Raw genomic sequence first — 267814 nt, forward strand, 5'->3', positions numbered from 1 at the left:
TCACCTAAAATAGTCTGAATTGTATTTTCTTCATTTGAATTTTGTATTTTTAAAAGAGAAACTATATGTGTTTTAATTTATTCTTGGAACGTTTCTTGCTTCCTTTCTAGTGATGTTTATACCCCCCAAGCAGTTCCCCTCGTAAAAGTTGGCATTTCGGTGATCTAATAACTAATAGGTTGTGTTTTCTTCTGAGGCACCCACCCAGACAGAAATGAAGAGTAAACGTTCAAGGCAAAGGATGAAAAGGGCAGATTTTGTTGGACGCAGTCATCCCTATTTTAAGAGTTTTTTAGCATAGCGGTGGGGGCTCCTCAGGTACGAACACACACTTGACAAGACGTTGGTGTGACAGGGCACGTTTGCTGAGGTCCTCGGCCATCAAAGTAGTTTCAAGAAAGTGACATTGCCAGCAATTAGGCAGATCGTCTTCCGGCAAATGCCACTGTCAGGGAGCCCTCGGAGGGAGACGGGGTCACGGGAGACGGGGTCACGGGAGACGGTGTGTGCTGTCTGCTGAGGAGGCTGGTGATTGAGACGCGGGGGGCCTGGGGGTGGAACATGAGGACTCTGACTGCGCTTGAACAGGACAGGCTGGCTGTGCAATCTTCCAGTTCAAAGTCCAAGGCTGCAGGCTGGCCCTCCCCACACGGCCAGGCTCCACCTTCTCACCCGCTTACGTTTATCTTGCTTCTAATCTCGCTTGCTTAACTTTTGATGCCTCCTTCGCAACTTGACACGTTCAAGATTTTTTTAAAATATACACATTGTAGGCACTATTGGCCCATGGACCTCTTTCACAAAGGAACTTAAGCTCCAAATAAAAGGCAGGAGTGCCCAGGCTCCCTGGCCTCTTTGCAAAGAGGAGAACCTTGTATACTTCCCTGTGATTCTAACCTGAAGGGGAGGGGAGGGTGGGTACCGTCGCTCAGCAAAACTGAGCTCTGTGTTCACTATTGACTTTAAAGGCACCAAAGCTGAAAATCCTTCTCTAAATATTTCTGGGCTGAAAGAACAGCGGCGTCGCCAAACCAAACCTCGTTCTTTTCCTTGTTCTTTTCCTTCTCCTGAACGCCTGACGTCTTCCTGTGGCTTTTTTTCTAACCCCTGACCAAACCCGTCCTTGGAACACAGGTGTTCCTATTTACCCTTCTCAACCCGCTTCCTGGAACCCTTCTGGGAAAAGACAAATATTTAGAAAACGGCCAAGCAAATAAGGATCTCCTTTGATTTCCATGAGCGTGGGTGGAAAACTTGTGCCCAAAACTCTGCCCCAGGCAGCAGTAGCCCTTTTTATTAACTTTTTATTCCTCCCTCTACTCAGCCATCCTTTCAGCGAACATTTTTATCACGTGCTGTTACCTGTGAACAGGGCATGGTCTCTGCATTCCTGACGCTCTTGTCTGTGTCCCCCTGAAACGTGAGTTCTAATCGCGGAGATGGCTGGGAACGCGTAGAGTGGGGTGCTGGTTTGCTGACTGTGTCCGGTCACCTCTGCTTATGTGAGGCTGTGAGAACATCCTCTCCAGGAGGAGCAGACCTCAGGGAGGCCCGCTGGTGACAGGCGGTTCACGCCCACCAGCTTGTGAGGTCTCTCAGTAAGCCTCTGGGGTGATGGGGGCTGGCAGGTCCTGTTTCCTCCGAGGACACTGGACTGATGGGGGCTACGTCACCGTGCAAGATTGCTTGGGTAGGGATCGGACCCCTTGTCTAGGCTTACCTTGTGACAGCATCTCCACTGTTTGGGAAAAACAACAGCAACACCGTCTCTAGGTTTGGCATCTGTGACCCCACCTTCTCTGGTGTTTCCCTCTGGTTCCTTTCTGGCCTGGGGGGCTGCTCCAAGCTCCTTGGGGGCTTGCCCTTGGCCTTCAGCTCAGTTTGCATGTTTTACTAGGTGAACGACTGCAATGCACGCACTCCAAGAGCGCACGGCGGAAAGGTGGGCTTACTGCCCCTTAATGTTTCTAAATTTGCCAAACGTGTAAACAAGGGCATCGTTGTGTTTTGCAGAATTTCCAGGCAGAATAGACTCTAACCCACGCTCTAGGCTCCGGACATCACATGCACAGGGTTCCAGCATTAGTACACGCTGGAAACGCCCACGTTCCAAGAAAAAGGACATCGGCTTTTGCAGTAAAAGGCCTAAGTGAATGTGACGTCAGGGGAGAGGAGTCTTCGGCCAGGCATGGGCGGCATGGCCAGCGGAGGACGTGACCATCAGAGGCCCACGTCCGAGGTCACAGAGAGCTTCCCGCACCTCCAGCAAAGGGTCGTCGTGCTATGGCCCACATTCTCTTTCGGGTTTAGCTACGTAAGTGTTTGGTCTCCCTTCCTTCAGGGAAGGGCCTGGGTTTTTGTTTTGTTTTGTAACATATTTCTATAAACTCTGCGGTAGCCAGGATCATGTTGTATATTTTCAGTGACTTGTCTGACCACCCAGTCCTCTCTTTTGGAAAATACCCCCTAGATCCTCACCAGCCACCCCTTTGGGCACTTTGCGGGGTTTCTCGGATAGCAGGGCGCCCAGGATCCTGCCAGGCAGCCCTGGGGTAGAGGTGGCCTCTCACGTCGGATGGTGGGAAGTACCCCAGCTCCCTGACAGCCAGCCTCAGACGGGCTGGATCTGGTGTACCGGGTGCGTTCTGGTGTTTCTCCCTGACGACTGGCCCCAGGGACCCCTCAGCTCCCAGGACTTGTCTCCAGCCCCCGAGGGTCCCTCCTTCACTTAGGCCAACATGGTGATGGGCTGGCCGAAAGACGGGCATTTTTCATGAGAAACCGCCTTCTCCCTCGCTGGGCTGGCAGCTACCTTTCCAGGGAGGCAGGGGGCCACTCCCTCTCCAGGGCCAGGTACGGGGGGACTTTGTACCAGACTAGAGGGACAGGCAGAAAGGGTCGACCTCCGGTGTCCCCAGGGCTGCCACGGTTCCCAGTCCTCCTTTTCTGTCTGTTTTCATGGAAGACTGCGGGGTAGGGGCGGGAGGGAGCACGGAGGCTGGCCTCTGCTGTGGGGCTGCAGGTACAACGCAGGATGCCCAGGTTGTTCTGAATTTTAGATAAATAGCAAAAGCACTTTAGCATGAGTGCAGCCCCAGCACCACCTGCATTCTTGTTTGCCAAGCCTGGCAACCCTATGTGAGCACCCTAAGCTTCCTGCACCTCTCATCAAGGGGACCACTCCCCTCGCACAGCTTCCAGCAGTGACCCCGCCCCTCCCCAGAGTCTGGGGGCCTGCAGTCAGCCTGGCTCAGCTCCATCTGCACCTTAAACAGATCTGAGAGCAGCCCAGGCTGGCTGGTTTTCCCTGGGGGGTGATTTCAGCGCTGTTTCACTGGTATGGGTTTGTGAAAGTCCTGCGGGCTCCACTGGGAAGCCGTTTAAACCAGTGCTTCTTGAATGTGAATTGTGTGTGAGTCACCTGGGGACCTGGGCACCCAGCTACTGAGTCAGAGGCCTCTGGTGGGGCCTGCGGATCTGCGTCTCTGACAGGCTCCCAGGGGACACCCACCAGCCGCTTAGAAATGGAGATAAGATGTGGTCAGACCTGGTTGTAAGGAATGGCCGGGCTCAGTTTTGTCTCGTGGTCCCGGGAGGCTGGAGTCCCTTCAGACTGTGGGTTGAAAGCCGGTTCATAGGTTGTGAGCCATTTAAATTCCTGGATACTGTTTTTTTAATGGCAATCCAACATTTAATTAGAAGGGGAGGCAATTTTCACAAATAAATATCGTATGTGAATAATTTTTTTGTCCAAAATAAAGGATTTGTTACGTGCATTCATTAGATGCCCTCTTCCAAGCCACATGATTCATTGGCACTCACGAGTTAGCTAAACTGCCTAAAGTGTGGATAATAAAATAAATCACGCGTTTCAGAAAAAAGCGAGAGGCTGTGCTGCCCTTGTCATCTCGTCATTTCCATAATCCTCACTGACTCGGACTGTTGGCTCACACACCTGTCGACTGCCTGATCTCAGAGTCAAGGGCTGGCCTTGCACCCTGGTCTCACCCTAATTAGTCAGCGGAGAGAGACTCGGGGGGACCACACCTTGGGAGGGGAGAGGGGCCTGAGAGTCAGCCTGGGGAACGCCCAGGATCCCTGCCCGGCCTCGAGAGGCGCCGGGAGCCCCCAGGGAAGCAGCAAGGAGTGTCTTGATGTGCGGGCAACTCTCCCACACCCTCACCTCCGAAGCTATGTGGGCGCCTCTGTGGACGCCAAAGGCCCAGAAGCCCTGAACTCTGGCCGAGCCAGCCTGTTCTCCCGTCCTGGAGGCTGTCAGAGGGTGAGGAGGTGTGTACTTGCCTGGACTGTGGGTGAATCTCAGTGGACTGTGGCTGCCTCAGCAGCAGTGGGCCCAGCATCCGTAGCACAGGAGTCCTCATGGAAAGTGGTGGTTGACACAGGACCCCTGTGTCTCCCAGTGAGGCCTTGACCGTCCCGGTGCCTGGAAACTCCCGGACAGATGGCCCTTGGTTCTGAGTCTGAAGCCATCACAGCACGGCCTTAGGGTCTCCCCAGAGTGGCCCCTTGAAGATGTCCCTCCCAGGGCCCTCCCATGCCAGCCTTGCTCTTTCCTCCTTCAAACATGATGGAGACCAGGGAGACCTCGGGGTCCCGGTGTCAGGGGACACCCAGGCAGGTGTCTCTCTCCACAGCTCACTCACAGCTTCCAAACAGCGACCCGAGGCTGAGACCCTGCCTCCGTGATGACAGGTTTGGCAAGAGCAACCCTCTGTGCGTGACGATGAGAGAGCCGTCAGGCTAGAAGCCATTCTGACAATGAAGGAGAGCTCCCATCTGCCCTTCCATTTGGGTTGTTTAAAGGCAAGAAGCTTAAACTCCGTCTTTTGTTAAAGCAGACGAGAAGCAGCAGCCTTTCTTCTCTTTCTTCTTCCTGAACAAGCAGGGACTAAGGTGAAACTCGTGTTGTGAACTCGCCTCCCTCGAGACCTGCTCGTGCGGAGAGCAGCGTGCATCGGTGTGTTTCTGCTCGTCGCCGCCTGCGTGGGGATCACACACTCGGCGTGCTCACGGGCCCCGCTCTGCAGAGGCTCTGCTTGTTCGTTTTTAAACTTTTTACTTGGGGTAGAGTTGATTTACAGCGTTGTGTGTTTCTGCTGCATGGCCACGCGGGTCGGGTCAGCCAGACACACACGAGCATCCACTCTCCTCTAGACTCCGTTCCCACGCAGGTCCTGACATACAGAGGCCCCCGTGCTCTGCAGCGTCGCCTCCGACCCTGACTTGTGGGATGGCAAAACCCAAGAAATTAATGCTGAAGGAACAAGTGTGAGGGAAACGCCTGGCTGTGCAGCAGTGCTGTGGACGGCACCGCCCAGCTCCTGTCCGCAGCTTCCCTGTGAACGGTGCCATCTCAACATCCTTGGCTTCTCAGCGGCCACGTCACAGCAGGGGGAGGGGCAACAGCAGGACCACGCTGTCCCCGTGTCAGTGACCCCCTCCGGCTGGTACCCCGGACTCAGCCCCTTCCCTGGGCCCAGGTCCAGAACCTCCCTCCGGGTGCTCTGAGGCTGGTCGAGCTGGTTTCTCTGCTCCGGCTCCTCATAGCCCCCTCTTTTGCTGTAGGACAGTTTCGCCCACGTCTGGTTAATCCGGGTATTTGGGGAACTAGTTCCTGCAGCCAGGCAGCGCTGCGGCTTTCCCCTCTACACACCTTGGAATGGGCCTAAAGGCCCGGCCCGTCCTGCGCTTTCTCTCCCTCTTGTCCTCATCGCCGAGCTCCTGCTGTTGCAGGTCCCGCATTAGGTGCTAGAGAATCACAGACAAGACACGGTTCTGGCCTCAGAGGACCCCTGGGTACCGGGAACGCCACGGACGGTGGTCCCCAGTCAGCCCTCGGCCCAGCACGAGCCTGCGCCCCGCCCTTTAGCCGAGCTTGTGCGGGCGGGGCCTCACAGGGGAGGGCATCCCTGTGCTTTGTTAACGGGTGGCCCAGCAGCGGGCAGCTGCACTGGGAGGGACGCTGCTGGCGGCAAGCTGAGATTAACCTGCTCATCCCAGGAGAGCAGCCTGGAGCCTGGGCACCAGGGATTCAGGGTGCCCCCAAGGAAAGGCCGGAGGAGGCCTGGGAATGCGCCCCTTCTGCGTCTGACCCCCGAGGCCCCGCAGCCACACTGCTGCCGGACTGGGGGCCAGTGGACCTAGGGAGCTGCCCGGCAGCGCTCCGAGGAGGGACCTGGGGTCCAGGGCCAGGCTGGGTGGACAGGCCGACTGAAGGTGTCAAGAACGTTCAGGGAGCTTCCGGCTTTGCCTTCTTTCTCCTCTCTCTTATTTCCCTGTAACATCTCTTCACCCTCATTTTAATTTTATATCAAACTAATTCCCTCCCTCAAAAAAATCCACTTTTTTGTGGATAGGAAATATTTTATGCTTAATTTTTTCCAAGATATGTTTCCTGAGTGTAAATCTTCTTTCCTTTCCCCTTTGCAGCTTCCAGCAAGTTCTTTCTCCTCCCCTCCGGTTCTTCCACAAGAACAAGACAGGGCCTCAACCCTCTTCCCCTAAAACCTGGGACTCTTCCCCCCGAAATTTCCTCACCCAGGAAACGGCGGGCCCCCAGCGCTCCCTGCCCTCCTCCTCCGCAGAGGCTAGCCCCCACTTTGATGTCTGCTTCCTCTCCGGCCCCAGGGATGGAGCAGAGCCTAGAGCGCCTTGGGTGAGGCGGTGGCCTCTCAGGCTGATGGGTCTTCGGCCCCCCCGGCTCTTGGAGGATGACCGGCAGATGCGGCCTGCGGTGCCCGCCCCGCCCTCCTCGTCCCCCACGCTTTGACCGGGCTAAACAGGGCACTACAGGCATCACTGAAGAAGAAAAGCCGAGAGCTGCGGTGGGAGGGGCTGCCCTCTCCCTGCTTAGCAGGAAGACGGTGCCAGGGCCGGCTCAGGGTGGGGCCGACTGTGGTCTCTTCGAGGTTCTTTCCTCAAGTGCTGCCCCCTTACTCTGGCCCGTGCCTGCTCCCCCACCCCCCGCAGCTCGTCCTGGTGTGAGGATCCCCACGTGGAGACTAAGGACGGGTTTCCCGCATTTCGGGAGCTCCAGGGGTGACCGTAAGTGAGGACCAGAAAGCTCCAAGCGGGAGAGGCCGCAGTACTTTTTAAAAGTGTGTCTGTCATGACTTAACGCCAGAGGATGCGGGGTGGTGCGGGAACTGGTCGGGTGTGGAGGGGACAGATGAAAGCGGAAAGGAGGCGCGGGCCGCAGCCAGGAGGGAAGACGTCTGGGCTGGGAGCCCGCTGACCACGCACGTGCTCGCGTGGTGCGTGAGCGCCTGGCTTGCGAGAGGCTGCCCCACGGAGCGAGTCTCCGGCTGGAAGTGGCTGAATAAGCGCCCTGATGTGCTTGACGGCAGTGTCTCTGCTTTCATCCTGAAATGATTCACTGACAGCTTACTGACTCAGCCCTGGCCGGTCCTCTCCTGGAGGTCAGGCCCCAGGGTGAGTGACTGTGTGGACGCCACCGCGATGGGACCTGCCAATGAACAGAAGAGCCAGAGGACCGGCTTCCTTCCACCACCGTGGGCCGCGCTCCTGGCTGGTGCGGAAGTCAGGCGTTGGCGCTCTGCCTCCCCGAGGCTCCCCAAGGACGGGGCAGAAGGCGGGGCCAGCACGGCACTCCCCTCGCTTGGGCCAGCGGCCAGCGCCTGCTGTCCACGGACTCTGAAGACCCCTCGCTCCAGGCTCACCCTTCCAGGGATGAGAGCATCTGCTAACGACCAGACTGTGAAGCGGTCCCTGGTTCTTTCTTAAAACCAGATACATGTCCCTAATCAAGGAAGATAGTGAACCCATGAATGTCAAGTGCTTCTGAAATGGAGTTTTGCAGATTGCTGCCTCTCTCTACAAAAGAAGTTACACGTACGTTATAGAAACATCAGAAAATATAGGTGAGCAAATGAGCCTTGTCCAACAGCTATAGTTTAAATTATCTAGAGAAGGTTGCTGAACTCTTGGAGAGTTCGTCCTACGTCTGTCCACAGGCACCTAAGCATATACACAGGGGTCTCGTGTGCAAACAAATATTCGAATGCTTTGCGTGTGCTTCCCGTGCCTGCAGACGTGTACGTGCTCTGTGTCTTGTACATAAGCATATAAACAACCGCCTCATGTGTCTTCCACATGTGTGCAAACATGTATGTACCTCTGGCGGTTCTTTCACACGCTTGCAGGTGCACACGTACATTATGCCTGTCTTTCCCATGTACACAAACATACATGTGCATCACATGTGACTTTTACAGACACAAGCAAGGCATGTAATGTGTTTTTAAGTATGTACACAAGCACATATGAACACCTCTCGTGTGAGCCTTTGTGTGTGCATCTGTTATTTTTCAAACCAGATGATGCACGGCCGGCCTCCTGTGACCTGGCGTTTTCAGCTCTTTGCTTCTCACTTCTGGAGGGTTGCACGTCTTTCCAGGCCGATAGGCCCCCGTCTGCTGCTGCATCATCCACAATTGCTGTCTAGTTTAATACTGGGCTGTGCGGGTGATTAGCGGTCTATCTAATTGCTCCTGGTGCTAGACATTCAGGTCGCTCTCTGCACTGTTTCAGGGCAGCGTCCTCAGGTTTGCTGAAGTCTCTTCCAGAATTAATTGCTCATTTTGCCAGCCGCTCAGGGAAGAGTCAGCTGTCATTTCTGTGGCATGTTTTGGCCCCAGAGTCTCTTGTGGGCAGCTCTGTCCACCCTCCTGTCTCTGCGGGGACGGGGGTTGCACCCAGGGGGAGGGGCACCTGGACCCCCCCCTGCCTCCCCTGCCCCACCAGCAACTCAGACCCCTCAGTTTAGCCCACGTTTCCTGGCCTTTGTCCCACAGTTTGCACATGGTCAGTTCTCAAGTAAAGTGTCGAATGGAAAGACGTTTCTACAGATGGAGCCTGGGAGAAAACCCGGTGGCTACCACCCCCTTATCTGTGTTAGAGGCACTGCAGACCCGGGGTCAAGACGCACAAGACTTAAGACCTTGTAACTTAGCTCCTCAGGTCTTTGCCCCTTTGGATGGAGGTTAGGATGGCATCTAATAAAGCACGAAGGAAATTAACCACAAGCCCTTCCCCACGGGGTTGTGAAGACCGTCAGCACCACCGTCAAAGGCCCAGGGCCAGTGTCCCCTCAGCGTCAGCTCTCATTACCCTTATGGGCTATGGTTTCCTGAATAAAGTAAATGAGAGTTTTAATTAAGTGCTAAGCTCTTAATGGGTGCCAAGTTGAATTGAATTAAGTAATTTCTCAGTTAGTATAACACAGAGATAAGCTCCAATACCTTGGCCACCTGATGCGAAGAACTGACTCATTGGAAAAGACCCTGATGCTGGGAAAGATTGAAGGCAGGAGGAGAAGGGGGCAGCAGAGGATGAGATGGTTGGATGGCATCACTGACTCAATGGACATGAGTCTGAGCAAGCTCCAGGAGACACTGAAGGACAGGGAGGCCTGGCGCGCTGCCGTCCATGGCGCCGCAGAGTCGGACACGACTGAGCGACGGAACTGAACTGAACTGGTAAGAAAGAGAAAAAAAGAACAAGAATTTCTTACTAATACAGTTTCCTGAGCCTCCGCAGGGCCTGTGCGTCCAAGATCACTGGCCTGGGTGTCTGGCGAGCGAGTCTGAGAAATCTTCCAAGGGCCCGGGCTGTGACGGTGACTCAGGCCTCGCTGACCACGCTCTGTGCCGTGTGTGAGGGGCTCGGACTGGGACTGTGTGGCCTGTATGTGTGACTCTGATTTCCAAGTGGAGAAATGCACCGTGGGGAACCGTTTAAAACCGCTGACTGGGTATTGTGGGACGGACTGTACCCAGCCAGGAGCCAGCCCCAGGTCACTCTAGGAAACTGAGAAGGATCCCGCCGAGTCTGCTCAAAGCCACCACCCTTCTCCTCCGGCTGCTGCTCCGCCTCCCCATCCGTGTCTGAGCAAGAATGTCCTCTGCCATGGGGCTCCACACTCCAGAAGTACCTCAGGAGATGTTTAAATGCATGTTCCCCGGGCCCCCCTGGCCCCCAGGGATCAGAAGTTTCCTGCTGCCTGGGGGCTTCTGACTTAGCTTTTCATGGAGCGCACAGGGACAGGGCATTTCCATGGGAGCCACACAGGTTCTCCATGCGAGACGGGATGCCTCCTATTCCTTGATTCCAGTCTTTAATCACTGAGCTACACCCTCTCCTTAAACCCCACTAATTATATGACGTGAGAACACATCCGAGCTGGGGAAGCCCACGTTTCAATAAAACCGCCCGTCCCAGCTCTGAAAACCCAACCACCGGCTTCCCTCACTCCCTCTGTTCATCTCAGAGATTTCAGAGCTCCGAGAGATATGCAATTATTTTATTTAAGGCTTCAGACTACTCCTGCTGCCAAAATGTTTTGAAACTCACAAATTGCTGTCTGAGCTCTCAGTGGTGGTGTTGTACTAGATTTCCTGACAATAAAAATAAGGCTTTTCATTTTCATCATCTATAGTAAGTGCAGCTAATATTAAGCATAATAAAAAGGTACTTCATTCTCTCAGAAAGAAAACTTACTCAGGGAAGGTATTGAAAAATCAAAGAACAATGTTTTTCATCATTCGTGTTTACTATCAATTGCATTTTTCAGCCTGTGACACGTTGCTAGTTGTAAGTTCATTTTATTTCCCGTGACTTACCTTGAGCAATTTTTATCAGTTTTTTCTAATTAGCATAATGAAACTGATTGTTTGTTTTGAGTTATTCATCTCATTGAACGAAGTGGCATGTAATCACCTTGCTGCCTTGTGTCAAAAAGGTTACCAGAACACCAGCTGCTCTGGGGGCTATGCCTCACCTGCACACAAGTTCTAACACCCATGCAGACATGTGTACGCACGTGCACAGACTCAGAACAAGGCAGTGCTAACCCGAACCTTCCCGGATGACCCTTCAGCGTGAGGCCCAGAGCTTTGGGCGTCAGGTCAATGCTTTGCAGAGGACAGAGGGCAGTGGGCTGGAGAATGTCCCAAAGGAAGAAATGAAGCCTGGGACCCACAGGGTCTCAGAGCAGGCTCAGGGTACCCCGCCAGCCCCAGCCGCCACAGGCAGGACCCAGCTCGCCTGGCTCAATGGTGGAGCTGACTTTATAAGTCAAGGATGTCAAAGAAATGCATGAATAAAAATCCAATATCCTCACAACTTTCCAGGACTGTGTCTCCAGGCAGTGATTAAACTTGGAATTGAAAATCAAAAGAGAAGGCACTTCCATTACTGTCAAACCTGCGTTCTGAATCTCTTTGATGTGAACCGCGTGCATTTCCTGTCTCATTCATCACCGTGATGTTTCCTAAGAACTTTGCGTGCCACGCAGCCGAAGACAAGATTCTAACAGGACGTGAGGCACCCTCTGGCCTTTTCCCATCAACCGCAGGAATTTCTTAAAGCACATCTTTCAAGTCAGGCCCAGCGGAGAGCCAAGCTCCGAGCATCTGTTTTCCCACCTGTGATGACATTAAGGCCCATGGTGATTGGAGCTTGACAGAATAGCGCCTGGTGTCCATGCCCGTGGGTAGGCGCACCCCCAGGCCACAGGCGTGTGAAGCCCCCCTTCTCCTTTATGTGACCACACAGGCATCTGTGGGCCCGGCCAAGAGGGGTGAACAAAGCAGGACATGGAAAGGGGTGCAGTCTCCAGCCACACGGGAAAGAGAGAGCTCCATGAACCTTGGTGCCCAGCCTCAAGGTCCCACCCCTGTGTCCCCATCCCCAGGTCACGGCGGTGCGGGCAGCTGTCCCCGAGGCTGACTTCCTGCGGATGAAGCACCGCGCCCCTGACCGAGCAGGACGCAGGCCCGCAGCATCTGTGTGTGTGTCAACATTGAGCTTAGAGTGAGCCCTCTCATGAAAACAGACTCCATCTTCAGGACAGATCAGATCCCAGGAGCCTGCTCTGCCGCACTGAGGTTCCAGGCGACTGGGCGGCCGGGGCGCCTGCCCCCAGGCGTGTCTGGCGGCTTCTCCTGCTTCTCGCAGGTCTTCCTCCACCTGTGTCTCCGCAGATCGGGGCCTGGTCCCCAGTCCCGCCGGCAGTGAGGAGTGGCTGGGGAGACGGCCCTGGCAGGAACAGCCACCAAGTCTGCAGCAGCCTCTCCTGCCCCCCCCCCCCCCGCTCCGACTTCAGGGAGGCCAGCATTGTCCCCAACACCCCGGCAGCGTGGTCGTAAGTCCCAGGAGGGCGTGGGTCACCTCGGGAAGGCCGTGTTTCTAAACCCATCACGCGTTAGCAGCTCATGTCAGCAGGGCCGCCATGAAGAACTTGTAGATGCTTTGCTGAGCAAGAAGCCTCAGCCCAGCGCTGCTGCTGGAGCTGTTCCCTGTGAGTCAGAGGGGAACCCTCGGGGGCGTCTACCCTCCCACCCATTTCAGAAGATCCCACCAGGGCCCGCCTTCAGGTCTGCGATCCGCACTCTCCATGGAGGGAGGCTGGCCAGACACCCCACCCCAGCCCCGTCACACACTCACTCGCCACCCAGCCCCTCCTCTGCTTCCTCCTTTCACACTTTTTCACCTAAAAAATGTGCTTATTCAACAAAGCCCGCTGCTCTGCGGCCGCCTGGCTCCTGCTGCGGTGGAGTCTGTTTATCCCCTGATGGTCCCGAGGACCCCTAGTCACGCCTGCCCCCGAGGAGATGGCCGTGAGCACTGCGTTCAGACAGAAAGGGAAATGTGATGGGGCTTTTTCCCCCCCAGATTTTAAAAAGATAAAATTCCCAAACAGAAGCACGAGATCGCATCCCATTTTATCCTCTTTTAATGAACCGTTTACTTATTCAGACTCCACATCATGCAGACGCTATTCTGGGCACCAGGGAAAGAAGAGAGCAGTGGTGTGTATGCGGCGGGTGGGCGATGCTGAGGAAAGTGAAAAAGGCAAACGTGTTAGTCTCTCCGTCGTGTCTGACTCTTTGCGGCCCCACCAGGCTCCTCTGTCCGTGGGATTTTCCAGGCAAGAACACTGGAGTGGGTTGCCGTTCCCTTCTCCAGATGATCTTCCCTCCGCCCAGGGATCGAACCCGCGTCTCCTGCACTGGCTGGCAGATTCTCTATTGTCTGAGCCCCCAGGGAAGCCCTGGAGGGCAAATCCAGAAGGCAGACCTCTTCCTGTGACCCGTGAGTCCCAAGCGGCTCTGTTGGGGTCATTCCTATCTGTGCAGAGTTGAGGCCCCTTCCCTGTCTACCGACGCCCTGAAAGCCCTCCCTGGAGTTCTGGAATAGCCCCCTAGCCGGAGTCACCGTGTACCAAGCATTATTTGGTCCATAAAAATAAACTGTCTAGGGGCAGGACACACAACAGACTCTTTGTCGTCTCCGCCTTACAGAAGGCGTCACCATGCAATGAGTGAGAGGACTCTCGTGAAGTCACAGGCTACGGTGGGAACAAGGGAGGGGTTTCTCCCCAGCGACACTTTCCTTTCTCATTTTATGAAAGATAAAAAATTTCATCTTACGAAGAAAAGGCCTGTGTGAAGAAATTAAATTATTTTAATGTGCAGTACTTCTTTGGTATATTAAATATCATTTCTTAAAATGCTTTTAATTCAAGAAATGTGAAAATGAAATGTGAGAGCCCTTGCAAATAAAATTTAGGTGATTAATTCTGACGTTAGCGGAGAAGAATTGCCAGGGAGACGGTGTCATGTAACGCTTTTATCGCAAGAAGGGCAGCAGCTGTGAGTGGAGGCAGGGAAGCTGAGAGAAGAGGTGGAAGACGCTCGGTGGAGGGGGTGGTCTCTGGGCGGAGAGAAAGCAGGCGGGCTAACCAGAGTGAGGGATAGGCTCCGAAGTCCTGCTGGCATCCAAGTGACCCACGGATGAGTCCTGGGTGCGGGAGGCTGCAGGGGACGAGGCTGGATGAGCGGCGAACTGGAGGCCAAGCCGGCCTCCTCTTGCGCGCTGCTGCCCCCAAACCACCCTCCACGCCCAGCCGGACCACCCTGCAAACCCGAATACCAGCCCTACGTCCCTCCTCACGTCGCGTGGCAGGTGACATCCTCACGAGCCAAACGGCCACCCACCCGCTCCAGGCCTCTCTCAGCTCCCTCCCCACCCGTTGGCTCCTCGGACCGCAGCGCCCTGGGTTCTCTAAGGACCACGGCTGTCCCGGGAGTGCCTGGCCCACGGCCTCCCTTCTCCCTGGTGCCCCCTGCTCCCTGTCTGTCCTCCTCCTCCTCAGATTTCAGCTCTGACTCTGCTCCTCCAGACATAACTCCTTCGAGCAGGTCAACCCGCTGCCCTCGCACCTCAGTCATCGCGACCGGGGGTTGAGGTCCATCTCTGGATCGACAGTGAGCCCCCGAGGCGAGGCATATGCCGTCCACCGGCTCCCCATCACCCCCGGCGTCCCGGCAGGACCTGGGTCCCGACAGGTGCCCAGGCTGCGCGGAAGGAAGGCAGGGAGAGGCAGAGGAAGCCCCCCGGGTCCAGCCCACGCCTGCCCCGGGGCAGCAGCCCCACCTTGAGAGGCGGGTGTCACCTCCACGCTGGACTTGGCTCCTGGCGTCCCCCGCCTTGAGAGGCGGGTGTCACCTCTACGATGGACTTGGCTTCTGGCGTCAGAATCCCGAGATTCCACCTCCTGCCCGGTGACCTTGGTCTAGGAGCAGAATTCCTTCCACATTCATCTCACCTTCTGTGAAATGGGATCCCAGGGTCTCCCTCACCCGGCACTCCGTGAGAAGCACTTAGCCACACGGACAAGCAACGTGGGTGTTTACTAAGAATGCGCTATGTGCCAGGAATGATTGTGGATTTTCTAATGTACAGGCCCGTTCAATTCTCACCACAGCAACCCCAGTAAGCACCTGTTAAAGGAATGAACAGGCAGTCCCAAGCTGCTCAGGGGGCCATTCCTAACCCCGTGGGAGCAGCGGGACTGCCCTGGCTGCCCCCCCGCTCCTGCCCGAGGACGAGGCTCGCGCGCGGGTGCCTTTTCTGCTTTTCTTTGTCAGTCCTTCTCCACAAAGTTGACTTGCAACACGCCTTGCCTGACCCAGCATCGTTTGTTGCAACACGCCTTGTCTGACCCAGCATCATTTTAGCCAAATTCTGGCGACAGCTGGTCTTACTAGCTTAGTTTATTATGACATTTCAACTCACCAGCATCAGGCTTATCAAGAAGAGAGTAGGATTTTCTTAAAAAAGAATCTGTGTGGCTTAGACTTATCTTTTAAGCTTGTTCTGGGAGGTAAACACATTTCAAGTGGAAAAAAGGCCACTGTGTGGTCATCTTTCCTAAAACATTAAATGGTAAGACTCCATTTACCAAAAGCGATCCTTGAGTAGGCAACTGTCAGTCATTTCTCATATCAGGTTTTATTAAGCTCTATAATTCAGTGCCATTTTCTCCTGAAGGAAGACTTACATTTTGTGGACTATGATGGATAAGGCAGTGGTTAGGAGACCCAAGCCTCGCCTGGAACTTTTTGGGCAAATTACTTTACTTCCGTTACTCTTGGGCCTGCATCACCGTGAAATATGAAATTAAAGAGTGTGTCCATGTCCCAGCACCGTGTCAGGCATGCGAGAAACACACAGTGAATGGTACTTGTCATTATTTTAACGTCAGCTTTATTTTTCCATAAATTGGAAAACAGTGGGGAAAATGATGGGGAATTTTTTATATCAACTTGACCGTGAAAATACTTTCTTTTCTGGTCTCAGGAATTAAGAACTCGTGGAGAACAAAGAAGTTAGGAGAGGAGTTAACACTTTTCTTCAAATCTATAAATGAACAGATTCTCAGTGGACAGCTGTTGAAGTTAGGTTTACCGTTTTCCCCAAGAAGTTCAGCTCCAGCTTTCTGAGAACACAGAAGGCAAGGGCTCTGTGTCAATCTGCACGGAACGGTGTGGGGTAAAACCGTGAGGGCGGTCGTTCTCCGATGGTGCCTCATCCTTCTGCGGGGTTTTGAACAGAATCCGCGTCTATTACTGGACTCAGGCAGGAAACAGTCAGCTAGAGCCCGTCCAGATCCTCCCCAGACACTTAATTCTATTCTATGTGGGCTCAAGCCTAACTTCATTAATACTAATGAAAACAACTGAAAATCAGGGAAAAAAATCTGCAGCATTTATTATGCTCATTAGGAAATATTTCTGCTTATGCTTTATCCTCAGGAGTATTTTGATTCCAGCTTCTGTTGAGTGCCCAGCATCTCTTTACCATCCACAGAGCTCTGTGGGTACCTTTCACCGAACCACCCCTGTTCCTAATACAGCTGTGAAAAGACACGCATGACTCGGCCCCTCAGAGGAGGGTTATGGGCGCCAGTCTCCGAGGAGGTGACCCTCCCTGAGGCTGCTCCAGGTGTCTGCACGCCCGGGTGGTGCTTCCCACTCTGGGCCTGTGTGACCAACGGTGCAGAAGTGATGGTGAGTCAGAGTCCTAGTTACTAGAGGTGTCGGCTCTCTCACTCTGACTCACGGAAGGGCTACAGGGTAGCCGGTGGAGACCCCCACATCGTCAGGAACGGGGAGGATCTGAGGTCGTCGTGGCTCCCATCACATCCCGGGGGCTGACCTGGGGAGAAGCTTCTCCAGCCCCTGTGGAGCCTTCAGATGATTCAGTCTTGCTGATGGCTTAACGGCAACCTCGCGAGAGACCGTGGGCCAGACTCTTTTCGAAGAGAAAGAACGCTGAGTACTAATAATTCTGTTTCCCCAGGGCTGACCCATGGGTTTCTTTTTGCAAATACATTTTGAAGCATCCTTTTCTGGCCCAGCCTTCACAACACGTAGAGTTATACCATGATTTTAAACAAAAACTATTTACAAACGCGCGCTCAAAAACGTCTGGCCCTCTGCCTGTCCTCAGTGGGGAATGAGAGTGGACACACGGCCACAATGGCGGTTATGAAAACGTTGCTCTTTTACGAAGGGAAAGATTGACTATGGAAAATAAAATGGAGGACACACTGCAAGTCACCCCAAATCATTGAAGCTGTTAACTCTGAGCAACTGAGATTTCTCTTAATTAAAAAGAAAAAAGCCTGCTCAAGGAGGACCACGTGAGCTGCCTTCTCCAGAAATCCAGCTCGAGGCCTAATACTGATGTCCTTCCTCCACTGTGCGTGGCGGCTCAGTTGCTGAGTCACGTCCGGCTCTTCTCGACCCTTTGGACTGGAACCTGCCAGGCTCCTCTGTCCATGGAGCTTTCCAGATAGGAATGCTGGAGCGGGTTGCCATTTCCTCCTCTAGGAGATCTTCCTGACCCAGGGGTCGAACTCACGTCTCCGTGTCCCCTGCATTGCAGACAGATTCTTTACCAGCTGAGCCATCAGGGAGACTCTGGCATCCCCGGAGGCTCATCTAAACACAGAGAAATGTAGGTTTTCAGGAGCCGCCCGCAGCTCAGATGGAGATGGGTGCTGAGAGCATGCGTGTTTTGTCCCCACGGTGGCAAAAGAGCTCTTCCATTGAGACGCGGGGGTGTTGTAAGGACACCTTCTCGGCCTGCCTGGCGGTGTCACCCCACCCCACACGACCGACAGCTCCTAACCTGCCACGGGAAACGGAAAGACCATGTTTGTAACCAAAATGAGGGCAGGCAGGCTCTGGGTGAGGCCCTTCACTTGTACCGTCAGCCCTCAGAATCCGAAGGGATTCCCACGTGTGCCGCAGCAGCCTTGGCAGTGGCCTCAGCAGGTGCGCCGTGTGTGCGCAGTGTGTGCGCCGAGCAGCCGGCCCCTGGGTCACCAGTCTCCTCTGCCCTGGTGACCCGTCCTCCCCACACCTGCCCGTGCAGCTGCTGTCTGACGCTTGGGGAGGTGACGCTAGGGCTTCAGCCACAGAACTCTGTTGACATCCTGGCGTCAGCAGTAAGATCTGGTGAGACCAAAGCCTGCCTCGGCATCACACTGTACAAAGCTATTTCATAAAAAAAAAAAAGCAAAATTTCACATTCGTTCATTTGACAGCTATCTGGTGACCCCCCCACTGTGTGCAAATCCTTGAAAAGCAGAGATAAAATAAACCTGGAGCCCGTCCCAGAAAAATGACGAGTGACGGGAACTTAGATACTAGAAATGAAAACACACCGAGAAGAAGCAGAGGACCCTCTCCGTTACTCAGCCTCGCCCCACCTGGTCTTGGGCCACTCACCCCGACGGGGAGTCTGTGTGTCCAGGCAGCCTTAGTCTCGTCCAGACCCCGCTGCATGACTGTGGGCTGGGGAGAGGCGCCCCCAACCCCACTGTCATTCTTTAAAGAACAGGAGTGTCCACTGGCTTCTTTTTTGGACTTCAGGTTTTGTTTTATAAAACACACGTACGTACACACGTTCACCACTTCTCTGAATAGCAGCCGAATCTGTTAACCTGCTCCATTTGGGGAAAAAGAGGAAAAAAGCCGGGTTCACTGGGGTCTGCGGATCACAGAGCCGGGCTAATGGGGCTGCTCTCACCACTAGAGCAAAAATCGAAGGGTCACCCGTGCTGTTCCCACAGAGGAGGCCTTTAGCTCTCCAGGAGCACCTGGAGCCCAGCAGCCTCCAGCTTCCTTCAAGGCTGGGAAACATCTCTGAATACAATTACCTGCGCTCTGCTGAGCAGGGAAAGGTCATAGATGGACGGACTGTGAATTCAACATCAGCATCTTTTTACTGATGAGGATAAAGCAGACCGTACCTCAGGGGACAGGAGAAGCCTGCAGATTTCAGCATCGGGATATTGTCGCTGTGGTTCTGTGGTTAAGTCGTGTCCAACTCTGTGCGACCCCATGGATTGCAGCCCATCAGGCTCCTCTGTCCAAGGGATTCTCCAGGCAGGAAAGCTGGAGTGGGTTGCCATTCCCTTCTCCAGGGGGCCTTCCCGACCCAGGGGTCAGAGCCGCGTCTTCTGCGCTGGCAGGAGGACTCTCCACCATTGAGGCACCAGGGAAGCCCACCACGGGTGTTAGAGCCCACAGAAATACAGCGGTGAGAGCACAATAAGGGGAGATGGTGACTGCAGCCAGGAAATTAAAAGACGCTTACTCCTTGAAAGGAAAGTTATGACCAGCCTAGACAGCATATTCAAAAGCAGAGACATTACTTTGCCAACAAAGGTCCGTCTAATCAAGGCTATGGTTTTTCCTGTGGTCATGTATGGATGTGAGAGTTGGACTGTGAAGAAAGCTGAGTGCTGAAGAATTGATGCTTTTGAACTGAGGTGTTGGAGAAGACTCTTGAGAGTCCCTTGGACTGTGAGGAGATCCAACCAGTCCATCCTAAAGGAGATCAGTCCTGGGTGTTCACTGGAAGGACTGATGCTAAAGCTGAAACTCCAGTACTTTGGCCACCTCATGCGAAGAGTTGACTCATTGGAAAAGACTCTGATGCTGGGAGGGATTGGGGGCAGGAGGAGAAGGGGACGACAGAGGATGAGATGGCTGGATGGCATCACCGACTCGATGGACATGAGTCTGAGTGAACTCTGGGAGTTGGTGATGGACAGGGAAATCTGGTGTGCTGTGATGCATGGGGTCGCAAAGAGTCGGACACGACTGAGCGACTGAACTGAGCTGAAGAGGAGATGAGCTTTCTCAAGACCCAAGAAAAGGAGATGGGTTTAGAGATTTGCATGTGTCTTCTTCTCTGAGCGAGTCAACACTCATGGCGGGGTCTGTGCAGAACAGGCTCTGGACACACCAGCGGCGATGGAGATGCAGGCTCTGGAGTCCTGCTGGAGCGTGGGGACCCCGACTCCGCTCCTTACCAACTGAGTGACATTTAAAATTATGTGCTTTCTCCGTGACCCACATTCCCCTGTAAAGTGGGCATATCAGTCATGTTATACAATGGTAGTGTTATGAGAAGCAAATGATGCCGTTTCTGGCAAGCACAGTACTGAGTTTTATCAACTATGATGGAAGCAGAGTCCTCCCCATTCTCCCAGGTCCTTCCCCTCTCCTGGGTTATGTTTCCGAAGACGCCACGCCACGTCTCCCCTCCTAAATGCTCTTTTGCCCTCTGACTACAGTGCTAATTATTGCAGAGAACCAAATCGCCCTTTCTAAGCATTGTTTAGAAAAGCTACTCTCACTCCAACTTGGGATGCCAGGAAAACACCTTGGGATGCCGAGGTGCAGCCTTGGCGATAAATCAAGGACTCCCCCCACCCATTGCCCTCCAAGAACCTGAGTGGAGGTGAGAGGGGGAGGGGGCGACCAGGTGTCCTAGACTCGTTGCCGAGAGGGGAGCGGGTTTGCACGCCTTGTACAGCTGTTCCCAGGCAGTAAGAATCTGTCCCAAGTGCCTCCAGAGGATTTGGGGAAGTCAGCTGAAGTGAGCATGGTGACAAAACGTAGGGCAGAAAAGCCACGGCAGGGAAAATTCCGACGCACACAGCTTAGAGACGGGGCCTGGCAGTCCAGCAGGATCGTGTCCTGAGCGACACGGCTCATCTCCAACAGTGTCCGCAGTGCGTCCCAGGAAGTGAGGACTGCAGGTGAGAAAGGCGAAAGCACCTTACTCTGTGTTAGTAATGCCAGCCTGGCCCTGGGTGCTCCCTAGGCAAGCCGGTGCCTTGACTTGATCAACCTGCCTGCCTGCCTGGGCACAACCCCACCTTGACCATGCTAACCTGCACCCGAGACGCAGTGGAACCGCTGAGCTGGCTCTGCTTGGAATGATGGTGCCTATTATCTAATTAGAAACACATTCTTATAAACGTTAGCTTCTGAAGGCCATGTGTCACCAGCGGAATCTGCACTGAGGTTTTCAGCGGCCACTCCTAACTCAAGACCCATGGATTGGAAGAGCCATGTAGATGCAGTTGCCAAGAGCAACCAGGTGAGGCCGGGAGAGGAGCCGGCTGCGGCGCTCGGCCACAGAGAGCAGCTCAGCATTAAGCGCTTTAAAAGAAACTGCAGATGAGGCTTCCCTGGTGGTGCAGTGGTTAAGAATCCACCTACCGATGCAGGAGACGTGGGTTCGATCTCTGGTCCAGGAAGACCCCACATGCTGCGGGGCCACTAAGCCCACGGGCCACAGCTACTGAGCCCGAGATCTAGAGCCCGGAAGCCGAACGACTCAGCCCGGAGCCACAGCTGCTGAAACCTGTGAGCCCTGGAGCCCGTGCTTCGCAACACGAGACGCCACCACGCTGAGAAGCTCGCTCGCCACGGCCGAGAGTAGCCCCGGCTCCCCGCAACTACAGAAAAAGCCTCGCAGCAACAAAGACTCAGCACAGCCAAAAACCAACAAGTAAGTAAAAATTTAAAAAAAGAATGATTAGATACCGCATCTACAAAAAGCAGCTGCAGAGAGAGAAAAGACGCAGTGAGCAAGGAGACTGTTCAAAATACAGGGTGATTGAAGACTCTCCTTTCCTGCCGAGTCATTCGCACCCAACCCGGCACACGATGCCCCGTGCTCTCAGGCCAGTGAGGAGGCTCTGGATTACTCACAGGACTTCTTTCTAATCACCTGGGCTTTCCATCCAGAAGATGCGTGCTGGGACAGCTCTGATCCGAACACCAGCTCTGTCCCAGGCCCGGTCACTCCCTCCTCGTGAGATGGAGAGAAAACCAGCACTCGCATGAACCGAGGATGTAGGCCAGCCCGAATCCTGAGCAAGCTGCCTGCAGGAGGAAGCCCGCATCTCCCGAGACAAAGAGTGCTCCACCACGGGTCCACCACGGGACAGTCTTCATCTGGATGAACAAGTACCTACTGAATGGAACAAAACCCTTATCATCAGTTCGAAGCAGCTGCACTTGGTTTGAAAGTGAAGTCGCTCAGTCGTGTCCGACTCTTTGTGATCCCATGGACAGTAGTTTACGAGGCTTCTCTGTCCATTGGATTTTCCAGGCAAGAGTAATGGAGTGGGTTGCCATTTCCTTCTCCAGGGAATCTTCCTGACCCAGGGATCAAACCCAGGTCTCCTGCACTGCAGGCAGACGCTTTACCCTCTGAGCCACCAGGGAAGCCTGAGTAAATGCTTTTCTTACACGACTAAGCACGGCCTTAGTCTCTCAGTCGTGTCTGTCCGTGGGAGTTCCTGGCAAGAACACTGGAGCTGGTTGCCATTTCCTCCTCCAGGGAATCTTCCCAACCTCGGAATTGAACCCAAGTCTCCTTGTCTCTTGCATTTCAGGCGGACGTTTTACCCGCTGAGGCATCAGGGAAGCCAGCATGGCCAGAGGGTTCATTAAAACATACTTCCTGGATAAAGAGCGGCACACACTCCAAAACCCTCTTCTTCCCAATCGTAAAACATTGAAACAAAGGCAACTGCCCCTCTTCACCATTACATGTAATGTTCACAATTAACGAGTCTTAAACTATTTTTAAAGGAATGAATAAGAGAAGGAGAAATCTGAAGAAAATCCCAGAGTACTTAACAATAACCAGGTGATAAGAAAGGGGAAAGGGAAGTGAATGGATATGCAAATTCTTGGCACTGGGAAGGCAGGCGGTTATGAACAATGTCCAATTCTTCACTTTGATAGAACAGTACAGGATGAAATATGTTTGTAATAATTTCAGAGTAACCACTATTGGGATAACATTTAGATGCAATTTTTCATACTCCTGGAGGAGAAAAGAAGACATAGAATGATCAAACAACAAAGAAGCAGGAAAGGCGAAAGAAAGGAAGTGACAAGAAGTCACAACGAACACAGAGCATAAAATAAGGCAGCAGGAGAAAGGCTGAACGTATCGTCAATCACAGTGCGGAGCGTGCACGGATGGAATGACTCCCCTTGCTACGTCTCACATTTGAGAAGAAAGGAATAGATTAAGTGAAAGAGCAAAAAGTCAGCCAGATGCTACTTTTAAGGTACATCCCTGCAACTAATGATAGAGGGGAAAGGTAGAAATGAAGACTCGAGCAGGAGGAGCTGCGCTGGCGGTCCAGTGGTTAGGACTTCGCCTTCCAGCACAGGGGGTGCAGATCTGATCCTGGTCGTGGAGCCAAGATCCCACCTGCTTCTCCATCAGCAAACAAACAGGACTGAGTGACAGTCTTCCAAGAAAATGCCAACCACGCCAGACGGCCAAAGTCCTTTAAAGTCAAGATATCAAATAAGGCTCAGAGGAATGTTACTGGAGAAAGATATCATCACCAAACAGACTGCAGCAATCATCAACATTTCCACACAGACTACATTGTGTGGAATTACTTGAAGCAAAAAAAAAAAAAAAAAAGGAATTCAAGGTCATTTTCACAAGTTCACAATGAGCCCTAAAAATTTATATTTTTAAATTTAACAAATCCAGTAGAAAAAGAATATGATTAGAGTATTCAAATTACACAATAGGCTTTATTTAACAGATATACTATTTTTGTATAAAACAAAATCTTTTTAAAGTGTCCATGGACTGTTTGCAGAAACTACTAGCGAGTTTCCTGTGACCTACTGGTCAGGACTCCAGGCTGTCGCTGGGGTGGCCTGAGTTCAGTTGCTGGTTGGGGCGCTGAGGGTGACGGGGCGAGAGAAGAAGAGAGATTATAGACTGCGCCATAAAGCAAATCCTGGCAGACTCATATTCTGTCCCCTTTTCCAAAATCCATGCTGACGTCCTAGCACTCAGGACCTCAGAATGTCACTGTGATGGGACACAGAACCTTTAAGAGTTCAAGTTCAATGAGTCGGTCAGGGTGGTTTTTAACCCGTTCTGACTGCTGTCCTTAGAAGAGGAGGTTCGGACGCCAGAAGGGGCTCCAGAGGGACGGGCGTCGGAGGACACAGAGGCCTCGGAGAAACCCGCCCTGTGGCACCTCGACCTTCGACGTCCAGCGCCACGGCAGCATCTGGGGCGGTGTGAGCCTCTCCCCACACCCGCGGGGCTGATGGAAGGTGCGTGTGGTTCACACAACTCTGCCCCCACAGAGAGCCACCCCCGGCCCAGGACCCAGGCGGATGCGCAGAAGTGAGGCCTGACAACAGAGGAAAGCGGTGTGTGTGGAGCTCACAGAGCTGGCCTCTGCTCACTGCGCTCACGGGCCATTTCAGGGGCTTCCCGCGGACAGCTTCTCTGCGTGCGCTTTCAGCCCGACCGGCTGCTTCAGAGCCTGATCTCCACCTCAGCCGCCACTCAACAGGCGGCCAGGGCCTCAAGCTTGGGGCGGACAGACAGATGCACACAAAGGTCCCCCAGAAACAGAAATACACGTCAACACGTGTGTGCACGCGTGGGCATTGTCGGTGCTCCCAGCCCCACAGTGCGGGCCTCCTACCCAGCGGTTCTTCCCCTCCCCCACCCCCAAATTTACAGCCAACAGCTGAAGAAGCAAGGAAAAACTGCCATCGCTAACTGAGTAAGGGGCTTGGTCCTCCTGCTGGCAGCCCTACCGGAGAGCCCACTGGACGGGGTCCACCTCGGGGATGCACAGCGCTGACCCCTGAGGACCACCTGCGAGCTGTTGTCCCCTCCCCAGGCTGCTCACCGACTGCAGGAGTGGAGACACGGAGGGGAGGGGATGAGCGAGGGACCAGAGCCCAGGAGGGAAGCGAGGGCGGTGCTGGACCTGCAGACCCTGCCTACAGGGCAGGACAGCTCAGCCAGGAGCCTGGCCTGCGAGAGGCTCTTCTGATGTTTCTCTTCCCCCTGGGGTTCTCTCCCTGGCACAGAAGAGGCACTTCTGCTCCCCCACCCACGAGGGCCGTGCCCTGAGCTCAGTGGTGAGACGGGTCTGATGTAGGAGGGGAGGGGGACAGGGGGAGAGGGGACCCAGGGGTCAGAGGGCAGGCCTCACTTCTCTTTCTCCATCGTGGCTTCGGCCCAGAGAGGAAAGAGGCCTCGGGTCCAGGCAGGAGCCCAGAGCACGGCGGGCTTTGTTCCTGCTGCCCTCTCGGACTCCGGAAAGCGCTCAGGGCCTAGCTGCCACTGCCAACCCCGGGGAGGCCACATCCGCCCGTGGTACAGCTGGGCACGGCAGAGGTGGCCCTGGGTGGTCCAGTGTCAAAGGGCCATGGACACTGCAAGGCCAGACCCCCCCCCCCCAGGCCAGCCACAGGCTGGTCACAGCTGCGCACGATGACCCCACTGCAGAGCCCAGCTGCACACGATGACCCCACTGCAGAGCCCAGCTGCACAGCTAAGAGCTCCGGGTGCAGAGAGAGCTCTGGGTCTGCAGACCTGGGTGCAGGCGAGGCTCCTCTGCCAGGTGGGCACCAGCGGAAGACCAGACGAGCCCGACCCCATGACAGTATCCCATGAGGGCAGCCACTGGCGGGGTGTGGGACGGCCCTCAGCAGACGACATGGTCTGGGGGTGCCAGGTCAACGCCAGCATCTCTGGTGCCCCTACTTTCCACCCATTAGACAGGCGGGGAGGCAGCCAGGGTCTGGGCGTGTTTGCCCAGAAAAAGAGAATTATCCCAAGAAATTGTTTACATTTTCAGGTCAAAATCTGAATCACAGTGGACATGAATTTACACTTTTTAATTAAAAATATAGCATAATTAAAAATGCTTCCCCTGATAACCAGTGGGCAGGGCTCAGAAGGAAGACCGAATTAGATGTAGATAAAGCCAAGACCCTAATTTTCTCAGCACCGCTGAGTTGCAGGATGACGCCAAGTCCAGTAAGACGCCCAGGCCTTTCCCTCCGGTAAGCAGGCCAGGTCCCAGGGGACAAAGGCCCGAGGGCGTGTGGGCTGAGGGCTATTTTCCTTCCTAATTTGAATACCTTATTCTTTTAAAAAAAGTTTTATTTTATATTGAAGATAGATGGTTAGACAGCATCACCAACTTAACAGACATGAATTTGAGCAAACTCCTCGGAGACAGTGAGGGATGGGGGAGCCTGGCGGCTGTAGTCCACTACAGCCACAGAGAGTGGGCCACAGAAAGTCGGACACGACTTAGCAACTGAAGGACAACATATCCGATTAATGCTGTGATATTTTCAGGTGAGCAGTGAAAGAGCTCAAACATGTGTATGCATATACCCATTCCCCTCCCATCTAGGCTGCCACACAGCATTGAGCAGAGTTCCAGGTGCTGTACATGGTTACTCATTGAGAATGTAGCAATTATACACCATCTACTCTTAAAACAACTGTTCAGATCCGGAGAGCTGTAAAAAGAACTCCTGACGAAGGCTTGGACAGGCGGGTTCACATGTTTCCCTCGTTCCACACTTCCTGAGGACTCATCAGTGTGCCCTTCCACCGGCCTGTGATCACCAACCAAGGTCCAGTTTCCAGCTTTTTTCTCATTGATCAGTTAGACGAGAGACTGAAATTTCCGTTTTCCTTTCTTTATTTTTAAACTTTAATGTCTCCTTACTTTGAAAGTTTAAAAGTTTCTTTGAAAGTTCCTTTTGCACAAGAAACTTCAGTTTTCCATGGCATTTCCTGACATCTATCAGCCGTCTTCACTGGCAGCTGGTAACCACGGAGAAAGCAAGGGAGTATTCCTGGCAGGAGGAGAAGGGGACGACAGAGGATGAGATGGCTGGATGGCATCATCGACTCGATGGACATGAGTCTGAGTGAACTCCAGCAGTTGGTGATGGACAGGGAGGCCTGGCATGCTGCAGTCCGTGGGGTCGCAAAGAGTCGGACACAACTGAGCGACACAACTGAGCTGATTCTTGTGTTGGCGCTTGCCATTTTTTTGCCCCTGGCAATTGTTTATGGGGGAGAAAGCTTATTTAAAAGATATGTGGGGTAAAGAAAGAAAATGAACAAGCGGGCCTCCCAGGCTCCCTGCCGCCCCACCTCCTGTCCTGGGTTTGGGCTGTGAGCCTGTGCCCTGCCCACTCTGGGGCTCCCTGGGAATCATGGAAGTCCAAGTGAGGAGGCATCATGCCCCATCCTGACCTTGGGCTCCTGAGGCCACTTGCTGAGAGGAAGGGAGACTAGCTCCTGCGGGACCTCGCCTTCTGTGCCCTCGCAGTCCTGAGTGCCCATGCCCTGCCAGTGCCAGCCTTGCCACATCCTCGGTGCTGCCCCAGGGCTGGGGCCCTTGGTGCCCCTCAGGCGGGGTCCTGAGGACCCTCTGGAATGGGGGGCTTCCCACGCTTGTCTGGAACCTCATGGGCACCTCTGAGGACCATGGCCTCCCCTGGCCGTTTCAGGCGGGGCTCTGGGATGAGTCCTCCTGTGTCTGAATGCCCGCCGATTCATTCATTCATTCACCTAGCACTCTGAACCCTTCGTTCATCCAGCACAGATTCATAGAATCCCCAAGGCTCCCCTGATGGCTCAGCAGGTAGAGAATCTGCCTGCCAGTACAAGAAACGCAGGTTCAACCCCTGGGTCGGGGAGATCCTCTGAATGAGGGAGTAGGAACCCGCTCCAGGATTCTTGCCTGGGAAACCCGCGGACAGAGGAGCCTGGCGGGCCACAGTCCACGGGGCCGCAGAGTGTCAGACACGACTGAGCACACACACGCACACACACACACACTACACACCAAGGCACCCCTCTGGGTATTGTTCTCTGCTCTCCGTAGATACTGCTCCAACGCCAAGGGTTAGACGTTAGGAAGAAGACGGGACATAGAAAAATACAAAACAACGCATTTCTCGAAGAGGCCAGAGAAGGCTTGTACTGTAAAAACCTGTATACACCCTGTAGAGAGAATGCGCATTCTTCCTGCTCCCACCTTTGAAAAAGGACTGAAAGGAGGGAGGACCAAGACTCCCGGTTAGGATGAGGTCGTCCAGGCCAGCCCCGTGGTCCAGGCAGTGAGGAGTAAGCTCCCAGTGGCGGTGGGGGGGGGGGGCATGGGCGCTCTGGAGCCCTGGGGCACCCAGAGTGGGCATCTCCAGCACAGCCCCAGGTCTGACGCATGTCAGCCTCCACGGTGACAAGGGGCGCTCAGGAGCCTGCCTTTTTACAACAGCTGTAGAAACCTCACTTTGAGAATAAAGAAAAGGTGATTGTCACGACCCCTGAGCTCTAGTCTGGATCTGGTACTGACACCTCAACCAGCTGCCCTGACGCCAGCGTGGCCCCCACCTCGGAGCAGGGGTGATGATAACAGCAGCCTGCGGTGTGGGGCCCCCGCGTGGTAGTCCCAGCCTTCCGCTAGACAGGAGGAGCCCGAGGCACAGAGAGGTGCCTTATCTTGCCGATGGTCCCATGGCTGGGCCAGGCTTCTAACCCAGATGGATTGTGTGCCTCTAAGAAAGAAAAAGGGGCACTCAGTCGCCAGCTTCGGGCACCTCTAAGATGCTCACAGGCCCCAGTGACCTGTGAGGTTGGGTTAATGGTAGAATAAAGGCGCTACTCTGCAAGCCTGAGCAAAGACTTCAGAGCAGTTCTTGAACGCACTTCCCAGATTTGCCCGGCGGGGCCGATTGTGTTGCAGTCATGGGGACCCTGGTGGCTGCCAGTAAGACGCGCACCTTACGAAGAGGGCGGACAGGGCACAATGAGTGTTAACGCACCTCCCATAAGCCAACTGCCTCCATAAGGCCTCCCGCAACGAGGAGGGTTCAGAGCAGTTGGTACAAAGCCTAGTTACTCCAAACTGAAACAAAATGAAGACTGTAAATTTTAGATCACCAAGTATGCTGACTGCTGGTAGAATTGGGGCCTGCCAGGGCAGAAGGTCATAAACCCACCAAGTTCATGGCCACGGAGAGGAACGCAGGGCCGAGAGGGCTGTCTGTGGGGCCTCTGCCAGCCTCCTGTCCCTGCAAACATTGGAGATGAAATGAGTAGACTCTCGATGCTCCTAGCCTGCGGCCGCTCCAGAGCCAGGCTGATGTTCAGGTCATGCCGTGGGAAGAACTGATTCCCAGACTTCAGACTCTAACCTTTCTCAACCGAATCCCTCGAAGACAGAGGCCCTAGTGGGTCGCCGCCAGGAACTGCCCACCGCTAAAGAAAGCAGCCTTGACTGAGGTCACACCACGTCCTGGGGCAGCTGTGTGCCACAGCTGGTCTCGCCAACAGCTCCTGAGGGTCGTGGGCTCCAGAGTCCTCGTGGGAACGAAGCCTCCTGCAGTAACAGACACTCCTCACCACACCCCGCCAGACTCTTCGGACTGTATCTTTGTGACCCCATGGACTGTAGCCCTCCAGGCTCCTCTGTCCATGGGATTTCCCAGGCAAGAATAGTGGAGTGGGTTGCCATTCCCTTCTCTAGGGTATCATCCTTACCCAGGGGTCAAACCCAGGTCTCCTGCACGGCAGGCAGATTCTTTACCGTCTGAGCCACCAGGGATGCTTGTCCAATCTAGCACTTTTCATAAAGACACAAGACAGTTTTGGCAGAAGTCAGAACTTCCATCATCCCTGTGTAACTCGGCTGGTAGCCTTCCACCAGGGACAACTTGTGGACGGCCAGTGACAGAAGCAGCCCAGACAGACGCATCCTTGGAGGACAGCGACCCTGGGACTCAGATATGCTTGCAAGACAAACCACCGTGGTGTTAAGACTTTACAGCAGCCATCCTTCAGTGAATTTCCCTGGCAAAAAAAAAAAAAAATCTCCATTTAGAATTGCCTTTGAAATTTACTTGGAATATTGGCAGTGCTATGAAACCATCACCCTTTAAATACGAATTAATTCACTGATCCAGGTCAGTTCTACAAGTGTGGACTGCACACCCCGCACGTTCAGGGAACGGCCTCGGGGGTGGTGAGGGGGAGGAGGGGGTGGCGAGGGAGTGGGGGGGCGGAGCCAGAGAGACACCTCTGCCTCAGTTACACCTGGTAGACCAGTGGGTGTGGCCGGTGGGTGTGGCCGGTGGGTGTGGCCGGTGGAGGGCGTGGCCAGGAAACGAGGGAGGAGAGGGCTGGAGTTAAAAGCCATAAAGCTGTTTCCTTAGAAAACGCCATATTAAGATGAGAGACATTCAAACCGCATTGTCAAACAGCCTACTCCCTGCCTGAGGGGTCCTGCTCCCCTGGCTTTGGGTGGGTGCACACCATCTTCCATGGGTCGGGAAGATCCTCCGGAGGAGGAAATAGCAACCTACTCCAGGATCCTTGCCTGGGGAATCCCATGGACAGAGGAGCCTGGAGGGCTACAGTCCACAGCGTCACAGAGAGTCAGACACGACTGAGCGCACGCCTGAGCACATAACGCCACAGACAGGCCGTGCAGCCCACAGGGGAACGTGATGGCCCGAGGCCCTTCCCGTCCCAGGAGGGCCGCCTGCTGCCGAGCTGTTGCAACACGCAGTCGCTGGGTGGACGTTGGCCAAGTTTGTGCCTCGTTTTCCCCACGGACGGCCCAAAGAGGAGGAGAACCCGCTTTCTGCTGTGTCATCAGGCCACGTAAGGGTACGATGGAAGGATGTCAGGTGGGGGCTCTGGGCTCAGAGGTTTGCTGTGATGAATAAATCACAGCGAGTATCTACGCCCTGAGGGATGATGGCTGAGCTCCCAGCACTCACCGAATCGCTTTAAAAATATTCCGCCTAGTGAAGGTCATATTTATTTATTTATTTAAGTTAATCTGTTTCTTTTATGTTTTTAAAAATATTGCTGCTAGAAGATTTAAAAGTACAGTTATAGCTGGTTATTTTTATTGGACAGTGCTGGCCTAGATGAGCCCAGTTTTTTAAAACCTTTATTTTGTATTGGGATATACCAGAGTCGGGCATGACCGAGCACGCAAGCATTGCACGCATAGGCGATTAACAACGTTGTGATAGTTTCAGGTAAACAGTGAAGGGACTCAGCCATACATATACATGTATCCACTTTCCCCCAAACTCCCTCCCAGACAGGCTGCCACGAAATATTGAACAGAGTTCCCAGTGCTGTACTGTAGATCAAAGGTCATATTTAGTATGAGCAAAAGATAAAACTCATAGCGAAATGGGGACACATGAAGACAACTTCACTGATCGCTGAAGAAGGCTTTCTTGTGTCTCCTTGCTATTCTTTGGAACTCTGCATTCAGATGCTTATATCTTTCCTTTTCTCCTTTGCTTTTTGCTTCTCTTCTTTTCACAGCTATTCGTAAGGTCTCCCCAGACAGCCATTTTGCTTTTTTGCATTTCTTTTCCGTGGGGACGGTCTTGATCCCTGTCTCCTATACAATGTCACGAACCTCATTCCATAATTCATCAGGCACTCTATCTATCAGATCTAGGCCCTTAAATCTACTTCTGACTTCCACTGTATAATCATAAGGGATCAGCCCTGGGATTTCTTTGGAAGGAATGATGCTGAGGCTGAAACTCCAGTACTTTGGCCACCTCATGCGAAGAGTTGACTCATTGGAAAAGACTCTGATGCTGGGGGGAGGGGGGGGAATTGGGGGCAGGAGGAGAAGGGGATGACAGAGGATGAGATGGCTGGATGGCATTACTGACTTGGTGGACGTGAGTCTGAGTGAACTCTGGGAGGTGGTGATGGACAGGGAGGCCTGGTGTGCTGCGATACATGGGGTTGCAAAGAGTTGGACACGACTGAGCGACTGAACTGAACTGAACTGAAGACAACTTCATCAGCATAAACAAAACAGTTTACACAAGTAGAATAACCCAGTGGCCTCAGAGCCTGCTGTAGACACGGCCCAGTCAGCATGGCAGGCCCTGATGACCAGGGGCACTCGAGGAGGCCGAGCAAGCGGGCTGGCCTGGCTCTGTCTCACAAAGGCTGCTGCATGTGGCGGGACCTATAATCTCGTAACTCCGCTCGCTCTGGCCGCCAGGCGCAAACGCTGCTCCCCTGCCCTCTCCCTGGAGGCAGGCAAGCTGAGACTTTCTGAGTTCCAGTCTTGTTGATCTGTGCAATATTTACCTAAGAAAGGAGCAGACTGACTCTGAGTTACCATCCAGGTTAAGCATTCTGAAAGCTGGTAGCTTCCGCTCACAATCACCTGTCAGCCTCACAGCTAGGTCTCCTTTCATTTCCATCTTACAGATGAGAAAACTATGGCACAGAGAGGTCAGGGGAGCTAAGAGGAGACCACACAGCATGTAAATAGCAGAAAAAGTCAAACCTGTGTCTGTTTGAGTCCAGGGTCTAAATTCTTGGCTATTATGCTGAATACTGGCTATGATGGTTCATCTGATCTGTCAACTTGACTGGGTCACAAGTCGCCCCGGTATCTGGTTAAATGTTATGCTCAGTGTTTCTGTGAAGGTGTCTCCAGAAGAGGCTGGCATCTGAATCCATAAACTGAGTGGAGAAGGTAGTCCTCCCAGCGTGGGTGGGCCTCATCCAAACCTTTGGAGGCCTGAAGACACAAAACGGGGTGGGAAGAGGAGGAAGGGGTGTTCTCTCTCTCTCTGCCTGACTGTTGAGCTGGGACTGGCATCGTCTCCTGTCCTGGGACTTGGAATGGGACTCACAGCACTTATATCTCCCATCCTCAGGCCTTTGAGTTTATAGCACTTCTCCATCTCCATCATCATATGAGCTATTTTCTTCATAATAAATCACTCTATAGATGATAGAACGAAAGAAGGGAGGAAAGAGAAAGGAAGAAAGAAAAGAAAGAGGGAAGGAGGGAGGGAGATAGAGAAAGAAGAGGTATAGAGAAAATAGATACAGGTGTAGATTGTATAAAGATTTAGACATAGAAACAGACGTTGAAGCTGAAACTCCAATACTTTGGCCACCTGATGCGAAGAGCCAACTCATTGGAAAAGACCCTGATGCTGGGAAAGATTGGGGGCAGGAGGAGAAGGGGATGGCAGAGGATGAGATGGTTGGATGGCATCACCCACTCAATGGACATGAGTTTGAGTAAACTCCGGGAGCTGGTGATGGACAGGAAGGCCTAGCGTGCTGCAGTCCATGGGGTCACAAGGAGTTGGACATGACTTAGCAACTGAAAAACAGCAACAACATAGACACTGACAGATAGATGCATAGATCCTACTGGTTCTGTGCCTCCAGAGAGTCCTACTACACTGCCTCTCAAGCAAAATCCTCCTTGGCGTCCTTTTCCTCTTTGCCATGTCCCTAGAAGGATGATGGGATGGAAATCTGAGTAGCAGTGTCTTCATCCACGTACCCCATCAACATCATCACTATTATTACTGCTGTAAGGCCGGACCCTGGGGGCCATGATGGGCCGCCCCTTTCTCTCCCCGGCTGGCGGGGGAGGTCTCTAACGGAAGGAGCCTCCCAGATCCTGGGGACCAATGACAGCACACTTAGCCAGCTAAAGCCGCCCCACCCCAGCCACGCAGAAGGACCTGTCAGCCCGCGACACCTCGGCCTGGCGACCTATCCGAGCCCCTGTCCATCTAGCCTGACCATCCCTCGCAACGAGCGTATAAAAACCACCCCCAACACGGTCCGGGCGCGGACTTCCTCGACCTGCCTCGTTGGGGTCCGGGAACCCGGCCTGGGAGCGCTTCGTCATTACAAAGCCTGTTAGACACTCTTTTGGTGTCCTGGTCTTTTATCTAACAATTTTATTAGCTGCTATTATATCAAACATCAGTTTAACATAAGTTCACTATTAAAATGAGATGGCTTTACAGAATTTTCCTTCCCAATTTTCAATAAAAATAAGAAAAAAAAATTTAAACTGGCAAAAACATAGGATTTTCCAACAGCCACCAAGGAGGAAAGAATACAACTCGAAAAAGTGCATTTAAAAAACCGGAAACCAAGGGCAGGGAAAGATTCCAGGACAGAGTCCAGGGCACAGGCAGTCTTCAAGGCCCAGAAGCCATAAGGGAGGGTCCCCCCAGCTGAGATGGGGGCTGTCTCTCTCCCTGACTGAGTGGGTGGCATCAGTTGTGAGAAAGGGTAACGGAAGGAGGCGGTGGGCGAGGGCTGCTGTCAGACTGCCCGAGGGGAAGGCCCTGAATCCCGGAGCGTTTCCTGCGAGAGGCGGGTGAACCTGCCGCGAGGCGGAGCAGGTCTTGGTTCATGAAACAAAGTCCAGATTGCGCGACACGTAAACCTGATCAGGTCAAGGCCTTCCCTCCGCCGGGGCCATACTCTAAGGCACCAGGAAAACAGACTTTAAGCTGCTTGCAGAGAAAAACAACCCGGTCTCAGGGACGGAAGGAGTCATGTCAAGTTACCTCTTTCATTCAGAGCAGAGTGTTTGGAAGGAGCTCCTTAAGCAGGTGTCAGATGAAACGAAAGGAGTGAGCAGCTAGGCAAGCATCCAGCACAGTGGGGGGCGGCGGAGAGGAGGGCGGGGAGGAAGCTGGGAAGCTGACGGACTGGGGCGGGGGAGGAAGAGAGGGGACGGGAGGGGGCGGGGGGGAGGGAGAGGGAGGGGCGGGGGGGAGGGCGGGGGCGGGGGGGGGAGGGAGGGGGCGGGCGGGGGGAGGGGGAAAGGAGGGGGGAGGGGGGAGGGGGAAGGGAGGGGGGAGGGGGAAGGGAAGGGGGAGGGGGAAGGGAGGGGGAGCGGGCAGAGGAGGGGAGGGCGGGCGGGGGGGAGGGGGGGAGGGGGCGGGTGGGGGAGGGGGAAGGGAGGGGGAAGGGAGGGGGGAGGGGGAGGGGGGAAGGAGGGGGGAGGGAGGGGGAAGGGAGGGGGGAGGGGGAAGGGAGGGGGGAGGGAGGGAGCGGGCAGGGGGAGGGGGAGGGGGAGGGGCCGGGCAGGGGGAGGGGGAGGGGGAGGGAGGGGGCGGGCAGGGGGAGGGGGAGGGGGAGGGAGGGGGCGGGCAGGGGGAGGGGGGAGGGAGGGGGCGGGCAGGGGGAGGGGGGAGGGAGGGGGCGGGCAGGGGGAGGGGGGAGGGAGGGGGCGGGCAGGGGAGGAGACGGGGAGGACCAGACGACGTCAAGAGTCCGAAGATGAGTCGAAATAACCGCTGAGAAAGGGAGCACGTGTGCCCAAAGGCACAGGTAGTGGAAAGTGAGTCTGTTTACAGATAAAGCGCAGGTCGAACATCAACAGGGCCCGCTGTCACCAAGCAGACTGTGGCTGATGTAACGCTGGACGGCGCATGGCTGCACAGGTCGGCCGGGGCTGCTGTAACAAAGCACCCCAAACTGGGGGCAGCAGAGAGGTCTCCTCTCCCAGATCTGGAAGCTGAAGCCCACAGCCGAGGTGATGGCAGGGTGGGCTCCTCCCGGGGCCTCGCAGGGGGAGCTGTCCCAGGCCCTCTCCCGGCTTCCGGGGGTCGCCAGCAGCCCGGGGTGTCTGAAGCTTTAACTGTCCCACCCGAGTCTCAGCCTCTGTGTGTCTGTGTGTCAGAGTGTCCGTCTGTAAGGACAGCAATCCCCGTCACCAGTATGGCCTCATTCTAACCTGATCACGCCTGCGAAGACCCTGGCTCAGGGTCGCAGGGACCACGGCAGGAACATACCTTGGGGGAAACTCCATGCAACCAGCAGCAGAAGCGCAGCAAGGTGAAGAGGAAGCGGGGAGGAAACAGAAGCGGCACGGGAACCCCGACAGCCTCGTCTTCACTCGGAAGAGACAACTGATCTGTTCTCAAGTGGAGACAGGCAGTGTAGACGTGGGTGTGTGTGTGTGTGTGCGTGTGCGCGCACACAGGCGTGTGTAAAATCCCAGCACACTCATTTCTCTGCAGGTCTTCCCAGGTGGCCTAGTGGTAAAGAATCCGTCTGCCAATGCAGGAGGCACGTGTTCAGTGCCCAGGTGGGGAAGATGCCCTGGAGGAGGGCATGGCAGCCCACTCCAGTGTTCTTGCCTGGAGAATCCCATGCACAGAGGAGCCTGGAGGGCTACAGTCCATGGGGTCGAAAAGAGTCGGACAGTACTGAGAGACTAAAGAACAATAACTCATTTTTCTGTAATCTCTTACACTAAGAGGAATAATCGCTTTTGTGATAAAGAGACACTTGTCTCAAGAGTATAAAGTATAAAAATAAAGAGATACTTTATTTTTATCCTTCTATAAAATAAGCAAATGTTCAATGTAAAGATTCCTCTTCTTTTAAAGACCCTAGTGACTACTTACAAGGTTGTTCCTTAAGCAATTCTGATACTAACTTCCTCCCTGACAACCACCAGCACCGTCAGAAGTGTATGAATAAACCAGAGACCTGGTTATATTGAAAGTCCTGGCAGCTAGCAGCATGCCCACTACGTAGCTGCTGCTTAATGTCGGCTAAATTGGATTATTTTGTTTCTAATTGCACAGGGTTGTACCAGATAACATACAACCAAGCCGGAGCTGATAAGCCCTCTGGAATTCTGGTCCACAGGAGGTACATGGTGTCCAGTTTTCAAGGACTACGTCTTTCGTTTCTTTTTCACACCCAGCAGCCTGACTCTGGGAGGTTATTTCCAGACAAGGCTGAGGGGGAGAGGGCACAGCAGTCTGCAGTTGGGCTGGCCGTGTGGAGAATGGGCAGATGAGCCCCTTCTTCTTCTCTGGAGTGTATTTCACGCCCCTTGATCTAAAGTCACATTCTCCAGCTACACAGAGATCCCATCCTTGGACTGCAGAATCTGCCGGTGGAAAGCCTGGGGTGATGCTGCCAGCTCTTGGGGCCCAGCTCCTTCCCTGCACACGAGTTGTACTCTTGGGGCCCAGCCCCGTTCCTGCACACGCGTCGTTGTTCTTGGGGCCCAGCTCCTTCCCTGCACACGAGTTGTACTCTTGGGGCCCAGCCCCGTTCCTGCACACGCGGCATTGCCCTTAGGGCCCAGCCCCTTCCCTGCACAGGCGGCGTTGCTCTTCCAGTCGCAGTGGCTCAGCAGTGAGCGGACGCTGGCACGGACAGACGCCATGGGGCGTGCGGGACGTCCACACTCCATCACCCACAGAGAGTCTGCCATCCTCCGCCCCCCGGCACGGCCCCCTCCAACCTGTGGGACGCCGCACAGAGGACTCGGGTTTAGCCCGGACATGGCCTCTGCCTTCACTAACAGGCCCCTGGGGAGGCAGCGGGGGCTGTATCCATCCAGCCGGAGTGGCTCCCTGCCTCCCTTCGTGCAGTCGGCATTCCAATCACAGACCCGGGGTCTTGCAGGGGCGCCCGCTGTTCAGTCCTGTCCTGACCCGTTGTGGAGCCGGTCAGGGGCAGAAGCCACCCGCTGGGACGTCCGGCTCTGGGACCTTGGGCTCCGGCTGCCCAGCTGGGCTGCTCCTTACTCTGGGCTGCCAAGAGCTGGGGATAATGACCTCGGGGAACTCGGGTCCAGTCCGAGCACCAGCAGGAACCCAGATGGGCCCCATTCCCAGCTGCTCATGGTCTCTGTCACACACACACATGTACACACACACACATACACACACACACGTACACACACACACGTACACACACACACACAGCACAGATGCACGCACACACTCCAGTTGCCTTCCGAGCACAGCACCAGAGCAGTCAGCAACGCTGGACCCCACTTACCGGGACTCTGGCCCAGATGGGCCCCCCGCCCCCACCTCGGGCCCACACCCTTGTGCACACAGCCCCCCCCCCCCACCTCCCTGCTATTCCTTCCGGCTCCCACCTCTTAGCGCCTCTGGGACTGACTGAGGAAAAGCATCCATTTCCCGAGCCCCGTTTCCTTCTGTCCCTGATCCGAGCCTTCCTCTGCACCCACAGGATGTATTTCTGTGTCCTTCCCAGAGCAGCTCTGTCTACGTACAAAATCCCCTGATCCCCTGGCAGGGTTCTGGAGGCTGGGTTCTCAACCACCGAGGACTCCAGCTCCCTGGAGCCCTGGGCCGCGCTCTGTAAGGCCAGGAGTTATCCAGTCCCTGAGGCTGCTGCTGTTTCTTCCAGTTTTACTGTGGCCAGAGGCTGGTGGCCGGCTGGCACCTCACGAGCCCCACCCAAGCAGCATCCGCTGTTGTGAGGATGCCGTGGGGAGGAGCCTGAGGACCATGTTCCAGGAGCCGCGCCAGCATCGAGCTGCAAGAACAGTAACAAGAATTCCCACGTATCCTTTACCCAGTTCTCCATTGTTAATAATGAACACGCTTACTTTATCACTCCCCCCGACATTTATATGCATACTTCTATTTTTCTTGTGTGTGAACAATTTTAGAGTCAGTAGCAGGACATTCTTTTCCCCTAAATATTCCATCGCGTGTTTTGCAAGAACAGGAGTGTTCCCTGACACACTGACAGTACAATGATCAGATCAGGTGATTTGACCTAGAAGCAATACTGTGCTCTAACCCACCATGCGGATTCCATCCTCAGGGGTCCCCTTTTCCGGACCCACACAAGGCAGTGCGGAGCCGCGGGTTGAAGGTCCTCATCATCTCTCTTCATCTGGAGAAGGTGGCCCTCCCTTCTTTGTCCGTAAGGACACTGAGCGTCTTCAGTGCTGTTGATGGAGAGTTGACGACCCTGGCATGGGTGAAGAGGACAGGCCCCTCTCTTGAGGATGCTCTCAGTTTGACTTTGCAGATATGTCATCTCACGGGATGAGATGTGGGATTTGCATTTTGGCGGGAGCAGCGCCTGAGAGATGTGGTCTCTCTGCATCCTCTAGGCTGTCGGTCTGGCCCATCACTGCCAGCAAAGGCTTTCCTCACCTGGCCAGGTAGAGTCTGCCAGCTGTCTTCCTTTGCTTGTTTGTTCTCAGTGACAAAACCCAGGAACAAACTGGTTTCTTTAAAAATCTGGTTTTTTTTGGCCACACCACATGGCTTGGGAACCAGGCAGGGAACCCGTGCCCTTGGCAATGAAAGCAGAGCCCCAGCTCCTAGACTGCCAGGGAAGCCCCAGGTCGCTGCGTGCTAAAGATGGGAGTCATCTATTAATAAGTGCCTAGGTTTATATAATCTCCCCAAATGACCTAAAGAGTTTCCTTCCTTCACAAACAGACAAGCAGATTCACTCAAGATAACAAACAAGTGCAGTCCAGCAAGACTGAAGCAGAAGAGACAAACACGGAGGCATTTGTCTCCCCAGTTCTTAAAACCTTCACAAGGCCTCGGTGATTAATACAAAATATGAATAGACACACGACCCACTGGAACAGCAGAGAAAGTCCAGAAATAGCCCCGTGTGCCCATGGGGCATTAATATATGACAAATGGGGGCAAAACGGGATTTTGTGGTAAACAGCGTAGGGAACAGTGGCTAGTTGTTGGGGGAAGGGAAGCAGGGACCACCCAGAGTCCATCCAGAGAGACCCCATGGCAAAGTTGTCAATGTGAAAGTAAGCCCCGGCAGGTGCTGCCAGAGGGTATGCCCCCCGCGTCCATCACACAGAGTTCGGACCCCTCGCTGCCTCATTCTGGGCTCTGGACTGCTGCCCACGGGGACACCACCCACGGCAGGCTTCTCCCAGCATGGAGCTATGGCCAGATGGGGGCGTGAGGAACATGAGGGCGGGGTGCTCGCTCCTGGTCCCCCCAGACGGGGGCCCCTCTCTGGGGGGCCTGGTCTACACGGCTCCCTCCCTCCAGGCTGCATGACTCCTCCATCCCTGGGGGCCCAGGGTGATGGCCTCTCTGTTGCCGCGGGGCCCCCATCCTCGCCTTGCCCCTGGGCCCCCCTAAAACTTGCCCATGCCCTTGGCATTAGTGCCTTTGTATGTAACCTCTACTTGAGTCCCCTGACTTTGGGTGTGCCCTGTAATTCCTGCTGGGACTCTGAATAGAATAACCTTGGAGTGGAGGGACATGGAGCTATGTCTCAGAATCCAGCAGCCAAAACACAGAGGTGAATAGCTGCAAGCATACGGACTTCCCGGGTGGCCCAGTGGTCAAGGCTTCGCCTTCTAATGCTGAAGGCGCCCGTTAGACCCCCAGTCGGGGAGCTGAGACTCCACGTTCCTCTCAGCCAAAGAGCCAAGAAACAGGAGCAGTATTGTAACAGATTCAATAGGGACTTTGAAAATGGCCCAGAGTTTTAAAAAAACTGCAAATGTGAGCAACAGCCACTTCCATACAGAAAACCAAACCAAAGCACAACACAGAAGGGAAAGCGAAAAGGGCAAAACCCAGGGACGATAATGGCACCTCACGACCCAGAGGAGTGTTTTCCTCCAAAATACACAGAGTGCTCTCGGAGATGAAAGCAAGAAAGACCACAGGACCAACAGAAAATCAGGCCGAGGTCACGGGCGGGTCACGGAACAGGAAACACACATGGCTCAAAACACGTGCAGGCCCGACAGTCAGAGACCGCTGCGGTAACAGCGCAGCAGGGTCCAGGCTCCCATCGGCCAGCTGGCCAGGGGGCGAGCTCTCTGGCGTTGGGGGGCCGGGGTGCCCAGGCTGTTGTCCTTTCTCAGTGGAGGGGCCTGCCTGCCTGTGAGGGGCACGGCCAGCAAGACGTCCAACGGCCTTTCCCCGACTCCGTGACCTGCTCCTAGGTCACCCCTGATGTGGGGGCACTGACCTCTGACCAGGTGGCTCCCTGCAGGATCATCTATGATTCTAAAACACGTGCAAACCAGCAAGTGGCTGAATCCAAGGGCTGGGCTAGGCCACCCGATGACTTACCAGGGCCTGTCTGTGCGGGGGGAAGAGGACGCTCCCTTGGAGCTGAAAGCCAAATATTCCCTGGGCACTTGACTAAGGGGAAACAGAGTAAGTGCGAAAGCGTGGTGCATTTGGTGGGCCAACTCTGGGGTAAGAAGGTAGGAAATAAGAACATGCATGTCATGGGTCCTGAGTTTGCACAGAGAAGGGAGACCGAAGGCACGAGGAAGTTAGGGTGGACGCAGGTGCGGGGTGGAGGCCAGCCCGGGCAGGAAGGAGGTGTCTCAGCGCCGACCTCCCCTACTGCTTCAGTTCATGAACGGGGCGCTTATGAGCAAGGATGGAGAATGAAGGCGACGAGGGTGAAGGGGAGATGGAGAAATCGGCCACGCTGCAGAGTTTGAGAGCACGGTGACTCTTCTCCATGAGGGTGGCAGGGTCGCAGCCTCCAAGGCCAGAGGCGGAGAGCACGGGACTCAGGATAAAAGGGACCTCGGCTTGGATCCTGGCGTTTCTGCCTTCCTGCTGGATGCTGACCTGCCCTCCCTGAGCTCAGCGTGCATGGCTGGGCAACGGGTCTCTCAGCCCCGATGTCACAGGGTCCTGAGGATGCATTATGTCATCAACGTCCTTGCAAAGTGCTGGCTCATAGGAAATACAAGACACTATAGTTTCTATAGCTTTTAGCAGATGTGTCGAGAGGTTAGAATTTAATTGTCCATGTAAACTCTTTTTACCAAAAATTCTCCCTCGAAAATGAAATTATTGTCTTCCGAATATACACTGAGGCGTCTATATTGAGAAGCGTGGCTGAGGGCTCTGTCCTGGCTCCAACATTTAACAAGTGCATCCAGCGCGGAAACGTATACATGAACACCTATAAAACAGGCAGCTGGTGGGAAGTTGCAGTGTGACATTAGGAGCTCAGACAGGCTCGGCTGGTAAAGGATCCGCCTGCAGTGCAGGAGACCCGGGTTGATTCCTGGGTCGGGAAGATCCCCTGGAGGAGGGATAGGCTACCCGCTCCAGGATTCTTAGGCTTCCCTGGTGGCTCAGCTGGTAAAAGAATCCGCCCTCAATGTGGGAGACCTGGGTTCAATCCCTGGGTTGGGAAGATCCCCTGGAGGAGGGACAGGCTACCCACTCCAGTATTCTGGCCTGGAGAATTCCATAGACTCTATAGCCTACGGGGTCGCAAAGCTTCAGATACAACTGAGTGACTTTCACTTCACTTTCATGGTTGATGAAATCAACACAACATTGTAAAGCAATTATCCTCCAATTGAAAATAAAATAATTATTAAAAAAAAAAACACCTGCAAGCGTGTCCAGAAGGCAGGAGGGCGCATATGGTGCTGGGCTCCCCTCCCCGCCTCCCCTCCTGCCCCCCAGGGTCCCCTCTTCACTTCATCCTCTCTCGTTTCTCCTGTCCTTTCCTCCCTCACGTCTGCCTCCCTTCCCCCCCTGCCCCCCGCCTCTGCAGCCACAGATGACCAGGCTCACGAGGCTTCTGTTGCCTGAGAGGTAAATGTGATTATCTCCGTTTCGCTAATGAGAACTTTTAAGTAACTTCCCTAAGGCTTCCCCGGTGGCTCAGATGGTAAGGAATCTGCCTGCAAGGAGGGAAGACCTAGGTTTGATCCCTGGGTCGGGAAGATCCCCTGCAGAAGGGAATGACAACCCACTCCAGTGTTCTTGCCTGGAGAATCCCATGGATGGAGGAGCCTGGCGGGCTGCAGTCCGTGGGGTCGCAGAGTCGGACGTGACTGAGGACCAACACAGACCCTGTAACTCTGACTTGAAGCCGCTGAGGAGTCGTGCCTGACCACAGGGCTTACCGCCTTCTTGGTGAGGCTCGAGGGCCTCCCTTGGGACTAACCCCCCGGCCGGGAGGAAAGAACAAAGAACAGACGGCCAGGTCTTCCCAGGAGACCTCAGTGCGCCTCCGGCAAACCGGGACTCCTGGCTGTCTGCTTTTTATCTTCTCTTTCTCTTCCTTAGGGAGAAAGTGAGTCCCCTGGGTAGACATGAATAAAAATCCAAGCTCCCTGAGGCCAGAGAACAGCATCTGAAGACCCTTTGTTTCCTCTATAGAACCCAGTGAAGATGAGTGATGTGTCGAATGCATCCTGAAGGGACCGTGAGGGACTTCCTTCTCTCCGCGTGGTTCCAAGGTTGTATTTCAACCACCCTGGGCACATGCCCACAGCCTCAGAGGCAGAGGCTACCCCGCTGGCCCCTTTTCTTTTGAAAAACTGGTTTCTTTCTCTCTCTCTCTTTTAAAAATACTTCAAGTATAGTTGATTTACGGTGTTGTGCCAGTCTCTGCTGTACAGCAAAATGACCCCGTTATACACACACATGCATTCTTTTCTTACATTCTTTTCCATTATGGTTTATTTACCACAGGATGTGGAGTTTCAGTGTAACACAGTTGGACCTAGAGGTGTATCCATTCTATGTGTGACACTCTGCACCTGTCAACCCCAAGCTCCCTGTCTCTCTCTCGATCTGCACCCCCCTCCCCCGGCACCTAGGAGTCTGTTCTCTATGCCGATGGGTCTGTTTCAAAGACAGACTTCTTCTGAGGGTGACCTTGGCTTCCTTCATAGAAACCAAGGTATAAGAAACAGTCAACTGGGCTCTGTGGGTTTTCCCTTCAGACTGGGCATCCTTCTAGCGGACCCCAGCTCATCTGCCCACTGGGCATCCTTCTAGCGGACCCCAGCTCATCTGCCCACTGGGCATCCTTCTAGCGGACCCCAGCTCATCTGCCCACTGGGCATCCTTCTAGCGGACCCCAGCTCATCTGCCCACTGGGCATCCTTCTAGCGGACCCCAGCTCATCTGCCCACTGGGCATCCTTCTAGCGGACCCCAGCTCATCTGCCCACTGGGCATCCTTCTAGCGGACCCCAGCTCATCTGCCCACTGGGCATCCTTCTAGCGGACCCCAGCTCATCTGCCCACTGGGCATCCTTCTAGCGGACGCCAGCTCATCGGCCCATTTCTTTCCCAGTTCGATGGTGCGAAGGTGAACGAACTGTTCCTGTTTCTGCAGTGACGCTAGACCTCGGTGAAGAGGACTGCTCACAGCTGGAACAGAAATCTGCAGAGCAGAAGTAAATATTTCCCTGACAGAGACAGTCCTCAGTGGGACTCTCTTTCTGCAATGATGTTTTCTAGCTTAGCGTCCTGGTTTTGCAACATAGTGATTAATACATTAAACCAATTAAGCTCTGAGTAACTGCTCACACTTGTTTGCATATGTTTTTTAGAAGCAAACACACAGAATTAGTCTGAACCAAAGGTGTAATTTATTTGTCTGAAATCTGAGTCACTAAGTTCCCTCAGGGTATCTTTGAACTTGTTCTGTCTCCATGGAGTACTTTTTATTCTCCAGCAAACATGCAGTTTTTTGAGACATTGAAAACAAATTCATGGTTACCAAAGGGGAAAGAGGGGAGGGATAAATTAGAAGTTAGAGATTAACAGATATATACTACTATGTATAAAATAAACCACACTGTCCTGCTGTGTAGTGCAGGGAACTACATTCAGTATCTTGTAATAATCCATCAAGGAGAAGAATCTGTGTGTGTGAGTCACTTAGTCATGTGTGACTTTTTGCAACCCCATGGACTGTAACCCACCAGGCTCCTGTGTCCATGGAATTGTCCAAGCAAGAAAACTGGAGTGGTTGCCATTTCCTTCTCCAGTGGTTCTTCTGAACCCAGGGATTGAACCTGGGTCTCCTGCATTGCAGGCAGGTCCTTTACTCGCTGAGCCCCAGGGAAGCCCATATACGCACATATATTTGCTTACATACGTGTGTATAACTGAATCACTTTGTTGTATACCCGAAACATTGCATATTAAATATATTTCAATAAAAACAAATACATAAATAATTAAAAGATTAAAAAACCATGTGATTTGTTTAGAATCAGGCTCCCCAGCCCAGAAACCAGCCTGTTCTATGTTCTCTGTTTCAGAATTTGATCACATTACTTCAGAAATACTCAGACCACGCGCTCTGTGCCTCTCCGGCTCTGAGTCCGTGTGCAGCAGTGGATATTGCTACCATGGTTATTTATCGCAGAAATTGGAAACAACCACCCTCCCTAGATACTGTCAATACTGGAGGGTTAGCAAGGAGAGAAGCGTTGTTGGTGGCTCAGATGGTAAAGAAGCCACCTGCAAAGCAGGAGACCCAGGTTCAATTCCTGGGTCAGTCAGATCCCCTGCAGAAGGAAAGGGCAACCCACCCCAGTGTTCTTGCCTGGAGAATCCCATGGACAGAGGAGCCTGGAGGGCTGCAGTCCAGGGGGTTGCCAATAGTCAGACACGCCTGAGAGCCTATTACCTATCTGTCTATCTAGAGCTCGGTGCCAGTGGAGACCGTCTCCACACACCTTTCACATCTCTTAAGCTCAACGGCTCTTACAGCACTGCACGGTATTTTACCTACAACTCAAAAGTTTTCCTCCTAAATATTGTACATAGCTTTCAGCCTTGAGAGGAAAGATTTTCAGAGATCTTTACAATTATATTTTCAGAGATTATACAATTATTAGAACCCAGGTGCAAGACTACAATGTTTTCAGGCCAATGACCCTTCTAGAGTATTTGCGAAGCTCTGCGGTATGTGGTCAAGAAGACCACAGAGCCCAAACTGCAAGTCGGCTACGGCGACCCCGGGACAGGGGTGAGCTGACCTCCCTGGGCCTCGGCTTCCGCAGGCGTGACTCGGGGAAGCACCTGGTTGGCCCTCAGGAACTGTGTGTTTGCTTTCCGATGATGTCACGCCTATGGAAGCCCTTTGTGGGGAGTGTGCTGAGGCAGCCCTCCCGCAGTGCCTCCTGCACGGCCCTTGCCTGGTCTCCACGGAGAAGTCTGCGAAGGGACCCGTGGTGGGGCAGGAAGGAAACGAGAGCGCCCGGGAGGCTCACTCCCCAGCTTTCATCCCGTTTCTCCTCTGGGGCCATTTTGCGGGGGGGGGGGGGTCCTGTGTGTCTGAGGGGACCCCGGCCGGCACTGTCCCAGTCACCTTCCGAGCCTGCAGAGGCTGGAAGCCTCCAAACCCCCACTTCCCAGGCCCCTGGGGCTCGCCTCCCTGCGGAGATGCTGTGTATTGATCGCGTTCAAGCTGCTGCCGGCTGGGAGCTGCCGTGTCCATCCTGATGCAGGGACCCGGGGACGTGCCTGAGTCGCCCGGCCTGGGCCTCCTGCCCGCCTCTGCCACCCCACTCCTCCTCCGTCACCCCCTCCCACTGCTGCCGGGGAAGCTTCCCAGGAGCTGCCAGGCCTCTGGCTGGGGGAGCGGCCCTGGATCCCGGGAGGGCAGCCCCTTCGTCGTGCACAGAGCCTTGCCCTGGTCCGGTGAGGAGAGAGGACCGAACAGCAGTTTGGAGCAAGTGAATTTGCTTAAAGCCCCTGCTTCCACCACCAGACACGGTCATTGCTTCTCAAGTCCCAGCCCCGCTGGATATTCTGTCACGGGAAGACTAGACGGTAAAGTTGGTCTGCGTGTGAGATGACAGTGGAAAGAGAAGGGAAACGCTCCTGTCCGCACGCACGCACAGAGACGCACACATCCGAGCGGGGAGGACACAGGCCAGGTTCTCGGCCTCCTGTGAGTCGCCGGGCGGCGACTTCCTTCCGCCCACCGCCCAGTCCAGGCTACCGAGCCCCCAGTCGGAACGTCCACCGTCATCTGGGTGAAACTACCCAAACCTTCCTGCGTGCAGTGGTCTTGGCCCTGAGTCATCCGGCCTTTCCCTGTTTTTCCGGCTGCTGTAGTTTTCCGTCGACCTTCCCATCAGGCAGGGAATGCGCCGAGTTACCCTAGGAGCCCCCGGGTTCCAGACGCAGTCCTGGCTGCCCGATTCGCACGCTCCTCCGGGTTACCAGGGTTCGTCACTCCAGCCAGTGGCCTGACCCCTTTTTCCGCCCAGTGGTTCCGAGGCGTCAAGAGCCCAAGAGAGCCCGGTGACAGGGTCATCTTCCAACTCCATGAGGCCACTGTTTGGCCTGGGGTGGGGAAGGTTGTCCCTGCTAAGATGTCTGAACTGGCGAGTTCGGAGCCGCCGGAGCAAGCAGCAGCTCTGCGAGGGGTTGCTGCTGCTGATGGAGCGGCCCCTGCCCGTTGCCACCCCCGGCCTCCCAGATCCGAGGTCCTGGCACAGGGAGGAAGGGAGGAGGCAGGGAGGAGGCACGATGCAGAGAGGGTGGGAGGGAGGAAAGAATGGAGGCAGGAAGGAAGGAAGGAGGAAAGAAGGAAGGAAGGAAACGGAAACGAAGGAGAGAGAAGAGGAAAAGGAGACACAAGCCCCTGGCGCTAGAGACCACCGGGTTTCCAGAGTTTCGCCGCCTCACCGCGCAGAGCCCCTTCTCTCCCACAAACACAGCCTCCATCCAGGAAGCCTTTTCCAGCAGAGATCTATTGCTCTCGGGCTCACTTTATGTAGAAGCAAGTAATTTAGGAGCACCATAAAAGCTTATTGATTACCAGTGGTCGGCCCCGTGGTAGGTACTTGGCAAGAGGGAGAAGGAAAGATAGAAATAAGCCCCGAGCTTCCTTCTGCAGAAATAGACCAAACATCAACGTGGCATCCTCCCAGCCCAGACCATTTCTTGAGCTCATTAAAATTCAACAGCAGTGACCCGATGTGTCCTGGAGGAGTCGTCCCAGCCTCCCCCAGACCTCTCGTATGCCTCTCCACCTCCGGCAAAGGCCTCCATGGGCTGAGGGGACAAGAAGGCAGTGGTTCTCAGGCCTGGGCACCAGAACCCGCTGGAGGGCCTGTGGGCTCCACCCAGAAGGTCTGGGCCAGCTCCCTGCCGGGCCAGGAGCTGCTCTCTGAGAACCAGTGGTTTTGAGGTGGTAAAGCAGAAAGGTGAAGAACAGGGACTCTGAAAGTCAGACCGCCTGGGTCCAGATCCTGCTCCACCTTCACTGTGGGACCCTGGATGATCACTTACGGGTGCCTCGGTTTTCCCATCTCTAGAATGGGCAACATGGCAGTAGGTGCTTCACAGGGTTATCAAAGGGTTAACAAAATAAAGAGCTGAGCCCAGCACTTCTCAGGCCAAGTGGGAACCAATCCCAGCTGCTAGTTAGACGCTCTCTGTCTGGTGACCCGAGTTACCCCCCGCCCCGAGACCCCTGCTCACAACTCAGTCGCAGCTTCCCCGCCATGAGACAGGAGGACTGGCGAATTGACGCTCAAGGTTCCTTCTCATAGAAGGACGAAGCGACCTCTGCAACTCGCAGGAAGCCCTCTGAGTCTCTGCGGGCTGTGACCACGCCCGGCACGTCTTCTGTTTCAACTTTCCAATGTAGCAAGCGTGTGAGCCCCAGCAGCCTGCTGAGTCGGAGCTGACGGTGTGACCTTGCCCTCCTCCCCACTCCATCAGGGCTGGCCCAGGGGCTGCCCCCCCAACTCACGTGGTCCTTGGGGTGGCCCTGGAGGGCCGTGGCCTTGTCCCAATTTCCAGGCGAGGGAACCAAGCCCAGGAAGGTGACGAAACCTGCCCAAAGTGGGTGAAGACAGTGGGACCTGAGCCCCACACAGAGGTTGCTGTGAGGCACTGGGGGCCCAGTTCGGGGCACGAATAGACAGACCCAGACCAGAGACCCCCAGCCGGAGGGGGTCTGAGGAAGCAGAGGGGCTTCTCCAAGTGAAGGGGCTGCCAAGCTGGGTCCCAGTCTGCCCAACGTGAGCCCCAGGATCACCCACCCCTGCTAGGAAAGGCAGCCTGTCTCTGCCCAAAGCTGCCCAGGCGGGCGAGGCAGCCTGCTACCCCTCCAAGCTCTTCCACCCAGCCCTGGGCCCTTGGGAGAGCCTGCTTACCTGCAGAGGCCCAGCCCACACCACTGCGGGGCCCCTGGGACTCCTGCCCACCCCACAGTGACCGCAACCCCAGGCCAACAGGTTTCTACCATGGCCTCTGGGGCATGGACGCAGCCGTTCACACCACGACCTGACCCCCTATCGTGGGCTGAACTGTGTCCCCCCACCCGTAGATTCCCATGTTGAAGCGCCAACCCAGGAGATTAAATGAGGTCGTTGGGGAGGGACCTAGTCCACCATGATAGGTATCTTTATTTTTTTATTTTTCAATTTATGAAAGTATAATAATACATGTATAAGAGACTTGGAAAATACAGAACAAGGTTACATATAGTTCCACTATATAGTTATTTTCTTAAGTAGACAAATTAAGAGTTTTAGTTGGAATTTCAATATCAAACTCTTAAAAACTGAACGAATAGACAGGAAAGTAGGATACGGTAACCCTGAAAAGCACCATGAACCAATCCAGCATAAGCAGTTAGTCGCTCGCTCGTGTCCAACTCTTCGCGACCCTATGGGCTACAGCCCGCCAGACTCCTCTGTCCATGAGATTTTTCAGGTAAGAATACCGGAGTGGGTTGTCATTTCCTCCTCCAGGGGATCTTCCTGACCCAGGGATCAAATCTGTGTCTTCTGCACTGACAGGCAGATTCTTTATTCAGCGCCCCGGCTCACCACTGAAAAATGCCTTTAAGAGCCCCTGCTGCCATGGGAGGTTGGCCTGATGGCTGCTCGCTGGACCCCAGGCCCCAGCGTCACAGTAAGATGAGTCAGAGCAAGACCACATTATAATTTCATCTGCACAGAAAAACACAAGGTCACTGTGACACCCACAAAAAACTCTTTTTTGGCTAAAATGAGTAACTGCTACTTTGCCAATTACAACTTTATCTTCAGTCTCTCCTTCTTTATTGAGATGCCTGGTCAGAGAAGTGCCCCCACCTTCCGACAGCATCCAATTTCCCATCTAGACCCACGCCAGCTTCCTTAGACCCTCCCCCAAGTCATCCAGCCAAAGCCCGCATCTATAACAGGTGCTTCCCACATCCCCTCCCCAGATACCCACGGTTCCCATGGCAACATTCTCCCTCGAGGCAGTGGGTCACGACTCCACCTGTCCAAGCAGAGGTGGCCGGGGGTCTCCAGCCACAACCCCTGGACAATACTGTCCCCAGCTGCTGTTTGATGGAGCAGACTGCACTAACTGGACATGAGAGCTGGACCATAAAGAAGGCTGAAGACCAAAGAACTGACACTTTAGAACTGTGGTGCTGAGAAGAATCTTGAGAGTCCCTTGGACTGCAAGGAAGTGCAACCAGTCAATCCTAAAGGAAATCAACCCTGAATTCATTGGAAGGACTGATGCTGACGTTGAAGCTCCAATACTTGGCCACCTGATGCAAAGAGCCAACTCGTTGGAAACGACCCTGATGCTGGGAAAGATTGAAAGCAGGAGGAGAAGGGGACGACAGAGAATGTGATGGTTGGATGGCATCACCAACTTGATGGACATGAGTTTGAGCAAGCTCCAGGAGATACTGAAAGACAGGGAAGTCTGGCGTGCTGCAGTCCATGGGGTAACAAAGTTAGACTTGCTCCTTAGCTCCTAACTGCCAGATCTGGGGGACGGATGCCGAGAGGAGGATGAGGTGGGTGTTGAAGACTGAGAAGAGGCTTGGCAGTTTCCAAAGGGGAGAGGAGTTCGCAGATTCCAGTCGGCTGCCTCTGTGGGGGCAACGCAAGCCTCTCCTCCGCCCCCAACAGAACCTTCAGTAACGACTGTGTCATTCGCTGAGCTCTCCAAGTTGAGTTTGGGTCTGGGTTTGGGTCTGGGTTTGGGTCTGGGTTTGCGTCTGGGTTTGGGTCTGGGTTTGGGGCTGGGTTTGCGTCTGGGTTTGGGGCTGGGTTTGGGGCTGGGTTTGAGTCTGGGTTTGGGGCTGGGTTTGGGTCTGGGTTTGGGGCTGGGTTTGAGGCTGAGTGGGTTGGATCTCTAACTGGCTGGAGAGACTGGGCTGTGAGCAGACCCTCAGGAGAGGTGGGCAACTCCGCAGGACTCGCTGACCGTCCTCAGGGGTTCCCTGAGTCCTGGGAGCTCAAGGCAGCGGTTCTCCACCCACTCAGCTGTTAAAACTCCCCAGGGTGCTCGAGAAAGGTCCTCAGGGCCGAGGTGAGTGTCTCCACTTCTGCCTTCGGGAACCCTTCTCTAGGGTCCTGGAACCACATTCCAACAGGTGCGCTTGTGTAAAAAGCGGCTCAACTGTGAGAATCTTAACCATCCGTTTCAATGGTGGGAAAGTATTTGTGAACAGACACATCTTTTGTTTTCTAAATAACAACAGAATGAGGTCACCTGGGGGCTCTGTAAGATTTTACCAGGAAGTGTGTGGGTGGGGCCGAGGGTGGGAACGTTTCTTACCGAGGACAGGGGACTGTTCAAGGTGAACCCCGCCCCACCTCATGACCCCTGGAGCACTCAGGGGGCTCGTAATCGGGACTTCCGCTGAACAAGGCATCTGGAGCCTTCCTTCTGTCCCAGTCCTCTGGGTCCACACCGAGCAGGACGTTCCCAACAGCAGGTGCTTGAGAACCCTCGGGACTGTCCAGCAGGGAAACGATCTGCTGGCTCCCGTGTGACCCCGAGGGCAAGACGCCTGCTGCTAAGCTGCTAAGTCACTTCAGTCATGTCCGACTCTGTGCAACCCCCTAGACAGCAGTCCACCAGGTTCCCCCATCCCTGGGATTCTCCAGGCAAGATGACTGGAGTGGGTTGCCATTTCCTGGGAGCCTGCAAAACCGGAGACCGTCCTTCCTGTGATTCTACAAAGAGCGCTGTTTTTAAATCATAAAGAACTGGAAAAAGCCATCAGTTCAGTCGCTCAGTCGTGTCCGACTCTTTGCGACCCCATGAATCGCAGCACGCGAGACCTCCCTGTCCATCACCAGCTCCTGGAGTTCACTCAAACTCACATCCATCGAGTCGGTGATGACATCCAACCATCTCATCCTCTGTCGTCCCCTTCTCCTCCTGCCCCCAATCCCTCCCAGCATCAGGGCTTTTTCCAATGAGTCAACTCTTCGCATGAGGTGGCCAAAGTACTGGAGTTTCAGCTTTAGCATCAGTCCTTCCAATGAACACCCAGGACAGATCTCCTTACGGATGGACTGGTTGGATCTCCTTGCAGTCCAAGGGACTCTCAAGAGTCTTATCCAACACCACAGTTCAAAAGCATCAATTCTTCAGCACTCAGCTTTCTTCATAGTCCAACTCTCACATCCATACATGACTACTAGAAAAACCATAGCCTTGACTAGATGGACCTTTGCTGGCAAAGTAATGTCTCTGCTTTTGAATATGCTATCTAGGTTGGTCATAACTTTCCTTCCAAGGAGTAAGCATCTTTTAATTTCATGGCTGCAGTCACCATCTGCAGTGATTTTGGAGCCCCCCCCAAATAAAGTCTGACACTGTTTCCACTGTTTCCCCATCTATTTCCCATGAAGTGATGAGACCAGATGCCATGATCTTCGTTTTCTAAATGTTGAGCTTTAAGCCAACTTTTTCACTCTCCTCTTTCACTTTTATCAAGAGGCTTTTTAGTTCCTCTTCACATTCTGCCATAAGGGTGGTGTCATCTGCATATCTGAGGTTATTGATATTTCTCCCGGCAATCTTGATTCCAGCTTGTGTTTCTTGCAGTCCAGCGTTTCTCATGATGTACTCTGCATATAAGTTAAATAAGCAGGGTTGACAGTATGCAGCCTTGACGTGCTCCTTTTCCTATTTGGAACCAGTCTGTTGTTCCATGTCCAGTTCTAACTGTTCCTTCCTACCTGCATGTAGGTTTCTCAAGAGGCAGGTCAGGTGCCCCCGTTAAAGAGGTTGTCTTTCCTCTGCTCAGGTGTAACAGGTGAGCCCCAGGTCCTCGGTACCTTGCTATCCGGAAAGCGAGTCACACACCTTGAGTGTTGTCCCTGTCTGCTGACCACAGTCCCCTCCCCCCACGCAAGCCCCTTCCCCCGTGCAAGCCCTCCCCCATGCGAGCTCCTCCCCCACGCGAGCCCTCCCCACACACAAGCCCCTCCCCCATGCGAGCCCTCCCCCGACGTGCGTCTCTCTCCCCACAGGAGCCCTTGCCTGTGCATCAGGGCCTGTCGGGCACTAGACCAGGCCCCGCACACTGTGACCTCACGGGTGTGAGACACAGCACCAACCCTGGGAGAGCTGGGAGCCTGGTCTGAAGGACTCGCTCTCCCCCAGCACTTGGCACAGACGGGCTCAAGCACGGGGGATGCAAGAGCTTCACGGTGGTGAGGATGCGCAAGTGAGGTTCCCCCCACCAAGGGACACGCCCGTGCCTTTTCAGACTTCCATCCCCCCAGATGGATGCAGCTTTAGTAGGAGGGGATGGGGAGGGTGGGGGCGCCGTGGCAGGCTGGGACATCTTTGACCTTGACCTTCCCTCCGCCCTGGAGACAGGCCGGCCCTGGCAACCCCTGCACAGCTGAGGTCTGAGACAGGATCCAAGTTGCCCTCCTGCAGAGGCCGCTTCTCGGAGGTGGCAGCCCTCCGTGTGGCAGCCCTCCGTGCGGCAGCCCTCTGTCTCACGCCTTTCAGCTCCTTCCCACGCGGTTCTGAGGGGCCCCCAGCCCTGCCCTCAGATGACCTGGGAGCCGCCGCCTCCCGAACGCGGAGGCCTCGCTCCTTTCTGCCTCTGGCAGACACCGCGGGCAGGACTGCACATCCTAAACAGCTTTAAAATAGCACAGCTGGCGTTTTGGAGACTGATTAGCAGCCTGATGTCTGCTCGGCTCAGCTGCCTGGGCTGAGATCTATTCCTGTCGATGGACTGGTGGCAGTGGAGCACCTGCTGGGAGCCCAAGGCAAAAGCAGCGCCACGTGGGGCTCGCGGGGCGCACCTCCTGCCTCCGGGGAGTCTCCAGGAATGCTGAGCGCGGCGCTGGGCTTCCAGCTGTGAGGGGTGCTGAAGGTGCAGCAGCGGGAGGCAGCTGCGGGCGGAGGCGGAGGGGGCACGGAGCGAGGGGTGACTGCAGGAGCAGAAGTGCAGCTGCTGAGGGCCCGGGCAGGGGGCTGTGTGCAGGGACCACCGACAGACGGGGTCAAACGGCGGGCAGGGTCAAGCGCCGAGGGAAGCAGGTGATTCAGAGCTCAGCCTGTTGCAGGCAGAACAGAACCCAGAGCAGAGGCCCCAGCAACGCCAACCGAGAGGAGCTGGGCCGCACGAGGTGTGGGCTGGCCTGGGGTCACAGGATGTGGTCGGGAGAGAAAGGACAATCCCGGGGAAGATGGGCAGGAGGTGGGGACAGGTGGGAAGCAGACAGTGAAGAGTGGGCCTTTGAGACCCCAGGAGGTGAGAGATATGAAAGGTTCAGGGCATGGGATTCACTGGAGAGCTTTCTTCTTTCTTTTCTCTTTTTTTAAAAAGTATTTTTATTATTTTAAAAAAGAATGTGAAATGTACACCATGAAATTTACCATTTTAACCATTTAAGGGACCGGTGCAGAGCATCACATTCACAGGCGCCTCCACAGGGATGTATGACAGTCCCCAGCACCCATCTCCCAAAGCGAGGCTCCATCCCCGTTAAACCCTGACGCCCGTGTTCCCAGGGCCCCATGCTGCTTCCTGCCTCTGTGAACCGGATGGCTCGGGGAACCTCGCCCACGTGGACGCGTGCAGCATTTGTCCTTTTGTATCTGGCTTATGTCACCGGGCACCACGTCCTCAAGGCTCATCCACGATGTGGCCTGTGTCAGAACTGCCTTCCTCTTGTCAGCTAGACCATACTTCATTGTGTATAGGGACCACGTTTGTTTATCGACCATCCATCAACCCCCTCTTGGGTTGCTTCCACCTCTCAGCCACTGTGAAGGATGTTGCTGTGAGCACAAGTGTGCAAATCATTGTTCCAGGCCGTGCTTTTTAATTTCTCTTGCTCCTCTCTCATTTTACATGAAGCAAATCGAGCTGCTCCTTCAAACTTGGCTTAGGCATCGCCTCAGCTAAATATCCAAGTTCAGCACACACAAGTTCCACCTTCCGCTCAACCCTAGAACATAGTCAGGTTAGTGTTTAACCGGGCTTGCTTTCCTCCGGTTCCCAGTGACACGTGCCTCATTTCCACATGAGCACCCACATTCGCAGCACCTTCCCGAACATGCGAAGCTTGTTCCCCCGCTCCATCCGGGCAGCAGGTCCCCTGGCCCGCCGTGTGGGCGGCTGGGATTCCTGGCATGAGCACGGGTCTCGGTCCCCCCACCCTTTCCCCCCTCCTGGCCCTGCCTCCCGGGGAAGCTGGCCAACCACGATGGTCTCAGCACTGGTGCAGGGGGTGGGGAGGGGCGCACAGGACCTCTCCCCAGGCTCCTCCCAAGGGTTAAACCAGCCGCCAGTGTGCAGGCCTCTCGGTGTCCTCACACCTAAGGGTTTCCTGGCCACGGCACTGGCCTGTTGCCTGCTGGTAAGTGTGGGAGGGTGGCATTCTTCTGCTGGAGTGGCAGGCACTTTTAGAACAGAGACATGTGCCCATTCACTTTGGTCGTGTCTGACTCTTTGAAACCCCATGGACTGCAACCCACCAGGCAGAATCCCCTCTGTCCACGGGACTCTCCAGGCAAGAATACTGGGGTGGGTTGCCATTTTCTCCTCCAGGGGATCTTCCCGACCCGGGGAGCGAACCCACATCCCCTGTGTCTCTTGCATTGAGGGTGGATTCGTTACCCGCTGAGCCACCACCAGTGATGGCAAATATTGGGTTCCAAAGGAGTCTCAGCTGCATTTGGTCCCAGTCTGAGAGGGCGATGGTGTCCACCAAGGGCAGAGGGGGCAGGCCAGGCTGAACCCAGACCCCAGGGGCTCCAGAGACGGTCACCAGGCTCTTGTTTTCCAGTTTTCTAGGCTCTGAGTAACGCGACCTCCCCCTCCACTGTGGGGGTCTGTTATCCAGAGACATGGAGCCAAGACATCAGGAGGTGGTAAGGACCGTTTAATGATGAAACCAAACCCCACCACACCGTCAATCCCTAGCATCCGCAGAAACGAGCAGGGACCACCCCCCCACCAGCAAGTGAGCGTTTGATGGGTGAATTCCTGCCCGCACACACGAAAACACCGCAGACCTCAGGCCTCCAGCGTCGTGCCCCGAATCACAAAGCAAACAGCATGGGAGACCGCCACAGCTCAGCCAAGACAAAGGCCACAATAATTAAACCAGTGGCCAGCAGGCTGCCTGTGTCCCCCGAGTCTCACACGCCGTGCTCACACGGCCCGCCTTCGGCACTGAGTCCTCCCCGCGTCGCAGTGACATTAATTCTGTCTCCCTCCCTGGAGGGTGAAGTCCTTGGGGCCCAGGCTCCCTGTTCAGTCTATGCCACCGGAGCCTGGTCTGTCCTCTGCAGACCTGGGAGGTGCGTGTGGTCAAGTCCCCCGGGCGGGAGGTGCCAGCCGCGTCATCCTGCTCTTGTTCCTTCCTCCCGCATCTCATCACCTGCGGGGACCAAAGCAGGCCCCCTTGATTTATTTTGGTCTCTGTGTCTGCAAACGCATATATTAGCTGGCTTGTGAGAAAGAGGTGGCTCTTCCACAGGCTGGAATTAGATGCTGTATTCAACATTTGCACAGTGACTTGGGGGATTAGAAAAATGCCTTGTCCCCAACAGGAACCGTGATGTTTCCCATTTTTTTAGTGTAAAACACGAAGTAAACATAATTCACAGCCGTTTTCAATGTCCTGGTGCATTCCAGAGACCCATTTCAGATAAATGACTCTCCAACGCCCGATGAGTCTGGTTTGATGGGCTATAACATGTTCAGATTGTTTTAAATCCAGGCCCTGCTTTGATATTTGTTTGTGGTCACTGTGGATGGAAAACAAAGACCCCAGGAGCAGAAGCGGGTTCTGCTGAGGGATGAGGGAGAAGCCGGAAGGGAGGGTGTGTCTTCAAAAAACTCACAAGCCAGATACGCTGACGTCTGTAAACCTGAGGTGGTACCGGCTTATATTATTACCTGTACTGAAAGTTTAAAACATTTCAGGTGTCTGTACCCTGCTGTGAGTCCTGGCCACCCTGAGCTACTCAAAGTGGGGTCGGCCAGCAGCTTCTCACAAATGCAGCTTTTCAGGCCCGGCCCGCCCTGGAGATTCAGAATCTGCATTTTAAGGAGCCCCAGATGATTCCTACACACATGAAACTGGCCTCTTCCCTCTTGAGAAGCAACCCTGAGCATCACCTCCCGAACTCCTAAACCCAGAAGCAGTTCAAGGATATTTTAAGATCTCTTTGAGCTCCCATCTGGGTCAGGAGTGCCTCAATGCCCTGCACCCGCTTTCCCCAAAGCATTCCGCGTTATCGCCAGATGCCCCCTGGACCATGAGCTCCCCATCCGGGCCTGCAGCCTCTGGGCGGTTGTCCTAGCACAGTACCTCATGGAACGTGGTGTGAGGGTCAATGGACGCTTTAAGCTCAAACAAGAATCCACGTTTTTAGATACCTGTCAGCCACCATTCACACTGACATTTCATCCAGGGAAGGGATGTACTTGGTTCTGGAGCACACTAATGCGTGGGATGGCTTTCTCACCGTCTTTCATGGTTCTAGACCTAAAATAAACTAATTCACTGTAAAATTATCCACATTTTGTACAGCTGCATGTTTAAAATTTTGTAGCAAAGTGGGATTGTTGATGGGACGTGTCAGTAAATTGACATTAAAAAAATATCCCCACTTCATACAGAATCCGCCTGCCAAGTACAAGAGACACAGGCTCGATCCTTGCCTGGGAGCAGCCCGCATGCCTCGGAGCAGCTACGCGCGTGGACCACAGCCATGGAGCCTGAGCTTAGAGCCTGGAAGCTGCGGCTACACGATCCACGCGCTGCAGCCGCTGAAGCCCACAGCCCTTGAGGCAAGCCCACGGCCCTGGAGGCAGGCCCACGGCCCTGGAGGCAGGCCCACGGCCCTGGAGGCTGTGCGCCACAGCAAGAGGAGCCTCCGCCATGAGCAGCGTGCAGCCCAGAGAGGGCGTGGGCGCACCCACTGCAACCAGAGGAAAGGGCACAGCCACGAAGACCCAGCACAGCCACAACGGAGGAAAAATGAACTTTAAAAATTCGGGAACTTCACCTTTCAAGACGACTTGGCCCCATACAAAAGCCCCAGGAGAGATGAGGACGTCTCCCCCAGATAAAGGAACACGGTGTGTGACTCCAGGGGCACAGACCCCAAGCAAGCAGCCTCCGCCCTAAGTCGGCAAGGCCGTGTATACCGCCCTCACCCAGCGTTGTCCTGGAGTTTCCCACGATCGTTGGACACATCGGTGGACACTGTCTCCACGTGGCACTCGGGGCAGCCACCTTGTCTCTCTTATTATAAAAACAACCCCAGCAACACACTGGAAATCATGACCACCTTGAAAATTCCTATCATCATCGGCTGATTATATGATGTTTCGAAGGGTTTTAAGTTTACGGTAGGACTTCCCTGGTGCCTCAGTGGTAAAGAGTCTGCCTGCAATGCTGGAGACGGTCCAATCTCTGGGTTGGGAAGATCCCCTGGAGAAGGGAACTGCTACCCACTACTGTATTCTGGCCTAGAGAATTCCATGGACAGAGGAGCCTGGCAGGCTACAGTCTATGGGGTCGCAAAGAGTCGGACACGACTGAGCGACTAAACAAGCGTGCATTAATCCCGCCAGTTCTCCGCGAAGGTCGAGGAGGCAGGAATCGGTCACAGGAATCAACTTACTGGGCAGACACCGCCTTGGGGACCAGACAGTATTTTATCAAGTGGATTTCTTTTTTCTCCTTTAAGACAGGAAAGGACCTTGGAGCAGTCAGCAAAGCAGTGGAAATACTTTCCTCTATTCACAAGCACCGTCTAACTAGCACATGGCCTATGCGTACAGACCGAGTAACGAGTAACGCCTGGAGGAACCGAGAACCGGAAGGAGCCATCCGCAGGAAGCCCTGGTGACGTGGGGAGCCCGGATCTCAGGGCTGCCCACTCCAGGTCAGTGTGCATTCGCCCCAAAGAAAAGCCCAATGCCTACCCCTCTTAGCAAGAGTCCCTTTAGGAGAAACACTGGCTTTTAGCAGTCATCTCCCCTGACAATTCAGTCACTGCACCCACGAGAATAACAGTAATAGTTTAGTGGAATAATAATGAACAATAATTCAGTGATAATTGAATGATATTAAATAAGAATGATAGCATTGCATGGAAAGACCCGGACAAACTTTTTGGCCAACCCAGAAGTATGATGGGTATTTGCACTGCTTTTAACTTTGCAAAGCTCTTTCACTTTGCATTGGTCTAGCAATTTAATGATGTTGCCAGAAAGAAAGAAGAACTTCCTCCTCTGTTAAGACCCACGGCCCCCAATGTGTCCACACACCCCTAAAAGCACCCAGAGAAACCATGGAGCCTCAAGGCTGTGAGTGAGTGCTGAGCCTCGGAGGCTCTTCTTGCCTCCGATGTTTGCAAAATGATCCCCCGTAAACAGAAGTCAGCTCCTCCTGGATTAAGTGCTTAGCAAGAGGTTGATTGAAAAAGACTCAGAAATTTTGAAAAAGGCTTAGAAATCTCAAGGAGGGCAGAGTTCATAAGAGAAGCTGGCCTTCCAGAAGAATCATCTTTCTTTGGGGGGCCTCATTTAATTAGGTTCAGGAGATAAAGTGAAGCTTTGGGTGAGTAACATTTTTATTTTGGATTTTAATTTATTTTAAATATTGCATTGATGTTTTTAAAAGAAGCCAACTTCTTCAAAATAATAGAGGGAAAGATGGTGAAAGTTGCTTAATGGCTGGTTAACCAAACTCATTGGCACCATCAGAAGTGTCAAAGGGGATTTGGGAGGTGATGCTTTGCCTGGGTTTATTCACCCCTTCATCCCCATTTATTGAGCCCCTACAAGGTTCAAAAGATGAAGGATATGCAGTCATATCTTCAGAGAGCTTCATGCTTAAGAGAACAACTCAGAAGGAACGTATTTGTTTCCAGAAAGCTAAGGTTGGAGGGACGTGAGGGAAGGAGCCCCATGGACTGTTTGCATGGCTGACCCTGGTCGTCCTCCACAGACATGGTTTCTGGGGCGCCGCACCCAAGGTGTATTAACTGGACTCCAGACCTGAGCTCTCGCTCTGAGCTGGCCTATGATGGACTCTTCCCTTTAGGAGGAAGGATTGGATTTCCCTGGCCCTCAGGTTCTTCTCCTAGAACGCGAGAGGCTGTCAGACAATGAGAGGGTCTGCTTAGCTTCCTCGTGTGTTACCATCGAAAACTGCATTCACCACCGGGAGAGAGAGAAGTTATTGATTTTTTTGTTGCCTTGGAAAAAAACCAGCCACAACGCCCGAGCAAACACACTAACCAGCTCATCCCAGACTGGCCTCCGGGCCCAAGAGAGACAGTCCCTCCTTGCCGGGGGCAGGGGCTGGGTTGGCTGTTTGCAAAGCTTCCAAGAGAGGCCTTAATTAGCAAGTCTGCACTTGGGTTCAAAGCAAAACAGCCTCTCTTGGCTACAGAGAGCTTCAAACGGAGAGCCCTGCGCCAGCGTAGAGGCCACTGAGTCGACATGGAGTCCAGCGCCCACGGGGCCTGGTGCCCAGAGGAGGGATGGGTGCCACCTGATCCGTCTGCCCTCCTGGCCTGGCCGGGTGAGCCGGGAGCTACAGTAGGCCTCTCTCCTGCAGCCTCGATGAAGGTGGTGTGCGTGGATCCTCGCCATGGCGGGACCAGCAGGACCTCACACCCAGAGATCCGATTGGACGGGAACTGACGGGTGCCTGGGCGTGCATTCTTCTTTGAAAGGGAGAAAACTGAAAATCAGAGAAGAGAGACCCCAGAGGAAGCTTTCATCTCACCAGCTGGATTCTCAGGGCGCCCTGGGGCCTGGACACGTTTCCGCCCTCATTATATGGAAATGTGCAGGATGAACGCTCAGCTGAGATCAGAAGGGACCGTGGCGGTTTCGAGCGAGCACAGAACAGACGGGAGCCCAGCCTGTCACTCATTGTCACCGTCGCCAGTGTGAGGCCTCCTCTCCCCACGGCCTCCTGGGCCACAGAAGAAATTCAGGACCCTCAGAGCCTCGCAGGACAAGAAGCCCACCTCCGTAAGCCATACGCAAGGTCCTTTCAAATCCCAGGTCATGCTTCTCAGTTGAATCACTCAACTTGGTTTCAACAGACTTTCAGCTACTGAAAGTCAGGACTCTAAAAAAAAATTTTTGCAACTGAGGAAATTCAAAGAATGTGCTGCAAACTCCAAAGGCGGTTTCAGGAAGCGGGCTGAAAGTTTTGAACCATAGCAGTGCCATCCTCACAGGTCCGTTGTCTTCTGGGAAGAGGAGGGGCTCCTGGGCTCATATTCCGATCACTTAAACACACCTGCTTCTCAGTGGGACCTGACTCATCCAAAGCTTCTGTGCAGCAAAGGGAGCCACAGACAAAGCTAGAGACCACCCATAGAACGGGAGAGATATCTGCTTAGGGTGTGACCTACAAAGGGTTAAATCTCCAAATTTCCCAAACAGCTCATGCCGCTCTATATCAAAAATAAAATAAACAATCAAAAAATGGGCAGAAGACCCAAAGAGGTATTTCTCCAAATAAGACATACAGGTGGCCAAGAGGCGCATGAAAAGTAAGCGCTCAACAACACTAATTTTTGGAGAAATGCAAATCAAAACTACAATGAGGTATCAGCTCATATCAGTCAGAACGGCCATCATCAAGAAGCCCACAAACAAGAAATGGTGGAGAGGGAGTGGAGAAGAGGGAAGCCTCCTACACTCTTGGCGGGAATGGGAACGGGTGCAGCCACCCTGGAGAACAGCAGGAGGTTCTTTAAAAAGCTGAGAACAGAACTATCATAGGACCCAGCAATCCCACTCCTGGGCATGTTACTCTGAGAAAACCAAAATTCAAAAAGACACATGCACCCCAATGTTCATAGAAGTACACCTTACAATCTATCCATAGACAGATGAACAGATAAAATGTAGCACATATTTGCAATGACTATTACTCAGCCATTAAAAAAATGAAATAATGCCATTTTGCAGCAACTTACTCCTTGGAAGGAAAGTTATGACCAACCAGAACCCCGGGAGCTGGTGATGGACAGGGAGGCCTGGTGTGCTGCAGTTCATGGGGTCACAAAGAGCTGGACACGACTGAGTGACTGAACTGAACTGAACGGATACTCTAAAATAAAAATTTCTTAAATAAAATAAAATATCTATTTTTCTATGTAAAAGTCTCGTCTGATTATCATTTAAGTAAAGTCAGACACAGAAAGACAAATATATATATCACCTACACGTGAAATCTAAAAAAATTTATACAAGTGAACTTAATTACAAAACAGAAACAGATTCAGAGACTTAGAACTCACTCACTCACGGTTACCAGTGGGGAAGGATGGGGTTGAAGGTAGACTGGGAGTTGGGATGGGCGTGTATACACTACTACTACATTTAAAATAGATAACCATTAAGGACCTACTGTATAGCACAGGGAACTCTGCTCAATATTCTGTAACTACTTACATGGGAAGAAAATTTGAAAAAGAAGAGATATGCGTATATGTATAATCGAATCACTTTGCTGTACGCCTGAAACTATCACAACATTAATAATCAACTGTACTTTTGGGCTCCAAAATCACTGCAGATGGTGATTTGCAGCCATGAAATTAAAAGATGCTTACTCCTTGGAAGGAAAGTTATGTCCAACCTAGACAGCATATTCAAAAGCAGAGACATTACTTTGCCAACAAAGGTCCATCTAGTCAAGGCTATGGTTTGTCCTGTGGTCATGTATGGATGTGAGAGTTGGACTGTGAAGAAAGCTGAGCGCTGAAGAATTGATGCTTTTGAACTGTGGTGTTGGATAAGACTCTTGAGAGTCCCTTGGACTGCAAGGAGATCCAACCAGTCCATCCTAAAGGAGATCAGTCCTGAGTGTTCATTGGAAGGACTGATGCTAAAGCTGAAACTCCAGTACTTTGGCCACCTCATGGGAAGAGATGACTCATTGGAAAAGACCCTGATGCTGGGAGGGATTGTGGGCAGGAGGAGAAGGGGACGACAGAGGATGAGATGGCTGGATGGCATCACGGACTGGATGGACAAGAGTTTGAGTGAACTCCGGGAGTTGGTGATGGAGAGGGAGGCCTGGTGTGCTGCAATTCATGGGGTCGCAGAGTTGGACACGACTGAATGACTGAACTGAACTGAACGGATACTCTAAAATAAAAATTTCTTAAATAAAATAAAAAATCTATTTTTCTATGTAAAAGTCTCGTCTGATACAAGGCATTAATTAGGGTTGAGTTTTTTTTTTCTTTCTTTAATGATCTACGTGAAAAAGAAGGTAAACACGTAAAATAGAATCCTAGACAATGGAGTCTAGATTCTCGCTTTCCAGATCTATCTGCAGAAAGCGCCCCTTCACACCAGGGTGACCCCGGCTCCCGTGACCACTCAGACCAGTTCAGGCTCCAGCCCAAGAGGGCCAGTCCCTCCGGGGGTGGGGAGGGGCTGAAGTTCCCCTGCGCTTCTCCGTTGCGCCATGTCCGACAGGAAGACAGAGGGGATGACACAGAATTTTAGACTCCAGAGCCTTCTTGGTGGGGAACAGGTCTGAGCCCAACCCAAAGGGCAATCAAATCGGGCAGGTTTCCAAGGAGCCCTCCCTGTCTGGGGCTCTGTGTTGTTCACTGACCAGGGGATGCAGAGGTGAGTCTCCTGACTAGGTAGAGGACTCCGGAGAGCGTACAGGCTCAGTGGTGTCCCCGGGACGGCAGGGGTCACAGAGCTGGCCTCAGGAGCTGGAGGCGGGCGCTTCCCTGTGCGGAAGCACTTGGGTTTCCCAAGGTCTCCAGCCTTGGGGCAGAGAGCCAGGGGCTCCAGGAGTGAGGCTTTCTCGGGGTGAAGGAGCCCCCGACACGACCTTCTGCTGGGAGGACGGGGCGGGCAGAGCCGTGCCACAGGGCAGGCTGGTGTCCTGAGGCCGGCAGGGGACCCGGCTGAGGTCCGTCTGCGTCCTGGGCCGGGTACCACGCAACCTCGGATGGGCTACTCAGCGCCGCCAAAGCTGCCCTCCTCACCTCTGCCGCAGCCGTCACGGGTGTGCAGGCGTTTCAGGGAGTGATGCAGCAGGCAGGTCTGGGGGCCGGAATGGCTCTTGAGACGGTCGGGAGCGTGGCCCGTCCCTGGTTCTACCAGAGACTCGGAGCCATGTGTTTGCGCCAGGAGAGGGCAGGCAGAGGGCAGTGGGGTCAGCTCAGCTGTTAGCTCCTCTCGGTGTCAAATCGGGGCCGGGGAAGCCTGCCCGGGACTGCTCCAGGGCGCGATTGGGTCGGCGGATGGGACACCGGACGGCAGGGTGTGGCGGTCCTTCACTCTTGATGGTGTGGACTCAGCTCTGTAGATAAGATAGACGGCTGTCTGGCCTGCCCCTGGGCAAAGGGGCCACGGGGACTTGGGACGAAGGACAGAGGTCAAGGCCAGAGTGACCGCTACTAGGAAATCTGACCACAGGCAGCAAAGTCCAGCTCCGTGTCTGTCGGGCCTGGCTGCGGAATCACTTTGCGGAGCTAACGGAGTGGAATGTCCTGGGGATTCCAGCCTCTTTGCTCTGTTTGACTGATGTTGGAAGCTGACCCTGGTTGGGGCTCATGAGGAATCCTTTCAGCTCAGTCTGGGTCTCTCGAGGGGCTGGGGCCGGGATGACCACTTCTGACGGCACCTGAACGGCCTTGGATATTGTACAGCTGTTCACCCGCCCGAGTCCCCAGCTCCCATGGTCTCATGTTCCTCACAGCCGCCCTGTGTGGCGGGCAGTCGGTGCTGAGGCAGGTGTGAAGATCATTCCCACTTTACTGATGAGGAAGGCCTTCCCTGGTGGCGCAGTGGTAAGGAATCTGCCTGCCAATGCAGGCAGTCTGTGGGTCGGGAAGATCCCCTGGAGGAGGAAATGGCAACCCACTCCAGTATTCAGGCCTAGGAAATCCCATGGACAGGGGAGCCTGGTGGGCTGCAGTCCATGGGGTCACAAGGATCAGACATGACTTATCAACCAAACAACGACGACAACTCAAGAGAACAACAAGTCTCACAGAGCTATCGGGACCAGTTCAAGGTCACACAGCCGGAGGAAATCAGGAAGTCTGACTCTAGACGCCCTGCTCTCCTCGACGAGATCCTGCTGAGTGTTTGGGGGGCTTGAAATCCTTCTCCTGGACTTGGGCTGTGGTGCCTGGAAGCAGACTCTGGAATGAGGAAGCCGGCGAGGGGGCAGGGGCCTCCTTGTCCCAGGTGAAGGGGCACTGAATTCCAGGGCCTCCTGCTGCCCGGTCCGTGACCTCCCGGAATCCAGTGCTCTGAGAAGTCTCCACTGGGGGCTGATGGGCTGAACGCCCCGTGGAGCTGGCCTCCATTCCCCAGCCCCCTGCCCTGGCCTCCCCACAGCGACAGCTGCTTGTGCCCTTTGGGGTCTGGGCAAAGCAGGGCTGCAGCCAGCAGGCCTGGAAGGTCCTGCATCTTCACCTCAGGGTGACGGCCTCGTGAGCAGCCCTCCCACCCCTGCTTTGGGGAAACGTGGATTTCAGCACCTGAGGGTCACCGCTGTGTAATGGGCAGCAGGTCCTTCTCGTGTATTTGCTGAGTTATCCCGAGAAATGGAGGATTCCCTCCTGACAGCTTGTCACTAATGTCTCATCTGTTTTCTCTCTGAGAGGAAGGGCCCTGGGTGAGGTCAACATAGTACAGTTTGCACGCCGTGTCTAATGAGCACAGAAATGGATGACATCGTTTCTGCTTCAGGAACTGCACCAGGGGACTCCGCTACCCGCCTCCCGCCCCACCAGGCTCGTGGTTCAGACCAGCCTCGGGCCCCTCCCTGCACGAGACCAGGCCAGGACGCAGCATCGCAGCCCAGGCGCCATGGCTCACAAGAGCACGGGGCCCTCCAGCCACCGCGAGAGCTGTGGAAACCGGCCGGGGACGCTGTTGGGACCTTTCGAGAAGAGCTGCTTCCTTCTGTGGGAGCTGCCAGGGTGGGTGAGCAGGGGACCCACCACACGAGCCTGAGAACGAGGGCAGAGAAGACGGCAGCTCCGGGGAGAGAGGCACCAGGCTGCAGCGTGTCGGAAGCCAGCCCACCCCTGCTCTCTTTGGTTACATAAGCTAGGGAAGTCCCTTTATTTTTTTGTATAAGTCAGTTTGCCTTCGGTCTATAGTTTCTGTATGAAAAAAATACCGACATACTCTCAGTATTGGTACCTTCCTGCTGACGTCTTGCTGTGTCAGCCAGTATGAGACGCCGCTATGCTGCCTAAAATAAATCCATCTCCAGATACTGACATGCCAATCACTCGCGTCAGCTCAGACCACCAGCCAGCGGGTTCGGTGCTGTCTCCCCACCGTCCCTTGTGTCTTCAAAGAATACGGGCATTGTCCGCATCGCCTGAGGACGCAAGCTGTTCCACGCCCTCTCAGATGGCGCTCCCCCCCGCCCGGGCCCTGTGCTCACACAGTGGCCGTTGGGACAGTTTTCGTGGGTTGGTGACCGAAAAGTACTGTGTTCATGACGCTGCTCCTAGACCGTTACCCGAGAGAAATGAGAGTGTGTCTACTCAGAGGACATCTGTGTATCTGAGGGACCAGAGCAGCTCTATCCCGAGTGGCCCGTGAGCAGGGGGATGGATAACTCGGTCACGCAACAGACACGAAGGAGTAAGATACCGACGCGCGCAAAGATGCGGGACCTCTCACGGGCGTCCCGCTGAGCGAAGGCAGACGGACACCGGACCGCGGTGTCTGGCTCCACCTACACACCGAGAACAGGAACGAGACGGGCCTCCCACTGTCCAGGGTGGGTTGGAGGGTGCGAACCGTCTGCAAAGAGGCACCGCGGAGCTTTTCCGGGTGACGGACGTGTCTGTACCTTGACGGGGGCGAGGGCTTCACGGGGGTGTACATGCTTGTTTAAATTTAAAACACACACGTATAAAATATACCTCAATAAAGCCACTTTAAATTTATTATTGGCGTGTAAAGTCATTTTCTAATGAGGATTTCCCCAGGATTCTCAAAACTCCTGATGTTTATATTTAACATAGTCTTTTGAAGAGTGCGCCTCCTCCTTCCCACGTGCCTCTGCCCTGTGTCTTTCTGGCCTATGCACGGGTCTCCTCTGCTGCTCACGGAAAACGCTTCGCTTCTGGTCACCGCGTACAGAGGGCTCTCGACCAGCAAGTCTCTGGGACGCCAGCATGGTGTCCTGAAATTTAATCCAGCTCTGACACCGCTGTCCCGGAGTCACATCAAACCCCACAGATCAGACTCAGTCCCACAAGACTGCCCTCCCCGCCCCCACTGCAGCCGCTTGTTACAGCCCAGCATCACCGGTGCTTCTGACCCAACAGCTACGGAGCAGAGGTTGCAATGACCTCCTTCTTGAGTGTGATTCACTTGATAGGCTCACAGAAGGGGTGGAAATGTTTACTTGCCTTTACCTGTTTATTAAAGAGTGCATCACCAGCCCCTCCCCCTCTCTAGCCATCCGGGGAGAGAGGTGCTGCAAATTCCGAGCTTCTCACCCTGGCTTGTATTTTGGCCACTAGCTTGCATCCGGGAGCCTCCCAGATTCACCTCATTAGAACAAGGGATGCTCTTAGTGCTTTCTGTTGGCTTGGTGTTAAGATTTTTTTTCCCTTTCGGATGTGGATCATTTTTAAACTCTTTGTTGAATTTGTTACAATGTTATCTCTGCTTTCTGTTTTGGTCTTTTGGCTACAAACCATGTGAGATTCCCCCACCAGTGATCAAACCCTCACCCCCTGCCTTGGAAGAGAAAGTCCTAACCGCTGGACCACCGGGGAAGGCCCATGCCTAGAGTTCTCATCACCTGGAAACGGCAAGGGATGTGGGAGTTCTGTGCCAGGACCCAGCGACAGAGACTCACACATGTGTTTTTTGTTGAAGTTGTTGTTGTTTAGTCTCTCGGTCGTGTCTGACTCTTTGCGACCCCGTGGACTGTAGCCCAGCAGGCTCCTCCGTCCATGGGATTTCCCAGGCAAGAGCACTGGAGTGGGGTGCCATTTCCTCCTTGAATGTATTTCTTATTATTTCACAACAATGTTATTCTTTACGTGTCGTAGTTAAGTCATCAGATAGACATGCCGTGAGGTCCCTAAACGTTCACGAACGGTGCTTCTGCTCGCACCTCAGGGCCTTCCCGCCTGCTGCTCTTTCCACTGTTCCCCCTTCTCTTTCTGGCAAGACCCTGCCTACCGCCCCAGGCTTCATCCATTCCGAAGATATTTATCGAGTGCCAGGCAGCGTGGCTACTGAGACGTATAACCAGGGCTCTGCTCTGGCCTTCAGAGACGTGCACTAGAAAAATGGAGTTTTCCTCGAATGCCCTTAGATTTACATCCCAGCATTTTCGGGTTAATGAAAAGATTCTGTCAAAGACCCTTAACCTGGAGGCTACAGCTGCTCCATCCCATCACCCAGGAGCGGCTATTTCCGCCACACGTGTATCCCCATCCTCCCCGAAGGCTCTGTTAACGCTAAAGAAATGGAGTCTTTGAGAAGGTTACCAAAGCAGGAGGAAAAAACTCTGCCAAAATGAAGCGAAAACTTGGGACAAGTGCACTTCTGGTTGATGACCAAAACCCGGTACAAGACGGAAATGTAAACAAATGAGACAGGAGAACTTGAACACTGAGTCTGCAGGCCTCTCGGGCTGCCTTGAGGCTCATGCCCCACCCCCCAGCCTTTCAGACGGACCACAGCCTGGACTGCAGCGGGCAGGTCTACTGCTGCTGGGGTCTTTGATATTTTGGAGTAGTTTAAACAATGCTCCTGGAACAGGCTTTTATTAAAATTTATTTTTCGGGCTTCCCTGGTGGCTCAGCGGCAAAGAATCCACCCATCAGTGCAGAGGACCTGGGTTTGATACCTGGTCTGGGAGCAACTAAGCCCGTGCTCCCCAGCTGTTGAGTTTGTGCCCTAGATCCCGGGAGCTGCAACTCCTGAGCCGCACGCTGCAACTGCTGAGGCCGGTGCGCCCTAGTGCCTGCTCTCTGCAGCAAGAGACGCTGCTGCAGTAAGAAGCCCTCGCGACAAAGAGGAGCCCCGCTCGCCGCAACCAGAGCAAAGTCCATGCGGCAGCGGAGACGCAGCCAAAAGAAAGTCAGTAAAATTAAAATCCATTCTCAAGGCTTTATTTTTTCTGCTCTCCCATAAGCTTTGAGTTCTAAAACCAAACCTTTACTTGATTAAAAATATTATCGCACACTGTAAATCAACTATCAGTTCAGTTCAGTCGCTCAGTCGTGTCCGACTCTTTGCGACCCCATGAATCGCAGCACACCAGGCCTCCCTGTCCATCACCATCTCCTGGAGTTCACTCAGACTCACGTCCATCGAGTCCGTGATGCCATCCTGCCATCTCATCCTCGGTCGTCCCCTTCTCCTCCTGCCCCCAATCCCTCCCAGCATCAGAGTCTTTTCCAATGAGTCAACTCTTCGCATGAGGTGGCCAAAGTTCTGGAGCTTCAGCTTTAGCATCATTCCTTCCAAAGAAATCCCAGGGCTGATCTCCTTCAGAATGGACTGGCTGGATCTCCTTGCAGTCCAAGGGACTCTCAAGAGTCTTCTCCAGCACCACAGTTCAAATGCATCAATTCTTCAGCACTCAGCTTTCTTCACATTCCAACTCTCACATCCATACCTGACCACAGGAAAAACCATAGCCTTGACTAGACGGACCTTTGTTGGCAAAGTAATGTCTCTGCTTTTGAATATGCTGTCTAGGTTGGTCATCACTTTTCTTCCAAGGAGTAAGCGTCTTTTCATTTCATGGCTGCAATCACCATCTGCAGTGATTTTGGACCCCAAAATAAAATCTGACACTGTTTCCACTGTTTCCCCATCTATTTCCCATGAAGTGATGGGACCAGATGCCATGATCTTCGTTTTCTGAATGTTGAGCTTTAAGCCAACTTTTTCACTCTCCTCTTTCACTTTCATCAAGAGGCTCTTTAGTTCCTCTTCACTTTCTGCCATAAGGGTGGTGTCATCTGCATACCTGAGGTTATTGATATTTCTCCCGGCAATTTTGGTTCCAGCTTGTGTTTCTTCCAGCCCAGCGTTTCTCATGATGTACTCTGCATATAAGTTAAATAAGCAGGGTGACAATACACAGCCTTGACGTACTCCTTTTCCTATTTGGAACCAGTCTGTTGTTCCATGTCCAGTTCTAACTGTTGCTTCCTGACCTGCATACAGATTTCTCAAGAGGCAGGTTAGGTGGTCTGGTATTCCCATCTCTTTCAGAATTTTCCACAGTTTATTGTGATCCACACAGTCAAAGGACTTGGCATAGTCAAGAAAGCAGAAATAGCTGTTTTTCTGGAACTCTCTTGCTTTTTCCATGATCCAGCGGATGTTGGCAATTTGATCTCTGGTTCCTCTGCCTTTTCTAAAACCAGCTTGAACATCTGGAAGTTCACGGTTCATGTATTGCTGAAGTCTGACATATTTTTTTTTTTAAATTTTAGAATATTTTGACACATAGAGAACAATTCCAAGGATAGTACAGTTTCCATATACCCTACACCTAACGCCCCTGATATAGCATGGTATATGTGTCAGAACGAATGAGCCAATACTGATGCATTTTTAATCACTAAAGTCTCTAGTTTGCTCGGACGGGAGGTCCTTCTCTTCCAGGATCCCATCAGTTGTCACGTGGCGCTTGACCCTCACCTCTCCTTGGCACCTCCGAGCTGTGGTGTCTCTCACACTTCCCTTGCTTGGATGATCCGGGCAGTTGTCTGTTCCGGTCAGGTATTCTGTAGGATCCCTCGGCCGGGATGCGCCTGTACTTCCCTCCTGGTTAGACAGGTTTGGGGTTTGGGGGAGGAAGATTCCAGAGGTAAGGGCCCTTCTCATCACATCAGGTCAGGGTTACATGCTCTCCGGCTGATCTGTCCTTGTTGTTGTTGAAGTGATGATCCTTCCTCTTCAGAAGGAAACGCCGTGGCCAGCCGACACTGGACGAGTGCTGAGTTACGCTCCACCTTCCCGAAGGCCACGTACCTACATGTATTGTCTGCAGTTCTTCACGGGAGAGAGTTCTCTCTCCTCCGTTTCTTTCTTGCTTTATTCAGTCGTTTTCTATATCCTATGAATCTGGGGATAGTTCGGTGATGTGCTCAGGACTCAGTCGTGTCTGACTCTTTTTCGACCCCATGGACTGTAGCCTGCCTGGTTCCTATGTCAGTGAGATTTCCCAGGCAAGAATACTGGAGTGGGTTGCCATTTCCTCCTCCAGGGGATCTTCCCACCCCAGGGATAGAACCTGCGTCTCCTGCGTCTCCTGACTCAGCAGGCAGATTCTTTACCACTGTGCTATCTGGAAAGCTCATAGTTCTTTTATACTTTGGGTTATTAACCAACATGACTTTATTTTGTTGCTCAAATCAGGAGCTTGTCTCTTTGACATGGCTCTGCTGCTGTGTGTGTGACAAGGAACATTCTGACATTCCATTTATTTCTTCTAAATTTTATTGAAGTATAATGGCAACAGTAGAAGCAATGTCAGACTTCATTTTTTTGGGCTCCAAAATCACTGCAGATGGTGACTGCAGCCACGAAATTAAAAGACGCTTACTCCTTGGAAGAAAAGTGATGACCAACCTAGATAGTATATTCAAAAGCAGAGACATTACTTTGCCGACTAAGGTCCGTCTAGTCAAGGCTATGGTTTTTCCTGTGGTCAGGTATGGATGTGAGAGTTGGAATGTGAAGAAGGCTGAGTGCTGAAGAATTGATGCTTTTGAACTGTGGTGTTGGAGAAGACTCTTGAGAGACCCTTGGACTGCAAGGAGATCCAACCAGTCCATTCTGAAGGAGATCAGCCCTGGGATTTCCTTGGAAGGAATGATGCTAAAGCTGAAACTCCAGTACTTTGGCCACCTCATGAGAAGAGTTGACTCATTGGAAAAGACTCTGATGCTGGGAGGGATTTGGGGCAGGAGGAGAAGGGGATGACAGAGGATGAGATGGCAGGATGGCATCATGGACTCTATAGACGCGAGTCTGAGTGAACTCTGGGAGATGGTGATGGACAGGGAGGCCTGGTGTGCTGCGATTCATGGGGTGGCAAAGAGTCGGACACGACTGAGCGACTGAACTGAACTGATAATGGCAATCCACTCCAGTGTTCTTGCTTGGAGAATCCCAGGGATGGTGGAGCCTGGTGGGCTGCCGTCTATGGGGTCACACAGAGTCGGACACAACTGAAGCAACTTAGCATAGTTGATTTAAAATATTGTATTAATTTCTGCTGTAGAGCAAAGTGATTTGTTATACAAATATATACATTCTTTTTCATATTATTAATCACGGGATATTGACTGTAGCTCCCTGTCCTGTCCAGTAGGACCTTGTTGTTTGTTCATCCCATATATGATGGTTTTCATCTGCTCAGCCCACCCTCCCGGTGCTCCCCTCCCTGAGCCCTGCCCACCCCCTTGGTAACCACAAGTCTGTTCTCCGGGTCTGTGAGTCTGTCTTTGTTTTGTAGATATGTTGATTTGTATCACAGATTAGTTTCTACATGTAAGTGATATCACACTTCCTAACCACAGGAAGGCAAACGTGACATCTGTGAGTTTTACCAAACAAAAGCCAGCCCCCAATTCTAGATCAATTTGTTATACTAACTGTTTTTAAACTCAGTAAGAGTTCAAAATTAATTTTTAACCGAGCTTTTAATTGGGCCCTATTAATCAAATTTATAATTGAATTGCTTTTTGCACAGAAGTCTTATCTTCTCTTTGTTACTTCTTTTCACTCTCTTTCATCAGCAACAATGAATTGGCTTGTACTCCTCCAGTTTTTCTCAAGATACTCCCTGAAGGTTTTTTAAAGGATAGATTTTGTGACATTTTTATTACTTCCACAGAACAAAAGTAGCTGTTGCACTTTCATTTATGATAGGTTTTGTAAATGTCAAATTCCTTGTTAGTCAAAAGTTAACATTTCAAAAGTCAAAGGATGATGTAAATAAAGTTCAAATGTACACAGTAGACTTTGAAGTAATTTCATATCACTTTCTCCCATCCTCCAAAAATCAAGATAACCTACCTTTCAAATAGCTATTTGAAAGAAAGAAATCAGACTGTAGTAAAAAAAAAAAAAAAGGACACGTTTTAAAATATATCTACCTGCATTTCAAGTGTAAATAAAAAGCATGAACACACAGGTTCAAAAAAAGAGAAAAGAAAACAATGTGAAATCCATTTGCTATGATTGCTTTGTACATTTTAAGTTTATTAACCCTGATACGAATTCGTTGAAACTAACTCTTCCAGAATTTTGGAGGATTTAAAGTTAGGCTTCTATCAACTTTAGAAGTAAGCTAAATATTTTTTTTCCTCTTGCTATCTCCAAGGAAATAAAATTGTTCAAGTGTATTGCTGATTCGATTGTATCTTTTATTTCATTATTTTCTCAATTTTAATAAAATTACAAACAGACGTTTTTGACATGCTTTCACAGGAAGAGAAATGGAGATCAGTGAGCTCAGGATACTAACATAAATTTAGGGTCACAACCTCAGACGTTCTCTGGGGCCAGACAAGTGGCGTGCACACAAGTGGGCACACACTGTGCCCAGCAGAAACAAGATAAGCTGGAGAACTCCCGTCTGTTCACTGTCTTTCAAGAAAAGAGCATCACAAGGGCCAGGGCCTCTGCCATGTGCTTAAAAAATCTCCTGGTTTTTAAGTTAGTAGTTACTTTTCTGGAAGCATAGTGTGTGGTCTGTGAGCTGCTTTTGACCCACAAATCATCTGCAAACCCTTTGTTATTGTTTCGTTGCTAAGTTGTGTCCAACTCTTTGTGATCCTGTGGGGCTTTCCTGTCCTTCACTATCTCCCGGAGTTACTCAAACTCATGTCCATTGAGTCAGTGATGCCATCCAACCATCTCATCCTCTGTCATCCCCTTCTCCTCCTGCCCTCAATCTTTCCCAACATCAGGGTCTTTTCCAATGAGTCGGCTCTCTGCATCAGGTGGCCAAATTATTGGAGCTTCAGCTTCAGCATCAGTCCTTCCAATGAATATTCAGGACTGATTTCTTTTAGGATTGACTGGTTTGATCTCCTTGCAGTCCAAGGGACTCTCAAGAGTCTTCTCCAACACCACAGTTCAAAAGCATCAATTCCTCAGTGCTCAGCTTTCTTTAGTCCAACTCTCACATCCCTACATGACAACTGGAAAAACCATAGCTTGGACTATATGGACCTCTCTCGGCAAAGTGACGTCTCTGCTTTTTAATATGCCATCTAGGTTTGTCATAGCTTTTCTTCCAAGGAGCAAGCATCTTTTAACTGCCCAGAACTTTACACTGGGAGCTAACCGACTTAACCACAATAACATAGAATAAGACATAGAATTGCCAGGACCATTTGAATTCTCCTACTGGCTGATCTGAGCACTATATTTGAGAGATTCAACAAATGTGAAAAGGTTGATAGGTGACTGAAGAATCAGAGTAAACAGAGATGAGTATCCTAACAGACGACATCACCAACCGATAACAATGGGACACACTCATTTATTCAACGATACATACTGTAGTTGGGTGCGCCAGGCAGCAGAAATACAGCTGAGTACAGGAACTGTCTAGAGTCAGGCAGCAATAAATAAATAAACAAACAAGAAAACTAGCCCTTAGTGATAACTACGGTGCAGGAAAGTAGAATTCAGTAATGCATTAGCAGGTGTCTGATAGGCTGCCCAGTACCAGCTAGTGATCCTGGACACTTGGCCTGGCGGCCTACAGTTTCCACTTTTTTCTCCTGACTCAGTTTTGTTCTAGGTCCCTCTGTGTGGTCACTTGTGATATGTCTTAATAAATTAAAGAGGACTTTAATTGTTAACTTTCAATCTTCTTGACTAGATTTTGGGGGCATGTCGATCCAAGATGAATTTAGGAAAACCCTAATTTTATTGGTAACTTAATTACAATGACCAGGTCAGTGTGGTGCTGGCTAATTCCAAACATCTCAGTTCAGTTCAGTTCAGTCGCTCAGTCATGTCCGACTCTTTGCGACCCCATGAACTGCAGCACACCAGGCCTCCTTGTCCATCACCAACTCCCAGAGTTCACTCAAACTCATGTCCATCGAGTCGATAATACCATCCAGCCATCTCATCCTCTGTTGTCCCTTTCTCCTCCTGCCCCCAATCCCTCCCAGCATCAGAGTCTTTTCCAATGAGTCAACTCTTCTCATGAGGTGGCCAAAGTACTGGAGTTTCAGCTTTAGCATCATTCCCTCCAAAGAACACCCAGGGCTGATCTCTTTTAGAATGGACTGGTTGGATCTCCTTGCAGTCCAAGGGACTCTCAAGAGTCTTCTCCAATACTACAGTTCAAAAGCATCAATTCTTCAGTGCTCAGCTTTCTTCACAGTCCAACTCTCACATCCATACATGACCACAGGAAAAACCATAGCCTTGACTAGACAGACCTTTGTTGGCAAAGTAATGTCTCTGCTTTTCAATATGTTATCTAGGTTGGTCATAACTTTCCTTCCAAGGAGTAAGTGTCTTTTAATTTCGTGGCTGCAATCACCATCTGCAGTGATTTTGGAGCCCAAAAAAATAAAGTCTGACACTGTTTCCACTGTTTCCCTATCTATTTCCCATGAAGTTACTTCCTTTTAGTTTGATTTTTTTTTAATTTAAAATTTATTTTTCAATTGAAGAATAATTGCTTTACAGAATTGTGTTGGTTTCTGCCAACCATCAACATGAAGCAGCCACAGGCACATGTATGCCCCCTTCTCTTGGATCTCACTCCCACCCCCCTCCCCTCTCCTCCCTTCTAGATTGTTATAGAGCAGAGGTTTGAGTTCCCTGAGAGAAACAGCAAATTCCAGTTGGCTATCCATTTTATACATGGCAGTATAAATTTCCATATTACTCTCTCCATATAGCTTGAATTTTAAGGGGTACCATTTCAAGCATGTCCCCAAATTCTGGAAATGTACCACCTGAGGGGTTTTGCTATCATTTTGAAACAAGAGCTAACAAGAGCTAACAATAGCTTGGCAATGAAACTCCTCCCCAAGGCCAGGGATTCTCCCACTTAAAAATCAGTTCAGTTCAGTCGTGTCTGACTCTTTGCCACCCCATGCATAGTGACAAACATCTTATAAAAGTCTTTCCTACTATTTTTTTTTTCTTGATTTTCTTTCTGTTTGCTTTGTTGAGGTTTTGTTGTTTACCCTGCCTGTTGAAATGGAGGAAACCCCGGAGTGTAAAGTCAGAAGATCTGGTTCCAAGCTAGATGTCTGGCTCTGCCTGGCCTGGTATTCACCTAAGCCTGCAGCTTCATCTTGAGAACCTGCCTCTTGGGGGTCTCCAGAGGACTGAGTGACCGGGTGTATCTGAAAGCCGACACTGCCAGGTTCCGTCTTGATGGAAACACTGAACAGTAACGAAGTGCTTAGTGTTTAGATACGTGCAGGGTTTGAGACCCATTTCTCCGAGGTCTGGCATTTCCTGCGGGCCCCTTGCTTATCTAATCTCCCCTTCTCAGGCTCACAGGAGACTCCACGAGCTCCCTGCCCCCAAGCCCCTGGAAGCCTTTAAAGAATTCTCTCTCTCTCTCTCCAGGCGTGCTAGTATTTTATATAGTAAGTACGTATTGCCCATAACAAAGAGGACCCCCAGGTTAAAGATGTAAGCAGATAATGGAAATCCAAGAGTGCGTTCTGTAAGCACAGCTGCTTTTGGAAAGCAAAAGCATTTCTTCCACTCCCCCCATCCCCAAACAAGGGTGGAAATCGACTACTCTATTTGAGACACTCATTAATAAACTTCCCAGAATGTCAAGTCAAGGGTCTGTATCATTGGGCAAGCCGGGTGCAGGAGGAAATGTGCGAATGCGGCCTTTTGCCGCAGGGCGGTGTTCTGTGTACCGCGCTGGCGACACCAGCGGCCCGGGAGTGCGGGAGGGGAGGGGAGGCCGACCCCGCGGTGCCCCGTGAGCTCCGCCAGGATCGGAGTGCACCTCGGGGAGGGGGTGGGGGACGCCAGCACCTTCTCGATCCGGTGTTGATATTGACATATAACTCCAGGCTGGCAATATATCCGGCATCGTGTTTAGACAGCATTCCTTTGGGAGTAGGGTGAGAAATGGCGACTCGGGAGTGGGTGCTGCGGTCGGTCTCGGGGGACCTGACGCTGCGGAAGACCCACGACCTGAAATGGGCAAACGCGCCCACTCCACTCGTGTCGGCACCTCGAAACACCGCCGGGGGTGGGTTGCTCCCGGACGCTGGCGACCCTTGGGCTCGGGGCCGGGCGTGGGGTGCAGGTTAGCTGGTGGCGGGCACTTGGGAAACGGATGGAGGTCACCGACAGCTGGCGCCCGGCGGGGCCGAGCCCGAGGACCACCCGATCACCCGCCCGGCGCGCGCCGCCCCCTCCGAGCCCCCAACCCCACGCGCCCGCGGCCGCGCGCGCCGCCCCCTCGCCCTGCCGGGCGCCGCGCTGAGCCGGGCGGGGATCTCCTCGCCGGCGGCCGGGAGCCCGAGTCCCCGCCCCTCCCGCGGCGGCGGCGGCGGGCCGGCGGGGGCGCTCGCGCGCAGGAGCGGGCGCAGCAGGTGCCGCGTTACCTCCACCGCGCGGGGGGAGAGGGGGCGGGCCGGGGCGCGGGAGGCGGGGGGAAGCCGGGGAGCCGAGCCGGGGAGCGCGGCCGGCGCGGCAGGCTGGCAGCGGGCTCGCGGCTTCCGGGAGGCGCCGGGGTCGGATAAATACATCCCGGGCGCGCGGGGATCGCCGAGCCGCCCGCGCCGCGCGCCGCGCCCCGCAGAGCTCCGCCGGCCGACCCCGCCACCGCGCCGCTCCTCCTCCTCGAGCGCGCCGCGCGCGGAGCCGCGGAGAGCGGCGGGCTCGGCCGCCGGCGCCCGGGCCGCTGAGCCGATGAGCGGCGGCGGCTGAGGGCCGCGGCCTCTGCCCGCCCTCCGCCCGGCGCCCGCCGGGGCCGCAGCCGGGGCGCGGGTGGCCGGCCATGGGGGCGCAGTGACGCGCGCGGCGGCTGATCTTCCCTGCGAGCGGCGGGCCCTGCTCGGCGGCGGCGGCGGCGGGCCCGCGCGCTCTGCCCGGGGCCCCGCGGGAGCCTCCGCCGCGCTCTATGCGCCTCTGCGGGCGCCGCGGGCCCGGGCCATGGCGATAGACCGGCGGCGCGAGGCGGCGGGCGGCGGGCCCGGGAGGCTGCCGCCAGCGGCCGAGGAGAACGGCGCCTTGCCGCCCGGGGACGCGGCGGCCTCGGCGCCCCTCGGGGGACGCGCGGGCCCCGGCGGCGGCGGTGACATCCAGCCGCTGCCCGCGCCGCACGCCGCCGGCGGCCCGCACCCGAGCCTCCTGTTGCTGGACTACGACGGGTCGGTGCTGCCCTTCCTCGGGGGCCTGGGCGGCGGCTACCAGAAGACCCTCGTGCTGCTCACCTGGATCCCCGCGCTGTTCATCGGCTTCAGCCAGTTCTCGGACTCCTTCCTCCTGGACCAGCCCAACTTCTGGTGCCGCGGGGCTGGCAAGGGCGCCGAGTCGGCGGGGGTCACGGCCACGGGCCGGTGGGGCGGCGGCGACCTGGCCAACGGGACCAGCCCCCCGACCACCCTCTTCCCCGCCGCCCCCTGGGGGACAACGGGCCCCCTCGGCAACGGCAACGGCAGCGCTGCGGACGGGGGCGAGGCGCCGCCCCTACCGTCCCCCCCGGACAAGGGGGACAACGTCTCCAACTGCGACTGCCACGCGTGGGACTACGGCATCCGCACAGGCCTGGTGCAAAACGTGGTCAGCAAGGTAAGGGCAGCGACCGCGCCGGCCCCTCGTCCCCCTCCCGAGCGAGCGCCTTGCCCTCCGCGGTCCCCGCGCGCTCTGCAGAGGGGGTCCTGCGGCGGTGCGCGCCCGCGTGTCCACGGCCTCCCGTGGGCTCGCCCTCCTTGCGTCCCCCAGACAGAGGTGCGCTGCCGGACTCCCGCAGCCCTCTGCGGTGGCGCTGCCTCCGGACTCCAAGGGGCACCCCAACTCTCGTCCCCGCTGGCACACACGCAAGGGGCGCCCCTCCCTCTGCGAGGGAGCGAGCTTCCCTCCCCCACCCTGGAGCTGTCGCTTCGTTCGGGCAGGGATGGCCCACGGAGGGCGAGAGGCTGATCTGTGAGCGGCTGGCCCTAAGGACCTGGCCCTAAGGATGCGCCTCTCTCAAGGTCTGCCCGCTGGAGCCAGGCCCCGGGCTCAGCCCTTTGCCGGCCCGCTGCCCCGAGTCTCCCCCAGAGAACCAGGCCCACCAGAATCGCCCCTCTGCCCAGGCGTTCTTCCTGGCAGACCGCAGCCATCCCCCGCTGGCTCTGGAAACTGACTGAAGCTGAGGGAAGAGCCCAAGTGGGGGCCAGAGAAAGAAACGGCTCCTGAAATTCCCTTTCCCTGTCCCCAAGCTCAGTCCTCCCCAGAGGCTAGGGTATTTACTTCCGGTTGGAGTTTGCCACCCCGTGTTCCTGAGAAAGCAGACACCTCTGGAGTATAGGAAGGGTGCTGAGTCTGTGCTGTTCCGGGACAACCCGGCTCTCACACAGCAGCCCTCTTGTCCCGGCGTTGAGATCAGATCCTGGTCAGCCTCAGCTCAACATGGACTTGCTCCAGCCCAGTGGTCCCCTCTAGCCGAGGTTCTGCATCCTGGGAGACAGAACAGAGTGTTTGCGAGAGATGTGTGGCCTGCACAAAGATGGAGAATGGGCACTGCTAGGAAATTAACACCCAAGACATCTACATATTGTCTGGATTTCTTAACATGTCAGAGAGGTCGTATGCCCGTGTGTCAAACAACTTGTGATATTTTGTTCCTTGTGTGTCTTAAACAACTAATTTGCATTTCAAAGTAAATGTGGATCTTTCTCCCACTTCCGTGCAGTTCTGGGCAGAGTTTGAAATGCTTTGCTTAAATGCAAGACTGAAATTTGATGGTTTATAATAATCCATGGGCATGTATTCTCTCTTTCCCTGAAACGTGTGTTAGTAAACAGTTGTGCCTCATGGATGTGTAAGATGAAACTCTTACATCATCATAACCATTGTCTTCGGCTTGTACCAGCCTGGTGAGAAGTGATCTGGCCTCTGGGAACTGTTGGATTACCTGTTAATAGGGAGAGGCTTCTAGCTTGTTCACCTTGAGCCCCCCGCCCCCCGTCAGCCTATCCTCTGCCAGGGCGTTTCTGTGACCGTTTCTCATCCATGGAGGTCAATATCTGTCTTTTGTTTACCAGCAGGAAAAATGAAGAACGTTGAGTATCTTAACACTGTTTGTTTGTCTGTGAAAGTAAGGGTTTGCAACACTGTCAAATACTTTGAGCCTCTTTCTACAGAAGGGGAGGAATAACGGAGATCAAAGCAGAGGCATGTACAGAGTGGTCTGTCCCGGGGTGACGGGGAGGCCAGCTTGGAGTCAGGAGGTGGGACAGAGAACTGTTAGTGTAGCGGTGCTGTGGATGGTGGGAGGAGACAACTACAACTGTCCTTGAAAGCAGGCTCTGCGGGCACCTCGGAGAGCTGGACAGGTGTTCCAGGCGAGTGATCGAGGGGCTCACGTATGCGCAGCGTGGTTTGGGGTGCCTGTTGTGTCTGCTCCGTGCAGCTGACAGGGCGGTCCAGGAGATGCAGACTTGGGGACAGTAGGGAGAGAGACATTTCCCTGTAAGACCAAGACTAAAAAGGACGTATTGATTTTCACGCACAAGTAGGATCTAAGTAAAGGTCTGTCCTTCCACGGTGTTCCGCTCCATAACCGATGCTCTCAAGAGCCTTTTAAGCACATTCCTGCAGTGCTAAGGCCGGCCGTCTCCTCTGCGGGCCGTGCCCCCTGGATCCTGAATCAGACGGACGGAGGTGGAGCGCATCCTGGGTGGGTGCCGGCTCCAGGGTCGGGGGCCTGGAAGCCTGGCTTGCCTGGGGGTAGAGTTGGCAGCCTCTCCTGTCAGTGGAAGTGCAGGGTCTGAGGAGTGCCCTCTGGTGCCCTCCTCCCCAGCAGAGTGCCAAGGTCTTCCCACTCAATGAAGCCCGTGCTGGGTTTCTGTCATTTGGCTTCCCTTGGCATGTGTGTGCCCCTCCCGGCCCCAGAGGCCCTGTCCTCCCCCCGGGTGTTAGGTGGGGAGGGGGCTCCTTGCTCTTCCTTATATTGTTGTACACAATGGTGTTGTTGTTCAGTTGCTCGGTCACATCCGACTCTTTGCAACCCCATGGACTGCAGCACGCCAGGCTTCCCGGTCCTTCACTGTCTCCCGGAGCTTGCTCAAACTCAAGTCCATCGAGTTGGTGATGCCATCCAACCATCTCATCCTCTGTCGTCCCCTTCTCCTCCTGCCTGCAGTCTTTCCCAGCATCAGGGTCTGTTCCAATGAATCGGCTCTTTGAATCAGGTGGCCCAAGTATTGGAGCTTCGGCATCAGTCCTTCCAATGAATATATTACATTATATTAAATGTATGTTATAGATATATACCATTAATATATACATATCACATATTGTCCTTTCTGTTACAGGGGCTCCCCACCTCTGTGCCACAGACCAGTACCTCCTCTCAGATCAGTAGCAGCACTAAATTAGTAATAAAGGGCCCAGTGAATGCAGTGCACTTGAATCATCCCCAAACCATCCCCCTCGCCCCAGGCTGTGGAAAATTGTCTTCTACAAAATCAGCCCCCGGTGTGAAAAAGGCTGGGGACCACTGGGTTATACAGGCTAGGATAGCCTCTACACACGTGAAACTGCCAGGCCAGGAGGAGCTCCAGGCTGTTAGAGTTCGGAGGGGCCTTGGAGCGGACAGACCTGCACCCCCTCCTGGTGGCATCCCCAGCGGGGCCATCCCTCGCTGAGAGCCCCTCGAGAGCTAGCAGCCCACTTCTCAGCTGCTCTTCCGACAGAAAGACGTGCTTTTTGGCAGCGACAACAAGGATCATCTCAAGCCTGTCTGCGCAGCATTCTCTGCCGAACGATTCTTCTTCCTTCGTATCACACCTGCTCAGACATCTGAGCGTACAAGGGCTGGGTTCTTTCCTGGCTAGGAAATTTCCAGCTCCTTCAGTCCTTCCGTAAGGAACAGAATTTGCCCTTCTGATGGCTCCACGTGGCCTGCGTGTCTCTTAAGCAGACCGCTCAGGACATGGCCGGCAGGCGCATACAACCCTGATCTGTTCTGATCAGAATCTTCCACTCACGAAGCTCATAGTCAGCATGTGAAGGCTTTCAGTAGACGCGTCATCTGTCCACCTTGAGGCCACGGTCACCAAAGCTCGATGAGATCCTGTTCAGGCAGGGATTTCTAAGCCAGTGCCCGTGTGGCCTGCTTGCTAGTTTCGGGTTGCTAGATCTCTCCTGTTAGGATCTTTGTTCATTTCTACCTTATTTCTGTTTTTGTAAGTTTCTGTTCTTTGCCTTGGTGTCTGGTGTTTCAGGATTCGTGGTGCCTTCAAAATAATGGGTTGATGCCACTTTTGTGCTGCCCTGTAAAGTCTTCAAAGCATTTTCACGTGTTACTGCCTTTGATTAAGAATGTTGAGCCGTCCAAGACCAGTCTTAACACTGTGTGGTCTTGAGTTTTAAGTCGGCTCACCAGCCTTGAGTGGACCATGAAGTTGGTCCTCAACTTCCACATGCTCTTGACTGCCCTTCCTTTTATCCCCAGCCACGTAGGAAGATTGTCATGCTTAACACAGCTCTGCTGAGTTTAAAACACTCCTCTCGATAATTTGCATGAATCCTGTGTTGTTCAGGGTGAACCCTTGTTGGCTTCTAATGCTCTCCACTTCCTTGAACAACCCTTAGAATTTTGCCTAAAGTCAGTGTCAGTAACACTTCCTAAGCTCCCTCTCTTCCTGTACGTGAAATTTAAGATGTTTGTTTATCTCACATTCTGATATTTTTTTCAGTTTGCCAAGAATTCTCATAGATTGCTGGCTTTTCTCCTGTGTAACCTGAGAGTTGTTTAAATATCCCAGGAAGTAACTTGACTTCTTTTTCTGGGGCCCAAGACTAGAAGTTCTTTAAAGGGGCTCTGTACAACTAGGATGGAAAATAATTGCAATGTCCTCACAATAGGAACAGTTTAAGAAAGGACTCAGCTTAGGTCATCCTGATGTGGTTGTTTTGTTTGGCCACTGTATGCAACGCAGCAGTGAACATCTCTGTGCGTGTTTGTTTTGTTTTAAGAAATTGACCGTAATAAAAAAAAATGTACCCACATGGGACCGAACATAAAGAATAAAAGCAAGGTTTCTCACCATCTCTGCCTCTAAGTTCCCTCTTCAGAAGCAACCATGGTTACAGTTTATGTATTCTTCCAAAAACATTCTATTTTCATTTATATCTATCTTCTCTCCTAAACCTTACCATATCCTAGGCACTGTTTCATGCTTCTTGAGCACCTTGTGTGGGGGGAGGGTGTTCATCAGTACCTGGAGGCTCCTCACTGGTTTTCTGTGTAACAAGTGAAGAGGTCACCTTCCGGAGGGGCCTTTTGGTTATTATGTAACATATAGTGAAATTCTGCACACTGTGAAACTTAGAAGTGGAGGCTGTGTTTTTATTTTGATAGATGTTGTCAAAGTGCTCTCCAGAGAGATCTTATTGCCAGTTCACACTTGCATTGCTTAGCTGGGAGGCCCGTCCCCCAGCCCACCCCGGGGCCTGTCTCAGTTCTCAAGGAGAGAGGCCCGTTCCCCCAGGCCCGTTCCCCCCACCCCCACCACCACCCGGGGCCTGCCTCTAAAGGAGAAACTGTCTGTGACCTTTCTTGCAATTTGCGTTCTCTTCTTAGGAGGGAGGTTAAACATCTCTGAAAATCCTCGAGCCTTGTCTTTCCTCTTCTTTGAACTGCGTCTTCACATCCCTTTTGTGTGTGTCTTTGGGGGCAGGGGGCATTATTTTTGTCCTGATTTACAGAAGGGCCTTATCCGTAAAGTGAATTAAGTGTTGGGATGTTTTGTAGACGTTTTTTCCCCACAGTGTGTTGCTTGTCTTTTGATTTTGTTTATGGCGTTTGCATCGCGCACAGGCTTTTGGTTCGGATCGTGTCAAATGAATTTCTCATGGTTTCTGGGTTTTGTGTTAGACTTAGGGCTTCTATAATCCTGGAATATCAGGGAAAAAACATTGTCTTCTAATATTTTTATGATCTCAGTGCTTTTTTGATTTGGTGTTGTAGGGTCAGATTTGCTTCTTTTGAGCTATATTAGGGTAAATTACTGGGAAGGAAAACAAATGTTAGGTCAGCGGGTATAGCAGCTTTTCTCGAAGGTTTTTGACTTGCTCATGACAAGCTCCTCTGCTCAGAATCCGGCCTGGTCCTCCCTGATGGGGAGACTGGAAGTTACAGTTACTCAGCAGCTCTTCCATCTTCTGGGGGACGGTGCTCATCCCAGACCTCACCTCTCCTTCATCCTCTCTGTCTGGATCAGCTGCACAACCTCTTGTCTTCAGCGTTTTCTTACAAGTCTCAGTTCATCTTGGCCTTCAGTCCCAGGTAGTATTGAGTCAACAGTTGATGTCATTTATGGGGTGGGGAGAGAGGTGGGACGGGGGTTCAGGATGGGGGACACACGTACACCCGCGGCTGATTCATGTCGACGTGTAGGAAAAACCACCACAGAATTGCAAAGTAATTAGCCTCCAATGAAAATAAATAAAGTAATTTTAAAACAAAGTCGATGCCATTTAAGAACAGAGGATGAGATGGATGGGTAGCATCATGGACTCAATGGACATGAATGTGAGCCAACTCCGGGAGATGGTGAAGGACAGGGAAGCTTGGCGTGCTGCAGTTCATGGGGTCAAAGAGTCCAAAGAGTCAGACACAGCTGATCGACTGAACAACAACAAAATCACGCTGGACCCTGAATGTCCGTCCTGGCTGGGAGCTGGCTGGACCACATGGTCAGGATGCAGGGCTGGCGGCTGGGAGCTGGCCGCCGTGAGAGCATTGGCCCCGTGGACACCTGCAGACACTGCACACCTGGGTTTATTTTTCTTCTTTGAAGCCGTTGTTGGGCAATCAGCAGGCACCTGAGTGTGACCCTGGGCCATTCCTCTCTTTTTTTCCCTAACCTCCCCCACACCCGTCCTCCCTTCCGCAGGCCAGGCGTTGTGCTCTGTGCGGGGGATACAGCGCAAGGTGGAAATAGCGCAGGTCCCACCGAGCTGATAGACTAAGGAGCGAGGTGCACCTTAACTAATCGTCATGACTTTTTAATTACAAACTGAGCTGAGTGCACAGAAAGAAAGGGAAGTGAGAGAGATCGAGAGCAGAGCGCCTGGTCCAGGCAGACTGGCCTCGCATTGAGACTGAGGCCTGAGATGCTGAGAGGCGGGGCGGGGCGGTAGGGGCGGGGGTGAGTGCGCGTGGGTCTTTCCCTTGGAAAGCAAGTGGCTTCTGCAAGGGCCCTGGGGCCTTTGGGAGCCTGGGTCTGCAGGGCGGCCCAGAGCACAGGCCGGGGTGACTCACAGTCACAAGATGAGTTCAGCCGGCCGAGAGAGGGGCTGGAAAGGCAGGCGCCCAGGGAAGGCCTGTGGGGCGAGATGGGGGCTGGGGTCGACCCTGCTTGGGGCCCCGCAGACGGGTGGCAGGGAGGCTGGGCCTGCTTTTCCTGCCGGAGGGAGGCTGCTGACCCCAGGAGGGGCCTGAAGGGGAGCCGTGGAGAAGCCCCCTGGCCAGCAGGTCCACAGCAGGCCTTGGACATGTGGGCCTGACCCAGCCCCAGCGCTGCGGATAGGAGAAGCACCGGCCTTGGAGAGTTTCAGCATTTTCTCTTGCCCTCTGGCTCCAAAGGGGAGGCTGCTAAGTAAATTTCCCCGAGGTTGAGGGCCCTGAAAAGGGAAGCCACCGGCTAGCGTGGGGTTCATTCAACCAGCTTCACCCACGCCCAGAGCCCGACATGGGTGAAAGGCTGGCCTGGGCTGACTGTGGTGTTGTCTACAAGTCTGAAGTTCAGTTCTGGGAGGAGGAGGCGGGAGGTCATTGGCATGTCCAGAGCTGGAGCCACTGGGTTAGACTCTCTCACCCATTCCCCCTGAGGGTGTGCCTGCCTCGGCCTGGGGCCCCATCTGGGGGACGGGACTGATGGGGGGAGCCTGCCCTTCATCTTCATCTCTACCGGCCAATCCGAGGCGGGGTCCTGCTGCTGCCTGAGGGTCGGGGTGGCTGGGGGCTGTTACTGTGGCTTCCTGTAGCGGGCCGTGCAGACCTGGCAGGCAGCTCCCCTGGTCTTGGCTCCTTCTGGCTTCTGAGCCTGTTTCCTGGAACCCTTCCCTCCTCCGTCGGCCTGCCGGCCCCTGTTCCTCCTGTAGATCCGCCCAGTCTGCACGCAGCGCCCCCAGGACCGGCCGTGTGTCTGCGCTTCTCCCCGCTAGAGGTGTGCCTTTCACCCACTGAGTCCTCACCGCGAACATCAGCTCGCCTGAGCTCATGTCGTGAAAAGACTGCTGGTCTCTAGTTGACAGGGAGGTTATGACCCATTCATCTGTAGGACCTTCATGGGTAGAGAGGGCTCAGGGCTGCCCGCCCCGCCAGGCTGCCACGGGACAGAATGGGAGCAAGCCCCCCCACCCTCCGGGAGGCACCTGGAAATCTTAGATTCCTTTCCTCCTCATCTGTGGGGTGAGGACTGGCTGAACAAGTCAGGTCAGAAATGCTTAGATGGGGAGGAGGTGATAGACCACACCTGGACGGGCAGTAGATTCTGTGGCAGTTCCAGCGCGTCTCTCGCCTCCGCCAGGAAACTGATGACACGGGGAGCCAGGTGCTCCTTTCAGACTGGCTGCCCCAGTCCAGGGGGCCGGAGGGGGCCGGCCAAGAGGGACCTCCGGGGAGTTTGCCTGAAAGACCCCTGAAGGGGCTGGTTGGTATTTGTGGTTCTCGTGTGAAAACAGAGCAGGTCTGTGGCCACAGGGCCCAGGAATCTGACAAAGCAGAGGAGCTTTCTGGCTGCCTGGTGGGTGGGTGGAAGAGTGGGGAGGCTTCCTTGCCTCCACTGAGGCCCTGGGTCAGAAATCTAAGTCCATGCCCTTCGATGGAAGACAGTGTTCTGAGTTTGGAAGCCTGGTTGGCTGTGCTGGGTGGAAACAGATGGAGAGAAAGTGGAATTTTAAACAGAGGCAGAGGGTAACCTGAGCCCTGACTGCAAGGAAGATCAGGGGAGGTGACTTCAGGGCAGGTGCAAGCGGGGAAAGGGCCAGACCCCGCCTCGAGTGGTGTTCCTGGTTCTGTCTGTGGGAGGCCTTGATCTGACCTTGGTGGTCCACGGACCTGCGATCTCTGCCTGTCTCAAGTGTTTACCCGTTGCTGGTGACTATGTAGGGGCTGACCTGCCCCAGACAAGTGAGCTGGACATTCAGAAGCCTGTGTTTCTGGGAAAGGGGGCAGGGTTATGGGCTGGTTGAAGTGGGTTTCCTCTATGACAAATCGTTGCTGTCCTAGAATACCACCAGTGGGCTCTTGGGTCCTCACTCGCACAGATGAAGTGCTGACACGCCCTGTCGTCTCAGGACTCGTCTGGTTCCAAGAAATGAAACAAATCTCCAAGGATGTTGATTAACAAAGCAGAGAAAAAATTGGTTGGAAAAATGCAGAAATGGCTGAGGAAACCCAGGGTGGGATCTGAGAGCAGAAAGTGGGGCAGGGGGCTGTTTCAGGGGCCCTGCCACCACCTTCAGCCTTTTGGAAGCCACGTCAGCTTCTCCTGGAATTGGCTCCCCTCCACCCCCTCAAGACTGGCTGTCGCTCACCTGGTCTTGGGTCAGGCAATGGCCAGCGTGGGCCTCCGTCCAACGCTGGATTCCTGGGTGCAATTCTTATGTCCACTCAGGGCCGAGGAGGCAGGTTTCGGAACACGGGGTGCAGTCACCCGGGGTGGGGGACCCTTCCAGAGCTTCTAACAGGAGACAAGAGTCGCTGCTCTTTTTTGGGGTGAAAGGGACTAGCTGCTGCTGCTGAGAGATGGCTCTTCTTGGCAATGAATGGAGAATAAATGAATATTGATGCTTTCACCATTAAATGCTTCAGACAAAGTTGTCTTCTTCCCGGAGACTCAGGATGTAACCTACCTGGCTCCTTAAGCTTGGTATGGAATCGGCAGGACCATGCTTCCTGAGGCTTTTTTTCTGGAAATAGGTGTAGATGGCCTCAGCTGTTAGCTCCAGGTCAGAGGGGCTTGGAGCAAGCCCCTGGACAGGCACTGGAACGTGTGGCCCAGCGTTGCCCCCACCCCTGCCCCTCAGGGTGGGTCTGCAAACCTTTCTTCTACTCACGACCAGCCACTTAACTTGCAAGATGAAAACGCAGGGCCTTTTGTTCATGTGGTTCCCAAGACGAAGATGGCAACCACAGAGCCGGAAGCCAAATGCGGCCCTCCTGGGCTGGCCCTGGGGGCTGTGCACCCGTCCCTTTCCACAGAGCCAGCGGTCAGCGCTGCGAAGCCCGGCAAGCGTCCCCCTGCCCTCCCGCCTCTCGCCTCCCAGTTTCACATCCTTCTGCTTCTGCTTTTCCTTCTCTATGTTCGATTCTTTTTCTTGCTGTCTTGCAGTGAAAGTATAACTCACTTTTGGGAGGCCTGTGTCTGGGGGCATGGCCCTAACCTGTTGAGCTCTGAGTGTCTAGTTAGCAGGGGGCCTGCAGCGCTCCGAGGGGCCGGGAGGCTCCCTGCCCTGGAAACCCGGCTGCTCAGAGAAGTGAGACAGTTTCCTTATCTGAGCAGCGGACCCACCGCTGAGTCACAGGGGCCAGTGGGGAGGGATGCTGGTTAAGTGTTTGTCAGCTTTTTTTTTTTTTAAGTGGGGAAGAGGGTCAGTCTTTGTATAACTTAATTCCTGCCGGCTGACGGTCACATTTTACGTTCGATGACGACAGTGCCGGTGTAAGCCGGCCGCCAGCCTCCAGGGGTCATGTTAAACGATGGGTGGTTATGCACTCAGCCCCGTAATTTGCGCTGCAGACTGTTTCCTCCCAGATTAGATTAAAAGCCGCTTTTCCTGTGTGTTTAAAAGATGCTTTCCTTTGGGTAGTATAGTCGTTTTCACAACAGGGACTCTTCCAATCCAAGGGCGTGGTGTGTCTCTCCGTCTCTGGTTTGTTCTGTCAGTGTCTCGTAGTTTTCTATATACCGTCTTTTGTCTCGTTAGGTAGGTTTATCCCTAGGGATTGTCTTCTTTTTGTTGCAGTGGTGGATGGGATTGTTTCCTTAACTTCTCTGTCTGATTTTTTATTGTTAGTATATAGGAATGCAAGGGGTTTCTGTGTGTTAATTTTATATCCTGCGACTTTGATATATTCATTGATTAGTTCTACTAATTCTCTGGTGGAGTCTTTAGGGTTTTCTATGTATAATATCATGTCATCTGCAAATAGAGTTTTCCTTCTTCTTATTCAATCTGGATTCCTTTTATTTCTTTTTCTTCTCTGATTGCTGTGGCTAGGACTTCCAAAACTATGTGGAATAATAGTGGCAAGAGTGGGCACCCTTGTCTTGTTCCTGATCTCGGGAGAAATGCTTTCAGGTTTTCACCACTGAGAATGATGTTTGCTGTGCGTTTGTTGTACATGGCCTTTATCATATTGAGGTAGGTTCCTTCTTTGCCTGTACTACCCAAAGTAATCTATAGATTCAGTGCAATTCGTATCAAACTACCAATGGTATTTTTCACAGGAGTAAAACAAAAAATTTCACAGTTTGTATGGAAACATACAGGACCCTGAATAGCCAAAGCAACCTTGAAAAAGAAGAATGGACCTGAGGAATCAACCTTCCTGACTTCTCTCTATACTGCAAAGCTACAGTTATTAACAAACTATGGTATTGGCACAAAACCAGAAATATAGACCCATGGAATGAGATAGAAAGCCCAGAGATAGACCCATGCACCTATGGGCATCTTATCATTAACAGAAGAGGCAAGAGTATACAATGGAGAAAAGACAGCCTCTTCAATAAGTGGTGCTGGGTAAACTGGACAGCTACGTGTAAAAGAATGGAGCCAGAACACTTCCTAACACCACACACAAAGATAAACTCAAATTGGATTAAAGATTTAAATGTAAGGCCAAAAACTATAAAGCTCTTAGAGGAAAACATAGGTACATTCTTTGACATATATCATAGCAAGATCCTCTGTGACCCACCTCCTAGAGTAATGGAAATAAAACCAAGAGCAAACAAATGGGACTTAAAAGCTTTTGCAGCAAAGGAAACAATAAACAAGATTAAAGAACAACCCTCAAAATGGGAGAAAATAACTGTAAGTGAAACAACTGACAAAGAATTAATCTCCAGAACATACAAGCAGCTTTATACCAAACAACCCAATCAAAAAATGGTTAGAAGACCTAAACAGACATTTCTCCAAAGAAGACAGATGGCAAGCAAATACATGAAAGATTCTAAGCACTGATCATTATTAGAGAAATGCAAGTCAAAACTACCATGAGGTGTTACTTCACCCCCGTCAGAATGGCCATCATTAAAAAAACCTACAAACAGTAAATGCTGGAGAGGATGTGGAGCAAAGGAACCCTGAATGTGACTTGACACAGCCACTATGGAGAACAGTACGGAGAGTCCTTAAAAAGCCAGAGAGAGAAACGCCACATGACCCAGCAATCCCACTGCTGGGCATATACCCTGAGAAAACCATAATGGAAAGAGAGGCATGTACCACGATGTTTGTTGCAACACTTTTTACAGTAGCTAACACATGGAAGCAACCTACATGTCCATTGATGGATAAATAGATACAGAAATTATGGTACATGTATACAATGGAATATTACTCAGCTATAAAAAAGGATGCATTTGAGTCGGTCCTAATGAGGTGGATGGAACTCGAGCCTATTTTATAGAGTGACTAAGTCAGAAAGACAAATCTTGTATATGTCAACACACACATATGAAATCTAGAAAGATGGTCTGGCCGAACCTATTTGCAGGGCAGCAGTGGAGACGCAGACACAGAGGGCAGACCCGCGGACCCTGGGGGAGGGAGAGGCCGGGGCGAGTCGAGAGAGCACCACGTGTAAGAAGGAGAGCGCTGCTGTGCTCCGTGACAACCTAGAGGGGAGGGATGGGCTGGGAGGTGGGGGGAGGCGCAAGAGGGAGGGGATACGTGGATGCCTATGGCTGATTCATGTTGACTATGGCAGAAACCAGCACAACACATAAAGCAGTTATCCTCCACCTGGAGGATTATAGGACGATTGTAAGTATGTATCGTGATCCCAGTTATTGGTGCACGTGTTTATCAGCAGGGAGATGGATCAAAGTGTCTGCAGAGTGATGTCTGTGTGAGGAGATCATGAATGATCATGGTTTCCCTCTTTTCATCTCTATTAAAAATGAGATTAAAAATGATAAAAATATTCCCTGATCAACAGGAATATTAAGTGTATATAATAAAGTGTGACTGTGCTTAAAAAAAAAAAAGGATGCTTTACAAATTGGGCACTCTTGGTGGCTTCTTCCTGAGGCATCCCACTATTCCCAAATGGACACACAGGAGCGTTTGCAGAAAACACAAAGTCCTTGTCCTACTTTAAAACTTTTTTCATAACTGTGGTGAAACCTTTATAACTTAAAGTTGGCCATTTGAGCCCTTGTGAGTGCACAGTTTGATGTCACTGAGGCCATCACCGTGCTGTGCGACCGTCACCTCCACCCCCTCCAGAGCTTTCTTATCTTCCCAAACTGAACCTCTGTCCCCATCAAACACCAGCTCCCTGTCCCCCAGCCCCTGGGCCCCACCCTCTACTTTCTGTAAATTGACTATTCAGCACCTCATGTAAGTGGAATCATTCTCCGTCCTCATGGGGGTGGGGGGTGAGCTGAAATAGTTCTCGGATGCAGAGGACGGAACCGCAGGTCAGCTCAGGCCAGCTCAGGCCCGACGTCCTGTTTCCAGGAGCTGCTGAGGACCGTGCCGAGCCCTGCAATGCATCTGAACCAGCGGCTCATCATGCTGGGCCCCTTCCTGGGCCCCGGGCCCCATCCTGTCTTTAAGCCAGTGTTTTCCAGACCTGTTTGTCAGAGTCTTTTCTTCCAGTGAAAGGTCCGTGAGGACAGAGTCGGTCTTTCAGGATCCAGGATCGCAGACGCGCCTGGGGAGCCTTGGGGAGCACCTGCAGACCCCGGCATCCGCTGTTGCAAAGGTCCTCGGGTATCTCCACGTGGGCTGTACTTCCCCGGGGGACATGTAGGTGTCACATCGGAGGACGGGGTGCTGGTGACTCCCGGGGGCAGGGGCGCTGCTCTGTGTGCCGAGGGCTCAGGTCCCGGCGAGTGTAGATGCCCACCCAACAGATGGCCAGGGGCAGCCCAGCTGAGACCGCGGCTCCCCAGGAACATGGGTCCGAGCTGCAGAGAGGCCGGGAATGGCCCTCAGCCTCGGGGAAGGGCATGTGCGGCTGAGAGCCGTCAGCGAGGCTCGGTCCGCGCGGCCAGCCTGCCCTGGGGAGGCACGTTGTGAAACACCAGCTGGCCCAGTTTACCTGGAAACGGGTGTTGGCAACAAGTCCGCCCCTGACTAAACATGCCCTTTAAACCTCTGCTTAGAATAGTGGTTAACTACTTGTAAAGGAAACATTTATTTGCAAGTAACAGGTATTTATTTTTAAAATGGTCCTAATTCAGACCAGTCTTTTCCGTAATTCCCATTGAGGTGGTTTGATAGTGTTTTCAGCGGCTGGAAACGAGCGGCCCCCTGCGAGGCCGGAACCCGGCACGAGCGAGCGCCGTTCACGGTGTCAGAGCCTCGATCAGGGTGACCCCCTCTCCCCCAGCACAGGCAGTGAACCTGCCACCGTCCAGGTGTGACGTCGCCCACCACACGTGTGCCTCTGAGACTCACCCTTGGAGGGTCTCCACAGCTCCTGGCGTGGGGTCCCTCCACTGGCTGGAGCCCACTGCCCACTTCGGGGAGGCTCGGAGCCACGGCTTCGCCCCCGGTGAGATCTTTCCCTCCTTAGATGCTCACCGTGCCGTCCGTCTGTCCCGCTCGCTGTCCTTCTGAGGGTCTGTGCTCAGCGTCCTGATAGGAAGAACTATCCGGGGCTGCGGCCATGGAGGCCTCGCGGGGCGTTCTGGGGCTGGAGCGCGTCTTCGCGCTCGTAGAGGTAACTTTCCAGTAGGAAATAAAGATGCCTTGGTCCGGGGTCACCCGCAGAGACACAGAGTTCAGAGAGACAGCGGCGCGCCTGGAAGCTTCTGGAGCTGTCGCATGGTGGGCGACTCCTAGGCTCCAGGGTAGCATTTTTTATTTCATCGTGATAGAAGTTTCACTTTTAATGCTTTCTCTGGTAAGTCCCAGAAGAAGCCACTTTTCAAAAATGGGTACTATCAAGGTTATAAGGCTGTTTTGAGTTTTTTTGGGCGTTTGTGTGTCTGCAGATAACAAGTCTGGACTGAATTGTGGGTTCTCTCCTTAATGAGTCTCTCACCTGCCATCTCATTTTTCCCCATTTGTAACTACTCTTGCATTGACTGGAGTTTTGACCGGAGTCTCAGAGAAGTGATTACAGGAAGGCCAGTGAAGAACGAAATCCTGGAGGCTTGGTTACGGGTCTAAGTCCAGTAGCAATTTAGGGGACGCTGGCGTGCTGCAATTCATGGGGTCGAAAAGAGTCTGACACGACTGAGCAACTGAACTGAACTGAGGTGACCTGAGCAGGCAGGAGGGTGGGGTGACCAGGGTCTAAAGACTGTTTATGCTACTGAGGTCCTCCCAGGTGGGGCTGGTGGGAAAGAACCCGCTGCCAGTGCAGGCGACACTAGAGACGTGAGTTCGATCCCTGGGTGGGGAAGACCCCCTGGAGGAGGGCATGGCAACCCACTCCAGTGTTCTTGCCTGGAGAATCCCATGGACAGAGGAGCCTGGCTGGCTACAGTCCATGGGGTCACAAAGAGTTGGACATGACTGAAGCGACTTAGCACGCACCCCTGATACCGAGAGTAGGTTTTCAGTCTCCAAGAGGCGTTTTCCTTGCCAGGCGTGAGGCCATGGCCTACACCCGCCTCTCCTTGGCAACCAGGTTGAGCCTGTAGGGCAGAGGCAGCAGCTGAACCCCCTCAGGTTCCCATTCACACGGGGAGGGGACCCTGGGGGCAAAGTGCAGAGGGTGTGCCGGTCCGATGTTTGCTGGGCAGCTCTGTTTGCTCAGCGCCATACTGAGCCCATGAGTCATGCCCCTGGGACAGGGAGGGCCCGGAGAGGAGAATGGGAACAGCGTGGGTCGGGGAGCCTGAAAAGGGGGGCTGTGCGGGGTGGTTTCTCCCGAGGCCTCTCTCCCTGGGTCCTCACAGGTCTCTCCTCTGAGCATCTGTGTCCCGATTCCCTCCTCGGTAAGGACACCGTGGGACCCGCCCCCCCCCCCCAATGACCTCCTCTTGACCGCTTAATCACCTCTTGATGGCTCACATGGTGAAGAATTTGCCTGCCAATGCAGGAGAAGTGGGTTTGACCCCTGAGTCAGGAAGATCCCCTGGAGAAGGAAATGGCAACCCGCTCCAGTATTCTTGGCTGGAGAGTCCCACAGACAGAGGGTCCATGGGGTCGCCAAGAGTCAGACACGACTCAGAGACTAACACTGTCACCTCTTGAAAGCCTTGTGTCCAGATTCTGCCACATCTGAAGCGCTGGAGGGCAAGGCTTCCGCAGGTGGATTTTGAGGGGACAGATTCCATCCTTGTGTTGGCACGGTGACCCTCCCGACAGCGGCTTTCCCTGCGTGTCTTCACCCCGCTCTCTGCCCGCTGTGTCTCTGTGTCCACCTGTCCCCTTTTCCTAAGGACACCAGCCCCCCGGAATGGGGACCCATCCTGCTGATGTCACTTGATCTTCACAGTCTCTGTGAAGCCCCTTCTCCACGTCCGGTCGTGTTCTGAGCCACCATCTCGTGTTGGGGACACAGCTCGGCCCACGACAGGGAGCTCTCCGGGAGACGAGAGCAGGTTCTCATCCTTGCGCTGGGGTGACGGATCTTCCCCATCCGGGGATCAAAACTGGTTTTCCTGCACTGCAGGTGGACTTTTTACCGTCTGAGCCCCCAGGGAAACTCCCTCTGAACCTGAATTAAGCCGCAGCGCGCCCTGCGCGCGCAGCTCCGTCACCCCGCCCCGAGCAGGCGTGTCTGCCTCGGGCAGCGCAGCACTGACCCGCGGCCTCGTGTCCGCTGCTCGCCCGGCGTCTCCCGTGAGCCTCGTCCACGTCCCGGCCACGTCGACGGCTGCTCCTGCTCCCACGGCCTCTAACCCGTCTTCCATCGCTCTGTGCCGTGCTTGGGGTCACCTGTCTCCGGCCGTTACCCGCAGGCTCCGTGAAGGTGAAGTTCAGAACTTAGTACGCCCTTCCTGATCCTTCTTACCTTTCAGTTCTGAGGCTTCCAAGCTGATTGACAGAATCAGAGCAGCCGGTGGGAGGCCTTGCCTTGCTTGTCATCTGGGTCAGCCTCCCTCTCTCTTCTTTCTGGGGGTCGGAAGCAGGAGTGAGGGGGTGCCTGCAGGAGAGACGCTGCAGGCTCTGGGACGCAGGGATCTACCTAGAGCTTCCCGGGTGAGCATCCTGGCCCACAGCTGCCCTGCACCCCTCGGGCGATGAGGGGGCCGGGGATGGTGCTGAGGTGGCCAGAGGAACCCCGCGGGGACCCACTGGTCCCCTGACCGCGGGGCGGGTACTACGTGGTGCTGGGGAGGGCGGAGGAGCCCCACGAGGACCGGCTGGTCCCCTGACCGCGGGGCGGGTACCATGTGTGCTGTGGTCTTCCAGCCCAATCCGGGGACTCTGGGATGCAGGCTCTCCAGCCACGTGAGAACTGTGCTGGGGACCCCCATCCCTCCTGGCTTAGGGAGACCCGGGTGAGCCTGGTCCAGGCAGACAGCTCTGGTATTAAGTTTGGAGCAGGAGCCAAACAAAACGGAGGGGGCATCCGCCGTCCACCAGCCAGCTCGGCCCGTGTGTAAGGCTGGACCAGGGAAGTCTCTTCCCATGGACGTGCTCGCAGGGTCCTGCTTGTTCCCTTCAGGGGGAGGAAAGGGTTAGAAGAGGGTTTACCAGCAGGGCTCTCCCCTCCGTCTGCAGACCCTAGAGGAAGCCGCGAAGTGCAGGCACACACGGCTCCTGCCACTTCTGAAGTTCGGAAGCCGTGGCGCTTTCCCTGGGGTTGTCCCGTTTTCAAGTCCCTGGGCCTTTCGTCGGGAAGCGTGTTTGTGCCGGCGCATCGCCCCGGTGAACTGGACTCCTGTTGAAGCAGGTGAAGGCACCAGGGATGCGCTTGTCCTGAGACCCCAGTTTAGGGACGGGCGGCCCCCGTGCTCTGCAGAGAGGCTGAGTTTATCCTGATGGTGGTGATGTTTCTGCGCCCGAGAGGAAAGCATCTCTCCTGCGCTCCGGAAGGCAGTGCTCTGAACGGCAGTGTGTGCGGCAGCCGGGGGCTTGGTTCCTCCAGGTTTTGTAAAATCAGCCCCAGGATTTGAAAGACCTTGTGAAACATGATTTTACGCGTGGCTTGTCCACAGTGTGGGCTTCGCCGCCGCACGCATGCGTGGTCCTGACCCAGACGCGGTCTGGCGGCGGTGCGGCTCCGCGCGCCAGAGGGGTGGTCTCCGCATCTTCACCGCCTTTCCGCTCAGCGCTCCGGCTCCTAGAGTTACCCCGCCTCCTGGAACCCGATTTCCCAGCGGGAGACGCGCTCAGCGCGCCGGCTCTGTGGGGACGCTTGCAACTCCCCGTCCACAGGGCGTGAGCTCGGAGACCTGTGTGTCGTCTGAGTCCTTTTCTCAAGGACCTGTCGGGGCTGGGAGGACCGCTGCTCTCAGGCATCATACAGACCCCGGAGGATCTCAGCTGTGCGCTCGGCACCGTTAGAACCAGACGTCTGGAAGATCTTGGGACAAAATTAAGATTGGCCCTGGCAAACGAGCTTTTGTGACCCGTGGCAGCCAGCTGAGGCACAGCCACACGTGGGGAGCCTGCTTCTTAGCTTAAGAAAACGTCTGGGCAACTCTTCTCAGCTCAGGTGTCACAGCGAAGGACACACGACACAGGGCTCATCCTTCTCCTTGGGGCTCATCGGTGCCCTTCGCCCTGTTCCTCGGTAGCTGATCTGTGGCCTGCACCCCCGTGCCCACCGGTCGCTGTGTCTCTCGAAAGGCTGGGGTGTGCCCTCCCCTCCCCATCATCCTTCCTCTTTCTCTCCTCCCCAGTCCCCTGAATAGCAGGCCTGGGGGTCTGGTCCCCTCCCTCTGAAAGGCTGCTAGCCTTTCAGGGTATTTCTAACTAGAGCAGCTCGAGGTTTGGTTTCAGCTGACGTTTGAACTGCATTGAAAAGTTGGTTGTGGTGGGTTTTCCCTCTGCACGTGAGGCTCCAGGCCCTCCGTGGGCTGCCCCTGCCTCCCATCCTCACCTCTAGCCTGGTGTCTGGCCCACACCTCCTGACCCCCTGACCGGCCAAGGCTTGGAAGAGGTCAGAGGGGAAGTCCTGCCTCATCTGGCCCTGGGGCTCTGACTGCACCTGGAGTTCAGGGGAATCTCATTTCTTATTCACGGCCCGTTTTCCAGCCTGAGGCTCGACCGTAGGGACAGCGCTGTGCCCTGTTATTTCCTGGGCTCTGGCATAGTAGTCGTGACTGGCACGTCGCCATCAAACCCTGAAGCTGTGCCACCTTCTGAACACGCAGAGGCCTGGACCAGGGCACTGCTCAAGGGTGGGCACGCAGACAGAGGGACCTGTGTGCATGGGCACAGAAGCTAAGGGCTGGGAGCCTGGCTCAAGTGTCGTGGGAAGTGCAGCCCGGGGGAGGGGCGGAGCCATCCCAAGGGGCTTCCTCGTCTCCTGTGGACAGGAGGTGCGGTGCAGAGCGGCCTGGGCTGGGGGCGCTGGTCCTGAGACTCTCCCCTGTGAGACTGAGACTCTGCAGGCAGGAAGGGGCTGCCCCGCACTGGCTGCTCTCGGAGGGGCAGCCTCGGTGTGTGAGCCAAGCAGAACGCTGGCCAGTCATCTCAGGTTCATCGTTGTTAGAACTGGAACACAATTTTGTTCCACTTTTAAAAATTCTGATAAAATATATATTAAGTAAAACGTCACCGTGTTAACCATGTTTAGGTATATAGTTCACTGGCATTAAGCACATTCACGATATCATACAACCATCATCACCATCATCTCTAGAAGGTTTCCATCTTCCTAAACTGAAACTCTGTCCCCATTAAACACTCGTTCCCCATTTCCACTCCCCGCATCCCAGCACCCACCCTTCTACTCTCTGTCTCCATGGATCTGACTCTAACCACCTTGTGTAAGTGGAACCAAACAGTGTCTGTCCTTTTGTGACTGGCTTATTTCATTGAGTGTAGTGTCCCCAGGGGTCATCCTTGGTGTCGCCTGTGGCAGACTCTCCTTCCTTTTTGGGGCTGAATAATATTCCACTGTGTGCATGGACTGCATTTTACATATCCATTCATGGGTTTATGGACCCTTGGGTTGCTCCTCCTTTGGGGCTGTTGTGCTTTGCACAAAGTGAAAGCATTAGTTCGCACAGTCGTGTCCAACTCTTTGCAACTCCATGGACTGTAGCTGGCCAGGCTCCTCCGTCCATGGGATTTCCCAGGCAAAATACTGGAGCAGGTTGCCATTCCCTTCTCCAGGGGATTTTCCCAACCCAGGGATCGAACCCGGGTCTCCTGCATTGCAGGCAGATTCTCTACCGTCTGAGCCACCTGGGTTTGCACAGGGACATAGAAATAACCGTTTGTGTCCCTATGTTCACTTCTGTTGCTGATGGAACTGCTCCTTGAGGGATCCATAGGCGCCACTGGCCTTGCTGAGCCAGCGTCCTCCTGTGAGACTCGGTGGCGTCCAGGGCAGGCTCCCGTCCTTTCCAGGAGGCTGGACTGTGCGTGGTGATGGCGCTTTGCCGGGCTGACCTTCCGCGTGTCTTCTAAGAGTAATGAGTGTTTGTTCATCCGTCACCAATTGCCTTTATGGTCTTTATGGAGACACAGAACCATGTTATCGTTTTCATTGTCTCTGATCAAGTGTAGGAAACATTCCTCTGCTTCCTTTGATTGTCCTTTGGCACATGTGAATAGCAGGCCCCTCCCGCATGTGGGCGCAGGGGTGACTGAAGTGTTTTACCCCAGGCTCAAAATCCCAGAATTGCCATGTTATAATTTGCATCGTGACTGTATATTAGGTCGTAAGGCAAACAGAATGTACACGGCAACATCTCTTACTGTGCAGCTTGGAAAATGTCCGTTACAAAGTGTAGGGTGGAGGGTTTCCAAGGCCTCAGGTTTGGGAGGTGCAGTCACCGGATCTGTGGTGTGCAGTCTGGTAAAGGCTCTGAAAAGTCCTACAGGGCAGACTCCCAGCTTCTCCGCATCACCCATGGGTGCCCTTTCAAACACCATCAGGAAACGCCTCCACTGCTGTTAGAAGTGAAAGCATCTTAAAGACATAGGCCTTCAGGGGAGCACAGTCCTCTGAAGGTTTCATTTATGGGCCATTCTCTTCCCATCAATTCATGGCAAATAGACGGGGAAACAGTGGAAACAGTGGCGGACTTTATTTTCTTGGCTCCAAAATCACTGCAAAATCACTGCAGCCACGAAATTAAAAGACATTGCTCCTTGGAAGAAAAGCTATGACCAACCTAGACAGCATATTCAAAAGAAGAGACATTACTTTGTTGACAAAGTATCTAATCAAAGCTATGGTTTTCCCAGTGGTCATATATGGATGTGAGAGTTGGACTATAAAGAAAGCTGAGCGTGGAAGAATTGATGCTTTGAACTGTGGTGTTGGAGAAGACTCTTGACAGTCCCTTGGACTGCAAGGAGATCCAACCAGTCCATCCTAAAGGAGATCAGTCCTGAATATTCATTGGAAGGACTGATGCTGAAGCTGAAACTCCAATACACTGGCCATCTGATGCAAAGAACTGACTCATTGGAAAAGACCCTGATGCTGGGAAAGACTAAAGGCAGGAGGAGAAGGGGACGACTGAGGATGAGATGGTTGGATGGCATCACCGACTCATTGGACATGAGTTTGCATAAGCTCCGGGAGCTGGTGGTGGACAGGGTGGCCTGGCGTGCTGTGGTCCATAGGGTTGCAAAGAGTTGGACATGACTGAGCGACTGAACTGAACTGAACTGAACACTTCTCTTATGCTTCCTGTGTGCCTTAGACAGAGGGGATGGAGTGCCCAGAGCCTCGCCTTGGTGGCCCTGTGGCAAAATCTGCTCTTGAATCAGTGGGTGATGGAAGGTTTTCATCTGGTCATCTGTGAATTGCATGCTTTTAGAGCGTGACCAAGGCTACGATATGGAAACCCACTCCAGTACTCTTGCCTAGAAAATCCCATGGATGGAGGAGCCTGGTGGGCTGCTGTCTATGGGGTCACACAGAGTTGGACACGACTGAAGCGACTTAGCAGCAGCAGCAGCAGCAGGGCTAGGATGGAATTCGGGTGCCCTGGCTTACTTAGCAAGGCCATGCCCACCAAGCCCCAACCCTGAGGCAGTTAATACCATTACGAGAAAGATCCCGGGTTTCCCAAGGTTCCCCAGGGCTGCAATTTCAAATGCATTCCCAGCAGAAGGTGCCTCTTAGGAGTCCACTGTTCCCAGGCCTGTCCTCAGTAGTAAATAAAGCCCGTGTGATTCTGGCCAGCCTGGCGAGGAGGTGAGCGGACCCATGCAGCTTTGGGAGCCTGCAAAGGAGGCCACCTGAGGCCCAGCCTGGCCACTCGCAGCCACTCGGGCCTGAGGGGTGTCTGCCCCTGTCTCACCACTCTGGCTGTCTGTCCGTCTCCCTTGCACACCTGGCCAGCCCACCGTGGGTCCCAGGGGGGTCTGTCCCTCCGGTTCGACTGGCAGTGGGTGGTATTCCTCGGGGAGCTGGTTCTGGGGTTGGCTTAAGGATGCTTTTGCATTTTATTCGAGAAGGATCTTGGAGAATCGTGTGTTAACTTGGTCCCTCACTGATCCCGAGGTAGGGGTGTCTTCCAGCTGCATGTCCTGTCTGTACAGCCAGTGCCGGAGACTGTGCCCCCCAGGGACAGCCGTGTCTCCCGCTGGGGCTGGGGGCTGCAGGGGAGCGGGGGCCATTCCCCTCGGGGGTCCCCCAGCCCCGCGGGATGTGGATGGCGGGGCCCCTCCTGCATCTGTTTCTGCACGTCCGAGTCCCGCTGAGCCCTGGGCAGCAGGAGACAAACCGCACCGTCACCTTGAGCCATCACGTTGCCAGTTCAGCTCAGTGTTTTGGAGATATTAATAGTTGGCTCAAGGGGGGGGCGAATGTAAACACCCTTTTGGGTGTAAAATGTGTTGTTAGCTTTTGAGAAGCAGCCTCCATTTCCTCCTTGGGGTCAGAAGAGCACTGTGTTTATACCTGTTTGTGGGATGTCTGGTTCACAAGGCTGGGTCGCTGTCCCTGTCTGCGGCTGCTGAAGCGAAGGGCATCACGTCTGAGCTCAGGGGAAGGGCGTGAGGGGTGCAGACCCCGTGGGGACCGGCGCCCACTGCCCTGCAGACCCTGCCCAGCGGCGGACACAGCTGTGCCCTGGGGGCATCGTCTCTGCCCGCCTTGCCCTGTCTCTTCTGGTGCCATCCCTCCACTGGGATCAGTTGGGGTAAGGCTCCGTGAATGACCCAGACTCTCAGTATCCAAACCCTTTCGGAAAGCAGCTCTAGTAGGTCCCCTCCAAGTGTTCCCAGCAGACGCAAGCCTTAAAGGAGCTGCTGAAATGGCAGACTGAATTAGTGAGCGGTAATCGCTTGTGCCAGTGACTACACAGGCACATGCTTTATATGAGTTTGACTCATAACAAACCCACACTACAAGTTTTATGACCTTTATATCATAGATGTTGCAACCCAGGCCCCCAAGAGGTGAGGTAACGCTCCCGGGTCACGTGACTAGAACCGAAACTCGGGGAACCTGCGCCCTCACTCAGGTGCCAGATGCTCCCCGCCCAGCCCGCCCCCGAGGCGGTCTCCAAACTCCTGGGCTCCTCCAGGCTCTCATTTATCTGATGGTGCTATTCCTCGGAGACCCTGGTAAAGTATTGCCCAGCCCAGGTGGAGCAGAGAAAAAGGCCAGATTGGTGAAAATTCCCCAGATCTTGTTGTCCTAGAACTTCTGAGATTCAGCAGCTGAGGCTTCTGTGCAGCTCGCTTAGCAAGTTGGTGTCGGCGGAGCTCTTGGAGAAGGCGATCATTTAGATCGTCAGTCGCCCTGGTTTCTGATTTGAGTCAGACGAAGCAAACAGCATCCTCATTGAAGACGCCACTTCACCTCATAGCGTTCATGTTCCTTCAAGATGGTTAGGCTGATGTTGAAACGGAGAGAACTGGTTTAGCTTCTCTGTTCTGATTCATTTATTATTTAAAAAGGGACCATCTGACAAGAAGCCCAAGAGTTGGTCCCAATTAGAATGTTGAGTCAACTTTTGAAAATCCTTTGGAGCAGAGTAAAGGTGATGCAGACAGGTGACCTTGAGGTCAGAAGTTGGACCACGTGTCGTTGTCTTGCCCAGCAGTGATGGACCCGGACAGTGTGCATCGGGGTCACCTGTCAGGAAGTGCGACCTTGCAGGGCAGCCTGAACCGGGACGACTGCAGTCCCGGAGTCCTGGCCCAGCCACAGGTCACATGAACAAGTCACTTCACCTTTCTGGGTTTCAGATTTCTCATTTTCAAAATCAGGATGTTGACCTTGACTTTTCCCAGCAGTTTGGTACTAAAATTTTATGAAAAATAAGACACTGGGATATTATTTTTAATTACTGCCCTTGAGTACGTCCTTGCTATTTACAGGGACGTTACCAGCTATCTTTGTGGTTCTGCTTTGCTTCCATGTATCTGAAGTCTTCTGAATACCTGGCAAGACAGATGCTGTGACCTCTAACAGCGTAACATAAACCAGAGACTTGCTTGTGTTTGCATGTGTGAGGCTGTCTCTTTGAGGTGATGGTGGGGAAAGAGCATGAGTTTCATTCAGACGCAGATTTATAACCTTGTGAGAAACCATTTGACTTTGCTCTTGTTGCTTCCCCTCATCCTCAGGTTCCTCATCTGTAAAGTGGGCTCACTGGTCATAAAGGCTGAGTTCTACGGATGTTCCAATACCCGAATGAGATGCTAAGTCAAAGCAGCCAACAGGACGCCTAGACCATGGCGGGTACTCAACAAATGTTGAGATGATGCTTAATTTATATAACAGATTTGTTCTGTTAAGAAAGAATTGTTCATTGTTTTAAGTAAATTTCTCATACCCAATATCCTATGGGTTTTTATAATAAAATTAGAATTCTCTTTCCCTTGGGGAAAATGACTAATAGTGAAAAATGTGGCAGAGACGCTTAAATACCACATTGCCTATACAGATGTCGTAAGCTGTGTGTTCATGGTTTGAATCTTATTGGAAGGAATAATTGCAGAGAGGAGGAAGGGTGAGACGGTCCCTGGCACCGTGGGCACAAGCGGACACATCCGCTTCCGGGCGCCGGCTCCAGCTGCCATCCTGCCCCTTCGAGGACATCAGCTCGGAGACTGAAGACGCAGTCCCTTTCTTCCAGGAGCTGTCAGTCCAGTCCCGGGGTCGGCAGACTGTCCCTGTGCAGGGCTGAATAGTAGACGTTCTCTGCTTTGCAGGCTGTGTGGTCTGTGTTGCCACCACACCGCTCTGCACACACACTTGTGCACGAGCTGAATCAGGCGAGGACCAAGGCATGTGGCTGGACGCCCATCAGACTATGTGCAGAACAGGTGGCAGGGCCGTGCGGGGTGTGTGGGCTGTGGTCTGCCAACCCCTGAGCTGGGGAAGGAAAGATCTGTAAGCAGCAGGCAAGTGCGATACGTTCTGACGAGTGGTCTGGCTGTTTCCCCTGAGAACGGGTGCCGTAGGGCGCAGAGCGCGGCACGAGGAAGAGGAGAGCGGCTCAGTTGTCTTTGTTAAATATTCAGAAGTGTATTCACTGCGTCTTTCTAATTTTTTACTCCTTGTAATTGACTGTGTGCTTACAAAGGTAATATGTGCCCGTTCAAAGGAAAAACGCCAGCAGTACAGAAAGGCTGCCGTTCTCCAGCACACACGTGATGGTCCCTGTTAAAGACTATGGTTGAAACGAGTTTTATGCTTTGGGTATGCACTGAGGAAAGATCGGGTGTGCGTGGATGTGGGAAGACGAGTGTGGGGAGCACGCGGAGCTGGGGCGAGGCCGGGCCCTGGCTGGGCAGGGGCAGCCGTGGGCACAGAGGTGAGGGCGGCTCGGCCCGGAGGCTCCTCACAGGCAGAGAGGGGTCAGGCGCAGCTCGTTGGGCGTGCACCTTGCGGGTGAGAAGTTCTCTTCCTTCTGCCTCTGAGTTCTTCCGGGGTCGGTCACCGGGGTCATCGCATTCTTCTCATTCCGCGGCTTCCCTGACCCTCCTGTCCAGAGGTCCCCACATTTGGCTCCTTTCCAGAATTAGGGAGGCTGTTTTAAATGGTAGAGTCCAGTTTTGCTCCTGCTGGCACCTTCCTCGTAGCTCAGTTGGTAAAGAATCCGCCTGCAATGCAGGCGATCCCAGTTCAACTCCTGGGTTGGGAAGATCCGCTGGAGAAGGGATAGGCTACCCACTCCAGGATTCTTGGGCTTCCCTGGTGGCTCAGATGGTAAAGAATCTGCCTGCAGTGCGGGAGACCTGGGTTCGATCCCTGGGTTGGGAAGATCCCCTGGAGAAGGGAAAGGCTACCCACTCCAGTATTCTGGCCTGGAGAATTCCGTGGACTGTCTATGGGGTTGCAAAGAGTCGGACACGACTGAGCAACTTTCGCGTTCGCTCTTCACTGCATTATACTAAGATCTCTTTTAGTAACACATGAGACAACTTTTTAGTATCCAAGAGTCTTTCAGTTACTAGTACCAGTTGTGTGTTAGAAGCCGGTGTGTTGATTTCACTTAGGCCGCGAGTAGCTCCTCGGGTTGAGTGCTCTCGGTGGCGGCTTTTCCTTCTCCCTTTTTTTCCTGGTTCTGCAGGAGTCCTTTTGAATATATAGTGTGTGCTCTCAATTTTGTCTCTTGGAGGTAGTGAAATATGCCCTGCCGCGTTTGGAGAGACTCTTCGAGGTTCTGGCTGGTAGAAGGTCGTTGCTCATCTGTCGTCTCGGCTGCCTGCGGAACGTGGATCCAGCATCCCCGAGTGCCGTCAAGGGCGTGATGGCGGATTAATCACAACATCCCCTACCATAACCGCTGCTTAGACCGTACGCCCCCTGCTTCCCTTCAGAAAAAGTAAAGGAAAATTGAGTGTTACTGCCCAGGGATGATACTGCATCCGCTACTCAGGGCCTGTTTAGGTAGATAATTTTCTGTTTCCTTTTTAAGCTCTTTAATTTTTTTTTAAGAAATTGGAGTATAGTTGATTCACAGTGTTGTGTTGGTCTCAGGTTTACAGCAAAGGGACCCAGTTATTCGTTATATTTGTCGCTGTTCAGTCGCTCAATCGTGTCCGACTCTTTGCGACCCCAGGGACTGCAGCTCGCCAGGCCTCCCTGTCCATCACCTGTTCCCAGAGTTCACTCACACTGATGTCCATTGAGTCGGTGATGCCATCCAGCCATCTCATCCTCTGTCATCCCCTTCTCCTCCCGCCCTCCATCTTCCCCAGCATCAGGGTCTTTTCCAGCGAGTCAGCTCTTCACATCAGGTAGCCAAAGTATTGGAGCTTCAGTTTCAGCAGCAGTCCTTCCAATGCGTATTCAGGGTTGATTTCTCTTAGGATTGACTGGTTTGATCTCCTTGCTGTCCAAGGAGATCAAATACATATATACTTTATGTATATATTATATCATTGTATTCTTTTATTTCCATTGTAGTTTATTACAAGACATTGAATATAGTTCTCTGAACTATGAATAAGAGGTTTTATTTTTCCAGAGCTTTAAAAAATGGTCAATTAGAACCAGGAAAGCCCCTGATGGCAGTATTTGAAGGCAAAGGGCAGCAGGCTTAGAATCAACGGTGGAAGAAAAAAAGAACAGGAAGGATCACTGAGCAAAGGGCTATGATAACTCAAGGTGCCTGCATTGGTCCACAGTGGGCCGCGTGAGGCGGAAGGCATGTGCCAGCTTTGATGCTGTGGTTTTGGAACAATGCCCCCCAAAACACACACACACACATACACACACACACACACACACACACACACGAACGGGGAATTCAGGCTTGCTGGTCTCTTCCATGCAGCCCCAGCAGGCTCGCAGTAAGTAGATTTTTGGTTCAAATATTGCCCTCAGGGTGCCGTGTTTGAGTTTTGGGCACCAAGTTGGGGGAGGGGGGAACCACGTGAGCAGCAATGAATGAAAGACAGAGAAGCAAAACGAAGAAGAAAAACAAAAAAAAACCTCCCAGAATAGCTGGCAAGGGTGTTCGTTATGTCATTTAAGGAAGCTTCTGAGAGTGCCAGCCCTAATTGGCAGCTCTGTTGGCTACAGTTGACAGTAGCCAAGCTCCTAAAATTGCAGAATGAGCTTAGAGGCGAAAAGCAGAGAATAGTTTGGGGTTTTCAAAACGGGCAATATTTCTTGAATTTTGATAGAATCTTTTAGAGAAAAATCCAAATACAGCTAGCTTTAAAAAAAAAAAAAAAGAAGAAAGAAAGAACCACTGGAAAACACAGACCGTTGAACAGCTGATTTTCGCTTTATGGATTTTAGCTTTTTAATGTGCTTTATGGATCCAGCTTACATGGCCAGCCTTCCAGGGTGGAGAGGGAGTGTGAGTGTGTGTGTGTGTGAATGTGTGTGAGTGTGTGTGAGTGTGTGAGTGTGAGTGTGCGAGTGTGTGTGTGAGTGTGTGTGAATGTGAGAGTGTGTGTGTGAGTGTGAGTGTGTGAGTGTGTGAGTGTGAGAGAGTGTGTGTGAGTGTGTGTGTGTGAGTGTGAGTGTGAGAGTGTGCGTGCAAGTGTGTGTGTGAGAGTGTGTGTGAATGTGAGAGTGTGAGTGTGTGTGTGAGTGTGAGTGTGTGAGTGTGTGTGTGAGTGTGTGAGTGTGAGAGTGTGTGTGCGAGTGTGTGTGAGTGTGTTTGTGAGAGTGTGTGTGAATGTGAGAGTGTGAGTGTGTGAGTGTGTGAGTGTGTGTGTGAGTGTGAGAGTGTGTGCGAGTGTGTGTGTGTGTGTGAGAGTGTGTGTGAATGTGAGAGTGTGAGTGTGTGTGTGTGAGTGTGTGAGTGTGAGTGTGTGTGTGTGTGTTTGCCACTTCTGTTGTCTCCAGCTGAGAAACGCAGAGCAGGGCGAATCCTCAGAGTATGAAATGGTGGTTCACGAGCGACCAGTGAAATGCCGCCTCGGGGAAAAAAGGTTGCAGAAGAATGCTGACTTTGCATTTCTCTAAATCCCTATAGCTCAGTCAGGAATGCTGTTTTATTTAAGCTTTTGAAATTTTCAGCACTGTTATCCCCTTTGTAGTCTGAGCAGAAACGCTTCCTTTCATCTCCACTGACTCCTCAGTTCTGGAGCACATGTGTGTCGTGCCTGCTAAAGCCCCCGTGGTTTCTCATGGGGCTCTCCAGCTCTGAAGATGAAACTTGGGGGAAATTTTTCACTTAGTTCCCTAAAAAATGTTTTTGGCTTTAGTCGGTGAGCATTAGTTAATATCACTTTCCTGGTGGCTCAGTGGTAAAGAATCTGCCTACCAGTGCAGGAGACGCAGGTTCGATCCCTGGGTCAGGAAGATCCCCTGGAGAAAGAAATGGCAACCCACTCCAATATTCTTGCCTGGAGAATCCCGTGGACGGAAGAGCACAGTGAGCTACGGTCCATGGGGTCACAAAAGAGTCGGACACGGCTGAGTGCCTAGACAACAACATTAGCATCACGGTAATCTTCCGAGTTCCTCTGTTTCCAGTCACTTTCCTGACCAGCCTGAGTGTTTAGGTTGTGTTAAAATGCATATTGCTGAAAAGGTGAAAAGTTTTTGGTTGTTTTTCATTTTTAATGAGTTTTGTCTCACCCTCACCACCATCACTTCCACCTCCATGGGTGGGAGTTAACATTGCCTATATTTGTTCCCTCGTTATAAGGTTTATACATTAACTGTAGAAACTTTGGAGAAGCCAAAAAAAGTATAAAATAGAAAATGAGGCTGCAGTCCGTGGGGTTGCGAAGAGTCAGGGATGCCGAGTGACTGGCCCTCTCTCACCCCGACACCCCCTGTATTCGTGGCTTTCACGCTGAGGCTTCCTCCCAGCACTGTCCTGGGAGCACCTTTCTGGATCATTTGCTTTCAGACGCAAATGTGCTCATGCCGTATAGTCTTGCTGGACGTCAGGCAGGGGCCCATTTCTCACAAGTGACAGACACTAAGGATCATTGTACCGGGACATCTGACGGCTGCCCTCAAGGTCTCCTTGGGAGAAAGTTCCAAGAAAAGGAATTGCTGGGATACAGAGTGGTGGTCACGGTTTCAAGTCACGCGATGCGTGCTGCCAGACAGCCTTCTAGAAAGTCGGTGCTTCGCTTACATGCCCAGCACAGGCTTGATCCTCTTTCTTCTCCTGCATCTTTGGGAAACGTAAACAAATATTAATAAAGTGTTGAGCTTTGATTTTAATTGGGCTTCCTTGGTAGCTCAGTGGTAAAGAACCTGCCTGCCAATGCAGGAGACCTGGGTTCGATCTCTGGGTCGGGAAGATCCCCCAGAGAAGGAAACGGCAGCCCACTCCAGTATTCTGGCCTGCATAATCCCATGGACAGAGGAACCTGGCGGGCTACAGTCCACAGGGTCCCAGAGAGTTGGACACGACTGAATTGACACAGCACACAAACACACACAAAATATTTTTTAGTTAATCAAGTATTGAGCTTTGATTTTCATTAGAGGAATGGAGCATTTCCCAGATATCCTTTAACCATTCGTTTCATATTTTGTTATTTCCTGGATGCTTGACCAGAGACTTAGAGTATCAGTCGGCCTTGTTACGGAAATGCTGACTACGGATAGTAAGTGCTAGCTGCTCAGTCGTGTCCGACTCTTTGTGACCCCATGGACGTTAGCTCGCCAGACTCCCCTTTCCTTGGAATTCTCCAGGCAAGTGTGTTGGAGCGAATTGCTGTTCCCTTTGGCTATCGTAGCCCTTTGGCTATCGTAGGAGGAAATCTCTTTCTTCCATGCTCCTAGGCTCTGTGGCTGGGGCCCTGGCAGCTAGACTGAGGGAAGGCGGCCGAACAAGAGGGAACCAGGGCTCACTGCCAAGTGCAGCCGGGCACACGGAGCACTCAGAAGGAGCACCCTAACAAAGGACATCAGGCCTCCAGAAAAGAGGGAGAAGACTCAGGCCTTGGGAAGTAAATATGTGGGGGGAACTAATGGAAGGTGAGGGTTGTTTCCGTGAGGTTCTTTGACGTTTTTATTTTCTATTGGAGCGTAGTCGGCTTAGAATGTTGTGTTAGTGTACCGCAAAGCGATTCAGTTACCTTCACAGGACGCCTGTTCTTTTCACATTCTTTCCCGTTGAGGTTGTTCCAGAATACCGAGTCGCGCCCCCTGCGGTGTGCAGCAGGCCCTTGTCGATTTACTTTTTCACGCATAGCAGTGCGTCCAGCTGGCAGTCCCAGACTCCTAACCTGTCGGCGAGGTTGTTTGCAGACACATCTCGGCGCCGGCTTTGTCTCCACGGCCTCGGGGCTTCCCTGGAGGAGGGGTTTATGGCCCCCTCCTCTCCTCCGGAGTTTCTGCTTTTCGGCAGGTGGAGCGGCTCTGAGGAGGCTGCCTTCTGCATCTGCTGACCCGCCTTTGCCTCCAGATGAAGATCACCTCTGTGCCAAAGTGGCCTTTCCAGGGGCTGGCAGACTCCTATCCCCTTGCAATGCATCCTGAAATTTAAGTCTTTATAATATTGCTTATGTTATTTTTGATGTGAGGAGATTTTACATAAGTAAAATGAATAATAACTCAGGAGTAACAGATCCACTTAGAAAATCCATCATCTTTTCCTTGGTAGTTTTTTTATCCGTAGGGAGCCCCTCTTTACCTCAAAATTGGATAAGTAATCTGTTTCCGTCCGTCTTTTTTTATGTTCTTGTTTGCACTTCACTTTATCAGAGTATTCATTATTGCTGAAAATAAGATTCTTTTCCTCCCGTCCCATTTATTTTCCATCTTCTTTAGAAATTTCATTAGTTTCCTCGATGAATATTTCTCCCCTCTGGCAAGTCAAGCGATTAGATTTATTCCTTAGAAAGTAATATCAGTTTTCTTTCTTTTAGCTTATCCCTGAAATGTATAGGTAGGTAAACAGTTTACCAGATGTTTTGTAACTGCTGCCTTAAAACAGAAACAAAAACGGGCAACTAAGATTGAGATCATATTCTGAGGTCAGTTCCCTAACAGGACCATCCCTGGTCCTGGACCAACAGCAAAGAAAGCAAGTGTCAGACTGTAAAACGGGGCGTGACTTGCACGGCCTTGGCAGACTGCTGCCGGAGTGATGAAGTGCTAAATTAGAGGACTGTTCCCGCCTTTGTTGACGCAGGGAGTGGTTTGAGGGGTTAATGCGTGGAGACCCCGTGTGAGTTCGGGGGTGGGGGATGGTGATGTGCTGGCCCTCTCCCCTCCTCCCCAGGGAGATGGGTCAGGAAACCAGCACTCAGAATTCCCGGGCAGCTCCCACATTCCCCCACTTCACTCTCTTCCTAATTCAGTCACCCTGGAAGTCAGCTCCAGGTTACCCGCGGAAGGTTATTTTGAGAGGCCGATGACCGGCTGAGCCCCAGCCACGTGGGAAAGCTTAGCAGCAAGGCAGTACGAAAGCAGCGTTTTCCAGCCTTCCCTGCGGGCACCCACAGCAGAAGGGTGGCATGCGGACCCCTGCAGGTCCCCGTGAAGCAGGCTGTCTGCAGAGCGGACGGGGTGGGGGCGGGTGCTGGCGTGCTGGGCACAGAGTGCCCTTGGGCATTGGTGACTGGTGATTGGTGTGGGGTGCATGAGAAGAGGCAGGTGACAGCGGGTGACCTCAAGGGACGAAACCCACGCCTCTGAGTCCTGGTTTTGCAGTTTAGACTCTTTGAACACGCCTTTGCTTAGCGAAATGGCTGATTGCTGCATCTTTTTTTTCTTATAATTTTGTCTATTTTTGTATTTATTTCTGGCTGCGCTGGGTCTTCACTGCTCCATGCAGACTCTCTCGCTGCAGTGAGCAGTGGTCTTTCTTGCAGACTCTCTCTGGCTGGGGTGGGCAGTGGTCTCTCTCGGCGCACACCGCGGGCTCCAGGATCCGCGGGCCTTCGGTAGCTGTGGCTCGTGGCTCAGCACTTGCGGTTCCCGACTCTAGCGCCCCGGCTCGGTAATCATGGCTCATGGACCACGGCATGTGGGGAGTTCCCAGACCAGGGATCGAACCCGTGTCTGCCGCTACTGCTAAGTCACTTCAGTCGTGTCTGACTCTGTGTGACCCCACAGACGGAAGCCCACCAGGCTACCCTGTCCCTGGGATTCTCCAGGCAAGAACACTGGAGTGAGTTGCCATTTCCTTCTCCAATGCATGAAAATGAAAAGTGAAAGTGAAGTCGCTCAGTTGTATCCAACTCCTGGAAGTCAGCCCCGGGTTACCCGCGGAAGGTTTTTTTGAGGGGCTGATCACTGGCTGAACCCCAGCCACATGGGAAAGCTTAGCAGTCAGGCAGTCCGGAAGCAGCGTTTTCTGCCGCACTGGCAGGCAAAGTCTTTATCACTGAGCCACCAGGAAAGCCCAGCCATATTTTACTGGGAATGGGGCAAGTCTTGGAAGCTAAGTGATCTCCAAGCCTTCCTTAGACTCCTGAAATCCTTCCAGAGATTGTAGCCCATTTGAGTGTACTTTATTCTCATCAGACATGGAGGTCAGACAAGAGATCCCGGTCCGCCTGCCTGGTTTACGGAATGTGCCTCCAGGGGGGCCTCCAGGCTTTGGGGGTGTCCAGCAGACCCGAGGTGGGGGATCTTTATCTTGAGGAGCTTGCGGGGGTCTGGGGCGGTTTTCTTGTTGACTCAGAGATGCTGTCTGCCCTGGCGCCTGGTTGAGGGGGTTAGGGCACCAGGTGGCTGCCTTGTCCTGGATCCCGCCCCCGGGCCTGTGTGCTCGGCCGGTCAGTCTTCTGTTCTGCCTTGTTAATTGACAGAGGTTTCCCTGGAGATCTGTTTAGGTAGCAGCCAGATTGGGTGGTGGCTGCCCGGGGCCGGGGCCGGGTCGGGCTGTGGTTCGCAGGCCTGAGCGCGCAGCCGTGTTGGCAGTCCCCAGCCCCCAGCCCCCACCCCCTTCCCGAATGCTTTTGTTCTCTGATGCCTCCTGGCCGGCTCCTACAAGCAGAATGTGCTGCGGGCATCACTTGACCTCAGATCAGCTTCCAGTGGGCACCTGCTGCCCCCTCCCCCTCCCCCAGCAGCACCTGGGACAGGGCGTGCCCGTCCCCTGCCAAGCATGTGCCGGGCGGAGGTGCGGGCAGCTGCCATGGCGCTGGGCTGCGATGGTCGCGGGGGCTGTCCGCCTCCCCTCGGCCCGCAGGGCCAGCTGGGCGGGGCGATGCAGCTGGTACCCTGAGGATCGGTTCCCTTGCGGGCCGTGAGGAGAGACGGGAAAACAGCAGGAGCAGCCTCAGAAGGTAGAAAGCGGGGCGGGGGACTCCACACACGCGGGCGCACCCGGGCTGTGACTCACAGGAGGGCAGAGAGGAGAGGGGATGGAACAGCCTCTGAGTCGAAACCACGGGAGCGAAGAGTCGACGCCCCTCTGTTTCCGATGCTGTGGCTTACAGCAGCGCTTCGGGCTGCGTGTCCCAGGTTAGACACAGGGTGCGCCGTGGAAGGCGTTTGTTGTTACGAGTACGTTTGTTCCTAGAAGCCAGGTATACGTGAGTGTTGGTTTTCCAGGCTGGCCTCCAGAAGCCACCTTAGCTGCCCCTCCAGTCTTCTGAGCTGGCGTGGGCTGCACCGGCCAGCCCCGCCCAGTGTGTTCCCTGGAGCCTCTGACCGGCCCCTGCGCTCGGGGGTGGATTGTTTGAGCGCCCCCCACCCCGCCCCGGCCTGGGAAGCTCATTCGTCAAATTCGAATGGGCAGGGACGTGGCCGCCCCTGGCAGCCTCGCGGTCACCTGGATGGCTTGTTAAACCGCCTCGCTGCGCTTCCCCCAAAAGCCCCTGTGGGGTCTGGCCTGGGCCCGGGAATGTGCGTTCCTGACGACTGCCCAGGTGACGCTGCTGCTGCTTCTGTGGGGTCCCTGAGTGGACGCAGGAGGACGGCGACCCCATAAAGAAGCCCTGATTCTGAGTCATTAGTGATGCGACTTGTGTGGCCATTGGCGCCCCACCCTGGCTGTGTCCCCCGGAGTCCAGCGGGTGGCGTCACAGGCGGTGGTGCCTCCTCCTCAGAGGCCGGTGCAGAGGCGCGGCTCTTCCCAAAGCCCGTTGATGCAGAGACCCCGGTGGTTTGCCCCCTCGGACCCAGCCATCAGCTGCCCGCGGACTGAGGGCCAGTGCCCACGTGTGCTCCATGTGGGAGGGAGCAGACATGTCTCTCTCTGCCACTTCTGCCAAAGCAGGAGGGAAAGATTGGAGGGCTGTTTCTATTTTTTAAAAAATAATAAAGCTTAGTTGTAAAACTAGTCTAAAAGTTGTGTGCACCAACTGATTGGCTTTCTCTCCAAGTGGAGCAGGTGGCTTTAGCCTGGAGTATGGGGAAACACGCGCGGCGTTGACAAGGAAAGTGCAGACTGCTTCACGTGGACATTTCAGTGTTGACCGCTAACCGTCTTAACTATTAAGATGACTTTTGAAGTCTGGGGGGGGCGCAGGTTTCAGGCTGGAAACGCAGAGGTCATGCTGTTGTGACACTCTGTACAGAAGCTGGCAGGGGCTTCCTGCTGTGTGTCAGTGCCCGGGGACGCCTGGCCTTGCCTCCCTGCCGGGATGGAGGGAGGACCCCCCCCAAGATGGCATCAGGGGACCAGACCCTGCAGACTTCTGTCCTCCGCCCCAGATGAAAGCATCACACCGCCTTCTGTGGCCAGTTGATATTTCTCGTTGGACTCTCCAGACCATCGAGAGGCCCCCAGTGGTGCGTGGGATGAGCGTGATCAGCGCTCTCTGGTTGATGACGCCGGCCTCTGTGTGCGTCTCTCTCTGACCTGTTTTCTGTTTGCCCCTCTCTAGTGGGATCTTGTGTGTGACAATGCCTGGAAGGTCCATGTCGCTAAGTTCTCCTTACTGGTTGGATTAATCTTTGGCTACCTGATAACTGGATGCATTGCTGACTGGTAAGTACCCGCACGCCCGCCACACCACACCTCTCGGAGCCGCAGCAGCCTCTGCGGCCTCCCAGAGCGAGGTTGGCCTGAGCTTGCCACGACCGAGGCTCCCCCCCTCCCCCTGCCCTGGCACTGGGGCCAGCGCTGATGGGGGCAGCCACCCCCTGCAGAGTTCAGACAGAGAGAGCTGCCAGTGCGTAGAGCAGACCCTTTTGAAGTGAGAATTTAAATTCATTGCCATTCCTTGGCTGCTAGAATCTAGCAAAACCAGCCTGCAGCCAGCCGCCCATGTCCTCCTGAGAGAGCGAGGTTAGAAAGAGCCTGGGAAACGTGGCTTCAGGCTTTAAGAGCTGGGCTCTGAGCGGGCATACACAGACCAGGGGCTTCAAAAGACGGGAAGAGGGCAGCCGGACTCCTCACCCTCGAGAACTGGACGGACACAGGCAGACCTCAGAGAAGGACCATCCTTGTAAGTTGGCTTGGCCAGGAGATGCTTCTGCAGGGCCACGGGGAGCTGGGCTCTGAAAAGTGGCTGGCCTGTGGGTGGCGGCTGGGCAGGGCAGGCAGAGGGGTGGGGACCGGAGTCAAGAATAAATGTGCTTTCCTTGGGCGGGTAAGGGGCCAGGTGAGGGTCCCGTGGGGAGCGAGATGGTGGTGGGATGGAGACGCAGGTCGCCGCGGCGGCAGTGACGGCGTTAGCAGCCCGCCCTCACCGACGCCTATGTGGCCAGACTCCGTGCTGAGTGTCTCCGTGGATTAAAAGAGCCCCTCCGCACAGCTCCCCCGTTTCCCAGTGGAAAAACGGCATCACCCCTATCTCCTGGGGGAAAACAGAAGCACAGACGTCTAAGTAAAGTCCCGGGATGCCCTTAGGTTGGAGAGCCAGCATTGGAAACTAAGCTCCTAGCGGCCCCAGAGCCGGGCTCCACAGGTGTGGACTGAGTCTCCCGAATAGCACGGCCCAGTGCTGCTGGGCTTGGCGGGGAGTGGGGGGCTGCCGAAGAAGAGAGGTGTGGGGACCCCTCCCCACTTGACGTTCTTTCTCGTTAAGAGACTTTAGTTACGAATAAGGGCCTCTTGAACCCCAGACTTAATAAAGCCGGCAGTGATTCGGAGCAGGCTCCTCGAGGCTGAGGCTGCGCCCCGGGGTGCCCTCTGTCCTGGTCAGCTGAGACCGCTGGCCGGCGCTGCGGGGGTGCCCGCGGCGGGGGGCGGGGAGCCCAGAGAGACCACTTTCAAGTTCTGGAAAGTTCTTCCCCAAAAGCTAGCATCTAATTGGGTGTTCCTTGCATTGACATGAAGTGCGATTGCCTGTGTGCTCAGAATTTGCTGAACCATCATCTGTAAGTGCTTCTTAAGGGCATCCCCCCCCGCCGCCGGGGCAGGAGCAGAGATGCTGGGGGTGGCCTGTGGAAACCCACACAGGCCCTCACGTGGGGTTTGGTGGTGGGATTTTTTTTGGGGGGGGAGGGAACAGAATTGGGAAAGAAAGAGGGTTTCAGTTTATTTTTTTTTTTCAAACCAAATACTTGAACTTTTAAAGGTTTTCAGAGTGAGCTATACTGACCTAAAAGACCCTCCAATCCCAATGTTTTAACCACAAGGAATTTTGTTTCCCAGAAACCTACACTGAAATAGGTTGGGAAGATAAGAGTAATACAACCACATCACTTCTTCCTAAAAACACGGACTTGACTAAGGTCTTAGCGTCCTGCCTCAGTGATTTAAGAGGGAGAGCAGAGGCAGTGAGATCTGAGAGATCTGCAGTGGTTTAAGCTGCTTACAGGTGGTTTTGTGGTTTCTTATGCCTTTCCCATGGATGGTGTTCGGCCTCCCCGGTCATACACCAGCCCCGGGCACCAAGATGGGAGAGCGTGGGGTCTTCCTTGGCAAGCAGCCAGGGTCTGAGCTGCAGGCACTTCTCCAAGGTCGTGGGTTGGGGGGAGTGGTCCAGGGGTGCCCACAGGGTCGGGGCAGGCGGCTTGTGCTGCGGCTTTCTGAACATTCGGAGTGAGCTTCAGTTCCAGTTTGAAGGTTCGGTATTTCCCACCCTTGACTGATTTACTGTTAGCATTTTACTCCCTGCCGGAGCCTTGCTTCAGAGGAGATAAACACGTATAGAGGGAAGTCCGGGTCTCACAGCCGCTGGCACCATTCCACGGCTGTGTCGGGAAGCTGATCGGCTCGTAGGTTATGCTGAGACCGCGGTCGATGTCTAGGGAGACTTCAGCTGCATGGCTTCTTGTTTGCGCTTTTTAAAGGCGACTGTTTTGCACACACGTTCAGTCTGGGCTGGACAGCATGTCCTGCAGGAAATGTGTTAGTTTAGGTGGAGGATGGGGGCCAGCTGGGTCCGGGGCTGTGGCCAGATGACCTCGCTCCCTCTCGCTGGGTCTCCTGCTGGGCTCTGCGCCTTCCTCATCCCGCCGGTCCTGGGAGGATGTGTATGGGCTGCCTCGCAGACCCCTCCCCTCTGGCTCTGGGCTGAGCTTGGCCACTGGTGGCGAAGGAGTTCTTTTCCAACTTCGAGACACTCTCCCGCGCTTCCCAAGTGAAGAATCTGCCTGCCAATGCAGGAGATGCAAGAGGCGCAGGTTCGCTCCCTGGGTCAGGAAGATCCCCTGGAGGAGGGCACGGCAGGATTCCTGCCTGGAGACTCCTGCAGAGAGAGGAGCCTGGCGCACCACAGGCCACGGGGTCAGACACGACTTGGCAACTAAACAACAGCAGAGGCTCTCCTGTCCCTTGGCTCCCGGCCCCACTTCTAGTCTAAGCCCACCGTGGCTGCTCAGGTCCTGCTCGTGAGACCGTCTCCCTGGTTCCATGCAGCCAAGAGAGGCTGCCGGCAGAGCTGCCTCACCTCGAGGCCCTCCACTCTGACGCCATCTGCAGAGCCCCTTGTGCCGTGAGAGGTGGCACAGCCTCTGGGGGTTAGGACAGGGACACCCCCAGGCTGATATTCTGCCCGTCACAGGTCCTGGCTGACCGATGAAGCCTCTGCATTGCAGATTTGGGAGTGCGAGTTTACTGGTCATCTGGTGGGAGACCTCTGCTCTGGGGAGAGCCAGGGCCCACTTGAACCCCTGGGGCTTCTAAACACGTGCACATACCTACACCCGATGGCCCTTCCTGAAGAGAGCCTGAGGCTCACCGGACCCAGCAGGTCTTGCTCGGGACCTCCGTCCCCAGGGAGCCTGGGATCAGGGCCAGGGCTCTGACCTTGAAGCCCATGTTTGCCCCCCATTCCTAATATGAATTTTCACTTAATGACTTTAGCAGCCACTTGGGAGGGAAAGATTTAGAATTGTTTCTACAAGTTAAGCAGAAATCCAGGGCCTTCCCTAAAGTGTCAGGACAGAAGAGCAGGCTGTGTCCGGTGGGCCGCGGCTGCTTGGTGCCCGGTCTGCCGTCCTGTTAGTGATCTCGACGCTCTGCGATGCAGGACAGACGGAAGCAGAGGGAAATAAAGAGGGATAAGTCAGACTCTGGTTCCCTTCATTTCAGTAGGCCCGCGGAGCCGTGTTTAAGTTCATTCTGTAGACGAGTTGGATTTGGACAGAACTTCCTATAGTCGTTCCTGGTAAGGGCTGAGTGACCCCAGCACAGGGGAAGGGAAGTAACGGCTAAAATCTCAACAGGAATATCGACTTCCGTCGCACTGAGCTCACAGCATTGGCTCCATTTCTCTAACCCAGAGTGACGGACTGGGATGCTCAGAGGCCTGAGAAATCCTGAATGAGATGGTGTCCTGGGGTTCCCGCCCCCAGAGTGTATAGCAATTACATCCGTCTCCTGCACAGGCAAGGCCAGATGCTGCCACGTATTGCTTTTTTAAAAAACAGATTTAAATTGAGAGGTGGTTTGCACAGCATGCAGCTCACGCGTGTTAAGTGTACGGGTCGGTGAGTTCTGGTGTATTTGCAGAGTCATACGTGCGGCCTCTGGCACACACCTCGTTTAGGACGTTCTTCCCTCTTCTGCCCACTCCCGTCCCTGTCGTTCTCACCCCAACCTCAGGCAGCCCCAGACCTTCTCCTCGTTTCTATTTGCCCTTCTGGACGTTCCCCTTCCAGGTGCATGTCCAGGTGTTGGGGGTTCCAGGCGTGGACTTTGTTCCCTTGGCAAATAGAGTCCAGCCTGTCTGAGAGCTCTCCTTCTAGTCCACACGGGCTATGCCACGCTCATCCTCGTGTGTGAGGCTTGGTCCTGGAGGGCTGGTGAGCAAGGGCTGCCCAGGCCCGAGGGCCACCCCCCCGCCCCCAGCCACGCCCGGAAGCACATCCCTGGTGCTACCCAAGCCCGCTCGGGCCAGCCCTGTGACCGCCCGCCCAGGGTGTGCTGGCCTTTCCCCAATGCAGAGGACGGGCCCCTGGGGACCTCCCTCCCAGGTCCACGTGCATCCTTACAGCTCAGGCCACCCCCGTTCAGTCTGTGCTCCCTTCGGGTCACTCCCCATCGTGGAGCTGAAATCAGCCGGCCGGCAGCTCAGCCCTTGGCTCCACCAGGCCGCAGGCAAGGTCGAGGCCAGTCCAGTTAACAACTCAGAGAAACAGCTGGAAGCCGCTCACCCTATGTCTGTGTTGACTCTGGAGCCAGTTCCAAAGATCACAGCCTCCAAGCCACTTTATGCTGGGCGTGCCAAGGTTGAAGTTTGGGGAGTCACTGTTGGTTCTGCTGAATTACCCCCATAAACTCAGGAGTGGGCCGGCCAACAGGAACTGGTTCCCGTCTCACATCTGTCGCACAGCGGCTGTTGACCTGTGTTCCCGCATCTGCAGGACGAGGGGTGGGTGCGCGTCCCCAAGGGCCCCTACCCCTGGGCCTCCCCACGAGGGTGCAGGAGGGATGCAGGCTCCGTGGGGTCCCCGCCCAGCGCCTGCTGGCCCCTGGGGAGGCCCGGCCCCCAGCCCCTGGGCCCCGGCCCGGCCGGCGGTGACTAACCGTGTCCCCGTCCGCTCGCAGGTTTGGCCGGCGGCCTGTGCTGCTCTTCTCCATCATCTTCATCCTCATCTTCGGACTGACCGTGGCGCTGTCTGTGAACGTGACCATGTTCAGCACACTCAGGTTCTTCGAGGGGTTCTGCCTGGCGGGAGTGACCCTCACCCTGTACGCGCTGCGTAAGTAGGGGCCTTCCGGGGGGGCCTCGAGGAGGTGAGGGAGCCTGTGGCCGCCGCGTGCGAGGTTCGGGCAGGTGTGCGTGCTGCAGCTCTGGAGTGCAGAGGACGGCGTCTTCCGCGGCGAGGACCCTGCTTCCGGGCTGTGCGTCTCACCCGCCCTTCAGCCTAGCTCCGGCTCGGAGCCCATGGAGGGTTGCATCGCCGCCTGGAGAAGTGGGGCTCGGCCTACCGCAGGGGCCGGGGTCCTCCGTGTTGACGTCCCATGCTCCTCCAACCCAGACGTACCCAGGCATCCCCGCGCTTGGCTCCAGAGAGCAAGCCAAGTGGCTCACGGTTGGTGTGGGCTCCATGTTCTCATGGGTTTCTTAAAAGTTTTCTTTCTTTGTGTTTTTCGCTAAGGCCATGCAGGGTCCAAGTGTCCCACATTCCCGTGTGGCCTGAGTGGTCTGGACTTGAACCCTGAACACGGGTGCTGGGGGAGTTAAGTGGCGATCTTTTCAGGATGAAGAAACTGTCCTCTGTTGATCCGCTGTGTGGGCGCTGTGTGGGCATCCCTGCCAAGGATGCCTGCGTGCCTTCTTTGTGGTTGGTGTTTTCTAGTGCACGACTGCACACCCACAAAGAGAAGGAAGGTTTTAGGTGTGGATATCTATTTTCCAGTTTTATATTTTTTAATCATGGTGTGGAAAGAACTGGAAGGAATAATATTATTTATAACACATTTCCTTTTTCTTTCCCTTTGACAACATCTGTAGGATCAGAGATTAAGTAGCCCTTTCTAGAGGGGTCGATGAGGATAGCTCTGATTATCTTAAGATGCAGCTACCTTCGTTTAGTGGATGATGCCTTTAATGACACTGCTAAATAAGCTGGATTTTGTTCCCTGTTGTAGAGAATAGAACTATAGTCGGTTACAACATGGTTTTATTGTCACAGAGAAGAAGAGGACTACAGATGTGTTCTCCGAAATCCACAGTCGGCGGTTCTGTTATCTTCTTCTGACGTTGATTTGAGTTGTGGTTTCTTAGACGTGGCCATTTTCAGGTTATTTGCATTTATCCTGGAAGCCTTGCTCTGGGGGGTTCTTAGGAATGTAGGTGTCCCGGGTCAGCGGGTCGGGGTGACGGTCCTGTGGAGGGCTTGTCTCTCCCAACAGAGGTCTCGGGGGTGGGCGTTGAGCCTGAGCGCTTCCGTGGGAGCTGCCTGGGCCCTCCTCCCTCCCTGCCCCCGTGGTCTACACAGAGGAGCGGCCCCCTTTCTGGAGGAGACCCCAGCCCTCGTCTCGGGCCCACAGGCCCCGGGTGTATACCAGCGTGTGGGGTCTGCTCCCCAGGGCCGCATCCCCACGGGGCTCCGGTTCTCACCAGTGGGCACCATGCTGTGCCCCCTCGAGGACCCTGTTCTAGGGGCAGCTCTGCAGGCTGGCAGAATGGGACAGCAGACTTCAGGAACTGAGCAGAGAAATGGCCTCCATCTCAAAACCCCGGTGCCTGTCAAACTCAGCGCAGAGGACGTTCACAGAACAGAGCCCTGCGCACTGCTGCCAGCAACCGCAGGGAGGGCTCGGGGGCCCTTGGGCTCAGCAGGGGAGGAGCCCGACCCAGGAGCCCTGCCGGCCCCTGGTCGGGAGTGGGAGGACCCGCACTGGCCACCTCTGCAGACTCCCCTGCCTTCAGCAGACCTGGAGAAAAACTACCCCCACGGCACCCTTTCAGCCTCACTTAGAATCGCCGTTGGCCCTGTAGAGCCTGTGACTGTGAAAAATGAAGCTAAGGGTGTTTTTCAAGAGATTACACAGTGAGCTCTTGACAGTAGACAGTTCTCTGTACTTCAGAACCATACAGGAAGTATGCTTATCCCGGGAAAGCTGTGCTGTTACCTGATGGGTGCAGAACCAAGTAACCCAGGTGTCTGCAGGCTTTCTTCTCTGAAGAGCCAGGTAGTAAATGTTGTATTCCATGGCAGGTACTCAGCTCTGCCGTGATATCCTATTGTTGTTCAGTTACTAGGTCTTGTCTGACTCTTTGCGACCCCATGGACTGCAGCACACCAGGCTTCCCTGTCCTTCACCATCTCCTGGAGCTTGCTCAAACGGATGTCCATTGAGTCGGTGATACCACCCAACCATCTCATCCTCTGTCGCCCCCTTCTCCTCCTGCCTTCAATCTTCCCCAGCATCAGGGTCTTTTCCAATGAGTTGGCTCTTCGCATCAAGTGGCCAAAGTATTGGAGCTTCAGCTTCAGCATCAGTCCTTCCAATGAATATTCAGGGTAGATTTCCTTTAGGATTGATAAATGGTTTCATCTTGCTGTCCAAGGGACTCTCAAGAGTCTTCTCCAGCACTAAGCGGTAAATAAGCTGTAACTGATTGGGTGTGGCTGTGTCCCGGTAAGCCCTTGTTTACGGAAGCAGATGGTGGCTGATCTGACCAGTGGGCCGGTGTAGTTTTCCACCCTAAGTGATTCTCTTTCCGCTGACTGCTGGGGAGCTTGGAAAACTTTGAGTCTTATCTAGCATGTGTGTGGGTTCGGCCAGCTGAGCTTTAAATGCTGGCCCCATTCCTAGTTTTATTTGAAATTTTCTGCTTTCATTTTTCCTTTGTCCCATTTTTGTATCGCCATAAGTTCATATGGATTTGTGTGAGCAGTCTTTTCTCTGAAATGAAACGGGACATAAATAAAGAGTTACATTTTCTTAGATTGGAATTATAAACCAGACGTCACAGCAGATCACCACTGTGGTGAGAATTGCCAAGTGTGCCCTCGTGGCCCACTATCAAGTTGATATGATATGTGGTATAGCAAAATTAACATGAAGAAGAAGAATGTAATTGATCGTCTGGAGTTCACTGAGATAATATTCGAATAGCGTGAATCAGGGGGTTGACTGAAAAACGGCAGGAGAACTAAGTTTGGGAAGAGAGGCTCAAAAAAGCAAAGAAAGTTCTAAGTGGACAGCATCGGGGCGGGCGAGCTGTGTGCTGGGCGGGGCCGGCCCCTCCCTCTGGCAGTCTTGGAGGAAACCGAGGCTGGTGATCTGATTGGCATTGCAGATCCCAGCCCTCGGTCCTTGGGGCTGGCAACTCTGAACTTCCCAGCCAGTGTGCTCGCTCCGTCCACAAGGAGCACCCATGCTTAGCGAATGCTTGGCCATTTTTTCACTCAAAGGAATTTTGTGCTAACCCTGGTCACCGGGTTAAAGTATTTCTTGACCGAAGCTTTCACACCAGAGGCGCTGATGATTTGGGAGATAGCTTTTAAGCGGCTCTGACGTTTTATCCCTCCCACTGGCAGGTTTCTATCTCACTTCGTGCATCTGCTGGGTGCCTGGCACTGTAAGTGGGGAGAGCCACGGTTTTGGCGGATCTCGTGGCTCGCGGAGCTCCCTGTGAAGGTGGACTCTGTCTTGAGATGTGCTGCTGATGTGGGGAACTGCTTTTATGTGCAGGCTCGCTTAAGGCTTTTTCTGCTTTGGAATTTTTCTACGGTACATTCCAGTTAGACTCCCTCCTTTAAACTGTAGTTTCCTTAAATTCACCAAAGGGAGACGAGGTTGCGTAATTAGGACATAAACCAGAGACCGCTGGTATCTTCCCCAGGAGCCTGTACCTGGAAGCCCGTTGGCAGAAGCAGAGACGGACAGATGCTGAGCTGTGAGAAGCGGCTGCAGGCGGGGTCTGGCCGCCTCTGAGGCTGCGCGAGACACTCAAGTCATTTAACCCACCTGGACCGCCGTGGTAACCTCCTTGTATCTCTTTAGCTCTGACCAAAGAAGGAAAAATAGAAAATCTTGACCTAGCCAGGCCAGGGGCAGGGAACCACAGACCAAGGAAAGAGGCGAGCATCCTGTTTCCTTATCTGTTTATGAAAATAAGGACTCGCCAGAGATGAAAGTCCTGCCCATGTGGTTCTCAACGTGGGCAGCCACGACTTGCCGTGTGATTTCTTTTTCCAGGGTGGTTCACCTCGCAGACGAGGCGAGGCAGCTTTTGCTAGGATGTGTCCTTGTGGAAACGAAGCGCAGCGAGAAAATAGCTCTTGGAGCTGACTTGCTCCATGGCCTAAGTCCTGGGGGAGAGGAATGGCTTTCTCATACATTTTCTGAATCTGTCCTCGTTCAATCTCTCTCCGTCTCCCCACTTTGAGCAACCTCCCCCGCCCCAAGTGGAAGTGATGAAGCCTGCTTCTTGATGGCAGAGACCATACCTTAGTGACGGTGGGTGAATGAACACTCCTTGTTTTTGTTTTTTGGCCTAACAGCAGTGAGCCATTTCCTTGAAAAATTCTCTCAAAGCTTCGCGTTCTCATAACAACCCTCCTCAAACCCAGACAGCTTAAATAATTGGACGAATTTTACACATAATCAAGGAGTGATTTCACAGGTGACTGAGTTACTGATTACTTTGCAAAATGAGAAGCCGAGTCTTAACTGGTAAATAATCTCAGAGGAGCCTCGAGTTTGCTCTGGGCGGGGTGATGTGGCTCACGAGATGACGGATCTGGCCTCCAGTGGAGTCACTTCCAGGGTGCTGGGCGATGTTCCTCGTTGCTCTTGTGTGTCTTTCTTTTTTTGTTCAAATCTGGGACTTTGGCGCTCCAGGGCTCTTTATCTTTTTTTTTTTTTTTAAATGCAGTTTCTTTCCTCTATTTATTTTTTACTGCGCCGGATCCTCATTGCTTTTGCGAAGCCTTTCTCTAGTTGGGGGCAGCAGGGACGGCTCCTCTCACAGCGCTCACGCCCCTCCTTTCGGTGCTTCTCTTTCGCGGAGCACGGGCCCCAGGCGCACAGACTCAGCAGTTGTGGCTCGCGGCTTTAGTTGCTCTGTGCTGCGTGGACTCTTCCCAAACCAGGGGTAGAACTGGTGTCTGCTGTTCGGACTGGCAGAGATTGGCAGGCAGATTCTTATCCACCAGGGAAGTTCTGCGTGTATTTCCGTAGTCTGATGTTTTTCTGAATACTCCTTGGGATGTATTTCAGTCACCAGGATTTTTGAGCGTCAGAGCCGCCGTGCTTATAAGAAAACAATCCCCTGAACCATGCCTCCAGGTGGCAGGCATGGTTGGGCTGTGGGACCACGTGTAGTGACTTCAGCTGGGCTAGGGCGCGAATATGTGCTTTGCATTTGGGTGAAGGGACAGTTTTTCGAGAATGTGCTCTCGGCCACCATGACCCATCGCCTGTTTGCGCCCCACCCCCACCCCCGTCTTCAGCCGCCCCGCCTTCTCAGCAGCCGCCCCGGGAGCCCCAGCCCTGCACTTCTGGTGGGACCGGACCTGCCAACAGGCTTTGTCAGCCAAGGCAGTGAGTCAGAGTTTACCCAAAGCCTTTGGCAAGCATTATTATTATTATTTTTTAAATTTCAGAAGAGTTTGTGTGATGCAGGTTCCAAATGATACGGTTGGGAAATCAGAATGGACTTGGGTTCTCATCTGTCCTCTCCTTCTCTGGAGACACTTTGCTAGCCCAGCAGACAGACCGGGACAAGTGAAGAGCAAATAGAAGAGGAAAGTGGCAAGGCCTCTGTGCCCTCGCCCGCCTGCCCGCCACCTCCCGGAGCCCCCGCGCCGGCGCCCGTCTTCTGCCGGAAGTTAGGGCAGCCTGTGTGTGTGTGGGCTTGAGTGCATGTTTCTTTGGGTGTTTTGAACTTGGTGAAGATAGTCTGTCTCAAAACTGGCAGGAAAGAAGAGAAAATACTTAGCTGTCCAGCATTCTGAAATTACAGTATCTGGATGCCTTTTCCAGATGCGTGTGTGCTGAGTTGCTCAGTCGTGTCCGACCCCTTGTGACCCCAGGGACTGTAGCCCACCAGGCTCCCCTGTCCATGGGATTTCCCAGACAAGAATACTGGAGTGGGTGGCCATTCCCTTCTCTAGGGGATCTTCCTGGCCCAGGGATAGATGCCTTGTCTCCTGCTCTACAGGTAGATTCTATACCACCGAACCTCCAGGGAAGCCCCCCCCCCTTTTCAGCAATGGGGATAATGTTAATATTAACACTGTGTCTGTCGTTAAGAACTAGGCATTTCCAGACACACAGTGATTTTAGCGGTGGGATGGTAGTGGTGGCTGAGAGCTTCGTTTGAAATAAGGTGTTCGCCCAGCAAGAGGGAAGCAGGATGATCTGAAAGTCTGGAGACCCAGGTGTAGTGAGAGCTCCATGGTGGACTGGCTGCACCTGCCACAAACCGCCTCGTCCCTGTGCCTCTGTCTCCGTCTCTCTAAAGTCAGGGCACAGGTGTGTCCCATGGAACCACGGAACTACGGAGTCGCTTCTGGAACCATCGGTGGAGAAAATGAGTAGAAAACGAAGATGAACGGACTCCAGGTGTGGACACTGAATACGGCAGTCCAAATAAGAAAACAACAAAACCAGGGGAAACCCTGCTGCCTTCTTGCTTTGAAATTCTAGGCCCAACCAGGAGCCTCCTCCAGGGTGAGCGGGTCCTAGCCCCCGGGGGCGGGGAGAACAGGGAACCAGGGGTGCGGGGCTCCAAGTGGCATCCCCCTCCAGCCCAGGTGGGCAGCCGGGGTCACTCCCTTCCGGAGGCTGCCACGCATGGGGTCTGGAGTCCAAGGTGACGACACGGGAGGAGGTGAGCGAGCGGCCGGATTAATGGTCCCGCCTTCCCGGCCCCCGTGGGCCAGGCCCTGCCCTCCTGCCGCAGCGCTGTCCAAGCACCCCGACCCTCTGGGGAAGCCCGCCTTGCTCTCCGCACCCTCCTGTCTTGCCGCACGCTTGCAAGGTGGGCTCACAGGTCTGTTCTGGGAATCCCGTTAGACGCTACAGAAGTTTCTTTTCTCGTCTGGAAAGACAGGAAGGGACACGGGGCTGGAAGCCAGGCTGAGGAGAAGTGAGAGCAGCCCGAGGCTTGACTGTTTTTCACTCTTGAAGCAGAAGAGAGAGGAAATACACGTCGCCCTGGGAGCAGGTGAAGACCAGGCTTCTTCAAAGACATCCACATCCAGATGGATCTGGTGGGAGGCGGAGTTGTGAGTGGTTTGCTGAGACTCCTATTGGCCAAAACGAAACACAGCTTTGGCTCTGAGACCAGAGAGAAATGTGACTCCCGGGGTGAGGAGCCATGAACGCTTGCTGTCAGCCCCGGTGTGACTCTGCGTCACGCGAGAGCAGCTGGGCTTCAGAGAGCCTCGGTTTCGCTTGGGGTGTCTTGAAGCTCAGCAAGCGCCGGGCTTCCTGGGTACCGGGGGGGGGCCAGGATGAACTTGAGTACTCGCTGTGCCCTGATAGGGGCCGAGCATGCAAAGGCAACATGCCCTTCTGCCCATCGACGGATGACTGGTTTCAGAAGACCCAGTGTGTGTGCACAGTGGAGTATTACTCGGCCTTAGAAAGAGTGAAGGAGTGACGTTTGCGGCAACACGGACGGACCTGCTCATAGTGAAGTCAGTCAGGCGAGACAGACATCGTGATATCACTTCCACGTGGCATCTAAGAAATAAGACAAGGGAGTTTATTTACAAAACAGAAACAGACTCTCAGACATAGGAAACAAACTGTGTGTACAAGAGGGAGAAAAGAAAGGGGGGGATAGACTAGGGGGCTGGGATCAACAGGTACATTCTGCTGTATATAAAACAAAGAACAAGGTCCTACTATATAGCACAGAGAGCTAGAGCGAGCATCTCGTAACAGCCTGGAGTGGAAAAAAAGTGAAAATATATCTCTCTATAACTGAATCGCTCTGCTGTACGCCCGAAACTAAGACAGCACAGCAAATCAGCTACACACTTAAAAAACCTATCATCACGTCCTCCTCAGTCTCTCCTTTTTACTCCTTGACATCAAAACACAGCTCGGCACCATGCCACACACGCGCACACAGACACGCACAGGTGTGTGCACACACACACACCCCACCTTCAGTGTGAGCAACGTAACACCCCTCGAAGGACCCAGCTGCCTCTCCAGCTCTACTGCAGTTCTGCATTCCCAGCGATCGAGCCAAGGTAATGTGCTGTTTTAGGCGACTTCAAGAAAAAGATCTCATTACTGTCTTGCCTTCTAACTCGGTTTTTCCTGTCCAATGATAAGGAACATTTACCATTGTTATTTTCTTGCACAACAGTGCAGATTCCCTTAAGCCCCTAACTTATACACTTAAAAATGGTGGCAAATTTTATATTATATACATTTTACCGTATTTTCTTCTAAAAGTTATTTCCTTCCAAAAATACTTGACATGAAGACAAGGTGGTATTTTTCTGGGGAACACAAGAATTAAAAGCTGTGCTTGAAACGATTTAGATCACATTGACCGCTGTATGGAAATTGCTTTTGCCCCAGTTACCTCTGACCTACTGGGCGACCATTGCTCCATCTGCGGCCTGCATTTCTCAACCCTCGGCCTGCATTACTGGCCACTCTCACTTTCTTGGCGCCCTGGTTATCAGGCTGTTCTGACTTCCCACTGGTCTCTCAGGCTACTGCTTCCCGCCTCCCTCCACCCACTTACTTCTCCTGTCACTTGGGTTCTTGGCACACTCAGCTCTTCGGGAGCCTGTGGCTGCCCCTGAACTTCTGGACAGACGATCGCCTGCTAAGTCAACCCCCTGGGGTACCCCTGAGGCACCACCCACTCATCGTATCTGAACGTGAAGCTGTCTGTCATCACCCTCAGCAACCTACCCGAGGAGGGAGAGGCCAGTGGCTTCAAAATCTATAGGGGTTGGAAACGGAACCCTGGGCTGCCTCCCGGTCCAGGTGCCCCAGCTGATCGCCGGGTCCTGCCCCCTCCCTCGTCCGCTGTCAGTCACCTAGGACCCATCCCACCTCCTCAAAGTCTCTCCTTCCCCGTGGCCACGGCCTTCACACAGGCTCTCCTTCCTCACCCAGACGCCGCAGCGGCCTGCAGCTTTCAGCTTGGCCTGAGCTCTCCACTGCCCCAGCCTGAGCAGCCCCCCTGAAACGTGCATCTAAAACTCTACCTTTCTTCTCTGAGACCTACAGGAGCCTGGCCTGTCCCATGGTCACGGAGGACAGAATCTCTGTGCGGTGTCCTAGCCTCCTTCCCAGGCTTCCCTCCTCGTGATTCTGGTCTCTACCCAGCCCCCAGCCACTCTCATTACCCAGGATGCTCAAGGCTCTGGCTGGTCCCTAAGCACTTTACCCAGGATGCTGTAGGCTCCCCTGACCACTCACATTACCCAGGATGCACTAGGCTCACGCTGGTTCCTCATTACCCACAGGACCCAGAATGCACTAAGCTCCTCTTGCCTCTGAGCATCCAGTGCAAATAGCAAACACCTACCCTTCCAGCCCTACTAAACCCGCAGTTCCTGGTGCTCTGGTGGCCTTTCCATAGCTGGCTTCAGCCTGGTCACGCCCTGGACTGCTGTCTATACGTGTGGAGACTCCGTTCTTCTGCTATTGTGTTCAGCCACTATTAAGCCTGCATCTGTGCCGCCAGTCAGGGTGACCTTTGGCCTTTGTGAGTGTAAATTCAGACATAAATGTAGGCCTGAAGTACTAGCTCCACTCTGGGTTCCTGGCTATTCACCAGACAATCAGGGTGACGCTTATGTTAATGTATCAATAGATGAGTTTTCACTGACGTGAGAACATAAAATGTATGGGTTTCTGCAGACTGTTTGGAACGTGTCTGCAGGTGGCCGCAGGCCTCCCCCCAACTCTGGGACTGTGTTCTAAAGTCCGGAGTCCAGCCCCACCGCGGGGCCCTCTCCCTGTCCTCATTCCCGCCACCCTCAGCTCCCCCTGGCCCCCATCCGCAGGTTGATGGCTTGGCTTCGCCTGCCTCGACCCCCCTCCCTTTCCAGGGTCTGCTTCCTCCCCGGCCTCGTCCAGCTGAGGACCAGGCGCCTTCCCACGATGTTCCACCCTCTCGCCCAGGAGCCTGACCAGCAGGTGTAACTCCCCAGGGAGTCTCCATGGGGGAAGGAGAAGGTTTCCCCAAAGGGCTGGGGCCTCCCTGGGGAGTGGGTGCCGGCCGAGGACGGCCACTGCTGACTCTGCGAGAAAGCATTTGCTCCATTCCGTGTTCCGGGGAGGCGGTGCTGGGGGTCCTGCCCTCCCATCCCGTGGTGGCTGTGCTGTTCTAGTTCTCCCTGGTTCTAACTGGTTTGAACCGAACTATCCTCTGTCACAGAAGGCGTCCCTGGAAGGGGTTCAGTGGGGAACGAGTGACTCAGCTCTCTGGTTCTCAAGGATGATGTTTACCCCATCCTTCCTTCTCTTGGCGGTCTTGTCACAGACAAGAGGGTCTCCTCGGGGATCACCCTTCGGCGCTGTCCTGGCGTTTCCGTGGCTCATGGAGGGCGGGGATGTTGCTGGAACTGGGATGTCAGCCTGGAGCTGTTGGATATCAGCTTGCTCCAGAGTACTCGGGTCTTGTCCTTTAAGAGACTGAAATTGAATCACTTGCTTCCCAGGTGGCTCAATGGTAAAGAATCTGCCTGCCAACGCAGGAGATGTGGGTTCAATCCCTGGGTTGGGAAGATCCCCTGGAGAAGGGCATGGCAACCCACTCCAGAATTCTTGCCTGGAGAATTCTGGACAGAGGAGCCTGGCGGGCTACAGTCGATGGGGTCGCAAAAAAGTTGGATACGACTGAGCAACTGAACAGCAGCTGACCTGGAGCACGCCACGCAGCGGAGGCGGGGTCCGCAGGACGCCCGGAGGAGTGCCACGGAGCCCAGACCTGCTCTTCCTTGCGGTCGTCACCCGGAGACCCGGTGCTCGTCCCTGACCCGCTCGTCTGTGGGGGGAGTTTATTTTCTGCCTCTTCGTAGGGCCACGGCAGGGTCTTACTCTGTGCTCTCTTCAGGGGACGATTGCTCTTCTGGTGCTCTTCCAGGCTCTCCTGTCGGGCGATTTCCCGTCCGCCTTGTGACCGTAGAAGCGAACGTTTGCACAGCTGGCTTTTCTGTCACTTCACCGCTGCTCGGCGTCCGTGTGGGGCTGGGCCGCGGGCGCGGGAGGCGTCTGCCTTCAGCTGACGCAAGAGCGTCTCTTAGGCGCCCATCCTTTCTCAGGGCTGAGAAGGCAGCCCCGAGTAAAAGGACAGTTGAGACCTCAGGCTAGTTACCTTCTGCACGGTCATGCAGACCTCTGTCCTTGGTGAATACTGGGAATTGTTGTGAGCAGTGTATACACGTGAACCTGAAGCGTTTGGGCAAGGGCGTGAGAACACTGGTGGTTTGGGGTCCACGTTACAGAAGAAGAAATAAAAATGATTTTCTCTCCCATCTCTCTCACACCTCAGCTTGTGAGACAAAGCAAATCCATCATAATGAACCGTCTCTAAAGAGGCGTAGACCAGAGCAGTCGCAGAGACCTTCGGCTATGCTGAGAGTGTGCTGTCCACACCGCCCGGGGCTTTGACATCACCACAGGGCCGTTGAGCAGGGCAGCGTGGCTGTGACTTTAATGAAGTTTAATGAATTAAAGTCTGTGTTGGTCAGCTCTGCTTGAACCACACAACACGCTGTTTAGTCACACAGTCCTGTCCAACTCTTTCGCGACCCCATAAACTGTAGCCCGCCAAGCTCCTCTGCCCATGGGATTTCCCAGGCAAGAATACTGGAGTGAGTAGCATTTCCTTCTCCAGGGGACCTTCCCGACCCAGGGTGCCATTGGCAGGCGGGTTCTTTACTGCTGAGCCCCCTGGGAAGCCCACGCTGCTGGAAACACAGTGTTAAATCATCTGGGGGTGAGTTATTTCACCAGCTCTTACTTCCCTACCGAGTTCCACCCCCTCCGCCCCGCGGCCTGGAGGGTATTTGGCTTGGCTGTTGGAGGCCTTTCAGGTGTTGTGTGGCTGAAACAGAGCCCTCATCACCCTGCCAGCCTCACGGCCTCACCCGCTCATCCTGCCAGCCTGTCAAGAGCCACCATCCGCAGCGGGGCCCCAGCCGGGTCCGAGTCACTGTCTTCTTGATCATCAGGTCCTGCAGATCACCTGCCCGGCTGCAGCCCCTGCAGCAAAGTCTTTCCGTTTCTTGCCCGAGTAACTGCAACAGCTTCCTGAGCCATCTTCCTGGTCAAGCCACGCAACTGATTCTTCTCTTACAACCCGGGCAATATTTATACGGCATGAACCAGGACTTGCACCCATCCGCTTCAGACCCTCGGGGCTCGTCAGCAGCGGCTTCGCTATGAAAGCAGGGAAACCCCAGACGACAGGGGTCTAAGCAAAGAAGCTGCTCGTGTCTGTCATCACTGGAGTCATCCAGGGCTGGTGTGGCCCGTCTCCTGACTCTGGGGCCCGGACGCTCCCTGTCTGCTAATGCTGCAGCGCGTCCACATCCTGGCCAGCACAACGCGGGGAGCGAGGAGGCAGGATGCTCCCCCTTGAAGGCCGCCTCTCAGAGGCTGAGGGCACTGCATCTTGCCTCCCCTTAGTGTTCTGCCCAGCCGGTTGCTGGGGGCGAGGGGGTGGTGCTGGGCGATAGTGCTCCATCGTGAACGTCCACAAGCCCGCAGGAGACGGGGCAGAGGGTGTGGGCAGTGGCCCGAGGTCTTTGCCTCCCCCTGCAGCGGCTTTCGTGGTGCAGCCCGAGCTCCTCGCTGCGGCCTGTGAGGTCCTGTGAGGCCTGCCTCCCGCTCACCTCACTGTTTTCCAGCCACATGGACCTTTCCATTCGCTGTGTGCTGGGCTCTCCCTGCTTCCTTAGGTCATCCGTACTGGCCTGCCCTCTGCCTGAAGTGCTGCGTCCTGGCCCTCTGCAGGCTGGGCCACGTCTTGTCACCGTGATCCTGCTCACATCACCTTGGTGGCCAGCACCCAAATGATTCCTTTAGGACTGTCTGCCTGTTTCCCAGCATCCACCACTCCCACAGATATACTGATTTATCTGTGTCTCCATCAGTACCACCCCCTGCTCTGGAGTAAACTCCCTGGAGCAGGGCCTCTCATCCTTCTTTCCCCCTGTATCTCTGGTACCCAGGGCTGTGCCTGGCACAGAAAGGGTGTCTGAATATGAGTTGAGTGACTGAAGGAATTCACGGCACCGTCAGAGTAGAAATACGTGTGTGGAGTGGCAAGGCTGGAGTTCTCTTGGTCCATTTCTCATCCATGAAGGATGAGGGGAAGGGGACGTGATGGTGTCACGTAGGTGGCTATGAATGGTAGCGGCAATTAGCTGAGATTTCACATGAAAGCCTCGTGGATTAGACAGATTCGGACCGGATGCCGAGAGAATTGGCTAGATTCAGAACCGATTGTTCACCCCTCTGCTGCCACGACTGACCGACGATCTGGGGACAGCAGACGAAAGGTGCCCGTGAGCTCGGTCTCGAGTTTATCTTGCCCTCCACCTTCTGGCCCTCCACAGAGAGGCTTCCCTGGCTGCTCACACAGAATTCACCGGCTTATTTCTCTTACTACACCCTGATTCTCTGCGTGCACTTTTAAAACATTGTTTGATCAAGGCATAAAGCCCTGATAGGGAGCCTCCGTCATCACCCCTTCTGCGCAGCTGTGCCGTGTTAACTGCGTTCACTTTCTTGTGCAGCCGCCACCACCATCCGTCTCCCGCTGAAACTGTGCCGGGACACACGGGCCTCCCCTCCCCCTCGCCAGCCCCCACAACCACGCTCCACTTTCTGTCTGCATCTGAGTCCCCTGGGGACCCCACGCCGGTGGCATCACACCATCTTTATCCTTTTGTGCTGGTTTATTTAACGTATCATGAAGTCTTCAAGGTTCACCCATGTTGTGAAATGTGTCCGGATTTCTGTTTTAAGCCTGAGTAGGAGAAGGCAATGAACCCACTCCAGTGTTCTTGCCTGGAGAATCCCAGGGACGGCGGAGCCTGGCGGGCTGCCGTCTATGGGGTCGCACACAGTCAGATGCGACTGAAGCGACTTAGCAGCAGCAACAGCAGGAGAAGGCAATGGCAACCCACTCCAGTGTTCTTGCCTGGAGAATCCCAGGGACGGCGGAGCCTTGTGGGCTGCCGTCTGTGAGGTTGCACAGAGTCGGACACGACTGAAGCAACTCAGCAGCAGCAGCAGCAGCAGCAGCAGCAGGCCTCCAGTGGCTGTCTAGACTGTGTGTACCTCATCCGTCCTCCGCCCCTGGACACCTGGGTTGCACCCACCTTCTGGCTGATGAAGGGAGCAGGGGTGAGACCTTGCTTCCAGTTCTTTGGGGTGTGTACTCAAAAGTGGGATTGCTGGATTATAAAGACTCACTTTTTCCATCTGCAAGAGGAAAGTCTTGGCCCTGGGCCCCGGGCTGTCTCCAGCGTGGCGGGGCCTGGCCCGTGGGGAGCGGGGCCTGGCCCGTGGGGAGCAGGGCCCTCAGAGCCACTGTGGGCAGTGGTGCCAGTCTCCTCCGGGCACCAAGAACAAGGCTGTCTCAGAAGAACCGGGAACCTCCCACGGCCGCTTTATTCAGAGCCCCTCCCCTGACTTGACAAACAAGCGACTCGTTAAGGAGGACGGTGCCCCTTCCCAAGTGCGCGGCTGGGGCTTCGTCTGTGATCTCTGTGCAGCAAGCGAGTTTCCCTTCTTCCTCTCTGTCCAGCACTGAGGCCTGTCTGCCTTCCTACAGGGTGCCCTCAGGGCCGCATCCCCAAGCATCCATTCCTGCCCCCCTCTTGCCTTCCCTCTGGTCCGTTTCTAAACTCCGGGGCAGCTTTCCGAGCCGGGGCGGCATCACTGGTGTGTTTCTAGCTAATGGCGAGCCAGGTTGTGTAATAAATGCATTTGCAGGTAATTAAAGACATGGGAGGAGCGTGTAAAGATGCTGTTTTGAAGCCCTCTGAGACCTCCTCTCGTGTCCAGCAGGGACTGAGGGGTTTAAATGGGGAGATGGAGAGCTGCGTTGTTTCGAGTGCAGTGCGTCTGGTTTGGCAGCGTCCCACTTGAGTTCAGAGCCAAGGCGCTTGTCGAGGGATCTTAGTGCCTAATGGATCATTCTGCGGGTGTTCTTGGAGAAGGTGAGCTGAGAAACAACTCGAGACGGAACCTGCCCTGCCGACAGGCAGCTGACAGACGCGTATCCGTCCTGGTGGCGGAGGGCTCTCTGGGGATGGTTTGCTGTGAGGACGGGGGTGGTGTCTAGGGGCCAGTAGCAGATACCTGTGTTTGTTCCCAGCGGGAAGGACACGGATGTCCTCATCTCCGGTCAGTGTTGTGACCTCAGAGGACATCCCCGAAGAGCCCAGAGACCTTTAAGGAGCCTGGGCCACTGGGGCCGCAGGGAAGGACAAGGTGAGTCCGTCTATAACAGATCACCAGTTGTGCGGCTCAATCAAAATATCTAGGTTTGGGACCTTTGTGTTTTATGGGGTAGAATAGACACAACGTTAGGGGCTTCGCAGGAGGCACTCGTGGTAAAGGACCCTGCTGCCAGTGCAGCAGGTGTAAGAGACCTGGGTTCCACCCCTGGAGAAGGGAATGGCTGCCCACGCCACTATCCGTGCCTGGAGAAGCCTGCTGACCAGGGAGCCTGGTGGGCTACAGTCCACGGGGTTGCAAACAGTTGGAGACTACTGAAGCGACTTAGCACGCACACACATGTACGTAACGTAAAACCATTTCAGCCCTTTAAATGGGTTGAAATTCGACTCAGTGGCCTTAAGCATACTCGTGTTACCAGTGTTACCACCATCCATCTTGGAATGTTTTTCGTCTTGCCGAACTGAAACTGTCCCCAGTAAACCACACCTGCCCATGCCCTCCTCCCAGACCCTCACACCCACATTCTCCCTCCTGTGTCTACGAATCCGGTGGCCCTGGGGGCCTTATGTAAGTGGGATCACCAAGGATTTGTCTTTCGGGGCTTTGTTCACTGAGCGGAGTGTTGTCAGGGTTCATCCACGCTGTGACCTGGGTCAGAGTCCCCTTCCTTTTTGAGGCTGAGTCGAGTTCCACCCTGTGGGCGTGGTCACTCGGGGGCTTCCTCTTCTGGATGGTTGTGGGCAGGTGAGCACAGCGGTCAGTCCAAGTCCCTGCTTCCAGCTCATTTGGGGCACATGCTCTGAGGAGGAGTTGCTGGGTCATAGAGTTTCGAGGACTTTGTGTGTGTGTGTGTGCTGCTAATGAAACATTTATTTTAATGAGTCACAGGTAAACATTCAAACTGTTGAACAATCTTCAGAGAAAACTGGAATGTGTAAGGCTGAGTTCGCTTTAGATATCATCAGTGTCTTCATCATCATCTCCGATGTCATCAAACTGGATCTCATCGTCATCTCCAGGGCCAAATGGTCACTGTTTTCTTTGGAGACGATCTGATCTAACTTTCTACAGCAGAATAAGAGTTGATGTTGACTTTTTTTTTCAAATAGAATGAATAGGAGGCAAAAAATACAGTCATTATTTAGTAATCAAATTGCAAGTTTGAACTAGGTGATGGGATGATGAAGCCAAAGGCAGTGCTGTTTTTGTTTTTTTTTGTACCTTTTATATAATAATAATAATTATTATTATATATGCATGTTTCTTCCTGCCTCTAGAGAAATGTGCTTTTGAACTGATTTTCCTACTGATATGATTTTAAAATGTTTACAGCATTCCTAGTTTTCACTTGTCTATACTTTCAAAGAACAAAGGTGTGTTTAGATGGAATGCTTGTTTAAAACGGTTCTGATGGATTAAAGCCTTTCATTGTAAGGTCGGTTTGTGGTAAGAGATTGTTTTATTTTATTTTATTTTTTTTTTAATTTTTTTTTATTTAATTTTAAAATCTTTAATTCTTACATGTGTTCCCAAACATGAAACCCCCTCCCACCTCCCTCCCCATAACATCTCTGTGGGTCATCCAGAGATGTTTTAGAGAAGAAGCGTCTGCTTTGCAAAGATTCACCATTGGAATGTCTCTGTAATTGTAATCCCTCCCAGTGCACTGATCTTTAAGTCAGTGTGCAAAAAAAACATTGGTTTGCACAAACTGTTTGTGTTCCTGCTGGTAACAGTCCATAGTCAATACCCATCAGCTGTGGGAGCAAAGGGCCTTGCGGTTGTGGCCTGACACCTTGGCGGTGTTTGTGGAACTGCTGGTGCATGTCAGGGACAGACAGGGACTGGCATTGCCCCTGCAGGACCCCGAGGGGCACGTCCGCACAGCACAATAAACTCATGTTGCCCAGAAGAGTCTTTTTGGAAAATGACTGACCGTGTCTGTTAACCCGACAGCTTCAGTCTTTCAAAGGCTCCCGCTGCCTCCCAGGGCGGCCGGGGGGCCTTCCAGCCCCGCTTTTCCACTGTCCCCTCCCCTGCCCGTTCAGGCCCTCGGAAACTTTGCCTCTGTGTTACCTGGATTCTGCATGGCGCTCTTTGCTGGAACACTCTCCCCTGACGTTTTCTCTGGGTGAAAGTTGCTCAGGTCCTCAAATGACAAGTGTGCCGTTTTTCCCAGTGGTTTTTCTCCTGGCCCCACCGCCACCCCCCGCCCAGCCCATCTGAGCTGGGGGCCTCCTCACTCGTCACAGTGACTGCCTGCAAACTTCAGTTTGATTAGACAGTGAATAGGGACAAATATAAGAAGTCAGACATGAAGGATCCCAACGTGACGCACAGTGGAGGAACCCAGCTCTCCTTTGGCATCCCCGTGCGTCCCCCGTGTGCCCCCCACACCAGCCACTGTGTCCCCCTCCCCGCCTGTCCCCCTCCGCTCCTTCTGTCCCCGCGAGCCTGGCTTTTGCCTTTCCCCTTCCCTGCTCTTCTTTACACTTCTGCTGTGTCTGCAGGATTTGTAGACGGTATGTCCGCTAGCTCGCACGTTTTGAACGTCTAGGTCAGAATCGCGCGCCTGTCCTGGATGGGTTTGTTTTCCCCGGCGTGTGCCCCAGGTGCTTCTGTGTTGACCTTGGCAGGCGGAACTCCCTCACTTCGCTGCTGGCCCACCGCTCTTTGACCCTTGATGGATTTTTCACATCTCTCTATGCCTCTCTCCCTTCTGCCCCATCTTCATCCCAACACACAACTTTAAACTCCCACAGGGCGTCCATCTCGCCATCATCATGTCCCAGCTTCCAGCACACACGAAGGTATTGAGTAAAGGAAGCTGGGCCCTCGGTCTGCGGGTCTGCGTGTGGCGGTCACGGCCCAGGACAGCACCCTTGTGGGGCCACTGCTCCGTCCCCCCAGGCCTCCCCTACCCTGTGTCCTCGACCACGGCTCAGCACGCTCTCTGTAAGGGCCAGATGGAAAGTATCCCTGGCTCTCTGGGCCGAAGGATTTCTCTCGCAACTGCTCTGCCATCCTAGCATAAAGCAGCCACAGATGATGTGTCCGCAGAGGAGTGCACCAATAAAACTTTATTTGCAAAACTAGCCGTTGGGCCATATGGGCCCATCAGCAGCGTTTGCCAGCATCTGCTCTGGAGGACTTTCCAGAGGAGAAGCCCTGACTGCACGTGCCTCCAGACGAGGGCAAGCAGGGAGGGCCTTGGCGCCTGTGAGGCCAGAGGTGAGCTCAGTGGCTCCATCCAGGTGGGAAGGTAACAGTTTCCAGACCGGGACCACAGCTTGCCTTCCAGTGGTCTGCTGTGCGTGCGTGTGGAGCTGTGAAGGAAGATGCCTCTGGGGCCCTGAGGTGCGGGAGGGGACAGGGTTTGGACGGCCACCTCCCCGTCCTTCCCCGGCCCTTGCTTCCTGATTCCCCGCCAACCCCTGTGATGGGAGCCTGGCTGGCCGTGCGTGCAGACGACGGAGGGTCAAGCACGCAGGGTGTGTTCGGGGGCTGGGGGCGAGGGGCGGGGGGAAACGTGGCCTGATGTTGTATGGAATTGGGCAGAGTGGCTTCTTTGAAGAGTTCCGGGTACGAGTGGGGGAATCGACCTTTCTGAGCTGTTTTCCTGACCCTTGTGTGTGCTTCTCACGGTATCAGGGCAAACTCGGGTAGATGGAGGCGAACGCTGGATCCGTCTCGGTCTTTCTCTTGTTTAATGGGGATGCTTAGCTCCCAGGATCCCTGAGGGAGGCGACTTGCTCTTTGTGGAACCGAGTCATTTGAAACAAATGTGGCCAAAGGGAGGTCCGGTGACGAGGGCGGGAGGAAGACGAGTGGCTCCGGTGCTGTGGGGCTGGCCCTCACCCCTCGCTGACGGCACAGTGCCGGGGGGAAGGGGCCGCCCCCAACGCCACAGTGAGTGGGGGACCGAGGCCGAGACGCAGGCCGCCTGGCTGGGAGCTGCCGCTCACGGCCACGGGGCGGGTGCCTTGCGTTGGCTGCTCCTCTCCGCCGAGGAGCTGGGCAGTGGTCCTGAAATCTTCAGTCCGCCTGTCTGCTCTCCCACCTCAAGGATGCCCGACCTTTGGCAGAATAGACAGAAGCCGCCTTCGCGAGTGTCACTGAGGAAGAGGAGGGTGTGAAATGGGAGGGGCTGAGCCTGCACTGAGGTCTGGGGGTCGAAGTCCAGGTGCTGAGCCGCTTCCCGGGATGCTGGCGGGCGGGGAGACCCCAGAGGGGCCCAGAGTCAGCCTCCGGGACAGGCCTGGGCTCTGCGGGGGGCGATGGAGCTGGGGGCCTAGAGACAGCTCAGGACACAGAGCTTCCAGGAAGTTAGGGCCGCCTCTTCATGCGTGACACGTGTTTGAACAATCAACTCCCTGTAACAAAGTGTGAATGCCACTGGTACCTTTGGCCAGTATTTCGCTCGACTTTGGGCAGGTCCCCGTGTCTGGCCCTGACCCAAGAGCTGTGAACAGAAGTGACATGTCCCTCCTGGGCCAGAGCATTGAATTACTGGCGAGGGACCTGGGGGCCTTAACACATAACCGCTCTCTCCGCCTGACCCTCAAGAGGCAGTGATAATCAGAGACCCAGCCAGCCCGCATAGGGCATGTAGTGTGAGTGAGAAGTGACCTCCTGGTGTTCTGAGCATCTGAAATTACAGAGAGTTTTTTGTTCCTGCAGCATGACGTAGCCCCACGACTAACACACAAGCCCGTGCGGGCTTCTCTCTGTGCAGACCCCCGCTTGCACCAATTTTTAATGTCAGTGAGCTAGGACGAACAGGAAAGAAAGTTAGCGTTGACTTCGGATAGAGTTTTATAAAGAATAAATAAGTTGCAAAAATAGGGTCCGCTTCCACAGGAAGCACAGTCCCCCTGGGCACTGTGCCGTCAGCAATGGACATGATGATGAATCTACTAAGAATTCGGGGGTCGTGATGATGTCAGGAAGTGTTGCTTCCTGGGTCAGACCATCGTTAGGAGCCCAGATGTGCAGAAATACCCTTCACTGATGCAGCCAGACTGGCCACTCCCTCGAGTCCTCATCAATGCTCGTGACTGTGGCTGGGACTCACTCACCGGAAGAGCCTCCCCTCACATCTCACCCAGGATGTTGGGCATTCCAGGAGGGCAAGCCAGATGGGCGTCGGGTCCAACAGCGTCCTCCTCAGGTACGCACACAGATGCCCACCCAACCTGAAACGCTCGTCCAAGCATCTGCAACACCTGCCTCACCCGCTGAGTCTGGGCCACTCGCTCAGCCTGTTTGCTTCGCGTGTGTGGTTCGCACGTCAGGCCCTGCTCCGGCCCTGGACGCGCTTGCTGCCGAGTGTCCTCAGTGGTCGTCATTTGGGGTCGCTCTCCTCTTCACCGCACCCTTCTCCCTCATCGTGTCCTCCGTGTTTTCTCTTGCTCACAAGTAGGTGTTCGCTCCTCTCTGTCTGTCTCTCTCCCCCAACCCCCCAAAGATTTAAATCGATGCTGTTCTGAGATCCTTTATTCTATGACCAGGTGACCAGAGCTGCGGGACTCCTAGGAAACCCCCCAGCCGGGCACCGAGGGGCTCGGGTGAGCAGGGCTTGGGCCCTGAGCCCACCCGGCCGCCGTCTCCAGTCTGAGTCGTGTAGCTTTTTCCTTAAGCTCCAGGGGTGTCAGGTTTCAGCTTGTGTTCAGGGTGACGCGCAGCAGGGTACAGTCAGTGGGAGAAACCTAGCCCCGAGGGAAAGGAACGGCGGCCACACTCCAGGCCCCACAGGTGTGTTGTTTCAGTGTCACAGGAGCTGAGATTCCCAGCCGAGTGGAGACGCTGTGCACCCCCGCCCCGGGCCCCGCAGCGGCGATGCCCTGGGTTTGCTCTGCTCTGTCCTTTCGTTCACAGACAGCGTCCCACAGCGTGAGAAATAAATCTCATCTGTGACAAGGACCTTTCTCGGGGAACATTTGGTAACTTTTAAATAGTTGTGTCTGACTCTTTGCGAGCCCCATGGACCATAGCCTGCCAGGCTCCTCAGTCCACGGGCTTCTCCAGGCAATACTGGGGTGAGTTGCCATTTCCTTCTCCAGGGGATCTTCCCGACCCAGGGGTCAAACCCATGTCTTCTGCACTGCAGGTGGATTCTTCACCATCTGAAACACCAGGGAAGCCCCAAAGTTTATGGATTATCGTTAGGGTGGGCCTTTCTCTCTGGGAGCTTCCCACCTTCTTGGTTGTAAGACTTTTTGATGGGGAAAAGTGAAAAAAGTGAAAGTCGTGTCTGACTCTTTGCAACCTCATGCAGTCCGTGGAATTTTGGTGGGGAGGGCCCATCTATTCTGAAGCCCCCACTGAGTCTTGCTTCCGCCTCCTTACGGTCAGCGCCCTTCTCTCCTGCTGGCCCACATGGTACACGTGTGTCCTGTTGAGTTCTGTCCAAATGACCCCTTGCCGTGCGTGTATAGTGACCTGCACCGCTTGCACTGAGCTGTATCAACAGCTGCTGAGATGTTAGTGACGCACGTGAATCAATGGAGGATGGGTGCAGGTGGCTGGAAGTCACCGGAAATCCAGGAGAGAGCAGTGTGCATGTTGAGAGAGACAGGAGCCCTTCCTGTGAGAGGGGGCCTGAAACGGAACGTTTCCTGACAAGGAGTCAAGAGGGCACGTTCTGTAGTGAGAGGAAGCAGGGTGGTCGAATGGGGCTGCAAGGGTCGGGGAGGGGCACGGAGGGTGGTGGGGCTGAGGGGGGCTCTTGTTGTTTAGTTGCTGAGTCGTATCCGACTCTTTGCAACCCCATGGACTGTAGTCGCCCAGGCTCCTCTGTCCATGGGATTTCCCAGGTTAGAATAGTGGAGTGAGTACCCAGGGACCGAACCCTTGTCTCCTGCTTGGCAGGTGGGTTCCTTACCACGGAGGGAGAGGCTCTAACATGGCCTCAAAGGTGGGCTTCAGGGGAGAGAAGAGGGGGGCTCACTTTGCAGCCTGGTTTGGTCTTGGCCCAGCCGTGGTTAAGGGCTCAAATCCGACAGTGAAGCCAGTGACGAGGGGAAGGAGGGGCCGGAGACATCTCTGGTCCAGCCGCTCCCCCACGTTCCCCTCTGAGATGACGGCACAATGGGCGTTTGTGCCCTGAAGCCAGCGTTAGTATTTACTTCTCGCGCTCACTGGCACGATTGTTTAATAAAATCTGCAGGGTCTTTATTACCCCGAGTGCAGCATGTTTTCCAGAGAATTGTTTGTAGCCATAAAACAATCCAGGGTGGAATGTAGAGGAGGCTTCCCAGCGCCCACTAGAATGGGAACAGAAATATGCACCAAACGAATTTATTTCTACTATTAAAATTCCCAGTGTATCAGCTACTTAAAAGGCAAGTCCAAGTGAACAGAGGAGGCGTGTGGTTTCCTCTGAGGGGGATATTTGAATGAGAAGAGCGCCAGCTGCTAGACGTCTGCATCTGCCTCCCTTCTTTCTGCCCCATTAACCCGGAAATCAGTCGTGGCCGGTAGTGGCCTAGTGCACACGCACGTGCTCACTCACCGAGTCGTGGCCGACTCTTTGTGACCCCATGGACTGTAGCCCACCAGGCTCCTCTGTCCATGGGGTTCTCCAGCAAGAACGCTGGAGTGGGCTGCCATTTCCTCCTCCGGGGGCTCCTCCTGACCCAGGGATAGAACCCGAGTCTCCTGAGTCTCCTGCATTGGCAGGTTCTTTACCGCTGAGCCACCTAGGAAGCCCCGTGCACGTGTTCAAGGCGCGTTAATTGATTGGAAGGAGCCAGCTGCAGAGCGGCCTGGATACTCGATATGCACGCGTATAGCACACACATCAGGGGCTGAAGTCTCCCTCCCTGGAGAGAGGGACTGTGCGCAGAGCAGGAAGCAGCCTCCACGCCAGGACTGAGCAGCTTCTGCCCAGAACTGCTCCCTCAGCCCAGGGTCGTGGCCTTGGTGCTTGCCATGGGCCCACGTTGGTCCCCAGGCAGAAAGCTCGCTAGGGGGCATGGCCACCTGGGAGATGAATGGTTTCATCGGATGCCTGACTGTGCTTGGAAATGGAAAAGCAGTTAGCTTCCCAAGGGTCACAGGCTGGTCCTCCTTCAAAACACAGAATGTGCTGGGACATGATCCTGAGACTTAACCGGCTTTGACTGCAGCTGTCCGAGCAGTGTTTTGACAGAGGTGATTTGTCTGAAGCTGCGGAGCTGGTGAATTAACTGGTGACCAGGCAGCCACCAGCAAGCCTGTCTTCTCTTGGGCTTGCTTTTCATTTTTTCCTCCTTTTTCCCATGTAGCTTATTGTTATTGAGAGCCTCCATTCTTGTCGTTGCTAAGATTGTTTCTTCCGTAAACGTGTTTTTCTGTGTGAAGCGATGAATGTCTTTGACTTTCTGCCCTGACTCCCTTACCCCCATCAGTATCACCGTCATTCCTGCAGTTCTCCGTGCTTGCTCTTGGGCCATCGTGAATACCCCGCCGCTGCTAGGGAGATGCTGGAGGCCGTCAGTCCTCTCTTCAGAAGTGGTTCTTAAGCCCACGGCTGCCAGCAGTTCCAGCCCAAGTCTATCAGAATCCTCAAAGGTTAGATTGGGAAAGGCCGGGACCATCAGCACCACCGTCGGCTCAGAGAGGTCGCGCCAGCCGGGGTCTCACTGGTCTCAGCAGGAGAGCGGCCGTGGAACCCACCTCGGTCTAGCCTCTGCCTGCGTGTCGCTCGGGTTCACGGGGTTCTGAGACTCCATCAGCATCTTCTCAGCTCCTCCCCGTCCATGCCTCCATCTGCCCCCGTAACTCTTAGTAAACCATCACTTCCTTCTTGGCTGCACTCCACTGTTACACTCGAGCATCCCACGGAGGAGCCGTCAGCTTGACTTCTCTGCAGGTGGACCCCTGGGCCTCTCCGCTTCTCACGGTCATGGCTGGGTCCACCTCTTCCCCGTGGGCTGCTCGCTTTCCCTTCTGACTGTTGGGAACTCATCTCTGAGATCCCCCCATGTCCACATGCTCCCCGAGACTGGATCACAGTTCTAGTCTGTGCTGACCCCCCGGTCCCAAACGGTGACCCCCTCCCATCTGTCTGCTCTGAGTGTTTGGTGCAAAGCGTGGTGCCCTAGAGGGACCCAGAGCCCACACTGTCCACATTGCCAGAGGGTGCCGCGCACACACGTGTCCTGCTGAGGCCTGGATGTAACCCGCCCTGTGTCTCCTCAAGGGGAGGGTGGCATCGGGCCTGCTGAGACCAGTGAAGATTTCTGTCTGTGTCCAGAGAGGGACAGTTGGGCATGGTGGTGGGAACTCAGATTCTAAAGCCAAGGATTGTGTCCCCAAACCAGTGTGTGACGGTGGGCAGTGCTTAGCTGTTTTGTGATCTGCGTCCTCATCGCAAGATGGAGCCGACAACGGCGCCCACCTCCCAGGGTGGCTGAGGGTGAGCTGACGCAGGAGGTGCCCACGGTGCCCGACAGGTCCCAGAAAGCGTGAGCCGTTGTCACCTTCGTCGTCACCATTACCGTCTCCCGCCACCATCTGTCTTCCACTCGAAGCACAGAAATCACGAGGTCACCTCTCCCAGTGGAGCGTGGACCGGGCAGTCTGCCCCCGAGCGGGACAGAGATCCTCCGCCGGCTTCTTGCGACCTCCGCTCCAGGGCCAGCGCAGACAGGGCCTCCGTCCAGCACCTGGCTCGGCGCTGTCTCTTGAGGACGGTGCCCTGAAATGAAACGGCTGGGCGTGGCTGTATCAGAGCCCCCAGCCCACCCTGGGACTGAGGTGCTCAGGACTCAGCGTGTCGGCCTCTAGTTTGGCTGTGATTTTTCACAGGAGAGGAAACAGCAAACCCAGCACAGGGCGAAGTCCGCAGACGGCCAGGCCTGACTTCCGCGTCCACTCCTAGGGAGTCCCACGGAGGGGGCTTCATTCCCCAGCTACAGGCTGTGATGACACGTGGGAGACGGTGCCACCAGGAGCTCATCGGAGACCCAGCACCTGGGGATGTGACCAGGGCTGATCACACCAGCCCCCTCTGCCCGGCTCGGACCAGACTCCAGGCTCTCAGAAGGAAGCAGGTGCTTGGCGTGAACCACCCTGCCCACGCAGTGTAGGTCCCCGGGCCCACGCTGGTCGGCCGGGGCACCAAGGGACGCATCCTGAAGTCCTGGGCCCCAGACATCACGTCACGTCCGCTCAGCATCTCGGTCCACCTCCCTGAGCTGGACAGGATTCCCCATGTGGCCATCCGGGGACCCTGAAGCTGAGATGCTGGTACAGCTGCCGTTTTTATCCTGCATCTGAGATTCGCGTTTCCTGTTACTTCCTTCTGTAATCACACCCTGCCCAGAAGCGCCCAGGGGACACGACTGGCCGGCCTGTGTGTGTCCTCTCTGACCAGGGACAGGCCCCCTCTGTGCCTGACTCCTGGACCTTGCCATTTCCTACTCAGAGGTCCAGCTGCTTCAGCTTCCGCCAGGCGTTCGTGCCTGAGGGTCTGAGCTCAGACTCCAGACTGTGCTGCCCGCGCTCGACCCCAGCCGTCTGAGCATGCTCGGGCCGCTGCTCACTTTCCCCTTCTGTGAAGTGGGGATAGGGGCACCCACCTCCTAGGATGCTCACGGACTTCAAGGAGACACTGGTGATCGTTGTTTCTAAAGCGCAGTCCTCCCTGCTTCCACCCCCACCACACACACAGATTTTAGCATTTGTGAGATCAGGATGCGTCTTACGATCGATGCTATGTCAGAGGTTAACTGGCAGCTCTCTCTGTCTCGGTGGTCCATTCATTAACGATGCATCTTAAAAAACCGATGGCCTGGTAGATTAGATAAAATACTATAAAAAGCTCGCAGCGCTCAACACCATGCTGGCAGCAGGCAAGTGTTCGGGAAGCTTAGCTGTTACTGCCGCGACTAGCGAGGCCGCCCCTCCAGGAAGACCAGCTGGCATTCGTCTAGCGCTTTCTATGTTTAGGTGCCTCATTGTTCGACCCCACGAGACAAAGATTCACCTCCTCGTTTTACAGATGAGGAAAGCGGGGCTCGGGACGTCCAGGCAGCTCACCCGCACCCAGCAAGGAAGGGGCAGACTCAGGAGTCTGCAGGCCACGCCCCCCAGCCACGCTCGGCCGGCTGCCCGTGCTGTGTGGTCACTGAGCTGTGAGTGGTTTTTATTCTGTTTTACGATTCATGAAACGTCAGAAGATGATGAGTATTTAGTGATGTGTGAAAACTGAAAGAAATTGGAGTTTCCGTGTCCAGCGGTGGAGTTCTTTAGAGCCGGCCCTGCCCCTGCAGTTCTGTGGCTTCTGCACTGAGATGCCAGGATCAGTCGGTCACGACAGAAAGCCTGTGGCCCGAAGCACCAACACCTTCACTTTTGGCTTTTGATGGGAGAAGCTGCCGACGCGTGGCCTGGGTCTTGGCCCGCCCGCCTGTGTCTGCTGGAGGAGAATCTTGTTCATTTTTGTCTCCCAGACTTGGCAGCCACTCAGCCAGCGGCAGCTACTTCAAATTTCTGAAATCGCTCCTGAGTCTTAACAGTAGATCTCGAGTTGTGCTGGTAACCCGGGTGCCAGACAAACGTCAAAATAAAAACGCTCATCGAGGAGAGGACCCTAGTTGCGGAACCTCTCCAAGGTGCTTTCCCCAATCAGTTCATATTTGTGTTACAGCATCTCTTAAAGAGTAAATAAAATGTAAACTGGTTCTTTCAGAATAAGAACACATTCCCAGGAGCTGTGGAATTCGTTTAAAAAAAAGAAAGCGTGAGGTCAGAGCTGTTTTAAGGAAGCCGAACACTTGACCTGTGCTGTCTGCCCTTGAAAGGCCTGCCGTGCGGCTGGAGGACCCAGGGCAGGGCAGGGGCTCGGCAGGCAGGAGACCCTTCGGCCTTGGGGGCGGAGACGCGGGTCCCTGATGCCCTGCTTTGAAGGCCCTGCTGGTTTCAAGAGGCCAGTCGAGTTGCTGACACGTGACCAGGATCGATGTTCCCTCCCCATTAAATGTGTGCAAGGCAGGCAGAGGCATCAGCAAGGTCACGGGGAACCTGCTCAACCTGGAGTTTGAGCAGGCATTCCGGCAGGTGGGCCCACGGCCCAATGAGCGAGGAGCTCCACGGCCTCGGACCCCGTGGCTGCAGGGGCCGCAGGTCTGGACCAGCACGACTGACTGGTGCCCTGGGCGGCCTGCCCACCCCGATGAGGCTTTCTCCCAAGTCAGGGTCCCGGGGAGAGTCCACTCTTCACGCTTGTACAGAGAGAGCGTCGAGGAGTCAGAATCAAGAGCAGGCCCCCTGTCCTCGGGGGCCCACACCCACCACCTCTGCCTGAGGCTCCAAGCTCCTCGAGGACCCACTCGGGCTTCTCCCACCTGTGTTTAAGCATTTAAATCGTCCTGCTAAATAATCTCCATGTAAGTCACTTCCCCAAAAGCTTAACTTTAAAGACTTCTTGCATCCCTGGATATGGTTGCTGCTGCTGAGTCGCTTCAGTCGTGTCCAACTCTGCGACCCCATAGACGGCAGCCCACCAGGCTCCCCCATCCCTGGGACTCTCCAGGCAAGAACACTGGAGTGGGTTGCCATTTCCTTCTCCAATGCGTGAAAGTGAAAAGTGAAAGTAAAGTCGCTCAGTCGTGTCCGACCCTCAGTGACGCCCTGGACTGCAGCCTGCCAGGCTCCTCCGTCCATGGGATTTTCCAGGCAAGAGTACTAGAGTGGGGTGCCATTGCCTTCTCCCTGGATACGGTTAACCACCTTTAATTTTGTAAAAAAAAAAAAAAAAAAATCAGTGGGAAAGTTTAGGGGAAAGAATTCCCAACCAAGGCATCCTTGAAAGTGGAAGCATGGATCCCATACAGTGATGCTCAGTGGTGCACACGAGTCCACACCGAGACGTCATCCTCATCAGCTGGAGCTGTTTTCTTATACTTTGTCTCTTCCTCCTAAAACAAAACTATGATGTTAACAAAGGATAATTAGTGGTTACCATGGAGTGAGTTCTTCTTTTTCCCCTTGAATTTGGAGGTGTACCTGTATGTAATGGAATTTTTCACAAGAAAAATGTTGCATTTAAAATATATTAACCATTTATAATATCAAGGCAATGTTGTTTCCACACACAGACATTTTAAATAGGAAGCCTTTCACCAGTCTTTGGGTTAAAATGCTTTGTGTAGCCTGGGTCAGGGCCCCTAAAAATTGTGGCCTTGAATTGAGAGCCTAAACGTATGTTCATACCATTACTTCTTTTTTTAATTGAAGTACAGTTGAAGTTACGTGGTGCTATTTTCTCCTATAGAACAGAGTGATTCGGTTACACATATATACATTTTTTCTCATATTCTTTTCTGTTGTGGTTTATCACGGGCTTTTGACTAGAGCTCCCCGTAATGTGCAGTAGGGCCTTGATCTTACCCGTCCTTATATATTATTATATATAACCCTGCTAACCCCAAACTCCCTCTCCATCCCTCCCCCACGCCTCTGCCCCGAGCCACCACATGTCTGTTCTCTGTCTGTGAGTCTCCTTCTGTTTCATAGAAGGCTCCTTTGTTTACGCCATTATTTCTAATAAGCAATTTATGCGTGAACTTTCAGGCAGCGCTCATAAAGGAGACCTATCACTTTGAACCCGGGGCTGCAGGGGAATTACCAGGAGGTGATGGTGATCTTCAAAGCCCTCAGACTACAGTCCTTTTGGTCTTTTTGTTGTGGTGGTTCTTTTATTTTTAATTAGGGCCCCTGCAGGGTGAGAAGCAGAGATTCACGTGGTTTTTTCAGTCCCTTCTGCCCAGAATGTCCCCATCTGTCTTCAGAAGCAGCGCTTGAAGAAGACTGGAGGAATTGTCAGCGAGGCTAAATTATTCATGGGAATATTAAAAAGGAAAAGGTATTTTCTTACCAAAAGTCTGTGTAAACCTCACACTTTGTGACAGTCGGAATTGGGTTAGAAATAGAGCATCCCTGGGAAGACCACAGAATCTCAATCAGCCCGTCTCTCCGAGCAGTTCTGACGTTTCAGCGGCTTGTCCCGGGGGTGGCGTCGGGGGCGGCGGGGGGCGGGGGTGACCAGGACTGCTGTGCTGCGCACGCGCTTTCCAATAGTTTAAATAAAAAGAGGAACCGGTGTGCCCGCTAAGCCAGCTGCCTGCGGCGCCCACCTCGGGGCGGACAGGAGGGCCCTGCGTCCACTTGGGGCTTCCGACGGCTCTTTCTCCTTCCTGACCCTGACCCAACCCCGCTTCCGTGGCCATCACCTCGCCCCCCGCCCCATTCTATCACAGTCCTTTTGCATATCGTATCCCGTCGCAGGATGTGTTTTAATTTCCCTGAAACCTTACAGATGCAATTGCCCATCCTTGACTTCTTTCCACTTCTGATCGCTCTGACCCACTCTATGTTGAAATATGGCCGATTTGACAGAAATGAAAGCACCTTTTAAACTGGTGCTCCCGAGTCATCTGAATCTTTTTTTGGGTCAGAGACCCCTTCGAGAATTTGACGAAAACTATGGGTTCTTCTGCTGAAAAATGCTTATTTTACACCCAGGCAGTCGTATGTAACACTGCAGGAAATTTGCGGCTCCCCCCAGACACGCCTGTGCGTCCCAGCTGATGACCCCCCCAGCTCTGGGTGGGCGTGGGGGGCGGGGGTCCCGGAGGAGCCTGACTTGTGGTGCCAGCGCTGGGACTCTGTGGAAGGCGTTCCAGGAGGCGCCGGGCAGGAAGCGTGTTCACAAGGCGTGCGTCTAGCAAGCAGTGCATCAGAGAGAACCAAGGATTCGGGTTCGGGCCCAAACGCCCTGTTCCCAGAAAACATTAATGCTTTTTGTCCAAACGGGAGGAGGGTAAGTTGTTCCGACTCCCTCCCCCAGGAGGCCTCCTGGTGGCTCTGATGGTAGAGTAATGAGTTACTTGTTTGTTGAGGCAGGAACCCTACTGGAGAGTTTACACGAACTAACCCGGCCCCCGCGCGCCAACAGTGTGAGTTAAACGTTTACCACCACTTAGCTGATGTCCCCAGAAGAAATCAGGATACAGACACTGGCCTTACAGACCCGACAGCTAGCCCTTTAATACTTAAAAGTTTTCAAGGAGAGGAAAATGAACACATGGCCCAACCCTGTCTCAGGATTAGGGCAGAAAAGGGTATTTCAAGCGGGATTATTCTGGTAAATCCCTGGTGGGTCGTTTCCACGGTTGTTGGTCCCACCTGTGTCCTTCTCTATTCCTCGCGGGAAGCGCTGTAAAGGGGGCATCCCCTCAGCGTGCCACCTGCTTCTCCTGATCCTGCACCCTCCGTGGGTGAACAGGTGCCCAGTGGGCGTCCAGCAGAGGCCCCCTGGGCAGATGGAGAAGCCGGCGCTTCAGAGGCCCTGGCCCTGTCTCAGAGCGCTGGCCGAGATGGGTTTGGCGTGTCTTGTCCGCTGTTTTCCTGAACCCACTAAGGATCGAGCACACAGCATCTCCCACCTCCACGGCTGCAGCGGCACCCACCCTTCAGTCTCTCCTTCCTCTCATCCCCCCTCGAGGGGCTTGGCTGCTCCCGGGGGCTCTGTGCATCCGTGCGTCCCTCCAACTCCTCTTCACTCCACAGTGACCCCTCTCAGCCCAAGCCCATCATGTCACTCCCCTGCCTCAGGTGCCTTCAGCAACCTCGGACTCAGCCCACGTGTCCCTGATGGTGGGCTGGCTGCACACATCTCCTGCCGCTCCCTGCACGGCGCCCCTGATGGGCCCAGGAGCAGCATAGGCACCCCCTCCTTCCGGAGGCAGCAGGTTGGGGGGCTTCATGGCCTGGAGTGACTCCCTCCCTTGCCATCCCTTCCCATATGAGCGGCACAGGCTGACCTTGAAATGCGGCGGTGGGACCACCTCCTGATCCCCTCCCTAACCTGTGCCGAGTCTCCATGCCCTTCAGTGTGACCTCGGCCCAGGCGTGAGCAGGGCTGGGACAGGTGTGACCTCGGCCCAGGCGTGAGCAGGGCCGGGATGGGTGTGACCTCGCCCCGCAGGGCTTCGCCCGCTCAGGCCCCGAGCACTGTCACACTCTTGTAAAGAAGGGGACGAATGAGTGCCATCCCCAGCCCGGAAGCCTGGAGTCTGGTCCTCCGGTGAGCACTTCATCAGCTACGCGACGTATGGACGGAATTAGCTCGTCCTGCCTTTCTTCCGCTCTGGGGTCAAGTGCAGGAAAGGAGGTTGGTTCTGAGTCAGGTCACGGGCATTCATTTCCAGCGAGCCCCTCTTGCAGTTTGTGTGTGGCTGGACAGAGAGCCTTCTGTGTGCGCAAGGGTGTCCCCTCCCAGCGGGGCTCAGGGAGGGGCCCCGGGGGAGCCGGGGTGGTGGGGGTGGGGGGTTGGGGGGCGGGCGTCGCGCCTATCTCAGTGCATGTGGGGACGCCAGACAGCCCAGGGCAGGGAGAGCTGTGCCACCCGGCCACCGGCAAGAGCAGGCCTGTGGCCGAGAGTCTGAGCCTGTCCTCAGGCTGTGCCTGCAGGTGGCCGCCACCTCGTGGGGCCAGCCGTCCCCTGGCTCTGCCCCAGGCCCCTGTGTCCTCTGGGAGGTGTAAAGCAGGGATCCCTGCAGCACCAGGTCACGGGGCCGAGCGGCGATGGCCCTGTCTCAGCCAGGAGACCTGGACGGCCAGCTGCACGCAGGGCAGAGCCCAGAGCCGAGATCCTGCCCCTTCCTGTACCCTCCCGCCCCCCCGTCCTTCCGCGAAGTGTGCACACGTGGGACTCGGGATGCTCCCGAGGCCTGGAAGGAGGGTCCCCCAGCCCTGCGCTGCTCAGCTGTCCACCTGAGCTCCCTCTGAGCTGCCCGCTGTGTCTGCCCACACCTGGCCCGAGGCTCCCCGCCTCCTCCCCCAGGAAGCCTGTGGTGGACGTGCCTCCTGGGGCTGTCTGCCCCTCTGTCTGGCGTCGTCACAAAGGCCTCAGCTCGCTCCTCGGGAACTGGGGCAGCATCTGAGCGCAGGTGGCGGTGGACGCAGGAATAAGTGGGAACGTGGGGATGTGTGTGTGTATGGAGATGCCGAGGTGACCTCAGGAGGTGAGAAGGCCCTGAAGTGACCTCTCCCTGCTGCCGAGCAGGTGCCTGACATCTGACCGTCAGGATGGAAGTGTCTATTTTAAGCCACATAGGATCCTTGCCCTGAGGATGGAACACAACACCCTCCGGAGTCAGTTCCATGTCATGGTGGCTGAGTTTATCTGGTCCTGCAATGGGAAAGGGGACATAAGGGCCCTGGTGTGTGGGGCAGGTGGGTGCAGGCAGGGCAGGGCTCCAGAGGCAATTATGCCTGCTTTCTGTTGATTTTCTGTTGTAGTAAAAGACACATGATGTAAAATTTACCATTTTAACTATTTTTAAGTGTATAATTCAGCAGCATTACAAATGTTTGCATTGTCGTACTGTCCATTTCCAAAACTTTTTCACCTTGCAAAATTGAAAGTCTATCCCGCCAAGCACAGCATCCTGCCCCCTCGTCTCCGGCCTCTGGCAACTACCCGTGTGCTCTCTGTCTCTGAATCTGATGGCTCCAGGGGCCTCGTAGGGGTGGAATCACACACACCTGCCCATCGGCTGTCTGGAGATCTTCCTCGGTTTCCGTTTGGTTGTAAACTCGCACTCAGGATCCTTGTTCGAGTGGCAGTCTCTGTGTGGGGGCTGAGAAGGCCATTTGGTGACGAGGGCCAGCCCCCGCCCACCAGCTCAACACCGTCTGTGTCTGCCGGGTGCTGGCGAGGCCTCCGGCAGGTGGGCCTTCCAGCCTGGTCTCCGAGTCAGCCGGGCCTCCGTTGGCGCCTTCCCGCCGGTCCTTCCCAGAGTCCCTGCTTCTCTCCGCTGAGATGACTGTGGCTCTAGATGCCGTCTGTCTGGTCTGCCGTCTCTGCAGCACTGAAGGAATAAGACTTTCCCTCTCGGCGCACCCCGTCTTCCTGTCATATTAAATCACTGAGACCCACGAGCGTGGGGGCCGGGGGAGGGCAGACCTGCCGTGGAGGCAGGCAGGCAGGCAGTGGAGGCCTGGTTCCGAGGCGCTGGGGCACAGAGAGCAGAGGCTGCGCAGGACGTGGCCCGAGCACCTGTGAACCCGCAGAGCCCCCACCCCTGCCCGCCTCCACGCTGCAGCCCCTCCTCACGGACCCGTGGCCCCTCCTGGTGCTGTCTGTGGTGATGAAGCAGACCCTCCCGGGGGGCTCTCGACCGCTCTTCCTGGGCGTGAGCTGAGCCCTGCCTTCAGCCCCGCCTCCCTGTCCCCCACAGGGTGGTTTCAGACACCTTTCCCTCTGCAGGGTCCTCCCCAGGGTTGCCTCCCTCCTCCCCCTCCCAGGGATCTGACCTCAGAGCCCCATGCCTCCTCCATCAGACTGTGGGCCCCTGAGGCCGGCAGGCCGCTCACTCATCCTGGCACCTGCCCCAGCAGAGTGCCTCTGCACAGCCCCTGTTGAATGAGCAGACGGGACGCGTTTATGGTGCACGACCAGCCTTCTCTTTCCCGTGATTCGCCGTTACTCAGAGCTTCCTCTGGGTCAAAAGCTGGACGCGGGACTTAGAATAGGAACGCAGCCCCTCACCTCAAGGAGCTTTTAATCTGGCCACCAGAAAGGTTGAGTCTGGATTTTTATTTGTGATACGTGTTTAGATGTCTCTTTGATATTCCCTGGTGGCTCAGACAGTAAAGAATCCGCCTGCAGTGCAGGAGACCCAGGTTCCTTCCATCCCTGGGTCAGGAAGATTCCCCTGGAGAAGGGAGTGGCACCCCACTCCAGTATTCTTGCCTGAAGCATCCCATGGACTGAGGAGCCTGGCGGGCTACAGGCCATGGGGTCACAAAGACTCAGACACAACTAAGCACTAACAGCTCCACTTTCTTGATACTTGGAAAGAGGTAAACAGCACGATGCATGGGGTTCGGTTTTTGAGGCAGTTAAGCTCTGGCTGATGCAGGGCGTGGGGAGCTGGGACACACACACACCCTGAGTGGGCGTCGCCTCCTCCTGCTGCTTGGTTAGGGGGTTGGTCCCCATGCTGTCACCGGGCTGCCGCCTGCCTGACTGAAGAAAGTCGTCTGGGTGATCATTAGCACAGCCTTTCCGGAAGCCGCGGCACATTCTCCAGCCGGGTCTTTGCACTGGGAGTTAGTCTGTGCTTTTGACCTTTGCTTTTAAGGTAAGGGAGGGTTTGTTTGGCAAAAACAACGATAAATACTCCCCTGGCCTTTGCGTGCCGCTGGACTTCTGAGACCTGGGCAGTGTGGTGTGGGCCCCGCACGAGGTGTTAGCATCTTGTGCAGACCTGCCTCGTGTCTGGTTTTCGTGCTGCTGTGACTGTCTCCTCCAGGCTGGCCTGCTCAAAGAGGAGCCTCCAGGATGCCCGCAGTGAGTGATCTAGAAGCCTGGGTCTCTGGTGTATCCCCGTGTCGATGAACCGGCCTTTGAAGGTGTCGTTTCTCGTCTTAGAGATGGGCATGACACCTGATATCCTTATTTATAGGGTTTACTGAGGCCTTACGAGGTCATGAGTCTAAAAACGCTCTGAAGGGCCCGGGTGTAACCGTGCGTCCTCCTCTGTTGACATCACGGGCCTGATTCCAACAGCCGGCAGTCCAGGCCAGCAGTCCTCATTGCCCAGCAGAGGATGGAGTCGTCGGCCACAACCCAGCTCCACACTGGGGGAGAGACACACTGCGCGGATGGGGTCCTGGCCAGCAGGTTTGGTCCTAAAATAAACACTCTTCCCCTTGGCTAAGATCTGCGCAGTGAAACGGAGATGCTGACCGAGGGCAGAGCGCAGCAGCTCAGTTTAGGGTCAGCTGTATTTTCAGCAGCAGATGAGGAAGTAAGAGGCTGCCAAGGTCACTCCTTGGAGGTGTCCCTTCCTGAGACGGCCACTGCCGTCTCTAAGACAGGGGCATGGCCCATGACCCCACCACAGGTCAGCTGGATTTCGTGCCCTGCTTTAGGGCCCAGCGCCGTCAGCTGTTGGCTTGCTCACCATTTCCTTCCAAACGTGCCAGGAGCCTCTGGTCCAACTCCTGAGAACAGGCAGGCACAGGGGAGCCGCTCAGAGGAGCATGTGGGCTTTGATTGCTTTCATCCACGGTCACTAGGAAACATTCCTGACGTCACCCAGCTACGCACCCCCTCCCCAGACTCAGAGACAAAGAATCATTGTGCAAAGTAGTATATACAGGATGGACGGACGACAGGGTCCTACTGCAGAGCACGGGGAACTGTATTCAAGGTCCTGTGATAAACCAGAAGGGAAAGGAATATGAGAAAGTATGTATGTGTGCATAGCCGAGTCATTCTGTACAGCAGAAATTAACACAACGTTGAGAACCAACCGCACGTCGATAGAATTGTTTTGAAAAGGATCGCCTAGGCCTCCTGCCCCTCGGCTTTTCCTCCCCGCTTGTCTGGACCTCCCATTGCTCTGTCAACCCATGAATGTCCTTTCATCTTAGCCCATCTGTCCTTGTCCCTAAGCCTTCTCTAGGACACCACATGGTACTGTGCTGTGTGCCAAGTTGCTTCAGTCGTGTCCGACTCTTTGTGGCCCCATGGACTGTAGCCCATCAGGCTCCTCCCTCCATGGGATTCTCCAGGCAAGAACGCTGGAGTGGGTTGCCATGCCCTCCTCCAGGGGATCTTCCTGACCCAGGGATCAAATCTTAGCAACTAAACAACCGCAAATGTATTTGCTCTCCTGAACTTCCTCTTTTTCTCTTTGAAAGCTCAGCACTGTGTTTGGGAGGCGCCTCCACATAGACAAGGGTGGAAGGGACGAACAAGAGCCGAGTCAGCTTTGACGGTTACGTTTGCTCAGGACTGAACTTGGGCCTTGACTTGAGAAATAGCAAACGTGTGCAGCGGAGGAGGCAGAAAAGCACATGCTTCTGTTTCCTCCGTGCTGAAACTGAATTTTGGAAGGCACGGGACGCTGGACAGGGCTGCTGGAGCCTGAGCCTGCAGCCTGGGAGTGTGGTGATGGGGACGTGGGGTGCGAGGGCCCAGATCACACCCCGTTTTCACGTCAGAGATGTAACCTCGCTGGGGCTCTTCCTGCCCTTGGCCGTGGCCCTGGCCCCCTTTCTTTCCGTGGTACAAACAGTGAGAAGGAAAGATGGTCTTGTTGCCGAGAATAGGGCACGAGGAATCAGTGAGCGGGAAACTGGGCTTCCTCTCATTTGTTTTTTTAGGTTCAAAGGCTTCTTACCAGACACAGTAAGTTCATCTCTTTTCTCTGATACTCTGATTTTCAGCCTGAAGATGGGAAAAGTGATGGTAGCAGGGCCTCTGATCATCCTCTTTGATTCCCACAGTGTGAAGGTGCAGAGATGCTGGTCGGGTTTGGAGGGAGGCCCCTTTCGCTTTGACTGGCGAGCGGCAGCCGCACAAGGAGAGTGGAGGATGGGCACCGCAGACAAGGGCGTGGACGCTGGCGCAGCCTAGAGGGGCCGCTGCTCTCCTGTCTTGTTGTCGGCTCAGGTTTGCCGACTCAGAAGCTCTCCCGTTTCCCATTTGAAAGGAGCGAGGCAGCACGGAGGCATCCAGACCCGAGACGCTCTTAGGGGCGGAACTAGAGCTGTAACCTCTGACCCTCAGATCACTGCTCTCCCACGGGCCCCTCTTCCCTGGGAACTGACGCAGCTCCCTGCCGCGGGAGGACACGTGCTAATGAAGGTGATGTGCTGTGACTGTGCTGTGATGCTCAGCGGCCACGGCCGCTTGGCCCAGGGCGGCTCCTTCCCTGCGGACGTCCACCAATGGCTCGATGGCCTGGTGGGAGCTCAGCGGCCGTGCGGAGGACTGAAACCTGGGCGGCCGTCCCCCCAGCTCGTCTCCCACCGACACTCGTAAGGGGTCGTCTCCCAAGGCCTTCCCGGGGGGCTCAGATGGTAAGGCGCCTGCCTGCAATGAGGGAGGCCTGGGTTCGATCCCTGGAGGAGGAAATGGCACCCCACTCCAGTACTGAGATCGTGGAAACCCCCACGAGCCACCCCGGGTGCGCAGGAGGATTGTCTCGTGGGAAGGTGGTTTCACCACCGGTCACCCTGGAGAATGCAGGGAGAACTTAGCCCGGCCAGGAACGGGGTTTCCCCCAGCGGCTCCCTCAAAAAAGCAAGAGACGGTAGGAGATGGAGAAAATCCAGGGCTGGGACTCGGAGCCCCTGCCCGTGTCATGGTCGGGGTTGGCTGGGGTCCTGGGGAAAGTCCCTGGGGAGGAGAGGGAAGGACAGAGACCCACCCGTGTCAGACGTCGGTGAAGGAGACGGCGTACAGCCTCCCCCTGCCCCGTCCCACCCGGGAAGGAGGCACGTGACCGCTCTGGTGATTGACGACAAGAGTCCCGTCACCCTCATCTCCTGTGTTCAGTTGACCCTCTTTCCTGATGTTTAACTCTACGGTCTTTTAAAGAGTCGTAGGCTCCCAATCTGGCTGAGAGGTAAAGAATCCACCAGCCAGTGCAGGAGACACGGGTTCTATCCCTGGGTCGGGAAGATCCCCTGGAGAAGGAAATGTCAGCCCACTCCAGTGTTCTTGCCTGGAGAAGCCCATGGACAGAGGAACCTGGCGGGCCACGGTCCACGCGGGTGATCACGCAAGAACAGCAAAGCACAGTAATCGTCCTCAGGACACAGAAAATCTCGTGGCCTAGACTCAGAAGTTTTCTCCTGATGTGAGAATATGACGGAAGGACCCAGGGGATTCTGTTTTCCGGGACTCGGAGGAGTGTAATAGAGGTTTCTTATTAAAGGTGGAAAAACGAGCCTGAGACGGAGGCAAAGGTCAGCGCCTTGGAAACCAGCCCCTCAGGGGGCTGCTCTTTCCCTGCCGTTGTGGACCATTGTTGTAGCCGGGCCCAGTGCTCCCTCCCCGTGTGTGTGCCTGGTGTGCGTGGATGCGTGCACGTGTGTGTGCTGTGTGCCTGGTGTGCATGCATGCGTGCACATGTGTGTGCTGTGTGCCTGGTGTACGTGCATGCGTGCACGTGTGTGTGCTGTGTGCCTGGTGTGCATGTGTGACTTCCACGCTGCCCGTCCCAAAGCCCCCTTCTCCGTGGTCCCCGAGGCCTGGCCGGCCCACAGGCCCACAGCCCTGCCCAGTGCTGGGAGGCTGTGCCTGTGCTGGGAGGCTGTGCCTGTGCCGTGACTCGAGTTCGGAGTCGCCTGCTGCCAGCCGGGCACTGGGCACCGGAGCCTCGAGCTGGGTCCTCCCTGCCCTTCTGCTGGCTCTGCCGTCTGTGGGGCGTGGATGGGCCTTGGCCTCTTGGTTCTGGACCCTGCCAACAGGGGTGGGGAGTGTGTGTGTGTGAGTGTGTGTGTGTGTATGAGGCGTGACCGGCGAGGTCCTTCGAGCCTGGGTCTCTGGCCCACTTTACAAGGAAGCACTGAGTCCCCTTGGCCACCATTTTGGTTCCAAATGACAAAAGGGTGGCCTCCCTGGGTCCGGGTACCATGGGCACTATGGGGTGGGGTGGGCTAGGGGGCCAGGAGGGGCTGCGAGCGGTCTAAGTGGCCCTGGCCCAGCCGGAGGCTGAGGCCAGGAGGGGCGAGGGGGTGGTGCTGGAGCTGCTGGGGGTTGGGGCGGGAGGGGAGCACCAGAGGGCCCCTTATGGGCCTGCCTTTGACCGTGCGCACAGGCTGAGTGTGCCCGTGGACACACCCTCAGACAGAGCCCGGGGCGCAGCTCGCCACCCCCAGCACCCCGCCACAACTCAGCCACGGTCGGGTTCCTGCCCCTCCCACTGTTCCTTCCTCCTCCTTGGTCCACCCCAGAGGCCGACCCCAGGCGTCTCCGCATCCCCAGATGACACTGTACCAAGGCCCACAGGCGGCAGGGCCTGTGGGAGCCTTCTCTCCTCTCCCAGGCGGGCCTCCCAAAAGCCGCACCGCCCCAGCCCACTCTCTCCCTTCCCTGCACGCCCGGCCTGTGCATGCCTGGCCTCTGCACATCTCTGCACGCCCAGCCTCTGCACACCTGACCTCTGCACACCTGACCTCTGCACATCTCTGCATGCCCGGCCTCTGCACGCCCGGCCTCTGCACGCCTGGCATCAGCCACACCAGACCTTTGTTTGCAGCCATTCCGATGGCTTGAATGTTAAGAGAAATTTGGTCTAATCAGCCTGGTGTTCCCTCACGTGGAGAAAATGCAGGCTCGTAATTATAAGTTCCGAAAGGGATGGTTTTTAACACCATCCTTTTCTTCCACCACAAATTAAATGCCCCAATGAGAGAAAAGCATTAAAAATTAAACTGCCCTTGGATGACAAGCTCACTGCCCTTGGAATCCACAGTGAGGACCCTCCTTACCCCGCACCCGAGAAACTCCAAGGAATCTGTTCTCATAATAAAAATCACCTTGCTCTTCAAGTGACCTTACTGGTCATTCTGTTACAAACGAAAGTGAAACGGAAATACCCTAACTCTGGGACTTCCCTGGCGGTCCACGGGTTAGGGCTCCACGCGCCCACTGCGGGGGGCGGGTTTGATCCCTGGCCGGGGAACTAAGATCCTGCGTGCTGCAGACTATAAACATACATATCTCCTAACTCTGGCCCCCCACCTGCCTGACTGACCAGGGGGTCCAGTCTGCACCTGTCAGAGCTCCGCGGCCCTCAGCACAGCTTTTCTGCGAAGGGCCGGACGTTCTGTCTTCCCGGTCCACAGGCCCTCGGTCTGTGCCCTGATGTGAGAATAACTCAGCCAGGCTGGGAGTGAGCGAGCGTGGCCCTGCCCCAGGAGGACGCTGTTGGCTGGCTCAGATTCAGATTTCACAGACATTCCACACAGGAAGCTCGATTCTTCCTGTGACTGTTGGGAGCCCTTTGAAAATGTAAAAACCATGTGCAGTTCACAGACCGAATACAAGCAGGCGGCAGGCTGTAGAAAAGCAGGCAGTGGGCTGGACGGGCCAGAGTCCCAGTTCTCGGAGGCCCCTGTACACATGCTTCTAAAGCGATCTGAACCCTCCCCTAAAGCAGCTACCCTGAACCCTACCCTTGAAACTGCAGTTTGTAATACTTTAGGGGGTTACCAGGTCCATTTGGGGGACTCCTTCTAGGTATTTTAAAAGGGAAAAAATAGAATTTAGTGCAAACACATAATATGGCTTGAGTACTATGTCATGAGGGCTTCCTAGGTGGTTTGGTGGTAAAGAATTCACCCCCCAAGGCAGGAGGCATGGGTTTGATCCCTGGTTCAGAAAGATCCCCTGGAGAAGTGGCAACCCACTCCAGTATTCGTGCCTGGAGAATTCCATGGAGAGAGGAGCCTGGCAGGCTACAGTCCATGAGATCACAGAGTCGGACACGACTTAGCGACTGAACGACAACTGTGTCGTGAGCCTTTGTGTGTGTTCTGGGTCACGGCGCCGTCAAGTTCTTGGACAGAATTTTATATCAGCATGGCCCTCCCCACCCCCACACCCAGCCTTTTGTGTACCCCAGGAGATGCAAAGACTCTGAATTGGTGGAGCGCTGAGGTCAGGAAGCAAGGGGGACCAGAGCGTGTGGTTCCCCTCTTTCCTGTACCCCAGGAATCAGGATGCTTAGCATACATACATCTGTCTCCTGGGTCGTAGCCTGAGAGACAGAAGTAATGAGCAAATATTCATCCTTATAATACTAGATGGGCTGGGGCACTGCCCGGTAAACGTGAACATCCTGCTTTCGCGCTGTGCTCATTTCTGCGTAGCTCTGAGGCTCCGTCTTCGTCTCTCCGCTGTCTCCCCACACTGAGTGATGTTTAAAGCGCTGGTCGGGTATTCACTGTCCTTCGCCAACAGAAACGCAATCCTGCGTGGGAAGAGGGATGATACAGTTTAATCTGATAAAAACAAGTCATGCCAAGTGTGGCTGTTTGCCAGGCCATGAGGAACTGGAGGCGGAGGAAGGAGTATTTGGCGCTGTAATGATTCAGGGCCCACGGGGATGCCATGGGGGTGATCCACAACCTGGAGAAGGTTCCAGAGACCCCAGGGCCCCTGGGGCTCCCATGGGCCTTCAGCTGTGTATGCTGGTGGTCGAGTCAGTGGTGCCTAAGTGTCTCCAGGAGGTGTTGGTGGTGACTGGCGCGGGGTGGACGAAGGGAGAGACAGCCCCTTAGGTTCCAGCCTTGGACTGGACCGCTGGGGTAGGGCAGGGAAGGAGAGCTAGGGCTGGAAAGAGGTCAGGTTCCTGCGGAGCAGCCCTGCACCTCCTGGCGGTGGAGGGCCGGGGTCTCTGGACTCGAAGGCCTTGGGGCACCCCCGGCCCCATGAGTGGGGCGCTCCTGCTCGGAGCTGCCAGGAGAAAGGCCTGCCGCCAGGCTCCCCTATTCTCCTGCTCAGAGAGTGCCCGACTTGTTTACCCAGAGGGAGAAATGTTTACTTTGCTGACAAGATAATGGAAGATCAGCTTCTATTTCCAGGGTGGTGCTGGCGGCGGAAATGAGGTGGGGAGGCAAGGGGGCTCAGTCACTTCCTCCCCAAAGCGGAGTCTGCATTTCACAGGCATCCCTGGTCCAGGCCTGACCCCTGGGGATGGCTTGGGGAGGTTGGCGGGCACTCCCCTCGGGCCGTGTACAGATGAGAGGTCTCAGCCAGATTGCGCAGTCCTCTGGGGCTCTGAGTGAGTGGCCGTGGCTGTGGGGAGCACCCAGCTCAGTGTCCAGAATGGGGTGGACACCCTGCGATGGCCGGGTTACTCAGGGCAGGACGGCAGGATGTGGCATCCCGTCCCCAGGGCCCACGTCCACACATGCGCGCAGAGATGCACAGAGCCAGGCCCGCGCGTCTGGTCCGGAGCCCAGGGTGCTCACCACGTGGTTGCCGGGCACCATCATGGGCCTCCCTTGAACTTTCAGTAAGGCTTTCATTGGGCTTGTTGACGGGGCCCCCTGGGGCTCTCACTGAACCTCTTATAGTTTCTTATTTTCACTAAAGGAAGTGGGGGAGTATGATAAACGTAAAGATTCGACCGAGCTGAGTGTGGGCGCACAGGTATCTTCTGTTACTTCACATACTTTTCCACTGTAGACTTGAATATTTCACAATTTAAAGACCATCTCTTAAGTTGTCTCCCCCTCCTTCCTACTTCTACATTCTTGAGAATGTGGAAATATCCTTATTTCGACACTGATGTCAGATTTTAGATCAGCGCTGTCCAATAGAACATGTGAAATGTGGCTAGCCCAACTCGACAACTGACTTTTTTATTTTGTTTAACTTTACTTAAATTTAAATTTTAAGTCTTAGTTGGTCATCTTATTGGACATGTGCTGTTCTGGAAGGAAAAGCTGTAGAAATCAGAATATTCCTCCAGGGCCGTCAGAGACAGGGCCGAACACTCTAATTTGTGTTCTCAGAGAGCTTCAGAGTTAGTTGCTCAGTGATATCCGACTCTTTGCAGCCGCATGGACTGTAGCCCACCAGGCTCCTCTGTCCATGGGATTTTCCAGGCAAGAATCCTGGCGTGGGTTGCCATGGCCTTCTCCAGGGGATCGTCCCAGTCCAGGGAGCGAACCTAACTCCCCTACATTTCAGGCAGATTCTTTACCATCTGAGCCACCAGGGAAGCCCAATTTGTGTTCTATACCTGAGCAAAAGTCCTAACAGTCTTAGGAATTAATGAACCAAGTGTAAGATTCCCTGAAGGAAGCGACATCCTCCATGTCTGCGTAGGACGCAGAGCCCGCCTTCTGTAGCCCTCTGGCTTCCACTTGTCCTTCCCAAATAAGACGCGCCTTCCTCCTCGCCTGCGAGAGCTGCTCACTGGTTGGCACTGTTGTTGGACAATTATTAGCTCTTCTCTAGGCCAGACTCCACCCAGTCCCTGAGGTCATCAATCAGTGTCTTTCTGTTTGAAAGCAGATGGACAATTCAGGAGCCAGTGATGGGCCCTTAGACATTTGGCTGGTTGCTGAGTGTTTAATTATGTCTCAGCAAACACAGGAGGGAGCCCTCGTGGATATGTTTAGCTTTTTAAGGGCTGGTCTTGTTAATGGCCCTGGTGATAAATTGGGTGAGTCTTATTGGAAGGAGACGATTAACAGGAAAACAGTGCCTAAAGTGTGTCTGAATGGGATCCGAGTTTGCCTTCGGAGGGCGGTGTTCTTTGCTTTGTTCTCAGAGGACACATCTGCTATTTAAAATCTGAAGGTCTGGGCTCAAGTCCCAGGTGCTGTAACCCTGGAAGCCTGCTTGGCCCCCTGCCTCTTGGAGCTACCCTGTGAAGTGGGAAGGGCTCTTGCTTGCAGACACGCGTGTGGTTGGGAACAGAGGCGGCAATGCAGGCCACTGCGTCTGCCCCAGGAGGGTCCAGGGGCTGCAACGGCGGTGCGAGGGTTACTGGGAGTTGACAGGTGCGGGAAGAGGCGTTCTCTGCACCCCCCTTACTGCCCAAAAGGAGGCTTTTCTAAAAGAATTCAACTTCCATAATTCCCCCTTTATGGGAAGCTTTGAGGGGGGAAGGGGGTACATCAGGAAGAAGAGCTCCTGTTGCCCGAGATGAGAAACTGCACAGACTCTCCTAAAGCAGACCTTACTTCCCAGTAGCTTCTTTCGTCTGCGTTTGTAGTGTTCATTTCTCCCTACTCACTGTTCCTTGAAATCCTCACTCTTTCCTCACGTTAAGATGGGGTATAAGCCCCACATTCTGTATAAACCACAGATGTGTCTGGGAGGTCTGACAGTCGTCTAACTAAAAATGAGCTTCAGGCGTGCCCTCAAAGCTTCACCTTGAAAGAGCCTCTTACCCCATATAACAGTTTCTGTTGTTCAGCCGCTAAGGCATGTCTGACTCTGCAAACCCATGGACTATAGCCCATCAGGCTTCCCTGTCCTGCACTGTCTCCCGGAGCTTACTCAAACTCATGTCTATCGAGTCAGTGATGCCATCCAACCGTCTCATCCTCTGTCGTCCCCTTCTCCTCCTGCCTTTAGTCTTTCCCAGCATCAGGGTGTTTTCCAGTGAGTCAGCTCTTTGCATCAGGTAGTCAAAGTATTGGAGTTTCAGCTTCAGCATCAGTCCTTCCAATGAACACCCAGGACTGATTTCCTTTAGGATCGACTGGTTGGATCTCCTTGCAGTATAGAAAGTAGGCTTTTGGAAGAAAATCTTAAACAAACGAAAAAGCTGTAACTCGATGGCAGAACTTTCCCAAACTTTTGATCTCTGTCCTGTACCTGACGTGTCCTCCCAGCCTGAGAGGAGGGCTGCTCTCTGGGAATCTCCTCCGGCTGTAGCTCACATAGGCCCCTGAATGGGTGGGCCTGCCTGGGGCCTCAACACAGGGTCTCGCTCTTTACAAACAGCTGGAACTCGCGGGCGCCGTATGACTCCTGACTGCACAGGAGGCTGTTTTGAAGGGTATGAAGTGGTCAGAACGGGTGTGTGTGTGTGTGTGTGTGTGTGTGTGTGTGTGTGTGGCCCTGTGCTCACAGAGAGTGTGAAAGATGGGGCTCCTGGCCGTTCACTGTTGTCCTTGAAGAAGGAACGTGGTTGGAAGACGCTGCTCTGTTAAGTAGGATTGCTGAGAGTCAGGCTCCCCTGGTGTCCAGTGGTTGAGAATCCACCTTGTAATGCAGAGGAGATGGGTTCAGTCCTTAAGCTGGGAAGACCCCACCCACTGCAGAGCACCTTGCCCGAGGCTGCTGAAGCCCGCGGGCCCTGGAGCTCACGCTCCACGAGAACCCTTGCACCTGCAGCTAGAGGGGACCAGCGCTCGCCACCGCTGGAGAAAGCCCATGTGCAACAGCGAAGACCCAGTGCCACCAAAAGAGAAACAAAACCTTTTATTAAACTTTAAAAAAATTTACATAGAATCTACAGTGCCTCCCTGCTGCCTTTAAAAATACTAAATGTGTCCCTTCTGGGTGGATCCCATCAAACCCACAGACAGGACCTCTCCCACCCTCCCATCCTGGGGCTGTCCTTTCCCCGAGGCCCATCTGTGTGCCTGAGGCCTGCATCTGCTGTGAGAGGTGTCTCTTCTCTTTTCATCTGGGCCCTGGGAAACCTTCCTCACCTTTAAACAATGGATCACTTAGAAAGGCCCTTCCTCAAGCTGCAGGTAGAATTCTCGGCTCTTGAGAAGTTGCCGTTCTTTGAAAAGTCCCCAACTTTCACAGCAGGTAGAAGCTTTTCCAGAGGTTGGTTTGTTTCGCGGTTACCTGGAACTAAGGGGGTGTTTGGGAGCAGCCCCCGGTGCCCTGGGGCTATTGGGCCACATCCCGGAGTCGCTGTTAGTTGGAGGCGCTGCGCCGGGCGCTGGGGAAGGCGCTGGGAGGCCGCTTCGGTCACTGGGCCGGCCAGCGCATCCTGAGCCTTCGCACTGGTAGCGTGAGCGTGTTGGGCACCCAGCTCCAGGCCACCAGGCTGGTCTGGAGGGTGGAGAGTCCACCCATGTCCTCACTTGCTCCCCCCACCGCCATCTGTCCTGGACAACGCTGTTCCCGTGGGGAAGGAGTGGCCGGGAGGAGGACTCGCAGATAAGGCCTGTGTAATCTCAGGCCTGCAGACGGGGGCTGGCCTCGTGGCAGGTGTCCCCCAAGGTCATGAGCTGGAAAAGCTGAGGCTTGGCCCCAGAGGACTGGGCCTGGGGCTTGGGAAGCCGGTGCGCCTGGCAAGGGATGGTCAGCGTCTCCGCAGGACCTGGTGCCAGGACCACACGTCAGGGAGAGGAGGGCAGGTAAAGGAACGCTGGCTTCGTTTTTATAAAACCGGGGCAGGACCCTGGTTAGCAGGAGGCTGACTTGGATTTTAGTTGTGGTGGAAATGAGGGCCACACAGCTGTCCTGGCACCTTGGGGTGGCTGGACATTCTGTCCCGTGAGCCTTCCGGCCCGTCTGCGGCCGTGCTGGCGGGGCAGGCCTGGGTCGGCGGTGAACGCTGCCCTCCACATCCTGGCTGCAGCCCCTGAAGGCGCTGCCTCGGGTAGCCGATACCCGCTGGGAGCCGTGGGGTAGCTAGAGGGTAGGCTGCCAGCTCCTCTGTGGTCAGGGGTCCTTGCATCTATAGCACCTTCCTGCCCACGTGGGAAGGGGCTCAGTAGACGCTGCAGGCCCTGGTGTACCAGATCTTGGGCTCCCGTGGAAACGTGCGCCTCCTTCGTTTTGTGGTTTTATCTCAGCATTTCCTGAGCATCTGCTCAGTCCCAGATGCAGTGCTGGACGTGAAGAGGGGCCGGACGGGAGCGGGCTGGTTGCTCACACAACCTCTGCAACCTGACTTTCCCCGTGAATGACTCCAGCTGGCTGGCAGCACGCGGCAGACCCAGCCCAGCTGTGTTCCCAGGGACCCAGACAGCAATTTATTTCCTAATTGAATTTAAAGGCCTTTGAACGAAGCGGGAAAGCTGCGATTTACCACAGGCCCCCCTCACACCGGGCCAGCTTTCCACGTTTCTTACCTGCCTGGCATTCGACTCCGCCCACCCTGCTGGGTGTTCTCTGAGCTTCCTTTCATCTGAAATAGGCTGACAGTTGAACTTCTTTGCAACTCCAGGTCTTTTATGCCTCTGCCTGCCTTGCCCTTGGGATACTGGGAGAACTCTTTTCTTCAATGGGAAAAAAAAATCACATGTATGGTGATGCGAACAAGCAAGCATCCCGCCTCCGCGAGGCCCGCAGGCCGCCTGGTGCTGAAGCTGTGTGCAGCCTGGTCTGCGTTGCCTTCGGTGTGCCAGGGCTGCGGCTTTGCTGTTTGTTGTTGTTTAGTCGCGGAGTCGTGTCCACCTCTCTGCAGCCCCACGAACTGCAGCCCGGCACATGGATGGCCGGCAGCATACCCGGCTTCCCTGACCTTCCCCATCTCCGGGAGTGTGCGCAGACTCACGTCCATCGAGTCGGTGACACCATCCAGCCATCTCATCCTCTGTTGCCCCCTTTTCCTCCTGCCTTCAAGCTTTCCCAGCATCAGGGCCTTTTCCAATGAGCCAGCTACTCGCATAGGTGGCCAAAGTATTGGAGCTTCAGCTTCAGCATCAGTCCTTCCAACGGGTATTCAGTGTTGATTTCCTTTCGGATGGACTGGTTGGATCTCCTTGCCATCCAAGGGACTCTCAAGAGTCTTCTCTAGCACCGCGATTGGAAAGCATCCGTTCTTCGGCACTCAGCCTTCTTTATGATCCAACTCTCACATCTGTATGAGACTATTAGAGAAACCATAGCTTTAGATAACTATACAGACCTTTGTCGGCAAAGTGATGTCTCTGCTTTTTAGTATGCTCTCCAGGTTTGTCATAGCTTTCCTTCCAAGAAGCAAGTGTCTTTTAATTTCGTGGCTGCAATCACCATCTGCAGTGATTTTGGAGTCCAAGAAAAGAGAATCTGTCTCTGTTTAAACTTTTTCCCCATGTATTTGCCATGAAGTGATGGGACTGGACGCCATGATCTTAGGGTTTTGAATCCTGAGTTTCAAGCCAGCTTTTCCACTCTCCTCTTTCAGCCTTATCAAGAGGCTCCTTAGTCTCTCTTTGCTTTCTGCCATTAGAGAGGTATCATTTGCATATCTGAGGTTGTTGATATTTGTCCCAGCAAAATGCTGCAAAGGGGACCGCACTTAATCTCAGGGTTAAGATGCGCACGCCTCTCCCTCCAGGGTTCAGAACGCTGGGCTTTCAAGTGTGCTCCCTGAGCCAGCAGCTCCTGCATCAGCCGGGAACGTGTTAGAAACACAGTATTGAATCTTAAATGTATTCAATAAGTTCAATAAAGACTTTAAACATGGTCTACATTTTAAAAAATCGTTTTAAAAATGTAGACAGAAGAGAAGTGGGAAGGTAAGAAGAAGAGAAAAATAAAAAAGGAAGAACTTGTTTAGAAAGACTACCTTGCTAAGAATTCTTCCCTATTTAGGAAAAGTATGCCAAAGAGCAGAGGACATTCATTGTTACCAGCAACCATACTGTGACCTCAGGTTGAGATATCTTTACCGTAAACCCAACCCCCTAATTTCCTGATTGCTTGTCAAGCTCGTAAAGGACCAAGGCCAGCAATGCTGATGAAGAGAAATAAAAGCTGGGCGATCCTCCCGGGGAGCTGTGTGCCGCTGATGTGGGGCAGGGTTGGACGTATTAACTTAGGACTCACTCTTCGGGCACATTCCTCTGAGGCTCCACATCTGATGCCTCCGGGGCCTCTGTTTGCTTGGATGTCTCGTCTAATTATGGAAACATGATCGGTCCGTAAGTGTGGCTTCGACCCACGGAATGGATGGTACAGAACAGCGTGAGCACTGAGGATGTCACTCTGGAACCGGCAGCTGGAGACCTGGCTGGTTCTGAACTCTGTTCTGGACGTGAAAATCGCCCACTCTGTTTCTGCAGCTTCACTCAGCTTGAAAACACTCAGCAGACCCGAAATGCCGGGATTTCAATGGACCCGAGCCTGTTCTGATGTTTCAAGTCACTTCTCCTCTTGGGTTATTTTCCTCTTATTAAATAACTGGTGGTACGGTATTAATTGAAATGCTTAAGTGTGTACTACTGAACACCAGCCACTGGTTTTAAACAGATGCATTCCCTGAGCAGAAACACTAGTGAGCACTTAAATCCTTCTCCCTCCTTTTGAGTAATTATAATCTTCATTCAAAGAACCATAAGGTGGTGGAAAGAATCCTTTATCTGGGAAGGACACTGGGCTCTGTGGCTCGTGCCTCGCAGCTGGCTTTGCGGCGGTGTCTCCCGCACCTGTGATCAGCGAGTGGCTCTGTGAGCCTCCTGAGATCCCGGGTGAGACCGGCTTCTGTGGGTTTACTGGTGCGTCTCAGCCCCCGTGACCTTGACGGGCTCCGTTGTGGGGCTCTAAGGCGCGGGGAGCACAGGCTTCGCCGCTGGACCCGCCAGAAAGAGCTGTCCTCACATGACAGACGCCCGAGCCCCGGGCCGGCTCCATCCCAGGGCCGTGGGCATCTTCAGGTGGGCCCGGCCCCAGGAGCTGAAATCCCAGCGGGTCCCGCTGAGAGGCCAGAGCCACCAGGGGCTCTGCTTGGGGGCCTCCCTGCAGCCCAGAGCAGGGGCAGACACGCAGGGGCAGGGGGCACCTGGCTTCAATTCCTGCTCTGTTCCCTCTTTAGCATGGGATCTTGGACAAGCCGCTTCATCACCCTGGGCTTTAGGGTTCCCTCTTTAGCATGGGATGTTGGACAAGCCGCTTCATCACCCTGGGCTTTAGGGTCCTCTGTGTAAAGTGAAAGTTGCTCAGTCGTGTCTTACCTTTGCGACCCCATAGACTATACAGTCCGTGGAATTCTCCAGGCCAGAATACTGCAGTGGGTAGCCTTTCCCTTCTCCAGGGAATCTTCCCAACCCAGGGATCGAACCCGGGTCTCCTGTATTGCAGGTGGATTCTTTACCAGCTGAGCCAGCAGAGAAGCCCAAGAATACTGGAGTGGGTAGCCTATCCCTTCTCCAGCGGATCTTCCCGACCCAGGGATAGAAAAACAAATATTAAAATCAGCACTTACCCTAGAGCATGCTGAGTCACACATCTGACCCTGTGTGACCCCGTGAACTGTAGCCCGCCAGGCTCCCCCGTCCATGGGATTCTCCAGGCGAGAATACTGGAGAGGGCTGCCATTTCCTTTTCCAGGGGATCTCCTGACCCAGGGATCGAACCCACGCCTCTTACATCTTCTGCGTTGGCAGGAGGGTTCTTCACCACTAGCACTAGCTGGGAAGCCCACTTACGCTAGACCCCAATATAAAGTAAAAAGCTTTTTAAAAAATAAACTTCATTTGTAATATTACCCTAGGAATGTGTGTTATAAATGACTTAGTTCATGTTGTCTGTCATTGAATATTTGATGAGAGTCCAGATAGCGAACACTTAATTGAATTTAAGGAAGAAATCATTGTGTACTGACTATAACAATTTTGTGGCTTGATAAAAGTAATTTACTTAATTACTCTTTTAAACAACAGTCTCTGTAAGATACTGTGCTGGACACCATAAAATTTGACAAACCAGGTGTTCTTCTGAAAAACAGGACGAAGTCAGTACCTCCATCAGAGAGTGGAGCAGACGGAATGAGTTTAATACGTGAAAAATGCCCACCTACGCGTTCAGCCCCAGGGATGGGGAGCCTGCCTCAGCCCAGCGCTGCAGATCAGGCGGCCTGGTGGCTGAGCGGTGTGGTTCTTCCGCATTTGAGCATTAAATGTCTGCGTCAGCGCGTCTGGCACACACTGGAACGTGATTTGTAGGAAATATTGATGTTTTTATATTTTTTATTCTCTTTTCCCCTAAATGGAGGCAGTTTAAACCATTCCACTGGGTTGGCAGGTCCTAAATTGAGAGGAAAAGGAAGTTTTCCGGGGGCAGGGAAGATAATCGCAGGCTTCTGTGCTCACGCCCTCGAGTGCTATTTGAGTCCCCATGACTGGCAATTTCGGACGCTCCTGCTATAATAAGGAACTCCACAGTGACATGTGGCAGGCCTGTCTTCCGCGGCTCTGGGGGCCCCGTGTCCTCAGCCGGGTGGTAATTAGTGAGTGGAGTGTCCCCTTCCGGGCCAGCACGGTGAGCGGCAGGAAGCAACGGAGAGGAGAGGGGCCCGCAGGTGTCCGGGGGCAGTGGCCAGGGAGCGACCCCCCTTGGTGGGGCGCGGGGAGGAGCCCAGCTCCAGGGAGGCGGCAGGACCCCAAGGCTGGGGGCCAGGCGGGGGGCCGGAGCTGCTCCCCGGGCCGCCGTCCTTCTCCGCTGGGTGGTTTCTCTCCAGCAGCTCCTGAGCTGCTGGGCTGGTAAGAGGCGGCTGGAGGACGGGCGCAGGGTGGAGGACCCACATCCGCACGCATGGCCTCTGAGCGGCTGCACCAGGCCTGGTGGCCCTTGTCCGGCTCGCTCCCCCGTAGGGACGGCCGAGCGCTCCGCAGGGCCCTGTGCTTTGACCGACTTCTCGTTCCATGCCCGACCAGGGCCTGCGGTCTGCAGGGACAACAGCCTGGTGCGGCAGCTAGACGTCGTCACTGTGCGGCTGACAGATGTCACCGACTTCGTGGGCCAGGAGGGGGTAGCACGGAGAGGCCGGGCGACTTCGCGCCGCCGCCCTGGGCTGCATGGGGCCCCGCCTCCCCTGCCAGGCCCACCGCCTCCTCCTCCCGCGCAGGCGCACCCCTGTGTTACTGCCGACCCCCGCCCGGAAAAACCCCGAAGATTCATTCCAGAGAAGCCGGGAACACTGCGTGATCTCAGGAAAACGTCGACCCCCTGCCTTCCTGCAGCAAGGGCACAGGAAGTCTATTTACAATATATTTAAGAGAGAATGAGGGTCAGGAGCGCCCGTATGCAGCCCTGGGCCCGGCCTCTCGGGAGAACCGTCCACCTGAAGTCCCCACCCCGCACTGGCTGCGGGGACTCGGGGACTCACGCTCTGCAGAACGCCTTCCCCTCCTCACCTCAGAAAAGCTGATTTCTCATCATCCAAAAGGAACATGTGATTAATGGCAAACCCGAAGTGCCTGCGGTTCTTTGATAATTGCTTTAAAAAAAAAAAAATCTTTACAGCCACGCTTCAGAGCAGAGTTACTTTCAAGCAGTTTGGAAGGCAGCCCTGGTGAGTCAAGGCAGAAGGTCGTTGTCTGCAGGTGTCATCCGCGTGTCCTTACATCAGATCGCTGTGTTTTTCCACCGCCCCAGCAGGAAGGCTGAAATACCGTGGATCTGCCGGGATGCTCTACGTTTTGCTACCTGGGGGAAAGTAAAACCTCTGCTAGCATTCGTAGCAAAACAGCAACCCTGGAGAGGTCCGGAAGCGATGTTACTTATTCAGCTCTCGTCGCTGTGTGTCTGGGAGGCAAAAACATGTCTCCCGCTGGGGGTGATGCTTAACGGTTTGGGGGAAACAAGTGAGCCAGCGCCTCTCCGCGAGGCATCTGGGGATCTAGTTAAAGTGCAGACGTGCTCCCGCGGGTCTGGGCGGAGCCCGCGGCTCTGTGTCTCTAACGAGCTCCCAGGTGGCGCTGCTGCTTCCGCCTCAGGTAGCCAGGAGTTAGAGGCTCCCTCGGGCCACTCAGGGAGAGCAAGGAGAGACCCTCTAGAAGGTGCACCCTGGCAGTGTAAACCTAATAGACGCGCCGGCCACAGCGAGGGGAGAGGGCGGAGTCAGATTGTGGAATCAGGCAGGTAGAGGGGCGAAGCGCCTTTGTCATCCACAAACCTCTACCCAGGTTCGGGTCTTTACCTGTGACCCTGGCTGTGTCAGCAGGTAACGTAAATTGGTGTGTGGGATCAGACGTCCCCAAGGGATCCGGGGGAACCTCGGCAGCTGCAGATGTTTGCTTAGTGCACCGTGAAATTAAAAGAGCCAGGCAGGGAAGAGGAAAGCTGCCAGCCGGGTGCAGGGCCCCAGGTCGTGAAGCCGTGGTTACCTCTCTGGCTTTGTCTGTAGGTTAGCCGGGTGCCCAGGTGCTCGATTTTCTCATCCAGTCCTAGCCAGTGCTGAGCCTCAGAGCATCACACTTGCCCTGGCTGATGCTGAGTTCTGGTTTCCATAGCAACACATCCTCTGCTTGGTACGTGAAAACTAGAACTTGCCCCTGGCAATCTTGTCTAAAAGACCCTGATCTCTTTCTCATTTTTAAGTGCAGAAATGTGGCTGGGGTGAATACCCAGGCCATGCTAGGAAGTAATCCTTCACTGAACCTAAGCGGGGCACTGGAAGTTACAGCGTCACAGTAAAAGGCCGGGAGAGGGCTGTTCGGTCCCGTTTCTTCATTAAATGGCAGAGGGTCTTTATCAGCAGGGCCAGGTTTCTCTCACCCACGGACAGCTGTGAGGGTGACCTGTTTGTCTGCGGCAGGGCGGAGATAGAGACTGATGACTCTGGTTTCTTCTGTGTGTGAGCTGGTGGAGGTGTTGGCTGGCATATCGCGTGACCCTTGTTGGCACCGATTCCATCCTTGTGACCAAATGTGATTCTCCTGTTCTCCCCTCATCTGCTTCCCTTCTTGCTACCTTTTTAACCCTGACCTCTGCTCTGACCTCTGGACAACCGGCAGGGGCTCTGTAGCCACTGACCTACCATCTGAGGACAGAGGTGTGAGAAGGAGTATCTCCTGAGGGTCTTTCTTCTGCTTTTTTAAAACTTCATTTGAACGACACTGTTTTTTGGAAAAAATAAATAAAAGCAAACTTTAGGGAATCCTGCAAATTGTTGAAGAAGAATAGCAAACAGACTGCATGCTCTATAGGGGAACGTGTATAAAACCCAGCCGCATGTTCTAGTGTCGGGGACCTTTGTTACAGGAGTCCACGCAGTGGGTGGACACCGGCTGTCACTTGGATGCTACAGTCCAAGCTTTGGGGACCATCTTCTTTACTCAAGGTCAGATTAAGAGCATAGATTCTTGCAAACAGGAGGGACTGTGATGACCTTGACATTTATTGAAGGCAGACACTGTTTTTGGAGCTCCAAAATTTACTGAAGGCAGGCCCTATGTTTTTGGAGCTTCAAAGGTGGATCAGACCTGCCCCTGCTGGCGGAGCCGTCATCTGAGATGGCTGCGTGGGAAGCCCAGGGCGGGGGGCGGGGGCAGTGGGCGTCCAAGGGCAGTGGGGGGCGGGGGGCTTCAGTGGGCTCCCCCCCTTAGGAGATGCGGTCGGCTTCATGGTTTGCTTCCTGCCTGGCTCAGAAGAAAGGCTGGGTGCGGCTGGCCTGACTTGGGCTCACGCGTGAGCAGGTTGCCTGGAACTCAGGGTCTGGGGGCAACTGGGACACACAGTGGGCTGGTGAAGGTGGGGCCTGGAGGATTTCCTGCTCCCCGAGCAGAGGTGGGGAGGGTGCTGGGCAGAGGCAGAGGAAGGGCAGCAGAGGGCCTGGGGGCTGCGAGTGATGGCATGCTCAGTCTTCGTCCGAAGCAGCGTCTCCTATTGTGGGGCCACCGCTCTCCACCCCTGTATTCTTCTGCCGAGACGCCCTGCGACCCTTCATGCTGGGGACCCAAGCTCATCCAGCTGTTAAGAAGCGAGCATCTTGGCCGGAAGAGGGGCAGACGGGCCAGGCGCTCATGGCTCTCTCGTCCTTCTGTGTTCCAGGAATAGAGCTGTGCCCCCCGGGGAAGCGATTCATGATCACGATGGTGGCAAGCTTCGTGACCACGGCGGGGCAGTTCCTCATGCCCGGGCTGGCCGCCCTGTGCCGGGACTGGCAGGTGCTGCAGGCGCTCATCATCTGCCCCTTCCTGCTCACGCTGCTGTACTGGTCGTGAGTACCCGCCCCACCCGCCCCGCCTGCCCTGGGTGTACTGGTCGTGAGTCCCTGCCCCGCCCGCCCCGGGTGTACTGGTTGTGAGTACCCACCGCGCCCGCCCCAGCCCAGATGGCCCCCAGGTTCAATTCAGTTCAGTCGCTCAGTTGTGTCCGATTCTTTGCGACCCCATGAATCGCAGCACACCAGGCCTCCCTGTCCATCACCATCTCCCGGAGTTGACTCAGACTCACGTCCATCGAGTCCGTGATGCCACCCAGCCATCTCATCCTCTGTCGTCCCCTTCTCCTCCTGCCCCTAATCTCTCCCAGCGTCAAAGTCTTTTCCAAAGTCTTTTCCAGGTTCAGCCTGTGGCTTCTAACGAGGGAGTTTCTCTCTCTTTTTTAAAAAACTTTCTCTTCTAAATGTTTCATCTTGGAAAACATTCTAACATACACGAGAGTAGATGGAGGAGCAGGACGAGCCCCGGGTGCCCCCTCTGGCCCCATCATCTGGCCGGGCTCCCCCGATGCTGGGTGTTCTGACATGGCTTTCCCGAATGGGCTTCCGAAGGGCAGGGTCCCGTGTTGGGAGGAGGAAACCTGTTTGACGATGTTCAGGAGAGGTTTCGGAAAAGGCAGTGGCACCCCACTCCAGTACTCTTGCCTGGCAAATCCCATGGACGGAGGACCCTGGTAGGCTGCAGTCCATGGGGTCGCTAAGAGTCGGACATGACTGAGCGACTTCACTTTTACTTTTCACTTTCATGCGTTGGAGAAGGAAATGGCAACCCACTCCAGTGTTCTTGCCTGGAGAATCCCAGGGAGCCTGGTGGGCTGCCGTCTATGGGGTCACACAGAGTCGGACACGACTGAAGCGACTTAGCAGCAGCAGCAGCAGCTGCAGGAGAGGTTTAGCAGAGCCCCTCCCTGTCTTCTCTGGGTGAGGGTTGGGCAGACTCCGGCCCGCTGTCCATGTCTGTAAATAAAGTTTTATTGGAACACGGCCGTGTTCACGTGTTCCCACCTCTGTCATCCATGACCACTCTCACGCCATGCTGTCAGAGTTGAGCAGGTTCGACCAAGACGATGTGGCAAAGTCAGGAACATTCATCTCTGGTCTCTTGCAGGCATTTGACCAGCCCTTGTCCTGGACGAGGCCACTAGGCTTTTAGAACCGCGTGTAACTTTTAGTGTCTGGCTTTGCTGACTTTAGGGGAAAAAAGCAACTGAACACACTGGCCTGGGGGTAAGACCTGGTCAACCAGAGGCTTTCACACCCCTCAGGGGATTAATGTTTAGCCAAAGTTGGAAAACCACCGCCCTTCGATAGAGGTTTTTACGCAGAAAGTGAGTGTTGTACTCGTTCTGGAAAAGCCTCTTTTCTCTCTTTCCTTCCCTCCCATCCCACTTATGTGCCAAATTCCAGCCCCGCCCCAGCCCCGAGTCTGAGACACCAGAGAGATTTTTACCAGCTCCCCTGTGTTCCTGTTATTTAGTTACTAATGAAAACCAGTTTCTGGCCAGAAGTCAATTGTGTCTTTGCTTTAAGTGTTCACTGTGGCCAAGACAGGTTATTAATTGGGCTTCCTTTTCTAAGCCGCCAGAAAGGGGAAGAAAGCGGCAAACTTTCAACTTACTAGGCTGGCCCATCTTCACTTGGCAATAGAGCCCCCAGCAGAGCAGTCGCATGACCTAGACTCAGGTGGCTTTCCTCAAGACCTGGGTTCCCGCTCAGGGTGTCCGCAGAGTCGGGCACCGGTGGGGAGGAGGCCAGATGAGGTAGAGGCCACCCGCCAGGAGGCCGCTCTCGGGCAAAGGCCAGCCCCCCACCCCCACCCCCCGCCAGCCCAGGGCTGGACGGCTCCGCTCCTGCAGGAGCCCACGTGTCTCAGGACGTCCTGCTCTTTCCGGCAGGGCTGTAAGAGGCGAAGAAAGAAACCGTTCCCCAAGGCAGGATGGAGTGGGAAGCCCTTCCTTTTATCACCTAAGGAGGCCTTTCCTGGTCACTCTCTTGCTGCACCCAGGGCTTGGCTTCACTTGGCTTGGAATTTCAGGACATTTTCTTACTTAACACTTGCTCGCATCGCATTTGTGCCAACACAAATGGCAAGCCCTGTACAAACAGTAGATGGGTCAGGCTGGGCATTTCATGGCCCCATTGTACAGAAGGCAAAACTGAGGACACCCACCGGCCCCCGAGCCAAGGGCTGTGCTATCTAATGCCCTCAGCCTCAGTGCCTCATCCCTGACCTCCCCACCACTGAAAGGAGCCTGCCGCCCCGGCACGTCCACTCAGCAGTCAGGAACACCCACCCCCCCGAACCCATTGGAGGCTTCCCGGCCTCCACAGCTCCCATGGGCAGCGGTGCTACCTGCCACCCCTGGGGGCTGGAGGCCTGGGCATCCACACGGCCTCTCAGAGACTCAGACGCCTGTGAGGACAGGCAGTGGCGTCTCCATCACCGCCAGGCTCCGAGGCTCCGCCCAGGCTCTGCTCCCACCTGTTGCAGGTAGGATGGGGAGAAGTGGCTGGGAGGGGTTTCCTGGAGCGGGTCTGGGAGCCTGGCTCCCGTGCCAAGTGCTAGAGGGTTTATCTTATTTTTTATTTTCAATGTAAAAAATACATCAAGATTTAATGACAGGCAAGGTTAAAAAAAATTCATTTATGTGAATACATTATAAAACCTTAAAATGTTCTTTGAAACACACCAATGTAAAAACAAAACTTGATGGTGGAAAGGGCACCCGGGGTGCTTTGATAAGTGAGGAGTGTGTGCGAACAGACAGATGGGCGGCGTCTGGACGCATGGACGCAGTGTGGTTCCCGCCCGGGCCCCCTGGCTTTGAGGTGGACCCACTTCACCCCGGTCAGCTGCTGTCGTCAACTTCGGGACCCCTGAGGCAGCTGGTGCGCGTCTGGCCTGAGCAGCGCGGGCAGATCGCACTGCTGCTGCCACCGTTGTCAGACCCCCTTCCAGAGGTGCGGGCCTGCGTGCGCGGGGGCCAGTCCAGGGAACCGCGGCCTACCTCTGCCCGCAGCCCTCCGCAGCTCCGGGGGCACCACTGGCTTCTAAAGGCCACTGAAGTGCCCCCTCTTTTTTGTCCCCTGATGACCACCCTTCCACCCCTCTGCTGCAGGAGGAGCTCCCTCACTCCTGAAGCATGAACTGGCCTCTGGGGAGGGCAGGAGCTGCAGCCAGCCAGCACACCCGGCTGTTGGTGACCAAAATATTAAAAGTCACTCTTTAATTTAAGAACCAGTATTTATATGCGGTCTGGGTGCCTGGCAGCATGCCTGGTGCTTTGGAGCAACTCTGAGGAGCAGGTGCATGAACAGAGGCCGTAAACCAGAGTCCATCCTAAAGGAAATCAACTGAATGTTCATTGGAAGGACTGATGCTGAAGCTGAACCTCCAAAACGCTAGCCACCTGATGCGAAGAGCCGACTCATTGGAAAAGACCCTGATGCCGGGACAGATTGAAGGCAGGAGGAGACGGGGACGACAGAGGGTGAGATGGTTGGATGGCATTACCGACTCAATGGACGTGGGTCTGAGTGAGCTCCGGGAGATGGTAAAGGACAGGGAGGCTATAGTCGTGGGGTCGCAAAGAGTCGGACACGACTGAGCGACTGAGCAGCAGCAGAAGCAGGGCACAGGACGCCGAGTCCCAGGGATGCAGGGCGAGTGCGGCGCGCGCAGGAGGAGGAGGAGGAGCGCAGATGAAGGCCTCCTGGTCCAGACGAGGCTGGGGCTTCCAGACACACGCTAGGTAAGAGGCTGCATCAGCTGGTTACAGACACAGTGCTGACCTCCAGGGCAGGAGAGAGGGTGCCGGGGCCTGCACCCAGGACAGCATTCAAGCAGGAGTGACACAGAGGCCACCATGGGCATCTGGGCCAGAAAGGGGCCCGGGGCTCTGGGTGAGCCCCCGCACGGGGCTGAGGTCTCAGGCCCTGTCTGCACTTAGAACTGAGGCCCCAGGAGAAAGCTGGCCCTTGGAGCGTCAGTGATGACAGGGCCAGAAGGTCTCTGCGCCGGCAGGGCCTCAGCTCCACACCTGGCTGACTGCCCCGGGCCCTGGGCAGGGAGCATTCACCCTTGAGACGCTGGCACCTGGAAGTGTGCACTACAGGGGCCGGACTGTTCCTCCAAATTCCTATCGCTGTCCACGGCTGGAAGCTGATGGAGAACCCAGGGACTGGACTCTCGGGGTCAGAAATGAAAGTTCAGTGGGGAATCGCTGGATCCGAGACCCGCGTGGAAGGAGATTCTCACCAAGGGGACCCATCACCGAGGCCAAACAGGACTACATCAGGGAGTCTGCGTCTCGGGAAGTCTGCGAAACAGAGCACTCTGACCGAGAAGTGAATTCACCTCCTGTGCTAACCGGTCGTCCTTCCCTGCACCGAGCGCGGTTCCAGGCGCGAGGGCCTCTGAGTCCAGCCCGTGCTCACGCTCGTTGGGGGGTGAGGAGGGCCACGGCTCGAACAGCAGTAAACGACCCAACGGCACACTTTCCAATGAGCAGCGCGCAGAGAAGTGGGACAGAGCTGTGGGAAGACGGAGCTCAGGGTTAGCCTCTCTGAGGAAACGGGCTCTTCTGAGATTAAGGGATCAAAAGAGATCGGACCAGGCTCTGGGCGGATGAGGAGAGCTGGGCGGATGAGGAGAGCTGGGCGGAAGCTGGCTCCCTGCAGCTGGCAGGGCTGCGGCCTCTGGGTGTGTGGGTTGTCTGAGAGGGTCTGGGGCCTGAGCGTGCGCCGGGGGGCGGCTGTATTCAGGGGTCCAGGCGTGCACTCACTGAGGGAGCGTGCGGGGTGCACCACCAGGAAGGTGTGCACAGAAGAGGTGGTCTTGGCTGGCCTGGTCGGTCTCCCTGCGGAGAGTGACCCGGGGCCGAGGAGGTGCTGGCGAACGCTGGCTGCGTGGCGTCTGCCCGCAGGGCTGGGGGAGACCCAGGAGGAAGGGTTCCCAAAGACAGTGGAGATGCTCCGTCACGCTCCTGGAACGTCGCTGCTCACTGTCGCCCCCTGGAGAGCATCTCCGCAGGAGCCGAGCCCCTGGGATGGTTTGTGAGCAGGAGCGTGGGCACGTCGGTCTGCCTGGGGCCTGGCGTGCGCTGGGGCTGCTGTGTGTGCAGTCCCTGTGGGTCACCTCAGACGGGAGAAGTTGCAGGCATTCCTGGGACCGGTAGAAGACACAGAAGCCTCAGTGCCAAATCCAGGGATCTTATCTGCACTGTGAGAACGTATCCCCATGCACAGGCATGTCTGGGAGTCTCCAGCTGTGGCCCATGGTGGCATCTGCTGGGAGGGCAAGGTCCCACCTTGCCCACCTGCCCTGGCACCCATGTGTCCCTCACCCCGAAGGGAACCTGGGCATGGTCTCCCAGCCAAGTCCCTGCATCAAACAGGGTCTCCCCGAGACTCGCCTGATGGACGCATGGCGTGAGCTGCCGTGAGAAAGTTCAAGACGTGTGAAGGTACGGGATTATTAGTTGAGCACTGCCGGCACTCAGCGAGCCCTGGGATGCGTCCAGGAGAGCAGGAGGGAGTCAGCCCCGTGGGAGCAGAGGCCTGAGAGGAGGCTCTCGCGGCCCTGGGAACGGTGGAGAGCGAGCAGTCTGTCCATCCCTCAGAGGGAAGATGGACCTCGACACCGTGGCCATCTAAGCGGGCTGGCCTGGGACTCTCTGGTGGAGAAGCACTCAACACCCTCGGGCGCGTGGTGTGTGCTACAAGCAATCTTAATTTTAAAAAATTTCAAGGAACAAGCGTTTGTAAAACATTTGAAGGGCCTCATGTTAGATAACATTCTGAAAAAACTGATTAACAATTCCAATTGATAAGCGCTCCTAAATATTACTTGGCTCTTTAAAATACCGTCAGAGCTACTCTGGGCAGAATAATACTGATTTTTAACATTTCTTGAGGGTCTGCTTGGAGTCAGATGCTGCCCAGCATTTTCTGTGATTCAGACCTCTGGAGGAGATTCCAGGGCGGGTGAAGAAACTAAGGCAGAGAGAGATTGGCCCAGCTCTGGTCTGCCAGCCAAGGTCAAGGCCTGCAGTGACTCCAGAGCCAGCCTGAGGACGATACGTGTGCATCCCAGCGTGTGTTTGCCTTGCCCACTCTCACCAGGGGAAAAAAACACCTTCCTGCATCAACAGAAAATTGATTTCAATGTGTGTGTTGGTCTCTCAGCCAGCCCCACGGACTGTAGCCCGCCAGGCTCTTCTGTCCATGGGATTGCCCAGGCAAGAATACTGGAGTGGATTGCCATTCTCTTTTCCAGAGGATCTTCCGAACCCAGGGATGGAACCCTGGTCTCCTGCAGTGCAGGCAGATTCTTCACAACAAGGGGTCAAAATAACACAGTGCAGACATAAAACAAGGGCCTCAGGACGCCCTGCACACCAGGAAGGAAACCCAATTCAGTTACACCGCCACCAGAGGTTAAGCCCCACGGGCAACGTTTTCCTCCCAGGAAAGTGGAAGAAGTGAATCATGAAAGACACGTCGCCTCTGGGAGCTCGACCGACTCTGCAGTGATTATTCGTACAGTCATCAGATAGTTAATTTAAGGAGAGTTTCAGGAAACTTGCAACAAAACCAACAAAGAATGTTTTAGTCAAATCCTGTGTGTGTGCTCAGTCACTGAGTCGTGTCCAGCTCTTTCCACCCCGTGGACCGTAGCCCCCCAGGCTCCTCTGTCCGTGGGGTTTCCCAGGCAAGAACACTGGCGTGGGTTGCTGTCTCCTTCTCCAGGAGACCCTCCTGGCCCAGGGATGGGACCCGGCGCAGCTCTTACATCACTGGCGGGTGGACTCTGCCCCACTGTGCCCCCTGGAAAGCCCATCGGATCCTGTGTGCGTACGTGAAAGTCGTGTCCGACATGGAGTTCTCCAGGTCAGAATGCCGCAGTGGGCAGCCGTTCCTCTCTCCAGTGGATCTTCCCAACCCAGGGATCAAACCTAGGTCTCCCACATTGCAGGCAGATTCTTTACCGTCTGAGCCACCAGGGAAGCCCCGTGGATTCCTGGTTGTCTATAAATTATCTGGATGAGAAAAATTAGGTAATACTGACAAAGGCAAGCACAGACACAAAAGCGGTAGCCGGATGTCAGTCGTAAGCACCTGATGAACAAATCAGAATGTTCTCTAAATTGGGGTTTGGGGTATTTGCTGATGGGTGGAATTTTCAGGAGCCCTCAGGCTAGAGGCAGCCCCATTTTTGCCTTCTGAGTAGGCAGAGATTATGTAAAATAATAGGAACCCCTGCAGTCGACTGAAACGTTTCCAAGTAGATGTGGAGAGAAGCTGCCCGTCCAAAGCGAGGCACCACCGCAGGGTCTGGCCTCGTTTCCAATGGCCAGCGGTGCTGACCTCGGAGCCACACCATGGCCCAGTGCCTGGCCTGTGCTCCAGTATTCCACCACGGGGAAGCCAGGGGTCGCGTCAGAGCAGCTTGAGAATCTCGGAGCCTGGGGACCGGCCGAGCTCAGGCGGTGTGCGTGCGTGCGTGTGTGCGTGTGTGTGTTATGCAGGTACGTGTGTGTTGCGTTGTGTGTTGGGTGTGCATGTGTGTTGTGGGAGTGGCAGGGCGGAGCTGTTGGCAGCCAGCGGAAATTAGGGAAGTGGCCTTCTGGTGACAGGTGTGCAGGGGGGGAGCGGCTAAGTGCCTGCCTGCCTGGCAACTGGCAAGAGTCCCCGGGCGGATCGAGTGGCCGGGTCCCAGCCTCCTTCGGTTGCTGAAGGCCCTCCAGCAAAGCCCACAACAGCCCCACATGAGGGTGGGTCCTGGGAGGAGATGGGAGGCCTCCTCGATCCTGTGACTGTTCCTTTGGGGTCGGCCGAGGTGTGCCACGACAGGCCGCCTCCCAGAGCCGGGTCTGCGGTCATGGCGAGCCATCGGGGTTCCGTCTGTGGCCTCGATGATCATCCCGAGGGGTTCGAGACTGCAGCCACAGGCCGCAGGACGAGGGGCCGCTCCCTGCAGGGTCCCTGAGGCTCCCTGTAACAGGCGGCTTGTCTAGAGGAGCCGAGGGAATTCCAATTAGAAAAAGAAGCACACAGAGGCTCTGCTCCTTCTGCCCACTCACCTCCTCAGGGCGTTTCTCAGCACCACGTTTTATTTTTATCGTTGGTAAAAATGCCAGATTGATTCCCCTGCAGTATTGCGTTTGAGTGCCCACGTGTCTATCACTTTCTGCGGCCTGATCACCTTTCATGTGAATCAATTAGTAAAAGGAGCCGAAAGAAGGGAGACCAAGGAAGTAGAGGAAATGAGCCCAGATGAATTCCAAGTAACCCCTGTCTCGAGCGGGAACTGAGGAACGTTTTAATTGTATCCCAGCTATTCCGCGCTGTGGTCCATTCAGAGCTGCCGAACCTTTAAAAGGCCAGCTGCGAAGGCATCTTAGGGACTGACTCCACCTGTCCTGGCAGAACCTAAAGCAGCGTTGGAGCATCTGTTCCATGCACTGCATGAGCAGCGCCATTTTTAACTTCCAGAAAGAGGCAACAGTCGCCACAAGTCCCCTTGAAATGAGTTAGAATGTTGGGGCTGGGGGAGCCTTGGTGTCAGGACACACCCCCGCCCCATTCCACAGATGGGGAAACAGAGGCCTGGGGGTGAGGTGACTTGCCCAAGGTCACAAAACTGGTCTATGAGCCTGGGCCTGCTGATAAACCTCCCCCACAGTTTTGCCGTAGTGGAGGAATTCTGGAGCTTACGTGTACATCATGTTGAAAAGCAATAAAGGTGCTGTGTTCCACATTTATGTAACCTATCAGCTCGTGGGATGCAATTTAATTATGAAAGAATTCCTTGTTTCACAGGAATTTACAGGAAGGGTTCATTTGCCTTAGGAAGACTCTGGGGTTTAACCATCCTGAGAGCCAAATTCTCTTTAATTTTGTTCTTGTCCCTTCTCCCTAATTTACTAAATTTAGCTCAAATCATGAACTTAACTTTTATTTTTTAAAGAGTTAATTCATAGCCATTTGCTCTACCCCGAACTGAGCCGCCTTACCTAATTTTTTCAATACCAAACAGAACGAAAGTTAAAAAAAAAAAAATTCAGGTGAAAGCTTACCTACTGGAGCCAAGTATATATTTTTATAAGAGCTTTGACTCAAAGACTTAGAATATCCTTCCAACCGGTGTTTCATTCAATTCTAGTCTTTGATTTTTTTGTTTTTCATTTTGAGAGCCTTTTCAGAATGTCATACATGTGGTGCTTGGTAATACTCCGGAGTTAGAATCACCTCTCTAAATCAGAGCACCCTTAGAACAACCGTCTACGACCCTTTTCCCAGCCACGTTCAGGGAAACCTCATCCTCAAGGCCTTTCCCGGCTCTGCTCCTCCGCCCTCAGCTCTGCTTCCCTCTAACCTGTTGGATCGAGGGCCCTCCCCTAAGGCGTCCCTGGTTTACGTGTTTTCCCCTGGGTTGATCGTGTTCAGCTCACGTTTATCCCATGAGTGTGGTGACGTCACCTCAGCAGTGTGTCACCAGCAGGCATGTCGCCCACACTGAGTGCCTCGGAATCACAGACAGAACAACTCGAGGACAGCATTCATTTTGCAGAGCGTCAGCAATCAGCCTTACTTCCATACTTTCTTTGTGCGCAAATGTTCCAGTTCAGTGATTTGAAGAGGGACGAGCTTTAGAAGTAGACCCTCGCCAGGACCAGGGGTTACATGGATGGGCAGGAGGGCAGCCCGTGGGGTGTGCAGCGGGATAGAGCAGTGCTTGGCTTTATTGGTAAACGTTAAGAAGAAAATGTCGACGTCACAGTATTATGAAGGGTCACAGTATCAAGTTTTAATTTCTGAGGGATGTTTCGGGGGACGGGGATGCAGAACAGACCACGAGTCTAAGTCTGACTTGCGTCTTGTTCAGTGCCTCAGTCCTGTCTGGCTCATCTGCGACCCCATGGACTGGAGCCACCAAGCTCCTCTGCCCGTGGGACCCTCCAGGCAGGAATACCAGAGCGGTTGCCATTTCAGTGTCGGTCCCACGCGTGAGTCCCGCAGCAGACGTGGGCTCCAGCCGCCCACTACGCTCTTTCATTTTTGTTGAAAATGATGGATATTCCTGAGGCTCAGCTACATTCCTGCCAGACTCTGGGCCGCTGGCCGGCTTTTTAATTTCCATGGTGTTATTACGTTATGTACTTGTTGGGAGACATTTCATTAAGTTCCCATAATGTGGCCACACCGCACATCACCCAGGCTGCAGCGGCTGTCCTGGGCTTTCTCACAGGCGGACAGCTCAGCGAGTCCTTTATGACCGCAGCAGATTGAAACACCGGGGCTGGGGGCCACTGCAGTATCTGGAGGGCCTGAGGGGACATCCCTGGACCAGTGTCTGCCTCGAATCCCCCATCATAGGAGCACGTCCCCGCGCTTGGACTGGGCGTCTTTGCTGTGACCCCGAGGTCCTGGACGCGGGTCCTGGGTCGGGGTGCCTGGGCTCTGATCCAGCTCTGCCTTTAACGCCGCGGAAGCTGGATGAAGCCTCTGAACCTTGTTCACCTGAGTCTTCCCGTCTGTGCAGTAGGGAGAATGCTACTTCCACATAACGAGCTTGAAAGGCCTAAACTCATGGGAAACGTGTGGCAGGGTGCCTAGTGAGTGTAGACCCAGGCGTGGGAAGATGGTTTGCAGTGCTGTCTGCCCCCAGAGACGGGTCGTGTGGCTGACAGAGTCTGCCTGTCCCCTGTGCCCAGGTCTCCTGGGAGAGCAGTTTCTTTACTTGGGTTCATTCTGGTCCGAGGGCCGCTGCTCCCCCATAACCTCAGGGGGCCCCCCTCCCTGGGCCCTGCCTCTCCTCTCCATCTGTCCTCTTGGACCCAGGGTTCTGGTTGTGCCAGCTTGCAGGAACACAGACTGTGTTTTCTCAAAATGATTTTAAAAACTTGAAAATCAATGAAAACAGGATTGCAAGTCTACCACTACCCTCCTCTCAAACCCTGTGTGTTTGTAAATGTATATATACATGTAACATGTACACATGTTTATATAGACATATACACGTAACATTTACATTTGTAAAAAATATACAAGGTTTGTCATAGGCAAGGAAAAATCCTGAGAGAATCACAAAATATTTAGAATCAAATCTCAGCAAGAACTCCTTATCAAAAATTGTAAAGTGTAGCTAAATGGCAGGTGGAATTTTGAATTCCAAAATGCACATATTAGAAAAGAAGAATTAAAGTTGATGATCTGTGTGTCTCTCTCAAGAAATGAGAACGTGACACTAAACTCAGATAAATCAGAAAGATGGATGGGAGAGGGCATTGAGAGCTATAAGGGTGAGCATTTGTGTTAGGTTATTTCATTACAAAGAAAAGCTCTGATAAAATATGGCAAGATGTTAATGTCTATATAATATGATTCTGAGTGTTTCTCTTTGCTTGACATACATTATTCAAAGTTAATTTGTAAAAAGTAGAGGCCAGTAAAACATTAACTTTTATTATTAAAAAACAAAAGATCTGTACCTCCAGTTTGAAACCTGTGTTATCAGCTTTCTGAAGGGCTCCCAGGGGAAAAGACATGGGGCTCCCTCCTGAGCCCAGCTTCCGGCTTGAACCATGCCTCCCTGGGGAGGGCCTTCCTGCAGCTCCGTGGGAGGGGGGGCTCTGACTCTTGGTGACGACCCAGGTCTCCCAGCTCAGATTAACACCCAGAGATCAGCCCAGTGTACCCAATGTACCGCTGACGTCCGCTCTTTCTGCAGAATACACTGTGAACATTTAGAAATTTGATTTTTGTTCAAACAGGCAAGGGGTGACAGCTGTTACATCATGAGTGATGTGACTTTGAAATAAAAGTTCCACACTGACAGCTTTCCCAGCTTCTGGCTTACTCTTAATTGGAGGCTCTCCAGAGCTGGCAGGGCAGGTGCCGGGCAGCAGCCAAGATAACTGCTTATCAGCATCGGTCACGCTTCCCGGACACCCTGCAAGCGACAGGGGATGCGGTGACCCTGGAGCGCGGGACGCAGGGGCAGTGCTGTCGTCCCCATCTCCCACCCAGGGGCGCCGCCAGCCTCAGAGGCAAGTCCTGGGGGACACAGCCCGCCCCTGGGCACGTGGCAGTGAGTGGTTTATGAAGAGACCTCTCGGCCCACAGCAAAGTCTAAAATATTGACTGTTTGGGCTTTTACAGAAAAAGCAAGCTAACCCTGCTCCAAACAGGCATGCTGTTCTCTTTGGCCAACTTGCAAATATCGTTATAAATGTAAAATTACACAATGCATTGATAATAAGACACGACTTTGGGTGTTTTATTTTTTTCTCTCTCCCACTGGGAATCCTCATCAGATTTCATCCTAAACACAAACCAGCAAGGAGTCTGTTGCCAATAACCGTTGAAAACCATCCTCTCAGGGAGGAGTCCCAGGCATTAGCAGCAAGATGAAAATAGTTCTGCAGGTGAGGCCTAGGAAAGTGCCTGTCAGGTTGCTAGAATGGGGGCATTTTTTAAAACTTAAAATCATTCTATGAGCATTTGTATTTTGAAACAGATCTGTCCATGGGATTTCCCAGGCAAGAAGGCTGGAGTGGGTGACCATTTCCTCCTCCAGGGGATCTTCCTGACCAGGGATGGAACCCAAGCTCCTGCATTCTTTACTGTCTGCGCCACCAGGGAAGCCCCTCTTTTGAGACAAACTGTCACAAAAGCAGTCAGTGAGTTGCTGGAATGGGCTTTAGACACGCAGAGTTGTGCTCAACAGTCTACATGGGTTTCTTGACACAGCTGGGAGGATACTGCTCCTTTCTGCCGTATTTTTTAAACCTGCAGCTTTATACTTTCTAAAGAAAACTAGGAACATCCAAGGCCACAGTCCTCTCGGCCAGTGGTACTACATGAATCCCGAGCCCCCACTGGCCTCCACAGTCACAGACAGAAACCCGGACAGACCTGCCTGGACGCTCCCAGCCCCTGACAGAGCGTCTTCTCGCCCCACGCGATGCAGAGACCCTCACCTGCGCCCTATCTCTGTGCAGGATCTTCCCCGAGTCCCTGAGGTGGCTCATGGCCACCCACCAGTTTGAGTCGGCAAAGAAGCTGATCCTGCACTTCACGCAGAAGAACCGCATGGATCCCGAGAGCGACATCAAAGGCGTCATGCCCGGTGAGCACGCCTTCCCTTCCACCCCAGGGCCCCACCAGGTGTGGGGGGCCTGCCAGCCACCCCTCCAGGACAGGGAGTCACCCCACCACGCCCCTGGTGCCTGTGAGGGCCTCGCTCTGCCAGGCAGCGGCCCCATTCAGGGGTCTCACTTCCTGTGATGGTTGCTTCCCAGCTCGACTAGGAACGTGATCAGGTCCAAGTCCGGAGGGAGGCGTGACCTCACGTGCCCCTGCTCCTCAGGGGAAGCTCGAGGGCTTAGCTGGCTCCTGGCACTCAGCCTGCAGGGTGTGGTGCCAGCAGTCATGGCCAGGGACGCTGGCCTGGGGGTGGTGCTGGCCCTCCCACCATCTCTCCCAAGCAGGACCTTCAGACAGATACCGCATTGTCTGTGTCAGTCAGGACCCACCGACTGGGCATCGGAAGAGGCAGGAAAGTTCAGATCCGTAGAATTCCTGTTTATCAGGAGCGTCAGCACAAGCTGGACCAGACCCATGGCGTCACCAGGAGGTGTTGGAGCCCAGACTCCTGGGCCCCTCCTGGCACCCCGAGCTCTGGTCCAGTAGACCTTGGAATGAACCCTGAACACTGGGTTCAGTAAGCACCAGAAGTGACTGGTGCACGCTGAGCCTTTCACAGCGGCTCTGTGCGCGGCGCTCTAACTGTCCCCGTTCGCAGGTGAGGGGGCCGAGGCACAGCGAGGATGAGCATCTCGCCAGGGGTCACCCAGCTAGTGAGCAGTAGCGCTGGGACGCGGGCCCTGTAAGCCCAGCGGCAGCGGCTTCGGTGCTGCTGGAGAGGGGGACGGGGCGCAGGCCCGGCGGGGCGGCGGGAGAGCCGGGTGGACCGCGCGCCTCTCACCTCTCCGGCCGCGTCTGCTCCTTGCGGATGGTCCGGCCCTCGTCCCCAGTCCCGCCCAAGCCCGTCCATTGGCATGTCAGCGCTCTTAAGTCAAAGTGCCTAGTTTCTGGCATTTCCCCACTTATATCGCCTCCTCTGCTACTTCCGGGTTAGAACCCATCTGGGAGGAACTTGTCTGCATCCTCGTTGCACGGATTCATTTCCCTCCTGTTTTTGGAAGGCGGTGCTCAGCCTTCCTTCCGCTTCCCTGCCAGGAAGTTGGGTGGTGCTGGGTTCAGCCCGGGGCGCCGGGGCACGCGGCTGTCCCCGCCCCTGGGTCTCCCTCCGCGGCAGCACCCGGGCAAAGTCGGGGGACGGCGGGTGTCCGAGCTCCAGACCCGCCCCCGGCACTGCCTGCGTGGACGCTCCTCCCCAGCACCTAACCCAGGCCGCTCCCGGCTCTCTCCCGCCCTGACTCCACCCCCGCCAGGCGGGGCTGAGCCGCGCTTTGTGCGCTTGACCCGCCTCAGAACCTGTTCTGTCCGTCAGATCATCCCCCTCTACCTCTGGGAAAGGGGCCCCAAGAGGCTGGGGCTGGGGCAGGGCTCCCCACTCGCGGAGTTCCCTCCTGAGCCAGTCAGGGCGGCCCGCTGTCCCCCTGCAGGCAGGCCCTCTCTGGCCAGCCTGCGGCCGAGGGAAGCGCCTGGCCCAGGTCGGACGGGTGAGGCTCTGAGGTTCAAGGGTCCCCGCATCAGGCCAAGAGGGCTTTGCCTGAGCCCTGCTCGGGGACGGAGCGTAGACCCGGCCCCGCGTGCCTCGCTCTGCCTTGTCAGTCTGTCCTGGACCCCAGGTGAGGAGCAGGTCCCCATGTCAGGCCCTCTCCCTGCCCCCAGCGCTCTGCCTCTGACCCTGGGCATAAGCTTCCCGCTCCTGCGGGGTCCTCAGGCCGCTGGAGCCTCACAGGCAGAGAGGCCACCTCAGGGGTCAGCCTCAGGAGTCAACGGGGGTACCCCAGGCCCAGGAAGGAGTCCCTGCGCTGGGCGGGGTGAAGCTGGTACGGTCTGGGTCGGCAGAGCCCGGGGCCAGGGAGGCCGCTGCACCCTGGGGGCCAGGCAGCCCCACGGCGTCTTCTGTCTGGTCATTAACCTGTCCCTTCACCAGACGGGAAGCCGAGGCACAGAGCAGGAAGCCTCAGCCCAAGGGTGAGAGCTGGGGTTCCGTCAGGCCCCTCACCCCCCGGGTGAGGACAGCTGTCATCTGCCCGGCCAGGGCCAGCTCCCCAGTGGCCCATCGCAGAGAGCAGGGCAGAGGTGGGTGCGGGCGGAGCAGGGGAGGCCTGGAGCCCCAGAGGCTCGACTTAGCTTTCGTCTTGGAATCTTGATTCTGGCTCCAAGAGGTTGGAAGAGGCGCAGGGAGGGGGAGGCGTCTCCCCGTCGACTCGCGGGTGCTCAGTCTGATCTCGGCGCCCCTTGTCACTCCTCCTGTTCCCCCACGTGAAGACCTCAGGGAGTCCCGAGAGTTCTGGAGAGACCGAATGACCTCCAGTGTCCATCCTGAGGGCCTCACCAGAGCAGACCTGGGAAGTTCTGCGTTGCTGTGAGAGGACAGGGAGGCGCAAGATGCCAGCAGCCCTGATGGGTCAATGTGGTTCCACCCAGAATAATGCAGCTACCTCTGCCAACCACAGTCAACTTGGGCTCCAGAGTTTAATGCTTAGGGAAAAAAAAAAAAAAAACTCGGGTCGTAATTACAATTGCTACAGCTTCTTAACAACCTCTATTTCATATACTAGAAAGTATCAGGAATTCAGTTTGGGCTACAGCACAAAAGTACAAAAAAAAAATTAATCTATACAGCTGTGCTCGGAGAAGGCAATGGCAACCCACTCCAGTACTCTTGCCTGGAAGATCCCATGGACCGAGGAGCGTAGTGGGCTGCAGTCCATGGGGTCTCGAAGAGTCAGACATGATTGAGCGACTTCACTTTCACTTTTCACTTCCATGCACTGGAGAAGGACATGGCAACCCACTCCAGTGTTCTTGCCTGGAGAGTCCCAGGGACGGGGGAGCCTGGTGGGCTGCCGTCTGTGGGGTCGCACAGAGTCGGACGCGACGGAAGCGACGCAGCAGCACACAGCTGTGCCAGTGGACGTTTAGTTTTTCTGGGAAGATTTCCATGGTCAGCAAATGTGGCCGTGATGGCAGGTTCACGAGCAGTTTTACAACAGTGAGGATACTCGTATTGTTGGATCAGTGTTGTGTGTTAGGAGCACATTTCCGTGATCTTTAAAAGTCTTCTAGTGTTTTGACCATGGGGAAAGTGTGTCTGTAACCCTAACGAGCCTGTTTCTGCAGAGGAGATGATAAAGTTCAGGAGGACCTCAGGAGCGTCTGTGGCCGGACGGCTGGACGGCCCACTGTTCTGGCTGGGGCACAGGCCTCCAGTCTGGGCCTGAACAGTGAGAAGGAAGGAGGTTCTAGAAACAGGGGGCTGGTATCCCTCGGATGTAGGAGAGGTCCCCCTTCTCCCTTCCAGGCCCCGTTGGTGATGCTGATCGGGACTTTTTTCTTTTTTGGCTACACTGCGTCTCCCGTGCAGTGCGGGGGTTTCAGCAGCTGTGGGACGCTGGCTTCGTTGCCCTGTAGCCTGTGGGCTCTCGGTTCCCCAACCAGGGGTCGAACCCACGTCCCCTGCATTGGAAGGCAGATTCCTAATCACTGGGCCACCAGGGAGGTCCCCAAACATTTTTAAAAGAGAAAATCTAAGCCCTTGTGGTTAAGCAGCCTGTTTTTCCCCCCAGCGGTCACTAGTGAGTTGGTGACCCTCTCCCGTGGGATGGCAGGGAGGAGGCAGGGCGTCCCAGGGTCGTATAGGAGGGGAACATACCCCCAAGACCCCATCTCGTGAGAAAGCTGCCACTCCCAGGCCCCTCCAGAGGCGACCCCGCTTCCCCCAGGCCTTCGCACCCCACCGCGGGCTTTATTTTTAGTACAGTTGTTTTAAGGATTCATCCCAGGTTTATGCTAAAGTTGCAGAGACTGAATGCTGAAACCTCCCCATCAATCTCCCCGTTGTAACGTCCCACATCCCCTGACCGTGTCACTGCTGGGAAACCGCATGGCTGTGCTGCGGGCAGCCCAGCTGCAGCCTGGACCTGACATCCCCACCAGGGCTGCCCAGGACCCCACCAGGGCTGCCCGCCCCTCAGGTCCCCCAGCTGCCTCTGGTCGGTGCCCTTTCCGTCTTCACTCGCTGCCCCAGCTTCAGCAGTCCTGCTTGCTTAATTTAAGTCTCCTTTCCCTTTTCTGGCCCCTGGAAAGGGTGTCGTGTGGGTGTTCAGTCACTCAGTCGTGTCCGACTCTGCGACCCCATGGACTGCGGCATGCCAGGCCTCCCTATCCATCACTATCTCCCTGAGCTTGCTCAAACTCATGTCCATTGAGTCGGTGATGCCATCCAACTGTCTCATCCTCTGTCGTCCCCTTCTCCTCCTGCCTTCCATCTTTCCCAGCGTCAGGGTCTTTTCCAGTGAGTCGGCTATTCATATCAGGTGGCCAAAGTATTGGAGTTTTAGCTTCAGCATCAGTCCTTCCAATGAACATTCAGGACTGATTTCCTATGGACTGGTTGGATCTCCTTGTCCATTTGGTCACTTTCTTTCTAAGATGCAGCCACTGTACCTGCCCAGCTTGTTGTGCCCACAGGGGTGGTCTGGGGACCAGGGCAGTGCGTGCATCTCCAATCAGACTTCGCAAGGAGGAGAACCCCTGCCCAAGCCTAAGCAGGGCCTCAGGACCCCCAGCAGCCCCTGCAGACAGAGCCCACTTGGGTGGCTGCTTCGTGCATCCTGCCAGCTCTGGAAAAGGCTTGCTTCCCTGCAGCCTCGTGGCAGCTGAACCTGCAAAGTCAGCGTTCTCCCCGCCTTATGGGAAGCCACTCTTCTCTTGATGCCCCAGTTCGCCCCCGCCGTCGGTGGGGGCCCCTGCCCACCGGCCCGGCCAGTGTGGCTCACGGGCCTTTCCCTGCAGAGCTGGAGAAGGAGCTCTCCCGGAGGCCCAGGAAGGTCTGCATCGTGAAGGTGGTGGGGACCCGGAACCTGTGGAAGAACATAGTGGTGTTGTGTGTGAACTCGTGAGTGCCGGCGGGCGGGGCGGGGCGGGGCCGGGCGGCGGGCGGGGCGGGGCGGGGCGGCGGGCCGGGCGGGGCGGGGCGGGGCCGGGCGGGGCGGGGCGGGGCCGGGCGGCGGGCGGGGCGGGGCGGGGCCGGGCGGCGGGCGGGGCGGGGCGGGGCGGGGCGGGGCGGGGCCGGGCGGCGGGGCGGGGCCCCCGGAGCTGCGGGTGGGGTCGGCGAGCTGGGGAGCCTGGCGTCTGGAGGGAGCAGGGAAAGCGGGGCACGCTGGGAGCACCCTGCGCGGCGGCCCCGCCCCCAGGCCCCCCTGGCCCACGCGCCGTGTGCCCGCAGGCTGACCGGCTTCGGGATCCACCACTGCTTCGCCCGCAGCATGATGGGCCACGAGGTGAAGGTGCCGCTGCTCGAGGACTTCTACGCCGACTACTACGCAGCGGCCGGCATCGCCCTGGCGTCCTGCCTGGCCATGTGCCTGGCGGTGCGCTTCCTAGGCCGCCGCGGCGGCCTGCTGCTCTTCATGATCCTCACTGCCCTGGCCTCGCTCCTGCAGCTCGGGCTGCTCAACCGTGAGTGGGCCCGGCCGGGGGCAGTGGGGGAGCCCAGGGGCCGCACTGTCCTCCCAGAACCCCGGCACTGAGCGGCTGTGGGGTGAGCTTCTCTTAGAACGCACAGCCAGTGCCCCAAGGGTGTGGGGTCTCTTCTCCTGCCCTGACCCTGAGCCTCCCGGGGTCTCCCCTCCTCCCACCCTGACCCCAAGCCTCCAGGGGTTTCTCCTCCTCCCACCCTGACCCCGAGCCTCCTCACTGCCCCAAGAGTATGGGGTCTCTTCTCCTCCTGCCCTGACCCCGAACATCCCCACTGCCCCAAGGGTGTGGGGTCTCTTCTCCTGCCCTGACTCTGAGCCTCCCGGGGTCTACCCTCCTCCCACCCTGACCCCAAGCCTCCAGGGGTTTCTCCTCCTCCCACTCTGACCCCGAGCCTCCCGGGCACCCCAGGCCTCTTCAGTCCTGGTGGACATGACCCCCTGGTGGCCACACTGTCCCTTTGTGATCCATCATCACCTGAGAAGGAACAAAGGACTTTTCTCTTGTGTGAAATCAAGGGAAAGATAAATACTTGGGGACGCCCTTGCCCTGGGATACTGCTTTTCAGTTTGTGTTCCCAAGTTTATTAGCTGCTCTTGGGGCCAGAGAACTTCTCAGTAAATGTTAAAAATAATGTAAAGAAAAGCTACACCGTCTGTGTAGCCCGTTCAGCTCTAAGAGTCAAGCTCAGTGTGGCTTCTGGTGAACTGAAGCCGCTCCCAGGCAGGGATGAGGCCCAGGGTGTCTGACCACCCGGAGCGAGGCAGGAGCCGGGCACCCTAGCCCCCTCCACCCAGGATGGTCCCCCTGACGGACTTGGGGGCCACAGCGACCAGATGCCTCTGATGGCCGCCCCCTCCCTCCTGAGATGTCGGAGTTGGGCCAGAGATGCTGAGAAAGCCAGTGCCTGCTAGTGCCCCAGGTCTGTGTGACGTCCAGGCGGTAGCACGTGTCCAGGAGGGAGCACGTGTCCAGGAGAGAAGGAAGAGAAGGAAAAGACTGAGGACTTCCTCAGCCTTGTTGTGCAAACTGGACTCTAGAACAGCCAGTGTTGGACTCAGGAGCAGTTCTGGACTCAGTCCCAGCGCAGTGTCAGACTCAGTTTTCCGACTTGGGCAAGTCTGCATGCCTTCAGCACCTTGCCGGGAGACTGGTCTTACTTTCAGCTGTGGCCACATGGGGTCCGTCCTCTGCTGGGGCCTCCCGAGTTGCCCTTGGGGGAGGCTTCCTCGGCACCCCTGGGTTGCATGGACGCGCAGGCAAGTGGCAGCCCAGGCTCACAGCTGCTCCCTCAGTCCCTGAGCCAGGGAGCCCAGGGGACCAGGCTTTGAGGGCACAGTGATTCTGTCTGGTCTAACCTGAGCTTGGTACCACAGCACAGACCGCAGGGACCTGAGCGGCTTTGGACACAGTGAGAGTCACCCTTAGGCTTGAGGGGGTGAGGGGTGCTGCGCCTCGACCCCTCCTCTCAGAGCCGCACCCCCCTCAGGCCCCTCAGGGCCACAGGGGCCCCCGACCTCCCTGCTGAACAGGAGGGGCTCCGTTTGGTGGAACGCCCACCCGGATGCCCTGGGCCCTCGCCCACATCCGCACCGTGTCCCTCCCGCTCTCTGGCCGCGTCAACCGTGCTGCCCACGTGGGCCTGGCCGGCAGGCAGAGGCCGCCCCGCTGCACTTGGACACACGAGGTCGTAACGGCCGCCCTGACCTGCTCTCTTTCTCCCCTCTCTGCCCGCCTTCACCCGCCTCCACTGCGGTTCCGCGGCCCAGTGATCGGGAAATACAGCCAGCATCCAGACTCAGGTGAGCCCCGGGCGCGCGCGTCGACACTTTTTATTGCACTGGAAGGGCGTTTTCAGAGCGACTCACGGACCTGTGGTTTCCCTTTCCTCTCTCTCCCCACCCGTTTCGCCCCAAGAGTTGCAGCTGAAGTTGGCCGTAGGTTGGACACCACACGCATCCACTTGTCCTCTGTCCCTCCTGCCTCTAGAAAGCCTGGCTGCCCCCTCCCGTTCGCACCCGGCTTGCACGCTGCCCTCGCCCCTTCCCCTGGCAGTAGCTGGCAGCGTGGCCCAGCCCAGCCATGCCTGCTGGGATGCAGAGCCTCAGGGACGCGGCCCCGGAGCGCTGGAGGCCTGGGTGGCTGCCGCCAAGGGAAACTGCCCACCCCGCATGTGAGCCCGCCGCCCTGGCCGCGGGGACTGCCGGGCTGCTGTCCCTGCACGCGACACGGCCGCGCACGCCCGCACGAGCCTGGCCTACCGAGCCGAGCCCCTGGGGCTCCCGACCATCCTCGCGGGGAACGGGCTGCACCCCACGTCCGACCCCAGCAGCTTGCCTGCCGCCCCCCGCCTGATGCCGCCTGGGTGTGAGGTCAGACCCCGAGCCACGGCCAAGATGCCTGACTCGGTCCGGCAGGTTCCCTTCAGGCGCCTGGTTCCCCTCTCAGGGTTATCTGAGTTTCTGTTCCCTTAAATCAAGCTTGGGGCTCCTGTCCCTCGTCTTGGTCATGCCTGAGGCCAGACTGGCCAGGCTCTCCATAGCCGAGACCACTCTCTGGGGCTGACCCTGAAGACCTGACAGGAGGGTGCAGCCCCTGGCCAAGGAGCCCCCCAGCCTCCGTCCATGCCGGTCGCTCCCGTGCTCAGCTTCCGGCAGAGTCAGCCTGGGCCCCTCTCCAGACCCCCGGGGCTTCGGGGGAACCTGCCAGGAGGGCTCTGACCTCCCACGCCTGGACTCGCTGCTCGTCTCCCGGGTCTGCACCTCACCCCGGGCAGAGGGGAGGAGGGGAGACGGCCATCAGGCCCCCTCCCCCTCCCCCGCGCCCTCCAGCCCCTCACCGCCCCGGTTCTCCCCCAGGAATGAGCGACAGTGTCAAGGACAAGTTCTCCATCGCCTTTTCCATCGTGGGCATGTTCGCCTCCCACGCGGTGGGGAGCCTCAGCGTGTTCTTCTGTGCAGAGATCACACCCACGGTCATCAGGTGCGTGTGGGCTGCCCACGGGGCAGTCATGGGGGTCTTCCAAGGACACTGGGGTTGCGGTGGGCGCTGCCTGCCAAAGCTGGTGAACGACCCACCGGCTCTAGCCCGGGTCTCTGGACAAGGTGCGGCCTGCACTGGGCGTCCACTTGGGATGGACTGCTGTTCTACCCTGACCCCCAGGGATCCCCGAATCAGGGCAGAACTGAAGCCTGGTCCATCCAGGCGGCTGGAGGGATGGGGAACGGGGATTTGGAGGTACAAGCCGCACAAAAGGACCTGGTAAAGGAGGGGTGTTGGGGTCCCTGGATGTTTGCCTGTGCTTCAGCCCCACCAAGCGCTGCCCACTCTCCTAGGATTCAGTGAAAAGCCGGTCTCAGAAAGGAGAGTAGAAAGGGCCTTGGTTTTCTGCTGGCTGAGAAGCCGGTGTCTCCAGTCCAAAGAAAGGCCTCATAGAGAGAAAGCCCAGCCGGTTACGTCACTGATTTGTCTGACAAATACTTGTTGGGAACCACCCCACCTCCGTGTGCCTGCCCGGCAGGGGCTGCGTACAAAGACTGAGTGGCGGGCTGTTTTCTGAAAAGGCGGGGGGAACTGCCCTTTCCTTGAGGGGCAGGGGGCGTGTGCACAGGCTTCGGTGCTGAGGTTATAGCGACACGGAAGGGTGTCCTGCTGTCAAGGGTGTCACTTGGGTTCAGTGAAGTGGTGACTTTCGGTCGAGCTCCTGAACTTGGTGTGTGAATGTCATTAACCTTCTGAGCACTTTGTTAAATGTAATTATGAGTGTGGCAGTTATTCGGCCGTGAGATAGAGCCCAGGCCGCCAGCACGCGACACCCTACCAGCCTCCCTTTCCCATGTGGGAGACACGTGAGGCCAATCCTGTTCAAGGCAGGGTGCCCAGGACGGACTGTCTTGCCCCTGGGCTCTGGGCGGAGGCAGGCAGGTCCGTGGGCATCACTCTGATTCCTCCTTCTGGGTTCTCACACGCGCGCCAAGCCTGACGGCTGCCCCATCCTGGAATATGATGCCAGGAGCTTACTTCAGGCGGGACTCCACATGGTGCCCAGGCAGACAGCAGCCCTCTGTGTCTCTCTGCAGGTTAAACGTCCCCTCTTCACGAAGGTGCCCAGCAGGGGGGCTCCTGCAGAGGCAGAAGGGCACGGTCAGACCTGTGTGGTTGTTCCTCCGGGGTGGGCCACCCTCCACCCTGGCGGTCAGCAGACCACATTCATCACAGTTGGGTTCTGCTGAACAAGCTGAACTGAAGGAAACGGAGTCATCCTTTTCCTTGGAGGCAGACCTGGCAAGATTATTGGGGACGGAAATTCAGCGAATGTTCTCGGGGTCCGCTTACCCCGACAGACAGCTTATCCCTGGGTGATGCGTTTGTAGTTGCAGAGGAAGGAGGTGAGGGGCGCTCCCCGCTGGACACCTCGCACCCCGGCCCTTCCTGGCGTTTCCCCTCTGGGGCCAGTCCCAGAGCCGCTGGGAGGAAATGGGCTTCCTGAACCGCCCCCATCTCGCCGGTGAACCCCGGGGCAGCTGGGGGTGCCGCTCAGGCCTGCAAGCTTCATGTTTGCTGGTACAGAACTAGCCTTTTGTTCACCACTGTTACAAAGACACCCTCTGAACAAACACAGGAGCAAAGGTCAGGGCCTGCCTATCGAGCGGCAAACAGAAGGCTCCGGGGCGCCAGCCGTCACGTCCTCGGGTGACGGGTGTGCTCGAGGGCCTCCAGGTGCAGCAGGGGCTTCTCGGCACCGCAGGCCCCCGCCCCTCGGGCTTCGGCAGGGCTGGAGGATCTGGCTGGTGACGAGGTGGCGGTGGCTGTGGTGTGACAGGCCCCGTGTCACCTGTAAGCTGCGGGCGGGCACCCTCAAACTGGACAGGGAGGACGCAGGCGCTGGGGGCGGGGACAAGCTGCTTCAGCTCCCAACATTTCCAGGCTGCCTGCGCACCAGGGCCTGGCTGTGGGGCATTTCCTTATGGACAGTCCACACACAGTGTGAGTTTCAGGCGCACCACACAGTGACTCAGTGAAGGTCACCATATATATTAATTTAAAAGTAAATTATAAAGTGCTGGCTCTGCTCCACGCGCTGTTCAATACCTCCTTGTGGCTATTTTACTCCGGCTGGCTTGTGCCTCTTACCCCCCACCCTGTCATGCCCCTCCGCGCTCTCCCCCAACCAGGAACCACTAACTAGTCTTCTCCACATCTAGAGTCTGTCTCCTTTCTGTTACGTTCCCTAGCTCGTTGTTATTTTTAGATTCCACCTATCAGTGATACCATACAGTACTTGTCTCTCTCTGACTTATTTCCCTCAGCATAACACCCTCCAAGTCTGTCCACGTTGCAGATGGCAGTCTCGTTCTTTCCATGGCTGACACTCCATCGCCTGTGTATGCTGCGTCTTCGTGATCCGTCCGTGGACACTTGGGCGCTTCCCTGTTTTGGCTGCTGTAAATAATGCTGCTCCAAACACTGAGGAGCATGTCTGGTCTTGGTGCTTTTGGTTTTCCTTGGGTCCAGAAGTGGAATCTGGACCATGTGGCGGTTCCAGGGTTCATCTGCTGAGAACCCTCCTCCCTCATGGTCTCCGGGGTGGCTGCAGCACTTCGCGTTCCCACCAGCAGCGCACAAAGGTTGTCTTCTCCACGTCCTCGGCGACGGGGGGGGGGGGGGGGGGGGGGGGTTGTGCTCTTTTCGATGGTGGCCGTCTTGACAGGTGCGAAGCGGCGCCTCGCTGTGGTTCTGACCTGTTTTCCCTGACGGCCGGGATGCGGAGCGTCTTTCCCTGTGCCTGTCGCCATCTGCCCGTCTTCTTTGGAAACACGCATGTTCAGTTCTGCGACGTTTCAGTCGGGGTCTTGTGTTTTTGGTGTTCAGCTGTATCAGCTGCCTGTCTATTTTGGATGTTAACTCCTGATCGGTCGTACCACTTGCAAATACTGTCTCCCATTCAGTGGGTTGGCGTTTCCCTTTGTTGACAGTTTCCTTTACTGTGCAAAACCTTTAACTTCAGGCAGTTTAATTAGGTCCTGTTTATTTTTCCTTGTGTTTCCTTCGCCTGAGGGGATGAGCAGCGTCACCTGCCGATACCTCCTCACAGGCTCTGGGGGCGCCGGGGCCTGGCTGCCCCCTGCCTCCGTCTGAGCTCACCCCACCCTCCTCCTCTCGGACCGGCTCCTCCCCAGTCACCATCCCCGCCAGACAGAACCCGCCGCGTCCCTGCTCCAGGCGCACCGCAAGAGTGGGCACTAGGGAGGGACAAAGACGCCTGCATGTGATGAGATGCGGGGCGGCCGCTTACGTCGTATATAAATGTGTGTAGCACAGGCTCCCCCTGGGGGCTGACCCAAGACCGGGGCCTTTGCCGCAAGTGGGCGGAGCTCACCTCTGCCCCGAGAGAGACTCGTCCTGATGGCCCCATCTGCAGGGACCGGTGGGGACAGAGTGCATGCGGAGGGTCTGATCCCAGGGACATGGTGTTATCAGTGACTCCAGCCTTAGTGTTTCTGGCAGTGATACTTATGCAGAGATTGGCAGAAATATTTGTTCATCTCTGACTTCACAGAAAGGCAGTGAAAGTAAGTAACACAACGGAGGAAGCGAAAAACAGGAGGTTTGTTTTCTGTGTTCAAGATGCCGGGTTCATGTCTTTAAAAGGATAATTTGAAGATTCTTTGTTTTTCCTTTTTCTTTATTCTTTTTCTTCCCCCCAAAGATCCCAGAATACTTAGTTCAAGCTTGCTACTTCTAAGAAATCTGCCTGCGTACCTACCTTTCTATCGTTAAAGTAACTTAGGTGTTATTACTAGTAAAAAATCAGGGCCCTTTGGCTCAAATGGTAAAGAATCTGCCTGCAATGCAGGAGACCTGGATTTGATCCCTGGGTGGGGAAGATTCCCCTGGAGAAGGGAAAGGCTACCCACTCCAGTATTCTTGCCTGGAGACGTCCATGGACAGAGGAGCCTGGCGGGCTACAGTCCTTGGGGTCGCAGAGTCAGACACGACTGAGTGACTGACACATCACCATCACATCACTAGTAAACCAGATATCCAGTGCACAGTGAACCCGGGTCCTCGTTTCTCTGTAAATCTACTGCTTAAACATGGGCAGGTGCTGCCCTCTCGTGACAAGCTGGAGAAAAGCAGAAACACTTGCAGGACCGGGTAGAGCCTCAGAACCAGCCACGGTAATCATCCCATTCTCTGAACTGAGACTTCTGAAACACAAGAGCCAAAAATGGAATACCAGATTCTGCCACAGCTGTTCCCAGTCTTACGAATTTCAACGGATCCTTGATAGGAAACCAACAGAAAATGGCTTTTGTGGGAAGAATATGTAAAGACGCAGTGCGCAGTGCCGACGCAGGCACGCGTGTACTGCATTTTACATGTATGCGTTTGTAGACCCAGAGGCCCTTTTTAAAATCGAGTCCAAAGTTCTACTGCAAATCAAGTACATTTCATTTGATAGACCTCCCAGGTGGCACTAGCAGTAAAGAACCCGCCTGCCAGTGGCAGCTCAAGGGATAAAGAATCCACCTGCAATGTGGGAGACCTGGGCTGAGTCCCTGGTTTGGGAAGATTCCGTGGAGAAGGGAAAGGCTACCCACTCCAGTATTCTGGCCTGGAGAATCCCATGGAGAGAGGAGCCTGGTGGGCTACAGGTCCATGGGGTCGCAAAGAGTCAGACACGACTGAAGCGACTTGGCATGCGCGCACGCTAACCTAGCACCTTACCACGACAAGTTCTCCTGGACTCTGAGGGGAGCCCAGCTCCTTCACCAGGACAGGACTCCCTTGGGGGCTGTGTGCCCACCTCCCTCAGCACCACCCAAACTCAGACACGGGAAGGTCACCCAGGTGGTTTTGGAGAAAATGACGGCTCACTGGTATCAAAAGCCCGAAGAACACGCACTTTATCGCCAGCACCGCACACGGCCCCGCAGCGCCCTGCGGCTCCCTGGCGTGACCAGACTCGTGAGGACCAAACGGTTGTTTCAGGCTCTTGCTCATCCATCTTCAGGGGCTCAGTCCCAACACTCTCCCAGGGTCATCATGTCACTCTGCTGCGTTCACCCGGCCAGCGGCCTCCTGCTGAGGATCAGGGTGATCCAATCCGCAGCGCCCTGCTGGTCACAAAGCACCGTGTCTGCTGTGGACGTTCCAGAAGAGAATCCTTGACTGTCTCTTCCCCGCTGCACGTTCTTGCCTCCTCTGTCACAGGCCAACTGGCCACGAGGCTGTGGGTTTATTTCTGGGCTTTCTGTTCTGCCTCTGGGCCAGCACCATGCTGCTCTGGCTGCTGCAGCTTTCTAGTGTCGTCTGGAGTCAGGGAGCTTGCTTCCTCCAGCTCTGCTCTTCTTTCTCAGAGTTGTTTGGCTATTAGAGGTCTTCTGTGTTTCTGAAATATTTGTTGTAGTTCTGTGGAAAATGTCATGGGTATTCTGATAAGGACTGCACTGAATCTGTAGATTGCCTTGTGTGGCAGTGATTTTAAGAACATTAATTCTCCCAATCCAAAAACAGTGTATATTTCCATTTGTTTCTGTCATCTTCTGTTTCTTTCACTGGCATTATAGCTTTCAGAGCACAAGTCTTTCGCCTCCTTAGGTAGGTGGATTCCTAAGTATGTTACTCCCTTTGATGTGATGGCAACTGAGATTGCTTCCTTAATTTCTCTCACTGAGAGTCTCTTGTTCCTGTACAGAAATGCAACAGGCTGGTCTATTAATTTTTTTACCTTTTGCTGTTTTACCGAATTCACAGATGAGCTCCTGCAGTTTTCTGGTGGCATCTTTAGGATTTTCTATGTATAGTATCATGTCATCTGCAAACAGCGACAGTTTTACTTCTTTCTAGTTTGGATTCTTCTTCTCTGATTGCTGTGGCTAGGACTTTCATTCAAAACTACACTGTGTAAACATGGCGAGAGTGCGCACCTTGTTCACATTCCTGATCGCAGAGGAAACGCTTTTAGCTTTTCACCATCGAGTATGTTAGCTGTGGGCCTGTGATCATGCTCCTGCTCAGTCACTAAGTCGTGTCCAACTCTTTGTGACCCCATGGACTGTAGTCCCCCAGGCTCCTCTGTCCATAGGATTTCCCAGGCAAGAATACTGGAGTGGGTTGCCTGCCATCTTCTCCTCCAGGGGATCTTCCCTGGAGGCGAATCAGACCTGTGTCTCCTGCACTAGCAGGCAGAGTCTTCACCAGTGCGCCACCGGGCAGCCTGGGTTTGTCATATATGGCCTTTATTGTGTTGAGGTGTGTTTCTTCTTGGTGCAGGACCCCCAGCGTGGGGAGCCCGACTTGGGGCTCAGAACTCACTTCTGCCTGAGATCCTCTGGAATCTAGTCCCAGCGTGTGGGTCGGCGGGCCAGTGGGGGTCATGAGGCTTTGTGTTGTGCGTCTGGTCCTCCTGCCCATCTTGTCGTGGCTCCTTCTTCACGTCTTTAGCTGTGGGTCTGTTTGGCAGTCTCTGGTCCTTTTTATCAGCGGCTGTTCCGCAGACAGCTGTGATACTAGTGGGCCTGTGAGAGGAGGTGAGCGCGGGGTCTCTATGCTCCGTCGTCTTGGCAGCTTTCATCTTGATGTGCTTTTAATGCCTTCATTAATCCGTGGCCACCGTCCTCTCTTCTAAGCCAAGAGCAAGCCTCGGGACAACAGCGTAAGCCAGTAACACTTGGTTTCCTCTCACCCTGTATCATGTACAGCAAGTGAGGCTGGTTTTCCCCCTTACGCTGGTGTTTATTATAGAGTCACCGTTGAAAGTGAACGAAGAGGCAGCCTGGGCTGACGGGGGTTGGGGGGAGGGGGACGCAGGACGGGACAGGGCGGGGGTGGAGCCCGGCCGGCCCCGCTGACCCGTGCGCCCCGCAGGTGCGGCGGGCTGGGGCTGGTGCTGGCCAGCGCGGGCTTCGGCATGCTGACGGCGCCCATCATCGAGCTGCACAACCAGAAGGGCTACTTCCTGCACCACGTCATCTTCGCCTGCTGCACGCTCATCTGCATCATCTGCCTCCTGCTGCTGCCCGAGAGCCGGGGCCAGAGTCTGCCCGAGAGCATCCCCGACGGCGAGCACTACACGCGCCAGCCTCTCCTGCCGCCCCGGCGCGGCGAGCAGCCGCTGCTGCCCACCCACGCCGAGCTCAAGGACTACTCGGGGTTGCACGACGCGGCTGCCGCAGGCGACGGGCTGCCTGACGGCGCCACGGCCAACGGCGGGCGGCCCATGTAGCTGGGCGCGGCCGTGGGAGACCCCGCTCCGCGGAGGCTGGGGACCCGAGGGTGGGGGTGGGGGACGCTGCAAAACTCTCGAGGAGCGCCCGCGTCTGAGCGAGCAGACCTAGCAGACGACCCTTCAGAGACTTTCTTTTCTGCCATGAAATGTTTGTATTTATTTTGGTCATTTTTACAAGAAGCACTTTATTCCCTTCCCTTCACTGATCTCAAAACGGAGCCCCCTCCTCGGGAAGGACGCGCGCGCGCAGGGACCGCGCAGCCCGGCTCCCGGGGGGGTCCCCCTGCCCCCGAGCATTCCCACGGCTGCACTTTCCTCAGACTGAGATGTGAATGGTTAGGGTTTTGCTAAAGTCTCTGTGATGGTTTGTAAAGGTCTTTTCTGTAAGGGAAGAACTTCCGCTCTGTGTTAAGGAAAAAGCAGCTCACAATCTCATTAAAACCAGCTTCGTCTCTACTTGGAGATCATCCTTTTATACTTGACCCGGAAGCTCTTTCAGGGGAAAAGCATCACCACTTCACCGGAAGTCGTAAATGATGAGTGGTGGCATCGCCAAGGTCTTCCAGCGTAGGTCTGCCGGCTCCGCTCCCCAGCAGCCAGCGCCTCGCCACCGCGAGTCAGTGCTGTGGCCCTCCTCCCGGTGCAGCTCCGCAGGAGAGGCCCCCTGCGCCGCACCGCCTCGCAGTCAGCGTTTCTGCAGCACGACTTGAATACCGGCTCCTTCCTGAACTAACACCGCACGGAAATCACCAGCCTGGAGCCCCCGGGGAGCCTGCGGGGGACCAGCCGAGAGCCTGGGGCGGGGCCTGACCGCAGCCTCGGAGGACATCGAGGCCGACCGAGAGAAGCAATAACCCACCGGAGCTCGCCCCGGCCCCGTCCCACTGTGCTAGGGCGCGCGTCGCGTTCCTCGCCTCGGCCTCCCGCCCGTCCAGGTTAGGCCCTCGGCTCCAGTCTGCGGCTGTTTCAGAAGCAGCGCAGGGGAGGCCAAGAAGCTACCCTCGCCAGCCAGACGGGCACTGTCTTGCTGCAGCTCTGGCACCCGTCTGGGGACAGCCTGGGCTGCTCTGGAAGGCCCAGCCCCCAGCTCTGGGGCACGTCTTTGCCATGGGCTGTTCTTCCAAGCAGAGTGTGGTCCTGGGTCTGCGCGAAGCAGCAAGTCAACTTTCAGCGCACAGTGGTGCAGCCCCCACGGCCAGGGAAGAGGTGAGCACAAGCCCCACGCTCCCCGCCTGACGCTCTGGCCTGTGTCTTCCCCCTAACCCCTCACTGCGCCCCCTACAGGCTGGCTGACCCCGGCAGGGGCCATGGGCTCAGGAGAACTTTGTGGGGAAGCAAGCAAACTCGCAGGCCTGCGTTCCAGCCCCTCCTGTCTCAGTCACTTCTGTTCTCTGTTTCCATGGGCGGGTCACACTCACCTTCACCTCCAGGCCTGTCTGTCTGCTGCGCAGCTCGAGTGCCAAACTGGGAGGTGCCTCAGCCCTTCTCACGTGCTGGGCACAGGGCCCCCCGGTCTAGGACAGGCCTGCAGTGCAGAGGCTGGGACAGCAAGCGGGGTCCCCGGGCCCCACCCATCAGCTGTGCCTGCACCTGTGGCAGCAGCCCCAGGCTCTGCGTGGCCTCCCGCTGGCGGTGTAGACCTCTAGGGAACACGTGAGGCCGCAGGGTGTCCCCGCACACCACTCCCAGACTGTCCGTCTTAGGTGACCGTGGTAGACGCTGGGCCTGTGGTGTCAGCACTGTCCCGTCACGGTCAGGCCTGGCTGCTGGACTGGAGAAGCTGGCTGAGCTGGGCTCCTGCAGGCGTGAGGGCGACACTGCCCAGCAGAGGCCTGCGGGAGCACAGGCTCAGGTTTTGTGAGCAACAGCTGAGAAGCAGGGCCAAAGCAGAAAAGCCTCCCGCGGGCCAAGCCCCTGAGACCCCACCTGCATAGGCAAGGCAGCAGGGCCTGCCTGCTTGGCCAGGCTCTGGTCACGCGTGGGCCCCCGCCCATGTCCTCTGCACTCAGCAGGGAGATGCTGCTCAGGCACCTGAATGCCCGCTGCCCGGGAGACCAGCGCCGCCTCCAGCGCCAACCTGCACACCCCCATCCCGACCCCAGGAAGCCAGGACCCCCTTCCAACAAGTCAGGCACACAAGCGACCCTTCTGCTTTCTGTTCTTTTCCAGAAACCAGTAACAACTCATCCAATATCCCGCATATTACCACCCGAAACAAAGGGTAAAAGAGTTTAAATGTCTCATTTTCTAAGAGCCTAATCGCTTGCGACTAGGGGGAAGGGGCTGGTGAGCTGGTTTGACCACAGAAGAGCAAGAATGAGGCCTCGCAGCGGAAGTACTGCCCCAGGTACCACTTCCTAGAGCCAAACAAGGGGGCCAAGGGGCCACAAGACTGAGGGGACCCTGGCCAGGACGCAGCCCCGGGCCGGGGGGACGCAGCGCGCCGGCCTTGCTGGGGGGCCCTCCGTGCCCCACAGCTCCAACCCGGAGGCTCCTGGGCGGGACCCGTGCAGCCCGTGAGTTGATGGGCCTCTGGAGTGCCTGCTGGCAGCACAGAGCTGCGCCCAGCCCTGACCTGGCCTTCCACGCTGCCTGCATGCCGTCACGGCTGTTGTGCCCGGGGGGGATCTGTGTAAATGTACAGAAATAAAGACGTTGCCCCATTAACACACCTCCTCTGGAATGTCTTCCCTACCTCATCCGGTGGGATCCCCTACAGGGCATTTCACGACCACTGGCTACAAGGAATAAACTCTGTTGCTTCAGGTCTCGCCGTGTCTCTGCCTCAGCGCCCGTGTGACCCCAGCCCCGGCCCTGCCCCAGGACGGCGCGGGGGCTCCTGGCCGGGCGGAGGCAGGGCGGGGTGACCGCCCACCACGTGCTGAGTGCCGCCCTCAGACCCCCGAGGAGGGGGCGGCAGGTTTCCGAGCTCACCCCTCTCATGTGGACGTCCTGCTGACCTCACCCGGGGCCTGGAGCCTCCCGAGGAGGGAACGATTCTCACACTGTGACTGTCAGGGAAGACAGCACCCAGAGCTCTCTTTAATGTAGTGTTTTTTTTAACAAGAAAGCAATATTTCTTTAATAAAGTATTTATACCAAACTCTCCTCTCCGTAGCCCTGATTTTGTTACCTACTCCGCCCAGAGAGATGCCCGCCGTACCTCCAAGCCGTAACCGGCCGGGGCTGGCAGGTTAGTGGCTTAGCCCGGGACCCGGTCCCTGGAAGGGCCTTTCATCCCGGCTGTCCCAGCTCAGCTGTGGGCACTGGCTGGACGCGACACCTGCCACCACGTGAAACGAGCTCCAGGGTCCCAGACCACCACCTCCCAGGACAGAAGGGGCCCACGTGGACCCCAAGCATCAGAGTCCTGTGCTGGTAGCACGCGGGGCACTCTCCAGCCCCACAAAGCGGGGGCCGCCCAACTCTGGGGAGGAAGCTGTAAAAACTCCCCAGGGACGTGACTGGAAGCCAAGTGAGGAACCACCAACCCAGGAACTCTGGCTTCCGGAGAGCAGCACGTGTCCCAGAGAGACTGACGCCACCGTGAGCCACAGAAAAAGGCTGAGGATTAAGATGTGGGCAGAAGGGGACGTGGGCGGGAGGGGCCCGGGGAGTGGAGGAGAGAGCAGACAGAAGGAAAGACGGGCTGGCGGAAGCATGGGGAGGGGCTGACACTGGGATGTTCAGCGAAGCAGGTAAGCCCGGGACCCAGGTCCTAGGGACCCCGGCACCCAGGGTTTGCAGAGCGTTTCTGGCGATAACCCAGCCCGGTGAGACGGTTCCCACCTACCAGGTGAGGGGACGGGGCCCAGCGGAGTGAGACCCCGGGGATGGAGCCAGCAGGACAGCCTGACAGTCGTGGCCCATGCCCTCTCTGGGACCGGGCGGCCCCCCATCCTCACACGTCTTGCTGGGGCCCTCCTCCCGGGACCCACCCCGGTGACAGGACGGAGGAGGCCAGCCCTTTAAACACAAACAGGAGCTCGTGGACCTGTGCCGCGGTGGATCCGGGCCGTTTATTCAAGCGTCCCCAGCACCCGAGTCTCTCCGGCTAGAACTTCTCCGGAAAGGCCTGCATTTCCTCCTTGATCCGGTTTTCTACCAGCAACTCGAAGCTGCTACTGGTGTTTGGAAGGTTATAGCTGACGAAGACCTGCTTGCTGGTCTTCCTGGCTGGAAGAGAGAGACCACAGGGACGCGTGTGACCCCACGCCTGCCCGTAGCAGAGAAAGGCCTGGGAAAGGCAGGCTTTTCGAGAGCGAAGAAAGCTCTGACTCTGACGACATCACACGCAACTGCTGCAAAACAGACCAGCTGCCGGAGCCGCCCGTCGTCTGGAAGAGCAGCTCTGAGAGCCACGGCCCCAGGGCCCGGCGAGGCGCACCTCCAGTCCCCCAGTCTGTTCACGGACCCCGGTGTCTGCGAGCCCCTGCGCTACACACAGGCTGGCTGCTCCGCATCTTCAAACCACAGATGACGTCCACAGATTTAAAATATAAAGGTCCTTCAATACGACCCTCTCCCCCAACCCCACCACCCTCCTCCCAGAGGAGCTGACACTCCTACGTGAACATATGTGCAGGTGTGCACACACGCACACACACAGGTGTGGTTTTCAATTGGATGCTGAATACACGTCTGAGCCCCTTTCTACAGAACCACCCAGGGCAGGTGGGAGCGGCTCCAACCGTGAAAACCAACCTCAGCTGTAACCCCAGGTCCTGAGGACTAAGCGGGCGGTACCAGCCCCCTCCCCTGGTCCCACCCCTGGGGCAAAGGCAAAGCGCTCCTCCCTACAGGCCACAGAGACAGATGAGCCCACCATCAGAGGCAACAGTGGGCGGAGGGGGAATCTGGGCCCTTCACATCACAGCGGCTCCGCGTTCAGTGGCAGAAAGTCCCTGTCCCCAGGGGCCGCTGACTCCCATCCCTTCACGCGCCAACCCTGAGTCCACCTTCATCGTCCGCCCAGCAGCCCCTCTGGCCTCCAGAGCCGCATGGAGCAAGGGGTCCCCATTCACAGGAAGCCCCCAGGGCCTCCAGGTCGCTCATCTCTCCCACACGAGACGGTCTCGGGACACTTGTCTCTTCAGCACCGTCCAGACAACCAATAACAGTTAATAACGCCTTCCACTGCAGGGTCCAGAACCCAGCTCCAAAGGACAACAAGCGGGGCGTCCCAGGCCGGCCGGCCACGATCTCAGCAGGCATGTCACCCGCCCCGGGGGGCGCTGGCATCTCACCACGTGCGTCTGACCCTGCTGGGCGGTGGACTGGCATCTCACCATGCATGCCTGTCCCTGCTGGGTGGTGGCCAATGGCTGCCAGGTTCGTGGATATCGGTAGGTAGGCGCCTCCATCACATCTGACTTAAGTTACAGAGGATGTCTGTATTCTGTTTCAGATTACGTTGTTTGTAAACTGATATAAACCACGTGAAAGAAAAATGCTAATTTAAAAAAGCCTCAACATTTGCACAAAATGCAAAAAAAAAAAAAAAAAGAGCCGTGTTTACGCTCACAGACTGCCTCACCCCCAGGACACTGGGAGCCAGCTCATTCGTGTCTCCTCAAACGAGCTCCCGCTGCCTCCTCTCCCGGACTCTGTCCACACTCGGGGACCCCCCAGTCCCAGCTCCACACGCCAGCAGGTCTCCCCCACCAGGCCCAGCAAACGGAGGTCTGGCTGCTGCGGGGGGTGGTGTTACCCTGAAACGCAGGCACACACAGTGAAGCAAAAGGGCGTCAGGCTTCCAACCCATTTCCACTAAAAACTAGCAACTCTGGCGAAGGCCGAGAAGGAACGGCAGCACCTGGGAACCAGATGAAGGCTAAACAGGAAGCTTTCCTATTTTTCCTGTTGGTTATCTGTGGATTCAGAATTGCTTCCTGTTAAGAGGTCACCAAGATAACGTACTACTTGGGTTCCTATACCTTGAGACTAAAGCTCAAGTGTGGTGGATGGTCCTGAGACACGGCCGCTGGCCCTGTGGTCTCCACCCTGTCTGGTGCGGCCTGTGGGCGCTGTGACAACCCCACCCCTAGAAAGCTGCCGTTCCCTGGGCTGCACGTGACTGTGGGGCGTCCCAGAGCGACCGGCACAGACATGCCCACTCCCCAGGGACCAGGCTGACAAATCTGTGAACACAGCCACAGGTAAGCGCCTCAAAACCATGGCAGGGGTCCCATTGCCACACCCCGGCCAGGCACCAGGCTCCGCACGTGGCCGGGACACTCAGGCCCGACGGGGGCGAGGCTGCTCTACCCACTGAGGTCCCCAAGCACCAGCGACCACCGGGCACGGGCATCCTCACCTGGACCAGCGAGGCATCTGCAGGACGTGTGCTCTGGGTACAGTGGAGGCTGGAGCCCCCAACCTCGCCAGGCCCTCTCCCTTCGAGCTCTGAGCAGCATCACGTGCAGTGGATGCTACCTGGAGCCGCTGCCACTGGGCACCGTGGGCGTCACTCACCCTCACCTCCCATGAGGACGAGGAGCAAAATCGCCTGTCACTCATCGGCTTGGAGGCAACCAAGGCCATCGGAGCGCGTGGGGAGCAGGCCCCTGGAGAGGGTGCTGGCACCACCTCCTGAGACCGGTGCGCAAGGCCGGGGCTTCCTGCAGTAACCAGGGGGGGTCACCTCCCAGACGGAGACCGTTCCTCCTATGCTGACTCACCTCCCTGCTCCACTGAACAGCGAGGTCCCCACCTGGGCGCGCCGGCAGCTGAGCTGCAGAACTTACCTAAGCGCTGGGCGAGGCCGGTGGACATGGTGTCAGACGTGTCCCCGAGGAGGGCAGTGGACAGGGGGATGGAGTCCTGCAAGGAAAACAGAGCGATACTGGTTCCTCTGCGAGGTCCAGCCCTCCTGGATCACCTGGGCCCCCTTCCTGCCACAGGCCAGCCTCCCCCTGCGGTGGGCCTGTGTCCTCTCCCAGCAGCAGACAGGCCTGCCCAGGGAAGGGCTGGAGCAGCCCAGAGGGGCAAGTGGGTGCAAAGTCAGAGGGGCGGGGGCACCGCAGCCATGATGGGGCCTGGAGATCCATGCAGGCTCTGAACTCTTGGGGGTCTGAGCGGAGGGACGACAACACTGATGCTGTCAGTGCCAGGCTAAGCCAGGTCCTGAAAGAGGAATGTCCAGGTCCTAGCGTCCTGACCCCAGCACCTGCGAAGGTGACTTTATTTGGACACAAGGTCTCTGCAGATGGAGTTGAGATGTAAGCAAGGGGAGGTGGACTCTTCCTCTAACAGGACTGGTGTCTTAGGAAGAAGGGGAGAGACATGCACAGAGGAGGCCTGGGACACTGGAGCAGGACTGGGGTGATGAGGCTGCCAGACCAGGGGCCGCAAGGTGGGAGCAGCACCGCAAGCCCAGAGGCGGGAGGAAGCAGCCCGCTGACGCCTCGATTCTGCCTTCTCTGCTGTTCTCAAGCTCCCCGGGCTGCGGCCCTTGGTTACAGCAGCTCTGACACACGGTGGCAAAGGGGACCTCGGCCGAGGGCAGCGATGGCGTGGGGCCCAGGTGACAGGTGAGGGAGGTGAGAAGTGGCCGGATTCTGCGGGAGGGGCGGCCCTGGAGGAGCGGCCTGGGGTCTGGAGCGCCCAGTGGGACACCAGTTACAGCCCGATGGGACAGCGGAGGGAAAGGGCGGGAGAGAGGTCCGTGCGGGAGACGTAAGCCAACGCGGTCAGCGGGGAGCCGGCAGAAAACCGGGGGGACACGCCACCCCCGGCCCAGGGAGGGTGAAAGCGGACAGCAGAGGTCCCACGGGGGCCCCGACACTCCAACCAGAGACGCGGGGGGTGGGGAACGAGCCGTGCGGCGGGACAGAGCCCCGCGGTGGGCGGCGCAGCCCCCGGCCGCCCCCGGCCCCTCCCCCACCCGCCCCCGCCGGGACCCCAGCGCCCCTCCCCCTGCCTCCGCCCCCTCCCCTCCCCGCCCCGCCCCCCGCCGCACTCACGTAGCGCGTGCACATGGCCACGGCGAGGTTGCGCAGGTGCGGCGTGGCCCCCACCCAGAGGAAGAGCGAGTCCGTCAGCCGCATCACGTGGAAGTGGACGAGCTGCTCCCACAGCCGCGCGCTGAAGTTGTGCAGGGACACGTCCCCGCCGGCGGCAGCCGCCGGCCGCTCCATCCGCACGGAGCCCGGCCGCGCCAACCCGCCCGCCGCCACCAGACGCCAGCAGGAGAGCGCCGAAAGGCCGAGTGGGCGGGGCCTTCCGGGAAGGCGGGGCCTGGGTGGGAAGTTGAGGGGCGGGCCCGGGAGGGGGCGGGGCGGGCCCGGGAGGGGGCGGGGCGGGCCCGGGAGGGGGCGGGGCGGGCCCGGGAGGGGGCGGGGCGGGCCCGGGAGGGGGCGGGGCGGGCCCGGGAGGGGGCGGGCCGGGCCGGCGTCTTCATTGGGCGCAGTGTAGACTCGCAGGAGCACCTTCCCGGGTATAGACGCATGATCTCGCGCTGTTTACTCGGTGCCACGAGCGCTCAGCGCGGCCGCCTGTGTCCCGCGAGCTGGGTTACACTTTCTAAAACCCTCCTGCTGCCAGCAGCCCCGTAACTGCAGGAAGCCCATGAGAATGGCAGCGATGTTGGGGGAGTTCTCAAAAGGAGAGCTGCGTGGACTGAGTTAGGGGCGTGGGCTGGCGGGCCTTTGGTCCGAGACCGCAGAGCTGACCCCTGTACAAGCGTGGGCCTCAGCTAACGGTTCAGCCCGAGACTCAGTCTCCCCATCTGCCTCAGAGACGGGGACGGGGGCCACTGTCAGCCCTGCTGGGGAGCTTGACTTGAGTCACTCTGGGACCCTCAGAGTTGACACAGGGACCCTGCAGTGTGTTGAGAGAGTGTCTTTGTAGTAAAAAGCACACAGCGCCCATTCTTGTCAGATTCTGTTGCAACTAACTTGGGCTTAAGGATAGAGATACCAGTTCTTCCTTTTAAATCTCTAGTAGGTCTAAATTAAACTGACAGTTAAGAAAGTAAGTATTATTAAAAAGTTTGCTCTGTTCGCTAATTAATGATTCAATTTATAATTTTCAGGTCAATATTATAATAGATTAACAGCTTTATTAAGAAACTACAGTAACTGCACTGATCAAAGTATACAAACTGAAGCTGTAACACGTGTAACTCATAAAATCATCACAACAGTCAAGAGCGTACATGTCCATCACCCCCAGAGGCTTCCTCAAGCCCCTGGGAACACTTCCTGACCCCCACCCGGGGCGCTGCGCCGCACTCAGTCACAGAGTAGTTTGCATTTTCTAGAGTTTTATGTAAATGGAACGTACAGTGTGTACAGTGTTTTGTCTGCCGTTTCTCTCCTCACAGTTACTTTGAGATTCACGCAGGTTGTTGTGTGAGTCAGTGATGATCAGGGTTCCGCTGGCTGGACACATTGCTGTGTGTTTAGCTGCCATGCGGTGGTGTCCACTTGTTTGGGGATGCTGCAGTCAAGCTGCTGCAAACACGTGTGAACAAGTAAGTCTCTGTATGAACATGTGCTTTCATTTCTTGTAGTTAAAGACTGGAGCAGAATGGTTGTACCATGTGTAACTTCTTGAGAACCTGACAGGCTGTTTCCACAGTGACTGTACACTGTATGTTCCCAGTCTGTTTCATTTAGCCATCCTAAGGAGTATCTCAATGTAAGTTTAATTTGCATTTCCTTAATTATTAATGAACTTCAATTTATACATTACATCATACACAAAGTGAAGTCTAAATGGTTCAGAGACGTAAATGGGAAACCTAAAGCTGTCGGACTTGCAGAAGACATAGGGGAAAGTCTGTGACCTTTCATCAGACCAAGATTTCACAACAAAATACCAAAAGTGTGATCCATGAAAAAATAAGTCAACAAACTGGACTGACACAGCAGGTGATGTCACCCCACATTAACTCCTAATACCCTCTTAATGCCTTGTCCCCTTAGAAGACAAACGCCATTTTCAAATCAAGAGTTTCTCTCTCTGAAGAATCCTGAAGAGCTGTCTGTGAACCTAAGGCAACTAGCTAACCCCCTGTTTCCTGCCTCCTCCCCAGTCCACCCCCAGCACAGGTGGGATCGTGCTCCTCTCTGTTCCTCCCACTGGGCTCAGATAACCACCAGGGAAGTCACATGACCCAGCAGGCAGGCTTACAACCTCTAGCCACCCCATCAGCAGCTGTCCCGTAACACACTGCCCTGCGGGCCCCAGGATTGCACCCTCTCATTTGCCTCGAGGATGCTTCCCCTCAAGCCCTAACCCCACCAAGCCCAAGTTCACCAGATAACCCAGCTTCTGCATTTAGAAAGAAAATCGAGGTTGTCAGGCTCAATTTCCCCAAGGCCTTGTCCCTCTACTCAAACCCATACCTTCCGGTGGCCTCATTCTTACCTCCTTCTCCCCCTCATTAAGCAGAGATGCCCCCTCCCTGTGTCCGAGGTTGATTCTTCCCTCTGTGCTCTGACCCTGCCCTCCTCCATGTCCTCAGGAACCCATCCCATCAACCATGCCAGTTCTGCAAACACTGTGGTGGCCTCTGAGATGTGCCGCCCAGACCCCCTTCAAGAAAGGACTGGCTGTCCCAGCTGCTGGAACTGCTCAGAGCGGACAGCCTCCCGCTGTGGGCTCCTTCGGGGTCTGCACCCCCTCCCCAGGCAGCCCACACCCAGTGACTGACAGAAGCAGCTGCGGAAAGGCTAGGCCATTTCAGCTCAACACAGAACAACTGCGGGGGCCATTTTCATTCCAGAGTGATGCTCTGCAGACACTGAGCTCCACAAGGAGGCCCAACCCCACCCCCACCCCCACCGCCTGCCCTGTGCTCCCCCACCCTCCCTGACTTCCCTGCAGGAGAACCCCCCTGTCCGGAGGGAGGTTCGCTGACTCTGCCCAGTGGGGAGCCTCTCCTGGCCTGCCTTTTTACTTCGCACAGAGCAATCATTGGCACAATGGTCTTTTTCCTGCCCACCTTCCTTCTCAGGAAGCTTCTCGGGGCAGCTCCGGGGGCCCCTCACCTTGGGGTAGGTAGCTGGCAGGGCCCTGGGGGCACAGGGAAGATGGACTGAATGGTTGGGAGAGTGAGGGAGCTGGAGGAACAGCCAGGGACTTCGTGGGGCTGCAGGCTCCTGGCCTGGCCCAGCTCTCACTAGCGCTGTGTCCCTGCGCTGGGCCTCTGTTACCTTAGCTAGAAATGAAAAGACTGGCTTAGGTCACCTCCAGGGCCCCTTCCAGAAGCGACTTAGCAGCAGCAGCAAGGCGCCTTCCAGGGCTAGTGTCCTGTGAAGATCAGATAAGCATGCAGACGGGTAACAGGATCCTTCCACTCCAGGACAGGCAGGAGCCTGTAATTCTGCAGGGGGCCGCGGGGTGGCAGGTGGGAAGGAGGCGGGCCCTGTGCAGAGCCGCCTTGGCTTTGCAGAGCAAAGGAAGGGCCTGGATCCTATCCTCAGGGTCAGTCTTTTCTCTAAACTGTGCAATTTTAGAACACTCAGGTAAAAGAGCAGGTCCCGGTTCCCACGCTGCCCACAGCCCCCAGATGCAAAGCCAGCAGCAGGAGGCTTCAGGAGAGATCAGCCTGCCAGCTGTGGGCTTGAAGAGGGGATGGGCCGGTGTTTCGACTCATCCCTCTCCTCTCTCTGCCACCCGTCTGGGTTGTGAGCCTCGGTCTGGTGTGAATTTCATTAGGAACCAAGAACTACAGGCTTTAGGTGATGGATAAGAGAACCGCCCATGGGGAGGACACCTATCAGCTTCCTCCCCGGGGAGGAAAGGTGAGTCCCAGGTTCGTGATGGGCCCCACCTGGAGATGCAGCTGCGCGCAGGCACATGTGCGGCGTGTTCACAGCACAGTGAGTCACAAGAACATCCAGGATGTCAGCAGCATCACCATGAGATCCTTGGGCCTTTAATCCGAAGTCAAACCCAAACTCTGCTATATGCCAGGTTAGTAATAGACCAGGTTACATGATGGTAATGTTTTAACCCTGAAACAGCAGTGCTGTGACGGAACCAACTCTTGTCTTCAGCTCACGATGTGTTTCTAGCTTGGACAAGGGGGTAGGAGGTGGGGGAGTGGGGGTACTGGGCTCCAGGTGTCACCTCGGGTCACAGCTGCAGTGCTGGGTCCAGCCTTTCAGTGCTCTGACCCAGAAGTGACGCATCACAGCCTTATAGCCCACTCACCACAGACAGCCACCCGTCACTGTGGCTGGGCGTGGGGGGGCTTCAGGGTGGGCTCCAGGACGGGGGGCAGATGGAGTGTTGAATGAGCACCACTATTCTGCCACCGCAACAGAACAGCACGATTTTCTAAGAGTGACCACAACCAGTGCAGTCCAGATTTTCCAGGGCCCCGGGTCAGGAGGCATGGCCCAAATGGTTAAACCATTTGAGTCATTTTCTAAACCGAAGAGTATTCGATAATGCATGCCCTGCCCCAGATCTGTCCCACCCCCTGCCCCAACCCGAAAAACCTTCTCCAACTGAACCATTACGTCCACTTCCATCCCGGGACTAAGTCCAGTCCCTCACACACGGTCCCGTCTCACGTCCTGGGCGGCACCAGCAGGTCGCATCTCTCCTGCATCTTTGACCCGCCCCTCCCTACTAGACTGCTCCTGTCGGCGTGCAGACGCATCTTTAAACAGATCCCTGTCTCCCCACTGGCTCTGAGCGGCCCCACAACATGCCTGCCATTCCTCACCCTTGCCTTCTTGAACCCACTCCATCCAGCTGCCTTTCCGCGCCTGAGCAGGTCCCACCGACGCCACCAAAGACCTCGGCTGTGAGAGCCGTAGCCTGACACAGCCTCTCCCCTGCCCCGGCTGCTGCAGCGTCCAGCATGTCTCCTCCCTCCTGCCCTTTCTCAGCGTCCCCCCAGGTTCTGGGTCATGGTGGTCCCAGTCTCCCAGCTCCAGGGCCCACTTGTGCCCGAGCTGCTCTCCCTGCCAGGGGACCCCACCTCACAGCCCACACCGACCTCCCCCGAATTTGTGTCCCTGGAGGCAGCCTCCTTTCTGAGCTTCAACCCTGTAAGTTCAGCTGCCCACCAAGCATTTCCATTCGAATGTGCCTAGAAACCTCTCATTTTACAGGGGTCCCCCGGCAAGCTGGTCCCTCCAGTCTCCCAGTTTAGAACGTGGCCCCTGATTGTTAGGCATTCAGGCATCTCCCTGCTGGCTCCGCCCATCACCTCCATCTGATGCAGACAGTAACCTAAATGGCTTCCCCACCCCACGGCCTCCACCCTCATCCCAGCCCCTGGCCAGATATCTATTCTCAGAATAGCAGGGTGAGTCCTTTAGGCAGCTCTCATCTTCCCTCATTTTTAAAATAAGAGGATTAGATTCTCCAACCAAAATTACCTAATGTGACGAGTCTGTTTTCAGGGAAGACTTCTAAAAGGGGCTATCAGAACTATTCTTATTGTGTGTGTGTGTGTGTGTGTGTGTGTGTGTTGCTCAGTCGTGCCCAACTCTTTGTGAACCCCATGGACAGAGGAGCCTGGAGGGCTCCATGGGATTCTCCAGGCAAGAATACTGGAATGGGTTGCTATTTCCTTCTCCAGGGATCTTCCCAACCGAGGACCTGAACCCGAGTCTCCTGCATTGCAGGCAGATTCTTTGCCATCTGAGCCACCAGGGAAGCCCCATCAGTCTTTGAAGTCCCCAAAGGCTAGCATTCGCAGAGCATCCACCTCTCCCTTGCTCCTCAGGCCAGCTCCCCTACTCTCTCTCCACGAATGCAGACAAAATATTTTTGCTGGCACCAACTGTCCCAGAGCATTCCTTAGCACTGGCACGAAAGAAAAGCTCTGCCTAGGTTCTGACGTCATCAGGCTCAGGCACGAAAGGAAAACAAGATGACCCTGCTGGTGTGCTCCAGAGGAAGACAAACCTTCAGGAGGCAGAAGCAAGCTGAGCCGTCACTGTTACTGCGGATAGAACCCTCTACCATGAGATTTTTCTGTAACTGCTTTTAAAATGTTCAGTTTCTTTACCAATTACACTTCAACACAGCCCCACCCCACCCAGAGGTTAACCTGCTCAGCCTCTGCTGCAGACCAGCCGACCCCCTCACTTCACCTCCATCCTGGGCCCAGCAGGAGCCCCAGTTCTCATGGTTCTCTGGACGAACCATGCTGCTGCTGCTGCTGCTGCTGCTGCTAAGTCGCTTCATTCATGTCCGACTCTGTGCAACCCCATAGACATAGACGGAAGCCCACCAGGCTCCCCCATCCCTGGGATTCTCCAGGCAAGAACACTGGAGTGGGTTGCCATTTCCTTCTCCAATGCATGAAAGAGAAAAGTGAAAGGGAAGTCGCTCAGTTGTGTCCGACTCTTCGCGACCCCATGGACTGCAGCCTACCAGGCTCCTCCGTCCATGGGAGTTTCCAGGCAAGAGTACTGGAGTGGGGTGCCACTGCCTTCTCCGGGAGGAACCATGAATGATGAATAAAAAGGTTCCCCCAGTCTGGCTGGCCAGGGGTGCAGCCACGTGGGTGCCCACCCACAGTCCCAGGGAAGGTGGACACAAGCCCAGAATTCAGGAGCTAGAGCAGGAAAGGGCGTTCCAACAAGGGCAATGGCTGGGTGTCCTCACCTGGCTGACCCCTGCAGCTTCTAGGACTCACTGAGCTCTGGGCTAGACGATGGGATCTGACCCCACAGGCAGGGCTGCTGCTGCTAAGTCGCTTCAGTCGTGTCCAACTCTGTGCAACCCCATAGACGGCCTCCCACCAGGCTCCCCCATCCCTGGGATTCTCCAGGCAAGAACACTGAAGTGGGTTGCCATTTCCTTCTCCAACGCATGAAACTGAAAAGTGAAAGGGAAGTTGCCCAGTCGAGTCCTACTCTTGGCGACCCCATGGACTACAGCCTACCAGGCTCCTCCGTCCATGGGATTTTCCAGGCAAGAGTACTGGAGTGAGGTGCCATTGCTTTCTCCGCCCCAGGCAGGGCCCGGATGATAATTAACAACGGGGGCAGGTGCCCGGCCACTTGGGGGAGACCCTCACAAGGATCCCATGAGCTGACTGTTATGACTTGAGTTTTCAAACAAGGAAATGAACAAGGAGGGACAAGGGACCCCAGAGACCCTTGGTCACTGCAGGCAGGGCTGGGCCTCTACCTACCCAATGGGGCCTCTTTTCCCATCACCAGGGAGAGGGCGCTGAATGCCAGCCAGGGAGCCAGAATGCAGGGCGTGCACAGGCCGGGGGCGGGGAGCCTGTTCCACACCGCATCCCTCGTCGGCTTCCATGGCTGGACACCAGCCACGGCCCTGAAGGTGGGCAGGGGCTCGGCCCGGGTCACCAAAGCCAGGGGGACTTCTGTTCTCTCTCATCCCAGACCTCGGGATTTCCCATGACCCCAGATGTTAACCTTTCAGTTATGCGGCTCTCAATGGGATTGTTTTGTGACTCAGCACTTTTCAGATGAGCAAACTCACACACCCGGAGGAGCACCCACTCCACGGATGGGGTAGGCCCCTTGTGGTGGGGACATGTGGCCATCGTGGGTGTGTCGCTGTTGGGAGGGCCCCCCTGAAGGCGCTGGGGAGCCTGTGAGGTGGCTGACACGAGGAGACACGGGAGGAAGTGGAGACACAGCTGCCGGTTGAGACTCCGGGCGCGGCCCCCCGGGCTTCTTCAGAATCCTGGCAGCCCTCGGGGGCGAGGACCGCACCCCCAGGAGCGGACAAGGAGAACGGGAACAAAAGCGGCTTCTCCCGAACACTGTGCGGCTCCTGGGGAAGGGTCACGTGACGCAGAGCAAAGCTCAGTCTGCAAGGCCCGGCGGGGGAGGGGAGGGAGGGGAGGGGGAGGGGAGGGAGGGGAGGGGAGGGGGTGGGGAGAGGGAAGGGGGAGGGGAGGGAGGGGAGGGGGGCGGGGAGGGAGGGGAGGGGGGGCGGGGAGGGAGGGGAGGGGGCGCGGGGAGGGAGGGGAGGGGGGGCGGGGAGGGAGGCGAGGGGGGGCGGGGAGGGAGGGGAGGGGGGGAGGGGAGGGAGGGGCGGGGAGGGAGGGGAGGGGAGGGGAGGGGAGGGGAGGAGGGGAGGGAGGAGGAGGGGCGGGGAGGGAGGGCAGGGGGCGGGGAGGGAGGGGAGGGGAGGGGAGGGGAGGGGAGGAGGGGAGGGAGGAGGAGGGGCGGGGAGGGAGGGCAGGGGGCGGGGAGGGAGGGCAGGGGGCGGGGAGGGAGGGCAGGGGGCGGGGAGGGAGGGCAGGGGGCGGGGAGGGAGGGCAGGGGGCGGGGAGGGAGGGCAGGGGGCGGGGAGGGGGAGGAGGCGGCCGCGGCTCAGAGCGCTGGGGGTCTTCAGCGTTACAGCCCCTTTCCTGCCAGGGTGCCAGCCCGGCCCCTCGGCCCCCGAGCCCCTCCCAGAGCGTAGACCTGCAGGGCCCAGACCGTGGCTGCCGAGTGGGTCCCTTCCTGGTGTTTTCTTCCCGGCCCTGAGGAGGAGTCCAGCGGCCCCAAAACGAAAGACGCGGCCCATGAAAGCAGCTGTTATTTCAAGGAGAGCGGGGAGCAAGCCAAAGGAAAAATGAAAAGGTCCAGCGACAAAACGCCCATTCATGGGCTCACTCGGCAAACATTTACTGAGGCCATCTGTGCTCCAGGCCCGCCCCGAGTGCTGGGGGCACAAAGATGCCCTTGAGCGCGCGCCCCGCCCCCGGCTGCCCAGTCCATCCGCCCGGCGCGCGGGGAGGGCCGCACCCCTCCACCCCCGCGCTCAGCTTCCGGAGAGCGGCCGGCCGTGTGCACGCGCATCGCGCCCGGATGAATGGACCTGCGCACAGTGAGGGGAGCAGGTGCATCCGTGCTGCTCGATACCTGGTTACTCTCCCGGGCGGGAGATGGAGACCACCAAGGGGCCCAGGAAGGCGTGCAGTGCCCACCAGGAGGGTCCTGAAGCCGTCCCCTCGGGTCTGAGCACTTCCTGCATTGATCCTTGACTAGCCTACGAGTCTACGTGTCTGTATAGGTGTTTACAGACACGCCTGTGTAGACTCGGAGCGCAGGAGGCCTCCCACGGCACCTTTTCCACTGCGACTGCACAGAACCAGACCTAAACAGAGCCGGCCGCTCCCCTGTTTGCCCCAGATTTTATCACATCTCCACCAAAAAGGTCTTTATCCCAGTCCATACAATGCAATAATTAAGTCCATTGATCCTAATGATGGTTCTGTTGCAGGAAGAGGGACGCCTTCCAGGGCCTGAAACTGGGCTCTTGTCTAACACTCAGAAATGAATTGTCCGAGGAGACACATGTGCTGACAAAACAAGAGATTTTATTGGGAAAGGGCACCCGGGTGAGAGCAGTAGGGTGAGGGAACCCAGGAGAGCTGCAGGTGATGGGGTTAGTTTCCGGGTGGTCTTTGGCCAATCATTCTAATTTAAAGTCTTTCCTGGTGGCGCATGCATCGATCACCCAAGATGGATGCTAGCGAGAGGGATTCCGGGAAGTGGACGGACACGCGATGTCTCCTTTAGACCTTTCCCGAACTTTTCCGGTTGGTGGTGGCTTATTAGTTCCATATTCCTTTTCAAGATCTCCTGTCATAAAACAACTCATGCCAATGGTTACTATGGTGCCTGGCCAGGGTGGGCGGTTTCAATCAGTGTGCTTCCCCTAACAGTTCCTGGTTTATAGGGAAAGTGAGTTGCCAGTTTTTCACTTACCCATGCATATGTTTATCCTACAAATTATTGAGTGACAACTGTGTACCAGGCACCAGGGGAACAAAAGAAAATGAAGACAAAGCTCTTTTTAACAAAAGGAATGGAAAAGCAAATAACTACACTGCAGCACGCTGAGGGCTGGGCTCGAGGCAAAGTGGGTAGGGTGGGGCCGCCCGGTGCAGATGGAGCCCTCAGGAGGAGCTCCTGCAAGAGGCGGCGCCATGCAGGAGGATGAGGGGAGTCAGATGGACGACGGGAGGCCTGGGCACGGCTGGGGGAATGTGCAGGATGATGAGCAGTTGGGGTCCGCCTGGAGAACACACCTGGGGACGCAGGGCAGAGAAGGTTCAGAGGCGGGTACACAGGGAGAGAGATGAGCTGAGAAGGCACTGACGCGGACGGAAGGGGAGGACTACAGTCCGCAGGATTCTCCCAGCCGACCTGGTCTATAAGAAACCCTCATCTGAACGTCTAGGAGCCCACTCAGAGTGGGGACTCTGCCTTAAAAATGGAGGAAATTCTGCAACAGGCTACAGCATGAGGAACCTGAGGATACTGTGCTCAGTGAGATAAGCCAGACACAGGGGGAGAGGAACGGGGAGTTAGTGTCTAATGGGGTAGAGTTTCAGATTTGCAAGATGAGGAGTCAGCCCTATGGATGGATGGTGTGATGGCTACAAAACAGTGTGAATGGATGTGATACCACAGACCTTATACTTCAGAATGGTTAAAAGGGAAATTTTATGTGTTTTACCATTTTTTTTTTTTAGAAAAAGAAAGGTGACCTGAGCTTGGAAAGTCAACTACATTCATATGATGTATTCAACCAGCCCCCTAAGAAGGCTTCCCTGGTAGCTCAGACAATAAAGAGTCTGCCTGCAATGCAGGAGACCCGGGTTTGATCCCTGGGTCAGGAAGATCCCCTGGAGAAGGAAATGGCAACCCACTCCAATATTCTTGCCTGGAAGATTACATGGATGGAGGAGCCTGGCAGGCAACACCCCATGGGATCGCAAAGAGTCGGACACGCAACCAACACACACACGCCTCACCCTAAGAAGCCGGCACACATTCTGCTGTCCAAACCATGCCAGGCCCTCGCGACAGTCTGGGCCCTGGGACCTGCCGCAGCAGCACTTGCACCTGGACAAACGTCTCCTTGAGCAACAAAATACAAAGATACTGAACGGCCGGGACTAAAAATAACTGCAGGCACGCCCAGCTGAGCAGATTATGAACAAGATACTAAAGAGGCCACTTCCGAGGTGCCGGGAGCAAAGGCAGGTCCTGGGCATGGTCTCTGCACACAGCGCCACTGGGGGGTGGGGCGGCAAGCAGACCACCTAAGCCACCCTCCAGTCTGCCCCCATGCTCACCCCATTTAAGGGGCCGGCCCGCCCTCCTCAGGGAGCACCCAGGGCACCTGTTACTGGTCTTGACTCCTTCACACTGCCGAGCCCCCAGAGAAGCTTTGCCTGGATTTCTGTCTGGCCTTCTATCAACTTCTATTGAACAAGAATCCAAGGACCCGGGCGGAGAACACTCTCCGAGAACCCCCAACGAACACTGAATTGTTTGTTACTGATGCTGCAGAGGTCCTGGTTCACAGTTCTGTAAACTTCCAGATCAACTTCATTTCCAAGAGTCCCTCTGGGTCAGTGGCCCCTTTCTGGACACTCCTCTCTGGAAGCCGCGGCTAAAAGCCCACCACAGCTTCCAGGCCCGGAAGAGGCACTGTGCAGCCCCTGCCCGCCACTCACCCAGCCCGGCTGCGCAGCAGGCCTACGGGGGAGGCGGCAGGACCTCCACCTGGCTGCAGAGCTCAGTGGTAAGCTCCTTGCCCACAGGCCCTGGGTGCTGTGCTGAGGTGAGAAGCCAGCATTCCAGGCAAGCAATCAGTGCCTCGCCCCCTTACACCTCCTAGCTCCTTGCACTTTGCTTCGAGTTGCAGCACGGAAGTGCAGCCTCCGGGGCCCAGCTCTGCCACTTGGGTTTTTCCCACTCACTTGGCACCAGACCCTGAACCCTGGCGTGCTCTCAGCTAGCAGTGTGGATGCCGTTTGCCTGCCAGGGTGCCCGCCGCAAGCGGGGAGCCGCTGCCACGTTCCTCATGTCCTCTCAGCCGCGACCCAGGGAGGCGTCCGCGTCCTTCCGTTTCTCCGTTTAGGTCTCGGTTTGAGTCCAGACTGGGTGTTCTTCGCTCTCTGCTCGCCCACTTGGTCTGAGAGACCTGGGCTCCCCTTGCAAGTGTCTTTAAGGCCTCGCTCCGGGTTCAGAAGACGTCCCCATCCGTCTGTGTTCCTGACTCATCGGCTTGCACGTCTCCTGTATCCCAGCCCTTCCCTGCCACAGGGCCCAGTTTCCAGTCCAGCCACAGCAGCGAGAGCACTGCAGCCCCAGCCCGGGGTTCGCTGGGGGCGGCAGGGAGCGCTCCAGAGCCACCCAGACGCTACTGGACCCGCAGGGTGGACCTGAGGCTGCAGGACCAGCGCCCGGCGGCCGCCGCCCTGCTGCACAGATGCCGGGAAGGCCGCAGCGCCTTCAGCTGCTCCTCTTTCGTCTCGAAACTGCATGGCCGGGTGGGGCTCAGGGCAGAGAGAATAGGGCTCACCTGCCGGGCTTACGGGGCACCGTGGGTTCTGGAAACCCACACCGCTGCTAAAGAGGCACGGAGACTGCGGTCAACCGGTGCAGTTCCATCACTGTCTTCTCGTGGCTAAAATGAAATCCTCCAGGGCGCACAGGCCCAACTACCCTCCCTCAGCACCCCAGCACCCCGCCCACGGCCCCTCTGCACACGCTTCCCGAACGGGCCTCTCCCAGGACCCTCGAATCACCGTGTGGGCTCCTGGAGGCGCTCACTGAGACCAGGGCCACATTGCGCCCTTCCCCGGCAGGTGCATGGGGGCCCAGAGAGAGTTCAGTCTGGGTGGCTGGTCTGGAGCAAAGAGGGCCTCACAGAGGCCGCAGAACATAGGTTCACCTCTCTCTGCCTTTGCCCAGGGGGTCACCTCTGTGATGACCCTGTAATTACTAAAGACACCAGTATTTAAGCTGAGGGTTTGCTTTTTTTTTTAAGTGAAATCCCAGAATCAATCACTTGTCTCCCACACCAGGTACTCTGTAAACATTCAGAGAGAGTGAGAGGAAGAGATGGAGGGAGAGAAGTGACGGGAGAGTGGGTTCGTCAGGCCAGGACGGAGAGCGCCTCTGTGACTCACCTTGACAGCACCTAGTCCGAAAGCCGCCCAGACTCACCGTCACTCCGGCCTCTGCAGCCCTTAATTACTTGTCTGACCACACGCTCGATTTAGCAGAGAGCAGAAAGGTTTGGGGAAGCGTAAGAACTGGCTAAACAAAAGCAATGAGGGGAAGGAGATGAGGACGGAAAAACATCAGAGACCCCAGGGGCTTCGCTAACCTGACCACCTGGGCTGCCGCTCAGCTCCAGGAGGGCGGGGGTCCCGCCCGATTCGTTCGCTTGTCTTTCTGGGCCTAGAACAGCGCCTGACACAGCAGACATTTGCTGCGTGAACTTGGTGGCCTCTCACACCTCTCTGAAGGATGACGCGGGGTGTGCTGGCTGGAAGATAACACTTCCAAGGGCCCCGAGGAGGCCACCGCGGGGCCCAGCCTGCTGTCGTGGGGAGGCCCCAGGCCCCTTCCTCTGCCTTCCTGGGCCAGGACCAGGGAAGCTTTGGGAAGCGAGCTCTGTCTGTCACTCTTGCCCTCCGCTGTGACAGGACCCCCTCTCTCTGGGTCCTTCTGATCATGAGGACAGCGGGCCTGCCCCGCCCAGGCACACGCCCGATTTCGCTCAGTTTCCAGGATGAAGAAGCGGCTAGGACAAAGGGTCAGGCCCCCTGCGGCCATTCCGGACCATCTGATTCCTGACTGGGAATCACTATCACGCAGGGGTGGGTGGACACCACCTCGCTACACTTCAGATTCGCTGTTTAGTCGCTCCGTCGTGTCTGACTCTTTGCGACCCCATGGACTGTAGCCCGCCAGGCTCCTCTGCCCGTGGGATCCTCCAGGCAAGGATATTGGAGTGGCTTCCCACGCCGTCCTCCAGGGGATCCTGCTGACCCAGGGATCGAACTCGAGTCTCCCGTGACTCCCGCTTGGCAGGCAAATTCTTTACCCCTGAGCCATCAGGGAAGTCCTGCCCTTCAAATCACAGCGAGGACTTTTCTTTTTCCATCTTAAAGTAGCTTGACAACATTTTTAAACTTTACAGATATTTTTAAGGGTAGGTCATTTTCATCATATTTTCATTAATGTTTAAAATAATTTACTCGGATTACAGTGACAAAATAAAGCAGGTAACGGTGGGCAGCTGCATCTGCAGGGTCTCCTCCATCTGGGGCTCAGCCTGGGTAGACGAGAGTCAGTACAAGAGGACGACAGAAGCGGAGTCCAACCAGCGGCCCGTCTACTGTCGTGAGCCGGGTCAGGGGGAGGCCTGAGAGCCGACCCGGGGCCTGCCAAGGCTCAGCTCTGGAGCCTGAAGACATTCCAGAATCTTGCAAAAGGTGGCGGCAAACAGTCCCCCGCTCCAGGGTGGGAGGACGGCAGGGAGGTCACCGAGGTCAGAGCAGAGTGCAGAGGGCCTGGGAGTCTGGAGGGGGGCTCTCTGCAGGGCGTCCCACCACACGGGAGCGTGCTCGGAGGAGGCAGTGTTCCCAGGCCTGGAGGGGAGCCCAGTGGGAGTGAGGGGTGGGGGACAGTGAAGAGGCCCAGAGCCCACCCCCTGCAAGGAGGTGTCCAAGCGGACCCTGTGGGCACCCTCAGTCATCCTCCCGAAAGACCGAGTTCTCAGACCAGCATCACCCGGGACGGTCGTCATTGCCAGTAGGATGAGGTCTCTGCATTTACTGATGGCAGCTCCTGGAGCCCCCGGCCTAGGCACATTTCGTCCCAGAAACCTCATTTGATCCCCCTGGGCTGTCAGCAGATCCCTGGAGCCTGTCTCTTCCCTAAAGAAGAGAAATCCAGAGCCATGGGTACTGCGTCCTGTGGGTGTGAGCGGAGCAGCATGGAGAAGCCGCAGGTTTGGCTGCCTTGGTTTCCATCCCAAGATGGCGTATATCACCCTCCGCTCCGGTGAGCGCAGCGGGCCAGCTGTCACGCGCCCCCAGGGGACAGCCTGGGGCTTTGTGAGCTGTCTCTGCTGCCACCCTGCACTCGGGATGTCTTCCTTCTTCCGCCCACGAGCTTTCACTTCCTCTGCAGGTCTCTGCTTTGTGCTGCAAGCCCAGCAGAAATTTTGGGCAAATGTCATACCCAACTGACCTCTCAGCCCTCAGCTTACGTTGAAAACAAAGGATTTAGCAGTGGTTTGTCTGTGAACCCTGCATCTTCCTCCTCTTTCTTTAAAATACTGTTGCTGCAGGGCCTGGCCTCCGCGGCAGCTGCAAATGCAGTCATTCACAACTCCGATTTCCTTCTCTCTGTGAGCAGGGCGCCTCGCACATCTTTCTAAGGGTTTCTGCATAATTTCGTAGTTCACAGAGCTCAGAGTGTTCCTAATTCCCCCATCACTGCTCCACGCTCCTCTCAAATCTGGTCATGTTCCTCATAAGCCTGATGGAGTTTAGACCTCATCTTTTCTTTACTAATTTAGTTTTATTACAGCTTTTAAAAAATTTTCTTTCTGCCTCTGTGGGTTTTTACAGAATTCCTTATAAAACACGTGACATTTCCATAGAGTTTTGGCTTCCTAGTAGCTTGTCCTGTTTCTTTCCACGGCACTTATCCCTCGTCATCAAAGTAAGAAGCGGATTTTCTACTGCAGTCTGCTTCCTCTCTTCAAGCCCCCAACAATGTGTCCTAAAGCCCACTCACCTCCTCAGGCACACTCTTTGCATCCTGACTTCTAATGTTCCCTTTGTTGCTTTGACTTCTGCCTAAAATCTTACGGTTTGCTGAGAATTTTATATTTTCATGGGACATTTTTAAACATCTGTGCGTCTGTAGTTCCATCATTTGAAATCTTCTACTCTTTGTAGCAGGGAAGTTTCCAGAATAAACTGGCAAACAACCAATTCCCTGCAAGGAGGTAATAATTCCAATTTCAGGGAGCTTGATGAGGATCTGGCAGCCTCGGGTCCTTGGCCAGCGTCTTGGAAAAGCATTTCCAGCATCCTTCACGAAGGACCAGTTGAAGGACTTCTGTGTCCGTCTCTGGGCTGAGTTCAGAGGGACCTTCATCCTTTAGGTCATGTGCTGTCAAACAACCAACCTTTCCAAGATCTATTTCTACATTCTCTGAGATTCTTTTTCTTTCTTTCCAAAATGACTCGCAGAAGCTACATTTCCTCAGTCCTTTTATGTCCCAAAATACCTATTATCTTTAAAATTAAATTTAACTGGGCATGCAAATATTAAGGCATATTTTCCTCAAAATTTTTATAGGAATTGTTCTATCATGTTCTAGCACTGACTGTTGCTTTATAAAATCTGGATAACTGATTTTTTCCACCTGTACAAATGACCTGGTGTGTTTCTGTGTTTAACCTGCTGCTGTGTGTGTTAGAAACAGCTAGGTTCTCTGGTTGCTGTATATTCGAGATATTTTATTTACTAGAGGAATATATATTGTTTGCCTGCACTTCATTTCCAGCAATGTGGGAGATATAAAGGCTAATAAGACATGGTTCCTGCCATCAAGGGGTCAAAACCCAGCAGGAAACAGAGGCCTCAATGGAATGAACCCCATCCTCATGCAGAAATCTAGTCTGGAGGTGGGGCCGGCAAAGCAGCCACTGCAGTGTGGGAAGAAACTGTGAGGATGCCTATTTATGCTTATTCCCTATAGCTCCTCCGTCCACGGGATGCTCCAGACGAGAATCCTCGAGTGGGCTGCCTTGCCCTTCCCCGGGGTCGGACCTGCCTCTCCTGTGGCTCCTGCGTTGCAGGCGGATTCCTTACCGCTGGGCCACGGGGGAAGCCCTACCACAAAAATTAAGAAATTAATACACTAGTTAATGTTTTAAAAAGTTAGGGTTCCCGGTGATGCTGGGGCCTCCCCGGAAGCTGTGCATCGTGGTCACCTGTTGTGAATCATTCCCTGGAGCGGAGGATGCGATGGCGGGTTGGCCACCACGTTATCTAGATTTTGCTCCACTGGTCCTCACAGCTGGGCTTAAAACACTACAGAAAAGAAACTGCAACGTAAAGAGATTAGTGACGCAAACACATGAAAAATAAGGAGATGGCAGAGCTTAGACTCTGCTCCTTCCACAGGCTCTTCGTCAAGCCCATTGACAGGTAAGGAAATCATGAGTAGCTCAAGTCTGGTGAGATGTTGGCCAAAATAAAATTAGACATTAGACAATGGTGTATTTGGAATGTTGACTACCTTCTGATGTCACTCAGGATAACATGGTACCTCGAGATACTGGCTTGTAAAAATAAATGTATACGATTTATGGATAAATACCTTGGGCATAAATAAATAATAAATGTGTTGGGTTTGTGGGAGCTTCTCAGATGGTGCTAGCGGTAAAGAATCTGCCTGCCAACGCAGGAGACATAAAAGGGGCAGGTTTGATCCCTGGGTCGGGAAGATCTCCTAGAGAAGGGAATGGCTACCCACCTCAGTATCCTTGCCCGGGAAATCCCATGGACAGAGGAGCCTGATGGGCTACAGTCCATAGGTCGCAAAGAGTCGGACACGACTGAAGTGACTGAATACATATTGGGCATGTATCCTCAACGTTTTTTTTAATGGGTAGAGGTGTACAATGAACAAGCGGGGTGATCACTGCTTTTAGGTAATAAATGTAAGCCCTACGCTAACCAGGGAAGGGGCCTCCGGGAGCAGAGCGGCACCAACTCACTGTTCCAGGTGACCTGCTGGGGCTGGGGTGGGGGTGGGGAGGGTGGCAGGTCGCTGTGCTGCAGCCGGAAGAACAATGGAAATGTCGCCAGTAAAGAAGAGGAGCGGCTTCGCCAGCCAGTGGAGCAGACGGAGACTCAGAGATTGGAGAGCCCCTCCCGAAAGGGAGACGGGTGGGCAGGGTCAAGTCTCCTGGGGCACACTGTGGAGGCAGAAGGGGGCGGGTAGCACTGGGAAGGTAGACCACCCGGGTTGGAGTGGCCTCAGTGCTGTGCTAAGAATTTGGGCCAGAGACTGAACCACGGGGCATCGGTGGAGACGTGAGAACAAGGAGAGCCATCAGCCAGTCAGTGCTGAGATGCCTCTGACCCTTTGGTGCAAAATAAGGGGCAGTAAACGATGAAACTGACGTTAGTATTTAAAATATCTGCCTGCTGTCTCTGTGCTTATCACCTATCTATCTATCTATCCGACACTGGGAAACTTGGGGCACCATATTAGCATCAAGACGAAAAAATGCCTCTATATATTTCAGAGAGAGTGATAAGCTATTTTTAATTGTGGTAAAATGCGCACAAACATAAAATCTGCCCTCTCCATCGTTTTCAATTGCATCTCGGGCATTAAGCACATTCACACTGTGGTTCAGCCACTACCGCAGACCTCTCCAGGACGCTTTTCATCTTGCAAAACTGAAAGTCTGTCCTCAAAAAATACTCTCTCCCCATCCCCCTCCCCTAGGCCCTGGGCCCCCGCCCTCACCCTCTCTGCCTCTGCGAACTTGACTACTCTAGGTGCCTTGTATACATTAAATCATTATTTTTGTCTTCTCACAACTGGCTTATTTCACCAAGCACAGTATCTTCAAGGTTCATCCATGTTCCAGCTGGTGTCAAAACATCCTTCCTTTTAAAGGCTTAGTAGTACTCCATGCTGGAGAAGGGAATGGCAACCCACTCCAGTGTTCTTGCCTGGAGAATCCCAGGGGCAGAGGAGCCTAGTAGGCTGCCGTCTATGGGGTCGCAGAGTCGGACACGACTGAAGTGACTTAGCAGCAGCAGCAGCAGCAGCAGTATTTCATGCATGTGTGTGGACCACACTTGATTTGTGTTAATACATCTGTCTATCACTGGACACTTAGGTTGCTTCCACTTTGGGCTATGGTGAATAATGCCACTGTGGACATAAGTGTGCAAATATCTCTACAAAATTCTTTCAGTTCTTTTGAATATATGTGAGAAACCAAATGTTTTGATAAATTGTCTCTCTAGAGATTACTAGGGAAGAGCGAAATTCTCCCTGAGATTCTCTTAAGGAATAATTTTCTTGAAAATGGACCATGGATGTGCGGTGGCCAATGACAAGAAGGCTGGGCAGGTCAAGCCAAGAGTCCCTGTTAAAAGCTGACCTGCTTCTGCAGTGAAGGTGTCAATGACCAGGTTAATGGTTAATGGTGACCAGCCATCCAAATGCCAGAGGCAAAGGGTAGACAGTCACAAACACTCTGTGGACTTGTGTGCCTCTGTCTATCTGAACACACAGGTTTTAATTTTATTTAAGTGGCAGGCAAAGCTCTGGGGCAGATCTGGAAGAGAAGCAGTGAGCTGCCTGGATCTCCATGTGCCCAGTGGCTGGGAGACCGGTTTCTCCTGGGAGGGGGGCAGCCCCGCAATCACATTGATATTACACTCTACTTCAGCGACTGCGTGAAACTTAAAATGCACCCCCCATAGATTCCTGAGTGTAGCATTCATGTCATAAACTTATTTCTACCTTTGTGACTTTCTACCTTTCTACCTTTGTGACGGATTGCACCTGCTGGTCTTAATATTCCGGAAGGCTCCCATTCAAGGGTATTTTCTACCCTCTGCTTGCCTTTTCCGCACAATCTGGCTTGGTCAGGAGCTGTCCTTCACCAAGGACTCACAGAGTCCGCATCCTCTGGCCTGCCCTCCCCCAGCCCGAGAATCTCAGGGGCTCCGACGGTGTGGGGGAGGGCGCGGGCGTCCGGAGAGCGCGGTCCGACTCCCTCTGCCGACCTGCAGGACAAAGAAGGCAACGCTCGGCGCGGAGAGCCCAGCGCTCTCAGGCTGGCCTGAGGCCACTTTCACCCCAGTTCGAGGCCGGCCTCGGGAAAACTGCCAGCCTGACGGAGGAACAAAAGGGAAGGTCGCCGCCGCCTCCCCCGCCCGCACTCCGGGCCTCAGCATCGTCCTGCTCTGTCCCATCCTTTGTTACCTGGGCCGGCCGCTCCCACAGGGCCCCACGGCCGCGGAAGACGAGGCTCCGAGCCTCCCACCCGGCCCTTTGATTAGAGGGCCTGGGGCAGCCCTGCGGGAACGGCTGGCTTCCTATGGGGGGCGGGGGAAAGGGGGCCATCCACAGGGACAGTGACAGCTGAGAAAGCCCCCGTCCTGGGGGGTCCCAGGAGCCCCCCACCCCCCACCCCCCAGTCACAGTGTAGGGCTGGACCCCTTTCTAGTCCCGGTTCTGCGGCCATCGACTCCTTTACATAAATGTTAGGGCTGGTAGCTTTCCAATATTTCTAGCTGGAGCGCATTGAGACGAGTGAAAAGGGAAATGATGGATTTGCAGTCGCTTTCTTTCAGTTCCTCTTCATTCATTGGCTAAGTGTCGGTTGCCCAGGAAACCGCGGGCATCTCGATGGCAGAGTAGTCTGTCAGGCTACCCGCGCCGCGAGCTGGGTGTTAAGTAGTGAATGCAGGCGGGCAGTGGGAAAACCGGAAAGCTCTAAGCCTTGCAGTTTCAGTCTATGCAAAAGCACACACCTTGGTTTAAGAAAATAATGCTTTAACAATTCACTACTCATTCGGCTATGCAATGCCCCCCTCCCAATCAGACTTCTTCAGTTAATTAACACAATGACTCTCTGTGTTATCGATGAATGCAAAATCACTTGAGAATTTGCCCTTGAAAATACTCTGAAAAGCGTGAGAGCAAATAGAATTTTAGTAGCTTAAGGGGTATCTTACTCGCCACAGCCACAGACTGTCATGCATGAAATAAAGGTTGGATTTTAGTTTACAGTGTTATCTCCACAATGTCGAGGGAGGGGACAATTTAGAAATGTCAATGCATCATTAAAATTAATAGCATGTAAAGGACGGTAAAATATATTGCTCTAACACCTTCACGTCTGATGCACAGCGACCCAGATGGAGAGGAACTGTGTGTGATAAACAGGCAAAAAGAAATGCTGTGATGCCGGGAAAAGGAACTGAGATTAATTTTTTTTTTTTTTTTTGCTTTGAAAGCCCCTCACCAGCCTCTTCTCTGGCAGCTACCCAATACAGGTGAGGAGGGTTGGCGGACGAACTGAAACCTCACGGGGAGGGCTGGCCGCCTCCAAGACTCACCCTTGCCAAGCAAAGCCAGCTCCTTGTGAAAAGTAAGATACGCAGTATCCTGCTTCCAAATTGAGGAGGGGGCATGGAGCGGCCAACGAGGCTGGCTGCTCAGTAGAGGCGGGGGCGCGGGACGGTGCCCGGCAAACCGAAGGAGAGGAAAGCGGTGCTGGGGCCCGAAATGCTGCGTCCCCGAGGGCATCCGGGCTTTCCGAGGGACGAGTTCCAGCCTCACCCCGTCCTAAGCCCCCTTCCTGAGACAAAGCCCGGGGAAAGGGCGTTTTCCCCACATCTTCTTGGACACGAGTGTCCACCCCTGGCGGTGAGACAGGGGCCGGCGGGGCTCAGCCGCGGGGCGTGGGGCGGATCCCGGAGGGCGGCGGTGCTCTGCCCTGGCCCGCTCGAACCGCGCCGGCGCTTTCGCTCTGGCTGCGCGGGTGTGGCCCTCGCCTGCCCTCTTCCCGCGTGGTTCGGTCCCGCCCGAGCCGTCACCCCGGGTCCACCACAACCCTTTCTGCCTGGACGCGATCCCTTTCCTGAGGGCTGGGCCTGAGCCCTGACTCTGACTTGCGGCGTGACTTGGGGCGTCCTTTTCCCTCGACGCTTTTGCATCTGCAGGAGAGGGCAAGGACTCGGCCCTTGGAGCCCCGCAAGCGGGCACTTGGGCGACCTTCCGCCGCTCTGCCCCTCGGCTGGCCCCTCCCCACCCGGACTTCGGCAGCCGCCTCTGGGGACCGCCATCCCAAGCTGGGGGTGTCTAGGGGCGCCGAGCTTTTGTTCTCTCCGCCTCTCTTTGCGCTGGAATTGGGCTGAAAGCCCCCCTTCCGCCCGCAGCGGGAAGGGAGGCGATGACAGCTTGCTGATACTTGGGGGGCGAGGGGCGGTCTCACTCGACAGCTGCGGGCTGCGCTCCGCAGAGAGAACCCGGGTCATTCGACCCCTCTGGCCTGAGGATGAAAAGGGGTCACGTCACCTCGCAGGCGACCCGTCAAGGGTGGAGGTGGGGGACAGGAAGCTTCGCCCACGGAATTGCGGGGATGAGGTTCCAGCGCGCTCTCTCTTACACACACACACACACACACACACACACACACGAAAAGTAACAAAGAGATCAGCTCCTTCTTGGACTCCCTAGAAATGGAAGGTTTGAAGGCGTGTCGGGGCCGCGTCCGCGCACTCGCGCCGTGGGCCGTCAGGGTCGCGCGCGGCCCCGCCCGCCCGTGCTGCAGTCTCCAGGCGGGCCCCTCGCCCGCATCGGCAGCACCAAGGTTGGGGACCTCGTGGCCGCCTCGGCTTCCTGCGCCTGGTGGATGATGAGAATGTCAGCGGTGGGGCAGGGGGCGATCTCCCTGGGGACCCGTCCCCTTAGTGGACATAAGATGAACTGAGCCCAGTGTGGCGGTCAGACGCTCGGGAGTGGGCGGCCCACGCGTTACCAGCTCTTTGTTCAGCCGCCGCCCCGCCTCCGAACCCCACCCTCTTCTGATCGCTGGACGGTCCACCCTGCGCGGCCAGCCAGCCACACCCACCCCACCGGCTTCCAAGGAACAAAAGCCGCGGGGAGGAGGGGTCCTGGGTACCAGCCGGGGAGCTGCGGACTCTTGGACAGGGTCGGGCAGGGCGGTGGAGGCCCCGAGGTGGCCCGGTCCCCGGACGCCGCGGTCACAGAGAAAGGGAGAGAGGGGCCCTTGGCAGAGACAAAAGTGGGGGCGCACGGATCCTGGGGGCGGGGCGGAGGGCACCCTGGGGCCCTTGGGCCTTACGTGTCTAGGGTCACGGCCCTCCGGCCCCAGCAAGCTGTCACAAGGACGTCCTCCCGGGGCCGAGGTTCGGCCGCCGCACCGCCCGGTGGATTGGGGAAAGGGGCAGCCGTCTCCTCGGGGAGGGTGGCTCAGGGGGCTCCGTCCGAGGGTGGGAGAGGCGCCGCAGTCCGCGGTGGTAGCGAAACCCAGGCCACCGCCGCTACCACCGGCCGGCGCCCCAGCACAGCGCGCTCCTTTCCGGAGCACCTGGCGGCCCCTGCACCTGTTCAGCCTCCCATCCCCACCCGCCTGGTGCCCGCTCTACCCCCACACCCGGCCTGCCATGCTGGTCAACCTCGCCTCTCCACCCTCCCGCCCTCGGTTCCTTCACCCACCCCCAGTTTTCGGTGCCCAGCTTCCTCCCCGCCCAATCCTAGACAATGCGCACGCCCCCCACCCGGCTCCGCGCAGCCCCCCGGCCGCGCCCGGCCCGCAAGCCTCTGCCGATTGGCCGCGGGCCCGTGGTCCAGCCCCCTGGACGGTCCCTGGGGCCCGGAGCATTACGTCAGCGGGGCCTGGAGAGCGCTAGCGCGAAGGGGACTGGGGGGCTCGGGCTGGGGGCGCGGCCTGCGCGGGCCGCCCCACCCTCCTTGTATAAAAGGCCGAACCCGCGGGGCCGGCGCTCTCAGCCGGCTGCTTCCCGAGCGCGTTCCCGGTGACCCCGCAGTGGGTGTGCAGGGGGACCGACAGACCGACCAGACGCCGACCCGGGCCAGAAGCAGCGAGCCGGCACCATGCGCGAGATCGTGCACATCCAGGCGGGCCAGTGCGGCAACCAGATCGGCGCCAAGGTGGGCGCGGCGCCCGGGCGGGGTCGGGGGGACGGGGGCCAGCCTGACGCCCCTCGGGGTTCCGGGCGCGAACGTCGTCCTGAGCGGGCCCGCGGCTCCCAAGTGCAGACCTTCCCGGGCTCTGTACTGCGGAGCCGGGCGTGCGCCCGCGGCGACTTTCGGCGGGAGTGGGGGGAACCCCTCAGCTTGAGGCTGTGACTCGTCTGGCCCCTCGGTCCCTGGCCGCCCCTCCCTTCTCTCCTCTAAACCTCGCACGCTGGCCCGGAGCGCGCGCGGGGGTGTCCGCGGCTGTGCGCCTCTTTCGGGCGGGGCCTGGACTCCGGGAGAATCGGTTCTACTCGCTCGAACTGTAGTCGAGTGGCGGGGGGAGGGGCGAAGAACGAGCATCTCGTGGTCCCCGGACGTGCCTTGAATCTAACGACCCCCTCCTTCAGCCCTCAGGTCCCCGACCCCTTCCCACCCCCCGCGCCGCTGGGCGCCCCACGCGCCCGCCGCCCAGTTGCTAGCCCCTCCCCTCCCCGCCGAGACCCCCGCCTCCCGCCTCCCGCCTCGAGCAGCTGTTCGCCCAGGAAACGCCCAGTTTCAACTCGGTGACCCTGCAAAATTCAAGCCCTGCTGCTGTGCGGGTCTGACTGCCCTGAAGCTGCGGAGACGCTGGGCTGTCGGAACTGAGTTTTTCATTGTGTGTCGCGGGCCTCTCGGCGGTGGGGCGTGGCCTAATGCAGCTTTTTCTGTGTCTCAGTTTTGGGAAGTCATCAGTGATGAGCATGGCATCGACCCCACTGGCAGCTACCACGGAGACAGTGACTTGCAGCTGGAGAGAATCAATGTGTACTACAACGAGGCCACCGGTAATAAATCGCCTTTACCCTGCCCCCCTCCCCAAGGGACTGACCCCAGAAGTGTAGCCCCGGGGAGGGCGGTTTAGCTGATGTAGGAGTCCTATTTTCCTTGAGGTTTTTTTTTGGAGTGGGGGGCGGGGAACGGAGGTGGGGGGTGGAGGGGGGTGCTCCTTTGAGAATCTTGTGAGAATCCAGTCCTGTGTCCTTTGTTGGGGATACAAGCAGTGCCTGCAAGGAAGGAAGCTGGTACCAGGGGCCCCTCTTCTGAGATATCTGCCCACAGGTTTGAGTCCTGCTCTGTCCCCACAGGTAACAAGTATGTGCCTCGGGCCATCCTGGTGGACCTGGAGCCGGGCACCATGGACTCCGTCAGGTCTGGGCCCTTCGGCCAGATCTTCAGGCCCGACAACTTCGTGTTTGGTGAGTGACTGGCATGGCTGATGGCCTGGGAGCTAAACTTATGCTGGACAGCTCAGGGTGTGACCGCCTTAGAGAAAGTATGGAGCTGTGTGCTCATTTTGTCTTAATATATAACCTAAAACAAAAGGTCTTTCAACCTCTAATAGCCAGGTCCCTAACCTTCCTTATTTATAATTATGTCCATGACCAAATATTTTAATGTTTGGTTATTTTAATGATAACCTGAAATCTTATCTGAACTCTGACTCACTGAGCTCTGTTAAAGGGTTTAAGGTGAAAAGGAATTTAATGCAATCATCAGTGACTTATGAAGACTCTCTCCCTCTGGCAGGCCAGAGCGGTGCCGGGAACAACTGGGCCAAGGGCCACTACACAGAGGGCGCCGAGCTGGTGGACTCGGTCCTGGACGTGGTCAGGAAGGAGTCCGAGAGCTGTGACTGTCTGCAGGGATTCCAGCTGACCCACTCGCTGGGGGGCGGCACGGGGTCTGGGATGGGGACCCTTCTCATTAGTAAGATCCGCGAGGAGTACCCCGACCGCATCATGAACACGTTCAGCGTCATGCCCTCGCCCAAGGTGTCGGACACGGTGGTCGAGCCCTACAACGCCACCCTGTCCGTGCACCAGCTGGTGGAGAACACAGACGAGACCTACTGTATCGACAACGAGGCGCTGTACGACATCTGCTTCCGCACCCTGAAACTGACCACCCCCACCTACGGGGACCTGAACCACCTGGTGTCGGCCACCATGAGCGGGGTCACCACGTGCCTGCGCTTCCCGGGCCAGCTCAACGCCGACCTGCGCAAGCTGGCCGTGAACATGGTGCCCTTCCCGCGCCTGCACTTCTTCATGCCCGGCTTCGCGCCGCTCACCAGCCGGGGCAGCCAGCAGTACCGGGCGCTGACGGTGCCCGAGCTCACCCAGCAGATGTTCGACTCCAAGAACATGATGGCCGCCTGCGACCCGCGCCACGGCCGCTACCTGACCGTGGCCGCCATCTTCCGGGGCCGCATGTCCATGAAGGAGGTGGACGAGCAGATGCTCAACGTGCAGAACAAGAACAGCAGCTACTTCGTGGAGTGGATCCCCAACAACGTGAAGACGGCCGTGTGCGACATCCCGCCCCGCGGCCTGAAGATGTCGGCCACCTTCATCGGCAACAGCACGGCCATCCAGGAGCTGTTCAAGCGCATCTCGGAGCAGTTCACGGCCATGTTCCGGCGCAAGGCCTTCCTGCACTGGTACACGGGCGAGGGCATGGACGAGATGGAGTTCACCGAGGCCGAGAGCAACATGAACGACCTGGTGTCCGAGTACCAGCAGTACCAGGACGCCACGGCCGACGAGCAGGGCGAGTTCGAGGAGGAGGAGGGCGAGGACGAGGCCTGAGCCGGCTGGAGGCGGAGCGGAGGCCGGGTAGGGAGGCCGGGAGGAGACGAGGGGAGGGGGGCTCGTGGGAGGAGACAAGCACGGCCTGGGCTCATCGAGGCGGGCGCTGGGGCTCTCTGGTGCTCTTCACTGTTGCCTGTCCCTTTTCTTTCTTTTTTTAATATTGATGACGTCCATGTAACCTTTGAGACCCTTCTGAACTACTGTTGTAATGGCTGAAATGACATAAACGTTTGTGTCCTAACGGTGTCCTCTTTCCTGCCTCCTCTTCTTTATTTATCAATTTAAATGTCACTTTCAGACACATTCTACTGAGTCCTTCCTTCAGCCAGCGAAGGGATGGGTAAATGCTCAGATGAATTTACTCTTCAGCTTCAGAAGGATAAAATCAAACCAACCAATTTAGGAAGGGCAATGAATCCGACTTTTAAGATCCCTTAAAAAAAAACTTTTATTGGCTGCGAGGTAAAGCTAGTGGGGATTCCCCCAGCAGAGGTCGAACCCTGTCCCACTGTCCAAGTGGAAGTGGACGGGCAGAGTCCTAACCAGTAGACTGCCAGGGAATTCCCTTAAGATGCCTTTAAGTAAATATTTTATTAGCTGAGAGATGCCTGTTTGAAAGCACACTGACTCTTCTCATGGAGAAATCCTACTCCACCTTTATCTCCTACAAAAAAAGAAAAACTTGGAATAGTTAGTGTGTGCACGCAGCACAAGGTTCCCAGCGCAGAGTGGAGAGTCAGCCTGACTTCGGCCTGCGCCTCGGGCTCCCTTCCCTCCCCTGGAGGGCAGGCATTCTTCTATTGTTCTGCTTCTTGCATCCTTGCAGAGCTATTCTGTCTGTCGTCGCACCTATGTGGATTATTCCCCGTTTTCTTTCTTTACACCTTGCTGCTGCTAAGTCGCTTCAGTCGTGTCCGACTCTGTTTGACCCCATAGACGGCAGCCCACCAGGCTCCCCCGTCCCCGGGATTCTCCAGGCAAGAACACTGGAGTGGGTTGCCATTTCCTTCTCCAATGCATGAAAATTAAAAGTGAAAGTGAAGTCGCTCAGTGGAGTCTGACTCTTAGTGACCCCATGGACTGCAGCCTACCAGGCTCCTCCATCCATAGGATTTTCCAGGCAAGAGTACTGGAGTGGGTGCCATTGATACTAATACTGTCCTCTGCCTGTTTTTTCAGTAAACAGTGTATCTTCAAAATGCAGTTACCTGCCTCCTTTAAACGGATGCATAGTATCCGTGCTGTATTTTATTTAACCAACTCCCACACATGCAGGTTGTTTATACTTCTCTCTTACAGTGCCTTAGTGAATAACTTTGTGTGAATTTCCCTAAGTGGAATTTTCTGTCAAAGGGTATATGATACTGCGACATTTTAAGGTAATGAAATCCCCTGTGCTTAGGAACAGCCACAGATTCATAATCCTTGATACACTAAAATCCTCAGGCAACTTTTCCTTCCAGCAGTTATGTTTATGCATGTTAACTACCTGAATTTATATGAAATTATAAATTCTGGATTGGAGAACTTTAAATAGGTAAGCCACTGTAATTTTCAGTTTGCTGTGTTCTTATCATGCAGATTTGGAATTTGAATCCAAGCCAACCTCTAGACTTTCCCTCAATCACTAAAGAGCCTGTGGGTTTTTAACATGTGATTTTTCAGCTACGATTATATGGTTCTCTGGGATCAATTATGCTTTGTCAGAAAGGTGCCAATGCTCTGCCTTAAGGCAGGGTCAGTTAAGCTGGGCCAGATAGTTTCATATTTTGGGAAGAGGAGTGGAGAATAAGTAATAAATGGATGCGCAAAACACTTACTAACAAACCCCACTTCAGGGAGGAAAAAACACCAAGGAGACTAGACTTATGATTTTTTTCTAATTTTTAGACAGATTGAAAATTAGAGGAAATGTTACTTTAAATCTGACCCTGTATTTGTTTGGTCCTACTTGGCTCTACTCCTACCTGTGTGTGTGTTTAAAGAGGAAAAGAAGGAAGGAGGGGGCGCGAGGATGAGAAGGATGGAGGGTGGATAAAGGAGTCACAGATTCAAGAGGCTGAAGCATGAAGGCCGCTTCAAAGGAAAGATGTGAGCAGTGCCATTCTAAGTAGTGGGAAAACAGGTTCCTTTACCAGGTGCCACCCCCATGGAAATGAGCAGCCGTTCACTTCATGATATTACACACCCTAAAGCCCAGACCCGTGCTGAGGACTGTCAGATGGGTGAGGAACCAGTGGCTTCTGCTTTCATTTTCTACATTTAACACCAAACTGGCAGGTGCCTTTCCTGCTGAGCTGGTGGAAAGCCTCCAACAATCTCACCGAAGGGGAACGTTGGACCGAAGCGCCGGAGCACTTGGACAGCTGCCGGGGCACCTGGGTCTGCCCTTGGCCGGGCCTTCCCGCAGCCGGTCAGACACAGCATGCAGAGCTCCGGAGGTGGGGGGGATCCTGCTGGTGCCCCTCGGCACCCTGGAAGAGCCCTGCTTCTCCTTCCACTCGGGGGAAAGCAGTGGACAGGCGGCGCCCAGCAGGCAGGCTGCTAGCCTGTCAGCAAACCTGCGTGGGCACCGCGAGGGCTCACTTCAGCACAATTACAGCGGGGGTGCCAGACTGAACGTCAAGCTGACGCTCCAGGGCAAAGCTGGAAAAGCCCAGTAGTATAAAGGGACTTGAAATGCTGCTTAGGAAAAGACTTGGGAAGTAGGGACACGCACAGACTAACACCTGGGTTACCAGACACTTTCTGAAGCCGCTATTTCCTTTGTCACATTAGCGTTGTGTGATGGGATTTGTTAGTGGAGGTGACGGTATGTGTTTCCAACACCATTTCCTCAAAGGAATTATTCCATCCCTCCCCCCAACCCCGAGATTCCGCCAGGAGGACATTCACTTCTGGGCAGGTGTGGGACCTGAATAACAAGACCTGCTGAGATATGACGTGGATTCAGAAGCTGCGGTTAGGGATGGGGGGCTGGAGTCACCCCAGGAGTCAGAAAGAACGGGAACCCCAGCAGGCTGCAGGTTTCCTGCATCTCTGCATCGGCCCCAGAGATGAGCCCCCATGTGGTCACTGTGTCGTACTGATAGGAGCTTGAGCTAACGTAACCTGAAGCGGTCAGCTAGTCAGACCTCCTCATCTTGTAACTAAGGAGATGGAGGGTCAGAGAACTTCGCCTCGGTTCACAGAATGCTCTGTGTAAATCAGATCTTGGACTCTGATCTTTTCCCCACAGGGGCACCTCGCAGGTCCCATTGTTAAAAGGCCACACGAGGATTGTGAAGATTGGAAAGAGACGCATCCTGGTGTCAAGGAAAAACCCAAAGCTGCCCCTGGGTCCACATCCTGACTGCCATTGTGGAGCATTTTGTCTCTGCCGGGGTCGTGGTCAGGAGGTGCGGAATCTCCGGGTTAAATCACCGCATGTGAGTCCTAATGCAATTCCGGTTGCAAGAAGAATTTTCCATTGGGGTCCTTCTTGTGAAAATGAGTGGGAAGTTCATGAGTATCCTTTTACGCGCACCCATTTTAGTTGTGACTTGTAACAGAACTTGACAACTACTATCTGCTGATTTCTTTCCAGTGTATAAAGGAAATTCTCTTACAAGGTCGTGCTTTTATCAGACATGAATGTTTGATATTCACTGGAATGTTCAGACATTCACTTGAAAAAGACTCACTCGTTCCTCTATTTCTTGGAGGCTTTTGCTCCCCACCTCCCCTACCGTTCATGCTTTTTCTAAGGCTTGCTTGCCTGCCCTGGAAGACACTGGTAGAGGCCAGGGAAGCAGGCAAGTCAGCAGCAGGCTGGAGAGCCAGCCGGGCGGGGCAGCTGGGGGGTGGCCACCTCCACATGCAGCTGAGACCCTGGGGTACCGCTGAGAAGGGACAGCCTTCAGAGGCTAAGACAGAAAGAGTCAAGCCTTGACTTTAAACAATTATAATTTAAAGAGATTAAACACTAAGAAAACCAGATTTATCCACAATGTTTACCAATTCAGGCTACTTCCCTCTTTTGGGGTGGATCACTTTTCCTTCTGCCTGAAAAACTTCCTTTAACATTTCTTATAGCGCAGATCTGCTGGCCATAAGTCTCTCAGCTTTTGTTTGTCTGAAAAAAGGATTTTGACTCATTTTTGAAAGGCATTTCCTCTGGATATGGAACTCTCGGTGGACAGCTTGATTCCTGTCAGGACTTTAAAGACGTAATTCTCTGGTCTCCTGATTTGTGCTCTATGAGACATCACCAGTACTTCTCAGCTTCCTTTCCCTCGATGTTTTATTTTTCTGTCCAACTACTTTTAAGATGATCTGCTCAAGATAATCACTGCTTTCCTGTTTTAATCTGATGTCCCTCGGGGTAGTTTTCTTTTTTACTCTACTTGGGGTTCCTTGAACTTATAGTTTCATCAAATTCATAAAGATTTCCACCATAATTTATTCAATTATTTTTCTGTCCTCCCCATTTTATTCTGGGATTCCAAGCATATGCATTTTAGACTTCTTGGCTCTTTAGTCTTTTCTCTGGGCCCCGGGTTTTACCTGCTGCACCTTTAACCCACTGTCCTCTGCAGTGTCTAGCCTGCTGTTATTCTCGTGCAAGTGGTTTTCATCTCAGATGTTATACTGATGTATTTAATTTTTAACAGTTCTGCTGTGTCTTCTGAAAATTTTCCGCTTCTCTCCTTTTCACACTCATGTTTTCCTCTAGTTTCTTGCATGTGCAGGCCACGTACTGGCTGCTTTATAGCCTTGTCAGCCATTTCACCCTCTTTGTCATTTCCAGGTCTATGGCTCTAACTGACCTTTTTCATGGACATGAGTTTGAATAAACTCTGGGAGACAGTGAAGGACAGGGAAGCCTGGGCTGCTGCAGTCAAGACAGGGAAGCCTGATGTCCTGCAGTCCGTGGGATCGCAAAGAGTCAGGCATGACGTAGCAACTGAACAGTAACAATGGTTGTGAATCATATTCTCCTACTTCTTTGTAGCTTTTTTTTTTAAGGTTTTTTTTTTTTTTTTTGATGTGGACCATTAAAAAAAAAAAAAATCTCTGTAGCTCCCTCGCCAGGGATTGAACCTGCATGCCCTGCATTGGAAGATGAAGTCCTAACCACTGGACCACCGGGTCAGTCCCTTTTTTGTATCTTTGGCCAGACATTGCGAGTTTTATGTTGCTGACTCCCTATTTTGTTACAGTCCTTTAAATGTTGTAGGACATTGTTCTGGCCCAGAGACATTACTCAGAACTAGAAGGATCTTAATGAAACGTGCTTCTCGGCTTTACTAGGGAGAGTCCAAAGTTAGTCTTTGACCCAGGGGTAATCTCACCCCAGTAAGGCCAAGAACCCACCTGCAATGCAGGAGAGCTGGGTTCCACCCCTGGGTCGAGAAGATCCCCTGGAGGAGGCCATGGCAAGCCTCTCTGTACTCTTGCCTGGAGAATCCCACGGACAGAGCAGCCTGGCGGGCTGCAGTCCACGGGGTCGCAGAGAGTCGGACACGACTGAGTCCGCATCACAGCCATGCCTGTGTGTGAGGAGTGCTTCCGCTCTAACAGGAACACGGGGCATCCCCAGGTCCGGGTGAGCTCTGGGGCTCATTTGGTCCTGCTTTCCAGTAGTTTCCCTCCGTTCTTTTTAAAAATATTTATCCATTTACTTATTTTGGGTGCCAGGTCTTCGTCGCTGCACACGGGCTTTCTCTAGTTGCGGCCAGTGGGGCTCCTCTCCGTTGAGGTTCACAGGCTTCTCATCGCAGCAGCTTCTCTTGTCACAGCGTAGGTTCTGGGTACGTGGCCTTCAGCAGCTATATCTCGCGGGCTCCAGAGCTCCGGCTCAGCAGATGTGGGACTTAGCTGCCCCTCTGCCCATGAGAGCTTCCCAGACCCGGGGTCAAAGCCATGTCCCCTGCACTGGCAGGTGGGTTTTTAACCTGTTATGCCCAGTGTCCGAGTCCCCAAAACTGAGAGAATAAGACGTCCAAAGCAATGCAAAAGCATAAAGGGGTTTATTGCTAGCTCGAGCTAGGGCTCATCCAGCGCCGTGGAGTCTTGACGAGAGCCCCCAGCTCTGAATCCATCTACTTTTATACAGACGGTTCTTTGTTCCTGTAACAGCATAGCTGATTGGTTAAACCGTAGGCGCGCACGGGACTTTTAACCTCGTGTCCCTATCCGGATTGGCTCAGGTCTGGCGCGGGCGGGGTGGGGGTGGGGGGTGGCTACGGGGATTTTTTTCTGATTGGTCGAGCTACACTGCCTGCGGGAGTTCCCAGTGCCTCAGCTTTCCTAGAGACTAAACCTCAGGCGTAGCCTGCCCCTTAGAGCCTGTCCTGGCTTCAGTTTGGTCCTAACAAACCACTGGGCTCATGGATCAAAGCCGTGGCCCCTGCACTGGCAGGCGGGTTTTTAACCGCCGGGCCCGCAGGGAAGTCCGCTCCTGTTCTCGGGCAGTAGCTTCTTTCCTTTTCCTTGACTTTTGCCACAGTGTTGTTGATTTACAACATTCTGCTGAGCAGCAGGTTCTGACCTTGTCTGGGCATGGAGTTCAGCCAAGGCTCCGAGAGGTCCTCTGTGGAGCTCCTTCCTCTTCCGTTGTCTGCCCTGTCCCTCCCTCAGCCCGACTTGGGCCCTCTGAGTCCTGATGTCTTGCTGTGACACGGAGACCCCCGAACCCTGTGTGGGCTCCACCCCCTACCCCGCCGCCACTGCAGCCTGGAAACGGCCTCGCAACAGCTGGCTGGGGCATTGCACGCTACCTTCCCTTCCCTTTCCTCAGCGGCGGCCACTCATCGCCCGGTGGCCAGGACCTTGAGAATCGTTGTTTCCTGCATCCTACTCAGATTTTTATTTGCTTCACTCAGGAGGCTGAATCTAATTCTTATTGGCCCATCTTGGCTGAAAGTGGAATTCCTCCCTTCCTTTCCTTTTGATTAAAGTGGTTTTTTTGCCCTCCCACCTACTAATTGTCCACGGCAGTGCCTGTCCTGTGTATCTGCTCTTGTATTCCTTTTAGTCTGGACTCCATTCATGCTTTTCCTTTCTTCTTGCCTCTCTTTCTTACTTCTTTCACCTTGCAGTAGCCATACGATCCGGGAAACACACTCACTCAGAAGGATGATGCAGGCAGTGGCGTGCTGGCCCCAGGCAGCGTCTCCTCTTAGCCAAGGACCCTGACCAGTTTTTGTGGAAACCTTAGATATCCTAAGTGTACATGCACAAACCCACCTCCCCAAATTCCCTGAAACTAGTCTGAACAAAGGAAAAGAAAGGTCCAATCAAAGTTAACCCATGATTCATATGCCTTAAGCCTAGGTAGTTAACAGTGGACAGTTATCAATAGGCCTGTAGTCATACCCCAATAAGCATAATAGATGTATGATTCTATTCGGTTACACAGATAATTAGGGTATTCTTTTAGGCGATGGAGAGCCCTGGGGCTCTTTCTGGGAGGGTCTGGTTTTCCAGTTGGTGTGTCGTTTCCATAGATACTGGGCATAGAGCTCAAAGTCCACAGTCCGGCCCAGGATGGAGTCCTGCTTTCAAGACAGAGCCTGTTCTGTTTCCTCCTTCAACCTATTTACAAATCCCCCCCGACCAAAAAAAATCTCATTTTATAGTTTTTCTAATTTTAATGTATTTTTTTTTCAGGTCTGTTATATTTTGCTTTTTTAAATTTTTTCAGGTATTCTGGAATTTTAGGTTGCAGTTTTCACCCATTTGGATCTGCTGTCTTTTAGCCGTACTTCCATTATCTGCAGAGACATTATTGCAGTTCTTCTTACTTTTATGGATAATTCTGTATGGGATTTGATCATGATCTTTTCCTGTTGCTCTTTTTAAAGCAAAACGGCTTTTCCCGTAGTCTCAGGAGTAACAGAAAGGCCAGGGTATTTCTCAGAGTTGCGTGTCCATAGCTCCCCATCACGCCGCTCTCCCACAGTGGGTTTTCAGCGGCTCACTTGCTGAGGTCTGCTTCAGTCCAGCTCCCTTCCCCATTTTCACCCTGCCTTCTGGTTCCTTTGCTGCTGTCAGTCCCTTATTCCACATTATGGATTCCGAAATGGAGTTTGGTCTGGTTTCTTTGTTTGTTTTGGCCACGTGGTGTAGCGTGTGGGATCTTAGTCCCCAGCCAGGGATGGAACCCGCGCCCCTGCAGTGCGAGCTCAGAGACTTGACCACCAGACCCCCAGGGAAGTGCGGAGCGGGAGTTTTGACTTTTCAGTTTGGTAGGGTTAGTTCCTTGGCCTGTTTTTTGGCGGGGGCCGTGGGGGGGGGGGGGCGGCGCGAGAGGAAGATGACTGACGGAGACTCAGGGTTGTGGTCCCACCGCCGCTACCTTCCAAGGGTCCTGGAACCAGTCACTTCTCAAGTCTCAGTCTTCACGCTCCAAGCTCACCCTCTGTTTACGTCAGAAAGTATTCATCAGGCACCTGCCCCGTCCCTGACACTGTGCTGAGAAGCAAACAGGAGCGAACACACCCCAGCCTTCAAGGAGTTTCCGAGCCGGGGTGGGGCTGGGAGTCGGGGCGGAGAGAAGCAAACACCGCCAAGTGCGCAGGCTGCGCAAGACGCTATGGAGACAGTCACGCTGCCTCCCCGGTTTGAAATCAGGCCAGCTTCCACGGAACAGCAACATGCACAGCCCCTCCGACCGGAAGGTCTGCTGTGATTCACATATTAATGAGAACCAGGGTTCTTGTAGGAGGATGATGGTCTGGTTTGAACAATAGCTCTTCAAACAGGCACGCTGTTATTACGGAAAAGGCGGCTGTATAATTAGCGCGCCCCCTTCATGGAGCTGGGCGCCGCTCACCGTCCCCGTCAGCTGGGTCTCCTTTGTCTTGATCTGGTTTCCTCTCCCCGCTGGCAATCCTGACAGGTTTCTGGGAGGAGGCAGGACAGCTGGGCTTGCTGCAGATTCCAGCTCCTCTTCGGGGGAGACACCCCCACTGTCGTTTTCCGTCCTTCTGCAGAAAAAGCGGCACTGCGCTCTGTGCATTCCTGACCTGTGACGCTCCTCCCGCCGCAGCTCACATCGTGCCCCTTTGTCTGGATGTCCCTCCTGAAAGGCCAGCGGGTGCTGTGTGCTGGCCCAGGGCGAGGGCAGAGGCTGCCATCCGCCCGGCCCCACCCAGAGCCGCCTTGTGGGCAACACCGCGTCTGCACCTTGCTTCTGTTCATAAGAGTGACCGTTTGTCTCCTCGTGTAGAACCCGACATCCAGCTGTGCAAAGCTTACGTTAGAGACTGTAAAGAGACGTGGGGGGTGTGGGCATCCCTGGGGAGAAGTGGCATCTCTTCGGTCCATCTGTGACGTCTCCCTGCAGATCCGGAGGCTCGGAAGGGAGCCCTGAGGCCAGAGGAAGATGGTGTGAGCGAGGCCCACCCCGCGTCAGCCCCACATCGGCCCCGTGGGAGCCCGCCCACAGCGGGCACAGCATGAGGCTGCCGAGCAGAGGAGGGGCAGGCAGGGGCTGGGAGTTAGGGCTGTCACCGCTGCCCCTGAAGTGGGCACTGGCCTCACACCTGCCCCGAGGGCGCCTGCAGACACAGCCCCGGGACAGCGCCTGGGCTCCGCAGCGCCTGGTAGCATTACCAGTGGGTGAGAACTGTCACCTCCTGAACTCAGCGCCCTTTGAGGGAAGCCCCGTCCCCCTCTCAGGAGGCATGGCCGGTGCCCAGGGCAGCAAGCAGGAGCTGGCGAATCCTCAGAGACTGGGGAGAGGGCTCTGGACACCCCCTGGACCCCCTCCCGAAGTGTGAGCCTGCACCCTGTGAAATGACTGGGGTCTGTAGAGAAAACCCCAGATTCCAGTTAATGTGGCCGCAAGTCTGTCCCCAGGCAGCGGGGTCTCAGGCTGCTAGCTTCCCTCCCAGGTCGTCCTGATGACCCAGCACAGGGACCAGGGGCACCTCAGACCCTGCTCCGCCCCGGGGACCTCGGGAAAGGCTGACTCTGACTCAGGCCGTCTGGGGTGGGGCCGGAAGTCCAACCTTTCTAGCCAGCGCCCAGGATGTGCTGCTGAGCCACTGGCCTGGGAGGGGCAGGCGTGTGGGGCGATGTCGGCGGGCTTGAGGCCTAGCTCCAGAGGCCCGGGTAAGGGTTTTCCCTGCAGCGTCAGATGTGAGGCACAAGGGGAAGCAAGGGGGCCACGGGGCCTCTAACGCCCGCGCAGCGTTCCCACAGCCCCCGGCCTGCAGGGTTCCTAGTCTACCCTTTTCGCGGCCAGCCCGCAAGCCTGTGCGAAATGATGCTTTCCTGGACTTCCTCGGCGACCCAGTGGTTAGGACTCTGTGCTCACAATGCAGGGGACACTGGTTCAAGCCCTGGTCAGGAACTAAGACCCTGCATGCTGCATGGTGCAGCCTTTAAAAAAAGAGTTCTATTTAATATAAATGTTTTAGAAAATAATGCTTTTCTTCCCTTTCTTCACTCCCTGAACAGATGCTCACTAAGTGCCTCCATGGAAAGAGGCTGGGTGCTGAGTGTGGGAAAACGTTGTTGGCCGTCAACGCCTTTTTGTAAGCTGGATTTAGGTGTGAGCTCTCCGCCCCCTGGCAGGGACTCCTGCCTGTGGAGATGCCTGTGGAGGTGCCCTGCTGCCAGGCCCTTCACCCTGGCTGCCCTGCCCGCCCTGCCCAGGTTAGAGACGGCTGAGGACTAGAAATGCTCCAGGGGCCCAGGCATCATCTGGGGAGGGGACCTTGCCCAGCCCAGCTGTCGGGTCAAGGTACGCCAGGCAGGCAGAAGTGGGGATGGGGCAGACAGCCTGCCCCACACACAGAGGGGGCCGCTCGGGACCTCAGATCCGCTTCTCCCTGGAAGCCCTCAGCTTTGGGCTGATGAGATGGAAAGGCAAGTTCAGAGGCCTCAGGGCTTCTGAAACAAGTTCTGTCTTGCTTCATCTCCTGTGTGGAGCAGCTGATCCTTCCTCATTTGGCAGCTTTGTGACCATTTCACTTTTGCCATTAAATTGCTTTAAGAAAAGAAAAGTCCATTCTTTCTATGGGAAAAGGGTTTTGGAAAATATTTTATTTTCTTGCACTTTCCTTGAAATCCTCCATTCACACCCTCCTGTTCAGATAACTGGGGATATTTTTCTTTGACAGTACACCGAAAACTTAATAACTGGTAGTTCTTCAAAGGTTATTTCTGACGTACAATCTAAGATTATCTCCAAAAATGTGTTATGCTCTATTAAAGGGCCAGATCAGAGAAGGCAATGGCACCCCACTCCAGTACTCTTGCCTGGAAAATCCCACGGCCGGAGGAGCCTGGTGGGCTACAGTCCATGGGGTCGCTAAGAGTCAGACATGACTGAGCGACTTCACTTTCACTTCTCACTTTCATGCATTGGAGAAGGAAATGGCAACCCACTCCAGTGTTCTTGCCTGGAGAATCCCAGGGACGGGGGAGCCTGGTGGGCTGCCGTCTGTGGGGTCGCACAGAGTCGGACATGACTGAAGCGACTCAGCAGCAGCAGCAAAGGGCCAGATGTCCTTCCCGGGGGGCACCAGTGGTAAAGAACCTGCCTGCGAAGACAGATGCAGGTTCGATTCCTGGGTTGGGAAGATCCCCGTGAGGAGGAAATGGCACCCTACGCCAGTGCTCTTGCCTGGGAAACCCCATGGACAGAGGAGCCTGGGCGGCCACAGTCCACAGGGTCACAGAGTTGGACATGACTGGAACTGACTTAATACAGCACCAAGGGCCAGACAGCAAATGTTTTCCCCTTTGCAGGCCACGCAGTTTCTATCTCAGCCGCTCAGCTCTGCCAGGCTGTCACAGAAGCAGCAGAAGACTTAGGCAAGTGTGGCTGTGTGCCATCAAAAATCTACAGAGCCTTTTTTGTAATAAACTTTTTGTAAGTAACTGCTGACTTCTCCTCCATTACATTAAAATCCGCTGGTCTGTCCTGCACTTGGAATGAATGATTTTGCCCATGCAAGTGCCCTGGAGGGGTTTTAGGGACCCCCTGGGGCTCACTAGACCGCACTTTGAGAACTGCTGCTCTGATATTCTTGTTATACAAGGTAATAAGTCTCTTACTAGGAAAGTTACTTTCAGTTGGAGCTTCTGTTTCTTGCAGCCAAAAGCATCTCAGCTGATGAACCCCTGGGTGGTTTCTCAAGTCATAAATCAATACCAGCTTCTGTCTTGGGCCCTGGGAAGTTGCGAATTGACCACATTCCCCTCCACCAGTTTACGTGCCGTCAGGAGAGGAGAAATAGGAGACGCATGTCCAGACCTAAGAGCCCCTGAGAATCCCCAGCAACCTCGCTGGGCCCCAGAACATCGCAAGAGAGCTTCAGGAAGCGTCCATGTCTGTCCTGGGAAGGGCAGGGTCAGAGGGGAGAGGGCCAGGGGAACCAAAGCAACATTGTGTAGACAACAGGTGTGTTAGCGGGCATCCTCCAGACAGAGAGAGCCAATAAGGAGATTTGTCACCAAACTGGGAGCCAGGGAAGCCCCCCCACCCTCCATCCGCAGGCTCTGGGAGCAGGGGAGTCGCTGAGGTGGCTGCAGTCGGAGACAGTGGGTGGTGCGCGTCCCAGGCTGAGGGCGGAAGGCTGAGGCTCCAGCTCAAATGATCAGGCAGAGACAGCAGGTTCTCCTTCCTCCGTCTTTCTGTTCTACTCGGACCTCGATGCATCAGGGGATGCCCAGCACGCTGGGAAAAGCAACCTGCTTCACTGGGTTTGCTGAATCATGTGCCAACCTCACCCAGGATCACCACTACAGACCCTCCTGGAATCACATCTGCCAACCATCTGGGCCTGCCATGGTCCAGGCAAGGGCGCCCATACAGCGCACACACCCAGAGAACCATCTCAACCGGGCCAGGCAGGGTAAGTCAGCACCAGCTCTCTCCTGGAAGATGACAGGGGATGCGGGCACTGAGAGGCGTGAGCTCCGGTGGATGACGGTGAAGGGGGTGAGAGCCCCTCTCTCGGATGCTCTGGTACCACATCCACAGCCTCTAACTTAGAACCAGCCTTGGGGAGGAGAGGGGAGGCTGAAACCCCAAGCTGACAGATGGCTTCTGAATTGACAAAGATGAACCCACACTGACTAAGTTGAGGTGGTTGTTCCAGCCAACAGAATAGGGGGCTCTTGAGATAGAATTTAAGGCTGATTTTAGAAAACTTAGGACATTTACAAATTTTAAATAAATGTACATTTTAAATTTATGTGCTAAAAATTCATCTTCTCTAACAATGGACAAATTCAAAAATTTTGCCACCCTGAAGAAAAAGGATGTATCGTGATCATTTTACTTATATTTCCTAATTATCACTGAGGATAAGTATTATTTGTATGTTATTGGGAGCATTATTTTCGAATCCACCACAGTGCTTTTGAATGATGCGCAATTAACGTTCACAAAATAGAACACTGTAGGGTCTGAAGAGGAACCCACGGCACAGACATGAGTGCCACTGTTTTTACCTTTAAACTGAGATTTACAGTTTGTTCAGCACTAAACAGATCCACCTAAGGAAGGAACTCCTCTCGTTCAGGCTGCCCTCCCACCTTTCCACGAGTGTGCGCTGTTCCCATGGACACTGCACTCTGCTCTCACGTGCACACCTTCCTGCTCATCCCATCAGTGGCTGCTGGAGCCAAGGCCAGGCGCCAGGCTGACTGTGCTCGGGACTCTGAACTTCGGGCCTCTCTCTTCTCTCTCCCGATATTCTCATAAGGTCAACCGGCGCATCTTAGGATCTAGGTGCCACACAGGCCGAGGCGCGCAGTTCTCCACGTGCCACTTCTTTCCTGTTAAACGGCTTCAGTTTGCACGCCTGCGGGGGTCATCAGCGTTTATAAGTCACTTTTATTAAAAACCAGATGGAACACGGGATAAAGAAGGCTGCCTCCAATCTCACGGCGCTAAGGCAAGAGCGTCTTCCTCTTTTTTCTTCTAACGAGAGTCTGATCCTTCCTCAACAGCACAGACTTACGTAGGATGGTGCTGCGTCATGACCTAAGCTCCTCCCCTGGCGCTGGCACGTCCATCTGCTGCAAGCATGATAAGTCACGAAAACAAAGGTATTAGGGATTTGCATAATCCTTGGCTGCTGTAGAATTCAGATGTCATCACATCTCTCTCTCCTGTTCTCACTTCTTTGTTCGTTTATTTATCGGTGAATATTCACGGTGCTGGGCAGTGGGGTTCACGCATTAATAAGACAGGCACGGTCCTGCGCGTACAAGCCTCCCAGCCCAGGAGGAGAGGCAGAGCCATGGTGCACTTACCCTCCCAAGCCAGGCACTCATCTCTGCATGAGCATCAGCATAGAGAACACTTGCTTCTTAAAATGGTTCATGAACTACGTGCAAGCGGCCCGCTGTGTGGCAGTTCTGCCTGTGTTTCGGTTGATGGAGTTGTTTCCTCGAGGCGATACAAGCAAACCATGGGAGGACTGGAAGACTCGCCCTCCACTCTTGGGCGTCTCCAGACACCACTCCCCACTCTGCCTGCTGCAGGACGGCCCGCGGATACAAACGCTCTTTTGAAAGAAGAAAACAATTAAGCATTGAAAATGCAAGGACCAGAAAGCCCAAGATAAAAATAGAACTCTCCAGCCCGCTCTGTGAGCCACAGTTCTCATGGCTGGGTTTGAAGGCAGAGTTCTCACCAGGGTGCATCCTGTCTGGACTCTTCTTCCTTAATAAGGAGGAAGTCACCCAAACAGTAAGAAACCTCCGCTTTTCCTAGGGGGTCACTCTAGGCCCGTTACGAGGCAATCTGTTTCATGTGGCACTGTTTTTTCGCTGCTCAGTTGTGCCCAACTCTTTTGCTCCCCGATGGATTGTAGCCCGCCAAGCTCCTCTGTCCATGGGATTTTGCAGGCAAGAATACTGGAGTGGGTGGCCATTCCGTTCTCCAGGGGATCTTCCCAACCCAGAGAGCGAACCCACGTCTCCTCTGCAAAAGGCATCTCCTGAATTGCAGGCGGATTCAATATCACTGAACCACCAGGGAAGCCCCAGAAACTAATCACTGGTCCTTAAAGTAACTTATTTACAAAATAAAACTTGAAACCTACGAGTTGAAAGATGAGCAGCCAACACGGCGTCCTCAAATTTCAACAGCCGTTAACATTTTGCCCATTGTGTGCCCCTGGCTTGTGTGTGTGTGTGCGCGCTTTGCGTGAATTATTTGAACATAGACCACAGACATCACAACGCTGAAGCAGAGCACAGCTTCTGAGGACAAAGACACCCTCTCCCAGGGCCACAGAGCTGCTCCCACACCCAGGACGCATGTCGTTAGCGCACAGGACCCCCTAGCATCTCGCTGCATCACCCGGGGGCTGTGCGCCAGCTGGGCCTGGTGCCAGCTTGGCCACCGGGCACCGAGCCCTGACCCCACTCTGCCCCTTGCTGTCCAGGACAACAGGCCTGACTCGGGGAGGACACCGTCCAGAGAAGCGCCAGGCCCCTTCTCCCAGCAGCTCAGACCCCTGATGCGGGCACCTTCTCATGGAGGCCACGGCCCTGAGCCCGCGGACCACCCAGGGCCAGGCTGATGCCTGCCTGTCCCGCCCCGGGCCCAGCTGCAGCTGTGGGTGTTTCCAATGGCCGGTGAAGATGTCAGTCGAGCATCATGGGACTGGACCCAGGCATTCTGACTCATTCCTGCACGAGACCCTGCCACGAAAAATGGCTCCCAGCAGCAACGTGCGGGAGCTTGCCTTTCATTAATATTTACATCAGAAGAGAGCTGCTTGTAACAGGAAATGCACTTTAGCTTCTCAGAAAAGCGCAGGAGATGCTCTGGAGGCAGCGAGATCAAACCAGTGCAGGTGGGAGGAGGGTCTGCTCCGGCTCCTGCCCCTCGCCCAAGCCCTCCTCCCCAAGCCTGCCTCGGGGCCAGGGCAGGGGTCAGACTCCTGAGTTCCCCGCAGCCACCTGCAAGGGACCACCATGGGGCAGACGATGATGAAGACAGAGCCCCAGGGTGGCCAGGCCCCACGGCACAGATGCTTGCTGGCCCTGGACCCTGTCGCGGTCACGAGAAGGTCAGGGCAGGACGGGCTTTGCAGAGACTCTGCCCGTGGGGAAGGGGGGCTGGGGTCAAGGGCACAGGCTCCTGGAGTAAGGTTCTCAGGCTGCAGCACCCTGAGGGGAGCCTGCCGTGAAGACAGAGAGCCTGTGGGAAAGCGAAAGGCGGGAGGGGAACAAACAGAAACGGGCTCACTGCTCTGACCGGCGAGAGGCTCAATGAACCTGGTCCTTCAGTGAGTACAAACATCTCGCTGGAAATGGAATCCCAGCGGCAAGCTCTGGGCATTCTGTTTTCACCACATTAACGCCCCGACAAAGGGCCGCAGCGTTGCTGATGCAGGCAAAGAAGGAAAGAATGGACCCTGGATGGACCACCCCCCTCTTTCATGCAGACAGTCCTGTGGGCTGGGTGATGGTTTCCTAGGAAACAGCATGGATGCGGAACTCAAGGAAATGTGCAGGCAGGCGGCAGGAGACGCAGCAGCCGATTCTTTTCGCTGGTGGTGTGTGATTCTAGGCCATCCTCTTAACCCCTCTGCAGCCGTTTCCTTGTGTCTGAAGGGGAGATCTGACCCCCCTCACATGTGTGTGTGCGTGTGTGTGTAAGCGCCTTGGCTGGCTGGAGGGCACAGGGGAGCTCAGTGTGGACTTTCTCCTCCTTTCTACACCCACTCAGCAGGCATCGCTGAGTGACTGGGCTGCAGATCTGATGGAGCAGCAGCTGAGGTGATGAGCGTGAAGAGAGGCCTGTGCACTGGGGCCTGCCCTCTCCACCACGGGGACCTCGGGCCACCACGTGCAGGAGCACGGCTAACCTGACGGATGACCTCAAGCCAACAGCCAGATGGATGGTGAATCCTTCACTGGACCAACACGCCTACCCACCACTGGCCCTCGGAAAGCTGCCCGGGACATGGAGCCCCAGAGTGGCTGGTGCTAGACAAAATGCACTCACCCAGCCCTCGCATCTGTGCTTAATAATAAATGCTTTGTCTTAATCAGATTTGGGGGGTTTACACAGCACAAGATGGCAAAATAATCACTCTGTCAGGGCTTTCTTCCCGAGATGACCGTACTGCCCACAATACCCTCACCCACATCCTGCTCCCCACTCTGAGAGCTGAGGAGAAGCCTGGTGGTTTCAGCTTCTGGAGCAAATACTCAACATGTCCCCTGAGTCATCCTTCCCCGATGGGCTCAGCGATAACACCTCCTGACAGGAGACACAGGTTTGATCCCTGGGTCGGGAAGATCCCCTGGAGGAGGAAATGGCAACCCACTCCAGTATTCTTGCCTGGGAAATCCCGTGGACAGAGGAGCCTGGTGGGCTACAGTCCACGGGGCTGCAAAGAGTCAGGCACAGCTGAGCGACCTAACTACCTACCGCCCTACCCCTGAATTCAAGAGGGCTGACTACAAGGTTTGGGGGTTCTGGATCCACACAGAAGACCGCCCCTACTTTGGATTGGACTGCCCCAACCCACCCTGTCTCGGTAATTCACCGGAAGGACTCAGAGAACCCACTACAAGCTGTTACACTCTGCTTATGGTCTATTGCAGGGAAAGGGCACGGGTTAAAATCAGGCAAAGGAGGAGCAGCTCAGGCAGGTGTCCAGGAGGCCCCAACAGAGGACCGAGTCATCCTTTCCCCGCGGGAACACAGTCACGCCGACCCCCACGTCGACGTGTGACGGCATGCACACATTGCTGCCAGTGGAGACAACACTCTGAGTTCTTCCTGCGGCCTGGCCACCCGCCGCCCACACGCAGCCTCTAGTGCCAGATCCTCCGGGACGCCCAGGCCTTGGGCCTCCAGTTCCTGGGAGATCGCTCCTGGCGCCTCGTGACCCAGAGCCCCAGCCACAAACCCCGCTAGAAACAGCCGGTGCTCAAAGTCAGACCGGCCGCGCCTGACGGCTGTGGACACCTGCCTCCCGCTGCAGCCGCCACCCCGGCCACCTGCTCCCTCAGAACTTCTGCGAGCAGACTGTACCACCGGCCTCAAGACAAACACGTCTCAAGCCAGCCCTTCTCTGTGCGGCTGTGGTGCCCACACGTCCACTGAGTCCATGGACCCTGGAGGCCACCCCAAGGAGGGCCACTTGCCAACTCCAGCCCCTCCCAATCCCAGAGTGAGTTCTTCTCGTGGCAGAGAAGGGCCCCGCGTCAGTGTGCCTCTCAGATCCCCAGACCAGCTTCCACCGGGCTGTGCCCCATGCGGGCACCCCCTTTAACAGCCCAGTCTTCACTGCCCATCTGCCTGACCTCAGGGCCAGGCCATTGGCCACAACCTATGAGTCACTGAAAGCCCAAACTTAGAGGCAAATAGCTTGCATTCCAGTCCACTGAGCTGACTGCTTTCTACCTCCTTCAGTTGGGGTGGCTGCTGTCCAGGCAGTAGGCCAGCCGCAAACCGGGCCACTCTCCTGGTCAATAGAGCGGTTTCTGCAGCAAAACCCAGGCAGCTGCGGGGACCAGGGGCTCCTCAGTCGTTCCAGAACCGGTCTACCTCCAGCAGACTGAAGGCCCTCAAGGTGGGGGGACTGGCAGGGGCTCCCGTGGGCCCCCCAACTTCAGAGAGCACCGCAGGAAGACCTTCGTTCTGATCCCATTGGTGTCTGTTCTGTTTATCCAGCGATAGCTGCTCCCAGACTTGAACCCCACTGGACTTGCCCCCGGGTCTCGTGGACCTTGGCTATCTGTGCTGTTGCCTTGACTAGTCCCCTGGGTGGCATCCCTGTGCCAGCTCAGAGCAGCCTGAGCGCAGGCTTGGCTCAGTTCAAGCTCCGTCCTAACACACTGCCTTCACTTCGGTCATTACAGACAGCCACGGCCCAGGGACCGCTCAGGGACAGACACTCGCCTGTTACTCTGCGTTTTCTTGGGCATCCAGGGAGCGGGCTCCTCGGGAGCCGGGGCCATCATTTTGGAATTCCCTTGGTGACTTTTACCTCCAATAGCTAGCGGCAGCATGGCTCCAGTTCCACACCTTAGCTGACCTGCGGTCCCCTAGGAGCCACAGGCTCATCACCCCCACGCATCACCCTCCCTCTTAGGTTTCCGTGAGTCAGGGTCACTCGAGCAAATGCCACTGCTGGCACCAACCGTGAAGCCTCTGGGCCGACTGTGAGGTCAGAGGGAATGGTCTCCAGGACTAGTCTTACTTCTGATAGCAACTGCAAGAGCAGAGGTCCCCAGGACGGCCCTTAGGCTGGACGGCTCACTGGGAGGACTCGCAGAACTGACTGAGGGCTGTTGCACTCACAGTTCTGTTTGTTTACAGGGAAAGGACACAGAAATCAGCCAAGGGGAGAGGGCAAAGGCTGAGCCTGGAGAAGGACCTGACGCCGTCTCTGTGGTCGTCCCACGGGGTCGGGACACGCATCCACGCGTGACGACGGGCACGGAGAACGGCCGGCCCGGGCACTTACCTGAGTCCTGTGCTCAGAGCGCCTCTTGGGCACATTTGAGGATGGCCCTGCCCACCCACTCGACCCCGTCACCCCCTCACCACACGCTGCAGGCCGCCTTTCGCACTAAGTTCAATCACCTGCCCTCAGGGAGACCCCGGGGGAGAGGCTGGAAGCGGGCCTGGAGCAGCTGGGGCAGGAAACTCAGACACCCTAGGATCTGCGGCGTAGGGCCAGGTTTGGGCAATACGACCTCTTGGTTTTACAAGGTCTCCCCTCGGGCAGGGTGTGACCAACATAGGGAAGACCACGCCTGCTCGTGAACAGACCCTGTTACTCTGCCGGTCTCATTTACCAGCCCTTATCTAATCTTTGACCAAACGGCCTTCTTTTATCAGCAGGACCACTGTTACCTCTGATTCGGTTTCCAGGCACTGCTGCTGCTGCTAAGTCGCTTCAGTCGTGTCCGACTCTGTGCGATCCCACAGACGGCAGCCCACCAGGCTCCCCCATCCCTGGGATCCTCCAGGCAAGAACACTGGAGTGGGTTGCCATTTCCTTCTCCAATGCATGAAAGTGAGAAGTGAAAGTGAAGTCGCTCAGTCGTGTCTGACTCTTAGCGACCCCATGGACTGTCGCCTACCAGGCTCCTCTCTCCATGGGATTTTCCAGGCAAGAGTACTGGAGTGGGGTGCCATTGCCTTCTCTGTTCCAGGCACTAGAGGACCTGAAAGCTCTCTGTGGCCGTCTTTATGGAACTCAAGCACACTACAGCTACGAGCCGACGTGCAGAATCAGGCCGCAGGAACAGGCTTTGACCTTCCTTCCTTGCCAGGTGCTCAAGAAGCCTTGGAACGAGAGGCTAAGGGATCTGCGGACTTGTCTGGTGGTCCAGCAGCTGAGACTGCACGCTCCCAGTGTAGGGGGCCCAGGTTCGGTCCCTAGTGAGGGAACCAAATCCCACAGGCCATGACCAAGAGTTCCCATGCCGCAGCTAAGACCCGGTGCAGCACCAAATAAAATTATTTTAAGAGAGAGACTAAGGGCTCTGGGCGCTCTCACGTGAATACCTGTGTCTGGAGCTGCTCAGCTGAGTGCCAGAAGCGCACGCCTTCCACACTCTGCTTCAGGATGCGACCAGCACAGAGGACAGTCTTACCAGACATTCACGTCATCTCCAGAGACTCCGGGGACTCAGCAAATGGCCCTCCACAGCTGGCCGGCACTGGACGTGGTGCCGGCTGACCACAGGGGCCCTGGAGCAGAGGTCAGGAGTAACGGCCGCACGGGCGTCCTCATACATGTCTGCGCCACCAGCCGAAACGCTGCAAACTGAGAGACCATCACATCGCCACTGCCCTTCTCACTTTGCCCTTTCAATGTGCTTCAGGCCCAGTATCTCAGAGTCCTCTCAACAGCTCCCTTCCTGTGTTTTCCTCCCTAATTAACCTAGAATTTTTGTTAAAATAACATTCCTGAGCACCCCTTGTGAAAGCCCCAGTCTCTAAGACCCTCTAACAGCATCGGTTCAGGAACTTTGCTCAGCAGATGACAACAGGGCCAACAAGAAGCTGGAAGTCCACCCAGCCCTGAGAACCAGTCAACCCGTGTCCACCGCACACTGACCCTAACTCATCCCTCGGAGCGTCTGACCACAGACTGGATCCGTATGAAACACCAGGAGCGACGGCCGGGTCTTCAGAGCTGCCCACGTCTTACCCGACATCGGCCAGCCTCCCTGTATGGGCCGCAGGCTGAAACAAGCACACAGGTGAAGACTGCACCCTTGATGGTTCAGGCTGCCGGTCTGCTAACGGCAGAGAACACCTTCCGGCTGCAACCAGCTGATTTCACACCGGCTTGCTCTCTCTGCCTCGCTCCCTGGAGTGGTCCCAGCTCTGGCCACTGCCCCCAGAGGTGGCCGTCCATCTGCTGGGATGCTCAGCCCTGCCTGGGGGCCCAGCCTCCCGAGCATCCGCAGCCGTGACCCCTCCTCTTCCTCCAGGGCCCCTCCCACCTTCCCAGTCTGTCTCCCTGACATGGCTCCACAGAAGCTGCTGGAGGAATGGGCCTGTCTGCGGCTCCCTGCCTGTCTGACCACAGTGCCACTGTACCAAGGACGGGAGAGGAAGGGAAGGGCCATCGTGCTGACACCTAGGATGCCAGACCATCACGTGCTTCTTTCTCCATCTCCAGTTTTGGGAAGTCATCAGCGATGAGCATGGCATCGACCCCACTGGCAGTTACCATGGAGACAGTGACTTGCAGCTGGAGAGAATCAACGTGTACTACAACGAGGCTGCTGGTGAGGACTGCCGCGGGCTCGGGCCCTCTCCTGTTCTGCTCTCTGGCAGCCCCAGTGTAGCAGGCACACACACAACCAAGAAAGGCTTCCTGCGTGCATTTAAATGTCAGCTGCTCAGAATACCCTCAGAGCCCCCGAAGTCCCCTGTATTCGGGTCATGACCGGGCAGGCCCTCACCTCCCTTGTAGAGCAGAAACCTCCTCTAATCTCTTGCTGGAATTTTCTGGGATGAGCTCTGCCTGGAGAGGCACAGAGAGCAGGGCGTTGCCTGATTGCTCTGCGAGCTCCAGGTCTGAGTCCTGCTCTGTCCCCGCAGGTAACAAGTATGTGCCCCGGGCCATCCTGGTGGACCTGGAGCCAGGCACCATGGACTCCGTCAGGTCTGGACCCTTCGGCCAGATCTTCAGGCCCGACAACTTCGTGTTTGGTATGTCGGGGTGATGTGTGGGCCCTGGCTCAGTGGGCCCCTTTCCTCCTGATCCCATGGGGGTCACTGCTGGGTGCCTGGGGGAGGCTGTGTGTCCACAGAGGCCCCGAGTCCCAGCCTCACTGTCCCTGGTCCATGGGCTGTCAGCTCTCTGGCCCCTGTCCACACAGCTCAAAGGCCAGGGTCAGCCTGCAGAGGCTGCCACAGGCCTCCCACTGCAGAACAGAACAAAGAGTGAAGGGAAGCTTCCAGCAGCAGTTCATAGGCCACCGGTCATTTCGGAGGACCCGTGACAACAGGCAAGCCTTTCAAGGAGCCGAGGCCAAAGGCACAGGTAGTGAGCAGAAGCTGAGCCGGCCCTCTGACCACGGGCGCCTCCACCCTTCCCTCTGCTTGCATCTGATTTAAAGGTTTTAAATACTGAACAAAGGCCTGAGCACACTGACTGTGAACACGGGGCCCTTCCTTCAGAACCAGGTCTGGGCTCAGGCAGTGATGTAACGCCCTCCCCTATAGCACCAGCTCTACAAGCAGTGAGGCAGGAAGGGCGTGGTGCCTCTCCACAGAGACACAGCCTCACGTGCGTCAGCAGAGCGAGGCGGCCGCCAGGAAGCTGGCTCGTCACAGCTCTCAACCAGAACCGTCGACCCAGGGTCCCCCGCACCCAAACAGCAGAGGACCCAGCGTCCTGGGTCATGGGTCCAGGGAGAGCGTGGAGGTGTTTGTCCAGTGATGAGAACGCCCGGGCGGCATGGAAACGGCAAGGGTCTGACAAGCATGAGAAGCAGGGCCCCCAGCTTAGCGGCCTAACCAGGACCCCGGGCTCCACGGCTCATGCCACCGGATGTGGGGAGAGTCCTAACAAGCATCCCTGCAGCTGACACTGTCCCTTCAGGCCCCCTCACACGCCCCCCTGGAAGGAGGACCAGCCAAGAACACGCTGGGGACTTAAGAACTCAGCTTCCCAGACTCGGGCCTCCCTGATAGCTCAGTTGGTAAAGAATCTGCCTGCAGTGCAGGAGACCCTGGTTCCATTCCTGGGTCAGGAAGATCCATTGCAGAAGGGATAGGTTACCCACTCCAGGATTCCTGGGCTTCCCTTGTGGCTCAGCTGGTAGAGAGTCCACCGGCAATGCGGGAGACCTGGGTTCGATCCCTGGGTCAGGAAGACCCCCTGAAGAAGGGAAAGGCTACCCACTGCAGTATTCTGGCCTGGAGAACTCCATGGACTGTATAGTCCATGCAGTTGCAAAGGTCGGACACAACTGAGCCACCTTCCCTGACTCGGGGCGGGAGCAGCCTGGGTGAGGGGCTCTCAGACCCCGGGCGGAACTCAGCTTCCTTCCTGCCCCACTCAGGCCCCACTGCCTGGGATCAGCCCCCAACAAACTTCCACTCAGATCCTCGTCGTAGGCTCAGAAATAAATCCAGTCTTCTGCAGTCAGTTAGCCTCTGACAAAAGGGGAAAGAATATACGATGGAGACAGGACAGTCTCTTCAGCAAGTGGTTCTGGGAAAGCTGGGCAACCGTGTGTAAATCAATGAAGTCAGCACAAACCCTCACGTCATTCACCAAGTAAAATGGCTTAAAGGCTCAAATGTAAGACGCGTCACCGTAAAACTCCTAGAAGAGAACACAGGCAAATCTTTCTCTGAATTAAATCTTAGAAGTATTTTCTGAGGTCTCCCAAGGCAATAGACATGAAAGCAAAAACAAGCAAATGGGACCTAATCAAACTTAGAGGCTTTTTCACAGCAAAGGAAACCATAAACAAAACGAAAAGACAACCTGCGGACTGGAAGAAAAGATATGCAAATAACGTAATCGGCAAGGGGTTAGTTTCCAAAATACATAATCTCTCTTATAGCTCAACATCAAAAAAAACAAACAACAAAAAATACAACTCAATCAAAAAATGGGCAGAAAATCTAAAGAGACATTTCTCCAAAGAAGATACACAGATGGCCAACAGGCACCCTGGCTGGTACCCTGGTGGCTCAGTGGTAAAGAATTTGCCTGAAATGCAGGAGACATGGGTTCGATCCCTGGGTCAGGAAGATCCCCTGGAGGAGGAAATGGCAACCCGCTCCAGTATTCTTGCCTGGGAAATCCCATGGACAGAGAAGCCTGGCGGGCTACAAGTCCACGGGGGTGCAAAGAGTCAGACATGACTTAGCAACTAAACCACAACAGCAACAGGCACATGAAAAGATGCTTAACATCATTAATTATTAGAAAAAGGCAAGCGGAGTCACCTCTCACCGGTCAGAATAGCGTCATCAAAACGTCTGCAAATAACAAATGCTGGAGAGGCTGTGGAGAAAAGGGAAACCTTGTCCACTGCTGATGGGAATGTAAATCGGTGCAGCCACTATGGAAAACATGTTGCTATACACCGGAAACAGTACTGTAAATCAATGACACAATAAATAAACTAAATATTTTAGAAGAGCATATCATAATTAAACATTAACAAAATCCTCGCCTCAGGCCCGGGGCACTGACCTCAGACCCAAGGGGAGGCAGTGTGCCCTCTTCTACTGCAGAGCGTGTGACACGTTGCCCCCAGTCCAGAGGGGTGGCCTCTGTGACACGCTCACAGCAGAGAGCAGGGCCCTGCAGGCCCTCTGCCCGGGGCTGTGCACAGCTGACCATCCTGGCCGCTCCATCCCCAGCTCAGGGCCCTCGGGGTCCCCCAGGAGGTCGTCAGCGCCCGGTTCTGCGCAGTCCTGGCTCTGGGGTCCCTATTGGCCGGAGGCCTTTCTGGGCTCTGAGGTGCCTGCTGACCCCACCACGAGGCCCCCAGCACGGCAGCCCGCAGAGGGTCTCCACTGGGTTGAAACTCGGGAGGCTTCTTCCACCAGCTGGAGAAAATTCCCTCCTTGGAGGGCTCGCGTGATTAGAGAAGGAGAATTCCAGGGACGGGGGAGCCTGGTGGGCTGCTGTCTATGGGGTCTCGAAGAGTCGAACACGACTGAAGCGACTTAGCAGCAGCAGCCCTTCTTCAAGTCAGGTGAGCTCCTGATTTCAAGAGGAGCTGATCCTGGCCCCTCATGACACCTGTGGAGTCGCTTCACGCTGCCCTGACACTGGTGCAGCATTGAACAACTGGGCACAGGTGTGTGCAGTCCCGGCTGGTGACCCCTGGGCCTTAGAGTTCTGCCTGCCACCAGTGGGCAGCTAGGGCGTGGGCAGACGTGGCCTCTGGACACTCTGGTTCCGACACCTGGACCTGTGCTCTGAGGATGTGGTTTTCTGTTTACCTGCTGTGTGGCTTTGGGCACGTCTTTGTCTCTCTGGGCCTTAGTCCATTCAGGGCAGGCTCCATGGCTTCTCGTCAGGAGTCCTGCATGGGGCCAAGACAGGCCAGCGTAGGGGCGCCTTTAACTGTGCATGTTGGATTTTCAGATCCCTGTGACCACAGGGGTCGGTGCCCCTCTGGGGTCATGCTTGGAGGAGTTAACCCTCTTGCTCATCAGAGTAAGGCCTCCTCTGATTGGTATTAAGATATCTCCTGGGCCCCAATTTTCATGAATGGGGGAATGTGTACTCAAGTTGATGGAAGAGTCCCAAGAGGTGGGAAAAGTGAAAAAGGAAGCTGAGTCACCCTTGCAACTTCCCTCGACTGGCTCTGACGCAGCGGTTTAAGTCTGCAAGTGCAGGAAGTCGGAATGGAAATTTCTGTCTCCCAAAGGCTGGACTGGGAGCAGCAGCAGCCCTGCAAGGGGAGGCCCCGCTCACACTCACCGCTGAGCTTCCTGGTCCTGCTTTCCCAGCCCGTCCTTCCGGCCCAGCAGTGAGGCTGGACAGCAGGTCTGCACCCGTGCTAGCATCATCTCCGGTGGACCTGCGGCTGACTTGCAGGCTGCCGTGCCCCCAACCAGAGCCAGCCTCGGCCTGCACCCCATTCTTGCTTCATTCCTCTGACCTCAGTCCCGGCATCTTTCAGTTCAGTTCAGTTCAGTTCAGTTGGTCAGTAGTGTCCGACTCTTTGTGACCCCATGAATCGCAGCACACCGGGCCTCCCTGTCCATCACCAACTCCCAGAGTTCACTCAAACTCATGTCCATCGAGTCAGTGATGCCATCCAGCCATCTCATCCTCTGCCGTCCCCTTCTCCTCCTGCCCCCAATCCCTCCCAGCATCAGAGTCTTTTCCAATGAGTCAGCTCTTTGCATCAGGTGGACAAAGTATTGGAGTTTCAGCTTTAGCATCAGTCCTTTCAATGAACACCCAGGACTGATCTCTTTTAGGATGGATTGGTTGGATCTCCTTGCAGTCCAAGGGACTCTCAAGAGTTTTCTCCAACACCACAGTTCAAAAGCATCAGTTCTTTGGCAGTCAGCTTTCTTCACAGTCCAACTCTCACATCCATACATGACGACTGGAAAAACCATAGCCTTGACTAGATGGACCTTTGTTGGCAAAGTAATGTCTCTGCTTTTGAATATGCTATCTAGGTTGGTCATAACTTTCCTTCCAAGGAGTAAGTGTCTTTTAATTTCATGGCTGCAATCACCATCTGCAGTGATTTTGGAGCCCCCAAAAATAGTCAGCCACTGTTTCCACTGTTTCCTCATCTATTTCACATGAAGTGATGGGACCAGATGCCATGATCTTAGTTTTCTGAATGTTGAGTTTTAAGCCTACTTTTTCACTCTCCTCTTTCACTTTCATCAAGAGGCTTTTTAGTTCCTCTTCACTTTCTGCCATAGTGTGGTGTCATCTGCATATCAGAGGTTATTGCTATTTCTCCCAGCAATCTTGATTCCAGCTTGTGTTTCTTCCAGCCCAGCGTTTCTCATGATGTACTCTGCATATAAGTTAAATAAGCAGGGTGACAATATACGGCCTTGACGTCATCTCAGGGGGACCCAAATGCTGTGTGACTTATAAAACTACCCAGTCTTCAGAGTCACCTGAGATTCTGCACGGTATTCACGCCTCCCATGAGTTAACAGAAGCCTGACTGTGGACGCCCAGCACACAGACGTGTCTGGCTGCTTGCCTGCCTGTCCCGTAATTCACGTCTCCTTCCCTAAGGCTCAGGAACCAGGCGGGCCTCGACCAGCCGCCCCCTGCTGGCCAGCGCGGGGAAAGGACTGGCCCAAGACCTCTGGTTTCCTTGGTGGCCGGGTACACACGTGTGCCTCCCTCCCTTGCAGAATTCACCGCTCTGTTAAATCTCCCTCGGACCACCCCTTTCCTACCCATCTCCATCTCCTTTAACCTCCTTCTCCCTTCTCCTTACCAAAAAAGTTTAAATAATTTATTTGTATCCAGACAGTGATACTGATTGTGAGGGATGGGCGAAGCCAATTTAAGAGTTTTGTAGATAGAGGATACTCCTACTTCTGGAGGCACCACTCACATCATATCAAAAATATTTAAATTTCCATCTTGTAAAATGTTTACTTCATTGTAATTTCTGTTATGCTATAAATGCTAAGCCGCATTTGGCTAATTGATGTAGATTTAATTTAATTAAACGTGTTAATTTCACTATTGCAGGTTTCTCTTCATATTTTGGACTTGTCAGCCATACCCCTCATTTTCTTAGGTCCTGAGAACTAGCAAGGGCTATGCTTAGAGTGCCCAGTGGCAAACCGGCCTGGCTGATAAAAGAGTGAACCCAACAGATATTTCTTCTAATTAAGAAAAACAAGAGAACACGGGCAGCAAGGTACACAGCATCAGCTTAAGAGTGCGCAACAAAGTCTGTATAGTTGAATAATAAACTTAACAACATTAATCCACCCTGTGTTTGAAATGATCCTCATTACTATTTTCCTAGCACATGACAATCAGGTGTAGATAAAAACTGATTATAAACAAGTAGAAACATTCCTTCACGATCAGATCAAGTATGTCTGGGACTTGGTCAGCAAAGATGGGAACCGTGAACAGGAGACGATCTGGGGTTCCTCTCAAGACTCCTGGCTGTACGGCTGACGCGGTCCTGGGACCTGGATTTTTCCAGAACGTAAGACCTTCAGGTTGTGAGACAGATGGGCATACTGCCTGCTGCATCAGGAGGGCAGGTCGTGTTCTTCCAGAACGCGAATGCTCAAAGGTCCAATAAACACTTTTAAAATGTACCTCAGTGTGATTTTTGGAGTTAGAAAGGCGCTTCATATTTTAGTCACAGCTTCCTTAGTGGATTTTACAGGTTGGATGGTAGGTTGTTGTTGTTCCCACTGCAAAGACTATTCTAGAGAAAGCTGTGCAGACATCAGGTGGGGGGATGGGGGGAGGGGTTCCTCTGTCACAGGTGAGAACCCTCCAGTGAGGAGGGGGCGCTGGCGAGCCAGAGAGTCCCCAGAGGGCAGAGGGCGGTGTGGGGGAAGCCACCAGGGCAGCTGGCTGGATGCCAGCCCACTTGCTCCGCCTCTGCCCTGCACACTCGCAGCAGAAGACAGTTCCAGGCTCCGCGGGAACTCCTGGCTTCCTCACCTCGGGGAGGGCAACGCTGACGGCAATCTTTCCACATTTGCCCTAAAAGTGAAACAGAGCAAACCGTGAGCTCTGGAGCTTCCAAGAAAGTGGCCAGCACCGTTTCTGCGCCCGGCATGGCCCAGTGGCGTCAGCATGGCTGGCCTCACCCCAAGTCTCTGGCAATTCAGATTCTGGCGCAAGAAATCCTGCCTTCAGAAGATGGGAGTGAGGGGGCCAGGAAGCTGGGAAGTGGCAGGAGCAGCTCTCTGAGGCCCCAGACTCCGGCCCAGTCTATGCCCTGCTCTCAGGGTGCCCAGGCTGAGAACCGTCCTGCACGGTGCTGGGGCCCCAGCTGACCTCCAGACCCTCAGTGGGGCGTCAGCTTGCTTAGGGGCTCTGCAGCTCCCCTTCCACGGCCCCTTCCTGGCTGTGGGCAGCCTCGTGGCCGAGGGGCCGGGAAGGCAGCATGGAGGTGAGACAGTGGACTGCGAGGCATGAAGGAGGGGGCATCACGGACCCGGGGCACTGGCACTGAGCCCTGATTTATGGGGAAGGGCTCTCCGGAAGAAGGGAACAGCAATGCGCATGTCAGCAGCTGATAGAACACTTACCCCCACTTTACAGATGGCACAACTGAGGCACACAGAGGTTAAGTGCCTTGCCCTAGGTCACACAGCTGGCAAGCAGCGGAGGCAGGATCCGCACCCATTCCAACCATGCGGGCCTGTGCCGTTAACCCCTCAGGGAATGTGGGGGTGGGCTGAGTGGGGGGACATTCAACCCAGTCATGTGAACAGCCTTGGCCGTGGGAAGCAGAGTTTGTTCAGAGAACTTAGTGTGATCCAGAGATGCTAGGTTACAGGGAAAATGGTAGCAGCTGGGAGAAGGTAACATGTATTTGATAATTCGTGGGTCTATGTCTCACTTAAGTCATAGTGAAAAAATAACAGTATTTTTCATCCTTAATGTCCAAGGCAAAAATGATTGAAACCATGATGAAAAGGAACAGAAATATCTAAATAACCCATGGAAGGAGGGAAAAAGGAAAATATCAAACATCAAAGGTAGAACTAGAGGAGACTGGAAGACATGCTTCTCTTTAGTATTTTATGAATTTTAAAATTTTATCTCAGAAAATGTGTGTATATGCAAGACATCCTTACCACAATGACATATACAATGTGCGTGCATATCACACACACACATTATACTATATATTTTTTTCAGTTAGGAAAGGTCCAGATTGACAATTCTAGTAAAAATAATTCATACCGGGACACGAAACCTCCCAGAAAGCAGTTGAAAAACATTATTATATATTCACTCCAAATTATTATTCTGCAAAAACTTACAAGCTTCGGTTGAGCTGACTGTCTTCAAACTGGGGTTCAGACTCTATGTTTTAGGCAGCTGCACTTCAAATGCTTTAAGCAAAATTCCTCCATCTTCATAAAGAGACACTTTTATTAAAAACCTGAACATGTGTGTATGAAGGAGCAGACACAGTTGTTGCTGAGGAGCCGGTCTCCTGGGCCTTCTCTGAGGTCACAAAGACGGTGAGAGAGACTGTTCCAGAATAACTGAGACCATTCTCCTGCTTGGATGGCTCTCGGGTTCTCGTTATTCTAGAGGAAGCTGATGCTTGACATACATTTCCCCGGACCACGTCTGTCCCTTACTGATGCACCCGCCAAGGGCAGGGGCCGCCGTCACGGGACCAGGGACAAGGGCAGGTCCGCTGAAAGGCTCGCAGGGAGGCGGGAGCTGCAGGGGAAGGCAGAGCCTTTAGGGAGACGCACGCCCAGCCTTGCGCAGGGAATTCTCGGCTTCCCTCTCCCGCCTGAGTTTTGTCTTGTCACCCGAAGGGCCTTAGGGGTGGGGCGGCTCGAACACCGGTGACATCAGCCCAAGACAGGAACCGACTTGGGGCTGGAGGAGGTTGGCTCCCCACCCCCGTCGCCCTGTCCAGGCCCGGAGAAGCCCTTCTTCTCTAACACAGGGAGGCGTGGGGAGAAGCCACCTTCTCCTGAGGCCTTGTCAAAGCCCGTCCTGGCGAGGGGAGGCTCGGTGGGCCCCACTTCCTCCTGCAGTCCATGTGGCCGACTCCGGCTGGCGCAGAGTCCCCGGATGAGTCACCTGCGGTCGGGCAGGCGTCCTTTCTGCACCGGTGCGTCTCTGACTGCCCGGCTCAGACGCGGGCGGGGCTGGGACAGGCGGGCCTGGGGCACGCTGGGTGCGGAGGAGACGGCCTTTGCTGCCAGGGACGCCCATGGCCTGGGCCTGCTGGAACCAGCGCTGTCACTCACTCACTGTTCCCAGACACCCTTTCTCGTCTTCACAGCGTAATGAAGCCAGTTTCCAGGTTTCCGTACCGGGGGCTGAGCGCTCAGATGACCTGCTTAACTGCCTGACTAGGATGCAGAAAAGTGGACCCCACCCCTCGCAGGAGATGCCCACCTGTTACCCAGTACCAGCCCCCCAGTACCAGCCCCCCAGTACCAGCCCTTCTAGGTCTCATCTGCTCGGCTCCCAATTCCCCACCTTGAATGAAACAACAAAGGCCAAGAGGCAGTTGTCTCCAGAAACCCTCTGTGAACCGAGCGATCGCAGAAGCTACAGGGAGCAGGCCTGTCCTCTGCACAGGTTCTGGAAAGGTCCCGCTGGTCGTGAAGAGCCCAGGGCACGGAAGCTGAGGGCAGCGCTTGAGAGAAGGTGGAGACCACGCCCTCGGCATGTGGGTGTGGCACCAGCCAGGGGGGCTGAATGGTGGGTGCCCTGGAGGGGGCAGGGGAGGGCGCCCTGGAGATGCCCCTCTCCCGCGAGGGGCACCAGGCACCTGCCTGCGCAGGGAGGGACCCTGAGGACTGGCTTCCTGGAGCAGGGGTGACAGAGCCATGACTTTGCCTGCCATTAACATGGCAAATGGGCTTAATATTTGAAACGACAGCATCACCTTGGGTTTTACAGGGGCCTTTTTGCTCCATAAACTCGACTCGCTTTCATACAGAGCCTCTCATTTCCTACTCACAAAGCTGGCTGCAGGGCACCTGTAATTATCACTTTAAAGCTGGAGGAACTGGCCCCAGAGAGGAAAAGGGACGTCCTGTGAAAGAAGCAGTCCCTGCTCTCTGCTGCCCTGGCCCCAGGTCAGGACGGTCCCTAGGGATAATGAAGGCTGGGTCTTAACCTCATCCTGGCCAAGCCTTTAAAACTCCCCTGCCCTTTTTCTTTGTAGAAGGAAACTCTATGCCTTCACTTAGAAGCTTTGTGGCTGGTCAACTATGAGCCTC

The 267814-nt window shown here is 55.1% G+C and overlaps 3 protein-coding genes and 1 long non-coding RNA gene across 11 annotated transcripts; 3 read left to right on the plus strand and 1 right to left on the minus strand.

The window, feature by feature from the left end:
- The first annotated feature begins 77339 nt into the window (after window positions 1-77339).
- SLC22A23 (solute carrier family 22 member 23) lies at window positions 77340-204846 on the plus strand. 4 transcript variants are annotated; one of them, XR_011146530.1, is made up of 11 exons: window positions 77340-77978; window positions 113358-113461; window positions 118415-118569; window positions 172725-172893; window positions 185904-186031; window positions 190897-190999; window positions 191330-191562; window positions 193350-193382; window positions 194439-194562; window positions 201454-203020; window positions 203984-204846. XR_011146530.1 is itself a non-coding variant. In XM_068994081.1 (11 exons), the coding sequence occupies exons 1-10, from the start codon at window positions 77340-77342 to the stop codon at window positions 203991-203993; spliced, it is 1698 nt and encodes a 565-aa protein (XP_068850182.1). In that variant the 3' UTR covers window positions 203994-204035; window positions 204581-204846. The 4 variants fall into 4 exon arrangements, 3 of the variants coding, with proteins under 3 accessions (XP_068850182.1, XP_068850180.1, XP_068850181.1); XM_068994081.1 differs by lacking the exon at window positions 201454-203020 and having other exon boundaries at window positions 203984-204035; window positions 204581-204846; XM_068994079.1 differs by having other exon boundaries at window positions 201454-204846.
- LOC138069700 (uncharacterized) lies at window positions 152961-156390 on the plus strand. Its single transcript, XR_011144088.1, has 3 exons — window positions 152961-153083; window positions 153199-153416; window positions 155030-156390. It is a non-coding gene; the product is annotated as an uncharacterized lncRNA (long non-coding RNA).
- A 923-nt stretch (window positions 204847-205769) lies between the features above and the next one.
- PSMG4 (proteasome assembly chaperone 4) lies at window positions 205770-209997 on the minus strand. Its single transcript, XM_068960900.1, has 3 exons — window positions 209779-209997; window positions 208561-208636; window positions 205770-205990 (listed from the first exon to the last, which is right to left on the minus strand). The coding sequence occupies exons 1-3, from the start codon at window positions 209950-209952 to the stop codon at window positions 205869-205871; spliced, it is 372 nt and encodes a 123-aa protein (XP_068817001.1). The 5' UTR covers window positions 209953-209997; the 3' UTR covers window positions 205770-205868.
- A 23150-nt stretch (window positions 209998-233147) lies between these two features.
- LOC138069668 (tubulin beta-2B chain) lies at window positions 233148-235926 on the plus strand. Of its 5 annotated transcripts, none has more exons than XM_068961001.1 (5): window positions 233148-233272; window positions 234015-234123; window positions 234424-234534; window positions 234866-235474; window positions 235820-235926. In XM_068961001.1, the coding sequence occupies exons 1-5, from the start codon at window positions 233216-233218 to the stop codon at window positions 235924-235926; spliced, it is 993 nt and encodes a 330-aa protein (XP_068817102.1). In that variant the 5' UTR covers window positions 233148-233215. The 5 variants fall into 5 exon arrangements, with proteins under 5 accessions (XP_068817102.1, XP_068817103.1, XP_068817099.1 ...); XM_068961002.1 differs by having other exon boundaries at window positions 234866-234988; window positions 235715-235926; XM_068960998.1 differs by having other exon boundaries at window positions 234866-235926.
- Window positions 235927-267814: the final 31888 nt, after the last annotated feature.

This window comes from Capricornis sumatraensis, chromosome 22, assembly GCF_032405125.1.
Source record: "Capricornis sumatraensis isolate serow.1 chromosome 22, serow.2, whole genome shotgun sequence".
Lineage (NCBI taxonomy): Eukaryota > Metazoa > Chordata > Mammalia > Artiodactyla > Bovidae > Capricornis > Capricornis sumatraensis.

What these genes read in the sequence shown, in the direction of transcription:
- SLC22A23 (XM_068994079.1), top strand. Translation starts at nt 77,340, where the DNA reads ATGGCGATAGACCGGCGGCGCGAGGCGGCGGGCGGCGGGCCCGGGAGG. An exon ending in CCTCACCCTGTACGCGCTGC is followed by an intron (nt 118,570 to 172,724) that starts GTAAGTAGGGGC and finishes TCTGTGTTCCAG; the next exon opens with GAATAGAGCTGTGCCCCCCG. An exon ending in CAGCCAGCATCCAGACTCAG is followed by an intron (nt 193,383 to 194,438) that starts GTGAGCCCCGGG and finishes GTTCTCCCCCAG; the next exon opens with GAATGAGCGACAGTGTCAAG.
- PSMG4 (XM_068960900.1), bottom strand. Translation starts at nt 209,952, where the DNA reads ATGGAGCGGCCGGCGGCTGCCGCCGGCGGGGACGTGTCCCTGCACAAC. An exon ending in TGGCCATGTGCACGCGCTAC is followed by an intron (nt 208,637 to 209,778) that starts GTGAGTGCGGCG and finishes TTTTCCTTGCAG; the next exon opens with GACTCCATCCCCCTGTCCAC. An exon ending in CGGCCTCGCCCAGCGCTTAG is followed by an intron (nt 205,991 to 208,560) that starts GTAAGTTCTGCA and finishes TCTCTCTTCCAG; the next exon opens with CCAGGAAGACCAGCAAGCAG.
- LOC138069668 (XM_068960998.1), top strand. Translation starts at nt 233,216, where the DNA reads ATGCGCGAGATCGTGCACATCCAGGCGGGCCAGTGCGGCAACCAGATC. An exon ending in GTACTACAACGAGGCCACCG is followed by an intron (nt 234,124 to 234,423) that starts GTAATAAATCGC and finishes CTGTCCCCACAG; the next exon opens with GTAACAAGTATGTGCCTCGG. An exon ending in GCCCGACAACTTCGTGTTTG is followed by an intron (nt 234,535 to 234,865) that starts GTGAGTGACTGG and finishes TCCCTCTGGCAG; the next exon opens with GCCAGAGCGGTGCCGGGAAC.